Here is a 260,669-nt window from a genome sequence, read left to right on the forward strand (position 1 = left end):
GCATATTAACTGCTTTCGATTGATTCAAAATCTTTATTCTTGTCATTGCTTTCAACAGCTATTGGAGAAACTCTTAATCAATGATTTATTCGTAGGAGAATTCATTTTGTGAATATTTAGCTTTAGTGCGATAGGAACGAAAAAAAAAATTTGAAGATATCTCAAGAAGGAATAAATTAACGAGAGTTTATTTAATTTCCAAACTGATGTTAATTTTGTTATTGTTCATTAATAAATACACCAAGAGAAAGAAATTACCTAAAACCCAAACTAAGGGGAAATAAAACAAAAAAGTGCGAAATTTTCGGAGTTCTTGTGAACTCCATGAACTATTTAATGCATTAGTTGGTACAAGTTTCCACTGGCAATGTAATTGGTGCCCTGGAGGGAGAAGGGAGCAGGAAAATGTACAGAGACCCGATGAAATTTTTGGGGGCAGGAGATAGAGAAACAATATTTAACGAGATACAAAAATAAAAAATACCAGTGAAAGCGAACGGATATTGCCTTACCTGCTACTAGTAGTAGTGGGAGTACACGTAAGAAGATTTTGGAGGGTAAGTGATATGATTAGAGGGGTTCAATCGTGAGGTTATGGGGGATGAACTTTCGAGTTACAAGGAGTGGGCTCCCCTACTTATGCCACCTTTGTAATTTAGCTCTTCTTTGGTCCACATAGACAAGAATGACTGCTTGATCCCGCTAATTGAACTATGCACTTCTGAATAATGCACCAACGAGGAAGATATGAGCGAGGCCGTAGAGAAATATCGTTCCATGGTGAAGCTGTTGACGATAGCGCATGGGCGTAACCAGCGAGGGGCAGGAGGGGGAGCTCTACCCCCCCCCCCCCCATAAAAGCAAAAATCGCGAATGTATTTAAGGAAAATAATATTTTTAATAATATTTAATAATAATATTAGTTTTTAAAATTATTACAAATAATTTTAAAAACTAATTAAAAACTGTTACAGTTTCCTTAAAATGTTGATTTCATTCACCTTTTTCATGCTTGAATGTTACCTACAACTTGAACAACCATAGCTTGCCCCCCCCTCCCACTCCCCCCCACCTATAGTTTTGATCCTGGTACGCCCTTGCGATGGCGGCCTCTGGCAGGTAAAGCGGTATAGATTTATACTTTATAACCCTCCATTTTGGCCATTTAACCTTTTATTAAAGACACTCATACATTAAAGAAAAACCAATCAATGGATGTAACAGCAATGATGTCGCTGCGACATTCATAACATAAATCGATAAATATATGTAAGTAGATATTCGCCTTTCGTTTCCTTCAGTCACATTAACTAACGAAAATCTATACCATTTTATCACTGATAACCAAATGAAATGATAATGCACGTGAATTTATGTATTGGCACAGTCTTTAGTTGTGTGTAGAAGTACCTATAGGTACCACAGTGTTTAGACTGTAGTATCACACCTTTACACAGACCATTATTAAGATCATCGAAACCACAGGTACGGTGACACAGGGGCGCAGCTAGGAATTAAGGCTTGGGGGGGGGGGGGTTCAGGTGAAAATAATACCGGGGTGTGTGGGGGTATGGAATACTCACCAGGATAAGCGGTAGGTGCGAGATTAATAAATTGAGGAATTTTAAGATAAACGGTTCAAAATGGTTAGTTTTATGGCTTTCTGAGGGATATTTTATTAATCCTTACACTATTATATTTGTAATATGAACCCAATTAAGTAAAATGGATTAAGCTTAAAAATTTCTCCGAGCTCCGAGCTACCGAGAAAATATCGTTAAGCGAGCATAGAGAAAGCCAATTGTCGTTAGTTAAGATTTTCGATAAGCTAACGACGTAGCAACGTCGGTAAGACTTGCTATCGAGTTAGAGAAAGCCCCTACTGCCCCCCCCCCCCCTCGCTGCGCCACTGCGGTAACAATATGAAAGTTAGATTCATAATCATTCGAGGTAAATGTCTTTTCAAAAATATGGCTTATCAAATAAGAAGCATCCTTTGAAACAGATGGCAAAATACGAATATTATACAAATTCGAATAATAATAGGTGTCTGCATATACCTAAATAGAAAAATTTGTCATCTTTGTACGCTAGCCCTATAATTTATCATTTATGCACGGGTGCAATCAATTATTTCTGGGAGACCCTTATAAATATAAATTATCACACAAATATTCGCTGAATTGCATCATTTTTTAACGATATGCCATATATTACCTGCCTGCGCGGTCAAGAGAACGCGGGCTCCTCCTACTTGATGCGTCACTTCCATGGCTCTTTGTTCTCCAATCAGAAATGTGGATTTTACACATCGCGTGAAAAAGAACACGTCTTTTGTGTACTTAAATTATAGCTATCAAATTTTAAAAAAATATTTTTGAACAACATACCATTTACTAACTCACATTTTTTAAGCAATTAAATAATTATTTAAGGTCGAATCAATCGAATCTGGTCGAAGTGGATATGTCGACTTTGCGTAGCTATCGATATCTGCCTTTTGCTGCGGTCGCTGCAATAGGGCCCAAAAACACAAATTGACGTTAGTTTTTTAATGGAAATGGAAGACGTGATGGAAGTTGTTGAAGATGTTGAGGGGGACATTGAAGACGAAAGTGACGACGTAACTATTATAAATGGGAAAGAGTAAGTGATATTTGGTTTATTTTGTACTAACTTTCGTGCCAAATGTGTCGTTAATTTTAAGGAAGTAAGATGCAGTGCTAACTACGTTGTCCGTGTTCCAATGCACGAGCAGCTGATCGTTATAACTTTCCTCGCGGTAAATTTTTATCTTGATTATATCGGTAGTATTTATGTAATCTATAGTGATCCTCAAGTGACTGATAAGGAAGTGGAGTTGAATGTCGATGCTCAGTTGCATCTTACGATGTCCACTTTTAATAGGTTCATTTCTTATGTTGCTGTGAATTTTTTATCTGCATTTCAATGTCTTTAATTTCCTTTGTAATTTTACCCCACCTTTTATGCGGGAAGGCTTCAGGCCATGTCAATTACCTGTTAATGAATATCTATAGTTAGGGAAACCTAATTGATGGCTGGTGGAGTGTTATTGTCATATTGATGCATGATTTTTATCGTTTATTAATTTCAGGCTAGCAGAAATCAAGAAAGACCGAGGAAATGAATTATACAGAGATATGAATTATAAGAAAGCCCTCTCCTATTATACGGAAGCTATTGGTCAGTATGAGTATTCCAAGGAAATACTAAGTCAAGTTAATCTTAATAATGATTACCCTTGTAGAACCTTATTCCTTTTCATTAAAATAATTTTTCCGTTTTTGTAGACATTTGCCCGGAAAATGCCTCCTATTATGGAAATCGTTCAGCTTGCCACATGATGCTAAGGCAGTACCAAAATGCATTGGACGACGCAAGGAAATCAGTTTCTCTAGATCCTCAGTTTGTCAAGGTAAGTGTTTCATGTGCCCAACTGGGCGTTTTGATACTCAAATAATGAAAGATCAGACAATAAGTCTGTTTTTGTGGTTATAGAAGTCTAACCTGTAAGTTTATGAAAATTTAATATTTAGCTAGGTAATGTATGCTGTGACTGGGACTGTCCTTCAGCTTTTAATTTTTATATATTATGGTTAATATCATTGTTCTCGTCGCCAGTTAATAATTTTCTTCAAGGTTAGTGTGTCTTATCCCTTCAATTGGTAGCCTGCTGTATTGTCTGATGGTAAAAAACAAACAAGGACTTAAGAGAATTACAAAGCTACATATGTGGTTATATTTTATGTTCTATTCTTTGGATGATTCAGCCATTGGTGAAGTTTTATATTGAAATTAATTTCGTTTTCTTTCTCTTTATTTATTTATTTTTATAATGTATGTTTCATTCATTTGTGCGTCGTTTATTTTCATGCATTTTTAAAATTTGATGGGATCTGACCCTTTTTCCTAGATAAATAACCCTGACCCTGCATTCCGAGGACATTCAAGATTTTTTTGGTTACTTATTTCTTTCACTTTTTATTTGTCTTCACTACCCCAAAAACAGCACATTTTAGGCTTTTATAGCAGGGTAATCAAACTAATAACAGTGTAGGATGGTCACAAACTCCCTGCTGCCCTGGGTAGTGGCAACCTACCCAGGCAGGACTCAAACCCTCAACCTTCAGTTTGGTGGGCGAGGTAATTAGCTGCACTGCCACCAGGACTAACAGAGCTATTAAGTTGGGATGCTGACTAAAAAGTGGTATATTTCTTGTGGTCAATTCCTCAATTATATAAAAGGTTGCATTAAATTGTCTAGCAGCAGGTTTGTACTTAGGCTGCAAAGTTATGTTAACTACCATAGGTTCAGCAAATGAATGACACCTATTTCTTGGATGCTGCTAGTTTTCTAGTACAATGTCTACTGCCTTGCCCTGCTCTGCACCAGGAGGAATAGTGAGAACTTTGTGGTGAGGGTGCATATTATGGTGTATTTTTTTATCTTTCGCCTAAGCGAGTAAGGTAGAATTGACCAATCATGTGTGTAATATCATAGCGCTGACTCCATGGGGCTAGAGGGGGCCGAAGACCCCTCAAAAATTCGTTATGGAGGAGAGAAAAAGATGCATCAGGCTTGTCAATTTTTCCCGGAGCGTCAAGTTATCAAGAGTTGAGTTTTCAGGGTTCTGATGTTGATATTATGACTATTTTAAAATGCTAAAAAACTTAAAAACTCATTATTTATAAAATTTCCCACGGCAAGACCCGCAGTGTGGGCCCCCCCAATATTTTTTATAGACCGGGACCCCTGAATTTCATCCTTGTATGATGAAAAAATAATATAAAAGCATAGTCAATGTGAGAGTGAGGAAGGATTGAATTTCATCAGTGGATGATACAGGAAGTGACAAGGGGGGGGTGGGGCTAATGAGAGGATAACCTCCCAGAAGTAGTGGGTTCCGAACAAAATTATCATTCAATCTAGGGTAAATGGGATATTCAAGGGGGGCTATAGCCCTCTATCTCCCCTCCCCCCCCCCCCCCCATTGGTCTGCCACTGAATCCACAAGATATGTATAAATGCCATCCCCTTCAAATTTTTACCTTAGGCGCATACACTTGAGCTTGAGCCTCATCCATGATTCAAAGAGTGCTACTTTGATACATGACCATGAGCCCAGTGACAAAGAAACAGTAAATGAAAACATTTTTGAGTGCAGTAGCTCACTACAAATCAGAAACATTGATTATTGACATGCCGATAAGAAAAGACCAGAAGATAAGAAGAAAATCAGGGGAAATCATGGAACTATCTTGGGAAAAAGATATGGGCTGCAGTATATATATAATAATATTATGATTACAATTGTATGAATGAACATCAATTAATCAATGGAAAGATGTGTACGCAGATGGTGTCCACCCCACAAAATGGTCATTAACAACTAATTGTTGAGCTTGTGGAATTCCGAAGTGAAAAACAGGTTATACATGGGGTATTTGTTCTAGTTGCTTGTACATTCTGGCAGGTTCACTATATTATATTTTTAGTAGACTGCATCTTTTCCATGGGGTGTAAGTTTTTGATGAACGACACCCAGCTGAAACCTTAAACTGCATATTAATTTCAGGATTATTTTTTCAAAAATATTCACATTGCCACTGAATGTTTTCCATTCATTTTCAGATCATTGTGAAATTGAAAGAGGATGAATTATGAATTTTCCTTGTTGTTGGCCATTTAATGCTGTTATTCTATTAGTTAATTTACGATGGTTGATGATTTTGCCTCATTTTACTTGTTTTTCTCTGAAGGAATGGATGCCATTGGTGCCACTGTTAATCATGTGTTTTGCATTATTCTTGATTTGTTTTTTTTTTGGTAATTTTCAGGGTCATATTCGATTGGCTAAGTGTGCCATTGCTCTTGGTGATGTAATATGTGCAGAGCAAGCTTTAGCCCGTGCTTTACAACTGGAGCCAAGTAATGCTGCAATTGCTGCCGAGATGAATAGTCTTGCAACTCTCCGTCATTTTGAAGAAGATGCTCTTAAGTCATATGCTAAGAGGGAGTATCGGAAGGTACTGATTGTGCAATTATCTTGATTTTAATTTTTTTTTGTTAAAATTTTGTTTAGTAGGCAATTTTTTGAACCCTAATATGCTCCATCCCTGGCCATATTACATTTTAGCATTTAATGGGCTTATTTTTTCAGCCCAGCTACATATTCTTTTCTGCACATTTTTTATTCAAAATTTAATTTTAAATATTTATTTAAAAAAATTAGTGCCATGTATTCTATATGAAAGTAATCACATGTTGAAAAACATTATTGAAATTATAGATTTTTTAGAGTTGGGGGAATTCCTAGATTCTATACATTTCAGGTTGTTCTAGAGGTGAAAATGGGTTAATTTTTTGTAATCTGGTTATTTTTATTACCATTGGCTCCCTTAGCGTTACATTTTCTTCTATATGATCACTTTTTGTCACTTATTTTACCCTCCTTGTTTTTACCCTACATGCCTGTTTTGTAGACAGGCATTAACCTTGAAATGCCTTTGAGTACCCATACAGGCACACTAATTGAAAGGGGCCTGCATTAAAATCAGAAAGCGACCATTTTGGATCTAAATTACCGGCCAAAGGTTAAAAATTTGTGTCATTCAGAAATTTTTTAACTTAAATTCTATGAGAATCTTATCAGTTTCTTGTAGGTAAAAATATAACTGGTAAAGGTGTGTTCTCTTACTTAAACTTTAATGTCAAAGTTGACGTCAATTGTCCAGTATAACTTTCAAGTGGTGTTCATTCCAAAATTTTGGTTGTCTTCTGTTGATTTTTATTTCTGAGTACCTTGTATGCAAGAGACACCTCAGGAGGATTGAGCTATTTAGTCACTGAAGGTCAATTTTGAAATCCAAAAGCCATATAGAAATGGTTTCAATATATGTATTTGTATAAATTTGGGACAAAAAACTGCTTTCTTCTTTGATCAAATGTCATCAGGAGACTTGTACATTGACACCAGGATGTTGGAATTTTAAATTGGATGATATTCTTTTTTGACACACAGCTCCTCTGATATTTTCAAACGTGTTTATGATCATGCTACATCTTTTTTATCAAAAATATGTGCATAGTTAGAAATTAATTTTGCAAAATGCATTATTCAGAGGTGCCTTAGGGAAGTCAATAATTTTTTAATGCTTTTGAATATTCATGTCACTCACTCATTGCTTCATCTTAAAGGTTGATTTATGTGGATGAAACTGGAATTTACCCCAGACTAAGTTGTGGGTAACAAACTTTATGGAAGGAGGCATGGTCCCTTTCACTGACCTACGTTGCCCATTGGGGGTAATTTGTTAGGCATCCGAAGTCTTCTCCAGGTTTTTGAGCATGCGACCTGTCAGTCAGCTCAATCACTAACAGCTGGGCTCCAGTGCCCTCAAAACAGTCCTAGGAGTCAATTTCACCTCCTTGTGTATCATTTGAGATGTTGTATACTCAACATAAGTTAGCTTTGTTATAAAGAATGAGGATGAATTTCTAAGAACAAAGTTTAACCTTATTGCATCTAAAGTCAGTGTATAGAATCCTTGTATCTGAAGGGACTAAATTTTCTATCATGAAAGTAAAATTAGCGTTTCATTCTTTAATTTTTATATTAACTTTTTTCATCTTGGCATAGTTTCATCATCTCACTGTCATCACTGACTTTCAGTCTTATCAAGTAAGCTAAGGTGCTTTATTTTTCCTGCCACTCATAAAAGGCACAATTTTTGTTCTTATTTCAAACTATAATCCTCAGAGTAGCATTTTGGTTCTGGTTCTAACAAGAATGACAACATCAGTTTCTAATTTAAAACTTTTGGTGCCAAAGCCCTGAAAAATGCCTTACAAGTACTGTTGTTGAGTGCCTAATTTTAGGTGTATCCGGACTGTTACACATTGTGCTTCCTTACGTTGTGTTTCATAAAATAGATGATGGAATTACTTTTACTCTCGTATTAGGTTGGGGAACTACTGAGTCATCAGTGCCATACATAATATATATACCTAAGTATATGCAACAGAAGACATTTGAAAGAGGTCTTCTTACTATTTATTCAACACAGGCAAGTTGCGTGACTGATTCCGCAGTGAAGTGAAATATTTCTTCCTTCTTTTTATTAGCAAGAACATTCATAAAAAGTCAGCTCTGAAATTAACATGATGATAGCTGTATACTGCTGTATGCAGTATAAAGGGATTACATTTCCCACAGTATTGCTAAGGATGCTACATTTGTGTTTGAATCTAATTTTGAAGAAAAATGAGAACTGTTACAAATTCACTCTTCATGTATTATTTTTGCCTCTTTGTTTTTATTGCAGCATCTTTAAGTTTTTTTTATGTATAAGTGTGTCCTTTTTAAGTGTCAGGAATGAAGAAAGCTATAAGAGGTACAATAACACAAATTTTTTTATTGTTTTTCATAGCACTCTCCACAATAAACAATGCACTTTTGCACTCGATGGAACCAGTCACAATAACATTTATTCCATTCTGAAGTCGGGGTAGTCAAAATGACTGTGTTGTAGGCATCAATCGCTTCTTTAGACATCTGGAAGCGCTTTCCTCATAGCATATTCTTGATTCTGGGGAATGTGAAAAAATCATTGGGGCTTAAGTCCGGGCTGTATGGAGGGTGATCAAGAATTTCGACGTTTTGCTGTTCCAAAAACGACTTTGTGACTCGAGCGGTGTGTGAGCTTGCATTGTCATGATGGAGCGTAATGCGTCGAATTGGGTTATCTTTCCGAAGCTGGGCGATCACTTCCGATAAGCAAATGGTCATTGAGCATTAACTATTCTTTGATTTTCAAGAGCAATTATAGCTACTTGCCCTGATTTAGCTACAAACTATGCGACCATTTTCTTGGAAACACTGCGAGAGCGAACAACTTCTGTCTGTTTGAGTTCACTTTGGAAGACCCATACTGAAGATTGGCATTTTGACTCAGGCTCGTAGCTATAGATCCATGATTCATCACTACTTACAATGCTGTGAATGTGCTTTGATGCTCCTGAGTTGAATTGTTGTAGAGTATTTCAACACCATTTGACTCGAGCTGCTTTCTGTTCTTCTGTGAGGAGGTGTGATATCCAGTGGGAAACCAATTTTTTAACACCCAACTCTTTGTGTATTATCTTTTGAACTGAGGTCCCTGAGATTTCCAATGATGCCTGAATCTCAGGGTATGTAACATAGCGATCTTCCTTAATCATGTTACGTGCAGCATCCACGTTTTCTTGAGTGACAGAGGTTTTTGGTCGCCCTTCATGCGGTTTGTCACTGAGGCTTGAGCATCCTCGCTGAATCTCTACATATCAGCGATAAACGGTTGTCTTTGATGGTGCTGCTTCTCCAAAAACATCAAAAAGTTCAGTAATGCATTCTTGCTGGGTAAGGCTTCGTCGAAAGCTATAGAAAATTATGGCACGTTACTGTTCATGACTTAATTCCATCTAGTACAGCAACTTGGGAAATGTGGCACGCCACTGTTTTAAAACTATCAAGCCAATCTTAATGAAACTTTGCTTGGGCATTAACCAACTCAAAAAGTTTTTTTAAAAACACCATATATAGTTGCTAGGTGATAAGGAACATTCTATTCCCGACACTTAAAAGGCTACCCTAGTACACATTTCTTGGCTACCCTCAGTAAAGTTACTCTGTTATTATGTTATAGCTTTATTTACTATTTTTTGCATCACTCAAAAAGTAATCATCTTTCCATGGGTTCTTTGTATGGTTACTTAGACTCCAAAAAATTTTTGATCCATTTTTTGTTGCTATGGTGCCACCAAAAATCACATTGTAAAGATAAAAAGTGAATTTTATGAACCCTTAATCAGTGACGTGCAATTCTTGTTACACTACCAGTGACATGCGGTCTGGGAGACTGCATTAAATCAAAAATTCATAAAATTTTGCAACGCCATATTTATTGTTTTTTTAATTTTTCTTTAAATTCTTAACTATTCTAACACTTATATTAAAAGTTTAACGTTCCCAATACGAACCGATTTGTCAGTAAAAAGTGTTATTTGAAGCAGGGTCAAAAAACTGATGCCAAAAACACTAGAGTTATAATTTTAATATTTATGTATCAATATTTCGTTAGATTTAAAAATAAGGCCTTAAATGTTAAAGTTAGATGACTAAGTAATAAGTAGACATGAAATTTATCCCGCTTATTCATTTTCTTGATGCATTCTGCAGGCGATCAAAATTACAATTTTTCACAAAAGTACACACAGGCTTTTGGCATTGGATAAATAAGAAAGAGGTTTTCTGTGTTTTGTACGGTGGGAAAAGTCTACCTACTGTCCGCATTTCAAACATTTCAACTTCTTCAGCCTCTTCCTACGCTAAATGGAGAATTTGCGCAATATGTAATTTATCCTACCATTCTCGGGAGCCTTACATTTGACATTCTCCTTCCCATATGGGGTCTAACGAGATATCCGCCATTGATTTAATGCAATAAAATTGTGTCACATCTCTCTATCTTTCTCAGACTGCTCAAGCATAAAAGAGTTGACAAAGGAAATACATATATAATATTCTAAAAAATACTGTCATTGGCAACCTCCCGGATGTGTATGTACAGTACAAATTGTGTTAAGTATCTACACCACCTTTAGTTGTGTTGTTAAATGCAATTACAACTGGTTTCCCTGACTCTATATCATCCCCTACCCTGTAGTGCATAATTGAAATTAAACAAACAGCCTTATATATTTTGGAGACATTGGATATAACAGTCTTGTTCTCCGAGAATCCGTAAAATGAAGAGCCCATTATGTGTCCTTTGGATGACGCAAAATCATTAGGCCCTTCTATTTTTTTGATCGTACCAACGTTTTCAATTGTAAAATTCGCTCATCAAAAATCTGAGACCAATAATCAAGAGGTTCAATATCTCTACCAGTGATGCAATGTAATCCTTCAAACCAAGTTTCTGAGTAACGGTGTTGTGGATGGGTATACGAATTTTCCCCTTTGGCTCATTTGATTACCACTTATAGCGATTTCTCCTGTAAAAAAATTGTTCTTACCTGGGGAGATCTTTTGCTACACCACTTCTATCATCATCTGTGCTCCCTATTTCACTATCAGTTGTCTTTGTCGACAGATTTTCGCACTACTTCAGATCCTACGCACTCGAGGGTTTTCTTGTTACTTGAAAAAAGGGGCCAGAAAAACGCCTCGGACAAATCTAGACGTAATGTCACTTGCATTTCGACGTTTCACTCTCGGTGTTTCCTAGGCTTTTATTATTTCTTCTTGCGGTAAAACTCAATGCTAAGATGTTCTGTCCCCAAATATTTAAAAGGAGACCGACTGCTGAAAGATACCCGTAAACAAATATTGCACTCCAGCCATGAGCGCACGAAATTTCGGTTCAATTGGTTCCAATTTACAAATTACTTTACACGTGTACTACCTGCTAAGGGTACGGGAAATTCACCACTATTTTCTTCTAATTATTGATAACATTTATAAAAAATGTTATAATTTAAACAACAAAATGAGTGATATTTCCAATAAAAACTGTTTTTTGTTTGTTTTACGTTCGCCTTCAGAAACTTCTTGATTGGTCAATTATTCTAACGCAATTAATTTTAGAAAAATTAAATGCTTAAGTATCCACTTTGTACAACTAAAGATGCTTCTTAGCAAAATATAAATAATTCTTATGCTTAATAAATCACTACGAATTGTTTTTAACAACTTTTTGAATCATTTCCACCAGCATTGCCGTTATTGATTTTTCTAATTTAGTGACGTGCGGTCTCACAGACCGCTAATCGAATTCAATTGCAAATTTACAGAAATTAATAAAAGGAACGTTAAATTTTAAGAGTGGAATGTCCTTGTTATGCAAAAATATGAAGCTTACGAGAATTATAGATATTTTGAAGTATTAATTTTGAAAATATTCATATTTTTAGAAACGCAACAGTCTCTTAGACCGCACGTCACCGGTTAAGGGTTAAAAGAGATTTGTGAGGTGAAGAACATATCTTTTGCATTATTTTATGCCATGTTTTTCTATGGGATTATATTACTTTAAACATAACTTTGACCACGAACAAGCTGAGATTCGTGATTAAGCACCAATTACCTTCTAGTGCTAATAAATGTGTATTATAGCAATGAATGTCAAATGGCTCCTAAATAACTTTAAAAAGTGGATTAATTTCTGTTTTTAAGAATATAGTAACTATATCAAAATGTCAAATTTATCCACCAATACCTTTTCTTTTTCAAAATGGTGGTGTCACAGAACTACTTTATTTATAAGGGCTACTTCGTATCCAACAAAAGACAGTTGCAGTAGGAGAGTTGAGCCCAATACTTTAGTCCCTCATTTTCTTGTAGTTACACACTTCAATGGGGTACTTTCAGAGTATTTTTCATTTGGCAATCTTTAACTGTACTGCATATGGTACTGGTATAGTTGTTACTGGGTTGGGAGTGGCTTATTTAATCAATTAGGAGTGATTCAGAAATTCTAATACAAGTGTATACTACATAATCTGTTTCACGAGTGAGTAAATCTTCTTGAGTAAACTGTTAATGCCATCCTAATAGATTTCACTCACAGCAGTAGACATTCGCTATTGCTTATCCATTCCCTTCTCCAATGCCTACTTATTGTTTATTGTCAGAATAATAATTCAGCAAGGAAGTAGTCATTATTGACATTCAAATGACTGGGGGCTGTCAATTGACTGTTCCCATTTTTCTTTCGCGAACTATTACGTTGTTTTCCAATCATTAATGCTGAGATTTTTTTACTTTTAATATTTTGGAACAAATAACGTGAAAATGAAGTCTTTTTGGGGAAAAAAAATTTGTGTCAAGAAAAATGCCAGCTTTTACCTAGAAAGACCGCGAGCGGTCCATTGATGGTGTATACAGAGCTTTAGCAAACTCTTTCAGGGCAGTTTCCTAATCAATTTCCTGTTCAAAATTTTTTCATCTATATTTCACTGCTCCTTTCACGGCTTCTTAGATTTTGAATTGTTTGGCATGAGATGATGCACTAAATATATGTATTCTTATTTCTAGGTTGTATACTGCATGGACAAAGCCCTAGAAATAGCTGTGGCTTGTACAAGGCATAAGTTAAACAAGGCCGAGTGTTTGGCTTTTCTGGGAAGGTTTCAGGAGGCACAAGACATTGCTATGTAAGTGATTCATAATACATAAAGTTGGTTTTGTTTGGTGGTATGGTTTTGTCTTATTTTATTCATTTTCTATGTATGCCATGTTACAGAGACATCTTGCAAGTGGACCAACAGAATGCTGATGCTGTTTATGTTCGTGGACTTTGTTCCTATTACCAGGATGATGTAGAGCGAGCGTTCACCCTCTTCCAACATGTGTTGCGTCTTGCCCCTGACCATGCGAAAGCTCAAGATATATACAAGGTAAGGGGTATATTAGGATAATAGAGATTTTATATATACTTTGAAATCAACACAAAATTGACTCAGGGTTAGCCTTTTTATGTCCAGGAAAAATCTCTCCAATTGATGGGGTGGCTGTTGTATTTCAGGTGGCTTTCCTCAATTAATTTGTGAATAATTTTCAAAACTTTGACATGAGTTTGGAATGAATGATTTTTCCTCCATTATTTTCAAACCAGTTAATGATATCAATGTGGGGAAGGGGATCAGAAGTGGAAGTCTTTTTACTGGTTTTCCAAGGAAGGTGCTGATCTTGACTTCCTCTTCCCCCTTGTTGACATGCCAATTTTTACACCACATTTTTTAATACCCTTCCCTTCAATCAGTCATTGATTTCTTGAAAATCTTGTGACTTTTCAATGACTGCTGTCAAAATTTTTTTGGTATTCTCTAAATTGCTTAAAAACCAATTTTTAACAGTCAACTGGCAACCCAATTGACATTCTAGCTCAGGTCAGCCAGAAGTCACCTTGATAATTGTGATTTTTGTCATGCTCCCGTGAAAAAATAATTAACTAAGCTATCAATCTTGATTTTCAGAAAGCAAAACTTCTGCGAGCAAAGAAAGAAGAAGGGAATGATGCTTTCAAGAAAGGCAATTTTGCTGAAGCCTATCAGTTATATTCTGATGCTCTGGCCACTGATCCTAACAATCGAATGACAAATGCCAAATTATACTTCAACAGAGCTACAGTTTTGTCGAAGGTTGGTATTGCAGGAACCACTGCTTGTATATCCTTAAATGTATGTAATTGTTTAACTTTATACTTCTGCTGGAGCATTCCACAGAAATTGGTTAAAAATCAATTGAAATTAAATTTAAGAGTTTTCCAGGGAGTCTTTTCTGCTTCATGTAATTCTAAATGGCAAAACACCTTTGATTTAAATTTAGTTTGAAGTTGTTGGAATTGAATGCTGGAATTCGTTTCATTATGTTGGCATTGTCAGCTGACCATGAGACTGCAGTGTAGTCATTAGAATGACTCTTTATATTGTGGTAATATTTTGCATTTCTAATGTTATTTTTAGTGTTAGTGTTTTAAATTTTATATTCTTGATTTATTTTACATACTCTGAAAAAAATGAATTCTTTGAATGCAAATCAGAATTTTTTTTTTTTAAATAATAAAAATTTTCTTTCCTGTGTATATCCTACACAGGTTAAGTTTAGTTTTTAGTGTGAAAATTAAAGCCAGGTGTACATCATTATCAGCATAAATGCAGATTAAATATTAATTTTAAAATAATGAATGTAATTTATAAAATTATTTTATTCCATCGTTGAAAATTCTAGAGATAAATACAAATAAATTACATCTGCTTTTGAATTTATGTCAAGCAAATTTAGCGAAAGATATTCCAAAAATTTTCCCATTTCAATTTACATAAACTTTAAGCTGTGATGTAGCGATGCAATAGTATCTGAATACTTTGAAAAACAGAAAAATGTGGTAAACATAAAAACATTTTAACAAATATGTACATGGAGCGATAATGCACATTGCCAGGATCATCAAGTTGTTCCAAATCAATATATTGCAAGATCTTAACTTCTCCCCTCCTCAGAATTGCTTTCCTTTAGTTGCTGCCTAGTATCACTTCGTATCTATTTTTTATGGGAAAATAAATAAATAGAAATTAGTTTTAGCACCACAAACACGGAGCTGAATCATAAGCCTTAATAAAACTGCATTGAATATTTTTCATCTTCATTCAATATATTGCTGACATTGTCAAAGTTCAGTTCAGATGAGGCTTATGATGAATGGGGCACAGCGTTTGCTGTGTACTGCAAAATTTTCTACAGTATAAGTTCAGGACCAGAGAATGTGTAATGGGAACCAAAACAGTCTCAAAATATTAACAGCAATAATTGGAATTACATTTAGTTGTGTGTGTATTTCAAGTAGTAAATATGTACTGGATGTACTAGCTCATTTTTATCTGGTTTCATTTGAATAATTTGATTTTTAAGGATCTAAAGTATTCTTGTATGTATTATGATCCATAGCCATTTATAAGGAGGTATTCATTGCCCCTGCTCATCATCCACCAATACAAATTATCCATAAACTCATAGGCTTGGCCAGAATTGTTATTTAAATTATCATTACTAATTGCATGGGTTTGGTTGTGTTACCTTGTGTCTTTTCAGCTTGGGAGGCTAAAAGAAGCAGTTGAAGACTGTACAGTTGCATTAAACATTGATAACAACTACCTGAAAGCTCTGTTGAGGAGAGCTAAGTGTTACATGGATTTGAATGAATATGAAGAGGCAGTGATGGACTACGAGAAAGCTGTCAAAATGGACAAGACCAAGAGTAAGTTTATCTTTGAGTATAAGCCCCTTTAAGCCTAAAATCTCCAGTAGAAAAGTAGAGTTAACAGTAGACTGAGGACTTTATGTAATAGCAAGTAATTATAGCTACCTGAACACCCTTGCTTGTGTATAAATAATCATTCGGTGGATGATTTTGTTTTCTATTCAGTATACGTATAGAGAAAACTCCTGATTATCTGGGCCAATGATTCATGATAGGCCACGGTTATAATTGCACATTTGCGATATGAAGTTTACAATTAAAGATCGTAGATAACATGTCTTTTAACTTACTATTGGTTAACCATTAAAGACTTCTAAAATTAATCAAGAATTTTTTCCCTCTGCTGATCGCCATCTGCAATGCTAGAGCGGATGTCTAAGTAAACTTGGAAAATTCCTTGTCAGCAAGTAAATAAAATAATCGGGTGTTTTCCCGGTGTAGGTGTTGGATGAAAAGTTCTCGGGCTTTCCACGGGGTAATAAAATCCTTCTCCGCCGACGTTTCGATGTCCATCAGGGGCATCATCCTGAGGGCAACTCAGTTGCCCTGAGGATGATGATGGACATCGAAACGTCGGCGGAGAAGGATTTTATTACCCGGTGGAAAGCCTAAGAACTTTTCATCCAAATAAAATAATTCCATTTTCTGAAGGGAATTCTAATAGAAATAATGAGCCCATCATAGCCTTGCATAAAAATGAAAATATCCTGGTGCTCTAGCGTCCGATTTTTTTTTTAAGATCGTCGTAAACGTCCAAGGAGCGTGAACTCATGCACAGATAATCTGCAACACGAATAAACTGCAACCAGATAATCGGGAGTCTGATGTGTAGTCTAATACGAATTTTAGTTTTATTGAGATTCTAAATTAAATTTTGTAGTACCTGCAATCTGTTAATTTTCTTGCTTCATTTACCATGATAAAGAGTAGCCATAATATGCTAAAAAATAAATGCATTGATGCCAGCACTGTGCAGCAGTATTTTTTCATTCCTAACATGAGAGATTTATTAATTTAACTTTTAATGAAATTAATTTAATAATGCCTCTGTCCTTGTAGGCTTTTGGCATATATTTTTGTCTTCCTTTATAATTTTTCTTCTATAGAAATAAATTTTCTTTGTATTACTAAATGGCTGCTATGGCAAGTGTATGTATCGAACCACTGGTCGAATTTGATTAATGATCCTTTTCACCTTAATCAAGGTCATTCATCTTGCGTTTAAAAATTATTTTCACTCTTATATAACACATGGAAAATGTTTTTTTCTGATTCAAATAAAAACTAATGGAATTAATTTTGCACTTTGCTGTAGTTGTGTGGTGCAGGTGTACAGTAGAATGAGTTAGTTTTTGGGCACCTTCAGGGTTTGTTTTACCAATGTTTTTCTGTATTGTACCTGGAGAAGGGGTCTTAGGTTTTTTAGTATAATTTAAGTTGTACATATAATTCTTATAGGCACTGACTGTAGGAAGCTTCTGCAGGAAGCCAAAATAGCCCTGAAGAGATCAAAGAGAAAGGACTATTATAAAATCCTTGGAGTCACTCGAGGAGCTACCGAGGATGATATCAAGAAAGCATACCGTAAGCGTGCTCTGGTTCACCACCCAGGTAAATACTCTTTACTTTTGTAGTTTACAATGAATTTATATCATATCAATGTTAATGCAGTGATTGGTTTGCTAATTTTGGATTTGGTGTATAAATATATATGGAGACAAAATCTATTGTTAAGGTACCGTTTAGAGATGTGCTGAATCTTGAATCTTAATTTTAAGCTTTTTCAAAGTTAGAGACAGGAAAGTCTGTTTCAGAAAATATAAGGGGAGAAATTTTCCTTTATTATTTTGGCTTTTAGCCTACAAATTTATCTCGGCAATGCTTTGTTTTTTATGCATTTTTAATAAGTGGTCTCCAATCAAATGACAAATCTCACTGCGAACAAACTAGTGTTAATGTTGTTGGTTAATATGTCATGGCTCATGGCATGTGAATGATACTTACTGTTAATCCCAGGTCCATATCCTTGTGGATATTCACATTCTTGAGTCCTGCAAGCAGTTGTGCAAGGGAACACAACAAGATCAGTTCTGCAAGAGAGAGCATTCACGAACTCTATGCTATATTTCATCTATTCTATGTATGAGTCATGCAGATTATTCGAAGATTGTCTATGAAGTTAATGCCCAGTATTTTTTCTAAAATACACACATTCTCCCCACTTTTAAGATTAGCTGCGGCTATTAAATTTAAGAGTTGAAATTCACAATCCGTTATTATTTACGGTATCGTATTCCAAGTGGGATTTCATGTTGGTAGTTGTGAAAATCATATGAAATTTTCGACAGTTGCACATTGAAAAATATGGAGGGGCAAAATATTGATGTTCTAGTTGGATTGTAAAATTGTTGTTCCATTTTCCTTCTATTAACAGATGATGTCATCGAAATTACTTTCACAGCTTATCCACTTTCACAATACACAGACTAAAAATTTTTCAAATATTTTGAATCCCCTTTAATCATCAATGTTATGAATTGATGGGGGTTTTCTCATTACTTTACCTTTACTCAACAATAAATCCATTCTGCTAACACCAACACGTTCTCACATGTTGCAGTGTTGCCTGCATCTCTGTAATTGATCTTTTCAATGGAATTATCATCAATTTTTAATGTGTCAGGTCCAAGCATTCATAATCTTATACTTATTATTAATTTATTAAGTCTTTAAAGGATTGCTTTGAGTAAGGCAAGGTAAACTTATGCCCATAACGCATATTTAAAGAATTGTGAAAGTATACTTATAACTTCAAGGTAGTTTTATTAGCCATGGATATTTTAAATATCACTGTATGGAATATTTTTTTTCCTGCTTAACTGGGATATCCTAGTAAATGGCTATTTGTCAGCTGGCAGTGAGGGTTGAGATGTCACATATCCCCATCAGTATGTAATTCAATCTGCATGGTTTTGAGATATGATTTATCAAATTATATTACAGACCTATTCTTCTGTAAATACATAATGACATGCGCACATAAAGCTGTAGGCTTTAGATCTTAAAAACTCATTTTTTTGTGTGTCCCTGTACATCCTATATGTCTTGAAATCATATGCCTTATGAATTTATAACTCTATTTGAATTTAAATTCAATTTATATTTGTAGATCGCCATTCAGATGCCAGTGATTCTGAAAAGAAGGAACAGGAGAAGAAGTTTAAGGAAGTGGGTGAGGCTTATGGAATTTTATCGGATCCCAAGAAGCGTGCCCGTTATGACAATGGTGAGGACTTGGAAGAAGCTGAAGGATTTTCATGTGAGTGTGGTTTGTTTCATGTGTTCTAGTTACACTCAATGTAATATCAGGCCTTGATTGGTGTGCTTTATCCCTCTGCCTCCCCTTATAAATTCATTCATGATACTGCTCCTAACTAATCAATTTCATCACTGCATTAGTGTTTCTTTAAACTAGATAAATTAGTCAACTTAAATGTGCTAGCTCATATAATTCTCCTTTATCATATTATGTATCTATTAATACTTTGTCTTTTAAATAATCAGAATTTAACTCACTCTTACACATAATCCAATTTTCCTAAGCTGTCTAATGTACAGTAAAGCCTTAACATATTGAAATGGAAAGGATAAAGGGTAATGCTGATAAATTCATGTTTGCTATAGAGAGGATTTTGCAAGATGAGTTTGCTCCTGAACCTCTTGCTCCAGTTATCCTCAGAATGTTCTGCTACCTTTTTAATGATTATTTTTTATATTCTCCTATCATTAGAACTGCAGAGTTGATTTATTTTCAGTCTGAAAATTCGAAAGCAGAGTAACATTTATTTTGCTAGCCATCTTTCATCTAAATTTGCCAAAGCAATCAGAATTATTATTACAAACCTCCATTCATTTTTGTCTGCCTTTTTTGCATGTATGTTAATATCCAATTAGCTCTAACTGTAAGGGCAGTCCAGAGCCAATTTATGAAAAACACTGATATTACATTTCATGAAAGGAACAATTTTCCACTCTTCTCCCTCCGTTTTGATTATAGAGCCTTCTTCACATATCTATTTTTTTACATTCCTTCAAAGTTTATTTATTGATGCCTATGTTACTTTTAGCATACCTTCACTGGCTTCCCTTGTCAAATCAGCACAGATTTGCAGGTAGCTCTGGTATTGTTTGCAATCAATTGAAAAAAAATTGTATCTCATCCTCTCTCACAACTATATAGATTTACGTTTGTGAATCCATCATTAGTTTTTCATTGCCGTTTTTGTTCTTTTTGTTTATAAAATTGACTAGCTGACCTGGCGAAAGTTGTACCACCTATTTATCAATGAACAGTTAGTTACACTATTTATAAATCAAGAGAGGCTGTACTGAATTTAATAATTTTTTATTTATTATAATAAATAGAGAAAAAAATTCTATGAAACTACAAAAATAAGCATTTTGATGGCTTGTAAGAAACATATTTTCTTTATTCAATCTGCATAGGGTAGACCTGGTCACGCATATACGGATTTATTTCAATTAATTTTCTAATTTTTATGTCTTAACTTAGAAAATTTAAGACATTGAGGTTTTATGAAGCAGCTAATAATGTGAACATTTTATGCATTCAGTTGTTGGCCTATTTGTGTTTTTTACCGTAAAAAAATGTTTTTAGGTCCAATTCTTGCCCTGTTCTTGGGGCAAATTTAAGCAATACTTGCCTGACGCTCAATATCTCATGAAAATAGCCCCGAGAAGCAGCTTTAATATGTAATGACTTGTGGCAAGCTTAACACGTTGCATACGAATGGCGAGAATTCTCGTCATTTTTTTCCCGAACGTTCCGGATGGATGACGAAGATTCTCGTCATTTAGGCGCGTCAACCTAAACAATTTTAAAGCGTACAATACGTATTCATTAGTACGTTTTCAGTTGTTGTTCGTTATTCATAATGAATTGATGCATCATAACATTTGATTGGGTAAAGTTATATTCTAAACATCAGCTTACCGCGGTATGCAATGTGTTAATATAACTCAGTTAGAAAAAATGCACTTTGTAAACCTGCCACAGTGCCCAATCCGTAAACGTGCTCCAGTTTACTCTACACATTCGGCTTTGTACACTTGAGTCAAGTAACTTCTGGTATACAACAGTTTTTGTTTTGTTATCAGACTGAAGAACAAATAAAGCAGATGGTTTGCCAACGCGTGATCATGCAACATATATTTGACTATGAGAAAAACATAGCATTTCTAGATTCAGAGCACTATTACTCACCTTGTGATATGTTATTCGTCATCGTGAATGCAACACAACTCGAAAAATGAATTAATTTTCACTTAAAAGGTTTATCGGTTGGGATCATGGGAATTCTGGGAATGAGAACTTCCTCATCTTTGAATTTTCCATTGAGTACAGTCGCAATGATCTTATTGATTATCAGTTTTTTAATCACCAAACGCGTTCCATTGCATAGTTTTGATTGGTTTATATTTCGAAGCATCGTGAACACCAAAACTACCTTCAGCTGTAACTTGTGCCGTGGTAAGCCATGCAAATCTAAGAACTTAAAAAATTTAGATAGCTATTTTGTGACCTCGTTTTCGTTTGTTACGCAGTCTATAGATTTGAATCAATGCAGAGTACAAACTATTTGATCCTGATTTACCAAGTTTCAGTCATGGACATCTTCGTTTGTAGCCACCAAAATTGCTCGCTCAATCAACCATTATTGCTTTTTGTGGTTATCAATCATGTTTTTGAACACTTTGTTGATAAGCTTATTTTTCAATGATACAAAACTGCAAAACTTCGGAGAAAATCAAATTAATCTGCCCAAATCATCGAAAGGTACACGGCCATTATTTTTAGTCAACAATGGCTAGGAGATTTGATTACACACACGATAGAGATGTGTTTATTGACATCTGAATTCGAGCTGGGGTTAGCCTGAATTAAATGATTTTTATATTTTTAATATGTTTTAACTATTGAAATGTGTTAAATATTGTTAACAAGCTCAGTCATTGAATTGGCTAAAACAAAACAAATCATCTAGTCTTGACCAACTTAATAGCTTTTGCAATATTATCAATTCCTAAAAAAATAACCCTAAGATCACGATTTTTTTCGTTAACTTTTACTTTTTAAAATGTTTATTCTGTTATCTGGGGCTCAGACAAATCCAAAAACCAAATATCATTCAAATCTGTTCAGCCATTCTGGAGTTATAAATGGTGTAACTGAAACAATTTTCAACTTTCTTTAATTTATTTATATAGATTTAACAATGAGTACTAATATTTTTAATATCTCAGAAACAATTACACAGAAAACTTCAAATTGAAGAAGAAGAATAATTAGTGAAGTATGAAGTTTTTCTTGGGCTGAAAACATTTCTTTGTATTAAGAGGTAGAAGATTTATATGATGACGAGCGATAGTCGCTTGAACTCATCAAGCGGGTAATTATGGGGTTGGGAGCATTGTTGTGTCACGTGTTTCCGAGTTATGTGCCCATAAGTTGCTTAAAAAGGAAAAAAAAGAAACTCATAATATCGTTTAAATGGATGAAATGTACGGAGAGTACGCTTTTTCGCCGTCAACAATACTTAAGGTCGTCTTAGTAACCACGATGGTATAAGCGTCAAGAGATTGTTTTGATTTTAATATTTACGTAATGGGGAGAAATAAATTAATAATGACCGGTGAAGTTATTTAAATAGGCCGATTTTTTTGTAATTTAGACCTTTCTCTATGATTGTAGCTACTCACACTCTGATCGTAAGGGTTTTAACCCAATAAACTTAAGCAATTTATAACAGATAAAAAAAATAAAAGATCTGAGACCAATTAATACCAATACCCAGCCGCATATTTAACATATTTCTATTGGGCATTGTGAGGAATACCAAGATGTACCCATTCACAAAATTTCTTTGGTCCAAATTATAAAGTAATCAAGTTATGCCAATTTTTGTATTTGCTATTATTATCGAATCGATCTTTTGTTTATACTGACAACTGTACTGTAAAATCTGCAACGATATTGATTTTATTTCCAGTCTATGGTCATCTATTACATAATTCTTGGTCAACTATGCCCTTGGATGTAAAATACTACATGTTATAGCAATTCGATATATTTTAACAAAGAGTAGATTCGACATATATCGAACTTGAGTCTATATACAAAACATATTTTCATTGGTCATTGTGAGAAATACCAAGATGTACACATTTGCTGAATTTCATTGGTGCAATGGATATACTATTCAAGTTATGCCGATTTGTGTATTTGCTATAATAATCGATTCGATCATACTGACATGTGTACTGTAAAATACGAAATGCTATTGGTTTAACTTCCAGTCTATGGGTGTCTACTATATAATTCCTGGTCAACTATGTCCTTGGATGTAAAATCCTATATGTTATAGCAATTCGATATATTTTAAGAAAAAGTAGATTCGATATATATCGAACGTGAGACTACATACGAAACATATTTCGATTGGGCATTCTGAGGAATACCAAGATGTACACATTCGCCAAATTTCATTGGTCCAACGGATATACTATTCAAGTTATGCCAATTTGTGTATTTGCTGTAATAATCGAATCGTTTTTTCGATCATACTGACATCTGTACTGTAAAATCCGCAATCCTATTGATATCCCTTCCATTCTATGGTCACTCCGTTATCCCTGCCTTCTCTACTATCCCCGCTTTCAAAATTTAGCCTATGTTCTTATATTGGTGACGTAGACAGACGCGATGTGTGTATTTCTTACGGGGGCCTAATACAAAAAGATATAAATTCATATTGATATGTCTGCATTAGGAAACATTACTCATCTAAATAATTTATGGGTACTAATAAAACATTCCTTCCCTTACCTATTGTTAAAATTTTTATCCCCGTAACTATGTAAATAGGTCTGAAAAATGGCTCCATTGAATGCAACCTTGTATCGATCATAACTTCGACTCTAATCGCTCGATCCGCTTGATTTAACTTTTGTCGAAGAAAAGACATTAACAGTAGTATTATATATGACTTTCATATTCATAACTTGATTTAAAAAAAAGTTATTAGCGATTTAAGCGTAACCAAGGAGATTGGTATCGATATAACTCGCACATGAATTGATCGAGCGAAATGGTCATAATTGCAAAAGTTGACCATTTTGATATAAGTATTACCCTTAAAATTTCATTCATCTAGCTGGAACGGTTGCTATGATATTCAAGATTGTATGCCCCACAAAAAAATGGCGACAATGATTTTTCGCGTGCAGGATATTTTTCGGAATTTAATTATGAATTAACCAAGAGGGTTACGGCGAAAGTAAGCTTAAATGTTAGGGTTCGAAGAACCCTTAGCGGTTTTTCTAGGAGATTCCAAATTTTCGTATGGCATATGTCTCAAGGCCGAATTCCGAGTTTGAAAATTCGCCCATCATGACAATGTAAAATCGAAATCGTTTATTCCTCGGAATTGTTTTGACATATGAAAATTCCAAGATAGCCAAAAAATCAACCAAAAAATTCTCTACCTTAGAAGTCAAGGAAAATGTCGTACGATTATTGCAAGCTGGTCAAAAAAATTCCTAAATTTTTCCCATAAGTAAAGCATTGAAAGCGTTCAAACTATAATAGAAAATACTAAATATCAATTTGTCGCAATGACAACCCTACCAAAAAATCTAGTTTATGTCCATTGAATATTATGTTCCTCGGACGTTTAAAAGTACAAAATTAAAGCGAAAAAGTTTTAGTTCCATAAGGCTCCCATGTTAATTCAAGTCGATATATCTCGAAAATTAATCGACTTTTTCAAGTTTTCAGAATTTTTCTCCCGATGAATTTTTTTTTACTTTTACGTTCCATAAGCCAAATACCCACGCCTATCACAGTTTGGGCTGCGTAATTGTATCAATGAGTCAGTCAGTCAATCGATTTGCCATCTTATATTAGCTTAATATCATGGAAGTAATCAAATAGGTAGTAGAAGAAGAGAACCTTATTATTGTAGGGGATTGGAATGCTGTTGTCAGATGAGATCAAAGTAAAAGAATAACTGGAGAATATGGATCAGGTGTGCAAAATTAAAGAGGAGGAAGATTCTTGGAATTCTGCATGGAATATGGGCTAGAGGTTGCTAAAACTTGATTTAAAAATCATAACCTCAGAAGGTACACGTGAAAATTGCAGGGGGTGTAAGAAGATTTAAAATAGGCTAGTTGTTAGAAAAGCAGAGATATAAAGAGTAGGTAAAAGACCACAAAGGCTACCCTGGAGTGGATGCCGACTGTGGCTGTAATTTATTGGTGATGAGATGTCACCTAAAATTCAATCAACTTAAGAGAACTGAGAAGAACGTGCGTCAGATAGAAAATTTGATGGAGGTTCAACATCAGCTAGCATTTCAAAAATCAGTTTAGAGTAAATTATAAGAGTATGTTACTGATAAATCTGTGGAAGATAGCTGGAAATATCGATAAAAATAGTCTGCCAGGGGCTTCAAAAGAACCTGTAATTTTTTATTGTGAGTTTTAAGGCCTTTAGAGCAGAGGTGTTTTGAGGTAGAGAGATATGATATGCTTCAGTTTCTCCTGTGTTACAAGCTGCAGTGTTGGCAGGGCCATGGTGATATTATAGTGAGGTGGATTATGATTTTAGGAGGTACTATTAGATGGGATTTTTACTGTAATTCTTAGTTGGTATACTCATTGTTACTTTGATTTTGTCCATGCATAAATGTTTAAAATTTTCCTTAGGACATAAGATGAATTGATTTAAATGTTTTCATTACATAATCATGCTTTGTGTCTGTTGTGGCCTACAAATCTCTCATCTTGTCCAGGCATAGTTTTATCATATTTTTGTCTAGATAGGATCTTCCGATGGCTTATCAGGGAAGAGTTTCTATTTAAGATTTATTTTTCCAATAAAAATGAAGGCAAATCTCTGACTTGTAATAAAAGTAATTAACCACATCAAGAAGAACAACACACAGTAAGAAACCACATCACACTAGAAAAATATAAGCCATCTTTATATGTTTTCATGAATTAACTTCGATTTTATTTTGTTATATTTGTGCTTTATCTTTCTTGCCAAGATACGTATAAAATATTCATATCAGTATTTTCCTATAAAAATATTTGTGATAAGTTCATTAATATTTCTGAATTTGATAATTTAAAAACTTAACCTTTTTTTAATTTTTCCTTGAAATCTTTCCACAGCTGCTGACATTGACCCTGCTAACGTGTTTCATGCTTTCTTTGGCCAAGGCGGACATGGAGGAGGATTTAATTTCTATTCTGCTGGATTTCCATCAGGGTTTTCTTTCCAATTTAGCCAGTAAACAGTATTATGGCTTTCCAGTATTTGAAAGATATTTAATCATTGAAGTTGGTGGATGTGCAAAATGTCCATAGCTGTTTATTGTTCAGAGATGAAGAATAATGTTCCATGGAGGATTTTTGGGGCTTAGTGGAACAATTTGTTTCCCAGGAAGTACCTATGACTTGTCAAGGACATGCAAATGGATACATTGCAGAAATAATGTATTATTGCTGCAATAAATAAAGCTACTCTCAAGTATGTGAGGGAAGAAATAGATAAAATGTCAGTCATCAAAAGATTTCCATTTCGATTCCAAGTTAGTTCTGTATCCAAAATTTTTGTATGTTCAAACGTATGCTTAATATAGCATTAAACATTCTTAACATCTGCAATATTCTATGTATGCTCTATTATTTTTCTTCGGCATTAACTGTGTATTCTTTGAAGCGTCTATACTCTTGAAGTCAATAAATTTTACTCCATCATATCGTTCAAAAGCAGTAGATAGCTATTCATAATGCTGAAAGTGAACTAGAGTAACTAGTTGACAGTTTTAAATGTTGGACTTAAGCAGCTTTCGTAATCAAGGGACCTAAATTTGATATTTTTTCAAGTTTTATGCTGTTTTAACCCCCTTTTTCCCTTAAATTGTACATATTGTCAAGCTGCAGACTGCATGGTTTTTGGTTTGATTGTGTAAAATGGAATGAGAACCATAAAGCTCAAGTTCAAATTTATTTTTGTTTGGTTTATGAACCTGTAAGTATGCATTGCCTTACAAATAATCAGGAAAGTGACCACAAAGTCTTGTTTTTATGAGGCAAGTGATTTTTGGAAATGACTGATTTTCATTTCATAAAATACCATTGCGTTCATGTTTTGCATTTTTGGGTGGTATATATCCTGAAATTTTCAAAATAATCTTATTCTGATGTGGTTAATGATGATGATTTTATTCTAAAATCGTTTATTATTCTGATGTGGTTGCATGCCAGTAATTGTTAATTTGTCCTTAAAACAATACTTGTTGTGAGAATGCATGCATAACTGATGATTACTTATTACGTATTTTCACTGAAAAAGACATTAATTATATAATACACCTTGGTGTTAACATTCCTCTGTATTTCCTCTTTAGTTTTACTTTACATTTGAATATTTTTTCCCTATGGTTAATCCATTTCAGGGCATGCTGATAAAATTAATTGCCTCTGTGTGGTACCCTTTCAAAATAAATACTTTAATTTACTTTTTCTTCTTTTTGCTCATTAAATTTTCTAATTTAATCAATGCACGGTTTTTTTTATTTGATTGATGATAATGACAAAGCATAGGGAAGATAATAATCACAATTTATTAATATCTGATCATAGATAGTACATTTTCAAACTGGGCTTACTATCATGCTAAGTTACGTAAAACGTAGTTATTATGTTCCTTTGGGGTATTTTTCTTAAGTTCTTCATTTTTCCTTTGTCATCTGTAAGAAATGTCATGAATTAATCCTCCTGCATAGTGGAGGCAGAAAGAAAAAGGATTAATGAAATTAATAAATTATTCTTCTTACATACTTGACGTCATTGTTTTTTCATGATGTGAGACTTCGTATTTCAACTTTGTGTAATTTCTATTTTTCTGGCCAATTATAGATTTTAGCTGCAGCTAAGCATTGAATCCTTTATATTCCTTTTGATGTAATGCATGAGGCTATTCTGTTTGCTAGTCATCAAAAATATAATTTTACTACATGTATCAATATTTTAATTGTCGGTGCATCATCATTTAATATTGCATTAAAATGTATAAATGTGGTTCATGACATATATTTTGAGTGCTTGAGAAAGGGATTGCATTATAACGAGAATTCAACCTTTGGCTGTAGCGTTGAATTTCATTGTTCATCGTAATCCTATATAGGTCTGTAATTCTGTACCAGTTAGGTATGATGCTGAAACCTAATGTACCCACACTGGGAACAAGTGTGTTATGGGGAGAGAAAATTGAGTGTAAAAGAAGAATAAAAAATTTCTAATTCATAAAAAATAGTATATATGTATTATTGCATACAATCTCACCTTTTTTCTTCTACATATATGCACTTTTGGAAGCAACTGTTGCAATTCAACAGGTAGTGAAAACAAAGGGTATTATGTTGTAATTAATACTGTTACGTTATGAATGGCAGGTTTAACGAAAGAGAAATTTTTCAAGTCCAACAGGAATGCAAGTCTTCATTTTCCATCTGTATGACAGCAGAAATAGACAAGTAAAGTTGACCAAAGAAGTAGAAAGTGTGATGGATGAGGATAATCTCAGACCAGAGATTGTGTGTCAAAATTGAGAGAGCCCTAGGGGTTGGAAGGCTTGGACACCTTTAGGCAAGTACAATAATCCTCGGTAAGCTTCAGAATTCAGCAAAGGTTGTGAAGGTAAGGTTCTTTGAACTTGGTATGTACTTGAAAAAGGTATGTATTAATTGCATTAACATGCATTAATTTTAAGTTACACTGCAGGCACCTGGCTTCGAGGGAATTTAAGGTAGACTGCATTGATTGAGAGCAGTATTTCAACTCCTCTGAATATTTTGCAGTCATCTGCAATGGCGTAACTATGGGGGGATAAGGAGGTAGATCCCCCCCAAAGCCTCGGAGAAATAAAAAAAAAATATTTAAAGATAGTCTAGTTTTGATATGTAATACTCCGTCTGCTTAAAGTAAAGTATTAAGTGCCAAAATGATGTATGATGTATTTCCAGGCATGTAATTTTTCAAAAATTTGCCGTTGACCCCCACCCCAGGCCATCTCATCCCCCCCAAAGCATATTCGCCAGTAGTCATTTGCAAAAAGCAGAATTCCACAGGAGTTGTTAAGTGCACAGTTGGTTATGTTATCAATGAAAAGGGAAAATAGAAGAGATTCGAGAACTGCCATGGGGGATGCCAGAAACGATGGGAATGCTTTGTTAAGAACATTGCGCTACGTACAGTCAGTGAGGAAATTGTAAAGTATAAATGTGAATACTAGTTCGAGAATAGGGTTTTGTGATTTACAAAGTCGAATGCATTTGCCAAGTTTATGAAGCAAACATCAAGTTGAGGAGTGGCTTCAAATTCAGTGGTGACATGATAATTCAGAAAAAATAGGTTTGTAGCACTGAAGCTAGCAGTAAGAAAGTCGTGCTGCTGGATTAAGATGAGACAGTTAATAATAGAACTTGTCACGAATAAAATGTTAAAAGAAAATACAGGACGATAGTTTCTTAAATCATCTTTTATTCCAGATTTGAAATGGGTTAACAAGTGCTGTTTTCCAGGCTGAAGGAAACGATCCTGCTGAAAAGAGTCAATTCAATTATTTACACGGAAATGTGGAGGTTATCAGCGGTTTGGTGTGGAAAGGGTGAGCCATGGCTGTCAGTTCCTGTGGCTTTGTTGCGAGGAGTTTAGGAGAAATAGCCTCTCCTCAAGCATAATAGAGACCATGGTAAGTGAGTGAGAGCAAACTGGAAAGTGTTGGGAGATTGATTTGTGGAGTAAGAGTGGTGAAGTCTGAAAAAATTAATTATCGAAGGCTGAAGGTCATTCAGGCCCCAAGAAAGACCATTGGTCAGATTTGACGATGGATGGTATTCGGGCAGATTTCCCTTTTCAATTAAATAGTGACCAGAAGTATTTGGGGTTAATGGCCATGTCATCTGCAATTTATTTAACACTACAACTGAAATTGTGGCATAGGAGATTGCACAAAACTCTACGAAGGCAAGAATGAGGCGTAAGTGCGGAGATTGGGAAAAGACTTCCAAAGCTCCCAAGCTGTGAGCCACTTGGTTTTTTTCTTGGATATCCTTCAGAAGGGAATTAAGTCTGGTGACACTGTATAAAGTCAAAACACTTCAATGGCATCATCCGAGGACCCTCTCTGCAGGAGATCCCAAGGCAGGAGTGAGAGGGTATTGGTATCCCCATTGGCCTTTTCCCAAGATTTCACTGTTAGGAGTTTATGATGGGAATTGATGTCAAAGCAGAAGTACATATGTACATTCTTTCAAATCATTATCCAATTTTAAATAATCATGTGTAGAATAGTCTTAACAGAGCAGGCTTGTATGAATGAGAAAGAGTCGATGATGGAGTATTACACAAAAATATTGAGTAAGACTAGCAAAGAGTCTGATAAGAGCATAGTGCCTTGCAGGGTGGAAATACTGGAACTCAAAGATGAGGAGGAGACAGGGTGTTGATGGAGTATGTAATGAAGAAAGAGGGGATACTGAAAATCATTCTATAGAGGCAGATGTTGGGTAAGGGATATAAGGGGAGGAGGTACATGAATAGAATAAGGGATAATAGGCCTTATGTAGAGGTGAAGGAGACAAAATATAGGAAGGGGGCAGGCCAGGGTGATTAGCAAAATGTATCGTACAACTCTACCCTTATGCTTTAGATTACACTAATAATTAACATACTTCTTTCACTGATTCATAATGTATTTTCCGGTGGCAACTTTGGGTAATAATAAGTTGAGGAATTGAACTTTGTGTATTACAATGACACAAAGTTCAACAATAGGGTGGTTTCCTATAATTTTTTATTGCCTAAATCGAAAGATTATTACTCCTGGATTGCTAAATTCATGCTTTTAGATTTTTAAATGACAATATCTATTTTTCGTGATTAAATGAAAAGAGAAAATTTTCAAGCACGCAAAAACGCGACGGCTAAGTATGAATGATGGGAAAACTCCGTGTGACGTCGTTCTGGTTACCAATGCCGCAAGTGAGGTGACTTTAGGGCGAGGCTTTGAGCGCTGATACGATGCAGGATGCTAGCAGGTAGCACTTGGCTTAAATAAGTATTATTAATACCTTATCAAGCGAAGAAAACTTTCCGACCTTAGCCATTTTTAATAGGTGATTATTAAGTTATGTTTCCCTGAGCTCTGTGCCTCATGCATGAATTTGTAATCTCAGACCATGTAAAACTCCTATCTACTCGTATAGAAACTAGGTCCCTGTGACGTCACGTGGAGTGACATCACGTGGGCGCCAATCTGGGCGTTTTCAAATGCGGTTAAAATTGACCATTGCCCTTCGTCTAAACTGGGATTTCTAAAACCAAATAATTTGTATATTATGAATCCACTAATGGTGGGTAACGAATCGCAATCAATGCCTTTCGTTTTCTTTGATGAAGGAAACTACCCCATTATTAGTAGATACCTCCATAATTGTTGTGTGTACTGCGTGGAAATGTTACACTCAGTCTATAGAAATATTTTGTTGTCTGTAATGCAATGATGGATGTGAACTGAGCTCGGTGGATTATCATGAAAAATCAGTGCTTCAGCCATATTTTAAACTTAAGAAATAACCTAAAAACCTGTTCAGTTTTTTATTCATGGTTCCCTACGACATATAACTAATCTTATTGGAGTACATATCTAATCAATAACCCATCTAGGTAAGTATGTGATACTGAAGCTTCTATCATCAAGTGGATTTTCTCAAGACTTCTTAATTTACATATACAGTGGAACCCCGATTTATCGTTCCCGCATTCATCGTTTTCCCGCATTCATCGTTCGCCGCTCCTGGTCCCAAATTAAGTTCCATAAAGACAATGTAATTTTTTCCCGCATCTATCGTTCCCCTAAGTATCGTTTTCCCGCATTTATCGTTTGAAGATCGCGGTCCCGTCGAATAATTTTCCCGCATTCATCGTTTGATAAAAATGAGACGAAGTGTTTACAACGTGTTATTTATGGCTAATCACAACAGACATAGCTTGAATCTTCCCCAGGAGATTGAAATGCAATAGGGAGAAGCAGAGTGCCGTGGGATAGTTACATAAGCGCATTTCCCAAGATCCGGTATCCCCCCCCCCCCCTGGTTGAAGCTTTCTTCTTCTCCGAAATAAAAAAAGGTCCCAGCTCGAGCAGGGATCGTCTTACGACGACCTTAGCTTCGAAAGAAAATATCAAGTTACTCGAGAACAAAAGAAACCTTTTTCACGCCTCCCCCTCTCTCGACCGCTAACTTTTTTTTAGCCGACTCGCTTCAAAGGTGGAGGTCAACTGCTGCATGAATCACCTATTAGCCCAAAAGGTATCTAAAAATGAATTTCGGCAATTGGTATTATACTTTTATTATATTGAGATATTAGTGATGTGCACGTAATTCAGTAAAGATTGATACCAAACACGACGTATTTCTAACGTTATTTAAGCATTTTAAGCAAGGAAATAGTTGGAATAATACGATGGTGATTTCTGGCGAATACCGATATCCTCGCAGCTGATAGTGAGCTTCACGGAAGTTGATGCGATTTTTTTCGAAAACAATTACGAGTCTGGTTACAATTTACGAGTTATGCTACAAGTTTCACTTGTCTGAGTTGCTAACGAAGCGATGTCTTCTCAGGATATTTTGTTTCTCTCGACTAGCAATCTGAATAGGGTTGTTCAAGCCTATCAAAACGGTCTAAAAAAACGAATGTATATCACTTCTGATGTAATTTTATTTTGATTGGGATGAATGACAGATGCGTTGAAAAAGTAATGATGGAATTATTAGCAATCAAAATTCGAACAATTTTAAACGCCGCCAAAAACGGTCGGCCATCTTGAAATAGAGGTGATGACGAAACAAGCCTGTACGGCTGGCCTGCACTCTCGATCGCTCGATGCCAAGCTGAGCACTCTGCATGCCGACTGCACATTTGCCAAGGTTATTCCTTATTTTGAAATGGCCTATGTTGTGCATGAAGCTTCCGGATGGATCAAGGCGACATAAAATCCATTCTTCAAGTTAGGCAGGCAACGTATGTAGTGTAATTGTTGACAGGAATTGAAAGTTTTGTATAGCTGCATTTGCAATGAAACTACCTACGTGCAGTGAACTTTCATTTTGCCGCTAGTGCAAGTGAACAAAATTTGTGCCCTTAATGTATTCCTGAGTGAATTGATTGCATATAGACGATGAAGTAAAGAGTGAAGCGACAAGTGAAGTGAGTTGTGAATGTAACATCTTCGACGAAATTATCTATGTCTTCCGTGCTGGTTCAATCAACCCTATACATTTCGATCTAAGGTATCTAACTATTGCGAAGGATATGTTTCATATTTGAGCTAGTTGTACTTAGAGGATACATCGAAAGTATATTAATTTTCATTCGTTTGTTCGCTTCTAAGTTCTGTTTGATTTTATTACCTATTGTCAATTCAGTTAGAGCATTCGTCAGTGTTTACATTTCACGAATTTCGTTGCGCTATTGTTTGTTTTGGTCATATTTGGTTACGGTAATAGTGAAAGTGAAATTCGAAGTTTTTTGATGTTACAATAACTGGTTTAACTAGTTTAATGATTTGTTTCAGCCTATTCATTTCATTGTCTTCGTAATGTCAATGTAAAATAACGTAAACTGATTCTAAGTCGTTAGTGATGAGTGGTAAGTGAGGTGTGGAGAATCCTTTCGGACTTCAAGGAGTGCAAATTCTTTTGTGTGTGCGGAGTGATTGGAAAACCGATTGTCATGTTTTATTAATGTTACATAATAGTGTTTTATATTTATTGTGAGCCAAGTTTTTTATTGAATCAGTTGATTTGGAATATACTTATTATACGTATCAAAAAGACAGCTCGTGAAATGTGTGCGTTGTAGTGCTATTTGTGATATGATGAGCAATAAATATGTACTAGTAAGGGTAATTTTGCTTATTATTACTCTTATTAAAGGATAAATTTGGATTTTCTTTAAACACTGATCTGGCGGCAGACGCTGGAGATCTTAAAAAAAAGGGGAATAACCCTGCTGAGCCACTTAAACAACACTGCAGCAGGGCATCTACAGGCTTGTGACGTCACACATCAATTCAAGATGGAAGTAGGGCTTTTTGGCGTAACGTAAAATTTGTCACTGTTTAAAGCCTTCTCTAAACATGTACAATGAAGAAAATAGCGTTATATAATTGCCATTGCTCCTTCTGAAGCACGATCTTTCAATTTCTTAAATAAAAAAAATATGGTGAACAACCCTATTCATCTGCTCATCTAGAGCTACGCTACTTATTGTTAGAAATGAGTGGGTAAGTTGCCTTCTCTATAGGATAAAAAATTTAATTGCGCAGTCATATGGTCATGCTTCACCCTCTGCAGTAAGCTCTGCCTACGCCGTACGCGATAGCATTAGTGCCGAACTTCACCTCGTACGAGTGGTTCCGTACTTTCCGGGGTGGGTTGACTTAAAACCAGCGAGTGTTTTCCGTGTGGGTTCAATGGAGTCCGGTTTCATTTTTATTAGTTTTATTCTTATTCGTCTTCGGACCATGGCCCTTCCGAAGATACAAGTGAGAACTTTAAAAGATGGACTCAAAATAATTGATGATGAAGAGAAGAATCCGGGCTAGAATGCGTGAATATTGCAGAACGCCTCCCAGATAGCATGCAAGCTTGCAGCAAACTTGTCATAGGCTTGTCCTTGGCTTGTCACGACAAGCCTTGTCGTGGCAAGTTTGCAGCAAACTTGCTGTGACAAACCTATTCTGGCATGAAAGCTATGTACAAGCTTGAATAAAGCTTACAAGTTATGTGAACACATACAAGCCGTAGACTTGTACATCACACCTGCAGAATACATGCCATATTGCACCCATAGCAGATTTGTCATATCATTCCTGCTGCATACTTGCCATATCACACCTGCAGCAAACTTGCCATATCAAACCTACAGCAAACTTGCCATATCACACTTGCAGCAAACTTGCCATATCACACTTGCAGCAAACTTGCCATATCAAACCTGCTACTACCCACACATAGCATGTTAGCTTACGTGAAGCTTGACTTTTCCTTGCCATCTCAAGGTTGAATTTTTCATGCCTCTTTCCAGCCTATTTGGCTTGGTTGTAAGATTTTAATAATGTGTACTTAATGAGAATTATAGTAATATAACAATATAATGTTATTTGATATAATTATCTTCATACTCATAAAAAAACTCAAGTAAAAAACTTTTCCCATTATATTACGAACTTATTTTAATATTTTGGATTAAAAATCGTATTTTGAACTCGCGCCAAAACGCCCGGCGGCAGTCTTTTGTATCACGTGACCTAACGGTTGCCGTTATTTTGTGCTTGTGATTGTGAATTTAGCTGTGAAGTAAAATCCTGTTTTACAAGCAAATTTACGTTGAAGTATGCTATGGAAGAAGAAAATAATCCGTGTTTCGTAGTGAATACTGGCAAAAGGGGATTGGAAGATTACTGAATTCTCGGAAACAGTGGCTTTTAGCGGCACGAAGAGATTTAAGAAGTTGCCTCTGTCAGCATCTACTCATCTCTGCTGTGCTGAGCATGTAAATGTGAGTAAATGGAACATGTTTTTCTATTCGATACTATGTATGATTAATGAACCGCCAATTGCTATCCAATAATTATTTAAGATTATTCATTATTTTATTCTCAGTGTAATTACAATTTAGCATGATCTTTGCTTTCGCTGGCATAGTGAAAAGACTCCATTCAGACGGTTTAAGTTGAAATATCAGGGTTCTCGCAGTAGAATCCACTTTGTTAGCAGTTCTTTATAACGTTAAAGTATTAGTCTCAACCTCAGTAAACTCGTTTATGAAGGATTTTTCTTGAAAATGAATAACTATTGGGAATATGTCGAAGAATAATAGCAGTTAATTAGCTGTTCTAAACATAGCCATCAGTTGAACTCTCTCTGATCATTATAATTTTGGCATTGATTTGTGCTTTAGTTCATTTTTTTTACAAATGCCCATGTATATATCGTACATTCTGCCAGTACATTCTTAACAGGCATGTTGCACTCAAGGGCATAAGTAACACATTTCTAAGCTGTTTCTGTGCAATAAGATTGCAATCCTTAAAATTTTTGTGATGTAAAGTAATCAATTACTCGTGTTTGTTGACAGAAAAATTAGTGGTGTATTAAAATCTATGGTTAGCACCTGTTCGATAAGCATCTAGGCAGGATTTATGATGATTAAGTACCAAGTGTGCTAAGGTAGTATAATATAAGCAAATCAATTGGTATTATTGTATTTATAACAATTTTATATTTACAGGCTGCAGTAAATTAAAACTACAGAATGGCCAGCTCCTCATGTGGATGGGAGAAATGGCACCTGGGTTTTTCCACTTGGAGAGGAAAGTAGATGCTTTATTGGCATGTGACCCAACGCGAAAGGATGCTGCTGTGGAGGAGATGAATTTCAGCCGATTGCCATTGGCAGCAGATGAGGCTTTCATCAAACTCTGCCGTAGGATAAGTGAAGATCCCTCATTTGAGCCAAAGTTGGTAAGTGAATAATGATAATTTGTGTGCTGCCATCCTGATTCAAACAATGTATGATTTTTTTAATGAAAGAAAAATTAAGTTTTTGTAAGAAAGTTTCAAAATCGATGTAAATCTGGAGCCTGCCAGACACTCGGTGTTTGGAATTCAAAGTGCTATAAAAATACTCAAGTACAACATAATTTTGAAGTGCGTATGGATTATTGTCCAATGAAATATTAAACAGTTTTGGTATGATTGGATTTTTGTGATTTCATATGCACTTGCGCACACATACTACATGTGCATACTAACCATGACAATTGTGTTAATTTTTTTGGTGAATTTTTCTTCTGGCTATAAACATGATTGTTGTTATTCTTGTATAAGCTGTTAACTCTTAATTGATCTGATCTTTTTTATCTCTAGATGCAATGTTTGGTAGCAGTTGGTAGAAGAAATGAATGAACACTTCTACAAAATATGTTGCGTCGTCTTAGAATGACTATGAAGCAGAGCTGTATTCCCTTACGGGCAAACTTCAGAAGAATTCGGTTAAGAAATCATTTTATAGCACTTCAGTGTGTCCTGTTATTTTTCGTGAGTGCATCCAATAAGATATTCTAAGATTATTATAATAATTGATCGTTGAAATGAACTTTTAACGTACAACATTAAGTATGTTTTTTATAATTTCATAGGTGTATGCAGAAGGGTCTACCCTGATGCATCAGATGTGGGGCTGAAAGGGTGTCTGAGTAATTGGCTCAACCAGGCTAAAGTCAGGAAAATAAGAATGTAAGTAGTCGCTTCTCATTTCCCTGCCACATTAATTCGATCATCCCAGACATTTTCTTCATATTTTCCATTCCCTCTTACAATAGGTATACACTATAATGTTCCATGGAAGTTGAATCATTAACCGCCATTATGAGAATGTGGGGGTACAATATGGGCATCTTATTTATTGAATCTGATTGCTTATTCTTTTTGGAATATTAGTTAATAATTTCTCAATTTACCTCCCTGATTTAAGCAAATGATACATGATATATCATTTCACATGGAGTAATTACTATTTTCTCTTCAGGGATTGGCAGGATAAACAGACCGAGGATCAGGCTGATGAAGACAATAATTTTGCTTAATAAGTTCATCAGTAACGATCTATAAGTATGTAACCATGTAAGTTCCATGCACAACCTTGTACTCCCATAACTAAACAACAATTCAAAAGAATGAAGTTTTAATTTTAAATCCTCAAAGCCAATCAGCATACTTGTGAATGTTTTGATAAAATTCGAGCAATATGTTTTTACCTTTTGAAGATTTCTGTAATTTAGTTATTACCATGTGTGGCCTAGGGGGTCATAAATTTTTAAAAGTGTTTCTGTCTTAGATGTTTCCTATTCAGTTTGTAAGTACTTCACTCACTTCATTAATAATGATTAACTATCGATGACTAGATATCTATCTTAATGGTATGTCCACCACTGCCTCAACATGTACATAATTAATGAGAAAAATAAACTCTTCGGCATTTATTTGTTGCACATTTTATTAAATAAATTTAGCAGCCAAATTCTGTGCATGTGAAATGACTAACAATTGATAGAGTGGAAAATTTTCAATTTTGTTGTTGTAAATTGATCATTATTTAGGAGAGCATTTTATTTAACAGAAATTTTAAGGCAGTTTTTCCTCAGCAAGTGTCACTACAGAAATGGTAGGTGTGGAACTAGTTTTCCTAGTATGTAGCATGTGTGACACTACACGTTTTCAGCAGGTGTGATGTGACAAGTTTGCTGCAGGTTTGATGCGACAAGTTTGCCACAGGTTTGTTGCGACAAGTTTGCTGCAAGTTTGAAAAAGCGTAACTAGGAGGTTTGATTCAAGCTTGCCGCAAGCTTGCAGGCTTGTCATGACAAGTTTGCTGCAGGTTTGATACGACAAGTTTGCTGCAGGTTTGATGCGACAAGTTTGCCGCAGGTTTGTTGCGACAAGTTTGCTGCAAGTTTGAAAAAGCGTAACTAGGAGGTTTGATTCAAGCTTGCCGCAAGCTTGCAGGCTTGTCATGACAAGCTTGCTGCAAACTTGCAACTTTGTCATGACAAGCTTGCAGCAAGCTTGCTGCAAGTTTAGCATGCTATCTGGGCTCGGTTTGTCCGGTAGCACATCACGGCAGGGATGGGGGTAGAGCGAGATCCCTGGTGAAAACAAGAAGTGGGATGAAGCCGAGGATCAGGTGGGCGTGCCGCTGACGATTAACGCCACATTGCCTCAATCATATTAAAAATTTCATTGCTAGAAAGGAACATTTCAAATAATTAACTATTTTTGGCCTTCTTGATCCATCTCATAACCAATCACTGCGACGGCGAAATCAGTTGTTTGAGGCATAAGACGCACATTTCTCGCGTAAATACGTGTACTTGAAATGGAATTTGATGGATAAGAATGTTTACAGTGAAATAGCAGTGAGTGGAGTTCAAAAATTTTTTAGCAAGGCGTCTTGTTCCCTTAGGATATTAGAAAGAGAGATAAGTCGAATCAACAATATGACCTAAGTGTTTCGATAAAGTAATAATATTCCTGTAATCAGCTAAAATCTCGTTTGAATCCATTAATGAATGTCATAATTCGCAAAAATCCAACGGATCCTGGGACATAGGCAACCCGGACAACCATTCCCGCATTTATCGTTTTCCCGCATTCATCGTTCTTTTCATCCATCCCCCTGAAAAACGACAGATCGAGGTTCCACTGTACATTCAAACTTGCTCTAAATGAGGTATTATGAATTGTTTTTAAACTCTGTGAATTTATATGTATAGGCCTGGAATGTAACATTTTTAAAATGAGAAGTCACTCTTAAATAACAGATGCCATCGGTTTGTATGCTACCAGTATTTTTCATTTAAGAATTTAATTAAACCTATTCCCAAACCCTATAAGCATACACCATGTGATCTTACCTTACTTTTTGGTGTAATTGTGAGTCTCATTGTGCCAGGGATATTTTTAAACCTGGAAATGTAAAGAATTGAGATTGTTAATTCCAAATGTATGTTTTGCTCATTATATTCGTAAATGATCTATGCTCTTTAATGACCAGATAAATATGTTGATTTGATGATACTGTCATCAACTGTGAAATGAGTGATCACTCTGACTTTGAAATTCTATCACTGGATTTAAACAATGTTCAAGTGTGGACCCAATAGTGGGAACTCGAACTTAGTATGAGCAAATGTATGGTGGTACATTTCTTGCGGAGGTCGTCCAACTATCCCCATGTATATGCTGTGGATGGCGTCATTATAAAGGTGGCAGATGAAGTGAATTATCTGGGAGTTCGAATCTATCATGAGGAACACACATAAGAAATATTTGTGGTACAGCCCTGAAGAAGCTAGGATTTGTCAAGCATTTTGTGGGGAGATTTTTGGATAAAAAAGTAAAAGAGAGAGGTTATTTCACACTAGTTCGGCCATACTTTAATATGCAGCAAGCATATGGGATCCGCCGCAGAAAGACTTAATATATGGACTTAATTAAATGCAATGGGCGGCTACAGGATTTTTCAAAACTACTATGGGCATACAGAAAGCATTACTAAGCATTGAAACACCCTTCAGTCCCCACCATTTTTCAAGTACAGAAACTATTTTTTCTCTGGAGGAGTTCCGAAAAAGGTCTTTGAATTGTGTGACTACTGTATAACTACCCCTGAAATATCAACTCTACCAAAATCTTTGTCCTAAATCATTTTAAAGGAAGAAACCATTCACATTAAATAAAAGTATTACATATTATACTATACACAGTAATATATATTGCTGTGATATGCTTTATAATGGGGGTAAAAAAGTATAAAATGAATGCTGTTGCATGGCAGTGTACACGCTTTAGCTAATTGGTAGAATGTACAAATACCTTTTCATTGTGAAGTCTTCTGCTGGGGAGCGCTTTTTCATGGGTTTCCGCTTTACATATGACCGCAGTAGAATTTGTTTTTTCTTAGGGGATGAGTCAGAGGGAGATCCAGAGGATTTTGTTTGTTTGAGATTATCTTTTTGTGTATACACACATTCTTCCCAATCTTCCCTTTCTTTATACCATAAGCGCCTATATTCCATACACATTAAAGCATACATTTCTGGTTCTTTCTATTGAAGTACGAGATAAAAAAAATGATATATTTTATGATTAACAGATGATACGACTTAACTGTGAAGAAGAATGGGCAGTACTTTCTCATATGATGGCAGAAATGGTTTATGGTATTTTGTTTTGGTATGCAATGAATCTTTTGGTTTAATTTGTACAGCTGGTTCCCATTTCTTTTTTGATTCCATATCTTGGTTTTCAGATTAATGAAACCACCTAGAATAGGGTCTTGAGATCATTTAGTCTCTAATATCTCATGTATCTAGTTTGAGAGGTGATCCTGCAAACTTGAGTTCTTGAATCAATCCCCAAAACAAACATAATAACATATGACTGAGTATGGGTGTTAATTCACTTTTATGTTAGTTTCTTAGCAACATGACAATGAAGAAAATTTTTGTGAATTGTGTTTATTAATATGAGGATCATTGTTTTGGATGTGAGTGGTGAGCAGTGGTGAGTAATTTTAAACCACAGAGCCAGGTTTAATGGACCCACAATGTCTTCATGTTAAAAAATAATAATTCTTCATTAAATTGCTTGAAATCCTCTCTTCAACCCTGTGTTCATCACATATTTAGATAAAAATACATATTTTTCTTAATTCATTAATTTTGTGAAATTGCATGCATAAGTCTATAGTCACTTAAGAAGTGTTTTATAATTCATTTCCTGTTGGAAGCAGTGCTCCAAATTAAAATCCAGAATAGGAGACTAATCAATACCATTACATATAACTTGAATATTTTATCATAATAGGCTAAGAATATCATTATGCATCTTTCGCCCAAAAGGATTGTTTGCAACTGGTGTAGGTTGCAGATAAAATGGTTACATAAATCATCATGAAAAGTAAAATATTAAGTTAAGTACGATTAGAGCTGCTAGCAAAGTCAAATTGTCAAGGTACCACAAACCTAAGTTCACAAAAATGTAGGGTGGCTAAAAATGTAGGGCACTCATTTGCATGGTTGCTGATGTCACATTAGCAGAAATTTTCTCATTTGATGTCTATAATAATCACGGTTTTATCTAGTCAACTACAACTTACTGTTAGACCAAAATATGTAGATAGTTTTGAAAATCATTAAGAGAAGTTAATCAGAATCCAAAGATTAATGTTCATCATGGCAGGTAGTTTCACCATTCTGTTAGTTCTGCATCTTGACTGCTTCTGAAACATTTGGAATGTATCAGAGAAACCACTACATTGTAGCAGTATGCTGCATCTGGTTGCAATGTCAGGATTAATCCATGAGATAAACCAGTGAAATTCCACCTTTACTGCTGTAGTTGGCTTTTTTTAATTTCGTTAATTTTACAGGTAAACCCTTTTACAAGTAAACTTTTTACAGTAAACTGGTCAACACAGCTTGGCATTAGACTCATGGCATAGGGGGATATAGAGGGCTTCAGCATCCCCTAAAATTCTTTCCCTGGTGGTGACTACTTACTATATATCTATTGAGGAGACCACTAGCCTAGGGGAAACTATCCTGCTCAGCTGATTTAATGAAATACATGTGTATATGCCAATCCGATGTGTTTAAATTGGCAACAAAATACCAGTGTACGCAACCCACATGTCACCCAAGCTCACCTATGCCAATGGCTAAATGCCTGGTCAACATGATCATTTGACCTAATATTCTACCCAACTTAAATTTGTCTCTTTAATTTAATACTACACTGTAATGACTGCACAACATGCAGGTTCCAGCATGAGTGCCATAGCGTCCCGACGCGTTTATTCCCGCCAAGATAAAACAAATGAAATACATAATAATAACATGTGTATTCTAGCAGACAATACATTACATACACCTATTGCAGTTTATTCAATCCACTAACCCTGTTCTCTTCCATCCCCAAACCCGCTTACCTAACATCCTACTCTGTCATTACATCTCCCCTCAGAGCTCATTCTATCCACACCATCTGTCTCTCCCCTATGTCCTTTAGCAGCTACCTCTCCTCACCCGTATTGTCCAGTATTCTCTTTCATATCAATCTCTTTAGCTCCTCTTGCTCTGCATCTATGTACATATCTGTATCAATAAGACCCATAATACATAACAGAGTTTTGCTATGCTTTTCATAGTAATTTTTACCTTCAATAGAATTAATTTTTTCTTTCCTTTTCATCATCATATTGTTTACCAACGCTACATCCATTAATAAGGTGTGGTTTCACTGGTGCATCTTGTAGCTATGGTAAGCTGCTGTGTTGGAACATACAACTGCATTCATTCATGTGTCCAGCAGCAGAGCTGCCAAAATGGCAGTTCGCTTTCAATAGTTCACTGATTGATTCCATTGCCTCTTCATGGAATACTTCTCATTCAAATAGATGGTGATCTGATGATGTTTCTGGAAGAAGTTGATTGTGAAGAAAATTAGGCATCGCCAGAAATCATGCACTTTCCAGGAGATATTGTGAAGGATTTGTGTTCTGTATTGTACTTACATGGCTTTAAGCTTCCTCACTTCTGCAATGAGAGCATCGTGCTCTTTCAGGGAATATTGGAAAGACAGGCCGTGCTGTAGAAAATGTGGCAGTGTGCTAACATACCATTCTGCTAGATCTGCATCTTGACTGCTCCTGAAGCGTTAGGGATGCATCAGGGAAACCACTACATTTAGAATACATTGTAGCAGTTTGCTACACCTGGTCGCAACTTCAGGATGCAGCCAAGAGACACACCAATGAAACGCTACCTTTAAAGGTGTGTTTGGCTTTTTTTTAAATTGTATTTATTTAACGGATAAACCCTTTTACAGGTTTTTATAAGATACAAAAGAATAAACACATTAAAAATAATTCATTTGTAGCATCATTAAGTAAAGTGAAATAAAATAATTAAGCTGATCAGATAATTTAAGTAAAGTCAATTTGAAGAAGATAATGAAAAGTAAAACTCTTGAAGATAAACACATACATGATTATTCATACAAAATCATGAAATAAGTACAATATAAAATCAATCATTTATGGTAAAATAATAAACTTGAAGACTATATCAAAGAGAAAAAAACAGTTGTCAGAAAGTGTAGTAAATGTAGAACAAAATTTAGGGCAAGAAATTTCTGATATGCCTCAGTAATTTTCCATAGCCATCTTTTCAGGCGGGGTTGTGAGACAGAGGAGAGGTTAATATCATTCACATCGTAGGCGTCTAAACATACAACCAATCGGTGAGTGGAAGGCATAGTTTTGCTCATTGTAATTACTTAATTTCAAAGAAGACATTATTTATAGTATGATACATTGAGGTTTAACTCAGGGGAATCTATACATACAGTAATTCAGTTTATGCAGAAATATGATGTCATTGATTTTCCTTTGTTCGTGTAAGGATAGAAGATTAAGCATAAGTAGAGTTTCATAGTAACTCTAAGGACCAGGGGCAGTCTGGCCAGGTCGGCTGGTCGGTGATTGCTGAGGGCCCCCACAACGATTACATTTATCGTGAAGCGTATACGAAAGGTGTAATAAAGAAAAACTAAGATTACTTAAACCAAAATTTTTTTTGTAATTATCGAATTCTAAGTTTCCATTAATTAGCTTTGTTTACAACACACTCAATGTGAAAAGGTCACATAAAAATAAATAAAATAAAGGAATCAGAAGAGCAAAGAGAGCCTGATTCTTTTTTGAAAGGGTTGTTCGAAAAGCTTATTTTAGAGGTTTTTTTTTTAGATTTGTACTATAAAATTTTATAAGCTGTGCAATTCTCACTTATTACTGTATTTTTTTCTGACAGAATTGCTGTTTTTATTAGCTTTCATCTAGTTTTTAAAGAGCCAGAATAGCATCAAAATCCATTTCTGTGCATGCAATTTCCTAAAATTTTCCCGAGGAGTGTCCCATCATGAGCCCCAACTGAGGGCTCTCATTCACCCCAGACCATCCCTGTTAAGGATTTTAGTCTAGAATTAATTTGAAAGGAAGTTTTCATACAAATTTTCTCTCCACCCTCTCTATCAAATGCATATGTTGCTTTCACTATGGTGACCAGAGCACAGGGCTATACTCGTTTAAAGATCTGACTAGTGAAAAATATAATATTTTTAACGATTCAAGATTTCTAAAGTCCTGCAGTTCCTAAAAATAAATTCAAGTTCGTGTAAGAGACAGAAACAGCAGACTCAACTTCCATTCCCATCCTTTTCACGCCCCCAACCCATCACCTACACTCTCCTTCATATTCCTTCCCGAGTCATGAGTTTCTGTCTCTGCAAAGAGTTGGGTCGCTTTACTCCCTCATATCCTGAGGCGGTTTCCATCCTCCCGTGGGAAACTGCAGAGCTGGGTGAAAGAAGAAGACGATGGCTGAGGATGGAGAAGGAGGAGGAGGGGAGGTCAGCAGAGGGGGCCGTTGGGAGGCGGACGTCGCGGAGTCAGACGTGTGACGGCGAATAATGTAAATGGTGAATAAAATCGTCTCTCCGGAGACTATGAGTTTCTTTCCAAAAATCCCTGCCAATTGATGGGCGACACCCCTTCGAGCATCGGGGGTCTTACATTGGTACAATTTTACTAAGAATTGGAATGGACATGCTTGAAATGTTGATGAAAACTTAACTCACAAAGTCAAATAATATCCCCATATCCTTCATGAATGTTACCAGTAACGATGATTCCCCATTTAGTTTATATTGAAAATGGCATGTACTTTTATTCCTGAAGAATTACATCGAGTAGCATTTGTCTAGTCTGTCCATAGCTTGCTTTTACAGCAGACTTTGTCCTCTGAGACAGTTTTAGAGGGTAATACAATCTTCACTGATCTTATTCTATAAAACGTTTTCATGTCATCAGCATATAGAAAGAATAGATTGGGTTGATGACCACTGTAATATCATTTATTGATACGTAAAATAAGTTTGAACCCAGGGGTGGTCTGGGATGATGGGGGGCCCTTGGCTGGGGTAATGGGGCCCTCCTTACCAGAGGGTTCGGGGACCTTTCCTCAAATATTTTAGGAAATCTCATGCCCTGGATGGATTCTGATACTAATATCACTCCTTAAAAGCTAGGTAGAGGTTACTAAAATAGCAATTTCGTAAGAAAAAATACCATGAAAAGTGAGAATTCCATAGCTTATAAAACTTAATAATTTACAATAGTTCCATTATCTATTCAGTGAATTTGTTCCTTGAAACTACATTCTGAAAAAATCTCAGAAATAACCTTGAAAAATAATCCTTTAAAAAAAATCAAGTCTTCTACCTTCTGACACCTTCATTATTTATTTTTATGCACTCTTTTTACACTGAGTATGTTGTAAATAAAGCAATTAATGAAAACGTAGAATTTTATAATAGCAAAAACAAAACTTTGGTTCAAGTAATCCTTCTCTTTTTTATTACACCTTTCATATACACTTCACAATAGGCACGGATGTGTTAAATGAAGACCTAAAAATTTAACTGTGTTAAATTTTTAGGTCTTCTGGTTTCAGACGACCTTAAATGGACACCACACATTGAAGCCATCATGAATCGAGTTAGCACTGGTATTTTTATGCTTAGAAGGCTGGCCCCATTTCTATCTCTTTCTACCCTCAAACTTATCTACCATGCTAATGTTCATGCTCATATATCTTATGGTATTATGTTCTGGGGAATTTCACACCATGCAAAAAAATTATTTTCTCTACAGAAGCAAGCATTGAAAGCTATGGTTCAAGTGCCTAAGAGGACTCCTGGTAAACCGATCTTTTTGGACCTAAAAATATTAACACTTCCCTCCATTTTTATCTTGAATTGTGCCACTTTTGTTAAAATGCATCCTGAGCATTTTCCAAGGAATCATGAATGGCATGACTACCACACTCGCTCAAAATGTGACGTTCACCTCAAAAGTCACCATCTATCTCTAGCTCTCAAGGGACCTCATCACACTCCATCCATCATTTTTAATAAACTTCCATCTGAATTGAAAAACTGTCCCCCTTCCCTATTCAAAGTTAAATTATGTAAATTTTTAGCAGGTAAAGCCTATTATGATATTAGCGATTATTTAAATGATTCTATGTAATTTGTACTATTGTATTTATGTAATTTGTATCATAGTGATTTTGTGACGAAACCATGCAATGTATATTGCCAGTTCGGTGAATAAAAAATTATTATTATTATTATTATGTTGTGGAGGCGCTCTATGCTCGGGACCCTCAGGGATTGCCAACTAGCCGACATGACCAGATCATCCCTGTTTGAATGTAGGTGAGAACCTTGAGAGGCACCTCGTATTGCATGGAAGCTTTTAGATGTTGTAGAATTTAATCGTAGCCCCTCCTTACAGGCTGGAAGGTGGTTGCTAATAAAATCACCAGTACTTCTCGATAATCATATCCGATTCTTCAAAAAGTAGTTTAATATAAATTAAATATCAATTGTTTTCTCATGATGCACAAAGGTTAAGAAAACACTTAGCTGTTTCACAAAATAAAATATATTGCGACCGGTTTCGATACAGCGTATCATCATCTGGCAATTACAAGTATCAGTACACAGAATTTATACCCTTGAAGGCGTTAGAGGGGTGGTAGAGTGGAGGTGGAGAAAGGGGGGAACTTCGGAGTACCCATTATTGGATGCAATTAGTTTGATTGTGTTTAGCTCCTTCATCCTGTTGTAATTCGACAATGGAATCAATCATAATCTGTGAAGCATACTATGTATTGCTGATAGTTTGTGAGAGAAGTGGTGTCTTGAATTGCGGTGTATTATTTGGTGGAGGGGGTAAGGGTAAGGGGGTATTTTATTTTGTGAAACAGCTAAGTGTTTTCTTAACCTTTGTGCATCATGAAGGAGTTTCACCATGTTACGCCAACCACCATCGCATTCAATTGTTTTCTCATATTTTTTCCCCTTAGGATGCACTTTTGGTGCAGAGTTTGTTTTCGTGTACCATGCACCCTTAGAGCTGGACTGGTAGGAGTTTTCAATTACTGCTCGTTGGGTACCCTGGTAGATTGCAGGGTAGCATCAAGGAAAAAGATAGACCTTTTTAGTGCCTTCATAAAAAAAACTGCTGTAATGGATGCTGGAAATTTTAAACCCACCCACCATCTCTTTGCTATTGAAAGCATCAAAATAATTACATTAGCTATAACCAATGGCACCCAGCTCATGACTCAAAAATAGATAGCCACTAACTTGAGCAGGTTGAAAAAATAAAATTACCTCAGCAGCTCATACAGGAAAGCTGAACGCAGCAGTAAAGGTGAAGTTTCACACGCGTATCTCATGGCTGCATCCTGATGTTGTGACCAGATGTAGTATAATGCTACCACGTATTCTAATAGTTGTGGTTTACCTGGTGGTTTAATTGACTAATTAAATAAATGTAACTTAAAATTCAATCGGATGTTCTATGTGCATATACATACAGATTTTTACAACGCCTTTGCTTTAGTAAACCACACACTTCTTTTGAAAAAGCTACATGAAATGGGCATTATTGGAGTGGCTCACTAGAATTTACAAAAGATAACAAAAACCAAAAATTAACAGGCTAGTAGATGATACATATTTGGGGTTGCATTGGGCCAAGTCTACTAGATCACTATGTAATGCCTTACGGGAGGAATTCATGAGTAACAGCAAACACAAATATGCAATGGGTGCCTTGGTACAATAGTTAACTCACATGGATTGCAATAATTTAATCAGTCTCAAGCCTCATACATTTCGGCAACAGTCTAAGGAGAGTGAAATAAGTGAATACGAAGGTTTTACGGGTGTCGAGATTCTAATACATCCTCAGGTTACAACTGCATAGGTTGCCATGCGACATAAACAGTTTCTCTAGCACTACTTCCAGTGTTTTCAGGTCAGGCCACTATACCAGAGAAAGCCAAAGCCAGCAGTTTCATGGCATCACTTGTAAAGTACTTTTCTTTCGAAAGAAACTCATTGAAGTTAAAATCTATTTAGGAACTCTGAGAATTACCCCTTTCTGAAATATAATCTACTGCCAACAAGTTCTCTAAGAAATCATCGTATAAAGAATAACTTCAACCCCATATAGAGCAAATAAAACTTCATTTAATAATTTATATCTTTTCACAACTTAAACATTTGAAAATACATTTCCGCCACACTAAAAAGTATCTGTCCACAGATACTTAGACCATCTAAGAGGCATACACATATCACAAGTGACCAGCTCACATGCACAGGACTGAAAAAACTTCTTAACAACAAGGCAATGTGATTGACATAAGTATCAAGCACAGGCTCTATTTCAATGGAAAAGTATTTTAAAAATTATGAGTAGTACATGTGGCAGTGACAACATGATAAATAATTATTAAGGTAAAAACTTAATGAAGATTCCAATTTCTTAAAATTTATCCAATTTAACGAACTTAATACCATATTAATATGTATAATAATATATATTATTTGTAAACTTTTATCCCCTGTATGATTTGAAAGATACTTTTTCACTTCACAGTCATAGTCTCATTTACACTGGCAAGCACAAACTACTCATAACTACACCCGAGTTCACTTGGTGACTTGATGCATGGCATGAGCAAGGTATTCCACATTTTTGGACGTGACTCCTGCCATTGAAATGCGGCCATCCTTTGTCAGGTAGACACTGAATTCTTTTGTTAGCCTTTCCACCTAAGCAAAGAAAATTGTGAATCATCAGAAATAATAAGTAGCAATGAGGTAAATAAAAAACTGTTCGAAAAAAATGTAAAAATGAATGAAATCTTTTTTTTTTTAACTCTGACATCATACAAACTGTGCTAAAAATATACAGATATAAATGGTAAATATTATTTCTTCAAACTATAACTAAATTAATTAGCTGAAAAATGAAACCAATAATTGGTTTGTTAACCAGTGATGATGATGAATAAAATTTGTTGAATTTTTAGGAAAATTATTAACTAGCAAAAGTCACCTTCAAGTTGTCTATTCAGTGCATATTATTAACATTTTTAAACACCATTCGTAAGCATTCTCAATTTTGAATGCAGATACAACCAAAACTTTTTGGCATGCATCAAAAGATAACACTGAAAATACTCAAAATCTTTCCATTCTATAGTGAAAAGCATTATACCGGTACAGAATGAAAAAAAATCACCAGCAGTGACTAAAATAACAGAATCAGTTCTTAACAGAGATAAACCAACCTATTATTGGATATGAAGGGGACAGGTGGAACAAACAATCAAAAAATATGGACAATGAAAACTTCCACTTTATTTCTTATAATGTTCATAATTTACGTACATAAAACAATTCATAAATTAATATTAATGCATAAAGTCAGTTATTTTAAATTGTTTCAAAGAGTCATTGAGAGATTTCTTCACCCAAACATGGATACTTTTAGTGGCACTTGAGTCTTTGTACTTGAACTCCTACCACTTTATATACTCCAGCAAACAGTCTACGCGTGCTGGAGCCAGGCTGTGACTCATGCGATTTTTACCATCTCTACTCCCTTAGTCCCAGCTTCCACTTACCTCACTTCCACTACTTTCTTTCTCACCTGCATGACATTTGTTATTGTATGCATCATTCAAGCATCATTATTTCATGAATGTGATATTCAGCTGTTTGCATGTCGATTGGTGTTGGCTGGGTGTTGTTGCCAGGCATATTTCATGATTCATTTGTTCCTTTAGGGATTAGACGTTTCTTTTTTTTTTAAGAAAAAAATTTCAGTTCCATGTCTTGCCTCAAAATGACTTGGTTGATTCTTTCGTCATATCCTCCCTCATTTGCCGCTATATTAGTTATTCAAGTTAAAACTAAAGCAATTCAAACAACCTGACAATAGGGTAGTTTCCTTCATCAAAGAAAACAAAAGGCATTGATGGCGATTCGTTACCCACCATTAGTGTATTCATAATACACAAATTATTTGGTTTTTGAAATACCGGTTTAGACGAATGGCAAGGGTCAAATTTTATCCTCATTTGAAAAAGGCCAGATTGGCGCCCATGCGATTCCACTCCACGTGACGTCACAGGGACCTAGTTTCTACACGAGAGGATAGGAGTTATGCATCGTCAGAGGCTACCAATGCATGCATGAGTCACAGAGCTCAGGGAAATATGTCTTAATAATCACCTATTAAAACTGGCTAAGGTCGGAAAGTTTTCTTCGCTTGATAAGGTATTAATAAACCTTTTTTAAGCCATGCGCTACCAGACAGGAAGGTACTCAGCTACCCGTTAGCATCCTGCGTCCTATCAGCGCTCAGAGCCTCGATCAAGGTCACCTACCAGGCGGGAGGGGGAACCAGAAATGCGTCTTACGGACGTTTTCCCTTCATTCCTACTTACGCGTCGCGTTTTCGCGCGCTTGAAATTTTTCACTTTTCGTTTGATCGCGAAAAATAGATATCGTCATTTAAAAATCTAAAAGCGTGAAATACGTACTCCAGGAATAATAATCTTTCGATTTAGGCAATAAAAAAATAATAGGAAACCACCCTATTGACTGGTGGCGGTGTAAACAAGCCTAATATTGACACAATCTCTAATTCCCCTGTATCAACTGCATGTGAGGCTGTGGCAATAATTGCACATTTGCGACGAGAAAGATACATTTAAATATCAAAGTTAACAATTCCTTAAGTTGCAATTGGTCATCCATTGAAGAAATCTTCTCTAATCAATCAAGATTTTTTGTCTTGCTGCTCATTGTCTTTGGCAATACTAAATTAGACACTCAAGTAAACTTGAAACATTCCTCTTCAGCAAGTAGGGAAAATAATTACATTTTATGAAAGGAATTCTAATCAAAATAATAAGCCTCGTGTAGCCTTGAATTAAAATAAGACTGTCCCACTGTTTTGCGTCAGATGTTATTATACATAAAGATAGTGGAAAACACTGAAGGACAGAGAAACACATGCAGAGATGACAGGGAGTTTACTGCATTACCATTAAGTTATTACATACCTGATCATGTGTCATTCCAGTAAAGCAAAACATTCCTATCTGATCAGTAATATGCTCCCAATTTTTACTTGATCCTTCTTTCTTGAGATTATCCCTTAACTGAGTCCTTACTCCGATAATACGATCTGCCATTCCCTTGACATCAGCCAACCTGAAAGATTTATAAAACAAAAATTAAAATTCCAAATCAGACCATGTGAAGGTTATCACTGGGCTAGTAAGATTTTACTAATATGAAGGGAACCTAAAGCATTAATTTATGTATTCCTGATTGCTTGCAAGCAAGTAGTACAAATACCGAGAGGAAAATTCGGATTTGAAGTCAGAAAGACCTGAATAACAGAAAATACTCACATTGGATTATAAATAAAAAATAAAGGTTACAAAGTTGAGAAATACAATAATGAATAAGCACTCTCACACTCCAAAGAGTTATGATAATTTCGAGTATAATAATAAGTTTCTGACCTCTTTAATAAATAAAAGTTTGAAATCAGTTTTGAGCATAAACTCACCAAAGGCCGAGAAAGTTAAAACGTGATTGAAATTGTAATGGCAAAAATAAGCAATAACAAAAGTTTGAGAGAGTTACTACATAATCAACATTAATTTTAGAAGAAGAAAGTTGAAGAAAGAGGAGAAAAAATATTATTTTTACAGTTTTAAGATGGAGTCTCTTTTCTACTGTCTGGATTCACAAGAAGGCATTTTTCAAATAACCTTAACAAATAATCAAGTTTGAACAGGGCTTACTACATCAAAATACCTACTTACTTTATAGCTGATACTTATAATTTTAACCTTTTCCTTACTAAAGACGTAAATATACGTATAGACATTTCTTGACCCGGGAGACGAAAGCCGTATATTTTTGTTGGAGATTTTCTTAAACAAGTAACAAATGCCGCATATATACGTTTCCAAGCCCTCCCCCTTTTAAGACGGTTGCGGGTGTTCAACATCTTTGTTGCGAGACCTAACACTACGGGATTTAGGCTTTACCCTCGGAATCTGGGAGCAGGTACCTTGACCCCTCTTCTTTTATTACCCCTCTTAGCGGTAAGGGACTGCAGTCATGCAATTGTTTATCCAGTCGTTTTAGAAATTAATATTTGTTTTTTCTCAAGAAATATAAACTAAGAATTGAATTCTTTGTCTTTTAAGCAACGTTTACAATTTTTAAACGAAATTCTACGATAAATATTAACTTATACCTCGAGTTCTGTATAAACATCAACGTGGAAATAGTTGCTGCATTAAATGCATTAATATTAACCTTAGCACTTTGTTTAAAATTTGACAATGCTCAGAAAAAATGAGGAATTCAATTCAAAGTCTGCAATTTACGTGCAATCAACAATTATCCATATGCCAAATACATATAAGCAATCCATTAGTTGACCGGGAACCAATGCTGCAGGTAGGATCATAAACCCGGAAAGGAGGGAGCACAACTAATCTCAGAGTCCGAGACAATGCGGAGTCCCCGCTTCGAGGGGTCGAAAAAGGTTGGAGCTGAGAGCGTGTGATTATCCGCGAGAGCCTTCTCAACGAATGTCCTCCAAAAATGCTCTGTACAATGAAAAGGAAGAGTCTCTTGGGGCTAGGTACAGCAGTCATGCTAAGACGAAAACTCTGCCATCTTGAAAGGGTTAATGGGAAATATTCAGGTATACTCACCACTCCTTCTTCAAGCCCGGATCTGAGAGTATTTCCATAACTATGCGTGATCCATTAACGGGTGGATTTGAATACATAGGCCTAATGAGGATTTTAATCTGAGATAATGTTTTAGCAGCTTCATCTTTGCTTCCAGTGACCAATGAAAATGCTCCAGCCCTTTCACCTTAAGGTAAGAGAAATTATATCACTATGATATTTGATGCCTATTGATAATTGATTTTGTGGAGAAAAATTAAATATGAATACCAGCTTATCAATTTAGAAGTATTGAAAAACAAAATCCAGGGATGGTTTTGGATAATGGTATAGACAAGATATTTTTATTTATTTTATTTTTATTTTAATAAAGAGGTAGGCATACAGCAATACTGCCAATTTAAAGTGCACTTATAACAACAAATATTAAATAATTAAAGAATAAGTATTTGTAACAAATTTAAATAGAATAAAAAAGAAAAACAAACATTTATCCGGCTATCTAGTCATTTATACGATAAATATGTAAATGCCCGATGAGTAAAATTTTTAAGTGTCAGACCAAACGGATCAATATCACCTGGTAGAGTATTTATTAAAAAGGAAAGCCTATGGAAAAGTGAGCGCTTAATTACTGATAGCCTGGGTGTAGGAATGTGGAGTAAAGAAGTAGATCGGGTGTGGCGGGAAGGTACTCTAATGTTGAGGATGGAAACAATGTCAGGACTGTCGAAGTTAAGGGTAGTTAAGGGTATTATAAATGAATTTGATGTCTGATTGAAGTCGGAGAAGGGATAGACTAGGGACGGATAAAGAGGATAAAACTACACTAGTAGGTGACTCGCAAAGATTTGGGTTTCTAAATTTTACAATTTTTGCAAAAAAAGTTGTAACACTGTTAAGGGTGGCAAGATTAGTGGGAGCAGACATTAATCAAATTGGTGAGCTATAGTTGATCACCGGGAGAACTATGGTTGAGAAGTAGGATTGGAGTGCCTTAGTACTGGAGATATCCGTGAACCGGTAGAGTAGTCCTAAGAGTGACATGGCTTTAGATTTGATCGCATGAATGTGTTCAGAGAACAGAAGTTTTTGGTCCACAATAATTCCAAGATCTTTCATGGATGACACACGATTAAAAGGCAAGGAGTTAATTGCATAATCAAAAAGGATAGGAGTTTTCTTCGCATATATTTTCATTGTGGTGCACTTTTTAAAGTTCAATTGCAGCCTCCAGAGAATGCACCACTCTGTGGTCTTTTTTACGGCATCCTGTAGCATATTACAGTCTGCGAGATTATTTATCTTTCTAAATAGTTTGCAGTCATCAGCATAGAGTAATGTATTAACTTGGGAAGAACGGACAATGGGGGCAAAGTCATCAATAAATAGGTTGAAGAGGTAAGGTCCAAGAATGCTACCTTGAGGCACTCCAGAGGTAACGTTGGACCAGGAAGATGAGATACCAGCGAGTATTACTCTTTGGGATCTGTCACGGAGGAAACTGGACAAGAGACTGAGGAAGGTGCCATGGATATTAAAGCGGGAGGCGAGTTTATGCAGGAGAAGTTTATGGTTAAGGGTGTCGAAGGCTTTGGAAAAATCAAGAAAGATGGCGTCAAGTTGGGACTTTTCGGCCATCGATTGTACGGCATGTTGCTGAAATATTGATAGGTTTGTAAGACAAGAGCGACCCGGAAGAAAGCCGTGCTGATCATATTTAATATAATTTTAAAGCAATACTAATCACATATTATCAATGAGTAGACATCAAATTACTGAATATGTAATGGTGTACTCTAAAATGGTAATCATAATTAATTAAAGCTAGATAACTTCAACAAAAAAACCCAAATACTGGGCACGTGGAGGAATTACCTATTAACGTAAGAAACATACTATGAACAATCATTCCAAAAAAGGGAATGCAATAAAAAAGACTTGACTTAATTTTAGAAATTAAAACAACTCAAAATCTTGAAGTTTTTGCAGAAAAATGTGTCCAAGACACATTATTTTTGTAACATTAAAAACTAATGAAATCATGCATACTTGTGCTTACATCAAATATATAAACTCATAAACCAGGAATAGGAAAATAATTTGAAAACCTACAATGATTTAGAATATGAAATACATACTACAAAACCCATTATGGTAGGTTGAAAACATAGGTATAGAAAAACAAAGGAAATTTATTTTTTACATAAAACCTTCACATAAAAATTTATTCTTACCATAGAGACCCATATTTTTCGCATATGACTGGCAAAGGGCAATTTCATGGCCATCCTTCAGAAAGAGCCTCACAGCTGCTGCGTCTTTGTCAACATTTCCTGAAATACATTGCAGGTATATGTTTACAATCCATCCATTCTATCTCACTAAAACTCAACTTCAAACATTCATAAGACTATCAACATTTAACACCCCACTAATGCTATCACAATGCATCACTCACTCAGTTATTCAAACAGGAGGCTGCTTTGTCTGTGTTAGGATAGAGCCAATGCCATGCTAAGCTACAGGTAGGTGAATTTCACACATTTAGGGCGGTACTTTACTCTGGGCCACCTCAATATAAGACTTATTTCTTTGGGGTATCCTATGCTTCACCCAAAATTTCAACCTTAGACCATTTGATCCGTAGCCAAACACCAAACCTACTAGGATACCACACTTGAGAAAGGCTTTGAGGCAAACCGTGACAAAATAGAAAAGTTCTGAGAGTATGGAGGGGTACTGTCACTATATGCCAAGGTAAATTCATTTGAGATACAGATGAAAAGCAACATCAAAATCTTAGGGCTAATAATGAGAGGATTCTAACTAGGGAATATATAAAAATTAATAGGTAAGAAGCAGGAGTATGTTAAAAATATACAAGATATCAGGAACAGACCAAAAAGGCTAAATATAGAGGGAGAAAGTAAAGAGGATGGAAATGGTCTTGGACACAGAATTCTTGACAATGAAATAGAAACCCTATGAAATATGAAGACAAGGGAAGCTCTAGGCATCGATTCTGTATGACTGGACTGGTCCTGACATCACAGATCTCTATCCATGGATCAAATAATGATCATTGATCAAAAATTATTTTTCAATGAAACACACATCTTATGCCATTTTTTTAAAGAATTACATATATGTATCTGATCATAGCTACTTCTGAAAAAATACATAAAACTCTAAAAACTCAAAAAATATCATTAACATATTATCATATGTTAATGATATTTTTAATACAATTAATTCTTGTCAAAATTTACCTGAAGCAAAACCCTGGTAGGCCATGTCAAAAAATGGAAAAAGTTTTTTATCTTTCACCACCTTGGAGATCTCTGCCCACTGCTCAGGCTTTGGGTCAACTCCAGTAGGATTGTGAGCACAAGCATGAAATATAACAACAGAACCCTCTGGAATTTTCTGGAATTAATGAGAGATGAATAAGTAAAATATTGAAAAATTGCAAACAAAAATTTGCACCGGTCTACAGTAAGCATACATCCAAAAATATTTTAATACTTATTTACCGCTAAGTCTTGCAGAGCTCCTTGAAAGTCAAATCCGCAAGTCTTTGGATCATAATAACGATATGTTTTCACTCCTAGCCCAGAATGCTTCATAATCGGTATGTGATTCCCCCATGTTGGTGTTGGTAAATAAACATCTTTGGGTCCTTTGAAAAATGCATTCAAGAAAGCTGCTCCAATACGCAAGGCACCTGTACCTGATATAGATTGGGTAGTGGCACACTGAAAGTATACATGAAAGAACACGCATCAGTCACAATAAAACGTACTTGTCAAAGAATCAAATTATCATTTTAAACTTGACCCCGGCTTTTCTAGGCAATTTTCAACAGTTTAAAATCAGAAATACATATACGAGACATGGTGCAATCTAATGATTGCATGAGCAAGTCTTCATTACAGACTTATGAAATTAACAGTTTCAAGATCTCTCCACAACAGCATTAGAAAAATAATATTCCCACACACCTGAGGACAAAAAACCTTTTCTCTCCAAATAAAAGGGCTTACTTTTCAAGGTATACTTATATTTAAGACAGACAATGATTTTCCAAATTATATTTTAAGAATTACAATAAAAATAAAACACTGGCTACACAGAAAATCTATCATCTTATTATATGTTTTTCACCATCGCACCAAGAGTTAGGAATAGTATCGCTGTCATTAGGAGTGAATGATTAACATATCTGTAATATCATATGCCTACCAGCCAAGTTTCTATGCAGCACAATTACATATACGGTGCCAAGTACAACTGAACTACATTCAATTTATCAAGTAGTGAAAGTCATTTTGCTTTCATAAATCCTTTTCACAGTCTGGATGCACAGTATGTGGAGTATATGAGCCTTCCTGACCACTGGTGCAAAGCACTTAAAGCAAAGGCATAGGAAGTGGCAGAGCCAGAAAGGGTGGGGGGTTTACAGGTTACAATGCCCTCCTTGAGCCTTTAAAAGAGGTACCAAAAACAAGTAAGATGGCCTCAATAAATGAAAATTACTGTTTTTGGATCCTAAAAATCACGTTTTCAACAGCAAAAATTTTCTGAAGAAGGATGTTCAGACCCCCCATTGTCCTGGGATGTTTTCCATAAATCCCAGAAGGGCATACATTGCAGCAAATATAGAGCTAATCCATAATTTGACAACTTTAAACGTATGAGTCTTGGCTTATGGGTGTTCCTCCGCATTTAGATGTCCATAAGTGACGACAGTTTCTCCAGCCATCCTGCTGGCATCTTCAGGTCAGAAGTAGCGATGCATAAAATTTGGCCGTCTTATAAAGGTGGCTCGGGGATCAGAGGCCGATTTTGATTGGTTGGAATTCAGGTGGGCTCTGATTGGTCATTGGAAGACCCTTTTCCAACTTGTCCAAACTGCCGTCACTTATGGACATCTAAACGCGGAGGAACGCCTGTAAGCCAAGACTCATATGAAGAAACGCCACGGAAACCTCAGATCAACTTTAAACCATGTTCAAGTCCACAAAATAGCTAAATTTTGGCATCACCGAGTGTGTTGTGGCATTTTGCTCATACTAAATCTTTAATCCTGCCATTGAATTGAATTATGCAAATGATACAATTGGGTACTTTTGGGGAGAGCTAGCGCTCCATCAGCAGCTGTGGAATTTCTAGAAGATGTGAGTGCTCAATCATTTCTCAGAGTTGTCTCTTTGGCTGCCACTTCCCTGATCACTAATTGGTGGGAGTTGCAATCTGTTCAAATCTAAAAATACTACTGGACTAATGGTATGTTGATAGACAATTTAAAAGCCTTACTGAAGTACTTGCTCTCAGAGAGGCTCACATTATGATAGCAGTGTGCTCCCATGCTCAGCATGAGGTTCAAGCACTTACTCCCCATGAAATTTTCTACTGTATCACTTGGTGAGTCTTATAAATCATGATTATCATTTACCCATTAAATTTAGTACTTTCTACAGCCACCTTATACTTTTTGTAAGTTTCCAGAGGATATAATGAGTAAGGATTTTAGGCATGGTACCATAAAATCAGGTAGGCCATGCCTTAAATATGTACGTATATACTACATTTTCTTTGAATGGGCATCCTTCAAAGAGTAGTGATGACAGTGTAAATAAAATGACTAAAGACCTCCTGATGGAGTTAACATATATGAGCAGCCATCTTGCCTGTCTTAAACGACTTTATTTGTTTTGCCAAAGGAATACTTGAAGCAAGTTATTAAAATGTTTTAAATAGATGAAAATACTCAATATTTAAAATTATATGGTATATTAGTTATTTTAAAAAATCATTTAAGCTGGGAAATGACTTACATTCTGAAGTATAGTCTATCCTATTTTAAGTACCTAGTCTTCACAAGGCTGTTGTTACTGTTATTTTTTCTACTTCAACAAGGAAAAAGTACATAATAGTTCAGAGAAATTCTTGTGGTATGCTCCCCCTCATGTTTTCTTTAGTAAGGAATGCAATACATATATGTATTCAGATTATGCCAAAATTTTCAGCATTTCTTTCAATAACAAAATCTAAGGTGGAACAAGGAAAATTATCAGCCAAACTTATAAAGGAAAAACTGAGGATAGAAAAAAAATATCTACTACAAATACCTGTTTGCTATAAGATTTGCTCCCACATTTGTATTTAAATTATATAAATTATTTCATTAATGCAATCAAAATTAAACAGAAGATAAATGAGTAAACCTAAACAAAAAACTTACCAAACCATTTTTTATATGCTCACTATCATCTCCCAAAGCTAAGCTGATGCTGAGCTTGCAGAAATCTGGTGCTCCAGAAATTGGTGAGTATTCTTTATCCATTTTCTTACTTGCCATTTTTTCTTCTGCCTAAAATCACAAATCATCACAGAGAATAAGAGCTCAAAACCTACTTTCTAAGAATTTTTTGTCAATTGTAACATTTTCCTCAGCATTTTTCAACACATCAACTTACTTTGCGAACACTGGGCAGGACATACGGTTTCCCATTGTCATCACGATAAGCTCCAACACCAAGATTTATTTTTTTAGGGTTTGTATCCTTTTTGAATGCTTCCGTTACTCCAAGAATGGCATCAGGGGGGCCCATTTCTACATGTGACCACCATGATCTATCAATTAAATTGATAACAACAATAGAATCATTTTAAATTGGACATGATATGAATGAGAAAAAAATTAGTCTCTTACTGCCCATGCCAAAAGTATAGAGAGTATAACACTATGGCTGACGCCGATTGACGTCGAGCCAGTGTTGATCACGGAACTACCAGATGCTAATTGGGGTAAACCAAATATACGAAAAAGGAAATTTGCTCCTCACCAAAATACAATAAATTGATGCCATAGTGAATGAGTTAAAGAGTATGGATCTCATAAGCACTCAAACTCGAGTCTATACTGTTGGTAGATACAGATAGTAGATTTCACTGCCCCTGGTAAGACAAAAGTGGTCCACCATATGCCCAGAAAATTTTAGACATTTTAGAAACCATATTTTTAACAAATGTCTTGAGCAATATGCCGCAGGGGTTTTCCGTAAAATGAGTTAAACAAATTTTATGAGTAAATACTCACCATTTGATAAGAGAATAAGCTAACCATTTTAGCAGAAGCACATGTTGAACATATTTTTATGGAGCATATTTTTAGCTTATTGTCATAAGTATTTGCTTAAAATATGCCTTTTGAAATACAGTGGCAGATACACATCTCCTACCCCCTTGCGGGGTCGTCCACATTGCAGAACCACAATTCTAACTTTTTTATATCATAAGATGGCATTGTCTAGTATATGTGTATAATCAGTTTAACTAAAACTTTCTTAAACTTTGTATATGACTTGATTATTTTTTTATTACGATAAAAGTGAAGGTAGCTCAAGATATTTTTTGCAGCCCTACTAGGGTGTTTTCTGTATCCGCCACTGTTGAAATATGTGGTAACCATTATTTAATATGAAATGTCAGCTCCCTGGAATGCTATTTAATAACACGTAGAACTAAAAGATTACATTTTCTTGAGTTTTACCTTTCTAGAAATATCCATCTTTGCAGTTACAATGCAAGCTTGATGGTAAGGTGTAAGAGGTTACAAATTCAGTCTTGTTTTTCAAATCTCATGCAAGCCCTCAGATGATAAAGAGTACAATGGTGAAATTAGATGAATCATCATATTCAACCCCAATACAAAGTGTAATAGAAAAGGTGGATGTTGTGCATTCATGGTAAAAGGAGCAGGAAAAGAAATTGGATGCTGACACAGATGCAGATTCATTGGTGAGTGGCTGTTTTGCATTATACTCAAATTTTTATGCCAAACCCTTAAAATACAGGACAAAGAGTAGGATAGATGTGGAAAGAAAATCAGGTTGATCAACTTTACATTTAGATGTTGCTCAGAAGCCCAAAATGCAATAACAATTAAGAGGTAAGTGAATTCCAGCATTTCGTGAGTTAAATTGTCATGATTGTTTCCTGCCTAGCCTCATTACTGAAATCTGTAATGCTCGATGACCCCGAGTTTTCCCAAAGTGTGTCCACGAAAGAAATACAGAATTTTTTCAATACCCTCCATCACAAGTGTGAGGAAATGATGTGTTGATATTGTGAATCGCCTCAGCTTAGAAATGAGCATAATGCAAAAACCTGCTGAAGTAGTCATTTCACCCAATTATGTTGGATTGCTGCACGAAATAAACATATAAGAGCCACATAATTACTTTTATAATAATCCCTGATAATAATAAAATCCAAGCAACATGAATTTTTCATCATATTTGCATCTTGTAAGAATACATTTCCATATTCAAACAGCATTAAACATGTACTGTATTTTTCTGCACCATAGATAAATTCAGTGAATTTCATGACTGCTTCATACTCTCACCAGTGGCGCCAGCTCCATGGGGCCTGAGGGGGCCCGAGCCCCCTCTAAAATTCGTTATGGATGTGAGGAAAAAATGTGTCAGGCTTGTTGATTTTCCCCGGAGTGCCCAGATATCGAGATTCGTGTTATCTTCGGGTTCTAATGTTGCTCATATGACTCTTCTAAAATGCTTAAAAAACTTTAAACTCACTACTTTTAAAATATCCCGTGGCAAGATCCCTGGTTTGGGCCCCCCCAATACTTTTGGTAAGTCGGCATCCCTGACTCTCACTGCATTATTGCCAAAATAAATTCAAAGTTCATCCACAAAACATGCTTAGCACTTGCTGTCTATCATATTGACAAAATAAGAGGGTACATATGCTAAACATAAATGAGGAGCATATCTTCAGTATATTTCTTTCTTAAAATGTTCAGAGGATCTGCTGGGAACTAACAGCGCCACTAGGGGTATTGACGGGAGGGGGGTAAAATTCATCAATACATAACTTTCTTAGGAGGGAGACACTTTGTAGTCCCCGTCAAAATATTCTGCATCAAAAAAATTAATAATAGAAATTCAGGAATCGTATAGCATGACACGTTTGAATGGAAACTTCAAGAAAACATTAGGAGACGTATGGAAATTATACATTGAGCACAATACTTTCCTTCTGCCCAGAATTTATTAATTATGAACCAGATTAGAACAATATCTAATTCAGCCCTAACCTGAACATTTTCTGGTCTGATTTTGATTAGAAAACGATTTAAGACAGGGAATACAAAAATAGGGATTAACGTCACCACAGAAACACCGTTAGTTATGGATACTTAAGTGGAAGCTTAGGAAAAAAAATCGCTACGCTAAGTCACAAATCTATCACCGTATATTACAGATACATGAAAAGGATATAATCTATCCCGTCCAAATATACATTTTAACAAGTTGCCAACAATATCCCTATGCCACGAAGTGACGTTCGTTGAGTGAATGAAGTTATCCACAAAGTCACCAGTAAAAACATGATACGGTTAATAATTAAGCACACCGACACGAAGCTTGCCGACCACATCGGGTTTTTCATCGTAGAATTCGTTAATTGCAGATGTAAAAGTCCTGATATTTTTAGAATAGCATCTTTCACCCTAAGTCTACGATGGTTTGATGACCATAAAATGACTAACTTAACGATAAAATGCATTAAAAAACTCACCCAGCTCTTGTTACTACAGCAGAAATAGAATTTTGATTGCATTTTAGCAAACCGCCTGAAATGCTAGCAATTCGTAGTGAAGGAACCATTCTGCCCTATCGCACTATCCACTACGATCCACTATCTCTCCGGCAAATTCAGACAAACAGCCTCAGCAGGGCTATTCCCATTTTCGTATCGTCGGGTCATAACTAGAAATCGGTCATAACTACCGCCTCGAGCGCTAGGTACCGCCTCGAGCGATTCCCATCTGAGCTCGAGGTCATAAAGCGGGCGGTACGTAAGACCCAAAGGCCGTAATATTATGAACTGCCCAAGAGGCTGTCATATGTAAGGCGGTAGAATAAATTAAGACTTTAAAATGAACCTTGTACGGGAACGGAGGCGGATTCAGCGGGCATTAGTGTTACATATTGCTGAGAGACGCCGATTAACTCTAGAAAGACGGAGATTGAGGGATGCCCACAATCCTTTTGAATACGAAGATTATATTTTCGTCAATTATTTCCGTGCGTCGAAGGAGGTTGTTATATTCGTGAGCGAAGCCACGGAAAATGTCCTAAAGCGGAAGAACGTGGATGGATTAAGCGTTCAACTACAGGTAATTAGTTAGCATAAAACTATTGTTACTTGATGGTTTTCCGTGGTTTTACTTCTATTGATCGTATGTTTTTATCGTGAACATTCATTTAAAGGTTCTTGTCGCCATCCGATTCATGGCAGAAGGAGGGTACCAAAGAGGCGTCGGGCAAGATTTTTTCTTGGCCGTAAGCCAACCCTCTGTGAGCCGCTGCGTCAAAAATGTGACGAGGGCAATATGCGACCGGCTGTACAACGACTGGATCAAACTCCCGTCCACAAATATGGAAAGAAATGAAATACAAGAAAGGTAATACTGTTCTTTGTATACACATCACGCACGTATTTATCGCTAACTGAATTAAAACGTTGCCACATTCTCCTCAGATTTCGCCCAATGGCCAGGTTTCCGGGAGTGCTGGGGGCTATTGATTGCACTCATGTTGCCATAGTTACGCCTCTGGAAGGAGAAGAGGGATACAAGAACCACAAGGGGTTCTATTCCTTAAATGCCCAAATGGTGACAATCTATGTCTTTTTATAAAGTAACAATCACAAGACTGCCATTCTTTACTAATTTCATGTTTGCCTTAAACTGCCTTGAATAATGGTGTATACCTAATGGATTAAAGACCCTCAAAACCGTACTCCTAATAATCAACCAAGTGACTGCATGAATGAAAAGTACCTTTTTAAATCATCAAATGCTTGTAATTTCCAGATTTGTGACTCCAATTTGAAGATAATGGATGTATGTATTTATCCGGGAACGGTCCATGATCAATTTATTTGGCGGTGGTCTCGGGCAAGGATTCAAATCAAGCACTTGCATGAAAATGGGCCTGAGCAGTATTACCTACTTGGTAATTTGATAGATGATTTTCAACAAGTTAACTTATGATTTTCACATTCACTAAGATATTTTTCTCATTACAGGCGACTCAGGTTATGCCCTTGAGCCATGGCTAATGACCCCAGTTGCTAATGCACTCCCTGGCACACCAGATTATGATTATACGCAAGCCCATTGTCAGGCAAGAAATGTCATTGAGCGGGCATTTGGGGTTATGAAAGCACGTTGGAGATGCCTCCTGAGAGACAGGGTTCTCCACTATCAACCCCAGCAAGCAACCACCATAGTGACAGCATGTGCAGTTTTGCACAACATCTTGTTGCACTACAGGTAAGTCAGCTTTCATAATAGAACATGCAAGTGACATTATTGAGCATGGGGACAGTATTAATAAGATATTTTTTTCATAGACTACCACCGCCAGAACCGGAAGAAATAGAAGAGGCAATGGTTGATATGCAGCAAGGCCCATTACCAGGAGACCAACTGGCGCTGGCCAGAGGAATTCAAAGGCGCATTATCAACAGATATTTTACGTAAATTATGTTAACAATCAATATAGGTATTGACAACTATACATACTGTTTTTTTGCTTCAAAGTATTGAAGTTTCCTTATTTAATTAGGTGAAAATGACCTTGCGTACACACTATGATGCATGGATATTCACTTAAGGCAGAAAAACTCATTGAATAATTCACATCATTTTTAATAAAATATTTCAAATTTAATATTCACTATGAAATACAAACCATTTTTAAATAAGGGACTTAATTAGATAAATAAAACTTCAAGAAAAAAAACATTCATGTTGAAGAACCTCCTTCAGTCTTTGCTCCATAAAGAAGAATTAACCTAAAAATAAATGTCCATTGGTAACACCTGTAAGGAAATTAAATTTACATTGGATGAGAAATAATAGCAATTTTTCGGTGGATTTAATTTTATAGTCTTATTCACCACATCACTGCTCGCTTCCGCAGGTCAACTTTTCCAGTGCAGAAGCTATTCTCCCATTCACTGCCACAAGCTCCCTCAGACTCCCAGCTATCTCCCTTGTTTCCCCCACCAGTTGAGACTGTTGATCCTGTAAGCCATGAATGGCTTCTTTGATCTCCTAAAAAAAGTTAGTGGACAACTAAAGTAACTAATTGAAGACACGAAGTATAGTATCAAATTTTCCAAAAATGAAGTGTTTAATTACACAAATAGATGGTACCTTTAACATCTGAAGGTGGTTGTCTTCATATGCCTCCACCTTGTTATTTACAATGTTTAACTCCTTAAGGAGAGAAGGCCGCTTGGGTTGGCAGCTTTCTAGTTAATGCAAATAGATAGAATATGAAGTGAATAGCAGTCTACATTTCGTGGCTTAGAAACAAAATAAGAGCAATTACAGCCTCTAACTAAGCACTAGATAAAATAGAACAACACTTGCAGCTTAACCATACCCATACCAAACAGACAGAAAGGCAAGATGTGTACCAGACTCTCTTTGAGGCTGGATATCCACGAGCATCTTCAAAGGCAAAATTGAGTTAAATTTCCATGTAGAACGATACATAGCACTACTATAAATGTGATCTCAACTCTGTTCCAAGTAAAAAACAAATGTTAGATACATTATTGTTTACAATGGGGAATTCCCAACAGAAGATGACAGTTGGGAGTGAAATTAATGCGGCAAATCTCCAAACACTATTGTTGATACTTCTTGAAAACCAATTGTGAAGAGAAAATACTGCTATGACTTACTTTGGGCTGCAACACTTCTTTCTCCAGCAGTCCCTGTTGAGTAAGAGTGAGTGGTCCATGAAAAATTTATATAACACTGGGTGCTCACATAAAAGCACAGAACCTCGAAAAAGCAAATGATATTTGATATAAAGGAACACACCAGCGTTGGTTGAGCAAATGTCGACACTCTCATCTAGAGTGACCATGGAACTCTCCCCGACAACAACCTGTAAGTATTAAGCAGGCTCATCGTAGAGTATCATACTTTACCACTCAAAAATTGTATTTTCAACAGTTATAGCTTTCCACCAGCCATTCACAGAATGTCAAATCAACATGGCAATACTCGTTACCTCAAATATCCCTTCCTCCAACTCCATTTCTCCTGGGTTTTCACATTCATCCTAGAGTAATCAGTGATAGAATCAAAATGAAATGGCCAAATAGCATCATTGACTAATATTTAGTGTCATAACCAATGCATCAAATACTCACAGACTCAACTCTTTCAATACCATCAAATAGAGGAATGGATGTAAAATGCCCTATTACCCCTAAAATCTTTTTCTCGATCTCGGAGAGTTCACTATCTGAGACCGCCTATAGAGTAAAAGCTCAACTTATCAAGTATTATCTCATTCCAAACATGAAGCCATTTTCCATAACGTGTTATTTCTATTACTTACCGAAGCATTACCAGTCCTCACACGCTCCGCATTCATTTGGGCGTTCTTCGCCCGAGTTTTTCTCTTCAAATCCTTCCAGACCTACAAGGATCGTACAAAATTTATAATAAGGTATGTAATATACAATGGCATACTACCGTGATAGAAACGAAAACTGCTCAAGATCTTAAAATTCTACTGGATGAAAAGTCGGAGATTCGGCAGAAAAGTAGTTAATAACTTAATCTTCACCTTTTTCCACTGGTCCACACTTTTTTGGGGTCCATGACCCCCAACAAGTTCGGCCAGCTCGCACCACTGCCTCTCGGCCGTCGCCTTTCCTTGTGGCCCTTGGAAGCGTCCACACGCAAAATCACGATGGTCAATCATGTAATTAACCAAAACGTTTATTTGGCTGTCGCGTACTCGAGCCGCTCTTTTCTTTGTTTCCCTGAAAATATAATTAAATCACTCTTTGTCCGTATCAGTGAAATTGTTAAGCGATGGCAACTATAACGAGATTTTATGCTAGACGGAACAAAATGGGAAGCGATATGGTATTATACGGATTTAGGAACAATTAAATGTATAAGGAAAGATTTTTGTAAGTGTTGTTTACCTTATCTGCTCCATTTTTGGTCGTTTACCGTTCCAAACGAAAGAACACTTCTACGTGTTTACCGCGCTATGTGACTTACTTGATTTTCGATCGTCATTTACTTTCACTGTTTCCAGCGACTGCCACTTGAATATAGGAGTTTTGGTAGCGCTAGTAGTAAACAGGCCGTTCCTCACGTACTGTACCGGTAATAACTCTCATATTCACCTCTTGAAACGGCGTTAAGGACTTATGACCGGGGCATTCGCTACCGCCCCATGAAATCGGAATCGTTTGAGGCGGTAATTTCGGGACAGGTCATACGAAACCTACCGCCGGTCATAGGTACCGCCTCGTTTTTCGGAATAGCCCTGCTGAAGGACATAAAGGTCGCCTGCAGATGTCTCGCCTGTCGGTCAAAAATAAAAAAAGTTTGCGCGTGCGCCATCGCGATTGAACGCATTTAATGAACGAACAGGATATTAGGGAGGAATTGAGGCGCAATTTTGCGAGAATATTGGGTTTAACTCTTCAAGTATGTATTAATACTATACACTGTATAATGATATGCTTTTTCTACGAGTTATAATCATTAAAACTACAGAAGCTCTCTTATTTTCATGGCTGTACAGTTGAACATCTGCTGCAGCTTTAATAAATATTTTCGTTTCAATGGTTATCAACGCATAATCGTAATTTATTCAAACGCAAAGAGTGCACATGCAGAACGAAATGTTTTTTAATTTTACCTGTGTTATACAACCTCCTAATTTTAACTGTGTGAATGTATAGATTCTCTTTTTTGAGACCCAAAACTTCATCGATTAAAAAACATTGAAAAGTGTCTCGGACTGGTGAGGACAAAGACATCGCATACATATTTCAAAGCTTGTTAACTCCGCTGATCTATCATTTAGCCAGCATTTTTCATTTCCTGCAGCATATATTCTAGTAACTTTTTTCCTATATCTAATAGTTTTCAATCTATTTCTTCTTTCGCAGAATCACAACTCTCTTTGGCTTGCTCAATTCTTATCGTGGTTGCTATTTTGCCAACAGAACTTTATGTTAATAATAAATACAACTTTTTAAAGTTTTTGATCACCTGCATCCGAGCAAAAATTTTAATTTCGTCCTAAATAATTCAAGGAATGTTACGAATGAAAAGAGGCGTTGGAGTTTAGGGAAGGGATAATGGACTATCAAAATTGCTATTAGATTAAGTCGAATTAACCTAGCTGTTCCTGAGGAATGAACTCGCATTACGCATTAATGAATTTATTATTATTTCAATCTTCTATTTTTAATAACTTAATATTGAAAAAGTACGCGCTAACTCATCAAATGTTGAGACAGATCAGGCAAGTACCTTAAGTTAGTTCAAAATGCAATACCTTTTAAAATATTTATCCAATATTTCGCTATTCTTTGCGATAATTACGACCTAAAATTGTATCGACGTCTTCATATTTCATAATTATTTATAATTTATGCCCATTGGTTCTCCTTCAGAACTCATTTTGTCATATTTTTAAAAAAATCAACCAAAATATTTGGTTTCTTCATGGTTTGAATATAGCGCTTCATTTTTCTTCTAGAAATCCGTGAAAATGCTGCAACGCGGCGCTAGTTTACATGCACGTATCTAACATGGCGGTTAATGCTATCATTCTGTCGTCGGGCAAAATATCTATTGTATGTGCTCACTGATGTACTTGATGAACGCACAGGTTCTACTGCTATATAGATCGGCGGTGAAAAATTCCATAGTATGGTTGTTTCACTTGGAGTGTGTTAAAGATATGGGATGAATTGTTGAATGATGTGAGTATGCTAACAATACGATGAACTGAATTAACTAACGCCATTTACATATTTAAGTCCATAAGACAGTCTATATTTGTGCCTAATACATCTTTTAGTAGCCTTTATCATCGTTTAATTATTCCTTTGCTCAGTATGGATGCTTAACACCCTTGGTTACCTTATTCCTATTCATCAGTCACTTATGCGTCGCAATATTTCTTCAGTTTTTGTTATGCTGAATGTCTGATGTTTATTAAAATGCAAGATATGCGGGATCGCATTTTAGGGTTATCTTTTAAATGGGAAATTGACGCTGTGTTTTATTCTTATCTCTTATATTTGTCACTGAAGTAAATTTGATATTTCTTGGTAGACGGGCTTGATGTCTCTCCTGAATGGATCTCCTTCTTTTGTAGATATTGTATTTTAACGATTTGCAATTTGTTTGCGTATTAAGTATCCATGAAATTACTCCCATGTTAAGTGCCCTCTATTTTTTCCCAAATATACCAATTTTATTCTTCGTCAAATAAGCATTTTGTCACTTATGTACAAGTTTGCTCTTGGGTGTTTTACCTGAAAGTAACGCATATAGACACTATATCATGCAATGCCTTGCTTTCACTATTTCAGCGGAATGGTGATGGAAGTGGATGAAAAACGGCTTAACTCGGATACCAACATTGATGCCAAACAAAGTCCACCCCATGTAGACAAAAGTACGTACATTTTCATGAACGCATCTACTTTTTCCATGTAATTATTCTAGTTCTTTATTAGTCTGTTTCTATGAAATGTCTTGGTTTTAATTTTAGTTTTAGCAACTTTAGGTCCTCTCAAGGAGTTAGTAAGCTCATTGTTCCAATTTCTAATGCTGGTATTTCTTCTGTTCAGCTCTCTGTGTGGCTTTGTCTTCAAACGACACCAATGAAGCCAATGCTGTCATTGGAATGGGTGGGGAAGAAGCAGGGGGGAGTTTGGAGGAGGCCGATGGAGTTGAAGGAGCTGTGGGTGGATGTGTTGAAGATGATGGCCCTGGAATAACGGCAGTCTCTCTGAGAGGAAGTTCTCGTCGCAGTTTGAGAGGGATGAATGACGATGATCACCTATCAAATTCTCTATGCCATACCAATTCCAGTCCTGTGGAGGCATGTCCACCCGATGACTCTGCCTTATGTTCCAACACTGGCAGTGATTTGGAGGTAAGTAATTTGATGTTAAATTATGGAAGGAATTCTTGTTAATTTTTGTTAGTAGTTAGGATTCATGCCAGAGTGCTTTGTGAATTTGTTTTGCTCAGAATCACTGAAGTGATGGTAGCTTAGTTACACATGTTCCATTAAAATAATAGATGCATCAAATTTTATATTTGCACACCTGTTCTAACCCAACTCTCTTATTTATATGCCAAGGGTTCTATTGTCTTGTCAGTTGCTTTCTTTAACATTTGGAAGTCATTGCAAGCATTATTTTTGGTGTAGTCCAAGAATTTCATTTATCTGCAGAGCTTATCCAGCTATCCTGCTGGTGAAAGTCGCTATAAATGAGTTACCCTCCTCATCCTACAGACCTGGCTAGCTAGGTTTTTCAGAAAAATCAGCAACCAGTTCTGTAGTTTGTTGTGATGTTGTATTGATTTTATGTGGAATAATTTACCCATTTCTATTTTTCACAGGGTATATGTTTTCTGCACAATTTTTTTACTGTTCTCATGTATGTAGTAGATTATTTTAATTGTTTCTTCGGAAATACCTGCTTTTGTTGGCATTTACATTTGCACCACCCCAGTTGTCATAATAACTATGTTCACACCAAATGGACTCTATTAATGCTGGCCCAATGAACTGTTAGTACCTAAGCATACTTACTCTATTTGTGACTTATCAATTGAATGAAGCTGTAATGGGGTAAAGTCTTGATGTATTTTACAGATTCTCTGTTAAAAATTTTTTTCTTATAACTAAATTATTTTTCTGGGCTTGTTACACCTATTTACTAAGTATAAATGATATTTAGCTTGAGCAAGGATCATACATAGTTCCCTCATTAATCGAAGGAGATGGTGGGTCAAGTTAACAACAAGAATCTTCTACGGAAGAATAAAGCGAAGAGCAGATGAATTCCTTTGCGGCCTTTGACAATTCGGTATGGAAGTCAATGCTTAGAATTGTGAAAGAAATTGGAGTTCTACTCTACAGTGGCAGAAGAATTGTTCACAGTCTGTCTGAAACATAAATAGCGGTCAGTGGCATAGGCAGGGGGGAACAGGGAACACATGCCTCTCCAAACCAATTAGCAGAAAAATATTAACCTATAGAACAAATTTATTCTACCCCACCAATATATTTTAGCACTGCAGCTACCCGGCGACCCATCAATTGTGTAATTTTATGTGCGAAAATAGCATAAAATGTGATTTATAGTGATATAAATGTTCACATTTTCTTCATAGGGATTCCAATCCCCCCCACCGACCCACCGGGGTTCTGACCCTCAGTGCATCATCTTGGCTACAAAGCCGTGATAAAGATGAACCAGTTGTGGAGAAACATGAGTAAGGAAATGAGTGAGACAAGGGTGTTCTCTGTCCCAAGTAATTTTTAATGTTTACTTCGAGAAAACTGTCTATGAAATCAGAGAGAGTCTTTAGGAGCCGAAACCATTGGAGAAAGGCCCAGTGAGAATGACATAGCAGTCAAAGCTTAGGAAGAGTGGAATTTCAAGAGGACAAAAATACATATGGAAAGGGTAATGGCAAAATATCAGTTTGAATAAATGAAAAGAAAAGTAAGACACAAGTTTGCTATAAAAGTGAGATCAGGACCAACATTAGACTAGGAAAGCAAAAGATTGTAGAGGTGAAATAGTTCCACTGACTACGAAGCAGAGCTACCAGTGATGCAAGAAAGATTGAAGAATAGATTGGTAGAATAGTGCAGGCAAAGTGGGCATTCTGTGTAAAGAGGAATATACTTACAGCGGAGAATACAAGCATAGAAGTAAGGAAAAAATGCATCCCGAAGTGGAAAATGGTCTGGCCAAAATGATTGTATGATCAGTAGGAAAGTAAATGCATCTTTGATGAGAGCAACAGGAAGTTGGCCTGGAATCCTGGGCAGTATTATGGTGTCATTTGAAACAGTATAAGAATTTATCATAGAAAAACCAAGTGGTGGTGATACAATCAGGGCCCAGGTGTGAAGAAGCAAGAATGAGGAAATGAGTGAGATGAGGCTCTGCTTTGTCTCCTGTAATTTTCAACTTTTACATAGAGAAAGCAATTAATGAAATAAAAGAAAAGACTTTGGGAGTACCGTATAAGCGCGTGTAAGAGGCGCACCTTTTTTCCCAGACATTGCAGCCGAAAATAGGGGTGCGCCTCTTACACAAACTTCTTATCTTCCCCCCTCCCCTTCCCCGGTCGCAAGTCCAAGGGGAACTGAGTGGCCTTGGTTTTCAGCGTGAGTCAGTCATCTGAAAACCCTAGGTCAAAAACAAGCGGCAGGCAGGGGGAGTTTCTCCTTTAGTGACGTATTTTTAAAATGCTCCTGTTTGCTTTTCTTGTAAGCATCGCGCCGTCACGTCGGTACCCCAGAGGTGAACATTGAAAAGATCGCGCGGGGTGATTCGCTCCGGAGCGCGTGCTAAATTACTGCCACGAGTGGGCATCCCGCGGCAGTTATACTGCATATAGTAATCGCTTATCAAACGTATAGAAACGCGTAGTTTTGAAGGAAATACCTGGTTAATAGTCAACATCTGTCTTGACGAGCAATTTCCATTATGCTGAGCACCTGATTTTTTGCAACTGAAAATTATATTGGTATCAAAACCTGCGGTTTAAGAAATTCGAACGAGTGTGTTCATTGTTGGACTAAATGGTGGATAGAAGAAATCGGAAATGCTTATAAGTGAAGAGCGCTGAAGGAGAGGTCGAGGGGAAGGAGCGCGCTCCCTCGCCCCCTACTACTAGTATTTCAAGCTACGAGGCTATGAGCGAAGGAGCAAGGGAAAAACACGTCCGATCTTGCATGTGACGTTGTTGCCTTTAAAGCGAGGGGGCGAAGGCACATCAATGTGATATACGCAGTTTGCTTTGCCTGAAGTTTCCAGTCCGTCTCGTCTTGTTTGAATGCGATTATGTTAAGCTTGTTTCTTCCGAAATTGTGCTGTTTGGACTATGTTGAATATTAGTAGCCTTGTTTTAGCTATAAATCTTTGTGTCAATCAATTAGAGCTCAAAAAACTTAAATACTGTCAGATATACGTCGCGTTAGGTCTAATTCTTTTTAGAACCTCGTGTGTGTCATACAATTGCTGAAAGATATCGAGATATCTTCGAGCTCAGAAGGTGACTCACCTAGCATTTGACCTCCAGAAACTCGGAGAATTGAACCTGGTAGACCGAAAAAGGTCAATTGGTGAGATGGGGTAGGGATGAAACACGTTTCCATTGGTCCCCTGTAACTTGATGTTTTCCTATTTTCCTGTGGAGTCTCGGAAAGGAAAAAAAACGGCAGAGGCATTGGCTGATGGAGGGCCGAGTGTAGTTCCATTAGGCCCCTTGCACACACACCGATTTTGGACGGCTGGTAAAATATCGGCCAACCAAAATCGGTCGATATTTTACCGGCGAAGCGTTGCTTGCACACACGCCGGATTTTTACCAGTCAAACGATAAGTTGTCATGTTTTTGAGCCGGCGCCGGCGATCCACAGTGACAATGGCCGGCAGCTAACCGGCATTTTGCCTGTGCCGCCGCGTGGTCGGTACGTGTGCAAGCTCCTATGCTATCCCAGTGTTCACTATTGGAATGTGGACGGCCGATATTTTACCGGCCGTCCAAAATCGGTGTGTGTGCAAGGGGCCTTAAATGTATGACGTGGTTATTATCCTACGGCGCTGTGATTGCCCCGATTGTTGTCCAATCTCTTGGGAAGGTTAATGCTATGTGCCTGTCGTGTTTTGCCTTAAAATTTTCCACGGCTGCAATTCTATTGCAATACTCCTTAGAGCTTTTAAACAAAATTGTTCGTGAGTAGGACAAGCAACGTAGCGCGATGGCGTATGCGAAGAGAGGATTGGAATTCTTTCTACTCCCCCTTATGCCGCTATTACCGCCGCAATTATCAAAATTTTCTCTTTCAAATAGTACTGAAAGAGGAAATTTCGATAACTGTCGAAATTCCAGGCATACGTCTGCAACACCGCACGATAGGATAAAAAAATGCCGCAAAATTTTTTTTCTTTATAGCTTCGATCCTCAAAATAGGGGTGCGCCTCTTACACACGCTTATACGGTAAATATCCATGGAGAAAAAATTAGTATGCTAAGTTTTGCTGATGACATTGCCATCGTAGCAGAAACAGAGATGGATTTGAATAGTTTTCTGGTTAAAATGAGTAGGGTAAGGGGTAAATATCAGCAGAAAATAGACTAAGGAAACCAAGATACTAGTTTGCAGCAGAAGAGAAGAAGTCAAGACTAAGATTAAAATAGGGAAGCAAAAACTGGTAGAGGTGGATTGATTATGTTATTTGGGAAGCAGGATAACTAGTAACAGGAGAAGCAAGATAGGAATTATCAGCGGAATAGCTGAAGAAAGGAGAGTATTCCACCGAAAGAGAGACCTGCTTAAAGAGGAAACTTAAATATGGAAGTAAAGAATCAATTTATAAGAACTTACATTTCGAGTATGCTCCTATACAGAAGTGAGGCATGGGCAATGACAGCCGCAAAGAAAGCAAGTATAGAGGCCTTCGGATTGTGGTGCTATTGAAGAATGAGGAGGACCAAATGGATCGACTGAGTTAGTAATGAGGAAGTCCTAGGAAGAGTAGGGGAGAAGGGGAACCTCATGAAAACCTTAATAAGAAGACGGAAATACTTTGTAGGTCACATCATGGGACATGATGGCTTGATGAAGACAATTGTCGAGAGACAAGTGGATGGCAAGAATGGAAGAGGAAGACCTCAAATGAAATATGTGAAACAGCTAAAGGAGGATATGAAAGGGAATAAATACATTGGTGTGAAAAGATTAGCTGATATGAGAAATGAGTAGAGAGCTGCGTCAAACCAATCTTAGGATTATTGACCAGTGATGATGATGAGAATTTAAGTAATGGCATAATATTGAAACCATGTTTGTACGAAACCATGATTGTCTGATTGTTTTACGGCCAAGTGCCAACTTAGGATATTCAGGAAATAGTGATTTAGTGAAGCTTATTCTATCTGACAGTGATTTATTAAGTATGACTGCTTTTACTGTGTTGTGACACAATTTGGACTAAAGACGTGAGCAACTTGTTCACTAAATCCCCATCAAATTCATTTCGATGGAAGAAAGCTGGGTGGTGTAATTGATGGAATTCCCTAAATGCAGTTGGATTTACAGGCTCAAGCTCAGTCAAATCGGGATCCTTCCATATCTAATCAATGTGAAAAATGAGGTTTTGGCACTCACCTACTCCGATTTTGACGAAACTCAAAGGTAAAAATAATTTGAAAAGTCATAAGATAGCATAAGAGATTCATGAATCCTTGAAATATATGAAAAGTATATAATATGTATTTAAAAATGACGTATGTTTTTTTGATCTGAACTAATATTACATCGCCTTAATGAAAAAGTTAAATATTGCCTACCTAGTAATGAAGAGAAGTGGTGACATTCAAATACTTTTGAATACATAACCATTAGGAACCCTTTCAATCCAGTTCTTCTCATGTTTAATATATTTTTACAAATTCTGGATATTTTTATTGGTATAACAAAAAATCAATTGAAATCATCAATAAAAGTAGCACGTGAAACCTTGGAAGACAAAGAGAGATCAGTTTACTGCTATATGTAGAGGCTGACATTTATTCGTTTCACTCTTGAACATGTATCACAGGTTCAATAACATGCATCCAAAAGCTCATTGAAACATTATGTTATGAATATGTAATGTCAAACACTTTGTTTCATCTCAGTTGTTTCATTATGGCCTCTCAAATTTGATGGATGAAATGCTAGCATCTGTGCGCCAGCAGTCATTTTGAGAAAGTTACATAAGTTTTTGTTAATTTTTACAAATAAAATAAAAAATAAGTTTTTCAACTTTTGAAGATGAAAGGATATACCTTAAGAGGTATTTATGACCTAAAATTTAGCAAGATTGTTGGACACTCGGATTCATAGTTCGCTATGTTTTGTCCTAAAATGTTGCTAATGCAATGTTTTGAATTTTTAAATGGGGCTAAAACGAAAAATTTCAAAGGAAACAGTGTACAAACAAGTGAAAAGAGTGTACATATTGACTCAAATTGTGTACCTTGGGAAGTGTCAGCTGAGATTCGAAAAATATGAGGAACCCCCTAAAGTTTGAGAGGCTGTAACTGAAAATCCATTGAAGCTAGGTAAAAAATATTTAGCATTTTTTCAAACCTTGGTGAAGGGATGTAATATACCTAGTTTCATCGACATCTGAGTCTGTGGGTGCCATGGCATGGTTGATTTGGTGTGGAATGTCCGATCAATATTTTCATGGGTGATTATTTCCTTACATATTTCCAATTATAGACATGAATATAGCTCCATTTATGCTGAAACTTTTTTCATGTTACATATTTCAAATCCCATTTCATTGTTCTGGTTGGAGGTTTTTATTGGGTGCTTGATGCACAAGGTTAAGAAAAAGACTTCGCTGCTCCACAAAATAAAATATATTTGCGACCGGTTTCGATACAGCGTATCATCATCTGCCAGATTCTTTCAATTTACCATCGGTCTCTATGGACGTCTTCATACGAGTCGAATTGCACCATTGATGGCACAGCACCCATTTGGCCCGGCGATGCACCGTCTACGGCGTGAAATACTGACAATGCTACATTGAGTCCACTTTCAGACTAAACGTCTTTTCCTCGGCAGTCAATTATGTGAAATTTAGGTGGCTTTCAGACAAGACTCCTGGAGATGGCTCTCTGCAGTGCTGTGTGCCATGCTGTGAATGGGGGCTGGCAGAAAATTGTTTTGTCTGAAGGTGGTCTTACGATTGAATCATTTACATATACAGTAATTCGTCGACATACGACCAATATGCGTTCCAAAAGCTTTTTCATATTGATAAACCCATGCAAGGCATCGAAAGTTGTTGTTATCCTGCAGAATGCAACACTGCATTACAATTTTGTGTTAACTCACGTCCACCCAGTTCATCCAGGGTGTCGCTGAACCCGCATGTTGAGTGGTTTATTTTTTAGGTCATAAGAACTGTGACAGTGGAGCATGTGAATAAGTAGTTAATTTCCGTAACAATTTTAAGCTACATCGCGGAATACAGAATATATTTTGAACCGGCACTCAAGTTACAACAAATTAATGGATAAAGTCGTCAGAAGTTCAGGGAGTTTCCGTATTGATTCTGATGATATGCAGTATGTAAACTGTGCTGCAAGCATATTCCGTTCAGCCCCTCAAAATCAACATGGACCACTACTGTTTTCAGTGAACCCCTGTTCATGGCAATATTTCTGCCAAAAAAAGAATAGATTAGACCTAGATTGGGTAAAAATGTTGAATTTGTTAAATCTAACCTGGAGAAAGAACCAGTGGCTACCTGATGTGACATATTGGTTGATCATGGATTCTTTAACAACGTGTTATTTAAACTTTTTTGCTTGGCAAATAAAATTATGGAGAATATCTCAAGTTTTTTTTACAGAGCTTTCCTGCTAATTCAGTGAAATTATTTTCATTCACTTATTGCAGTTGTTCATTAAAGCTTGCCACTAATTCAGATAATAAGAGTTCATCCTTGGAACCGAGAACTGGACCAGTACCGAGAACCAAAAGAATTTAAGAACCGTGGTTGTGTAAATAAATATTTCATCCGAAAGCACATAGTTTCTTTTTCATTCTTCATAAGTTATTAGAGAGATATAAGATCTGTTCATTGAAGCGAGGTAGAGGTGTTAATCGGTGCCAACGAGGACTTCGCAGGAGTGGGTACTATCGGCGACCAATCAGCATATTTCCTCAACTTTTTCTTTCACAGCTAGTTCTTTATGGTTAACCTCTTAAAGAAACAAATTTCGAAATGGGCAAAGAAAAATTACGAAATATGAATAAAAATAGGACATCGAGGATGTATTAAAATCTGCGGAGATTTTTCAAATGCAGCTGAAAAATTTAATACGTAGGGTCATTGCAGAGTTAAGGGTAGTAGGGGAAACTGGCTTGGGTTGGTAACTGAATGTGAGCATAACCAATGGTGTTTATTTGGTGAAAAGAAAGAGTTGAGATTATAAATACATGAAGAGGCTGTGGGAGCAGTGGCTGGGATGAGGATAAGCACATTACCCAGAAATTCACATGGAATTATGTATGTCCTTAAATTTGCATTGTAAGGCACAATTCCAGTTTTATTTAAAATGCATAAATTACTATGAAAATTAAAAAAAAATCCATGAGGAACTAAATTGAACGAATGGAAATGAGCTGTAATGGTGATTTCTAAATTATAAGAGAGAAAAAAACTTGGCCTAATCCGGGACTCGAACCTGTGACGTACCTTATATCCATTACATACCATATATCTATTACAAGATGAGTGCCCTTATCCATCCGGCCACTGCGTCAACTGGGACGAAGTGATTACTTTTTTACAGAGTTCCCTGCTAATTTACGTCTTTAGTGAAATTATTTTCATTCACTTATTGTGGTTGTTCATTTCATTTTGCCATTAATTCAGATAAAAAGAGTTCATCCTTGGAACTGAGTATCGAGAACCGAGAACCGATGGGGGAGAACTGGGACTCGAACCCAGGTCTCGAGTCCCGGAGGGAAGTCATGGTGCACAAAATCTTTACATGCGAACATCTCTCGAACCCAGGTCTAGGTGGAAAAAAGCTGTGACACTTTTTCTACATTACCTATATAGTTTCTGAAAATAACATCGGCATTCAGATCCTGAACATCACTCTCGCGATGTCTCCTTGTTATAAATAATCTAATATGATTCTATTTAGGTAAATTTCAGAAGGTTAATTTTTGCCTTTCCGTTACTTATATTTATGACTTAATTCTTTTAATTTAAAGTCCTATTTCTTATCCCACCTTTATCATGAAAAATTACAATTGGCATTTCAAAAAATCTGATCCTAGGTGTTTTATAGCATTTTGAGCTGATAGGTCACATGAGGTTACAGTCTTCCTTATGTCCCTTTATTGATTTAAGTCTTGGTTGGACTAACATCATCATTCATGAAATGGTGTGGAGGAAAGACTTCTGGTCTTCCTATAGTACACTTTTTGTCTTAAATTTGCTAGTCAACATCTCGTTGGTATGTTTCAGCTTTTGATATGGTTAAGCTTTTGACAAAGTTGCTGTTTTTATTTGAGAGGTTATCATTATCCAGCTCAAGTCAAGTTGTTGTATCAGCTAAATCAATTGGTGTGTTAACATTTTAGTATAAAGTTGATCCCAGTGTAATTTGGTGACCAATTCCAGGTAAAGAATTTGCCCTGTCTCCACTGAGGCCGACTTTATTAGGCCTCAAAGCTATAATAGAATGGAGTAATGTAGTATTTCACATTTAATGGCCGACAGAGGAAGGGAAGATCCATAGCTCATTGTAGTAATTTACAATATTTTGCACCTTACTTAATTCACAGTATACATTTGTATTTCACTTTTTAACTTTTTTCCAGGCGGAGTCAGTAAATGAGCCCATTACTCCAGATGAGTCTGCTTCCTCATCAATGGTGCAAGCAAGTCTTACTGGGGCTGCCTCATCGCATCCAACAGCATTTGATCTGCGAAGTTCACAGTCTCATCGAGTGGGGAAAAGAGTTGTTAAGCATGCGCTCAGGCAGCAAGCAAAAAGAAGGCGTAAAAATACCACTATAGCTGCTGGTGGCAATGCAGCACCAATTCCTAGACTCATAGTGAAATCTCTGCCATCGTTGGTTCCATCCCCACAGCATGGCTCTTTGGCTAACTCAAATGATAAAGATGCTGCTCTATCCAGCAAAGAGCCTCCGGCCCAAAAGCCTGATGTTCCTGGTAAGCCAAGTGATCTTTTGATTTGAAGATTGTTTCCAGTAAAACCTATGTTTTGCATTTTTCCTTTTAGCTTAAAAAATGTGAATGTTGTGAGAAAGTGCAAAATGTGAGAAAAGGGAAAAGTAGTCGTAATTTACTGGGGCTTAAAAAAAAATTCACAAGTGAAAAATATAAAATACAGGAGTGCAAAATGTATTTTTAGGTGAATTTGTGAGCCCTTGTATATTGTTAAGGTTTTAGGTTGCTTGATTGGGAAATATAATTATTGCAGTTAATATTTGTGAGGAATTGTAGCATTCAAGATGTCTTTTACTGTGCGGTGGAAATTTGTTGTGGTTAATTTTTATTTTGTCATTACTTAATGATGATTTGCCCATTATTTTAATTGATTTTGTTAGATTAAATGTTGGTCAATTAGTTGTAGCTCCTAATGTTTCTGACCCATGGCCTAGGAGAGTTAACCATGTGGACTCCTAAATTCTGTTCCAATTGGCAACCCCCTGTAGGGTAATGGTAGCCTACCCTAGAGTGAATTTCAGTTCTCAATTGTATTAATTTCATTTATTCAAATTATGCTTAATCCCATCTTATTTTGTTCAGAATTTACAGTTCGTCGCCTCCTTCGTCATGCTTCAATGGGGACGAGGTCCTGTACAATGCCTCCTCCTCCCCCACCCCCTCCGCCTCCACATCTGCAGACTTCATCTGCTCCGACGATGCGGGAGGTCTTGGCGTCCATCCCTGGTTTCAGTATTAAAGGCCCTGGTGGAGCTGGCAGTGGGGGCAGGAAACGCACATCAAAACGGCGTCTATCTACAGCTGCACAGATTGAGCAGACAAAAGAAGGTTGCATTGATTTGGAAACTCCGGGTTCTATTCTTGTGCACACAAATTTACGATCACTCTTAAATAGGTGAGTTTCATTGGTTTTCAATGTTTAGGTGTTTAATAGAGATGTGTGGAATAGTAGATTTCTCGAACTGAATATCAAATTCGAATATGAAATCATTGCTCGAATATTCGAATACTTTGAATTTAGAATACCTCGAATAATAGAATTGTGCAGAGCATATTTAACGTGCGTTTTTTCTTCTATTTCACTTGATGAATGTATAAATAAAAAGGTAGATACAGTGAAACCCAGATCTATCGTTCCCGCATTAATCGTTTTCCCACATTCATCGTTCGCCATTCCTTGTCCCAAATTAAGTTCCATAAAGACAATGTAATTTTTTCCCGCATACATCGTTCCCCGAAGTATCGTTTTCCCGCATTGATCGTTTCAAGGTTGTGGTCCCGTCGCATAATTTTCCCGCATTCATCGTTTAAAGAAAATGAGACAAAGTGTTTACAATGTGTTATTTGTGGCTAATGACGACAGACACATAGTTTGAATCTTTCCCTGGAGATTGAACAACCATAGGGAGAAACTGAGTGCCGTGGAATAGTAACATTAGTGCATTTCCCAAGATCCGCTATCCCCCTCCATTCAGCACCCCTCTGACGCTTTCCTCTTCTCCGAAATCAAACAAAAGGTCCCAGCTCGCGCAGGGATCGTATTATGAACACCTTAGCTTTGTTTAGCATAGTCTCTCTGATTTTCGTCCGCTGAATTTTTTCAGCCTCTCTCCTTCAAAGTTCCCAGTTTCTGGAGGTCAACTTCTGCATGAATGACCAATTAGCCCGAAAGGTGTCTAAAAATGAATTTTGGCAATTGGTAATGTACTTGTTAGATTGAAGCATTAGTAATGTGCACGTAATTAAAAAAATAATGATACCAAACATGACGTATTGCTAACGTTATTTAATCATTTTAAGCAAGGAAATACAGTGAAACCTCGATATAACGACACCCCACGGTGCACTAATTAACACTCGCTATAGCGAATTGTCGCTTTACCGGAGGTGGAGCAAATAATAGCCAATATACCTGTTGCGAACAGATATACTGGAACAGGAGTGGTGCGGCGACAGATAAACATCTATCCGATAAACGTAAGCATAAATCCAGCCGAAAGGCGATGTTTTTTTGCATCACTAAATTTCCTTACTCAAATAACGACTAACTATTCAAACAAGTTATAAGCGCCGAATAAAAATCATGCAAAGCATTGTTTCGTCATCATTATATTTATCGAACGACAGTTTACCACATAAATTTGAGACTGAGCACTCCATTAACTTCATTTCTAACAGATCGCTAGCAATTACAGAGGTTAAGGAGTCTTCATGAAAGTCTTCCGGCGGTGAAACCCTCGCTATGGCGAGAGCCAACACCGAAAGGGTCTCGTAAAAACGAATTTTTTAACACGCTTATTATAGGGTCAATTGACGGTGCATCGGCTATCTCTCGTAATAGCGGGTGTGTCGCTATAGCCCGTACTCGCTTTAACGAGGTTCCACTGTAGTTGAAATAATACGATGGTGATTTCTGGTGAATCTCAAAATCCTCGCAGCTGAGCTTCTCGGCAGTTGATGGGGCATTTTTTTTTTAAACAGGACATCAGGTTATAATTTATGAGTTATACTACAAGTATCACTTGTCAGAGTTGCTAACGAAGCGATATCTTCTCAGGATATTTTGTCGTAGGTGTATTGATGTGTTCAGCCAGAGGCCCACGCATAATCTGTTTTTTACTATTATTTTAATGAAATTTTCGATCCTTTATCGTTTGGCGTTAAGAAACAAAACCGAAATCAGGGGAAGCCCGCATTCTTCTAGTCATCGAATCCATGATGATCTTTCCAATGAGTGGAACAGATTGGGAGCAGTAGTTCAATGTGTAACGGAAGGTACCCCAAAAGTCGATATTTTTTCCGCCATTTTTAATTTATTTGAGGGGTTTCGTGGGGAAATTGGGGATTTTCGAATTTTTTCCCCTGATCATTTTCGGTTCCCCAGGTCATACAATATATTTTCACCGCTCTAATTCGCGAATTTGGCATAGTTCGTCAACTTGCCTAAAATGGTGCTGCATGCACTAAATGATTAGATCCTATATGTTGTTTCCTAGTCAACTACCAGCGAGATGACATGAGTGCAACACTGTATGGAGTGAAATTCAAAGTATTCGAGGTATTCGAGATCATACTTTTAGCATAATTATTTGAGATCTCGAATATCGAATACTTTTTAGTATTAAGGCCTGGTTACACGGTACATTAGAATGTACAAGAATCTGTACATTTGTCTGAATGGTTTTCTGAACAGATTCTTGTACATTCTCATGGACAAGATCCACGAGTAGGTGGTTACACGGTACATTTTTTCGGACATTTTTTCGTACATTTTTTAATGCGCAACAAATTATTTCAACTTCAAATATAAACCAATGGGGAACATGCAAACTTTTTTAAAAGTACTAGAATAATAAGATCCTTACCTCAAATGTACTTGCCGAAAATTTCGCGGATGAATAATATTTTATAGCTGAGATATGAGTCTTTAAAAATAATCTTCATCGACTGTTTGAAAACACGTGACGGAGCGTGCGCGCGTTACATCACGGCCTGGAATCCACTGATGACAGACTGAGGAAGTGGATAGAAAAACTGTCTATTTAGGGACTCAAACGCAACTTTGGCGAATATAATTGCTGCTTTAACGTCAAACTTCGGATTGTGAATATATTGGGTTGCCAAGGCGTTGTTGAAATAAATAAAGGCGATTGTTTGGGGGGCTTTGGAAAGATTAAATTAAAATAAGTTAATTGCAGATTGTGATCTACGTTACACACCTACATCATTTGCTTAATGCAGTAAGTATATTGTAGCATGGACCTTCAACAGAAAAACGTGTCAAAACCATATAAATAGTGTATCCCATAAAACCATATAAAGTGCCCCGACGTCTAGTACCTCTATTTACTCGCCGGAGAAGTTTTTTGCTTGTGTTCGAAGGGACAAAAATAAGAGTAATGAGTGGTTGATGATCCACAGAATGGAGTCAAATACATTATCTATATTGTCAACGGGATATCCTCAACGTAAGTACACTATTAAATCAGGGTTACCGCAGGATTTTATCAAGTTACTTATTTCACTTTGTAAACAACTCTATAAATGTACCTATCATTCTACCCATTGTAGGATCAAATTATAAGGAAAGTGGCTGTTTACGAGAATAAATACTGATTACGATTAAACCACGGTGAAAAATAAGGAATGTAATGGGCGGCCGGCCTCTCGTCACAAGGAGCCCCTAACAAGGAATATTCTCAAAGTGTCTTCCGCCGATATCGTTAAAATTTTGTTGGATAGTAGTGTTCCATAATAAAAGCACATTTTCAAAATTTCTCGTGCCCTTAAGCCTTGTGATATAATAAACAGGACATAATAAAGGCAGTTGAATTTTAGATTTGAAAGCGAGTGTGTCGTGATTTCTCTCCATCCTTCTCCTGTGAATCGGCGCACGCTACAGGAATATACGAGAAATATGAGGCTTTTGGCAAGGTAAATTCAATATTTATTACTGCGATGCCCATAACGTTCGCTGCATGTCAACGCAACACCTAAAATTTCGACTCACTTTGCAGTCGGTCTCGATTCAAAAACAGGAACTTGAGTAAATACAGCGTAAATAGTACTTGAATCTTATTTCTTTGCCTATCACATGCTTTTTATGACCTTTTAACGATCATTTGGATCTCAATCTTGGACAATGCTCGCGGTTCATACATTCAGCGCCTTTCCATCTGATCCTTCATTTTACCCATCCCCTTTTCTTGTGTTCCATTCTTTCGCTACCTATATCCAATCAGTGAGATATCCAAGTCAAGCAAGATCATATCAAATCGAAATAACTATCGGGGCCGTACGTAAACAAAGAAGTCGCCTATACAAGCCAGATGAAATGAATGTGTCGTTTTCGTATTCTGCCACCAGGTGACTCTGAGTTCAAATTGTATGATTGTCTGAATGAAATTAGAGCAGGCGTTCAGAAATTCATACATTCTTACATTTTGCGTGGTTACACGGTGCATTTTCGCGTTCATTCTGAGATTCAGACATTCTCACATTTTCTTGTACATTCTCATGTACCGTGTAACCAGGCCTTTAGAGTATTCACGGATACTATTCCCTCATCTCTAGTATTTAATACTTATTGCAATCAATTAATCACCCTCAGTAATATTGTCTACAGTATAACACCCATTATGCGAACTTTAATATCCATATCTACCAATACATTAAAACCTCTACACTACAAATTTGTTGGGACTGGAAAAACCATGACTTCACTGTAGGGGGTTTAGATGTATGGAGGTGGCGTGCGGGTTGCCTATTCATAGGGATATCCTGTTGTTGTGTGTGCTTAATGATGCAAGTCAAGTAAATTTCTCAATCTTACTTAATTTCTCCTAAAATACCTTTCCTATAGGGATGATTAACAATTTTCATTACTTACCATCAAATATCTTGCCTATCACCATGTGATTTTCAATCGGTCTATTTCTAATTGCAGTTATTGCTTTTCTCGTACATTCTGCTCTTAGCATCGTCACTTACTTTAGTTACAGTTGGAAATTAAAGGAATGCCAAAACTGATGCCTGCATATTACCTATTTTTAAATTACTCCATAATTTTCCTGTGTGTCTCATCAATATTATTCTTGGAGTGCAATAATTCAAATCAATATTCATAGTTTTACGCAGCAATTTTGCTTGAAAGAGCACATACAGTAAACTCTTGATTATACGAGGTCAGCGGGACCGGAAAATAGGCACTTCGTAATATCAAGTTTCTTAATTTCAAACATTTTTAATAAGCTGCAAAAAAAGTTTTGCTTTTGTTCCCACCGCCCTTTTTCTGTCTTAATTGGCCTTTCGCAATGTTTTCGGTGGCTATTTAAAATGGAATTTAAAAAAAAAGCTCTTAATTATTGATTTTATGCTGTGAAAGATCGTTAAAAAATCATACGATCCAAAACTTCCCATTCTTTCAAGTTGAATATCATTGATCTTAGCACTAAAGAAATTCCCCATCCATTTTAGATAATGCAATAAAATAACATCTTGAAAATTTTTGTACTAGAATTTAATCTGAGAATTTTGTGGTTAATAGCAAATAGCAACTGTTATCTACGCATAAGATAGATATTTGTTTCCAACGTCTACGAAATTTTACGGTAGCCCGCCTAACCGCCATTTGTGAAGTGAAGTTATCGAAATCACCTTATACTGCTGCACTGTATTCCTGAGATGCAGAGGGCCTACTGACTGCTGGGAGGGAATGAAGCCATTGTGTTTGAGACTATAGCGGACCCTTTTATGTGTTGATGCTATTCATATGCAACTCTGCCACCGCTCCAATTCTTCCCCCTGAATACCGATGACCTTGAAGGATTTAGCGTAGACCCTCTACCTGCAATATGCAGTGAATATGTAGTGACAGCAATCAGAGAGCAGGTCGGTGGATGGAGATCAGTCCTTACCGTCACATAAGCATTGTAATATTTGCATTTGTCCATGAGTAGATCCCCCGTATGCATTCGATTTTTTTAATAACAACAAAGTAATGCCAGAAATTACTCAAATGTTACTTTTTGGCAGAGTTTTTTTTGTTTCTATTTCATCTTAAAATAAAGTTTTAAGGACTTATCTGTGAGGTTTCATGTGATTTTGCCCTATTGATTGTACCATACTTTTGTACTTTTACTTTGTTGACAAGTATCTAGCTGGAAACTAGTATTTACATTGTATTGAGAGATTCTTAATTATGTTCTGTGTGAGTGATATTTTATTTCATTGGTTGCCAATCTCATGCATTTGATTTATTGAATTCTTATTATTTGCAGGAACACATTTACATCATTACCAGTACTCTACCAAAGTAAACTCTTGCAGCTATTGCCAGATGTAGATCGGGGAGGTTTGTGTGTTGGGTCTTCTCACTCGGTTGCCACACATGATGCTGGATCATTTAGGTGAGTGATTACTTCTTCAGTACTTCACATCATCTCATAAATCATGGAACTTGAGATCGCATTGACTAAGCTGTTGATGATGCCGAACATTCCCGTAAATCAAGGCGTGATTAGAATCCCTCATTATTCCAATGAATCAGTGAATGCTGTTGGTATCATCACGGGAAAATATGAGCCAATTTTAGTATTATTTTATTTCTCTTTGTTTTGATACTCATTCTTGTGAACTGTTAAAACTCTTTAGATATTTTTCTGGGTAAGGACCGCCATTCTAGCTAACATTTTGAAGACGTAAGCCCTGAGGAGTGACTTGACCTCTGAAATATCCTCTGCTATATAGTCCCTGACTCTTAAAGATCTACTGCCCTTGCAAAAAGTGGAGGTACCTGAGCTTGAAGTGCTATATCTCAATAAGTTGTTATCAAATAAACTGAAAATAAAAGGAAAATTATTTCAATATTTTCTTCAGTGTCATCAGAAATTTATCACATTAATTATTTATTTCTGGCTTCGTATGAGAAGAGGTACAGTTTGTGACAGTTAGAAAGGTTGTCTCCTCTTTGAAAACTATTTTTCAGGAACTTCTCCATAGTGAATGTCACCACTGTATTTCCATAATATCATTTCTTTTACTGATGTTTAGAACCTCCCTTTATTTGGAACTTCAGTTTTTCTTTGCAGAAGCAATTTGTATTAATGATTGTATGCTTTATTGAGGGTTATTGCGTGATGATCATTATAAAAATAGAATTATATGTTAGTTTTTGTCTTCTTCCTGCTGAGTGTGGTGGTCCAGTGGTTAGAGAGATAGGCTACTGATTGATAGGTTCAAATACTGTGTAAAGTCTTCAGACACCTCCTAAAAAGGTGTTAGGTGGTCTAGGGGAAGGAACTGGCCCACCCCTACTCTGAATTTGTAAATTTCACTTGCCTCTGAGCCTTAGTGCAGGATGAATCACCTTTCCAAACCAACGTTAGGGCTGAAGAATGAGTGAGTGTTTTTTAATGCAAAGTACTGCCAAAACGTCTTATATATTAGTACAGGGGTGTGCAACCTAGTGCTAGCGAGCCGCACGCAACACTTCTGATGTCAAATTACAGTCTTCCAGTTCCATGCGCAAATAATAATAATAATAATTCTATTTTCGTAACTAAAAAAAAATATTGCAAGCAAGATTTAAACCGTGAGTGTAGAAAGAATAGAGGAATAAAGGGTCCCTATAATAAATATATTTCATAGCAAACTTTCAAAAAGCATGCCAATGCTCACGTTGATGTAACTATTGTAGTAATCGTGTGATTGTAGGAAAAAATCATTTGTTGAAAGTTTAAATTTTTTACATGAATAAATATTAATTCATTCTTAAATCTATTTATTTAAAACAAAAAATCTAATTTATATGCCTAATCCCAATCAAATACCATCATATTGAAACAATAATGTATGTGGCTCTTAAAAAATGGGAAATTTTTTAAATTATTACTTTTTTCTCTTCCATCTCCAAAGGTTGCAGACCCCTGACTTAGTATAATTCATTGAAGTTTGCATAATTGGTTCAATATCAGCATAATGCAGACTGCTGATCACTGGTAATAATTTATGATTTTATCTGTTTTATGCTTTTTTTTTATTCTAGACTAAGTTCCTCTGGGCTGAACAATGAGTTCTTTGCCAGAGCTTGCCATGAGTGGAGGAGAAGGTTAGCTGATGGTGAATTTACTCCAGAAAACCAGCAGAGATTGCGTGCCGAAGCAGAGAAAGAGAAGAGTCGACTTGATCCTTGGAAGGTAATTTTTTTATTTTTCTCATTAATTTGCTGCAGTTGATGAAAAGAGTTGTGCTACTCAGATTAACATGGTGTAACTTGATTAAAAAAATATGTCTCTCAGGTTTTCCATAATATCTGGACTTAAATTCCTATGGGTTGCTTCCCAATATATTTCTGAGTTGTTGATAAAATTTGAGAGGTTGATCTCTCTTATAATATGCTATTCATGTCTGTGGTCTAAAGGGTGCCATGGAAAGTGGTAATTGTTTGAGAATGTTTTGAAAATTCTGGTTTACTTTTGAAAATCTGACCTAGTTGAAAAATCACTCATGAATAATTTTGTTTTTATGGGTTAACATGTGTCTACCTGTGGTTTTAAATGTGCAATCTTGTAATTATATCTCACTGAACTGCACTTGGCATGCCTTTAGTGGTTGAGGTGTGTGAAGAGGTGATTAAAGCAGATTAGAAGTTAAGTTCTTATCAGCTGTAACTGAAAGTTCCTTTCTGCTTTAATTACCTTTGCATGTGGAATTGGGGATCAAGTGAAAAAAAATGAAAGAAAAAGAAAGGAAGACAGGTGTTCATCATAGACTACGATATTTGATTTACATAGGCCAGTCCTTGTGAATAATCTGCTTCACAGTGTTTTCATCCGAGAGATTCTTTCAATGATCTTCTGCCATCATTTAATTACATATTTTCTTAAGTATTTACAATTCCTCCTCTTGTGGAAACTGAAATGATAAGGCTAAATAGGGTTGTCCACTGATGTTTGTTTTTCTGTGTTAGAAAGTTTAGTTAAAAAGGAATTGTGGTGATGTTAATTTTTTTCTGGATGGTATAGAAAATGGTTTAAAAAAATAGCCACGCCATGGAATCGAACACAGAATCCCCATACCTGATTGATCTTAGAATCCTTGTACTGGAAGCCACTATATTAATTATAGATGAGTTGGTTTAGGTACCCAGTTCTCGGTTATGCCGCTTCTTAGCCTGTGGTAGCGGTATGGAGAAGCGATTGCATAAAGTCTGTACTTTGGAATCGATGTTGAATGATGGCGAGGATTTGAATGTGGCACCCAAAGCCAAAATGGTCTGCAGCATATTCAAGGCCAAAATGTGAAAAAAAGGAATGAAAAACCAATGTATTACTTTCCGATTGCATGGCATTCAGGTTTTTTCTTTTGAGAGTTGCTCGCAAACAAGCGCATTTAAGGGTTTGTTAGTTTGTCACTCTCGCCTACATTGTAACATTTCCACAGCTATGGCCACTTCCAAATGAGCCGCTTTACAAACAAGCTGCCACTTTCCACGGCGCCTTCATTTCAACTTACCCTAGGTCTCTATGGATGTCTTAAAACGAGTCGAATCGTGCCGTCAACGGCACGGCACCCATTTCAATCCGGCCCAGTGATGCTTTGTCTACGGCATGAAATGCAAACAATGCTACATTGAGGACACTTTCAGATGATACGTCTTTTTGCCGGCCGCCATTCATGTGAAATTCATGCGGCTTTAAGACGAGACAACTCCTTGCAATGCTTTGTGCCATGCGGTGAATGGCGGCTTATGGAAAATCGTTTCATCTGAAAGTGGTCTTACCATTAAATCATGTACATAAAAAGTAATTCTTCGACATGTGCACAAAATGCGTTCCGAGAGCTTGTCCGCAAGTTGATAAGCCTATGCAAGGAATGCAAAAGTGTGGTTATCCTGCGGAATGCAACACTGCATTACAATTTTGCGTTAGCTCACAGCTGCTCAGTTTATCCATGGTGTCGAAGTACCGACGTGTTGAGCAGTTATAAAAACTGCAATGGTGATGAATGCAAATAAGTTGTCAATTAAAGTTACATTTAAGCTATATCGCGAAATACAGAATACATGTACAGCAGACTCCTGATTATCCGGCTGCAGATTATCCGTGCACGATTTTCACTCTTGTTCAATTATTTCCGCGAGCTTTATAAAAAAATTAAATCGGATGCAAAATCATCGGAATTTTTGCATTAATGCTAGGATACACCGGGCTTATTATTTCCGTTAGAATCCCTTTCGTAGAACGGAAGCGATCGTGTGATGGCTGCATTCATGGGAGCACCATGTTCCTGTTTTCCAAGCCTCACAGTGTGCGACTGCGCTCCGTGATCACGGATACATGTCCCACAGCAGTTGCAACCCGGGCAACTTGTGCGAGACGCGACTACGTGGCATGGTGCCTGACGGTGTAGTTTCCGACGTCGAGCAGTTGTTTTGAAGCATTCGTGCAAACCACTTTTCTGTATCCGTGATCACACAGCCGCCGATGTGTGGTTTTCGAAACCAGGCCTTACATGGAGCATTAATAATACAAGTACAACCATCTTGTCGACGCTAAAAAGATCACGACCTGGCAAGGAAACCTCTCATTGAGTCCGGGAAGCACTCTAAAAAAGCAGAATAACTGCATAAATAATATATTGTTTGTTTTAGGTAAATTATGAACATGCAAGGCATTTAAGTGAAGGTTATCTATTTTTTCTGATTATTCGTGCTGTCTCTCCCCATCATTAGCTCGGATAATTGGGAATGTACTGTACTTTGAACTGACTCGCAAGTTATAACAAATTAACGGTTGATGTCACCAGAAGTTGGGTGAGTTTCACTATTGATCCTGATGCTATGCAGTATGTAAACTGTGCTCCAAGCATATTTCGCACGCCCCTTCAAAATCAACATCAACCATTACTGTTTTCTGTGAACACCTGTTTAGTACTGCAGGCAATATTCCTACCATGGTCCTTATATACTGGTTGCTAATCTCCCGACATATTCCGGCTCGGGAGTGTTGCCTGAGATTCCGCTTTTACCTCTCAAACGTCTCCCCTCAAACACAACTATGGGCACTGTGCGCTGTCACTAGTGGAAATATGGAACTAACTGCGCTGTCGAAAGCATATACCGCCGCCGACAGTGCAGTTAGTTCCATATTTCCCTTAGTGACAGCGCACTGTGCCCATAGTTGTGTTTGAGGGGAGGCGTGTGAGGGGTTTGTGGGGTGAAAGCGGAATCTCAGGCAACACACCCGAGCCAGAGATTAGTAACCAGTATATAAGGGCCATGATTCCTACCAAATAAAGAATAGATTGGGTAAAAATGTTGAATTTTTAAATCAAAACCTAGAGAGAGAATCAGTGGCTACCTGATGTAATGTGACATATTAGTTGATCATGCATTCTTTAGGAACATGGTATTCAAACTTTTTACTGGGCAAATAAAATTATGGAGACGATCATAAGTTTTTTTCTACAGAGCTTTCCTGCTAATTTACATCTTTAGTGAAATTATTTTCATTTTTTTCTTGTGGTTGTTCTTTTAAATTTGCCATTAATTCAGATAGTAAGATTTCATCCTCGGAACCGAGTATTGAGAACAGAAAAAATTTCGGAACTGACTCATCCGTAGTTTGTTTCATTTAACTTATTCAGGTATAAGTTTTCTAATAAAATTTAGCAAAGCCATTAATAGTGTTCATTTTTGAAAAGAAAGCATCCTTGGCTGGGAGTCGCACCATATGCCACAACATGACCACTGATCTGAGTTTGTCAGGGTAAGAAGCATGAAATCACAGTGCAACGGTGGAAATGATATTTGAGATTCTGCACCAAACCATAGCTTTGCAGAAAGTTGCGCAATAGTCAGCTGTAGCTGTACAGTTCAGTGGGCATGCACCACAGTCGTGCCATCCGCAAAACTTGGAAACAATTAACAAAGATGTCTCATTTCCAATCATGCCATCGCTTATCATATGGCCACAGATGTGTGGTTCTTTGATACATGAGCTAAAAGCAGCAAACTCCCTTATGGGGTTATGTTAGTTATCTGATAATTTTGGTAGTGGGGAATTGAGTCTTTTGTCTTTCATGTTATTATTTTTTATTACAGGTGAAACATTTTGAACCAATATGGGGTGATAAAAGTGAGTCAGCTGATCCTGACAGTCCAGTTGCAGCTAGGCCATCTCTGAGGACCACTATTAAACTTAGGCCTGCAGTTTCAATGGAAAGCTCATTAGGGAAGCATCGCTTGAGTCAGCCGTCTTCTTCCTTTTCATCTGTCCCATCTTCATCTTTCATGTCAAGTTCATTTGACTCATCTTCTCCTCTCTCATCTTCTACTTCTTTCTCTTCTACTTGCTCAACTCCCTCCACCTCTTCACTGTCTCCCTCATCTGCTGTGTCAAGACCAACTTTATCAACCACCGCTGAGCCAATGCATTCTGACCCCAGTGAACTTTCATCTACAAAGGAGGAAGATGTAGACATGAAAGATGATCCTGTCCTCTCATCAGTTCAAGAGTTGGCAGAAATGTCAGTGGATGAGATGGAAGACCCAGGGAAAGATTCGCCATCTGTTTCCTTGGAGAAGCAGGAGGAAATTAGTGAAGCTGGTAGGTTAACATTTTGTTTTTTTTTTTTTTACTGTACATTTATTATAATATAAGCTAACCGTTTGCTGAAATTTAATGTCATTTGATCATTAGATTAGCTTATTATCTTTCTGCCAACTTTTCAACAAAATGGTTATCCTGAAGTGGGAAAGAAAAACTAACGTTCACTTCTCTGGAATGGGTTCATGTGGGTTTTTGGTCTTAAGTTCATCAGGTTGTAGTGCCCAACTTTTTTAATACTTTATTATCCTATCTTGATTAGTATATTTACTGCAATTTTTTTAGGTGCAGTAAAGCCCATTAAAACAAATCTGAAAGGGTTGATGATGTACTTAGTTGTAACCAAACAAAGGCAGTTTTTTGAGGACACTAAATGGTATTATGAATAGGGTATATTAAGGTATCAAAGGAATAAGAACCTCATAATTAATGTTTTTTTAGAGGGCCCTCAACTAGTGGCACTGGAATATTCTCCAGCTGCTTTTCATGCAGTCCAGCGTACCACAGAAAAGGTTACAGCAGGTTTTTTCCCATTTGAATGAATGGATTAGTACTTTTGTTCTTAACAGTAGCCCCTTTATATCTTGACTGTTGGAATGCTGCAATGGCTGACCATTGTAAATTCTGCACCTTGGGCTACTTAACTGATTGTGCGTACAATTTAAGGGGAATTTAAGTGTTATCTATTTACTGGTTGGGGATGTGCAGATCTGTTTGAGCCTTTGCAAAATTCTTTCTGCCAATGTTGATGCTGATGTGAAAAACTCTGTACAGTTGTGGGTGTTTTAGTAAGGATAGTATAATTTTTTTTTGCAGCATTCATTTTCACTATCTCAGTGTAGTGCTCTTGCTCAATATGAGGAAGAACTAACTTTTGGGGAGAATGAAAGTTCCCTAAGCATGAGCAGATCTGTTGTCATAGAGGTTTTGTGATATCAAGGTCATCAAGTCAGGGGTTTACACAAGTGTGCATATCTGCAAACGATCATTCATTGGAATATCTCCTGAAACTTTAACTTGCAGATGGTGTCATAATATTGTGAACTGCAGTTGAAAAAAGATATGAAACATATGGGGCTTTCCCTGACTTATTTTATTATTTTGTGGGACTCCATGATGCAAGTATTCATAATGAATGGACTTTTTACATGTTTGAAATGCCTTCTGGATGGGAAACAGTTAGAAATTGGTTTAAAATATTTTATTTTAAGTAGGCTTTGCTGTATTTTGTGTGGAGAACACCACACCAAACTTTTTTGAGCATAGAAAACTAGCTTTAATCAAAATTTTAAATATCTATTTCAGAAATTACTTCTCCAGCTCCTGTAGAAATTGCTGTGGATGAAAAGAATGAGGATATGGACATAGTGCCTAAAGAGGAGACAATCAAATTGGAGGAGCCTGTTGAAATGGAATCAGTTAATCTTGAAAGTGTGGATGAGGCAGCATTAGAGAGTGAACTTGTTTGTGAAGATGTAGTGAGTGCTGTGACAGAAGTTTGTGAGGAGGTCAAGGGGTGTGATGCATCTATAGATTCTCATGACTCTCCTCTGAAGGAAGAGAAAACAGATGCATGTGAACAAAGTGAGTCTATTTTAACATCCATTGATGAAAGGATTGTGGAATCTTCAATATCCTCTGAGGAAACGAAGGAAGTGGTTGAGGTGGAAGTGTCGTTACCCCCAATAATGGTGGACTGTTCGAATGAGGAGGAATGCAATGGCAGTATTATTGATGAACAGGCAGCCAGTCTTGAGCCATCGTTAGGCAAGGATGAAGTGGGGTTACCTGAAGTTATGGATGTGAGTGAAAAGGATTCAGGTGTAGTCACTGAGGGACTTGATGTTATGGGTGCTGAGGTTGTGGAAGATGAAGCAGCACAGACTTTGGCTGTCCTTCTGGTGGAAGAGATGGAGGAGGAAGAGGTTCAAGAGCTAGTGCTTAGAGTGGTAAAGGAAGTGGAGGTGAAAGGGTTGTCAACAGGTGGTGACATTGAGGGGGCTACGACAGAACTGGAGATAACTGTTGCACATGGGGAGGGAGTAGACTTGGAGGCAGGGGAAGTGGTGGCTTCTTCCCCTGTGCCTTGTGCCATGCAGTCTCCAAATTTCACTGACATGACCAATGGGCCAATGAAAGAAGAGAAGGATAACAGTGAGAAGGAAAGTCAAGTGCAGGATTTTGCTGTGGTGGTGACAACCCAGCCTGTCCTTAGTGATGAGCCGAGTGGGACAGACTCAGAGGCATCTAATGTTGATTGTAAAACCTCAGAGGAGAGCACTCCAGAATGCTCATCACCCGTTGGAGTGGTGACAGTGCCTACGTCAGTTGTTGAAGTTATATCAGAAACATCAAGTACACCTTGCACTTCATTTGTTACAATAATTACAACATCAGCTCCTTCAGTTTCCTCTCCTTTGCTCTCTACAGTTTCCATTGCAGAACCATTGCCAACTTCTCCCATGCCTCCTAAGTCCGATATTCTTACTGTGTCCACTCAATCTGTGACTCCGGTAACTGTTACTGCTCCGACTGAGATTACATCACAAGTTAAACTGGAATTGGAAGGTGAGTAAAAATCTTTTTGAAGGCTTTGATTTAACTAAAAAGTGTCTTAGTACATTTATTTTGTACCAGCTCTGCTCTGATTTAACCCTTTTGCTGCTTCAATAGATTTTTCATTGGTTCCATTATTTTGCCTATTATCCAGAAAAAAATGAATTGAATCATTCATTTGACGTCGCTGAATGTCGCCGCACGAATGGACGTAGTTCCGCTAGAATTTCGAGCAGATGACAGCACCTACGACCGAAGGGAGGGTTTTTCGAAAACGTAGATATTTACCCGCATGTCGTGTTGAAAGGAAAAGTTTTTTGAAAGTCGTGGAATATCCCCGCATGTCGCAGACAATAACCGTAATGTTTTTTGTGGGTATTCCCGCTTGTAGCAGCGAAAGGGTTAATATCGCAAGGAATACTTATAGGAGAAATTTAGTTTTGGAGAAGTAATTACTAAAAATTTCATTTTGATTAAGCATTAGATGTGGCAGTGAGTATGCACTTCTAAAAATCATGCATGGTTGCAGAAAATGGATAGAAATGAAAATATGAGAAATGCTGGAAAAGGGTATAGGTAAAATGTGAAACAAGTTATGAAATTCACTGAAGCTCACTGTTATGCTTTTCCTTTTTTTTTTTAAATTTCGAACTTAAATTTTTTTTTTAATCTGTCAAATCCAAATCCCTTATTTGAAAATAATGTGTTATGCGGTAAAAACCTCCATTTAATGGACCTCCCTTGTAAGAAATTTGGTGAAAACCGTTATATATTAGAAAGTCATTTTATCTGTTTCAAAAAACCTCTCACTCTAAACTTTATGATTACAAAACCTCTATTGACCAAGTCCATCTATTGGCTTTAAGCATAAGAAAAACAGATACAGTGGAACTGCGTCAAAACGAGTACAGACTATTGTGAGACGAGAGCCTGCCATTACGAGAGATTGCAGAGGCACCATCAACTGACCCCATGATTTCTATGTAAAAAAATCATTTTTGCGAGGCCCTTTTGATGTTAGCATTCGCCATAGTGAGAGTTTTCATCTCATGTGGTAAACTGTGGTTTGATAAATATGTAGTTTATTTTGGTGGAAATGTTGCGGCAATAACATATGCAAACGCTCGACCTCATTTGATCCTTGGGCTGTAGAAAGCAGTCGATAGCATACCCACACATCCGTGAGTTGCGTGAATAGAGAGCATTTGAAGGTAGACACCATGACCAAAAAAAAAACAAAATCCACCTAATTTAAAGCATAAAATTGAAATCTGGTGATGCCTGCAGAGTAAACCCGAAGCCGAGGAAGAAAGGACTCTGATCCTGTCGGAATATCTTAATAAGTATTCCCCGCGTGATATAACACTGACAAAATGGAACTCTTTTACAACAACTTACTCTGCAACAAAACCCTTGCAGTACGGCATTTCTTGCAATGATGCTTCTAGAGGTAGATAATGCGCTGTTGGCGATGACATGTGTGAAAGCTGATGCTGCACTTTTAGTTAGTTTATTTAATTTAAAAGATTCTGCATTATTTTTTATGTTTTGCAGTCCATATTGAGAATTTTAAATCAATAAATTCTTATTTGTAAGTTTTGTTTGCCACAGGGTCCATCAGATGCATATGCTTTTTCATTTCTTTGTTGTATATTACCCGTGTGTGTTACCTATATTAGTCACAGTTTTTTGCCTCTGGCTTTTGTTTTACTTAAGGTACATCAGAATAATATCTTTTTTATATATTTAATGAAATAATATCAAGTTAGTTTCTTTGCTTATACATATTACCGCTTTTAGTTCAAATTATTTCCATTGCAGTGCTGTGGATAGGCTCTGCGTATTATTTCAATGACGTCGTGGGAGTAACACTCAAAATAAAACATTTTTTTGAAACAACAGCAATTTCAATTACATCATTATGCATCCTTAGCAGACTTTTTAGTATAGGTAATGAAGATATTACATTGGATGATAGAAAAAGTCTTCCGAGGTTTAGTTGAATTTTCAGAGGAAAATACCAAAATAATAGAATGGCTACGCAAATGCGATAAGTCGATAGAAAAATGGTTTGGTCGGTTGTGCATTGGGATAATGATTTGCAAAGGAATTCTTTGCATGATTTTGATTCCGTATGGCGCTTATAAATTGAATGACTAGTTTGATATGAAGTAAATTTAGTGCCGCCAAAAAACACTGCCTTTCTTCAGGATTTATGCTTAACGTAGCCACACTAATCATGCTTGGATAAAAGTGTATAAAATAGGTTAATGGCTGTTATTTGCTCAACGTCCGGTAAAGTGGCAATTCATGAGAAATATGGATTTTTTTTGCTCAATAAAGCTAGGTATAGCTAAGTTCTATAGTTAGTTTGCTTTGTCCACTTAAATTCCATTAAGATTTAAGATCCATTAAAATCGTCGATATAAATTTTGATAAAAATTCCAAAGGTTCCAAAATCTTGCTATTTTGGCAATAAAGTACTTGTTCAGCCACACAAGTTTATAGCGAATGACAATTTTCTGCAAGCAGTAATACTGTAACATGGAGATGTCAAAACTTGCTGCCTGAGCTTGTAGAACAATTGTTTTTTTTTTGCATGAGAATTGGAAAGGATCAAATATTACAGGATTCATTTACATCATACTCCTGATTATCCGGGCTAATGATGGGGAGAGGCTGCACAAAATGCAAACAAACACGGATAATCCAAGCTTTACTTTTGTTTCTTGTAATTTTCATAATTTACGTAAATCAAACAATCTATTATTGCTTACGCACATTGTCTATTATTATAGATTGCTTTCTGGAATCATTAAGAGCTTTCTCTCCCCGGCCACGATCTTTTTTGCTATGATTACGTGATAGTACTAGTATTCCTACTGCTACATGTTACACCTGGTTTCCGAAAACCACGCAACTGTGGCTTCGAGGTCACAGGTTCAGAAAAGTGGTTTGCATGAAACCACTTCGAAACCACTGCATGACATCGGAAACTACACGGACAGGCACCATGCCAAGTAGTCGTGTCTCGCACAAGTTGCCCGGGATGCAACTGCTGCAGGACGCAGATCCATAATCACTGAGCCCGATCCTGCACCACAATACTTGAAAAAGAGGAGCACGGAACTCCCGTGAAGGCAACAGGCACGCAATTACACCATCGCCCAGTAACGGTTATAGGAAACCAGGGCTTAAGGCAAATTGTCTATCCAGGCGAGTGCCTGGCTATGACTCATGCTATCTCTTCTTCCAATTCCCCCACTGCTTTCACTTCTACTGTTCCATTCCTATCCAGTTTGGCCTTGACTGGTAACGGCGTAAGCATGCCCGAGTGTGACGAAATCTCCAGTTCCCTTGGGCCGTATTCATCTGCATGCGACACCACTGCAATAATTGCATATTAGCGTTATGAAATATACAATTGAAGATCGTAAGTAACATTTCCCTGAAAGTATGAATGATTAACCATTGAAGAATCTTCTTAAATTAATCAAGAGTATTTTACTGCCACTGATCGTCAAAACATTGAAACTTGAAACATTCCGTGTCAGCGAATAGATAAAACAATTCCACTTTAAGAAGGGAATTCTAATGGAAACAATTAGCCCAATGTAGCATTGTATTTAAAAAATTCAAATATCTTGGTGCTTTTTTGTCTGATTTTATTTTTTTATAAAGATCGCAGAAAACTTGGAAGGACCATGAACTCATGCACTGATAATGCGCAACCCGGATAAAATGCAGCTGGATAGTCGGGAGTGTGCTGTACTAGTAAAATATCTTTCATAGTGGGGAAACATTTTATTTGGGTTGGGAAAACTCAATATGTGCCATAGGCATACATTGTGGTATGAAACTATTATGAGGAAGTGAAAAATTCACCTCACCACTACTGAAGCATCTGCGACTGAAACACAAGTCAGTATGTGATGAGAAAGTTACACAATAGTGTGTGAGGAACATTTCAATTCAGTCAATAATTTCTCTGAAGTAAGATGCCTACATACATGTCCAAACGCAAAATATATAGTACATATACTACCCAAACCAATGGGTTAGATATCTCAGCCTCTTCATTGAGTTAGCTAGCAAAGGACTGTCTGGCTGTGTTGCGGAAGAGATTGAGCTGTATTTTTGTGAACCTTCTCTTCCGACTTCTTGCGTAACTCAGTATTGGAAGATAAAGGAATCTCTTCCAACACTTAAAGAGGCTAGCAAAAAAGTTCCTCTGTCTTCTCTCTGCTGCTGTTGCCAGTGAGATAGCCTTCGGCACCACTTACTTATTGTGTGTTATTAAGAATAACTGTTAATATGCTGAGCATGTAAAGGTAGTAGTTTTTTTTTAAATAATAACTTGATAGCTTTTAAAAATGATTTTTAATCCATAAAAATACTAAAATATGTATGACAATCAAAATAGCATTCCTTTGAATGTACGTACCTAAAAGAATCTTGAATACAGTACACTCCCGATTATCTGGGCTAATGATGGGGAGAGACAGCACGAATAATCGGAAAACACGGATAACCCAAACTTTCACTTAAATGTCTTGCAATGTTCATAATTTACCTAAAACAAACAATATATTATTATTTATGCAGTTATTCTGTTACTTTAGAGTGCCTGGACTCAACGAGAGCTTTCTTTGCCTGTTCACGATCTTTTAGCGGCGATAACATGGTTGTACTCGTATTATTAATGCTCCATGTAAGGTCTGGTTTCAAAAACCACACATCGGTGGCGGTGTGATCACGAATACAGTAAAGTGGTTTGCATGAATGCTTCTAAACCACTGCTCGACGTCGGAAACTACACCGTCAGGCACCATGCCACATAGTCGCGTCTCGCACAAGTTGCCTGGGTTGCAACTGCTGTGGGACGTGTATCCGTGATCACGGAGCGTGGTTGTGCACTGCGAGGCTAGGAAAACAGGAACACGGTGCTCTCATGAATGCAGCTAGCATGTGATCGCTTCCGTTTTACGAAGGGGATCCTGACGGAAATAATAAGCCCGGTGTATCCTAGCTTTAATGCAGTAATTACGATAATTTTGCCTCCGATTTTATTTTTTTATAAAGATCGCGGAAAAAATTCAGCGAGAGTGAAAATCAAGCACGGATAATCCGCAACCCAGATAAACCGCAGCCGGAGAATCGGGAGTCTGCTGTAATTACTTTGTTTTATAGCAGGCAATTAAAAATGCATTTGGATCAGAAAATATCGGAAGATCCAAAATCAAGGTTCCGATCAGGATCTGAAAAACATCCTGGACCCGTTCATCCCTAATTATTATTATTTAAGTATTCTTCCGATTAAGGTAGGTTTCCATGCAGTACTTCAGAAGCATTCTGGCAGTCTCCCCTTACTTCATGTACTTCCTCATCCATGCATTCTGTCTTCTTCAAATCTCAATTAGAAACTGCCTCTCCTCACCCACCATGTCCAGCACTTGTTGTTCGTCCTCCTCTCTGCCCACTTCACCTTCTTCATTCTTCATTAGATTATCCGCCTGCACTTTCCTCCTCAAAATCCAATCTCTTCGGCCTGTTCCTTCCATCATATAGGCCCTCCATGCATTCCTTCCATCTCCTCTGTACCTCTTCTCGCTTGGTTAGTATACTTCCTACTTCAGCCTTAGTTTTTGACATGGATCTTTTGCTGCCTGATAACAACTTTACCGTGATGTACAGTGGTGGAAAAAATTAATGCATAGCTCATTGGTAGCTCAGTAGCCATTTCAGGAACTACTTGAAGATGTCCGTTTTCCAAAATTTTATCCTTGCAATGCTCTCATTGAATTAGGAATTTTAAAAACTATATGCCCCTTATACCAGGGAAATAATCCTATCTGTTGCATTATGACATCATGCAAAAGATCCAACATGAATTCTATATATTCTCTGAAGTATGCGTCGCACAGGTCTGGCTTAGAATGGAGTTGATACTAGTCCGGAAATTAGTGAACACAGCTGACATATTGGGAATTGAAACTATCTAAGGCTCAATTGTTCCGGTGATGTAGTGGGTCATGTATCATGCAAAGTACCAGAGGTTCCAAGGATCAAGTCTCAGCAAACATTTAACATTTACATTTTAACACTTCAGGGACCGATCCCGCTGTTTTAATTGGTAGCCACTGCTCTAAAGGCTACCGCACCAAATGTTTTCATTTGTACCGCCTCAATTTTTCCTAACTTTTTATTATTTTTGATTGTTTATAATATACCTTGCCGGCCTCGGTGGCGGCGGGGTAACGTCCTCGCCTGCCAAACAAGAGGTCGCGGGTTAGAGTCCCGCCTGGGTAGATTTCCCCTGTCCAGGGCATGGTTGTTCGTGTACGTTTAATTGTTAAAATTTGTTGAATACCCCGTTATAAAATGGCCAATATGAGCTGTATTCGGTGGTCTAAGAATAAAATAAAAAGAATAAATAAATAAATACCTAAAAATAAATTATTTTGAGCCATTAATAATGCCTCTTTTAACACCCATTTACAGTAAAGGACCAATATGAATCTATGCTTTTCAAATCTTTATGGTGTCTGAATGATACATTTTGTCCTTGTCATTTGATGTATATTTTTTGCTGCATTTGCTTCCTACCTCTTATTGTGTGATTATTTTTTTTCAGTGACCGTCACCCAAGAGTCAGCCACCGCCACGGATACAGTGGTGAGCAGTACAGTGGTGGCAAATCCACCACCACGGGAAACCAACCAACCTGAATCAGCCCCAGTACCACCCCAGCAGACTTCAAGCCCTGTCCCCACCACCACACTGGTCATCCCCCAGCCAGTGCCTCGCGTTCCTGCCCCCCAAGTGACTCAGGTCCTTCCGAACCCGATCCAGTTGCCCCCTGTGCTCGCTCCCCCTCGCAAGTCACCTCCGCTAAACATCCCACAGACGCACTTCATCGCCACTGCCCCACATCAAGTGCAGCTCCCACCCCTCCAGCACATCCAGCCTCCGCCCCTCCCCCCCATCTGCTCTGCCGCTCCTGTGCACCCAGTGATGATCCCTATGGCTTCATCTGCCCTCACTGTCACGCGTGCCATGGGACCTAAAGCTGTAGTTGTCAGTTCATCTGTCCAGAAGCCCATCATACCAGCGGCTGCATATGGTGGGACCGTGAGGATCCCAGGTGTGGTCCAAGCCAAGACGCAAGTCAAAGGGAAGTCACGAGGAACAGATGCAGCAGTGGTAAGTTTCATTCAATTGATGGGAAACAAATATTATTCCGCTCCCATTTATGATCATCACCTTTATTTATTGTAATGAAAATTAATGCTAAGTTGGCAGTTTGATTGGAAAGGTTAAGGCTTGATCATGGTTGTAATCTTTGTTTCTCATTCTAAACCATCAAAATTTGCAATGTATTTAATCTTATGGAAAAACAATTTGTTGTATTATGTACTTCTTGATGCAAGATTTCAGGCTCTCCTGGTGACTATGTGTGTCTACTCGTTCTCAGTTAAGTTAGTTAAGTTGTCAGCTTTTCTATATATTATGCATTTAATTCAGTATTCATTATTCCGGCATTACATATATTTTGAGAGGGCCTTGACATATATGACAGCAAACTGTTGACTCAAATTTTTCTTCTGTGATCCACTACTTAAATTGTACATCTCGTTAAAAAATTGCAACCTAAGAGAAATTGCCTAGGTTCTTTGATTTATTATTTTTAGTAGGCCTTGATGGATTGTCATCAACTCTGATAATAAAGAACAAAATTTAGGATGTGGATAGTTTAGATAGAGCTCATCCACTCTAAGCCGCAGACATTCTAATTTCACCTATCAAGATAGAGGAGCCATCTTTTCTGTGGGCCTACTCACACTGCTAGGACTATGTTGAGTGTGTCATAATGCTTAACCTTTTATTTTAACCCACGGGACTTTGTTTTGTAACCAGAAACTATACCAACATGGCCTCCGTATTCATCCAGTAAAGAACTATTGAACTCAAAACTAAATTAATTCATCCATAATGAAATTTTCTGTTGTTATTAATCCTTAACTAGGGACATGCAATTTTTGTTACTCAACCAGTTCTGGGAGACCGAAATAAATAAAATGATCAGAAAATGTTACAACACCATTTTTATTGTTTAGTTTCATGTTTCTTTATCTGCTTTAATATTATAAAACTTAAATTTAATTTTATGCATTACCAATGTGAACAAATATTTCGATAAAAATTGTTATTTGAAACAGGATCTCGAGTTATTATTATCGTTTTTAAGTATCAATTTTTTGTCTGATTTAGAAAAAAGGCCTTAAAATAAGTAGGATGGCTAAATAATGAAAAACAATTGAATTTATCTCATTTATTCCTTTTCTTGATGGATTATGCAGGTGATTCACAATAGCTCTCATTTCTCCATTTCTACACGGCATTTGCAAATTTTCTTCATGCATTCCAAGCACACAGGCTTTTTGCATCGGAAACTTGAGAAAGAGGTTTTCCATTGCAAATTATCGCTTTACCGGAGGTGGAGCAAATAATAATTGCCAATAAAAGTATTTTCAACACTTACATGTATGGGAACAGGATTGGTGTGGTGACGAAGATATTTCTATCTGAGAAACTTAAGCATAAATACAGAAGAAAGGCGATGTTTTTTTGCATCGCTTAATTTCCTTACCTTAATAACAAACTAGTCATTCAATTTTCTAAGCGATGTACTGAATCAAAATCATGCAAAGCATTGCTTTGTCAATCGTTATCCCAATGCACAACTGACCAAGCCACTTTTCTATGCACTTGCCGCATTTACGTCATCATTTTATTATTTTGGTATTTTTCCACTAAAAATTCAAACAAATATGTACTGATAAAACTGTATCGCGTTATTTACTTAACGCATTAACTGTTATTTAATGCTTCCAATGCTTGGTCTTCTTTTATGGTGTATGTTTATTGTTACTGTGCATTTCGCGGAAGTCATGTGAAAAAACATATCGCATTTGTTTCTACAGATGAAAACGGTGGAAGATAGTAGAATGATCCTGTCTCGGAAGACTTTTTCTATCATCCAATGTAGTATCTTCATTATCAGGGTTAAAAAGTCTGCTAAGTATGCATAATGATGTCATTAAAATTGCCGTTGTTTCAAAATAATGTTCTATTTTTAGTGTTAAGACTGCAATGTCATTGAAATAATACATTGAGTGTATTTACTGCAATAAAAACGATAGGGAAAATAAAACATAATATCACGCAGGGAATACTTCTTATGATATTTCCCCAAAATCTGAGCACTTTCTTCCATGCCTTCGGGTTTACACCGCAGGCATCAGCAGCAATTATTTCGTACTTTAAATTAGTATAACCAACCTTCCGAACACTTGAAGTTCTTGATTCTCAATCTATCACTGAAATGCTCCACTTTAACCGTAAGCATAGCCCCTTTCTCAGGAGTTCCCGCAGATTGAAGTGGGCTAAATCACCCAAATAAAGCTAATTCTAACTCTTCATGTTCTGCATTCCTTGGGTGCTTTTGCTATGATGGTTTGCCCTCCCGCACCGCAGCAGACCTAATCTTCTCTTAGTTTTTTTTATATTGTGAAGACTGAAGAGGAAGATAAATTAATTATGCCAATCTGGTATTGCTCTCTCTTTCTTTTAATACTCTAGTATTATTTTCATTTTCTCGCTTATTTTGTTTTGCATTATTTTTGGCCATGGTGTCTGCATTCAAATGCTCTGTATTCACTCAACTCACGAACGTGTGGGTATGCTGTTGACTGCTTATTGCCGCCCGATGAACAAAAGAAGATCAAGCATTCGCAAATGTCAATGCCACAATATTTTCACCAAAATGAACTACATATTTATTGAACGACAGTTACCAAAAGAATTTGAGACTGAGCACTCCATGTCAACTCCATTTCTAACAGATTTCCAGAAATTGCAGAGATAAGGGACTCTTGGTGAAGGCTTTCTGGTGATGAAAACACTTGCTATGGCAAGTGCTAACACCAAAAAGGCATCGTAAAAATGAATTTTTTTTGCATGGAAATCGTAGGGTCAATTGATGGTGCATCTGCTACCTCTTGTAATGGCAGGGGTTTCGCAATAGCCTGTACTCGCTTTAATGCAGTTCCACTTTACAGGCATCCCCCGAGTTACGTATGTCTCGACTTACGTAAATCCGTACTTATGTAAGCGATAACCGTATTTCAAATGATTACGTTAATTTTCGAATGCGAGCGCGAAGAAGTAGATATTCGCTCGTACAACCTATGGTAGAAAAAATATCGAATAGTTATCGAGTTTTTTACGTGCTAAAAATAACAAAGTGACCCATTTTTGTCATTCCTCGAAGGAATTTTCATTAATTTCTGTAGAAAAATCGCTTATAAATCCCAAGTCAGCAATCAACGAGAATATTTGCAGTTCTAGCGATGGATGTGGTTGCGCTCATTTCTGTACAATACAACTTGTTATACAGCATGCACACCCGAACTCCGACTTTCAACTATTTAAAAATTGTATCCTTAAGTTTGAACATTTCCATCTGTGGAATTAAAAGAAAATGAAGTTCAAGCAGAAATCTTTATTGCGTAAAAGAATTGTTTAGTGCCCACGTAACGGCCTTGAAATTTTGAGTGTTGGCAATGAAACGCTGCGAAAAAGTTAATAAAAAGTTGACACACCATATTAATTTAATTGTTTACATGTCTCTGGCGGAAAATTTTATTGAGCTGCATTTTCTCGTTCTCTCATATTGTGCGCAACTATAAATGAATATTGCATCATTGAAAGCTTTTCCCCGCTAACTTTGTTGCACGTTAATGACGGAGTTGGCTGAAAAAAAGCTCACTTTTAATTAGCTTCGTGCTTTGGAAATACTCTTCGATGTTTCCAGCGAAGTAAATATTCAAATGATGATATTTTCACGTTATTTTATTGAGATATGAGGGAATGAAAGTATGTTTCCGTGCGTGAAAGATTGAGTGTATGCGCGTGTGAATGTATCTAAGAATATAGTAATTTATTGGTATTTTTTTGTGTGTTATTTGCTCGTAATCCTAGACACTCTTCCTACGTGTATTAACAGTGATAGTGAAACCACCAGATTCATCGATCAACGTAATATATAAAAGGCAGAAGATATAATGATTATAGGTAGGTAGACGATGCATTCTTTGGGCCCTTAGATCGCAGTATAACATAATGAATCAATTTAAGTATTCAGTTTAGTAATGTAGCGTTGAGATACCGTACTTTCGGTTACTTACGATCGGTTTACTCTGGGAATAATATTACGCATTTTGATTGGCAATGCTTGAGATGCAACTCTCAGACAATATTAATGTTTATCGATTTTGTATCTAATAACGTAAGAATACGTGGTAGAGTTCATGAATATCGCAGTGAATTGAATGAAACTTCACCGAGAACTTACCGTGCATTTATCCGCTGAGAATTTCACCGCTCCGATCGCAATCTCTGAAGCACTAATGCAAAGGTTCGACTTACGCAGAGTCTGCCGGAACGCATCTCTTACGTAACTCGGGGGATGCCTGTACTTGATTGTACCTTCTGGGGAGTCAATGATTTGAAATTCTCCTTTTCATATGGGGTCTAACAAGTTCTACTGCTACCGTTTTAATAAAATTAATATTTACATATTTCTTATCTTTCGCAGAGTGCTGAAGCACAAAAGTGTTGACAAAGGAAATATCTTACACATATTCTGAAAAATACTGCCATTGACCACCTCCTTGTTCTTCGGCCCGATGTGTTGCTATTGCACTTTTTTTTTAAAGTATCAATGTCACCCTTAGTCGCATTGTAATTTTAATAACCTCTGATTTCCCTGGCTATATGCATTGTCACTTAACCTGTACTGAATTGATGAAACTAAGCAAACAGCCTTATTTCTTTTAGGGACATGGGATACTAGAGTCACGTTAGCTGCGAATCTGTAATATCAAGAGCCCATTGTATGCCCTTTGGATGGCAAAAAATCATTAGATATTTCCCTTTTATTTTTCTGATTGTACCAACGTACATCAGCCCTTTTTTTAATTTTCTACCAGTTTAAATGATGTGAACCAGTTATCCATTTTGATATTCCTGTGGGACCCTACGATTGGCTCAAAGAGTCAAAGAACTGACTGAGTAAACATTAAACTAGTTGAAAATGGAATAAATGGTGTGGTACATGGTTAGAAAATGTACTGAAGCATGGAACATCCCAATAAACTGGTAAAATTGAGGCATTCGTGCATAGTGAAACTGATCGTTATCCTCCAATATTACAAGTTGCTTTTGCATTGTGACTTTCCCCCGACGTATAGCAATAATTGTCATAACAAATTCCATGAGGGTCGTGGCATTAATTTCAGGTATACTATCCAAACGAGCAGCAACGTTACCATGCATTTTTATGATAACTATATATACGAGGTAAAAAGCTTGTATTTTATCATTCCGATGTCGCATTACTAATATCTCAAGTAATAATCATGGCACAGGAGTAATAGGAAAACTTACCCAAGAATAACATCTCATAAACAAGTAAGGATGAGTGGCTAAAGACTGCCTCAAAAAAATGTTTACAGCATGTGCTCAGTGTATTTCCTGACTTCCGATGGCAGTTTAGGCACATATGACATCATGCCTGGCCTCGGCAGAGCTTGGGTGTCTTTGCGCAGCGGTCGGCTGTGAGAAATTTGGCTTGATTTTTAAAGTCAATTCTTTTATTTCTTTTGATGATGAATGGAGAAACTTTAGGCATTTTTGCGAGCTTATATATCCATTTTACCTGTTCAAAATAGTTTTTATTAGGGATGAACGTATCCAGGATTTTTCTTGGATCCGGATTCGGATCGGGTCCTTGATTTTCGGAGCCAGATCTTTCAGATCGGATATTTTCGGATCCAAATGCATTTTCAAATTCCTGCTATTAAACGAAGTAATTATTCAAGTTTATTCTGGGTACATACAATCAAAGGAATGCTTTTTAGATTTTCATACACATTTTAATGTTTTTATAAATTAAAAATCATTTTTATATTCTTTCAAGTTGAAAATGAAAAAGCAGGAGCAATTTCCACAATTTTAAAATAATTAAATTGTGGAAATTGCTCCTGCTTTTTCATTTTCATTATGTCACGATTCCACTCCATCTCGCCTGAAACCTCAGACTATATTCTTTCAAGTTGTTTTTTAAGAACATCTTTACATGCTCAGGACCTAAACTGAAATTTGTCCGAAACTACTGGACGAATAGTCTGGGATCCGAGACTTGCAGACTTCGTGCTAGGCTTAGATTGATTGACCTTTTATAATAGAACAAATATCTTTCAGAGCTATTCAGGGAATATCATCTTAGAACCTCATTATAATTCTGGGTTTGACGGCAGCGAAACATGAAGAGATAGATTTAGCTGAACTATAGGAATTAGTTTCTCCCCCAGTCAATAAATGACTTAAATTCTTGAAGAGACTCATTGATCTAATTACTCCAACATGCATTTCCTTTTCTACTATTTTCTTCGTATAGGGCTGGTGTCCTAACACCCCTGCCTCAAACCTATCAAGACTGATTGCAGGGCAGTATGTAATAAATATAACAATAATGACAAGTTTTATTGCTCCATACAATAAATTATATTTCAATAGCAAATGTTGAGTAATTTAAGGTAGCCTTTAAGGAGAACCTGTTTAAGGCTACCATCAAATAATAATGCATTCTGCTTTTACTGAAAGATACATATAGCTCGTGTAGTGATACCATGACTATCTCTTAAGAGTGTGGGTGCATACCTTAAAGCTACTTAATAACAGTTTATTTATAACTAATTTAGATCAATTTTACAGCAATATATGCTCTACCCTCTCTTTGGTGAGAAGCCAAGAATATGAATTTTCCAAAAAAAATTTTCACAGACTTAGAAATAGTACATGACTGGGGTAACACATTGTATGCCTTTGCTCCTACATTCAAAAAACATCTTTTAAATGACATCAAATTCGGTTTTGGTAAGGGTATACTTTTTTTCCCTAGGTTGAAGGGAAAAGGCAGACACTGAAATATTTCAGAGTCAATTCTAGTATGTAAACATCATGGAACCTTATAAATACTAATATATAATATAAATAGTATATTTGTTCTAGGCTGCATTTTTCCTATAAACCTTTTACATGACTGCTTTTCCATTGGTATAAAGTCAGGGAACTTTCAAAAATTTGGACTGAAAATCAGGGAAGAGTTAAGGAAATAGAAATTGGGAAGTTGGTATGAATCTTGAATTATGTGTCAATAGTATTGCTCCTGTCATTGTTTGCGATCAGTCTTATTTTTCACTCAGGCCCACAGAACCTATTCTTAAAAAAATGGTGTACATATACATAATTAATTGTGCAAATTTAAGGTAGCATAGTGAATTAATGAATAGCTAAGATTAAATAATATTATCTTCCTAGTGCTTAAGTAGAGCATCATTGATTCTATATTCTTTCCTAGTATGTAAAACCTATTTCATTTTTAAGAAATTCACTATGGGACAGTTTCATTTTTGAAACTCACTCAAATGTTGCTCAATTTTTAGTGCTGAAGCATACAGCAAGGCTCACCTTCTGTTGTGTGATGTTGTACCTCCATTATGGCAGTCAAGTTTGTTAGCTTGATTCAGTAAAAAAGGGTCTAACTTGTGAATTGCTGCTGAAAAAATTTATTTGAACCAACTCATCAAATGGTGTGTATTCATAAAATCATTCAATTTTGATTCTTATTTAACTCATTTTGTACTTAGTTTTGTGAACATGCATTCATAAGGCATGCCTTAGGCCAAGAAAATCCTGAAAATAATATTCTAAATTGCTCCTCCCCTTAACCTTCCTTGACAATTTAAGCTTGCCTTTTTTATTTCACAGATCATGTGTTTGCGTCATCTGTTTCTTCTTGCTTCTTTCTTATTTTTCTTTTCCTATCCTGGGGTCAGTTGTCAAACCCTTCTCCAAATTAAATCCTTATTCCTGCTTTAAAGTCTCCTTAACTTCTTGTTTATTTTCATGTAGTCTCCTATGTGAACTTAACTATTTTTTCAATATTTGTCCTGTCACTAAAACATGGTGTGATTCTCAAATGCAAGACAATCTAAGAAGTGTATTGGTCAGCTGCTGAGGTTGGACTCTAGAGAACAGTGCCACTTATCGCCACTACCTGTTTTCTCATAGGGTGGTGTGTTGTCATCGCGTGGAGGTCGCAATGCTTCATCTACATCAACCTCGTCATCATCATCGTCAGTGTCAGCTGGGCAGGGTGGGTCAGGAAGCTTAAAGCCACCTCCACCGCCACCTCCTGGAGCTGTGAATTTAGAGCGGTCATACCAAATTTGTCAGGCAGTCATACAGAACTCACCAAACCGTGACCAACTGAGGTGCCAACTCAAACCACCTCCATCCTCCCTCCTGGCTGCAGTGTCTGGTGGTGCTGTCCCTTCTTGCAGAGCTGGAAATTCTGGGAATAATTCATCACCTAATCCATCCAATGGTGCCCTTGGAGGTAAGAAGGCCACCCAATACGGTCTGGTGACATCGACTCGGATGACAACTGGACAGAAGTCGGGGAGTGCTCCTGTTGGTGCAGCTTCTGTCACCAAAGCAGTACCAAGTCGGTCAACTAGTGCCACCAGTGTTCGTCAGACCACGTCTCCTGTGGTTGTGCGTCATGTGTATGCTAACCCTCCCTTAGGAGGTGCTCCGGGTGTCCCCGCAACAGTGGCTCTAATGCCTCAGGCAATGGCTGCGATGACTCCTGAATCCCGTAGACCAAGGGTAAGATATTACTTTAGGACCTTAATTCAAAGAAGTAAAGCTTAAGGAAATGAATGGATTTGGGAATTGTTTAGTGATTGCTCATCATAAATAAATGGATGGTTCATAATAAGTGAGGATATCTCCACAAGAGGAAATGAAAATTTTTGTGTCTGTAACTTACATGGAGGGAAAGCTTTAGATACGATTGACTCATCTTTTGAATTACCTTTGATAGCGTATTGATTCATATGGGACATGATGTTGCCATATAAAAGTAATTAACAGCATGCGTTGGGCAGAAAGGTTAAGTAATTCAGTGTTTTTGTGTGGCTGTTACAGGCATTGGAAAGCCCATCTTCATCACCATCTCAGTCTTCTTTGCCATCAATAGCGTCAACTCCAGCAGCCACTGTTGCATTACAGCCACATCCATTGCATCAGTATATTCTTGTACAAAGGACGGCTGCTCCCCTGGAAGGTACCCCTGGCACCGGTAATCTTTTAGCCACTGCATCTGCTACGAGAGCAGCTCTCATACTCAATCACCAAAGGATACCCACTGTGACAGCAGGTGGACATAATTTAAATGTGGGAGCAAGGTTGGGGCCTCCCAGGGCCTCCAGTGCTCCTCCATCGAATGAAAACATATCAGTGGCATTGCAAAGGGGAGCAGCGAGTGTTACTGGAAAGGGTGCGTCGATTCCTGGTGTGATGTCTGGTGGTACGCAAACAGGACCTTCTACAATTGCTAACCCAGGTCGTCCAGCCAGTGTTGACTCGGAGTACGCTACCCAATCAGTGGCTGGTCTTCAAGTAAGAAAAGTGTTCAAGCCTGTATATTTGTGTAGTTTGTATGTTATTCCTTAATCCCATCCTGATAAAAACTCTTCACATTCCAAAGGAATGATGTTATTGACCTGTTTTTATTTATGATTCAACCCGTGTATTAATCCTTTCATTTATTGTCTTATGTCCTAATCCTACACATCTCATCTTGGACTTGGTTCAAAGTAATTTTTTACTTCATGAGACCTCTTGTTGCAGTTATTTTTTTTCTAATTAGTTCTAGCATTTAGGAGCAATGATCTGTCCTAACCCTTCACATTTCATATCAGACTTGGTTCAAAGTCATTTTTTCACTTCACGAAGAAGGGTAATATTAAGTATATATATGATTAGTGTTGCTTGTTTTAATAGTAATGTTTTGAGGAATTATCAATTGAAGTATTGGTTCTAACTGAATACCACTGGGTCATTGAATGTCAAATACGCACGTGACTATTTTGGTTTGGTGTCTACCTCTCTAAAAGGTGGGTCATCAGGCTCTTACCTTTTCTAAATTCACACTTACTACTTACTTACTGATACTGTTGGAGGAGAATTTGGTAAATGGACAGTTTAAGCAAGTTTTGTGTTTTGTCATATATGTTTTGTCATAGACAGCTGAATTTCCATCTCCTAGCTCAATCAAATTTTATGACTCAGGTTTACTGTTGGTATGATTATAAACATATGATGCTTTTTGATGCATGTGAATGGTATCATATTGCATTCATCCTCATTGCTCTCTCTCCTCCTAATCACTGAGGGACAAGAGAAGGATTTCACTACACCCTAACAATCAGTGTGCTTTCAAAAAAATTGTAGGACCTCCTTTTATGCTGCATCATAATTACCACATACGTTCATAAAGGGGGTGCAGAGTCTAAGTGTTTAACAATCATGGCTCTTGTTGGGAAGAAGGATACAGGAGACATGTATCTCGCAATAGTTTTATATCTGTAAGGATGAAATTTACATGTACATCAGCAGATGAACCTGATCTGGACGATCTGAAATTTTAGTTTATATGTGTACAGAGTATTAATTTGCTTATGTATCTCTTTAATAGTATTAGTGCCAAAAAATTCTCTCAGGCTTAATACCTTTTTTTGTTGTTCAAAGACTTACTTTCTAATGAACCCATATGTGATTTCTTCTCTCAACTTCAAGTATGTGCTCTGAATAAGTTCAAGTAAAATGCTCTGAATAATCCTAACGGCTAAGTTCTGCCTGGTGATGTATTTATTTGAAGTGTTTTTAACATCTGAATGTAGGTTTATCAAGACCTCTCCTGCTTTAAGCATGTTGTGCGTATAATTCTTATGCGTTATAATTCCTATGAAAGCATGTCAGTGTGACAGCATTGCCCCCATTTAGGTACTCAGCTCACTCCCATCCTAAATGTCAGGTGGACAGAATTTTCACTGCAATCGATGTAATTGCATATGTGTATCATCAACATCACAAATTTGGCTGGAGGCTTCTAGTGAATCAGAGGCTACTTGCTAGGCTTAGATCGTTTGGGCAATTAAGAATCTTCCAGAGTAGCCAAGAGAAAAGTATCTCAGAACCTTCCAATATTTCTGGATCCAGGAGAAAAAATAAGGTATAGGAGATATTTTGCTGTATGGATAGACATAAGAATTGTAGGCAGTGATTCATCCAGGTTTCCTTCTGTGCTTATCCATTATCCTGGGCAATATTTCGCCAACATTCCAGTTGACTTTCTCAGGTCCACTGAAGAACCTAGATGATTTGATGATATAGGATTTGCATAACGTTGAGGTCACTTACTGTGGCGCATAAAAGGAAGCATTTAAGTGAACAAATATAAGTTTAACTATTTACAAACTCATACTAAAAATATGCTGGAGCATATAGTTCATATCATAAATATCCAACGCATACAAGTAATAATGTCATAAATAAAAAATGAATATTTACGTGATTTCTTTTCAAATATATGCTGTGGAGTCAATTGAAGAATGGTTAAAATTAGGCTAGTGTTTTGTTACTTGAGCTATTGAAAATAGACATCTTTAATGATATTCAAGAATCATTTTTCTCTATTCATTTCTCCTTTCAGCTTATCTTTTCAAACTTAAATACTATTTTTCATTTGCATTTTTCATCTTCTGTTCCATTAAATTAGAGTATTCCATTGTACAATTACCTATTAGGAATGCTTTTGGAGGAGATGAACGATTTGTTGTGAAGGAGAATTGTGATCCCATGAAAGGTTACCTAAACAGGTAATTGTCATAACATGAGTCATAGTTAACCTTAATCTTAATATTTGGCCATTTTAAATGAAAGAAATATCAGCTAAGCATCACCTGCCAGCTATTTTATTCTGCATTTAGGTAGTTAAGGGATTGAATGATGTAGAGAACATCTGAGTTGTTGGATGTAGAATTTTTAAAGAAATTCTAGGCAATGCAGATCCTTATGAAAAGTTTGTGGCTATGAAGATACATTTTTCATCCACCATTGACACCTAGCAGTTGTGGATACCGAAAAAAGTCAATGGGGAGGGGGGGAGGCATAAAAGATATGTTTAGATGCCTTTCCTTTTATCTTAATGAAAAATGATCAAGTCCAATGCAAAGTTTACAAAAGTTATATTTAAACTGATATTGTACAAGACAATGCCATCTTATGATATAAAAACTTTACAGCTACGGATCTGCAATGTTTGGCCATGTGGGAGGCCCTGCAAGGTAGGGGTGCTCTCTCCCTAAGCCCCCCATATGTATCCACCACTGACACCTACTTTTACTAAATTTTATTTCTTGTTTTAACTGATAATTTTGGTGTATTATATTTTTAATACATATTCCTTGCCTGTAAGATTGGCTCTTTTAAAAATAATTATGTTATTTTTTTCCAGGGCCCAATTTATCACACTGCATTAGCCACTGCTGGGCATACAACTATCACAACAGATCGTTCGAATTCCCCATCTTCGACAGCCATAAGTTTCTTGCAGTTGCCTTTCCCTCAGCCTCCTCAGCTCTTGCAGCAAACACATTCCCCCCAGCAGCCCCAGGGTTCCATGGTTCGCAGAGATGGTATGACATTGCCCACTGGACCCCAGCAATACGGCACCCATCCCAGTCTCCTCCATGGTGTGGCTGTGGTCACGGGCTTAGCACCGCCCATGGCTGGCCCAGCAGAACTTGTAGCCCAGGGGGGTGCCAATTCCAGTGCCTGCCCACCACTACCCCCACCTCAGGCAGCTAAGTCTGGTGGTGGGGTCCCGAAAGCTGTCCTATCCCCACCACCCCTTATCTGCCGACCTGGTAGCAATGCAATGACGACAGGAATCCCCTCATCCGTGCCACCTCCCACCTCCTCAGGAACGTCTCCTACGACAGCGGCCACTCCCTCTTCATCTTCGTCCTCCCCATCTGCATCTTCAACGGCATCGGAATGTGCTTGCAATCTCAAGGCAATGATTATGTGTCGCAAGTGTGGGGCCTTTTGCCACGACGACTGCATAGGTCCATCTCGCCTTTGTGTGACTTGCCTCATCAGGTGAGAGTGACCCCACCTGCCCTCTGTCTCTCCTCCTATCATCCTCCTCATTCCTCAGGCTGTGGCAGAGGACTGTGGAGGGACGTGGAGAGCTCTGGGTGAAGGGTGGGAGAACAATAATTTGGGAAAGGACCCTGAAAGTCTCCAAACTGGACGTGACTGAGTTGTCACATGCTCCCCCACCAGTGAGTTTCCATTTCAGTGCTTTTGGTTATCTATTTCGAAGCTAAGACAAGTGAAGTGTTAGATTCCAATGCGTCAAGGTTTTTAAGGTATTTTCATTTAGAAAAATGAGTTATAGATTCAGTTGTTGTATGTTTGGCTTTAATGGCCAAGGAAAGTTGTTACATCGCGTTGTAATACATTAACATCACTCTTAATATTCCCATTGAATAGCATTCCGGAACCTACATTCTCATTTTATGGTCATTTTCACTCTTGAATTTAAGGGTATGAGATGGTAATGTTAAGTCAAGTTACAAAGTCTGCATTTCTGTTTTTCACATGCTCTTCTGATACTCCTCTCTTATTTTATTTAGAAATATGTAATTTAATACTTCTTTTATCTCATTTATTATGGAGCTACATATTTATTTCTATCGTAAAAAATGAAAAGCCATCTTTTAAAGATCTTTTGTGATTTAATGCATATATTGTGGTCATCACTCAGTCTATGCCAAAAAAATAGGAGTAAAACTGTGGCAGCTTGTCTTCCATTATTTAAAGTCCAAGTCTATTTCCTTCAGCTACTTCTGGGAACATGATTGTTTATCCTCAGCCTTGAATTATACTGCAGTTATAAAGTCAACCTTTGCCTAAATTGTGACTTAATCTGCTTGGAAGGCATTAATCATGGTGATCAACATGCAATAAATTTTGTACTATACATAGTGGATATGCATTTTTCATATCTGAAATGTGACTCAGAAGATTATTTCTTCTGAGGATAAAAGTGTTGCCTTTCACTGAAGCTTAGGAAGTTTAATAGAAGTCTTCGTCTATTGGCTGGATTAGGTGTTTATCAATGGTTGGTGTAGCTGTAGAATAGTTGCTACTCATTGTAAATGATAAGGAGTGAAATCCTGGAAAAAATCAGTGCATATAAAATATTAACTTTGCCCTCATCCCATATGAATGGTATATTCGCATTTAATACTCTAATGCTTAAACAAATCTGTTGTCTGTACAAATTGATATGAAAGACTGTTAGCTATTTCCAGTATGATAGCTTTGTAATCATCTTAAATTTTATGTGTTGAAATGGTTTAATGGATTTGAGGATGATGCATTATTCTGCTTATAACTGCTGACATAACTATGTAAAAATGTGGTTCATATCAAGTAATTTTTTTGCCACTGCTTTTACTTCCAAAATTTTTGAAGTTGTAAAATGAAGTATGTATTATTTGAGTCTCTTCCAGGTGTAAACTATTGCTTTAATGGGAATGCATTGCGTATGCGAAGCCATCAATGGATTGTGAAAAATAATCATGTACACTACAACTCAGTACACATGTTCACAGATGACACCAAAATCTTTTGTCAAAAGATTTAACTACCTCAAATTTTGTTATTCACATCACCGTTGCCCCAGAATTCCATGTCGAATCTCATAAGAGCTTCTTCGTATGATATTGCAGATGGCAGTGTTTTCTATTAAATACTGCCATCATGTGTAAATAGTGTGATTGCCTTCTTTGTGGAATATTTTGATATGTTTATTCAAGAACATGACGAAAATGTAAGGTATTTCTTTTGGTATTGTTGTAAATATGTGTATAGCGGATAATTACATACCAAGTTCAGAATCACACCCCCTAATCGTCTTTGTGCTCTTTTTATGTATATTTTTTTATGTTTCCGAACCGAAATGATTTATATATTATGTATTTATTTCCCTTGCTTTAATTTACATCGCATTTCGATTTTTATTTTCAATTTATTGTTGCGTGGAAAATTAGCCTTTTGAAAGAAATGCTTACATCGGCTGAAATGGAGGAACTACAGGCAAACTTCCATGTTCTACTGATGATACAATCGGCTATTATCCTTTGTATGAGTGATTTATATGAAAAAGGTGAATTTTATTCACAATAAATTAAAATTTTCAGTATTCTTGTGTTTTATTTTCATAATACAATTAACACCATCCTAGTGATGAGCGATATATCGCTAACTGTGATTGAATCACCGTTACTGAAAAGTAGCAGTCGCTGTCGGTGATTCAATATTCGAAATCACCGTGATCGGTGATTCAATCACTGGATTCGGTGATGATAGCGCTGGCTACTAACAAGTGATATGCGATATATCGCCACCTGTGATTGAATAGAAGTAGCCGATCACTGCCGGTGACAAAATCACCGAATGCTCGAAATCACTGCCCGTCACTGCCGGTGATTGAATCACCGAATGCTCGAAATCACTGCCGGTGACTAAATCACCAAATACTCGAAATCACTGCGACTGTGAATACCAGAATACGGTGAAGTTAGCTTCGGCAGCTACCATGATGCTACCAACAGTAAAATAACGACGTCTTATTCATATTTAATGATAAATAAGACATTCTGTGCGAAATATACAGCTGAAGCTTTGAATTATGATGGTTTGATTATAAATACGTACAAAAAATGATTGCCCCTTATCAATTCTTCTACCACATCAAATTTACTTTATTGTTGTAATCTTTGTAATATAAACTCGGAATCAGAACTATTCCCTCAAAAAATATTTTGTCTAATTTTACAACTTTCTATAAGTTTATTTGTTCCTATTGAGAAGAGCTCATTCCTTGGAATTGGACAAAGTAGCAGGAATAGCAGCGCCAAAAATCACCGATGACTTTAAAGAGTGATTCACCTCGGTGATCGCAATCACAGTTAAGAATCACCGTTACTGATGAGTAGCAGTCACAGGTAACGAAGTGATCCGAAAATCACAGTTCCGCTCATCACTACACCATCCATTTGAGAGGGGAGAGTTGAGAATGTCGATATAATCGAGTCCTCAATTGGTTAACTTTCGATTAATCGAATGCTCACTTCGCCCGCGCCGCCGCCACCGCCACCAACGGCTTCCATCATTTGGAAGGGAGTCGGATCGTATTTGCCGCCTAAAAGTGAATCCTTTGTGAATTAAAATCTCGGAAAACTTTGGTTAAGTACTGACAAAATGACGGTCGAAGAAGAAGTTATGAAGATCCAGAAAAAGTTAAATAAAATATCGTCTGGGGATGGATCTGTGGGTGTTTACGTATAAGTTTGAGTTTGTTGTGAACATGTGTAGTAGTTTCCTGCATGATATAGTAATTGATTGCTATGAATTTAAATGATGATTAGTGTCGAGGGTTTGTTAGTCATGTATTTACGATTTACATTCTGAATTAGTACGAAGGTAATATGCTCGGTAATTATTTTTGTATGTAAACATCAGGGACAAGAGCAGGCTCTTGATCTGCTGAAGGCGTTACAGAAATTACCGGTGAATCTCGAAGTGTTGACCAAAACCAGGATTGGCATGACGGTGAACGCAATTAGGAAATCATCCTCAGACGACGAAGTTATTGCCCTATCCAAGACGCTTATTAAGAACTGGAAAAAATTCATTTCTGGTAGGTCCAGTTATTAACCTGTTTATGCTACTGACGTGTATTATTTAATGACCTTTGCATTAAGCGATGGAGTTTTTGTAGATTAAATATTTATGCTGTTTGTAACGAGAAAGCTCGATAGTTCAGTATTTACTGTTGCCCCACCGCTTTCTTTAATGAAGTGCACCAAGTAATCAAACACCATTCAATCATGATGCTTTTAGATGTCGAATTACTGGTGGTGTTAAATTATTATGAACCAAATGGGTACTTTCCAGGGTTAAGTTTATACATTTATCTGTGGTATACCTTTAAATTAAATCTTTTATGAGGTTTCGAGGTATACAGCTTATGTGCTAAATTTTATCGTCTTTGATACGTAGTTGTCATCCAAAGAGTGTTATATGCAAAATTTAACAGTTACTCGGATTATGCATCTTGAAATAATACCTGAATTCGTATTAATTTTGTTAGATGCCAGAGTCGCGGAAATAAATTGAAAATATTTATATCGGTCTGTGCACTTCCCTTGGGGAAAAAGATGTCTTGGGTTGTCGGAGACCAGTAATAATTCGAAAAAAGCTTAAATTCTCACTAACTGCTACAACTTTAGACCATGAGAGTTGATGAGCATAGCCTTCTGAAGGCTGCTGTGTTGTTAACTTGTTGGTTAATGGTGCATTATGCTCATTCCACTTATTAATTAATCGTCACTTCTTTCATGATTTTGATAGTTTTCTTGGTGCATTCTTGTACCAAAAATTCTGACTTCTCCACCCTTAGGTTTGTTTAATTTTTATTAGAGTGGTAATTTTTCATCTTGTTTCCTTTGAATATCTCAGGGCCAAACTCTGGAAATAGTGCTAAAGACTCTGGCAATTCTGGGGCATCTGCTGGAGGAAATTCTAAAACAAAGTCCAAGGAAAAAGATGAACGTACTGGCAGTAGCACCAAGGATAAATCCTCAGATGGTGCTGCTGGATCAGGATCAGTTTCTGGAGATGGAGATAAAAAAGAAAAAGCAGCAAACAAGAATTCAAGCTCTGGAACAGCCTCATTTCCCCCTACTCCATCAAACACTAGAGATGCAGTAAGGCTGAAGTGCCGAGAGCTTTTGGCAAATGCCATTCGAGGAGATGGAGGTAACAATTTTACCCATTATTTTGATTTAGTTTCCCCTTTATATGAACCAATTGTGAGGGTTCTCAGTATGAGGATACAGGGTATGGATCTCAAATGTTTTGTGGTTTCAGTATAATCAGTTTCTTATCAGTATCAAAATTTTGGCCAAATGATCCTCAAGTGATGTCTTGATTGTGATTAGTGTCACAGTCACATGTTAACCACTGCCCAGTCAATGGCTGCTGCAAACATAGATGTTTCTCAGCAGTAACTGCTTGCTGTAAGGCATCTTGGGCCGTATACGTACATATGCCTTAGAAGCATCATAAGTGTGATTGACATGCCACCCTGTAATTCCCTGATTTGGATCTGTAAATTTCATGCAAGCCACACTATTCTATACTTTAAAGGTTTAAATTGATTTTTTGGGCGGATTTCCTCAGAGACAACAAAGAACAACGTCCAGCATGCTACTTGCATTATTTTTAAGAATATGATAACACTCCAAAAGCCATAGCTTATCAATCTCCTTGTGTTGTACTGACTAAGGTTAACTGCCTTGGTTAGCTGGGAAGGGGAAAGTGTGCATGGGGTCTAATATAGTCTCTCAGGTCAGCCGCGGCCAGTTGTCATATGTTACTTGTTGCCGTTGCATGTAGCATGAGACAAAACCATTTCAAGTTATTTAATATGTTTGACACTACTGAGTGTAACATCATCAGAAGCAGGGCAAATGCTGCTTATTTGGTCCTGGTAAATGTCAAAAAAACTAAATGGCAGAATCATAAAACTTATATTAAATGGTGGTAGGTTGTTCACAAGTTTGGGACATGTGTGCAGAAAGGATTAAAACTTCCTAGTCACAAGGTCACTCCTTGAGTGAAAAAAGCAGGCACCGACTGCTGTGATGCAATACCAGTTCATGCGCAAGTATTGTTGACTCGGAGGTACCAAGCTATTGGAGATATAAATATCTGCATTATGGACATATTTTATATTGCTGCATTCCTTACTGCATATTATAGCATCTCTCTGCTGACACATTTTGAAATAATTTCCCTGACCAGAAGTGATAAAAGCAAGAATTTTTAGCATGAGACAAGTCTTTAAAGTAGCTTTATTTTGTAGTTTAATGGTACTATTTGAAACCATCGAAAATATACTTTTATCAAATTTTATGACTAAAATGATTTTTAAGTAATCTAAAAAGGGCTTTAACCCTGTCTCAAGATCTATACCTCAAGAACCATCACTGGTTAAATTATTTAGTTGAAATTAATTACCGTATAAGCGTGTGTAAGAGGCGCACCCCTATTTTGAGCATCGGAGCTATGAAGAAAATAATTTTGCGGCATTTTTTTTTATACTATCGCGCGGTGTTGCAGATGTACACTTGGAATATCGACAGTTATCGAACTTTCCTCTTTCGATTAATATTGAAAGAGGAAATTTTGATAACTGCGGCGGTAATAGCGGCATAAGAGGGAGTAGAAAGAGTTTCGATCCTCTCTTCGCATACGCCGTTGCTCTACGATGCTTGTCCTATTCACTAAGAATTTTCTTTAAATGCTCTCGCAGGAGTATTGCAATAGAATTGCAGCCGTGGAAAATTTTAAGGCAAAACACGACAGGCACATAGCATGAACCTTCCCAAGAGCTTGGACAACAATCTGGGCAATCTCAGCGCCGTAGGATAATAACCACGTCGTAGATTTAACGGAACCACACTCGGCCCTCCATCAGCCAATGCCTCTGCCGTTTTTTTTCCTTTCCGAGACCCCACAGGAAAATAGGAAAACATCAAGTTACAGGGGAACAATAGAAACGTGTTTCATCCCCACCCCATCTCACAAACTGACCTTGATCGATCTCCCAGTTTATGGAGGCCAAATGCTAGGTGAGTCATCTACTGAGCCTGAAGATATCTCGATAGCTTTCAATAATTGTATGACACGCACGAGGTTCAAAAAAGAAAGAGATCTAACGCGACGCATATCTGACAGAATTTAAGTATTTTCAGCTCTAGTTGTTTGACACAAAGATTTATAGTACCAACAAGGCTACTAATATTCAAAATAGTCCAAACAGGACAATTTCGGAAGAAACAAGCGTAGCATAAGCGCATTCAAATAAGACGAGACGGACTGGAAACTTTAGGCAACGCAAACTGCGTATATCACATTGCTGCGCCTTCGCCCCTTCGCTTTGAAGGCAACGATGTCACATGCAAGATCGGACGTGTTCTTCCCGTGCTCCTTTGCTCATAGCCTCGTAGCTTGAAATACGGAGGGGAGGGAGCGAGCTCTTTCCCCTCCGTATTTCGTTGCTTGCTTCGAAGACGGAGGGATCGCGCTCCTTCCCCTGGACCTCTCCTTCCGCGCTCTTCACTTATAAGCATTTCTGATTTCTTCCATCCACAATTTAGTCCAGCAATGAACACACTCGTTCCAATTTTTTAATGCGCAGGTTTTGATACCAATATAATTTTCAGTTGCAATAATCGTCATGTTAGCGTCTGAAGATGATTTTTGGAAAATCAGGTCCTCAGCGTAGTGGAAATTACTCTGCAAGACAGATATTGACTATTGACCAGGTATGTCATTCAAAAATATGCGTTTCTCTACGTTTGATAACCGATTACTATATGCAGTATAAATGCCACGGGATGCCCACTCGTGGCAGTAAATTTAGCACGCCCTCCGGAGCGAAAAACCCCCGCGCTATCTTTTCCATGTTCACCTCTGGGGTACCGACGTGACGGCGCGATGCTTACAAGAAAAGCTAACAGGAGCATTTTAAAAATACGCCACTAAGGGAGAAACTCCCCTGCCTGCCGCTTGTTTTTTACCTAGGATTATAGATGACTGACTCACACTGAAAACCAAGGCCACTCAGTTCCCCTTAGACTTGCGACCGGTGAAGGGGAGGGGGGAAGATAAGAAGTTTGTGTAAGAGGCGCACCCTCATTTTCGGCTGCAATTTCTGGGAAAAAAGGTGCGCCTCTTACACGCGCTTATACGGTAGTTTTCTTCTGTTAAAAACATTATTCATGGAATGTCAACATCAAAATAGTCTAAAGATAATAAACAAACCATTTTTTTCATGTTTAGGAGACAAGTCAATCTTCCATTTAGTAATCTCATTATGTTCTTAATGAAAAGCAGGCCTTAAATTTTTGGTTTCTTAATTATATTATCGACTGAACATTCGTATTTGGCAGCAAGCAATTAACATTAAGTGTTTCCTTTCTCATCTTTCATGTACATGTTTTTATATTCAGTACAGCTCCAATAATTCATGTTTTTGAATAAATCATACAAAAAAAAGAGACAAATTTTTGAATAATGGAGGTCATATTCTCGTCCACTGTACTAGCATGCTGCATGTAATACCTGCAATGCACTTGTCTCTCTGTTCCTCTATGCTTGTGCGTCTCCACCAAGGGCTCCTTCCTTCCCTTATGGTGCTTTCTTACCAGCTTCACTCCATAATAGTTGCCAGCTCTTGCTGTTTCTGTTCTCTCACGGTTTCGATTGGTTCCGAAAGGTTACCTCCAATGTTGTTAGGAAAACTGGCAACACTCTGCCTCTCCTACAGAGTGTAAGCGGAAAGGTAAAGAAAGAGAAGTAAGGCTTGAAATAAGGTAAGGTATGAGTTACCTGTGCACTAGGATGCAAAAAAAGTGGTTAGTTTCTGTCACAAGATTTGTTTGGGGATGAGTTCATGCTATATGTCAAAGGATTTTTATGAGGAGAAAAATTTGCAAAAAAAGCTGTTCTTGTGGACAACACACTAATTCATCCAAATGACAATGAACTGTTTGGTGGCAATTTCTAGGTCATATTCCTGCGGCCTTATGTTACAGCACTCAATCAGTCCATCATCATAATCATTAGTCAACAATTCTAAGATTTGTTTCATCAGGACATCATTTCTCATAATGTGGCCACATAAGTTGTCACATCATCTCTTTAAGGATTATAGAACTCTTCTCTTTTCTCCCACTCTTATTAGCCCTTCTTCGTTACTCACACAATTGATCCAATTTATCTTCATCATTGTTTAGTTGTACTGCATTTCAAATGCTTCCATGCATGGCATCTGATAAACCAGTTATGTTCTTCTATGCTTGTACTCTCAGCTCTTAGAAGATTCTTTTTGTAGAAATCTCTCTTTGCCTGCGCTATTCTATTGGCTATTTCTTTCTTGCTTCATCCATCATTGGTAATTCGGCTTCCAAGGTGAGAAAGCTCTTTCACCTTTTCAAGCTTATGCTTTCCTTGATTAATTTTTGTCCTAGCCTCTTCTCTTTTGCTGCCTAGTATTATATTAGTCTTCTTTTATTTTAGGTTTTCAGCTATCTGGCCATTGTCCTTTCCATATTTGTTGAAGTCTTCTAAAAATCCTTCTCTTTCTCAGCTATGACTGCAATGTTGTCAGAAAATCACAATATATTCATTTTTTCTCCATGGGTATTGACACCCAAAGCCCTCTCCTAGATTTCACTGATGGCTTTCTCGATGTAAACATAAAAAATTAAGGGGCACAGTGCAAACCCTTGTCTCACTCATTTTACTATTCTTGCTTTTGTTCAGTTGGGTCCACATTTTATCACAGCTACTTGGTTTTTATAGAGACTGGACAATTCTACGATCATTGTAGAGCACTCTGATTTCTTTCAGAATTCTAAGCGTTGAATTCCATTCCACGTTATCAAATGCCACCTCTAAATCGATGAATGCTATGAAAGTCGGTTTGTTTTTCTCCATTCTCTTCTCTATGTGCAGCCTAAGAGCCAACATTCTATTCTGCAGCCTGAGAGCCAACATTCATTGCTTCTATTCTGTCCTTGCTTTTCCTTAATCCGAATTGGTCCTCATCCAGGAATTCTTCTGCTCTGTGTTTGATTCTCCTGAAGATGATTCTTGTCAGTAGCTTCGACGCATGTGTCGTCAGGCTTATGGTTCTACAACCTTCGCACGTCTCTGCTGTCTTCTTTTTGGGTGTAGGAATAATGATGTTCTTCTCAAAGTCACTTGGTGAATTTCCTTTTGAATATGTAATGCAGATAGTTTTATGCAGCTGAGTTAAAACCTTCTCTCCTGAATTTTGATAAGCTCAGATAGAATATCATCTTTTCCTGGGGCCTTATTCTTTAACATGTCTCTTATTGCAGAGTCAAATTCCGATCTTAACCCTCAAGCGGGCGCACCTGATATTTTTACGTGGGCACGTGGCGTACTTTGTCCTCAATATATGCATTTATATGATAACACTCGATTTTTGTTAAAATTTATTTTTATGTGTAGAATAGTGAAGTATAATAAAATGTATAGTGAAGTTAGTTCAAGCTGTTACATTCAATGGTGATACAGATTAAAGGTCCACAGGTGGTACACGGCCAGTCGCACAGCGTAATTTATATGCCATGCGAGTCAGGTTGTTCTTGCCGATCTAAAAAAAAAATTTGCTACAATACTTTTTGCATTAAAAACTCATGCTATAGAGTCAAAATGACATTTTGGGAATACACAAGGCCTTGGAAAGCAAAGCCCCAGGAAAAGCAAAGCAGGAGGTACATGGCCGGTCACACGGCGTACTTTGTACGCCATGAGTGGTGGTTCCTCTTGCTGATCTAAAAATAAATTAGCTACAATACTTCGAGCTTTGAAAACTCGAACTATAGACAGTCAAAGTACATTTTAAGAATACACGATGCTATCCTAGACCAGAAGGTACGCGCAATGTTGAAATCCTTGGTTTTCGAAGATTGGCGTACTTTATAAGCCAGAGTGCCCACTCAAGAGTTAAGATGCTGGCTCCCATGTCATCCTTTTCTACTTCACTTTTGCTTCGATTATTTTTGAGCTGAGCAGGTATTCTTTCTATCTCTCAGCTTTATATATGTTTTCAATGAAAATGTTTCTTTTCTTGTCCCTTATGATATTACATCTTTTGCTCCGTTCCTTGATATGGTTTCTCACTATTCTATTGGTTGCTTCCATTTTCCCTTTTAGGAGGTTATTTTGCACATCCTCACATAGGTTCTAAAGATAGAATATGTTTCATTTAAAGATGACAATATGACTGGGTTTCAATATCGTAAATTCCAGAGTTGAAACTTGAAAGTAAGGTGAACTCCCATTCTAATTCACCCCACCCACTCTAATTCCCCAAATCCCAAACTCAACATTTACAACCATTTTATTGGCTGTTTTCAGTAATAGTGGATAACACTGCAGTAAACTCTGGTTGTTACATATGAAATTCACGGGACCGAAAAACCGTATGTCATACTAATGAACTTATTAAGAGCGTGTCTTTTAGGAATCGTCACAAAAAAAACATGTTTGATGTACGTTATTAAATTATTAACAAATGCAGAAAATCCTCGATATATATGAACTAGATGCGATGCGAGAACTTGTTCGTAAGTTGCTAAACCTATGAAAGGCATCGAAAAGTGATTATTCTGAAGAATGCAACACTGCATCACAATGATGCATTAACTCACGATTGTGAGTTATGCATTGCACAACTATGCATTAACTGATAAAGCTGCGTGTTCGACACAGCTCAAGCCAAAAGAAATTAGCTTTCTGCGGGAAGGAAGAACAGGCAAAATGCTGAACAGTTCCTGACTTCACTAATACTTTGTTCAGGGCCGTTTTACACGGTACACGGAATTGCGCAGGTTAGAGCTGCATTAATTTCTAAAATGGGGTGGAATTGCGCGAATGCATGAACGAAATTAGAACGGGATATTTTGCCGTCTCGCATCCACGCATTCTCGCATGTGTTCTAGCAATTCACCGCTTTACACGACGCAATTTTGATTGCGCCTTCACGCATACGTCAGACTGCGCAATTCCGTGTACCGTGTAAAATGGCCTTCAGACTGTGCCCAAAGTGCAAGTTTCTCTACGCCACACCGCTTTGCATCGGCCAACTCCATTGTCACCAAATTTCAAATTTTGAGCACTTTAATTTTTTGAACGTTCGTATCTCTGAAGGTCGAATGTTTGTCAGAAGAGCCATCTTACAGCCAATTAACGGTTGGTAAAGAGTGGGTCACCATGATTCCATCGGAAGCTTATTATATGATGTTGCATTGATACTAAAGTATCTCCAACTTTGAACTGTAGTTAAACATATATAGAACCATAATTGATGCTCTTGGGCGAAGTGCATGAGGAGAACTCAAACTTAGTACAATGATTATGACGTAGCACAGTGTATTTCTACCTACTTGCTGCGCTCGCTAGCGGGCTATGCCCCCTAGAACCCCCCCCGGACGGCTATCATTGATATTAACGAATAGAGAAGATAACCAGAAAGTGTGTCCCATTCTAGCCACTTCAAGGAAGCCTTATTTAAAAATACTATGGTGAAAATTTACTGCAAGCTTCACCAATCACATTTGGTTCATTTTTATCCATTTGTTTAAATAAACTTACATGAAAGGTTCTTCAATTAATATACATGCATATTATGTACGTTACATTTAACAGACATCTTAGTGTGAAATGTAATGGACCAGATATGAGTACAGGATGCATTAATGCAACAATTAATACCTTGTAAATTATGTGTTTTCTCAGATATTCCAGAGGGAGGTCATGATCCTGATGAGTTGGCTGAAGAGTTGGAGGAAAGTATTTTCATTGACACCAGAGGCACTGACATGAAGTACAAGAACAGAGTAAGAAGTCGAGTAGCTAACTTGAAGGATAGCAAAAACCCTTCATTGCGGATGAATTTCCTTTGTGGTGCATTAGCTCCTCAACGATTGGCCATCATGTCGGCTGAGGTAGGTATCTATTGACAGTGGGAGTGACCAGGCTCAGGCTTGGCCAAATCTTAGCTGCAATGAAGAAATTTAATGTAATTATATATAGTCATTACAAGGTGATGGGTCGATTCCAAAATTTTGTGATCCCAATTCCGGTTCTGACATATCGATTCCGATTCAACCAAAATCGATTCTGTTGATTTTGATGCCATAGGCTCCAACATAAAGGTCAGTTAATTCTCGGCAACAAGACAACCACGTAAAAAATTACTAGTCTGTGATAGAATAAGTTAACGAAAGCATCACTCATCTCATCACTATGTAATTAAAATATAATTGCTAAATTTTAGAACAGAACATTCCTGAAAAGTGGTGTTACTTCATAGGCTTTAGTTAAGAATATTAACACTCATTATTAAATTTAAATAAAAGTACCATCTTTAAAATCTATCTGTTATTGAAAATATCATTATCAATATTATCTTACGAATTTAGTCTCCCTTTACAGATTTGAGTATGTTTTCTTTTTGCGATTAGGTGATGCAAAAATTCATATGACAGTTGGAAGGACGGTTGTATATAAAGTATTGGTTTGAAATACTACTGGATTAGGAATCAAGTTTTAACCTTTGTAGATACTCATTTTCGATTCCGATTCTTGGAATACAATCAAGAAATCGAATAATTGAGGAATCAAATCGACCCATCACTGATGGTAATGATAGTTCAGTTATTAATTTATACCTCAAAGCCCTAATAATATACTAACTATAATGGTAAATATATGGAAAAGCCCTTGGCTGGTTGGTATCTCTGGTTTTGTTTATATTATAAGAAAAACTCTTCTAAACAAATTCGGCAAGACTGGGAAAACAAATATTTTGTCGTAAGGAGGTAGTTATTTAGAGATGTCTTATAGGTTGTGTTGCAAGATGAGTGAAGAGGTCTTGATTATTGAAGTTACAAGTCATGATTGTTACTGTTGTGGTTGACTCCTGTTGGATGACAATTTTGAGCCGCTGGAACGAATATATTTTTGCATATTAATGGAATAGGCTTTCAGGGATTGCCGCTTTGGGTCTGAAATTTTGATTATTCATGTATTGCTCTGGGTCAGTTGGTGACTTAATTCCCCTTGGGTATCCAATTTACTCTAGATAGAATGGTAATTTTTTTTCTAACCCCCACTTAGTCACCCCATTTGTTCCTATCCTGGGTCTGCTACTGATGGGGCTTCATAATCTCATCATAAAAAAATCATTTTTTCTGTAAGAAAATGGCTTTAAATATACTTGATATATATGTATTGCCTTATGTCAACAAAGGTTTATCAGCAAGTCTGAAAGCATTTATGCTAAGACAAGGCTATATATTTCCAAAATTCATGGACATGTGTGGAGTGAAAAATCTTGACAGGTTTAAATGAAATTTATAAAAATATATGAACCTTCATGCAAGCCAGATATTTCCAAAATTTTTTTTCTCCAATGGACATTTTTCATTTTCAATTGCTGGTTTAAAAAAATATTTTTTCATTATTCAAAACACACAGTCAGAGGTACCATTATTATTTCCAAATTAATGGAAAAACTTTGCAGTGCTTGTGGATATAAAAAGAACTAAAAGGGGAAATTAAGTTTCATCGGCAATAACCTGCTTCCAAGAATGGCACGTTAGGATCAAACTCTGTTCATTTGCATTGCACTTGCTGTTACTGGCATAACTGCAGTTCCTGTGATGTACTTCTCCCCAATTAAGAAATCGTGACTTGTCCTGTGCAAACAGATGTTCAAGGGCTTAGGTGGAGTCACGCCTCTTCAGCATACCCAGTGTCTGTTAATGATCCGGCACCAAACAGCAGGAAGTGAGAAAACAAGTATTAGGTACATGTTGAAGTTGTAAAATTTCTCCTTGATGAGGGGAGAATAATCTTGGGAGATGGGAGAATTGGGATGCAATTCTTGTTGACGGTGGGAAAATAAACAAAAAGGGGAGTGGTGTAATGGAAATAGTCGCTTCCAATTTTCCATCCTGCGTACGTACCATTTGTGCTTGCAATGTGTTTATTTGAATGGTGGAGTAAACGTTTCAAAGTATAAGAACTCGGGGCTCACAAAAAATGTAAAATTATTAACTATCGTGAGTGCCCAATATCATCAACATATCATTTCACGCAATTACTGCCTACTCCTTTGCTCACAGGAGCCTGAGCGTATATGTATTATGGTCGATTAAAAGTGTTCAATACCATAGCAGTTCATGAGGCACATCTATATCTATGTAGTTACTGCCCTTACCTTCCTATTCATGAGGTCATATTTACTTTTCTAGGTTTTCTATGTCATCACATGCTTCTACCGCTGCTTCTCACTTGCATTTTTTGAGTTTCCCTCTTTGATTCATTATTCAACCTTTGATACATTCCTTTTTGTTAATCACCATTCTTGTTTTTATACTTCCTCCTATCTTACATATTCTTCAACATCTCCTCTATTATCAAGGCATTCTTTACTCCCGACTCCTTCATAGTATGCTATTTCTTTTTCTGCTTCATCTACTAAAGCAATTTAAAAACTCATCTAAATTTCTTTCCTACCCTTCTCTTTCTTTCAATCTTCTGTTGTTGCTTTTAATAACTTTCCCCCATACCTATTTCCTCAATCTTTATCAGGTTCTATTTCTTTCCCACTTCTGAATGCTTTACTCTCTCTGAATTTTCATCCTTAGTGGGATATAGTCATTATTGTTTCAGCTCATGGTAACCCATTTAATTTCTTAAATGAATTACTATATCTTTGTTCAACCAAGAAATAATGAATCTTAATGATCTTCTGTGGGTTATATTCATGTTTACTCCTCCTTCAATGGTTTATTGAACCACATATATTGGCTATAAACAATTCAATCCCTCTCCCAAAACTCCTCGTACATTTCTTTCTTCCAAACCATATTTTCTTAGTTAGCGTGAGGTGATATTCTATTGTATGTCCCTTACAGTAATTAATTCTTGTTTGTGCTGGAGTAATCATCATTCAACAAATGTGGAGTGGAGAAATTACTTGATAGTCCTCAAATAGGGTCACAGGCTTAAATTTATCTGAAATCATCTCATTCATCTCTTGACATGTTTGAGCTTTGGAAAAAGTTTTTATTTAGTATAAGAGGGGATTATTCCAGCTTGAGTGAAGTTGTTGAAACAGCCATCATTGATTTGGAGAGTACACAGTGTTTGTGATAGGGTAGGTTGCACTGAGAATGATATCATGCAATGAAGGAGACTAATGATGCTGCCACCAGGCAATAGCCTACTTGCAGCAATGTATATTAATAATAATAGTAACAATAATAATGAGAAAAACTTTCTTTGGCAAAGTATGATAGAAATCAGCTTTTAGCCCCTTCCCCATAGGCAAACAATGAAACTTCCATACCACTGTCCTCATAATGCCAGTGGCTAAGAGCGGTTTACCTTCCCAAGGATTGTTGCTCGTTGGGCTGAGTGCAAAGGATGCCACTGCATTATGCGAGTTGCAGTTTTTCAAATTTTGATCACTAACATCTGAACTTGTGGGTCAAAATTGCATCGCAATTCCCATGGCATATTGATACTAAACTCACTCCAGGAGTTGTCCGTAATATGGTTCATAAGCTCTTGCTCTTTTGTATTCTTTGAAGGAAATGGCAAGCGATGAAATGAAGGCTTTGAGGGAAAAATTCAAGAAAGAAGCTATTGATGATGCGCAACTTGCAACCGTTCAAGGAACAAAGACCTCCCTCCTCAAGTGTGCTAAATGCAAAAAGAGGAACTGCACATACAACCAGGTAAGTAACAGCACAATCCATTCATTCCAAATATTGATTAAAATGCATAATAAGCTAAACTAAATAAGACATGCAGGTGCCTAAAAGTTCAATGATGATTTTTTTTTGTTTTCCTCAATTAGGTTAATAGTTAGTACCGTGGGAAATGACTCTGTTGAAGTAATTTCTGTATGCTTTTTGTCTTTTTCTGTCGTTTTGCTTGTGATTATTGGAAATTTATTTTTCAGGTGCAAACCAGAAGCGCTGATGAACCTATGACAACTTTTGTGCTTTGCAATGAATGTGGCAACAGGTGGAAATTCTGTTGATGGAATTGGCCTGGGAAGATGCTCAACGCTGGTGAAAGATGTTTGAGAGTGCTCTTTTGTTTGAATAAGCCTCTGTGTCTCCATCTTCTTGCATAATGTCATACTTTTCAAACTTAATGTTGATTGCCAGCAATCATGGACATGGTTGGGATGACGTGACAGTTGGCTGAAAGTTAATTTGCATCTTAACTGCAGAGAGTGGTTTGTAAATTTCAGTCATACCCAAACTTACACACATACTTTATTTGTGTAGGCAGTTCCAATGGCATGAAAGAAATCATCTCGTTACCTATGTCTCATAGACGTGTAATCAAGGTGCAAATACACTGGCTAATGAGAAGCTAGTTTGGATTTGTGTAAATAATTTATCATGCATCAATGTGGCATAATAGTCACTTGTGTGTGGAATGATCAGCTGAAATGCTTATACTTTGTAATGACATTTGCTTGATACTCCATTGGGGATACTTTTGTTTGTAAAGTTTTACTTGTTGTGGTGACAATTACATGTTGTTTTGAACAATTTTCTGAGGTTAGCTGTTGAGAAATGTCATTACCCAACTGCAATGATGCTACAGCAGTAATTTATTGACCAATGGAAATCTAGTAAAACTTGTATTTAATGATGATGCCCTTGATGTGTGTAGTAAAGTAAGACTTGTGATTTTTTTTGAGGGTACATACAATGCCCTCATTTAAGAGCGTAGTGCTCCTTGCATTTTTTTGCAGTTAAGTATTGTCTGCCCCAACCAATGAGGATTCATTTAGCTGGCTGTGCTGACTTATCTAAGGGCTTATTAAGAATTAACCTTAGGCCATTTACTCATAAAAAAATGCCAATTTTACTGTTGGAATACTGTTATGGGTTACTTGTTTTGATTATACTTTTTAGGAAATTCTGTAGACAAATTTAGAATGTGTGTAAAATTAAAAAAAAATAAAATTTAAAAATACATTTTATTCACATAAAAATAGGTCCACATTAGCATTACTACTCTTAAAAGTTGTTAAAATTCTTGGTGGATTTGCACTGTTTAAATAAGGTTAAGGTTAAAATAAAAAAACCCCGTGGTGGCTCTTCTGAACAGCGAACATTTCCTGAAAAATAGAATTTGAATTAAACGAAAGAAAATTTAACCTTCATGACATAATTTTTCCAATACTGACAGGTATGAATTTGATCATGTTGACCAAATAGCTTTCTACAATCAGATTCAATTCACATTTTTTTGACCATAAATTAATGTTATTGTTTGTGCAATGCTGCATACATTGTGACATATGTTGTGTACCAGGAAATAGTACTGTTTCATTAAATCAATACTTATTAATCCCTTTATCATTGAAGAATACTTATGAAAGAATACTGCTGTTGCATCTACTGGAAACTTCATATTGAATTCATTTTAGTGAATTTCTTAAGAAAGAATCGGCAATTTTACTTTCATATTTATTTGAGTGAGATTAAAAGGATCACAGACATCCTAATAAATTCATTTCACTTACTGTTTTACTAATCCAAGAGTTTTCATCCTTTAGTTGTGGTATATAGGTAATATAAACACTTATCAAGCCAGTTATAGGTTATAATAATGATATATACAAGAATTGCCATGAGAAAAAATTCCCCTGGACCGGGAATCGAACCACGGACCTTTGGCTTTCCGCTATCCAGGTTCTTTAATTCTCATGGCAATTATAGAAGCTGGATTGCGTAGTGGTCTGCGCAGTGGCCCGGAAAGCCAAAGGTCCGTGGTTCGATTCCCGGTCCAGGGGAATTTTTTCTCATGGCAATTCTTGTATATTTCACCGCCGTTCACGCGGCAGGTTTAGAAATATTACACATATAATAATGATGTTTTGTCAGTACTAGTGTGTGTTGAACCATTCTGTGTTCATATGAGAGGGGCAAGATTGTTCTAGAGATTTTGATAAAATTTTTTAATGATATGTCCGCACCACTTTACATCTCCCTTCCAGGCGTTAAACAATTTATGGTGAAATGAAAATTGTTTACTTTGGTCACTTTTTTCAGATGTAATGATTTTCTTCAGCAACTTATCATATACTGTCACCTTCATTGACTTCATTTTGCTTCAAAACAAATGCCTGGTATTTCAGGTATTGTGGAATTAAAATAATAAATGATTATTAGAGCAAAAGTAGAAAAATATTTCTGTTGTTATTTTATAATAATTAATTTCCATTAATTCTTCCTTGATTTACCCTGGTTTTGACTACCATACTGGCGTTCAAATTGTAAATCGTGTTAAGAACCAATTGCTCTTAAAAGTACTGCTGCATCTATTGTCAAACTACCTCTGATTTTGTTGTTAATTTCTGTACTTTTTTGGAAGAGTTATTGGTAACTCATGGTTACAATAAAGTAAAACTTGGTGATAAGTTTCCCAGGTCATATTGCGGAGCAACTTTTCAGTTTTTTGGCTGAAGTAATAATTTCTGAATTTTCAATATTTGTGTCAGCCTTGTTCACTATCATCAGGGATATTTCAAGAATGGATTTTAATTCCCACCTTAGCGGTATGCGTGTTCGAAATGCTCCAGTCCACTTTTTGGAAGGAAACTTTACATCTTTTTCAATACCTGGCAAGAATGGGAAGCATTAATGATGAGGACAAAATCCTACATCTCGACTCATCCCTGATGGTGGTACCAATCCATACTGAAGCATCTGATATTTTCTAATCTGAGAAAACTGATCCTTAACCTGGTTTGAACTGTGACTATTCCTCCTCCTTTGTTAAAATATTTTGCACATGAGAACTAAAATCAGTATAATATTCAGTATAACCCTGCCATTACCTGATATATTATCTCTTGTTTTCATAATTAATTCTCTTACATTTCCACTAATTTCAATTTTCTGAGTTTTACCATTTGCTGGTCGCAAGCTTTTATTCTCATGAGAAGACAGAATTAATTCAGAATAGCTATCATTGGCCTAGAGCTAGGGGAAGGGAATCACATGGGTGTGTTAGTATGGATGGAAACTATGTAGGGGTGTAAGATATATATGGGATATAGTTTTGATTAAATTTTTTCACAGTAGGGAGAGATGTTAAGTTTGTAAGTTGGAGAAGTGTACAAGAAGGGAGAAGGGTCTTAAATTTAAAAATTTTCATATTCAGTATAAAGAAATTAGTTTTGAATGATGTAGGTGTGGCTATGAAACAAGGGTTTTCCATATAATGAGCAGATGCTGTAAATAAGCAGTTACAAATTGTGATTCATCATGCTTTCTGTTTTCCATTTGTCGTTCCTTCCCGCAGCCCAAACCAGAGCATGAAATTCATCTCCCCCTTCTCAATCACCCCCTCATTTTTCCCCGTTTACATTTTGTTGTCACGATTACTAGATCACTAGATGTTAACATCCTTGTCCCTCCCACCATTATCTACTAACATCCCATACTGCACTCAAAGTGTTCAAGAACTTGCAATCTTGTTACCTTAAAAAGATATGAGGTGCCGAAAACAGGATTTGTTTGTTTGAAGTGAAGATTAATTAACTTGAAGTAATTTCCTCATCAAGTGTGCTGAAAATTACATAGCATCAGTTACAGTTTTCCTCAAAGCAGTTGAAATGTTGGCAGTAGTGAGTGTGTTGTGTTATATATATTTTTTGTCTTGGCCTTGGGTCTCTTGTTAGTGAATCATATTGAGGCATAGGCTTGATAAGTAAAATGTTAGAGATTTTACTAAAATATTTTAATAAGCACACTTGAATTTGAAATTTTAAATTATTAAGTATTTTTCCTTATTTATGGAAAGGTATCGTGAAGACTGGAATTCAAATAGCTGCTATCAAAATATCTGGTGGATATTCTCTGGGATATATTTTCACCTGTGAAATTTCAATCCAGTCTCCATCTGTTGGCGAGTACTTAGGGAAATAAGAAGATTAAGGACGTCTACCAAGCCGTATATCCTCAGGTGAATAAAATTCCTCAACCTTTATTTAGTTAAAGTTTCTTGTCCTTTGCTACCCAGTTAACAAGTTGGTCAAAATTTAAGTTGCTATAGTGAGCAAAAATTAAATTTTAACAAAATGCTCTATTTTAATAATTTTCTGTCATAAAGTTAGCTTTTTTAGATTCTCAGCTTGGTTTGGTGTTCAAAAGTCTTATTTTCTACAATAAATATTCATTTGTGTTTGAAGGAAATCATTACATATAGGTTTATGAATGCTCTTCTTGATTTGCTATTGCTTGGTAATTATGCAAATTCAATTCTTGTGCTAAATATGCTGTCCTTACATTAAGGTATCCTTTTAGTTATTTATACGAATTTAGGTGTTTGCTCTAGAAGAACATATTAGAGAATTTAATTGAAAAGCCAATAGATTTTATGCATGTTGTGGTAATATCCTCGTCAACTGTCTATGAAGAGGTAAGGTATTCATTTTGTTTGTTTTTTTTGCAGTTGTTTTTACAGTGCATTTAATTTTGATGGTATATGCAATAAAACTTACATGTAACAAATATAACAGGACTGGGAAAATAGAAATTTCATTGTTAGTGGTTCGGTGTATTTCGGTTCTGTACATGTTGCGTTGTACCAGGATGAACAAAAAACTTTTAAATTTAAGCCTAGTGTCTGGTATGGAAAATCCAGTGGGCTCATGTTGGAATATTATTTGGAGGGATGAGGAATCCTGACTGCAGTAACTAATTAAGTGTGTCTATTACATAAAACCCTCTGAGGTACTGAGCAACTCTTTCACTGATGGATGCAAATTCACAAACCACTTTCTGAAGAGTTGAAGTTTCACTAGGAGGTGGAAAATTATCCGAATAAAAATGGAAAATGATCTGAATGAAAATGCAAAAAATCCTGAATTACCACACTATTGCCCAGAAAAATTCAAAGTGGTACAAATTCTAGTTTTTCCATGCATGCCTTCGGTTGACAGCCTCCTGTACCTAGTGTTTAGGGGACCCTTAACTTTGTGTAGCATTGAGATAGGTGGAGGATGATCTGACCTTTGATGGGCAACCCAAACATCCTATGAGTGTATGCAACACTGTTGACAAAATTATGGACATTTTTTCAAAAGAGGAGGGGCATTCCAAATCCCCCCCAAGATTTAGTCCTGGATTCTACACTGCTTTGAAAACTAAATATGTACGCAACTCAATCCTAGATCACTTACGGCAAAAGTGATTTTGAGATTCAGGAATTGTGGACAACTCATGACCCGAGGTAATGTCCTGGGTTGTTTAGGAAAATTAGTGTATCAACAGTTTGCTAATAAAATTTTGGGTAGAGGGAATTATTGTTTACAGACTAAATTTCCACAGCATTTTCCAGAAAAATTATTTTCTCTGCTAATTCGTGTTAAAAATATATTTTTTCCTGGATAAGAAATTGCACATCAAGATCATCTCCCCATTCAATTTTTTATTTTAGCCAAATGTGAGGATGTTAGTAATAATATGCAATGCATAAAGAGTAATTTATGTATTAGATTGTCACAAAATAGTGACAATCGGGGTGTCATCATACGAGGATGAATTGAATCATGTCAGCTAAAGTGAAAACATTAGTACGTAAAAATGTGAGTTGTCATTTCTTATCTGAAAATTGGAATGCTGACTTAGTAAAAACATAGCCATTTTGTGAATCCTCAAATTATGGGAAGACCTGGGTGCCCCTTAATTATCTTATTAGATATCCAATACTTCATAGCTTTTCCAGGCACATATATTTGCTACTTACTTATCAGTTCCTTACTTCCAGTTGACTTGATTTTTTACCAACCCAAAATGTTGCTCCATCCTTCACCATGGTCACCCTGCAGAAGAAATTCATTATAATGGTTTCGACATAACATTTTCTTACTGCAATTAAAATACATAATTTGCAATCCTAAGTCTTAATCCAAATGGTGCGTTGAATTATTGTGATGACTTGGCAGTGTAGGAAAATTACTAGTGCCAATGTTTGGTACACTTGACATGAAAGTAACATACATTACTTCATAACATTTGTCACACCTTTTCCATGAGAGATCTGACTTGTTGATTTTGCTGAAATTCAGTAGAGCTATCATCCCTCAAGGAGGAAGCCCACATGATTATTTGTTGAGAGAATCCATTCATGATAATTTTATTTGTGGTTTTTAGTTTGGTTTCTATGGCAAATTTATCTTGGTGCCAATTTTAAGAAAATTGCCTGTGATAGGAAAGGGTGAATGGAGGAGGTCAGGAAAGTAAGAGTAGGAGAGTTTGGGAACTTGGCCGAGGAGTGTACTACCTTGTATATTGGAAAGGGGAGTGATTTAAGAAAAAATGCTTACCAAAACACTACTTTCTCCGAAAGTCTTTTAGGTGCATTCCATGTCAATGAAACAGTTTTCTTCTCACTGTTGCTGGAGTGAGTAATTCCAGACTGTAAAGGAAAATAAAATGATTTAACTCGCTCAGAATTTTTGTTGCTTTATTGAGAGGCATATGTTACTGGCTAGTTGTCTGATCATGAATCTGTACAAACGCTTTGAGTCAGAATTATGGGGCATCATTGCTTGCTTCCTCAATAATTCAGTTGTTGGCATATGGCAGAGCAGGAATCTTACACTTGTTAAATATAGGTGATAAAAAATTATGTGCAACCTGTTTTCTTTAATCATTATGTATCACTATGTGCACTTAACATTATGAACTACAAAGTTAATAAGTTGGTACATTTGTATATGCATGTACCTACAGTAATTCTCACCTAAATACCCAAGTCCATGTAGTGGTCATCCTTGTTGGTGGCACCACATTTCAAGGAGATTTGAATTTTTCCCTTGTAAAGGCTGTTTTACGCAAGGCACGTAATTGCACAATCTGACATGTGTACAAAGATGCAGTCAAAATTGCGTGTGTAAAGCAGTAATTTGCTAATACAGATGTGACTATGCATGGATGTGAGATGGCAAATAGCCTGTTCCAATTTAGTTTATGCATTTGCAAAATTGCATGCCATAATGAGAAATTAATACAGTTTTAACCAGCGCAATTGCATGCCCCACGTAAGACTACCTTAAGTAAGCCAAGCAAGGCCGCATACAGGATTTTGTTCTGGGAGGGGAGGGAGGCATAAGGATACCTTGTAATACAAAACAAGCGCAATGATAATAGGACCGTAGTAAAAATGTTGCATGTTTTTGAAAAACTGGGGGGGGGGGGCAGGTGCCCTCGTGTCCCCCGTGTAGATCCGCCTATGAACAAAGATCACTTAAGAATTTGGGTAGCTGAGGTACCGATCTATGGCGACATTCCATGTATAGTATGCAAAGATTACCAGGGATGCTGACTTACAAAAAATAAAGGGGGTGGCCCAAACCGGGGATCTTGCCCTGGGAAATTTTATAAGTAGTGAGTTTTAAGTCTTTTAAGCATTTTAGAAGAGTCATATGATTAACATTAGAACCCTGAGAACTCTAATCTTGATATCTGGACACTCCAGGGAAAATCAACATGCCTGACATTTTTTCCTCACACCCATAACGAATTTTTGAGGGGGCTAGGACCCCTCAGGCCCCATCGGCACCACTGCAGATGACATTGTCCGAGTCCAAGAAATTTTGGTGCCCCAGGAAAGCAAGCAAATTAATTTCCAGTGAACCCTCTTTGTTGTGGTATGCATAATTTTTCTCTTTTGAAATTCTTTAGGTAGTTTTCAGAGACCTAGGTTTAGTGAGATATTGCCTGCATTCTGGCGTGAATCTCTTATGGGGTGTGAGTGCATTTTCTTAATAGTACTATTAATGATATCACAATTAAATATTACCCTTTGCTAAATCTAGAGCACCTTATGCAATTGAATCTTTTCAGTCTATTGAATCTCCCATCTATGCTCAATGGCAGTCTCTTTTAGTTAGTGGGTGGTGTAATGGCACCAACTTGTGATTTTTCACTTTCTTTGGTGTGTTCAACTATTTTCTTCGTTTCTGGAAATCAATATAATCATTGCAAATTTTTATCACTATATTGTTGGTCTGGCTTACCTTAACCGAGCCATGACAATCCACAAAACCAGCCCCAGGAGCCTCATCGAAGTGTCCGACAGCCTTGTTTCCGACACGGGCTTGAACAAAATATCCTTTGAAGGTTTCGCTGTCTGATCCTGACAATGTCACTGAAATACATAAATGATTTGTGAATATCACTTGGGAGGATACAATTTATACGGTTTGGGGATAAAAAATAGTAAAACCTCAACGGTGATCAATATCTAATTTTTCACGCACAGTCTAAGTCTTGGAATTGATTGGTGATATGGATGTTGCCTTTTAGTAGTTCTATGAAAGATGATGATTACAGGCATTCGTAAGCTATAAATATGTAGTTTCCTAAGTTGCGGAATATATTTATACCAGGTGTTGAGAGTATTTGTTAAGTTGAAGTTATTGAAGGCTGAATCCACAGGATTTTTCTTCATGCCGAGATGACAGAGTTTACTCAGCATTTTTACACGATGTGCAGTATGGCTTTTTTCTGTCAAAATTGCTTTAAAATGAAGCAAAAGCACAGTGTGTGGCGTAGTTTTTATTTTCCATAATTTTTTTGGCTTTCAATTTGTATTTTACTGGTTGCAATGGAAGGTAATGAGGCTAATCTTGCTCCTCTTTGTACTTATACGCTGGCCCTTACAACACCTAACTCCTTGGCAATCACTGGGGCATAGCCCAGTAATGGATGGGAGACAAGAGGGAGAGTAAGGGGTTTACCACCCTTCCGTCCTACCCCGGATGAAAAATACATTAATGTTGTACAGCGCTTTAAGACTGAGCCTGGATTATGAATCTGTCTTTGCTTCATCTGAAAATACGTAGCATCGTAGGGACCAGACAGTCTCTCTGAAATTCGAAGACTGGCCCTTAAGAAGCTGGCTCTAAGTTCCAAAGTGAATCACGCCTTTCGAGTTTTCATACCGATTTTTCCCGTAGGCTCCATTCCCACTTAATGTAGGTGATCGGATTGGTGTAATGGTTTGAGTGTTGGCCCAGGTTCAAATTCCGGCGGTGTCAAGATTTTTAGGCATTGCACGATCTTCGCTTGAATACTGTGCGAAGGGCACTTATAGTTAAGGCCGTTTTCCACTGGCCACGTCATTGCGCAGGTTAGTATCAAAACGAAATTGCGAGAATGCGAACTTGGAATTAGAGCAGGGGCCATTTTGCCGTCTCGCATCAACACATTCTTGCACGTATTCTAGCTATTCACCGCTATAGTCGACGCAATTTTGATTGCTCCTTCGTCAGTTTGCGCAATGACGTGCCCGGTGTAAAACGGCCTTTAGAGTACGGCAACCTGTCCGTCGGGTAGGTCGTTACGCCGTGATCCCTTTGGCGTATTTCGTTTAGAGCTGGTTAATGCCAATGTTGCCTCTCTCTCGTTCCTTCCCCGATGAAAATGACCTAAAGTGTGGGTCACTTTCTCTCGCTACTTTTTTACTTATAGCAGTTCTAAGGGTTGAACCGTGAATGTTAATCCGGGTAGACCGAGGTTATCATGGCTTGTCCTAGACAACACACTTGGTGTAATAAAAATGTATTATAGCTGTATTACATGTGAATTACACGTGATACAGCTGTAATACAGGTGTATTACACCAGGGGCGCAGCCAGGAATTAAGGCTAGGGGGGGTTTCAGGCGCAACCAATACTGGGGTGTCTTGGTGTATGGCATACCTGCCAGGGTAATCGGGAGGTGCGAGGGCCCTCCGCCAGAAAAAATTGAAATAAATGGTTCAAAATGGTGAGTTTTACGGCCTCTGAGGGATATTTTATTAATCCTTAAACTATTCTATAAGTAATATTAATCCAAATAAATAAAATAGATTAAACTTAAAAAATTGTCTGAGCTCTGGGGGGGGGGTTTATCCCCGAAAACCCCCCTCGCTGCGCCACTGTATTACACCAAGTGTGTTGTCTGGGTTTGGGCGAGCACTTTTTTGGCGCTTTTGGAGGACTAATACTATTCCATCAGATAGGTATTCTTTAAACCTCGATCATTTCCGAGAGTATTGCATATCAAATTATACTCCGTAGGGGAAACATTCTCCTTTTTCCAAGGGTCTTATCCGCGAATTGCCTTCCGGGGATCGGCGGTTTTGCCTTACTATTTCAGAGGGGCGAGTACCGGCGCGGTGTTTCAGAATTTTATAGTATGAAATGGGGGAATCCTGCTAATTTATCTTTATCTGTCACCGTGCTTCGTAATCCTGGTGTCACTCCTCTGGCCGTGAAAAAATTGGTATTTTTTCGGATGGTTTATCCCAAGTAATGCCCTCGGGATTATCTTCACTATATTCTCATAGTTGGATGAGATTTTTTATACCTGAGAACGTGAAAAACTGACATTGTAAAATTTCCTGACGAAGATTATTTTAATGGTACAAAAATAGAAAATACTGTTGGTATGTAATTTTCCTTCCGCTATCTCGTGTGCAATTAAGTTGAGGAGCGTCAGCTGATTTAATTATATTTCTTTCCTTTTGTCAAAATTCGGTTGAATTCTTAGACAATCGTTTTGCCGTTATTTCCCAGCTCAGCGGGATCTGTTCATATGCTTAGTTTTGACAAATGCATGGACAAAATTTCCCTAATTTCTTATAATATTGCACTATTAACCTCAAAGCGCATATTTAATGGATATTTTTCTAAAAAGGATGTTTTTTTAACGTGACGTATGTTAAAAATTTTATAACGACTCAACTAGCTTATCATCTCAACCCTTCGCATGGTACGTTGTAAGATATCGTCGCCTGCTGCTTTTTCTTTGAGTATTAAACGTTGAAATATTCCTAGGTAGGCGGAGTCTTATCGCATCTGTATGACTAAATTTAGGAATGAAATTGCGCTTAAAACTACCTGTGCTAGTTTTTTTATTATCAAATTATACTATATTAGATCAGTTAGTCAAATACTGTATATTAGGGCGGATCGGAAAAATCGATTTTTTTCAAATCCATCTGGCCCAATGAAAAAAAGTTGTGGGACCGATCAAAAATAAGGCCTGAAAAATTTGAGACCTCTAGGTGAACCCCTGACCCTCGCTCAAATGCGATTTAGGGGGGGGGGGGGAAGGTCGAAATTCAAAAAACGTAAAATTTTATGGTCGTTCTCTATAGATTTTGCCGAGTTACTGCCCTTCCAGAACAAAAATTTCGTGCATTTTGACGTATCTGCCACCGTTTAGCCTCAAAATGCCTATTTTGAGTCCGCGTCCGCGAAGAAAATATTCCAACGCCCACGCAGCGTCGCGGAAACAAGAGCGGCTGGCCGATCCCTTCCCCTCCCCGCTCGCTTCTCCCCCTCCCACGCCTCGAGTGCAGCAAAATTCATCCCACGTGTGCTGCTAGGAGGGCGTTCATCTTGGATAATGTAAATCGGAAGATGGTAGAAAGTAAAAAAGGATGCGTCGTGAGACGACTTGTTCCTTATTTGGCGCCTCGTCGGCGTTAAACAAATCGATATTACCAACACTTAGAGAAGTGATGAAATATTTTTAGATCCGAGAACGCAGGAAAGGAGCCTACGGTCTATGAAGAGGCCTCTCGAGTGGCTATAAAGGTGTGCGAACTGTGCTTTTCTTCCATTATGTGTGTGACTAAATGGATTTAGTGGTACCACAGGAAGACTAAAACGGAACGGACGTACGGAAAATGCAAATAGGCCAAAATTTGAGTTTTATTGAAGTACAAAACTCAAACGCTTTTAAAGGAACATTTGAAATTATGCGATATTTTTGCGTTTAAGTGCAAGAAGGAGCAAAAGGTTCCTCCCTAATGAAGAAGTATTTTGAGAGATAAGCGGACGAAACGAAAGATGATGGCTGCTGGATTGAATCCTAATGAAACTCGGCAACTGAGGAAAAAAATGGAATCGTCGGAGAGCGTTGAGTCAACATCGTCAAGTCTTGTATGGGTAAATAGTATCAAAAATTATCTTCATCAATTCATCCGAAGAAAATTAAACTTACGAGGTATCTGCCGATTTGTTTCTCTACGTTCCTCATGACATAAGCATTAAGGACTAAACGTAAACTGGAACTTCTGCGAGGAAAATGCATCGGGCAACTGTGATAGAGGTATATGCTAGAACCAAGCAACAGCAGTGATCGTCCTCGCAACTTTAGCTGACGCAAAAATAGTAACTTCGTAAGATACATCCAAGGTGGTTTGCAAGAATTACTTACGTATACAGAAAAAGATGCTAATTATTGTGAATACGAAAAGAGAGGTATCAAAGGGTGTCATCAAAGGGCTACATTTTAATGGGGTGAAAGACTATACTTTTGTCTGATGAAAAAAGGCAAGAAGAATTATAAATGCAATACGATAACACGACTGGTTTTTTTATTATCAAATTATACTATATTAGATCAGTTAGTCAAATACTGTATATTCAGTGTCTCGACTGAACTTTGAAATGTCTAATCAAAAGGTAACACGATAAAACGTGTTTTTGACTAAAAACAACTTGAGCGCAATGAAACAATTCACGCGTTACAAGATCGGTATTGCCATAAAATTATTCTAAATATCATTTGCCAGAGGAAAGTCTTTTTTCCGAAAGATCGCAAAACATTTTTATCCGTTGTACACGCATGCTATGTAATAGCTATGGTTGGTGTGTTAAGAAAAAACGGGTATTAAATTTTTTATTTCTCGCGAGTTTGATAGTCCGATTGTCATATTTTAATTATGTTGCTCCTGAAGTACGATGAAACTTTCAGCTGCTTTCATTGTTTACTTTGTCTGTGGCAGCCGCGAATATTAGACGCAGTTATAAGAGTTCTGCGATTTTCGACTCTCACTTCATTGCTTGTTCGTGAACTTTTGGCCAAAAACAATTCTGTAACGATGCTCCAGACTCCATGTCCGCCGAAAATGGCTCCGTGTGACTTTTTCCTATTTCTATAAATAAAGATAAAATTAAAGGGCCGTCGTTTTACAAGCATGGATGGCATTAATAGAAATCTCAGACAAAGCTTAAGGCTAAACCAAAGTTGGACTCTTAAGGCCTTTTTACACGGGGCACGGAATTGCACAGGTTAGAACTGCATACATTTCTGAAATGGCTTGGAATTGCGCGAATGCACGAACGAAATTAGAACAGAGGCTATTTTGCCACCTCACGTCCACGCATGTGTACTAGCAATTCACCGCTTTACACGACGCAATTTTGACTGCTATTTTGTACACACGTCAGATTGTGCAAGTGCGTGCCCAGTGTAAAACTGCATTTAGAAATGTTTCGAGGATTGGAAGAAGTTGTTGCAAAAGTGCAAAGTATCTAATGGGGACTATTATGAAGGCGACAACATTAAGGTAGAAGAATAAATATTTTTTTCAAAAGACTAAAACTCCCTTTATTTTTTTAACACACCTCTTCTGTTGAACCAATGGTCCTTACCACCAATTACTATTTGAAAAACCTCAATATATCCTCCCTTACGAGTGACACCCGCGCAGGCAAATTTGGTCGTCATTTCCATTCGGGCATGATAATGTTTTAGGTGCTCGTTCGCAGAATAAATTATATATCCACGGATGCAATGATATTTGAATTGATTAATAAATATTGCAGGCATGTTACACGATAGGCTTGGGCACTCTTGATGACCTATGGTTCGATACCGTGGTAGCCAACTTCCCTTTCGGCACCCTAATCTAGGCGATGACCACCCTCGGGACATTACAAGTTTCGCGGTTGGATTTTATTTTCAAATTAGTGTATTTCCATCGTTGTTACCTTGCTCAAAAACTTCGGAAACGACATTTCCACCAAAAAAATCACTTTTTTCCTTGATTTTTTTAAACATGGAAACCTCAGAAGACTAAATTTTATTTTGCTTTCGGACCCACATCAAGAGGTCAAAATGCCTACATTTTTCCGCACTCGACAAAAAATGCAATTTTTTCTGATGTGCGCGCCAAATTTCTTCGAAGTCGCATGCATTTAAGTGATTTAATTTAAAGGTAAAAACGGCACGATTAATCGGAGTCTGAGTATTTGATTGGGAATTACTTATGCTATGGTAACTTACCGGTAACCTTGCCTCCTGGGGGAATCTTGCTCTTCGAAAGCGTAATGGAGTACGGAAACTTGGTGGTCTTTGGGTCGACTCCGTGCTCTGGCTTCATATCATCGCACGATTCCTTGGGTGCTCCCTTTTTGTAGCCATGGGTCAGTGTGGCAAGCGTCACTAGGGCAGCCAGAATCCACAATCGGTTCATTTTGAGTTTATGTGGTCGTGGGTTGACAATAAGTCCTAAGGAAGAAAATAAGTAGGAAAAAATTTCATAAAAAGAAAATTTGTGCTCTTTTTCTTAAGCGTAGATAAAGCATCATGTGTTAGTTCTCAGTGCTCGTGCTTTTTTTTGAGAAAAATGTGTCACGTACGTCTCCGATAACTCACCATAGTTTTCTCATATTTTCACGTTTAATAGGATTTGGCATGATTTCAATGTACATAATGAGTAAGTGAATGAATTGGGAGAAAATATTGCTTTAAACCTAAGCCCAACTGAAATTTGTAGTGAGATACTAGCTGTGAATCAATTAAGTGAAATAATTTTCTATAGGATTAGTGCCCAAATTGTGCAGGAATCATATCGTCTTTGTCCATGGCTATTTAACTAGATATTTACTATCCTATCTTTTAGTTATCTTGGATAATATTTTTGCGAGTATCAGGGCGCATCCAGTGCAATAGGGTTGCCGAAACAATACCATTGAGGCTACAAGGTTAGGGAGCTTCAAATAGACGCGATAAATTGTAGCAAGTAGCCGTACGATATTCAAGGCGGTAAGTAAACGTAAAAGTCAATTTTAGGCCTTGAACATCGAGAGGGAGCGATTCAGAAGGATACTAACAGAGTAAAGAAGTGTTATTATGGGAGAGTCAAAGGGGCCCCTCTTTGCTTTCAGCCACGGGGCCCCCGAAGGCGTTATCACGTCCCTTCTCAGAACCATATAATAATTTATATCACTTAATTGAACATAGTTCGATGCGTAAGAATTCAATGCGCAACTGTTCTCTACCACTCATGCCCGGATTTGTTTCAAAGATCAATGTTTCCCCGGATTTGGATATTATATTTATATTCAAGCGGTATGTTTCAGGATTTCGTTACAACCTCAGCGTGGATAAAAATCCTCGGATAGAACGTACTTATTATCTCCATACACTGTTCTACCTACTTCACAATCAGTGGCGCCGACTCCATGGGGCTTGAGGGCGCCCGAGCCCCCTTAAAAATTCGTTATGGGTGTGAGTAAAAATGTGTCAGGCTTGTCGATTTTCCCCGGAGTGTCCAGATATCGAGATTATAGTTATCAGGGCTCTAATGTTGATCATGTGACTCTTCTAAAATGCTTAAAAAACTTAAAACTCACTTCTTATAATGTTTTCGGGGCAAGATCCCCGGTTTGGGCCCCCCCAATATTTTTTGTAAGTCGGCACCCCTGTTCACAATCAGCAAAGACGCAAGTTACACCCTCACTACTCCACTGATGGATATCACTAATACTTGGAAGGTACAGGAGTCAATGGAGGATTAAGAGGGGAGGACCGGCCGCTCACCGTAATTTCCGAAAAAAGTGAAAAGATTCTAACCCTTAAGGAGCTTCTCCAATGAAAGCTTTCATCCCACAAGCTTGAAAACAACGTTAAAAAGTTATTGATGAATATTTACAAGCCACTTGCTTACGCATATCAGACTTACACACATTCGCTGATTGTACCTATTACATACCACTAAGGCGTTGAGGAAATTGATGGACCGCCTCTATCCCTAAAACAATGAATTTAATCCGCCACAGACACGAATGGACTCATGGCCCTCGCCCTGTGAGGCGAGTTATGGGGCAGTGATCCGTCCTTTCGTAATCTTTTGCGATTAACTATTCATCAGTTGGGATATGAATTTCCGCTCATGCGATCCGCATATATGAGAGAAAAATAGGGTGGTTTCCTATTTTTTAATTTCCTAAATCGAAAGATTATTACTCCTATTATTATTATTACTCCTGGAGTACGCATTTCACGCTTTTAGACTTTTTAAATGACGATATCTATTTTTCGCGATTAAATGAAAAGTGAAAATTTTCAAGCGTGCGTAAACGCGACGGCTGAGTATGAATGCTGGGAAAAGCCCATGTGACGCATTTCTGGTTCCCCATCCCGCCTTGGGAGGTGACCTTGGGGCGAGACTTGAGCGCTGATACGACGCAGGCTGCTAGCAGGTAGATGAGTACCCTGCTAGCTGGTAGTGCTTTGCTTAAATAAGGATTATTAATACCTTATCAAACGAAGAAAACTTTCCGACCTTAGCCAGTTTTAATAGGTGATTATTAAGACATGTTTCCCTGAGCTCTGTGCCTCATGCATGCATTGGTAATCTCAGACGATGTGAAACTCGTATCTACTCGTATAGCATCTGGATTCCACTCCACGTGACGTCCCTGTGACGTCACGTGGAGTGGCATCGCATAAGCGCCAGTCTGGCCTTACTCAAATGAGTTTTTTTGTTGACAAAATTGGCTATTAACATTCGTCTAAACTGGGATTTCTAAAGCCAGATAATTTTTATATTATGAATACACTAATGGTGGGTAACGAATCGTAATCAATGCCTTTCGTTTTCTTTGATGAAGGAAACTACCCTATTGTAAAAACTCGTTTTCCTCATTGAAAACATCGAAAGTGGAAACAAAGTCTTGTTCTGCACCAGCCTCGGGCAGGTGGACAACCTTGGTTTGGTGACGGTGAGATATCAGTTGTTACCTCGTGTTCCGTGTTAGCGAAGTGAAACCGAAGACAATAATATTGAACACAAGAGAATTATTGAGAGTAAACTATTACGACACCTCACTTTCCGCGAAAGCGTTTACCTCATGAGTATGTATGGGAAAGTCTGTTCATCTATTCCAGTGATTTATTTTCTACAGTGAGGGAACTTAATGGAAAATTGAAAATTTTGAAGTTCGTTCTTTTTATTTTCCTGAAATTTATTTTCAAAGGCTACAATCAGGACACATGACTTGTCCCTTTATCTTTTAATTATGATACGCAGGGTACAAAATGTCACGTTGGTGATGGATTATTAATTGCCTATTAAGAGACTAGGGCAGGAGACCCCGTCGATTTTATTGCGGTACGTAGAGCAAAATGTATCTCAATCGTTATACACCTATTAAACAATGTTATGGTTTACATATCGAAATTATACATTTTTTAAAGCAATAAACTTCCGTTTATATGTCTAATTCCTTCATTTAAATTGTCCAGAACTAACTAGAGCTGATTGAAAAAAACGTTAAACAAATATTTCTAAAGTTTCTACGTTTTAAAAGCTTGTTGGAAATCGCGTATATTCCCACTGTTGGCCTGGGAATTTTTTTTAACAATTCTTTTCCTCCATCTTATTTAAAAATTTCACGTTATTTTCTCCTTGTCAGTGAAAGTGTGGTAAGTGAAACCGAGTTTTTATAGTCTTTGGCTATTTTGCAAATCGAACTACTACCGACTAATTGTTAAGTGCCAATCTTAAGAGCCGAAGCAGATGTTCAAAGTTTTTCGTTAAAATAATTGGCAAATATTTCCTGTTCAATTCATTTCTATTTTCTTGCGCTGACTGACATCTAATTAACAAAATTTAGAAAACAGACCGATTTTTCTCTCGTATATTGTCCTTCAGTTTGGCGAATCGTGGTCATCTTATCTTTCAACTCTCGGTCAAGGAGATTAGGTTGCGATGAATTACAGTGAGGTGCACATACAAAGGAAAGGTCGAATTTCTGCTAGAATTTCTCATATTTATGATGAAAAACTAGAGTTGAAGACCGGAAAAGATGCGGTTTTTGTAAGAATTTTCATGAAACCTTAAAAAATATAAGTGGGCAATGTATAAAATAAACAAAATTGGATCATAATGATTCCATTGATTTTTGTTGTCAGGAGGTAGGCAGTTTCATGGGACCCCTTCGCCAAAGTGTTCGCGTTTAACTTTAATACAGAGGGTTGTAAGGTATGCCACTGAGCAGTTGCTTTAAAACGATTGATCAGTTTCAGTGAAAGCTATTGAGAATGACGAACAGTACAATTGTTTTTTGGTATTTAGAGGTCGCAACCTACAGCTTTGTTAACTTGCCCTATGAGGGGAGTGTGAAGAGAGACTGCGCGGGCGTCGGCATTATCTTGCTTTTGACGCCCAGAGAATCACGGCTTGGCTTCCCATTCGACTGTCGCAGTGCCTTCCAACCAGCATTCGACCAGAGATTGGGCATTATCAGAAAAACACCCACTATGTTAAACCCAGGTTCTTGGTGCGGAATGCCAACACTAAGTCACCCCATCAACCCGATCCTCCATCAAAGTAAAAGAATGGCCCTATAAACGGACTGTAATTATTTCTTAAGTAAGAAATTCCTTTTACCTCAACAGTTTCCTTGGAGATTTGTACGATTCTTAATGGGATAACAATGACCTCAACTCGATCATGGGCTGGGTGAGGGCGTATGCTTTAGTGGCGAATCCATTGGAGGAAATGAATGTTTACATCCGCATCAACCTTTTATTTTTGGAGAGGCCAATTTTTCTGAAGGTCATTATTTGGGCTTCGCTGTTCTGCGGTAAAACTGTCTATGGGTTTAAGTTGATGGTAGGATGTTGGCCATTTAAAGTGGAGTCACGGTAGCTACTCCTTTTTGCAAACTCTGTATTGCTGAATTCCCTACGGTTGGACAGAAAACTCGAATGTTACATTTGGAGAATACCTGAAGCGGACCTTGAAAGCATGATTTATGGATGTAATTTTGAGAATCTACTCAACCTCATTTCTACGGCTATTGAAATCTTAATCTGAATAGGTAATAATAAATGTACCGCAGACAATAAGATTAATCAGTAATTGTAAGATGGTTAAAGTTATAAGCACCGATACAAAAGGCTAACATGGATTAAAACTTCTGATCTACTCGATAGATTTACGGGAGTTAATGATAGTGTGAATTTTGTTTAGTCTCTTCTTCAATGGGATGAATAGGTAATTTCTCGGAAATGCTTCGTACGAATTATGAAACATTCAAATAATATCTTATCATCAATTATTGTGATTACCTCATAGAAGTCTTATAAGGTTAATACATATGCATAAGTTTAGATCAATTTATTGCTAAATTTCGATTTTTAGAGGATGTTTTATTTCTTTGTTTTCAGTACTAGATCACTTCCATTTTATTTTTTGGCTACGGATATTCAGATATGGCCTTGAAAGTTTGAAAATCGAACGTAAAAACTTTGGAAAAGTTAAGAATCTATTCCACTCACGGTAATAATGTTTAATTGGCTCGAGTATTACGTGGGGAAATAAATCCCTCTGTTCTCTTTTGTAATTTCACGAATCAATTTATCGATGAAAAAGAAAATGAAAGCTAGTGAGTTTTCTCGTGGGAGACGCGTGCGGTTTTTTTTAGCTTAGCAAGAATCTACGTCCATTTAAGAGTATTTTACTTTTGCCATGCCTGTTTTTAGGTGAAGCTCCTTTAAACAATACATAAAAAAGTTGCGCATTCAAAGAGAATTTGAGAAATACAGACCCAGAATCTGGGCGCTCAAGTCTCCATTTCCGGAAGGAGTTAAAATATATAGCAATCATCGTCAAGCATTCTGATTTCCTACGCCCAAGGTCAGTGTTCTCTACAAAATTCATGCTTTCGACCGCAGCCTTGCAAACTTAGCTCATTTGTTATCGCGCTAGACATGGTAGTTCTCCCTAAGGTAAGATTGACCTTGTCGGTTCCTCTGATTTCCTCCAATTTTCTTCTGGGCGTCGTGGGAGCACTAAGTGGAAGCAACTTTTTTTAACCGTGTGACAACAGGGATCAAATTAGCAGTTCTGAACTTGCTGATGCCTTTTCCAAGAACACCGGCTGTGGCGTAGCGAGGGGGGGGGGGGCGTTCCAAGGGGTCCCATAATATAAATAAACTTACTTTGAATCGCAAAAGAAAACCAAATATTGAAAAATCATGAATTCATAAAAGATTTCTTTGAAAAATTAGGCCTTTTCGATTATGATAAGTGTTCAAAATTAATGTAAAACCCTCTACTTCGTACCCTTTTTTTTAATTCCCCTCCTCCCCCTGGTTTTGGACCCCCCCGAACAAAATTCCTGGCTACGCCACTGAAAACTGGGCTCTCTAATTCGTAATTAGCAAATTCTGTTGGGTTTTGAGCCCTGTTTTATTAAAAACATGGGGAGCGTGGCAATTGATTGTGATTCTTCGTATCATTATTTGCGTCTTTTAAAATTTCCATAAGTCTTTAAGTACTTAACTTTTCGTAGCTAAGTAACTAAAATTTTTAAGGTATTTTATGAAAATATTTATTGATAACTATTGCAACAAGGGATGAATAACAGAGAGATGATCTTCCCTTCAGATAATCCAAAGAAAGTGTTCATAACAGTGTTTTCCCAAGGCATTGCACACCGCTCAGGCGTCATAGAAAGTAATGAGCTAGCACACTCCGTATGAAATACTGAAATCTGTCAGTGAAAGCAGTCCCTTCAAAAATGTACAATATCAAAGTCTATAAAATATAATTGCATATAAAGATTTGTGTTAATCCCATTACGAGCGACTAGACTTATGATTTCACGGTTCTTGTAGAAATTAAAACTGGGACTTATAAATTATACTATAAAGAATACCATGAATAAGCGATAAACAGGGAATCATGATATTATCTAGAACCGGTTATTAGCATAAACAAATGTAATGCTAGATTTGTGCTATCCCTGATAAATGGAGGACATGTAATATTAAATATTCATGTCATGCAATATATTCCGCTTCTCACTCCCTTTACTCAATACTCTCTCACTAGTAATCCCTATAGAATTGCCTCTGAACATGTCCGAATTGACGTTTTAGCTTCCAAATAAATTATTCCTTAAACAAATTTCCTTCGGAATTCATTCGGCAAATTGGAAGCGCTGCAACACTTATCTCAGTAAACGCGTTTGTGTCCATTAATTCCTTCTTTTATGAATTACCAAATTTTCCCCTCATTCCATAATTGTCTCCTTGCAGTTTAATAAGCCTATTTATGTGGAGGCGTGAAAAATCAATTATTTTGATCTTTGAAAGAGTAATTTTGCTGCATCCCTTTGGATGAGGGGTTCTAAGTAATTTAATATCAGTTTTAGTCAGCCTACAAAAATGAAGCTGAAAGCTCTTTATTGAAAGATGCTCATTTTGTCAGGAGATACTATGACTAAACGTAAATGAAATAGATTAGCTTTTTACTTAATGGTAATGAATTTGTATAAAATGGTTGAAATATTCGGTAGAAACTCATCAACAATGCTTAAAAGTTATACACGGCCTGAGCGTCGTCGGAGAGTAATTGAATGCTGAAACTCGGGTCTAATTTTGTTTTTATTATTTATTTTTTAGGCTTTGATTGAAAGCATCCATTGTTTTAATTAGTAAGCGCAAGATAATTTCTACAAGCGAGAACGAAAAATTCTAATTTATGACTTTTTTTATCTTTTACCCGCACACGTTTTACCGAGGAAAGAAAAACTTAAGTTGAGATCGTTGAAGAGACCTTGAGAAAAGAATTTCTTGTCATTCTGTACAGTTAAACGCTTCAGTGGAGCCGGTGATTGTCCGTGCACTCGATGATTTAATCCCCATTTTGTCCCTTCTTGCGAAATACCTTCCTTCGCATGTCCCTTACTGTTAGTCGCTCGAGGGAAATAACTATGGCCGTACTACAACATTCCTCGACATTGGGAAAGCCTGTAATTTGGAGAGTTGTGGGAATATTAAAAGGCCCTTTTAAATTTAGGTGGCCGATGGTATGAAAGGTTTATTCTTAACGACACTCGGCTCACTTCGGTCTTATGTAACTTTCGCTGCCACTGGTGTTTGAGAAAGACGCGACCGAAAGCTGAAGTTTTTGGATGCCTCAACTCTTCTCCGACCGCTAATACCTCTTCGGCTTGCAATACCGTAATGGAAAAACAATGATAGTTTACTGAAATCTTCCTTTGCGGGGCTGCCTGCAATGGAATGGAGGGTTAGATATTATGAGTTTCTCTCATGTCAGATGAGAAAAATACTATGTACTAAGGATGAAAGCGTAGCCAGGATTCTAAAATGGGGGGGGGGGGTCACCGGAGATTTTGGGGCCCTTCTGGGTCGTATAAGAAACACCCCAGAGCAAAAGGGGGTCCTCCTCCCAGAAAATTTTGGGATTTTTGAGGTTGAAAACGTGATTATTAGGACTCAAAACAGTAATTTTGTATTAAATTGATGAAATTATGAAGATGAAGTATAAAAATTTATTTACTCGTTTTTGGAGCCTCTTTTAAAGAATAAAGGGGGGGGGGTTGTAACCGGGGAACCCCCCCCCACGTATTTTACCTTCAGTAATGATGAATGTTAGATGAGAAAACATTGGTATTAAAAAAGGTTTTATAATTACGTACTTTCACGCGTGGTTTCTCGACAGCAGGATAGTCATGTGCCCAGCAAGAAGCCAGGGGGCTTCGGCGAACGATGGATTTAACTTGCAGCGTTATACCAACGAAATATATAGCCGGCTTATTTAATATTTATTTATTGATTTTACGTTTTCCCGATGTGTGGGAATTGAAAGCAAAAAAATCAGTAGGTGTATACAAACTGCGTTCCTCCCCTGAATCAAAGTTCTGGCTACGTGCCTGTCGATTGCTGACCAGCTTGAAAAATTCTGTTTTTCGGCGAACTTTTCGCGGAAGTATTAAAACGTAAAAATGTGGTTGAATATGTTTATCAAAATGATGTTCAAAACTTTAAAAATTAATTAATATTAAGATTTACGTTAAAGTTTATACAGAAGGCGGATATTTTGTGACATTCGTTACTGTTATTGTGGTGGATGAATTCTTCTACAGTTACATGCCGGGTCACGTCAGCGAATCGAAAGGAATTCTCCCTATGGCTATAACTAAATGCATAAAAATTTACCATAAAGTTTGTCGGGACGGTCATTTTGGGATTTGGGTAGTGAAAACTGGTATTGATTGATACCGCAATATACTAACCGGTCAGTAGAGGTGGTAATGATGGAGAGAAAGGGGAATGCCGGAGGATAATTGCAACTCAATGCATTAAGTCTTCTCAAACGAAATCCAAATGCAGTTGGTGTGATACCATGACGAGGAACTGTACCTTGAACACCACTGTTGCAGGAGTTACGGGCCGAGAACAATTTCTACCGTAACTAAAACACACGGCCTCCTGAGTGGGTAGTTCGTTCCTTAACATCTCAATTGACTGTTAAAGATGACCAATCCCTACCTTTTGACCATTAGTTATTTATCTTAATTTTGTGAAGAATTATTCTCTTAAAACTTACCGTGTCTTGAAATTTACAAGGTACATAGAGTGGGCCATTGTCAAAATTTACCTGCATCTCATCTTTAATTATTTTACAATTGGAAAATAATGGAGGAAAATTTTTCAAATATGGCTTACAGAAAAGTGTTAAAAATAGCCTACACCATGGGCGTACGCAGCGAGGGGCAGAATGCCCCTCTAGAAGCAAAAGTCGCAAATGTCTATATGGAAGCAAATTCTTTTTCGAGCAAATAATTTTAAAAACTAATAAAGAGGTGTTACTGTTTCCTTAAAATGTTGATTTCATTCACATTTTCCATGCTTAAATCGTACCTACAACGTGAACAACCCTGGCTCCCCCTCCCGTTTTGATCCTGGGTACGCCCTTGTACTCCACGCTCCCTGAACATTTTCGACATGACAGCAATAGTTTTACACAAATATTACGTCACGACTAAAGAACGATCGGGCGTAAGTGATGCTACCTTTTAAGATTCAATCGGTTCCGCACACGAAGTTTGCTCTTTAATACTATCGAATCATTTCAGTTCATGTGATATTTACTTTACATGAAAGTTAATTTGGTAAGGTAATCGATTCTGAAAGATTTAAATTTGATATGATTTCCGGAGGAGTGGGTATTCTCTTATCGCACGGTGTTCTGTTTAATTTGGTGGTTACTTTCTCATTCCATGAATTCAGTTTCCCATCATACGCACAGAGTTGTTCGAAATGTATTAGAATTTGTGCAAGAAGTACCTTATTGAAATCATCATTTTTCCGGATTTTGTCCTGCGTCAATGCCACATTTTTAAAAAATAAAGTGAGCGACTTGGATGACACCTTCAAAGAAGACTCAAATCCACTTTCATTTTTCACCTGCTCCTCTCCAAACTGGCGGGTAGGGCGTTGGCTTCGTTTAAATAATGGAAATGAGCACGTCAATTTACAGGATTGCGAATCGCCAATAGCAAACTTTCTCTCCATAAAGGCAACCGATTAGCTTTGACTGCGTCAAGTTAATTCACCTTCTCCTCCGTTCCGATATTTAATGAGATAAGTGTGATGTGATTTAGTTCTCTTGCGTATGAATTTCTAAAAAGTTATTGATTACCTCTTGGTTTGAGGTGGGAGATGACATAAAAACCACCAGAAACCAAACAGACTTCAAGCGATTCGAAATGAATGCATGCTTAGGCATTCGAAGAGTACAACTTTTTGAACATAACACATAGGAAAATCAACTATTATTTTGATAATCATTTGAATAATTATTTTATATAAAGAATTCCTAAGCCTCAGTTGTGATGACTTTATAGCGATGATTTAGTCAATTTGCATAAGAATTTGTTATACTTGATATCCTCGGGGGAAGGCTGATTTTTGTAAAACTTGAAAAAATCTCTCCCGTATATAATTCTGGTTTTGTTCTTGCCCATTTATTCTTCGTATTTCGGTACAAAACCTATTTTTTCTGCATAGTTTTCGTAATTTTAGCTACAGGTGCTCAAAATGATATGAAACAAAACCAACAGAATTTTTCACTTCACAACCAACAAAATTGTACATTTAGATTGCATTGTTCAATTGGGCTCTTTGTGGAAAGACAGAACCTTTCTTGTTCATTACCGCCATAACTTTTCTCACACTCGATGGAGACAATATCCCTCCCACGGTTGTAACAAAAGGCAAATGGTGATTTTATCTCCGTATCGGAAGAAAATTCATTTCGCCAGATTTGCGCTGAAAAGCGGTTGATAGGAGACTACTTACTCTCCCACCACAGGGCTGCTCGAATAATACAAATAATGTTAGGAAATTATGCGCTCGCGTAATCTCGCAAGATTTCACAAAAAAATAAGCTCTGCATAATTTTTTAAGGAAAATATCAATTCACAGTCAGTCCTGCTGTTCCGTGATGTGAGAAAATATCAATCCAGAATCAACGCTGTAATATTGCGACCATAAACATCTGGTTAGGTGTGATTTAATTGGATAGCTTAAATAAAAAAAAAAGGTTATCTAATGAGATGGGGGTTTGGAATGATGGTCGGGAATGCGCCGTGAGGTGAACCATCGAACATCTCAGTGAAATTGCACGCGAATGTGTTGCTCGGATTATCTCTCGAAGACAGTTTTTGCAGTTTTCACCATGGTCGTATTTGTATGAGTGAGAGCGCGAATCAAACATCTTGAAGCGCGTGGGAAAAGAAATTACCGGATTGCGCGGGAGCTAATGTGCATTGAAAACTCTCCCTTTCCATTCTTTTCGAACCACGACACACGTACATAGGATCAAAAGCAATGTGTTAAAGAATGAAGTAATTAGCTAGAATCACCTCGAAGCTCGAAATAATATCACAAAATAAAATGCAAAAACTGAAAGAGTGCATTGTAGGGTTTCAGCCTTTTGCATTTTATAATTCCAACAAAGAAAATATATGTCTGAAGAAGAAAGTTCACTGCACTTTCCGTAACTTATGCCTAATAGTTTGTCTCCCGTCATTGCAATAGACTCTCTAAACTCCTGAATCAATTTACATTCGAGTCCAGGACGTCACTTAAGGCTGCGATATGTCCGTAAAATAAGAAAGACTTTCACGTCAATCAACGGAGAGAACTTACTTACCTTACGGTTTAGAAACCGTGGATGAACGTGTGCTTGAGGAGAAGTTCAATAGCCAGTGTCCTCACGCGACTGAGCTCCTGCTGGATTAGCTGTCGGCTGTCGGTCCTCCGCGGCAGGGGAAATGAGGGGAAGGTGGAAAGGGTATGGGGCGAAAAAGAGAAAGGGCCGTGGTTTAGCGTGGTTCAGCGTATTCCCCGGTGGCCGTGGATGAGGTGGGGCGTGGATCGAGGTGGTTGGGTGCAAGATGCCCTCGGGAGCCTCCCGGCCGACGGGATTTTCAAGGATATTAACATTTGCGAGGAGGAGGTCGGGTCGCACGGAGGAGGAAAGCAATTGGTCACATTCGATTGCCTTCGGCGTGTGACGCGAGGTCAAGCCATCCCTCAGTCAATCTGTATCGGCGCGTGCGACCCGCACCCGAAATATTTGAATATTGTTGGGGTCGACGTCCTATCAGACAGGACCTGACGAAGAATTTTCGTTTACCTACAAATTCGTGGCACCTTAGCAGCCTGATTGTGAGGTTAGGCATGGGTGTATTTTACCGGCATTGCACTGCTATTCGCGTGGCATCGATTTAGGTGCTGCCTACGAACACATTTGACTGAGGTTTACTACCCATCTACCAACAACCAGGGTTGTATGCGGTCTTCGGGCTACTCTTCCCACCTCCAGTTTCTGTCCCTCCGCATACTGTGGGAAATACCAAAGCCTCCTCAGTCCGTATACACTATACATTACTTCTAGCATGATTTTTTTCCTCTAATTTTCATTTCCCTCTTGAATAAGAATCAGTTCGTTTTAACTTGTAACCCCTCAAGAAACTCTTTATTCGTCTCTGCCACGAATTATGCCGTGTTTCCTCTATTACAAAAGTAAGATGCAAAATATAGATACATTTAAAAACCACACACATGTCAGACATACAGAAACGTCGTGCGCATTAACCTGTTGCCTTTCAGGCGACGCTATTTAACTATACCCGAAGTCTATACTCTGACGTAAGTCAACTCGTCCAACCAGCAATTAAGATGATTTCAGAGACTGCATCCTGTCAGGGCTCATGACTAGATTTTACGTGATTTTGATTTCTTTAGCGCGAAATTTGGTGGTACGGAAGCATACCTAATGTCATCCCGGTTCTGATGGAATCGGAATGGAGAATTCTCAAGAAAGTTCTTGACTCAGTTATTACTATGATTAAATAATCGAAGAAGGAAAATAAAAGAATTGATTTTCCTTCGGCCAGCGGATAATGTATTGTGCGTATAGTCTCCACGTTAGGTGCCCCAAATCTCTCTCTACGCGGAGGCAGAGTTGTCTCCTAGAGAGGTGTCCTCGGTAGCATCGTGAGATTATTTCGTAAAGGCGATAGCTCTTTTGAACGTGGCTGCCTAGCCTTAATAGAGGAGAAGCTTGCGGCTCGGGGGCTTGCGTCACCCACTCGTGTGCAAATACCTTGCTATTGTAAGAGGACATGTTTAATGATGCATTCACCATGCTAACTGACGCATATTTTCGTGCATATTTTCAACTCTTCGTGTTCTTTTCGCCTCCATAATTTTGAGTCGAAATTTAAAAAAATAATTTCTAGCACCATCAAGAGTTTTTGACTCTTTTTTTCCTCAAAAAGACCCAAACAACCAAATGGCACTTGTGGATATCAGTCTTGAATCCCTTGACCTCCTCCTAATCACTTAAAAAAGTGCTAAATAGTCCCGAAAGAACCTCTGGATACAGAAAAAAATGAAAATCAGTTCATTCAAATCCTTGCCAACATAGTTTCCTCTTATAAAAACTTCTAAGCATCCCTAAATCAAAGACCCTCGTATCAGATTTAAGAAAATAAATATAAACAAATAATATATGAAAGACAGTTCCTGATTAGGACTCAATACATCATCATCATCATTAGTCAACAATCCTAAGATTGGTTTGACGCAGCTCTCCATTTCTCTCTCCTATCCGCTAATCTCTTCATAGCTACATATTTATTCTCTTTTACATCCTTTATAACCTGTCCAATATAACTCATTCGGGGCCGTCCATTGCCCTTTTTCCCTTCCACTTGTCCTTCAACGATTGTCTTCATCAGACCATCGTGCCTCAAAATGTGGCCAACTAAGTTGTCCCTTTTTCTGCTTAATGTTTTAGGAGGCTTCTCTTTTCTTCTACTCTCCTTAGCACTTCCTGGTTACTCACACGGTCAATCCATTTTATCTTCATCATTCTTCGGTAGCACCACATTTCGAATGCTTCCACTCTTGACTTCTCTGCTGCTGTCAACGTCCAAGCCTCGCTTCCATAGAGAAACATACTCCATATATAGCATCTGATGAATTGTTTCCTTACTTCTATGCTGGTATTTTCAGCTGTAAGAAGATTCTTCTTTTTGTAGAAAGCCCTCTTCGCCTGCGCTATTCTACTGTGTATTTCTTTCTTGGGTTGAAATTAAAACTCAAAACATACAGGTAGAAAATCTCCACAGTATTTTACGAGCCTCCTGAAAGGTAAGTCTCAGGGGTGTGCGCTTCATTTCTATGAGAAAAAATTCTGACGCATGTTACCGTGGTGCGGGTAATGCGGGCTCTCACGAAAAATGCGTCGATGGATATACCACTCTATAAGACTTTTATAGATGATCTAAAAAACAAAAACAAAGTTGTAAGTTGAGACAAAGTATGTTAATACGTTTAGTCGTACGACGAGTTAAAGCCCTCGCCTGCCAAACAAGAGGTCGTGGGTTCGAATACCGCCTGTGTAAAATGCCATTATGCAATGATATGGTTTTTCGTGCATTTTAAATTGTTAACATGTTGAAAACTCAATGAAAAAAACATAAGGAGCTGTTTTGGGTGGTATGGGAATAAATAAGTAAATGTGAAAGCGATTGGAGATAAAAAGACGTAAATAATTGAAGAAAAAAGAGAAAAACAACATGTCTTTGATCATTCTAGCGAGAGCAATGACTCAATGCATTCCGCAAGGATTGTAAGAGGAAAAAGTAATCACTAGCCATTATATCACGGATTTCGCAAACTCGTGAGAGGCTATTAACCCGGCAACTCTAACCCTGAAATACTTTCCCTTATCCGGGAAATTACGCTGTGTACGTTGGATGGAAGCCCTGGGCCATAAATGCGTGGAACGGTGACGGATATAGGGGTGAGTACATTTGGCAGAGGAAACTTGTTGTAGGTGGGATCTAAAGGGAAGGAAGATAAGGAAAATTCAGGCTGACCGGTAGAATATGGTATAGAATAATGGTTAGTCATGGAAAATAAAGGAATCTATGGTATAAAATCTGAACAATAATGGGCTATCTATAACAAGGGATTTGACGAGCTCCCACATCTACATCTGCATAATACCCTGCGAGCCACCTCTAGGGTGTTTGGCAGGGATCAATCACCAGAAGTGGACTCCCACATGCACACCACACGGTTCAAAAAACGTCACGCATACTAACAAATTATACTACCACATGCTGTTAGAAATAATAATAAAATTCAAAAACATGCATTAAGTTGAATATAAGTTAGTTGGCTACACTACAAGTCATCTAATCTATTTGTGAGTTCTAACGCTGCCGATATTATCTATTATTGATCGTGGATTCTGAATCTGTCTGTTCTACAGTCCATCTCTCTTATTTTATTTATATCATCTTATCTTCCGTAGTATGTTGGCGTTCGTTACCCATTTTTTTATCTAGTAAACCAAGGCCTTGATTATAACCATTGCAAGCTCTACCTACGTGGGAATTCGTTTTCCCCCCGCACCATAAAGGACTTTAATAAATGCTATTCGTAATTTCCTTAGAGCTTTTCTTTTTTATTTGTAAACAGCTGGTGTCCTAACACTCCCTGCCACACGCCGTTTAGGCGGCGTGCGGGGTATTATGTAGATACCTAAGTGAACAATTTTGACATTTTCTTATTAGAATTGTACGACGGGCTAATGAAATGTCTTGCATTTTCCTAAGCCAGTATAGATTCAAATGAAAACATTCTCAGATAATATTATTATTGATCTCGTTGATTAATCCGTGGATGAGTCATTTAAGCAACGCACAGTGGACAGAATTCATATTCTAGGGAAAAAATGGAAAAACCGACTTCATAATTGAGACAATTTTTGGCATGAGTCTTATTCTTGGAAAGGTGGGGCATTTGTTTTCGCTCTTTGGGTCACTTGGCGCGATAGCGCCGTTAAAAAACCCAAACTCCGCCGCGCCCAAACGTATCCTTTTTGCAGAAACGAATTTTAGACCGCGCTCAGTCGCATTTTGACAGTGAAGTGAAAAGCATGCAGTTTAGTGTCGAGTACAGAGGGCATATTTCAGGGAATTGGATAATAGTATTTAAGGTATGTTCTAAAAGTTCTTACAATTTTCTTAGTTAAGGTGTTATTTTAATTTTTTATGGTTTTTTAAACAACTGTTACCAACCCACGTTAATATTTTTTGTATATAAAGTTTGATTAGACTTGTAAAAAATGTTTTTGATATCCCAAGCTCATTCAATTGAGGATTTCAACAGAGTGCATTATAAAATAAGGCTGTGAGAAAATTCAATGCGGAAACGTGCGTAACTCAAGTTATCTTACTTTATCAGGCGTCATGCTGAGCGCAGACGTGGCGCACGGAGTGCTTTGCGGCCTTCTTCACGACAACAGGAAAACGAAGGATTCAGGGTAAAGGATAACTTAATCTAGAAATTCATGCTAAATGCGTGCGAAAAAGACTCTGTGAAGTGTATTAGTGTTTTTATTAGGAAGTTTTATTACAATTATTCTACACGTTTAAAGAAAAAAGGAGGGAATATAATAATGCTTTGACAAAATATCGCATTTAGCTTCAAAACCCATTGGTACTGCCTAAAGAAGTGGCTAAAACTGTTTTAATGCTAGTTGTAGTTAATATTCTGAGCCATCAACTTCGAAGAGAATGCCCAAGAAAATGTCAGGACACTGTACTGCCAGAAGTAAATGGATGAGAGGGCAGCCCTCCATTAAATTGCACATAGAAGAAGAACTCATTTTCGCGATCTCAGCTTGCCCTTCATTCTTCTGGGAGGAATGACGCTGCATTTATGGTTAAAGAAGTTACAAAAACCGCTACATCTCGGGGTAACAAAGTAAAAAGTGTATAAATCACCCTCACTGCCCCCAATACCATACACCAGAAAGGAACCATTGCCTATCGAGATCAGGTCAACGAAATATCTTGAGGATCAGAATAGGGGCAGAGAATTAAGACATCCTAAGATGTACTAAGCAAGCAGAAATAGTAGTGCTATCCTCCTGAAGTAGATATGGCTGGGACGAAAGAGCATGCTGAACAGAAATTGCATGGTTTTTTGAACCACCCAATGCAACGCATTGCGCGAGTGTTCTCCTACGGGTTGATACTAAGGGAGGAAATATTCACAAGCTATTTAAATGGGGGTGCGGTGGTAGCAGTGGTCAGACTGAATATAACCAGTGCTGTGAAATTTCTGAGAGTGCTCACAGCGATTCCTCTGTGTTTTTTGGAGTTACGATAACCTCGAACCTCTCGTGGGGAACACATATAAGGAGTATTTAATAAGGCTAAAGGGGGCAGTATAAGACAGTGTGCACGCAGGAGTGACTGATATGACGCTCGTTCATATCATCGAGATAATCTCGGTGCAGTTTCTTCGTAACGCGTGTAATTTAAGGCCGTAAGGATATAACCATAAGGAGTAGGAACTTAATGAATGAGTGGGGATAAACTCCATAGACTGAGTTTGTCATTGCAGTGAGTAGATAATTGTCAGCCGTGATGCCAAGAATTTTTATTCATACTTAGATTTGAATGGAGGTGCATGACGTTGATTTATAATAGCATGGAAAGTTGTCTCAATGAGGCTGAGTGGTTCGTGTCTCTCGTAAGAACGGAGGTCATAGTCGCGTAGCCTCGCCAATTTCAAATTCTTGGGGAAAATAGCGAGAGGAAAGGAAGCCTTTTATGTCATTATTGTTTTAGTTTATTGGAAGGGGGGGATTAATTTGGTCCTTGAAAGCCATTTCTTTTGTCTCTGCTTCTAAAACAATTGAGACGGAGAGGATAAAGCAAAACCGCGAAGGGACTGATTTAAAAAAAAACCTTGTTAATTTATTTTCATTCAACTTTTCTGTGAAAATATTACGAACACTCCATGAAAGGGATACGGTATAATTGTTAAGTTAAGGATTTAATTTATGACTTCTCTCCCTCTCCTGCGTATGGTGCTGGAGATTGCAACTCTCTGATGGAAACTTCGCGTTTTTAATCTCATGCCATATATGCCTTTGACATCCCCTTGTCTAATTTACTACACTTCATCCATTAAATACCTTAAAGGCAAACATTATGTGACCAGGTTGTCAATTTAGACTTCCTAGCTATCATCGATCCTCGAACCCGACCTTAGCCTTTGGCATATTTGATAATTTGTCAATAAGACTGAATAATTGTATATACCCCGAAAGCTACCTCAAAATAATTTGATAAAAAGCAAGAAGACGATTAAAGTATCGAGGAGGAGAATTCGTTATTTTTAGAATTATATACTCGATAGGATACTAAAGTTATCAATGCCAATATTTTTCGCATTGGTTGTAATTTTTACTCCTCGGGCTTCATCGCGTTGCATTATCTTCAGGCCTCATTATAATATCATGACTCTGAAAAAATTCCCTAATAAAATTAAAAAGTGTGGAAACTGGTAGGTACTTCTTTAATTACTGCGGGTGAATTTCAGGTAGATGACCCAGACCCTAAGCCCCAAATCGTAGAATATTATCCACACGTGTCATGGTGCGCTATCTTTCTAACGCAAGGTCATACATAATTTGTTCTCGCCGTTCAGCCGACCTGAGAATTTAATAGGTGGTTATAAACGTATCAATAACATTTCTAACGGTTTGGGATAGGTAAACGGCGATAAATCATGAAATAAATACTATTAGACACATGGGCCTACCCAGCGAGAGGCAGGGGGAGGAAGCTGCCCCCTTCCCCCCCTAGAAGCAAAAGTCACAAAAGTCTAAATCAGTACAGAATTGAAACGAAAGTATTCAACAAATTTTCTTTAAACCCACGAAAAATGATATATATTAATATAAGATATGTAACTAAAATAAAACTATTTTTCCAAGGAAATAACCTCATAAATTACGCCAACATACAACGGAAGATCAGATCATATAAATAAAATAAGAGAGATAGATTGTAGAACAGACAGATTCAGAATGTCATTTTTTCCACGATCAATAAGAGATTATAACGGCAGCGATAGAACTCGTAAGTAGATTGCACGTCTTGTAGTGTAGCCAACTAACCTATGTAAAACTTAATGCATGTTTCTTAATTTTATTATTATTTATAACAGCATATAGTAGTATAATTTGTTGGTATACGTGACGTTTTTTGGACGGTGTGGTGTGCATGTGGGAGTCCAATTGCATGCTGCATGCTGGTGATTGATCACCCCCTGCCAAACACCCTAGAGGTGGCTCGCAGGGTATTATGTAGAAGTAGAATAAAATCCCATGGCTTGCCCGCCCCCCCTAGTTATGATACTGGGTACGCCCTTGATTAGACATTCACGCAACCTTCCTTCATTATTTTAGCGGGCTTTTCTCGTATAACTTCTTGGTTTCCCCCGCCAACATGGTTATCACGTTAATTGCAATGCATCACGGATGTTTAAATATGGCATTAATGTTATCTAAGTGTAATTGTATAACGGATCATTTCCCATTTTTGCATCATAATGGTATGCGTTGGCTTTTATTGTCATCATTACTCGTGATCTGCGACCGTATTCCGGATCGTGGGCAGTACCCACCTCGACACTAAATTTCCGTCCATCAAGTTTCATCAGTGTGGTCTCCTTTACGCTGCCTGATATCCACTGAATGTGGTCCCCTTTTCTTCTATATCTTTTTCTTAGAAAATTTCCCCCGAATCTTCTTGAATAGCATCCGCTCCTTCCCTATAAAATGCCGACCAAATTTTCTGCCTGCTTACAATCCACTTCAAACGACTAGCCTTCATCTTCCGCTCTAAAGGTCTGATTACGCGATACATTAACACGTAGGAGGTAATGTCTAAGTGTATGAACGCGTGAATGAACTCGAAAATGCACCGTGTAACCACCCAGTTGTGCTAACGCATGCACAGAAAATAGAATCTGATTTAATTTGGTTCATGCATTCCTACATGTTCCGTCCCGGCCCACAAAACATGCAAACAGGCAGTAACTCACAGTGTACATATACCGTGTAACCAGGCCTTTAGTCAGCATAATACCCTGCCGGACACATCAATGGTGTTTGCGAGAGGATGACTTTTTTATGCAAAAATAGACCTTATATCACATTTCCATGGATTGAATCACACATATATTGATAATTAGGAAAATATATACTACGTATGCGGGGCCAATGTTATAAATGAGTATAATCGTGATGGTGTGTGTCCATTCAGTATGTCTGCATTGAGTTCGTGTGTGACAGGTTTATTGTTAGATTAAGATTAGAGTTTTACAACTGATGAGATTAATAATTTTTTACTTAGTGATGATCACATGGATCTCTACTACGGTTAAATAACTTTGCTCGCGTTTTTGTGATATCATTAAGTACTAAGTACTTTTTAACGCTAGCCGTAAACATCCTTACCCTTTGATCCCCCCAGGGGCTTAGTGCGCACGTGTCATTTCATAAATGAGACCTACAGACTGAAATGAGACATAGATTCGCATGTTGGGGATTTGAATAGTATATTAAGTATCACATTTATCCTTACATAATTTAATTCATTTTTGATCTTGGAATTTCCAAAGTGCGTAATCCTATATATTATTACAGAAAGGTCTTTTTCTGTCATTCCGAATATGATCCGTTAATACTGCTCCTACACTGATATATGAGGTATCATATTAAACGTCGAATCACTGGCTTTGGAAGAAAAATACAACCTCAATCTCAAATTTCAGCATTTACCCATAAATATCAATTAAACGTTTCGATTTTCCATGTCGATAATTCGCTCGGCGTGTATCCACTCTGCACATTTTTTGATTCTAAACTTCAAAAAAAGATTTAAAATCTGTTAAATCCATAAATAAACCAAAAAAAGGTAGCATAAGTAGGTAAAATCGTTAAAAATAAAATATAAGAACTATTAAGGTGTTTAACGCTCTTTAAAAGAGACATCGATGTAAGATATGATTTTTAAAAAGATAAGATATGATAATTTGATAGAATGATTTTTCCCCGATTTCAATATTATATGGACGTCTACTCGTGTAACCAAGTGAGGACGCATTCTATGGAATAACTTAAGGGTGTTCTATACCTCCGCGAAAAACGGCTCTGCAGACTTCAGGTTGCTCGCCATTTGCTCGCTTATTATACACTCTGGAGAGAACTTTTTTTGGATATGGTTTAAGCTAAGATTATTGTTCTCGGCAAGCGAAAAAAAAATATTTGAAAAGCATTTGTTAATTAGTTATTGGCGCTGAAAAACACAATAAAACGCCTGTTTTCTCGATGTAATTCTACCACGTAGAAAACGCGATTTGAATTTTTTTTTCGGGAAATGAGAACATTCATCCTTCTTCTTGGAAATAAGATACGTTTCATCAATGTAATATTTGTAATAACCACGCTATAGCTCAATTTCCCAAGCGTGATTTCTCAACGTCAAGCGCTTACGATCTTTTCTTCCATGGCGCTGCTGTATGATCCCCCACTCTCGGTGAAAGAGCTTCTCACCCCACAGCAGTCTCTCTCACTACCTCCCCTCCATCGTCTCTTGCGTCCCCTACATGTTTTTTTTTCCTCTATGCTTTCCTCGACCTAAGAAGCCCGTCTGACCCGTGGTCGGGCCCCAGCCCAGTTATTATCCGAAGCCCTATGTTCATGTGTTGCGAGCGGCATGTTTGAAACGGGGCTAGCGCGAGTTTTTTAAGTTTTCTGTTCTTATGCATGGAAAGTGAAAGGAAATCAAAGAGGAAGCATATCTTTTGTGGGAAGGTGGAAAAGAAATACTAGGAATAATGGTGAATATATAAATCCTTTTTAAGTGTGCTACATTATTAACAGTTAGTATATCTTTAGACAGGTGTTTTCATCCACGTAAAATCTGCAAACACGTGATGCAGCTAAGAAATAGGCTATCAAATTATTTTAACCATTTTAGTCATTACAAACCTGCAACAATAGATGTTATTTACACTGCAGAAGGAGAAACTGCTTTTAAGTAAGTACCTCTCGATAATGTATTGGCTATGACTATAATATATTAATTTTTTGTAACCAAGCATTGAAAATAAGATGAATATAGAGAATATACTGCACATTATCGATTAGATTCTAGGTTACACCATTGCCTTTTAAGTTCTCGCAGACGATAATCAAGAATAAATATTTCACCGAGTAGGTAATACAACGTGCATATCTTCATTTCGTGTCTAAATATTTTCAAAAGTAACCGTTATGTCATCAAAACACGATATGAAAAGTATCACGCTGGTTTATTTGTCTTGCATTTCCGACATATATGTTTCTCGATAACTTGCAACCGAGGGGGAAAACTTCGAAAAGTTATTTTCTTATAAAAATATTCTTATCATTAAAATTACTATTATTAATTATTACGTGAGTCACCCAAAAGAAAGAATTTGAACTTGAACCACCGTATCACTAAGCAGGGGTTGATGTTTGGTCGATGTAATACAGCGATGACATCAAGATAACCGAATTTAATCGTTAACTATCTCCTATTTACGTAAATATGCTTGTTGTATGCAAAAAATAGATACACGAGATCCTGCCTGCGAACCAGTTTTACAAGTATAAGGCAAGAATTTTACTTGTGTAGCAGGAATGACGAGAAAACAAACAATACACACGGATAAAACTTGAATGTGGGATATTTATTTCGCTCGAGTGAAGTTATGCAAACTAACTTCGCGGTAAGTATATCTCTCACCAACAACCTGTTTCACGTGCTGCTTACACTCTTCTGAGCGATTGATTCTCTCAATGAATGGTTCTCACTACAGGTCGTAATGAACCGAAACTCTGATGATGAATGCAACTTTTCTCAGAAGTGGCCGGCAACTTCCGCGATTTTTCAATTCTAATTTTTGTGAGAATGACTGAACGAGGTAGTTAGTTTTTTTTACCCATCCATCGACCGAATTATTAACTAAAATTACGATTTCGTGTCAGAGTAAACGACCACATTGCGATATAAATATGCGAGACTTCATATAAAATACTAGTGCACAGGATCAGGTAGACTCATTATATTTAACTGTTGAAATTCTTCGGCATAATAATGCGTCTAGAAATTTATGACAAATAAATGTAATTTCATTAAAAATTCTTCAGTTTAGAATGATACTAACATCACCGCAGCGCGGTTGTAGTCTTTGGGAAGAAACTAAAATTTCTCAGGAGCATTACCCGATCAATTTTTCTCTACCCCTCAGTACACTGTATGACCCTTCCGGGATGGAACCCTGCATTGAAGTTAGGTCTTCTACTTGATATGTTTCCCATTTTATTAATTCTGAAGGGAATTTTAGTTCTTATACTCCACTATTATTTAACATGAATGAGAATACATATATACCAAGACTGTTATTTGCCACGAAAAAAACATTTCGCTTAGCCGCGATTCAAACCCAGATCCTCCCGATTTCCGGTCAGCTACATTACCAAGTAATTTTTTTCTAGGCGAATCTTAGACACAAGTAAAAGGAGAATTTCATATTCAAGGAAAAAGGTTGCTTCGAGGTATAATTGGTAGCATATTTGACCGGCCATCGGGGATATCCGGGTTCGAATCCCAGGTTAGTCAAATGATTTTTTCATGTCGATTATCATACTTATTGAACTATGCACTAGTGTATTTAACTATGCACTCGTGCGCGTGACTGCGTACAAAGTTGCTTTTTCGACGCAGTACTTTGTATGAGTGAGAGCACAAAACCTTTTGCATGTGACGCAGGAGTATCCTCTTTCACAAATAACTGTAACCACTGTACGATTGATAATATTTAGTTGCCGTTCCATGCTTAGCAACTTTATTTGGTAGAATGATTAATGATTTTCAAACGCTCTACATAAAAACATATACTTAATTCAACTTACAAATAAAATCCGAAGATTCAAACGTTATGGAGCGGAATTTTTCCATATTGAAACAAACACTTGCAATTTTCCACGATTATAAGAAAAGTTATTGTGACCTAGATTTCAATGATATAACAACATCTTCAACGTACAAATGGCGTGTTATTCATTCAATGTATCTTCTTGGGACTAAGTTGTGTCTGATTCCGAACTAATGGATTCGACTTTGCCAATATTTGGCCCGCTTTAATTTCGTAGGGGATAAATTATTTCTAATGCCTTTACTAATTTACTTTGAAAAATTGCGAGAAATATTCCTCCTTCCGTTAATTATGTAAAAGATAAGGAGCATACGATAGAAATTCAGGGAAAAAGGTTCTGCCCAAAATAAAAGGATAATTATGGTAAAGCTAGAGACTAAGCCGGTAGATACCGTAGTGGTACATGTTAACATACCTACGACGGAATACTAGGATGAAGAAGTTTAAGGCGTCTATGAAGATATCACCGCAGTAATCAAACAGGTAAGACGTGAAGAAAACCTCATAATTTTAGGTGATTGGGTGAGAATACTTTTTTAATCCAATGAAATTATAAAATCTCAGTTTTACATTCTTCGTGGAACTAGAAAGTATTACTTTTCTTTTTTTAGCTGCGAAATCAAGAAAATTGCCGTCCAAGCCTGAGCGGGAGAGGCACTGCGAGGGCCAGAGTAGTAAAGTGAATCTTCCGAGCTATTGCTACATATTTTAATTATTGCTGCTATGCTAAACAGCAAAATATTTTTATTAATACTGCTGTTTCTTGCTGCTCTGTATTATTATCTTTCGGGGAGGATGATGCGAAATAGAAGCTGGAAATATTTTTATACGTGAAAATTTGCGAAAAAATGGCATAATTGGTCATTTTCAATGCGTTTTTACACAATTGACGGAGACTAATTCCCCTCAAATCTACATCTTTACCATTAATATTATTTTTTCAGAATTTTGCACCCCTCAAAACCCCTAGAAAAAATTTAAATGCTAAAATAATCCTTTTAATTTCTCCAAATGACCGAAAAGTGGTAAAAATTGGAGGCTCTTCCGAAAATGGTGGGTGATGGAGAAAAACAGAGTTAATATTCGGATTTAGGAGGTCATTTTAAAAACGAAATAGCAGGAATGGTGTCAGGGCCGATTTTCATGCCGTCCAGCGATAATTTAAGCAAAGCTGATCATTTGAATCCACTCCCCCTTGATAGTATTGTAAAATGATATAAAGCCAGGAAGCATTTTGTTACCACTTGAGGCAGTAATACTTGCGTCATGGATAATGGCAGAAATAAATACTACATGGATTTTATTGAAACGTAGGTATTACAACGCGGAAATGTCGGGAGTAAAGCAAAAAGGGAAGGATTTAAGACAAGGGCATACCCAGGGTCATAACTAGGGGGGGCAAGCCATAGTCTAGAAGGGGGCGCAAGCCAAGTTGTGACTTTTTAGCATGGAAAAGGTGAATGAAAAAAATATTTTAAGAAAATTATAACAGCGCATTATTAGTTTCTGATATCATTTCATAGAAAAAATATTTTTATTTTAGTTAAGTACATATCTTATACCTACTAATGCATATCATTTTTCGTGGGTTTAAAGGAAATTTGTTGAATACTTTCGTTTCAATTCAGTACCGATTTTGCTTAAGGACTTCAGCGATTTTTGCTTCTGGAGGGGGTGCAATTGCCCCCCCCCCCTTGCCCCTCGCCTATGATGTAAGGTTCTATTTTTTCTTGGGGGAGATTCAGGAGGAACGTCTGCTTTGTTCTTACTCATCGTCCTTACCATATTCAATCTTTTTCTGATAAAGTTCTACTGTTAAAGGCATGCTGGTACACCAACTGTCACTGGTAATATTTCTTCCTCTGCAGTCAATGTGCTCTGCTAAGCGTTTGACAATTTCATGAGGTGAATTGGATTCTTTGAAAGGGCATCTGGCTACCTGCCCATATAAATTTCAATTTTTAGGTAAAATTTCCTAGCATCCACCACAGCAATGACTTCAATAACATATTTCTTTGGCTTTTTGATAGATACTGCGTTCAAGGACATCGGCCTCGAAATGGTATAAGTTGCTCAAGGATCGTGATGCACTCTGATGGTGTATTTGCAAATTCAAATTTGTTGGATATTTTATTAATGAACTCAGTAACTGCAGCTTACTAGTCACTTTTCTTACTTTCTAGTCTAGTGCTGAGGTCATAAAAACTAATGCACCGTAGAAAAAAAATCCGATAGTTCAGTGTACGGGAAAAAATTTGATAGACTTCTTTGCTCCAAATCTCCCACATGGGAAATTTTATACGCACCTGAGAGAAAAAGGAGACTAATAAGAGCCAGTTATTCATCTTCACTGAACTGCTTGTATCACGATCTCTTGCATAATTTCCAGAAACAGAATGGGGAACTTGCATGAATTTTTTTTATTTCATAGGCGGACAGAAAATTATTTTCTGAATACAACAAAGAAAACCGCATGTAAATCTGAGTTTTCCTTCGCGAGATATTTAATGATAAATATAACGAATTTTAAAGCGCGGGAAAAACTCCCTCACCCCCCAAGCCACTGCCGACGAAGCCTCGATGACGTCAAAGGTGCCTAAACATCACGCGAAGCTATTGTTGTGATTGTTTGTAATAGTTGCCAGCAGTTGTGAGAGCTTTGTTTGTTAGATGTGTTGATTATTTTATATTATAAGATAAATATCCGACGATAGAGGCTTGGAAGCCCTCGTATTATGCATTATTTATAATATTAATATCTGAGTAAGGGCATAAAATATAAAACTGGAGCAGTTAAACCAAAAATTTGATAATACCTAAATAACATCGTTGTAGGAGTCTGAGCCACGGCCATTGGAAGGGGGATACGTTAATTGTAAGTTGATGTTATCGACGGCATATCATTCATATAAGTATGTAATTAGAACGATTTTGATGTTTACTAATGTCCGCTTAGCTTTTATATACAATAACTTCATCCGTTTATTCGTAGGTACCGGAGAATTCGTCGTTTAGGACTGTCTATGCTTGTATTATGGGGTGAATTCCAGTCAATGCAACTTTTGCTCGCTGATTGGAGACATCTAGGAACATTTTTGTGCCAAAATAGTGTTATTTTCAACGTGACATCTCCCGTTAAGCTACTGTTAATAATCACAGTGCCAGTGGTTGTAATGCACAAAGTTTGACAAGGTTGAAAAATATCGGCCAAGAGTTATCAGTGTTACATCGTGATTGAATTGTAAAAAGTGCTATTACGCTATCGATAAATGTCTAACAGTAGTGTAAAAATTGTCAGTGCCGTGCTAATCTCCGTTGTTCACCGTAGATATGACATTTCACAATCACGCTATTGAAATAAAAACTGTGTGTGAAGTTTGTAATTCCATTATTTCAACGAATAGTAGTGAGAAATGTCACCTGTGTCACTTGTGTGGGCTAATTTAAGGGTTTAAATCAGTGAATAAATAGTTGTATTCATCATAACGAGTTCTGTTATTGTAAGTTGTACGTGATGAATATAAGAATGTGATAGTGACATCCAGTTTTTGATAAGAGTATTTGCCTGTTTCCCACTATATTTTTATGGTATATGCTAGTATATTGTTTATGGATTTACCTTTATTATTGAAATAGGTTGTAGCTTGCGTGTGTGTTGGCAGCGGAACCGATTCGCGATCTCACATGTGGATTGTGTGCAGACTGTTTTGCAGTGAATTCGTACGGTAGGACAGATAGGACTACCTTCTCCGTTAATCCGGCGTTGCCAAATTCAACAGCACAGCTTACTCTAATGTCAACAGCACAGCTTACGATCGTTATCCTCCAGTATTACAAGTTTCTTTTACAACTCGATTTGCCGCCGACGTATAGCAATAATTTGTCTTAACAAATTCCATGAGGGTCGTGGCATCAATTTTTGGTGTCCTAAAAAAAGGCTGGTGTCCTAACACCCCATGCCACACGCCTTTTAGGCGGCTTGCGGGGTATTATGTAGACGTAGATGAATTTCAGGTGTACTAATTGAACGAGTGGCAACGTTATCATCCATTTTTCTGATAACCAAAACACACGAAGTGAAACGCTTGTACTTCATCATCCCGATGCCGCATTATTAATATCCCAAGTATTATTCTAGGCACAATAGCAATAGGAAAACTTGCCCAAGAATAACAGAACAAAATAAAGTGACGATGAGCGGCTAAATACTCCCTCAAAACAATTTTTACACCATCCGCTCAGCGTATTTCCCTACTCCCTACGGTTGTTTAGGCACCTATGACGTCACGCCTGGCCTCGGCAACGCTCGGGTGTCTTCGCGCAGTGGTCGGCTCAGAGAAATTTTTCTCGATTTTAAATGCAAATTTTTTATTTCTTTTGATGTGGACTGGATAAACTGAAGGTATTTTTGCGAGCTAATGTATCCATTTGACTTATTCAAAATAGTTTTTAGAGCAATCTACGACCCATGCAAGTTCCTCATTAAAGTAGAGATTTGTGATTTTCACAATTATATCCAATAATTCTGCGCAAAAAGAGGCGAAATGCTGATGATTCATTATACACACTTTGCACATGGGCGTATTCCAGGAAGATGAGTCATCGGAAATTTCATCAAGCCAAATTCGAGCGAATGAATTTTAATCGTCTCCACGATGGATCAGTAGCGAGAATAAATTGTAGCACTTTCGGTCGCATCGGGTCAAAACGTCGGTTGCAGCAAAACTAGGGAACACTTTGAATATTAAACGTTACTTCAGTCAGAATTACAAGAAATTAGAGACCAGAAAAACTCTAGTTCGAACGGCATCATTTTGTTTCAAAAACATCTAAGAAAAAGTCAATATTACCCGATGCGATATATTCAGGGTTATTGGCTTTATTAAAGCTGTATGTGATGTCCGATGCAATATGAAATTTATGATGTTCTTACCATATAAATCAAGAAATATTAAAGATGATTGAAAATCAATTTTCGTTCATCCATTATTTGTCATATTTCTCATTAGTGTTCTCCCTGTAGCGCTATGATTACTGAATAAACATGTTTCGGAAAGTAACTGCATTGAATACACGTTTTCAAATGGACGTGGGTGGTTACTATTTCATTCATACTGAGGAATAACGTAAAAATGTAAAGTTGTACGTTAAAAAAAAGTTTCACGAAGTACGCGCATTTCGGTTAGCGTAATTGACTTTTACGATGCTTTGAAGAACACTTAACAATTTTGAGATGAGAACGTTGACCAGCTCTCCCCTTCGAGGGGAGTGCATAAGGAGAGAACAATGCAAGTAATCGCCTTTCTTCATAGAAGCAGGCCGTACTTCCCAGCCTCGTCGAGAGCGTGCGTATTTGGATTCTTCCAAGAAACGTCAACCGAGTGGCTGAGATGGGACTAATGCCACCAGAGAGCAAAAATCAACCTCAGAATCCCGACCACTCTCAATATCGCACCTCCGCAGTGAAATTTGATACAGCGCCGGGTGTTTTTTCCGGTCGGAGCGAAGCTCGACCCCTCGTCTTTTCCTTTTTTTTCCTTCGGTCAGCGACTACTCCCCTCCGCCCAAGGAGGCTTCCCATTCCACTGGCCGTTGCGGCCGCCTTCGCAACTAAAATCCTGCGACGGTTGAATTTGGATTTTTGAATTAGGATAGAACACCCTTAAGGAGCCGATATAATATTTAAAAATAGACTTCAAATTGGTGGATAGAAAATATCCCGTTGAAAACCATCCAAGGCTCTATTCTGGATTTCTATTCTTCAATATTTTCTAAATCCGTTACTTTGTTTCACTAGTGGTTTTGGTTCCCTGTTTTTCATTTTAATAGTAACATGAATTTAGCAAGAAATGTTCGCATCTACTGCCGAAGTGTAAGCAAGTGTATTGTAGAACCTTTAGGTGAACGGAAAATATCCCGTTGAAAGTCGTCAAAGGCGTTATCATAAAACGACCGTTTTCGCATTGGAATCCTGGGGGTTAGGGATCGGAGAGTGAAGAAGGTATACATATCTCAGCTGGTATCTTTCTGGGAGGTCTTTGTGTACGAGTCTCAGGAAAATAACTCACTTTTTCGAAGTTTGAACGCTTCTACTAAAAGAATGGTCCCCGATCGTATCCAAAGAAAACTAAATGAACTTCCATGACGCGTGCACTTACCTCGGCTGAAAATCTTCTGTTGTCTTAACCATTGACCCTCTGGATCGGTGTCTTGAAGTACAGCTTATAAACAGTGAATGCTGAGCGTTAAAATCCTTCAGTTTCAATAACCTTACCGCGTCGCCACTAATCCAACCCCCGACGCGTGGAGACGAACCCTGCTGCGCGATCGAAAAATCAATTTAATTTCCGACGTCGCAAACTTATTTCAAATTTAACTGCATAAACACCCCAAGAATTCTTCAAATAATGCTCCCATAAAAGTTTTCGAGTGAATTTGCCGAAAACCGATTTGGAACTCTTACTAAATGTAAAACTTTGTCGAAAAACAGGGTGCGCCATTTTGTAACTGCATGGCAAGAATTTATCGAAGATATTCGTTAAAATTACGGAAATCAAAAGAAAAAATACCATAATAACAGATTATATAATTTTTCATTCCGTAAGAATCCACCTTTAACTTCACTATCTACTTCATTTGGCAGATTTTTAGAGAAAATTGAAGACGGGCATTTTTATGGAAATTTGCTTGTTTGAGCCTCTGTATCTCAGTAACGGGTAATACTCAATACTCATGTCAAATCAGGTTCCATAAATTTTAATCATTTTCGAGTTAGCATGCGAAATTTCAAATTTCTAACTAAAAAAAGCCATTGTGTCCGGCTTTTTCCGATTTCCGCCCACTGTACGTCGCTTCCTTGACGGGGAGAGAGACGGGGAGTGAAGTGCGCTGTGGTTTGTCAGGAGAACCTCGCTATGGGAATGCAAAAGTTAAGGGAATCAATACGTGTTGCAGTGGAGAAGGTTGACTGTGCTCTCTGGCCAATTATTCCTCTCGCCAATGAAACTCTTACTGAAGGCGGATGCTTTCATCCTTTGGCATAACCTCGAACGGCTTCTTACGCCAACTATCTTTATCGCGCGCCGCCGTATCAATCACCTCTCGCCTCCTCGAAGTTGTTGGCCGTAGACACGTCCTTGTTCTCGCAAGGATGTGTGAACGCTTCCTATCGTCGCACGGACACTACTCCGAAGATCGCGCTTGCTAATGCCGATGGGATTGTCGTTTGCACGTGGACATGGACAGTACATGTATAGGGGAGAGCGGGGTAATAGCGTACACTTAAGCATTTTCATTTTATATCTTTCAATTGAAAACTTCAACGAAGGAGGCAATCATATTATTTTGAAGGAAATTCGATTTCCCACCAATTGTTTGCTTCATATTTGGAAAATTTAAATTACTTTGAGTGTTACACCTATTTTGCAAAACCCTTACACTGCTCGGTATTGTCCCGAGTGCCGGGGCAATACCGTACATCAGTTGGGGTAGTACCGCTCAGTGCGGTATTGCCCCTAACTGGTGATGATAAACGATATTGAAAAACTGTGGGGGTAAAACAAAGATGGAGAATGTAATTTAAAGTTTTATTCCATCATCGAAATAAGTAAAACATTGCATAAAAGCTTACATTAAAATTGAAATAATACCAATCCCTATCTCAGTTGTAATAAAAGTGAGCTAACATAAAACTAAAATTAAATAAAATCATTTTTTAGTTGTGATCAAATGTTTTATTGTAGCATTAAAATATGAAAAACCATAATTAGTACAGACGAAATGACGACACGACGTATGAAGGTCGTTTGTATTATTGAGGTGTTCCGACTGTTGAGGTTCGCCTGTACTTGGGAGGATTGGCAACTCACACATTTAAAGGTCCTTCATAATTCTCGTAAGCATTTTAATGTTAAAGTTGCTCAGAAAAGTTATAATACTATATGGGGCATTGTCGTTCAACAGGGGGCACCTTGTTCCTTGCGCCGTACCTATCGTACACCTTGCGCCTTGTACGGTGTTGCCCCATGCAAGGTGTACGGAATTGCCCCAAAACGACATGAAGCAGCATTTTCAACCCTAACCTAAAATAAGAACAATATAGGACTTGTTTTTGGTTTTGAAAAATAGCCCATGATATGGTCTATTAAAAACCATTAGTTTGAATATAGTCAGTAATATCATTTTAAAGTTTCCCTTACCTCAGTTCGAGTTAGTCTTTAAACTTAAAAGAAAAGTTGGCAAAACAGAAAAACTTTCGTCACATGCACGTGCGTGAAGGCAGAAGCTCCTAGATTGTCCTTATCGGTTTCGCTTCCCTTCAGCTACGCAGCAGTACTTCCTAGCGCTCTCTACATACTCCAGTGGATCTAAAATTATGGTGCATGGTATTACCCCGCTCTCCCCTAAGGGGCGCGGACCGCGAAAAGAGATGCACCTTTCCTTCTGTCGATGGCCCCTTCCATTCCAAGAATGGACCACTTCCAGAATAAATATAGACGTGAGCGATTTCTGGCCTTGATTATGGGACTAAGATCAAAGTGGTAAAATCAGAGATCGCGACGGTAGATGGTAGAGGCTGCTTTCATGTTGTTTATTTAGATTGTTAATTTTATTTCCATTAAATTTAACACTCTGAAGAAGAAGTGTCAAGGATTCGTGAAAATATTTTAAAAATTACTTTATTCAGTACCTTTTTCCGCTTTCAGTAATACTAATAATAATACATTTGGGGTTTGAACGATGGCCTGAACTTCAGGTTTTTGCGGAGCCACCTTGAGTGCTGTTTTTTTTTATAACTACTCTATGAAATCGTTTGATTGACTTAAACGTGGGAGATGGCAAAGTAAAAAAAGCATCATCAGATGATGCTAATTAACTTTTAAAATTCATATACTGTTGATATTATACTTAATTTCATTGTTATGTAAATATTCAGCAGTTTTTAATCATATTTTCATCGATCGTAAAACTTTGATATCCTGCAAGATACGAGGCATAATGTAGTATGAAACATTATGGATGAAGTCTGGAAAAGTCAGAAAATTACATGTGGATATTTGAACTGCTACTATGGATAATAATAGCAAAAGCAGGAGCGTCGGAACTGTGTTCGCTGGGGTTTGGGGAGGTATTTTAAAGGCCTGCATATTTTTGCGGGTAGGAGGAGGTGGATACTATAATTTCTGCTCTAAGAATGTGTTAGATTTGTGCCAAAAAATAAAAATAAAGCTCGAAAAAAGTGAAATAAAATTTTTATTAATGAAAACAACTAATTTCTTATGTTTTTCATGAAACAATATCTTTCATACTATTCCATTAGCATTGCAATAATGTCTACTCTATTCCAGTGAATTTCCATAGTTCAGTTCACCTATTCATTCGTAATTTCATTTTGCGACAGCTTCAAACTAATTTCTTGATGCATGCGTAGTAAGAGAGGGTATAGCCGCATAGTACGTCGCATTTAGATCTTCAACCTTTTCGAACCACAGAAGAATGTCTCGCAAGAAGAAGATGAAGCATATGTACTCATCAGCAAAATAATGAGGCGAATCACTTGTTCGAAGAGATACTCTCTCATCACTGGCAACATCAATTTTAATGAATCGGTATAATGCTTCGGAGTCCTTAATTCACTGAGCAGTCCGCAATGTGATGTTGGGAGACAAACTTGGGTGTGCCGATACTCTCATGAACCCCAAGCACCTTCTCGAGTTTCCCAACATATCTGGTATCATCTAGAAACAAAATTTCCCAAGCTTAATGACCTGATTCATACCTGGCTGATCAAATCGACGCGTTAGCGCGGACTTTACCGAATCCAGTAGCGGTATTTAAGGACTGCTGGAAGCTTTACTTACACTCATGATCGATAATGCCACATGGCGGTTTACACGACCGTATTCCCACTAATGCCAGTGGACAGGATTTCATAGTTGATAGGTCAAAGTGAGGCCTTCTAAAAGAACCCATTTCGCCGGCAAGGGTCCAGGAAAATGCCGATAGGGGGAGCCTGCAGCCTATCCTGCCTCCATTTCCTACGGGGCTTCAGCGTAGTTATTTATTTATTTCGCACATTTTCGATAACAGCAAGTTACGGCCTTCACATCCGAGTATTTAAAAATTATCATAATGCATACAATCAATGACACCCAGTATGGGGGTAACTCACCCAAGAGGAGCACGAACCCTTGATCTTCAGCATACCAGGCGAGGAAAAAATTACTTGATCCCGCCGCCACCGAAAGCAAATGAATGAACTCATTGATCTAATGGCTTATTGTTTCATATTTTCTCGAAGGAGAAAGACGATGCGATTTTGAATACTGTACAACTAATATGGCATATTTTACTTGAATAGAATTCTTTCTGTTAATAGTTTAGATTTTTGACGTTCCTAAGAACTGTACACGTACATACCTACATCAGTGTGTGAGGCGATGGAAAATGTCATTAAGGATGGTTGGGATTCCTATAGTAGCATGCTTTCGTTCGATATGGACTTTAGTTCTGAGGAGAGCCATCCAACCACTGCTGTAATATTTATTCCGCTCGAAGAAAACTGTGAGAAGTACTTGGTAATTTTTTATTACTTTCTCAGATAGCTGTTTTGGTAACTTTTTTGCCCCTGCACTGTCCGCGTTTTCACGAATTCTTTATTCATATTTCAAAATTAAAGAGAAATTATTTGACGAAAATGGAACTACGCTGGCCATAAGTGCAGCGTCTGTCCCCTCACGATGCAAAGAGCTGCTTGATGTTCTTCTGCTAAGCATCATTAGAAAAACAGGTTATACAGGTTTCCTAAGAGGAATAGGAAAGGTCACTTTTGCTTTCAGACAGCTGAATCTTTGCGAGGAGGAGGGATTTGGACAGATATGAATGGGAATGAGGTATTTAGGTCGTTTAAAGATGTTATCTATTCGTACATGATAATTATGGTGTGTACTTGATGAATGAAAATAAAGTCTAAATTACATTAAAATGGAATTTTTACCCAATGTAGCTTACCGATGGAATAAACGTCGATGTATCACTTAAAGTTTTAATGAATCTAATTCACAACTTCAGCCGTTTCATTAGAAATTTATAAAACTAATTTATTCTAAATACTTTCACTTTGCGTAAATATTTCTTGTGTAATTTTAGTGAACAATAAAACTACCGATTATTTAAGCAAAAGATAGCTATATTTTAAAGCAAACTAGAAACGGATATTATGATACCAAGCTTGAAACATGATGCTGTAGAAATGAAATGTGATTAAATTATGTAATTCAATTATTGTAGGCAGCTAGTTAATATAAATGAGCAAAATTTTTTTCGGTCGATTCTCCAATAAAGATCAAATTACATGATCATGGGTTCCTTGAGCTTCTTTACAGCTGCTTAAGCGTTAAGACTGTTACTTTCTCTTTCTGGACGATGACATTTTTAGAATATTTTTGCCTGTATAGGCATATTAAAGAAGCCAATGTATTAGTGAGTAATCATTGAAACAGGAGTGCATGAATGAGAGGGAAAACACATCTCGTACCAAGTACAGTAGATATGGCAAACGGATTACCATATAGGTAATAGAGCAAAAAATATTTCTCTGAATTTTCCTTCGTTTCGGGGAACCTATAGTGCTCCTTACCGACGCGACGGAGGTTGGAATACGGAGGCATGAAATGCGAAAAATACCGTATGTAGCCGTAAGGTTAAAAAAGCTTGCTTTGGTTTATTGTAACTATTTTGCGCATTTGCGCAAATTTTGAAGGTTATTTTTACACTCAACGACATTATATTTAGCTTAAAATCTGGGAAATTGTGTAAGTGATATTTAAATGCTTGAAGAATCTGGCTCTGAAAAATGCAAAAAAGATAACGTACAATTATTTAATTAGTTAAAAAAGTCTATCCATAAATAAATCGTAAAATTTACAGTCTTTCTTATGCTACTTACTTTTTAATTTTTAGATAAATTGGTATTATAAATGGAAAAATTGGCAGTATAAAGTATAATTTTATATTTTCTCATGAGTTTTAGAAAAACTTGAACTGAAGGCATTACTCGTTGCATTACCTTTGAATAAGGGGCTATCCCGGTAAAAATTGGAGAAATCGGAACTCAAATGACAGTCCATAGAACACTAATAACCTGTTGTTGCACCGGTATTTTGGGGGAAATTAATAATGCGAAAATATTTTGATTTACAGGGTGAAAGGAGATTTTTTTTTGGAATTCTGATCCCTACCTCTGTCATGCTCATAACAACTCAAGTCAATGAATAGTGGCGGACCAAAGCTAGATACTATTGGTTCAGTATTGCACTGGTCGCAGCTCATAAATGCCGAGCAGCGGAACCAAAAAGGACCTCAGGTCCGGCTAGAACTTAGCTGAAGAAGGTAAGTGGGAAATATTTTTTCTGCTATTAAACATAAATGTTACATGTAACAAGAGGAATTCTATGTGGGTACATATAGTCAACACCGTTCGATTAAAAAGACATTTACGTACCCAAAAATAAAAAAATATTGACGGATGCGTGTTTCTTGTGTTTTGTGCGTTTGAATCAGTCATCATATTTATATCAGCGTTTCCCCACTTAGGTGATATAGAAACTCTACTTGAGGCCAGTCAGGGCCGTGAAGATTATATGGTGGGGTAGGGCCGAGAAATGATAGATCCATCTATGAACTAATCAGGGAGGAACATGGGCATCGCCTTTGGAGGAGAGGAAGAATTGCTCATGGAAATGGAGATCTTTGATACATTTCGAATCGTCTAAACAGGGTCGGACAATAAAGGATGTGTGTCGTTGATGTCGTTTCCTCTCCCTGGAGTGTTATTCATATAAAACCTGGCTATAATAATTTATGGAAAGAATAGTGGTCGATTTGGCGAATTCCCTTGAAGCAATACAGCTGTTGTTAGTTATAGTTTTTCACAAATACGACACTATGATAGCTAATTCTCAATGAACGCCGAAATTAATTCATGTGTTTATCATTCAAACAGTGAAAATTCAAAGTGGACACTATTTATACAGCTTCGTGATCAGGTCTTTGTTTATTTTTTATTAATTATTCTTTTTAAGGCTTAGGTGTTCATTTAATAATTTGCCGCTCTCCTCGCCAAATCATGATTCCATTACAATTGTTAACCAATGGTTAACCAATAGCACAACGCTGTTTGCATGTTGATATTGTTAATGTGGCCTGTAAATACGAGACCTTTTCCTTTGATCAGCTTTATTACTCAGGTCAACATATTCCACAATTAATTTTTTTTAGAAAGTGAAATCGCATGCTTTCTTTTCCTTGATTTCAAGGATGTTATCGCGGTGACTATCAGAAGAAATAAATACCAGTTCTCTATTGTCATTTACGGTCCTTTAAAAAAACTTATGCGTACTCCCTAAATATAAGATACTTGTTATTTTTGCTGCGAATATCACACACTGATTGACCTATTGACCTATTAAACTTTAGTTAGGAATCCGCTTCGTTACATTTCATGATTAATCAAGAAATGTTTAGGCTTCTCAGGAGTTTTTCTCGGCTTTTTGAGTCCATCTAGGGACTGAATCTTCTGAATTTCTCCACATCTCTTCACCAAGACTGAATGTGTAAGTTATAATAAATATTGACCGTGAAACTGCCATGGCCTATTGGAAATTTCCGGCTGCGTAACTATGGGACTCATTCTCTACCATTGGTGACCTGTATTCATAAATTACGTGGAGCGGGCAAACGTTTGCCGAGGAGCGGAAAGGTCATAGAGACAGACACTGTTTGCTTCACCATTGTGCCGCGATTTTTTATTATTTTTATGAAGGCTGAAATGGCCCACTTGATTCTCGGTCACATCAAAAGTTGCTTGACCTGTTTGTGATTTGTTTTTGCCTCTGGGGTGAGAATGTACTGAAAAAGACTGTCTGGAATATAATTTAACGGTCCTAATTTTTTAGTTTGGTCCTTGGAAATGATTTCCGCTTTCCTGTTGCTATTCATACCAATTCCTTCTCTATTATGTTCCCCATCATCCTCTAATTAAAAAAAATATTTTTGTCCGATTGCACTAAATAATAAGAGAAGCTGAATATGTTTTTTTCTGTCGCTTGATATTCTAGGTTACTCAAGTGTATGTATTAGAGGCAAAGTGCGGTCATTTAACGGGAGGCCGGAGTAAACGTCCGTCGAAAAAATCAAGTGATTGGTCGTCAATCAATATATTTGTGCTATGCAATCGTCCCAAGCGTCATCTCTATCAAAGATGAAAATGAAAGACAAAAATTTCTTAGTTACTATTTGTTCGTATCAACGGCCTGAGGAGGACTTTAAGTATCATCAATAATTTTTGGCCGATTTTATAGTGGCAGCTTTAGAGTTCACTCGATGTGAAAGTGTTAGGTTATTATTATTTTCATTATACTAATCACGTAAACGAACGTAAAAAATCATTGCAACGTCGCATGTACTCGCAGAATAACACATTTGACCGCGGTGATTCCTTTTTTATGCGCATTGAAAGGGAAAGGGGATTGCAATTGTGGTAGTATTTTAGCTGCGAGCGTGGGGCTGAAGTGAAAATAGCTGTGAAACTTTGTTACTATATTCTTTTCAAGCTCGAGGAAATAATTTTTGTGATAAATCCTTCGATATTACTCAAGAGATGATGCCTTGTCTGTGTTCCTCCGCAACTTTCTCGGGAATTTTTTAATGCACCCCGATCCGTGTTTGGAGACTTTAACGCTAGAGAGTGAACGGAATGGGTGTTAGAGGCGAACCTTAAGAGGAAGTATCACTCTCGCTCTGTTTTTCTGACGCATAATTATGGAATAATACAATGCATAATGGAATGGGTTTTAGAGGCAAACCTTAAGAGGAAGTATCACTCTCGCTGTTTTTCTGACGCATAATTAAATAAATTAATTGAGTGGGTGAGAAGCATAGGGGTGCAAGGGATTATTTTCTTAACAGAGTTAGGTAAAGTTAATTGTTAGAAGACATACACAAAAACTTGGTTGCCATGGGATACGATACGAGTGACTCTATTCTGTGCTGAAATCGAAGGGAAAATCAAATTCACTACTAAATATCTAATTGATCTGGTTTGTTTTCAATACGTAATTTCTGTACTTAACACTGCATAGAAAAAATAAATCACCTGTACTCCTTGGCTTCTCACCCACTCAATTCATTTATTGTTTCAGGAGTCTGAATTCCTTTAGAACATAGTATTAAACTACAAGATGTGCGTTGCAAATGAACATAGGGGGGACAAAGGAATCATACAACAATATGAAAAAAACTATACTTATTCAAATCCAATGCTATTATCAGCGTATAATTAAATTTTCAGTGTATAAAGAGTAGACCTATGTCTCCATTTACTCGACGACGAGCATAAAAATTTTACTCTTGTGGCCCTCTTTTAAAAATTGTACCCCCTTCTGTCAGAGGTGAACTTTTCATAATCAAGGTAAAGTTAAATGTGGACAGGAGTCTACTTTATACCACCTGAAATTTCATTCCACGTAAATTAAACAATTCGAGTGTGAGAATATGTCCTCTTAAGCCGTTTGACGTGGCACAACTTATTTTTGTAAGTTTAGGAATCCGTCATGGGCGTTTTTTCCGATTGGAATAATGGTGGATTTTTTCATTAAATCATTCAGAAAATCGCATAGGCGTTCCTTAAATCGCCGGTTTACTCATTAAAGTTTTTTCTCGCGTCTACTTGAAAAACTATACAATTAAACGCACTTGCGAAAATTCGCTAACGTTATGCATCCATATTCCCGTTCTTTCTTCGTTTCAATAGAATCACGAATCGTGTTATCTATTCATAGATTAAAATAATAATAATTCTTGAAAATACGTGCATCTTAAAATGATGACGTCTCTCGATGGAAATAATGGATTTGGACGGGAGATATATGGTGATTCCAGAGATCTTATACTCACTCTTTGACTGCCCTGCCTGTTTTACAGAATTCTTACCCAAGGTATCAATGAGGTGTCATTATCATTAGAGTGACATCATTTTGATATTTACTTCAATGGTAATTAATGATCCCTTATTCCAATTTTAACTTATATGCTCGAGAAAGTTTTATTCCAAAATCGTTTCAGTCTGTCCCGCTTTAGTGTGCTACATGTACTCCAGCTATTTTTATTATCTTAATTAATTCCTGAGAAGGTTTGAATGCAGCAAAATACACTATCATAATTCATACTAATTGATGTTTTTTATAATATTGTAGACTCATAGGTCCATCTACTGTTCTGATAATTCATTCATTAATACTTTGGGTATTCTCTTCCTTTCGTGTTCCTTTAAAATTAGATACGCGATTAAGAGTTATCCTGCACACATGGACTTTGAATTCTCAGTCGTTCACCTTTTTGTTCTCCCTCATTTTTTATTCTTCAAAATAGTTCCTTCTGTACTCTCCCACCCATTGTATGCTAATCGTAACATGGAGCTCCAAGTTTATACGTTGGTATTCCCTTCTGTTCCAGTTTTCCATGCATTTCGACTACGTATTAAAAATATGTGAACGAAATTTACACAAATACTTCATTTTTGGTGAATAAATTTTTATTTGAGCTAAGTATAAGTTGTTATTTCTTCATAATAATTGTCTCAGGCTTTTCAAATACTGGTGGACCTCCCAGGAGAACTCGACTAAAAATCCTCGCGATACAATTGTCGGAAATCAGTAATCTCAGGTCGTCCAGGGAGGGGAATCGTTTCCTCAACTCTAATAATGAGAAATTCCCAAATATACCAGTGAGCAGTGACGCAGCGAGGGGAGGGTTTTGGGGGATAAAACCCCCCCAGAGCTCAGATAAAATTTTAAGTTAAATCCATTTCACTTAATTGGATTAATATTACTTATAAAATAGTGTAAATACTAATAAAATATCCCTCAGAAGGCCGCAAAACTCACCATTTTGTACCATGTATATAAAAAAATTTCTTGGGGGGGGGGGGGGGCGCACATCCTGCCTACGCTGGCGGGTATTCCCCACCCTCAGACACCCCAGTGTTTTGCGTCTAAAATCCCCCAGCCTTAATTCCTAGCTGCGCCTCTGCCATTGAGTAAGAGGAGGGTGAATTTTACTCTCTCGTCGTCAATATCATCATCATTAGTCAACAATCCTAAGATTGGTTTGACGCAGCACTCCATTCCTCTATCCTATCTGCTAGTCTTTTCATATTGACGTGTTTCTTCTCTTTTACATACTTTATAAACTGTCCCATGTAATTCATTCGGGGCCGTCCCTTTCCTTTTTTCCCTTCCACCTGACCTTCTACGATTGTTTTTATCACTTCCATCATTTTCTTAGCACTTCCTCGTTATTTATTCGGTCGATCCATTTTAAGTTCATCATTTTACGGTAGCACCACATTTCGAATGCTTCCAATCTTGACTTCTCTGCTGCTGTCAACGTCCAGTCCACACTCCTACTCTACACAGTGTCGATTGCTCTCTCATCATATCGAAATGTTTCTTTACAACGAGCATGGTGTGCTGCTTAAAGGCCAAATCCAATGCGATCGTTCACAATACAGAACTTTTTAGCCGATACGGACCGTGTGGTGTGATGAATCCTTAGGTCCAGTAATTTAAATTATTAAGCATAGTTTCAACTGTTTCATTACAATCGACTTCAAAAAAAGCCTTCTAACTCCTATTTTGTTATATTATGCTCGTATTTTATCTTTAAGAGAAGTCTATGACGCTTGGAGAAGCAATCTTTAAATCCAAATATAAAGCTTTCCAAAATTTGAAGGTGTATTTACGCTTTGAAAGGTCGCTCAGTGGTTCATTACACATGAAACTGCAATTCATGTTAGCTAATGAACATAATTGCGAAGCTCTATTATTAAAAAATCAATAATTCAAGCATAAATTCTATTGCCTTTTTTAGTACACAATAAATGTTTACTGGTACTCATGTTAAACATTTATAATTCACCTATCACTAAGGTAAACGGAGTACTTAAAGAAAGTGCAAAAAAATAATTGGCATAATTAAATTTTATGGCATTTTATACAATGTCAATATTTCCACACGATCATCTGACTCGAGTACGTTGCTCAAGACAAAATGGAAATGATTTTTTTCATTTAGGAGGTTATTTGATCTTAGATATGTGACTGTGGATCGTATATTTTCCTGGATATAGTTACCTTTCCGGAAGCCATCGTGGAATGCATTACAATGAACTTGCTCTAGATAATTTTTTCTTCTATTCGTTAAAATCATCCGTTTGCACACATGAGCAATCGAAAGCAAAGCAATTCATGAAAGCCTTGACAACAGTAAAAAAGTGTACAAGCGCTTAAGTAAAAATGTATTTATCCCTTTAAGGTTTGCCGCATAGAAAATAGCTCTTCAACGTCTCTTCACCGGTTTAAGGAGGGATACACTCGATTATGTAGAATAAGGGAGAATATTTACAATGCGGTCTGTTTATTTTTGGCGAGAGTATCCTTAGACATGTATTAGGAAAGGGAAAAATAGAACTATTGTGATTTTATTTCCAGTGACAAACGACAACAGACTTCTGGATTTGGTATTGAGTTCCATGATTTTTTTCACTTCGACGAATAAGAATGCAAACGTAAAATTCTATCCATATACAATCTTATTACGATGTTTATTTACAATCCCGCTCTTAGGAAGTGTGCATTAAAATAGCACAGTTTTTCGGAGAATGCGCTAAATGTCATTGCCGGTTTATTGCTTTAAACTCAATGAAATTTTCTGAACAACTAACAATTCAGCGGAGACTCGGATAAGGAATACGTTATTTTCATCTCAGAATATCGCAAAATATTCAATGTCGAATATCATATAGGAAGATAAAATCCTAAGTTGTATTAGTTACAATATTTGGTTAGCCAACGTTAAAAATTCTTATTGCATAATTAGGCGGACAGGAAAAAAATAGCTCTCACATTTGCGTTATTATGAGATTTTCGTTGTTCCATTTGACTATTGTGGACTACCTTTCGTCTGGCTCCTACCCTTCGACTTATCTGGCATGGGTGGCCCTACCTGGAATATTTTAGAATGAATTCATCCAGTGCAGCTCTAGGGGTCATAGGAACGCGCAAGCCTTTCCACCGCGACAAGGTTGTAGCACAAGCGAAAGGATGATCACCATAACAACTTCAAAAACTCTACACTGACGAGAAAACTATGTTTTGTTTTAAAAGATAATTATCCAGTAGTAACAATAAATTGACGACGTCATCACTGTTTGCTATCTTCAAATGCACTTGCACTACAACGGGGGAAATTCGAAGAGCGGTAAGAAAATTGCCGCTCGTATTGTAGCCACCGCTGTCGCTCACGTGCCGCTCAGGTTGCCGCTCGCCGCACGCCGCTCGTATCGTACCTGAGGCCTTACATTTCTTCTCTATGTTTGACCTTTAGTTTCGTAAGCTCGGCGCTTCGAAAGTCTCCTGCCTAACATTGTGCCCAGAGATGGAATTTATAGGCATTACGGATAATTCTAACCTTTTGATGACTGTTACGCTACAAGACAGACATTGTGGCCATCTTTTTGGAGAATAAGGAATTAGAGGGTTCGAATGCCGTATTGACGTTTTTTTATGTACCGGGATGCCAGTGCGTTTGTTGTTGGAAGTAGACAGCAATTATGCCTAGAGGTGAGATTATTCAATTTTGCTTTGTTTCTCTTTCATCTATAAACGAGCAATAAAAATTGGAGAGATTATTCCTGAGGAGCAATTCTTTGTAGATGGAGGCGACTGGCAATAGACCGTCTACGGAAGTTAACAATCTTTTGCTCGAACGCCGTGAGCTTAATACGTTAGTTTCCTGCATCCTTGCTTCAGATGTTGATCAAGACCTCATTGCGTGAGCTTAACCATGATGGTCTCCAAGGTTAAGATCTTATGAGGTAGGAATATCATATTACAATAGATCACTCACCGTAGTGTTTTAAAGCGAAGGTAGGTTTGGATTGGTAACGGTAGAGCTCCCCTCATACCAAGCCTCAGGCGCGTGAATTCACGGAGTCGGAGTAGTTTGGACGATTCCTTTCCTTTGATCCTGGGTCCCTTCGATCTGCAGTTAGCTGCCACAAAAGATACTCAGGGTTTAACAAAGACGTTTCCAATCAAAGATATGGTCTTGACTGTTTGACTTACGCATGTGTGAAAATGGGACAATGTTCATTTAAAGTTTTCAACTGCAGTTTTATTCTAGTAAATCGAAAATTTACTCCCGAAAAAATATTCAATGATATTTTTGTGATTACTACTGATGAAATTGAAATTAATTTTACTTAAACTGCCGATTCCTTGGTGATAATGCAGTATTCTTCTAATCCTCCATCGCATAATTATTCCTGTGTATTTAGTTGTTGGTTGTTGGGTAATGTTTTTCGCATTAATTTCATACATTTTTAAAAGCAGGAAAAAAATCGGATGATGCGGTCTACTTACAGATTTATTAAAATTATTAGGATCCGTTCCTTTCTTAAGGCCGTTTTACACGGTACACGGAATTGCGAAATCTGACGTACGTGCGAAGGCGCAATCAAAATTGCGTCGTGTAAAGCGGTGAATTGCTAGAACACATGCGAGAATGCGTGGATGCGAGACGGCAAAATAGCCCCTGTTCTAATTTCGTTCATGCATTCGTGCAATTCCACGCCATTTTAGAAATGAATGCAGCTCTAACCTGCGCAATTCCGTGCCCCGTGTAAAACGGCCTTTATATATTTCGAAAAATGCACAGGGGAATGGAGGCTAATACCCATGTGGCTGGTGGATTGGAGCAACGATTAACGTCCTATTTATAAAAATGACTAGAATCATCGGTATTAAGGGATATAATTACTCCATTACCTAGAAAAGTAGGTCTCAGATGATGGCAAAGTTTTTATTTCGCCTTCTTTCCGTACGGGATTCGGGAGTAAAATAACGCTCAGCTGCAACGATATCGTGATAAGGAAAAGTAACGTGGGTGATCCACCACCCATTGACTTTCCACATAAAGATTCCGTTTTCCCTAGACTCCTGATTATCATCAAATTTTTCTCCAGGTCACCAGGGTGCATCCTCGTCTTTGTTCTTCAAACCAATCGCAGATGGCAATTTAACACATTCGCGCCGACGAACTTTTCACCGTTAAATTTTTCATTCACTGAACTCGATTGGAGCCACAGTTATGCTTTGCATACAGTAGAGACAATGCAAAGGGAAAATCCTCCTCGACGCAGTAAACCCATCCTTCCACACACCGTCTCCATGGAACTTACATCGCTTTCCTAGGCAGCTTTTCTCGGCCTTTGTGGAGCGTGTGTTTGTGGACAGTTTGCTACATCCGCAGCTATTTTTTAAACTGCTATTTGTCGAAACCTTACTAGCATTTCTCTATTAATTTAATTATCTATATTTCCCAGGTCAAAGGTTTTGGACATATATTTAGAGGCAATATTATTCGCGATGTTGAATATTATTCTCTGCGAAAGTACTGATCATGCATTTCAGCCATATTAAAATGAAGAAAGCATGAGAAATTTAATTAATAGTAGCGGGCGTAACTTGGTGGAAATCCGTAATCGCAGGAATAGAAGGATCGACAACTTTGCTATTTCCACATTGTAATTTATATGACACCGACCATGGTTTCGGTACAGAGTCTGACCTTGATAATGTTACTCTGTAACGAAACCATGGTGGGTGTCAATAAATTACTATGTGGAAATAGCAAAGTTGTTGATCCTTCTATTCCATGAGAAATTTATTGCAACGAAAAGTTCGCTCGGACACTACCGATCTATTGGTGTTTAAGGAGTGTCTGCGACTCATAAAAAATTCTTTCCCATTATTTTCAAAGAATTATGGCTATCATTAATGAAATCCACTGATGCTAAGATGAAAAATAGCTGTGTGCAGTATTTTGAGTACTCAAAACTTAACTTGCTTAAAATATTTTGAAAAAATGACACATTCCTCATACTAAACAAATAAGACGTCCCTTAGGTATCGGTGCGAAGTTTCCGTGGAATATTTTTCTATCGCCATCAGGGCTGGTTGGTGACAGGTTTTCAGGTGTGGGGTTTTTTCTCTGTTGTAGAACCCGTTGTGATTGGTATCATCAACGGCTCGTAAACCCGACATTGGAATACCTTGTATCAATCAAGTCTGAGGATTATGAAACGCTGGAAGATAAAGCGAGCTTAACCTTGTCGAATAGATTCGATAACCCGAGAAAAAAATCATCGATTAGGCTCACCAGGAAAACAGCAAATCTTTCTTAGATATCTTTGCCATCTCTTTAGTTTCCCCGATTCTGATACGTTGTCAAAACCGCGACGTTTTTGACGCTCGCCCTTTTGCGTATATGGATACTGTCACTTACAATTAGTGGATCAACCCTAAGGTTGGTTTGATTAGATGAGGGTAGAGCTCACCCCAGATTGAGCCAGAGGTGTGTGAATGTCACGCATTCAGAGTAGGGGACCAGTTCCTTTCCCTAGGGCACCTCGCCCTTCATGGATTTTGTTTAGGCGTGTCCCAAGGCTTTATCAGGGATCTGAACCCGGGGCCCTTTGTTCAGCAGCCAATTAATTCGGGTTTAGCCAATCCCTTTGAATTCTAAGTGCAATATTCGCAAGTTACCGGCGCTGACGAAAATGTAAAATTTTGCTAGGTTAAGTCTATACTGAAATAATTCAACCTTACAAGTCCACGCTAGGGTACGTAAATAAGAACTATATTTTCATAGCAAAAAAGGGGTATAAGTTTCTGGAATATTATGTATTATCAATTGAGGACCATAAAAGTTTCCTTTATCTTTTAATTAAACACTAAAAACAAGTTTTATATGTAGAAAGAACTGTCGTAATTTATTGGTAAAAAGAAGTCTTTAGATCTAGATTACATATATTTTAACTTTTATTCCTGATGTTACATCATGGCTTCCAATCTGTCATTTAGTTTTTGAATAAACAAAGTATAATTGAGAATAGGTGATGACCACATCACACATTCGGTTATTTCATTAAAAAAAACCACCACCTTGTAAGAAAATGAAGGAAAGGCACCTTAGGTAATTACTGATGAGGCAGCATCTTAATCGTTAGTTGTTTAAATGATGATTTATATTCGTCCACATTATGTTCCTCAAAGTTGGGAATACGTGCATATTTTTATGACTTCTCTCATATAGCTCAGAACTACTAATGGCCTCTTTGAGTACGCTTGCTGCCTATTAAATTTGTCAATTCACATTGCGTGAAACTAGCGAAACCAGTTGAACATTTTAGTTTTTCGCTGATCAAATTTATTCGTAATGTACGGGTAACAAATGTTTTTGATATTAATCACTCTAATATAGATTTTTGTGAAATGACTAATTTTTCAGTTGGTGAAATAAATTGAAGATACTGATTTCAGGAAAGAGGAAGGTCGCCGGTACAAAAGATCGGGAAAATGAATTTGAATTTCTGTAAGTATATGCATTGGGCCGAAGAAAACCTAATAATACTCCTAAAATTGTCTGTTGAAATCATATATTTAGTAATGTGATGGACTTTATGGAACCCAAAAATTCATTTTTACGCATGTGTTAGATTTTCTTGGATTTCTGATCAACGCAAATGCTCATTTCCTCCATTTATGGTAATGCTCCATTGAGTGATTCCGTCGATGGTACAAGGGTAGATGGTTGTCAAATTGCTAAGAACAACCATTGCTACCCCTTAATCTTATTTCCTTGAAAACGGTATGAAACGCCAAAACCTGAGTCGGCTTATCTGAAATAAAGATAGTTATTAAGGCGCATTAGTTTCATATTGAAGCGAACTGGAAAACTTATAGCAGCATTTTCAATTCTTTCAAAAACATTCAAATGATAGTTTAAAAAAAAGTTATTAACTGATAACTTCAATCTTACGTGTGAGAAACCTTTCCATTATGGAAAATAAAGAATAAGCTTTGTAATGTTTACTAATATATCGAAAAAAGGACGACCTGGGGATCATAACATAGTCACAATACATTCACCTGAGGATGTGACTATGTTATGCACCCGGGTTGTGAATCTTACAAAGTTTATTCTATTACTTTCCTTAACGAAGTTTAACTACTAAAACAAGTTGAATAGGCACACAAGATCATAAAAATATTATCAAATTGAGCTAAAAATTAAAATGGTACCCTTATTGGAAATGTAAATCAAATTTTCATAAACTTTTTGACATACACTTAACTTTGCTACTTACCTATGCCACAGTTAAAGGAATTGATTTTTGGTTAATCCAAAATCTTCTGCCATCCGTCACAATTGTCGCCCTATTGGATAAATTATTTTTCATGAGTCACCACTGTTAGTTTTCATCACATTTTTTTTACCAATTCTTTACAGTTTTCAATATTCAATTTCAGTCATGTGATCCTTTTAAACTCCTATAGTCTTGGTGATAATGTAGGAAATTTTATTACCCTTAAATTTTCGATTTTTTAAAATTATTTGGATGGGGTGAGCCAGAATCTCGTTCTGTCCTTTATCCGATAAATGTTGAGCTATTTTTTAAATAAATTTTTGTCCAAGGCAGAAATTAGAAAGTAAAATGACAATTTGGAAAATGAATGGCTGTGATAGTTAACATAGGGGTTACAAAGTAAAAAATATCTTACCAAAATACTACTTTTTCTGAAAGTCCTCTTGGTGCATTCCAGATCAACGTAATACTTTCCTTCGCGCTGTCATTAGAATTAGTGATTGCTGACTGTAAAAAATGAAATTGTTTCATGAACATAATATTTGTAATTTAAAACATCTGTATGACCTACGTCACATAAAATTTTTAAAATATGTAAGATAATAATTGTAACCTGGTAATGCCGAATATTTTTCTTTGACTCTAGCAAGGAAGTGTTAACTCTTTTTCTCTGTTAAGTCTTGAAAAACCTTATTGTTAAAAATTTTTATAATGCAATAGTTTGGTAACTTCAGATGGAAGCATATTTTTAAAATCATTTCCGAAGTAATTCTAGACTCGTGTTCTTTCTACTTTTCTTTCTCCTAGTCATCAATCCTGCTCTTTACCTATCCGTATCTATCATACGGCACTTACATTCTTTAGTACAATTTGAGAGTCTCTCACCATTCTTGATTAATTCACCCACTGGCTATATTTCTTCCAGTGGTTTCCTGCCATTCTGGTTGTATATTTCCCTCATATCGACCACAGCCCACCCATTTTGCCTTGTACATATCATTCACCTGGTAGCTGAATTTTATTTACAATGTTTGATTGCGGTAAAGATAATATCAAATGAGTGAATATTGAAGGATAACTTGCAGTTCGCAGATTTATAAAACTGTGTTGAAGCCAGTCGATTCCTCAGGTGAAATCTCATGTATCACAACCGCAGCGATCGTATATCTTGAACTGTGTGACGTATATTTTACTCAAGGACGCTGGGAATTATATCACTGATTAGCAAGCAGAGGATGTGATGTATCCACTCCTCCGGCCATTGACACGTGTCCTCCTGGCGTTTTTATTTGCTGGATCGATTGATAAGATAAGGTAACTGCAATTGGTTTCAATGCCACATTTTTAGACCAATGATATAGAGAGAGGTTGGTCGCGCAGTGACCTTGGGTGCTTCTGAGAATAAATCAACTTAATTCTCTAACTTTTTAACGTCTTAGTTTTTATTTTCCACTAAATTTTATTCTGTGGTATCATACCAAAGATATTTTGTGAACTACTGTGACTCCATATGTATTGAGGAAGGGTAAAAATTTTACGCAAATCCAATCCGTATGAATCTATACAAAAATTACGCGTGTTTTACAGATGGGAAATGATGACCTGCCTGAAGCTACATGTAGTTGGCTAACTCAGATTCCGGTGCGTCCTCTACGTAGGACGCTTCCATGTTAGAGTGACAGAGTTTCGTTAATATTCGCCTCGTTTCCCAAAAAGGAGGCATTGTTACCGTTGATCCAGAGTTATTTCTGCGACTTAAAATAGTTGATTTTTTTAAGAATTGGAATAATTCTTCGTTGAAATATTTTAGCTATTATCTATCCTTAATTATTTTTCTGTACGAGTATCATCAACTCAATCGATACAGTTGACTCAAGAAAACATTAACACTGAATTTTAATATACGACTAAATCTATGAAAATTATGACTCTTATCTACGTTCATCATCACTGGTCAGCAATCCTGAGATTGGTTTGACGCAGCTCTCCACTCAGTTCTCTTATCAGCTAATCTTGTCACACCAACGTATTTCTTCTCTTTCACATCCTTCTTTACTTGTTCCATATATTTTATTCGAGGTCTTCCTTTTCCGTTCTTGCCTTCCACTTGTCCCTCGACGATTGTCTTCATCAAGCCATCATGTCTCAGGATGTGGCCTATAAGGTTGTTCCGTCTTCTTATTAAGGTTTTCATGAGGCTTATGTATTTGATTCGAGGTACTGACTATTAAAAAATGTTCTCATGTAAGGTTCTACGCAGGACCCTTTACGGTCAAAGGTCCGTGGTTCGATTCCCGGAATTTTTTCTCATAGAAATGCATGTGAAGCATACTTGGGGTTTTGTATACTCTACTACAAGAAAAAAAATCGAGAAATAATGAATTTACAAAATATTTCGTTAAAAAATGAAGTATGTTCGACTATGACAAGTGTTTAAATTAGCTTAAAGCCCTCTACTCAGTACCCTGTTTTTCAAAATTTTTCCCCTGGCTTTGGACCCTTACCCGAAAGAAATTCCTGGCTACATCAGTACTAGAAGGCTTTTATGTAAATCTGTTTAATTTGCTCTTTCATTTGATGTATGGCTTATAGGGGTAAGTACAATGTAATGAATGTTAGAGTGTTAAAACCGCGTTATTCATTTTTAAACACCCGGTATTTCCCATGGAATGTATTAGACGTAGTGAAGTTTTCTCGGGTTTCACACCGGGTCAGGTCCTCCATTTCTCCTTCCAACGTTTCGATGAACAACTCGCCCATCGTCTTCAGGGATTCAGGAATCCAATACCAATTCCTCAAAATCTCGGGGTATATATACATAATTCTGATGCCGAGGGTGGTTCAGCGTCTCTTGATTGGCTGCCAGTCCCCTCGTATTTTTAGGAGGTGGTCCCATATGTGGCTTAAATTATAGCCGCAGTCTCTGTTGATGTTATTACCACATATGGGACCACCTCCTAAAAATACGAGGGGACTGGCAGCCAATCAGTAGACGCTGAACCGCCCTCGGCATCAGAATTATGTATATATACCCCGAGATTTTGAGGAATTGGTATTGGATTCCTGAATCCCTGAAGACGATGGGCGAGTTGTTCATCGAAACGTTGGAAGGAGAAATGGAGGACCTGACCCGGCGTGAAACCCGAGAAAACTTCACTGCAATTGTTCGCCGGGAAAAAAATCAAAAATTATATTAGACGTAGCTTTGCTCACCTTACTCGAACCATGGCATGGGACAAATTTAGATCCAGGAGCCTCTTCGAAGGATCCGACAGACTCGTAACCGATACGACCTTGAACAAAATATCCTTTGAAGGTTTCACCGCCTCTTCCGGATATTCTTACTGAAAAAAATTGAGTGCATTAATCTTGATGAACCTCTCTTAAGACTTAGGTGAATCTAGGACCCTGGCACTAACTATTTGATAAATATTTTAATACCAGGGTCGTGTCTTTCATGAAATTATTCGTATTATGGTGCAAAATTAGGTTTCTAATTGCTATTGGAAATTTAAAAGAATAAACCTTTGTAACCTTGAGTGATCCATCGGGTGTTACCTGACGATGTAACCAAGTTGGGCACCCGGGTTGACCCCTGACGTGCCTATCAAAATGTTTTTAGTGGACCCCAAAGTTTTATTCTTTTAAATTTCCATTATGGAAAGGTTTCACATTGTTAAGCCGGAAGTTATCTGTGATCATTCACTCCATCACTCCCGGAGAAATATACGCTTAAAAAGAAGTTATAAGGTTTTCTCATAATCCATTCTAATGGTATGCCTTATGGTTGCTAAAATATCACTTTTTTACCGTATTTTTTACGACGGTCAAAATTTTGTGTTGTTCATTAATTCCATTTCGAATGACTGCGTGTAGTAGTTCAATCGCATTCTTGTCATTGAATGCTTATTATTTAAACGTAAATGAAGTTATTGAGAATCCTGTATTCATATATCCGAAGCAAGAGGAAAGGAGATTTAAAATAAAAATTGATTAAATGCAATGCTGGATACTTGTAAATGATAAAAAAATCAAAGATTGGAGATAAGTTGGATTTTATTCTGCGAATACTCCAGCAATTTACAAGACACGTCGCGACGATGCCCATTTGTGGCTAATTGTAAGTTAAAATTATAGGTAGAAGTTGTTGAAATAGTTTTACTTGAATTGGTGATGCTGTATATATAAGCTGCGCATTTTTAGGTGAAGTACTTACTCCCTAAATAATCTGCCAACACACAATATTTTGAACCGCATTGGAGAGATTCACTCTTTTTGGTCTTCTTTGCTTTGGCGTAAGACTGCAGAGAAAGATAATTGCCTCGAAAAAATCGAGGGATTACCGGTCTTGAGACAAGTTGGATCTTATCCTAGCAAATACAGTCCATAATCGAAGTATTTTTATCACTTGGTCTCACGGAAATGAGCAGTTGGTATTTCGAGAGAAAATTTCTAGAGATGGGAGTATATAAAACCTCAAAACATTCTCGCCTATATAGTTTTGAAAAAAATATGCTCAATGTAAGTAAATGTTGTATTACTACCCAGGGAATAATATTGTAGTGCGGACCAGAAAAACTGGTATCATCACCACTTAAAAATAATTGGCTACGTCAAATTAAATTTAAATTTTGCTCACCCTCTGAGTGATTCAACCAGGGGTTTTTATGGATAGTTGAGACTGGGTAAGATTCTCGCTCCAGTTTAAGCCAAAGAAGCATGAATGTCACATATAACAGGAGAAAAAATTTCAATTCCTGGGTCAGTTTTAATTGTGAGGATATAAGTTAAGAATGTTCTAAGGCCAAGCGCGCACTAGAGCGACCACGACCACGACAGATCTCTGTCCCACACCTTCCGACCAGGAGCACGACCACGACCACACCCACGATAGCAATCAGTTTGTATGGTCGGGTCGGAGTGAAGTCGGAATCAGTGCGCGCCGCGCCATAAGAATGTGTGTAATTTCTGGCCGCAACGACCGCTGAGTCGGGGACGACCAAATTCTAAAATTTTGGTCGTACGACTCGGGTCCGACCAACGAGTCGGACTTGGCCTAATGCGCGTCGCTCCATTGGTTGCAATGCTAAAACTGGTCGTGGTCGTGCTCGCGCTAGTGCGCGCCTGCCCTAAGGCTAGGCATATGAACGCGGGACTCTTGGGTCAGTTGCTCTACACATTAGGCTACAACGCCCCTCCTCAAAACTCACCACAGCTGCATGAAGCTAGCGTATCCTTCGCGCAGATTATTTTCTGAAATATGTTTACTTTTCCTCCTACTCATGATTCAGCATCAAATCTGAGGTGCTTGATGACCTGGGTCCGGGGAAACCTCCTGGGAGAGAGATGCGTTCTCCCGTGTAATATATTTTAAAATGCCCATTTTTTTACGCATTTTTGAGACTAAAATTTTATTTTTAATTGGTAACAAAGGATGGAATTTAACAAATCTAGAAATTTAAGAAGTTAAACAACGGAGGAGAAATAAATATAGCCAACTTGAAGTTTGAAATAATTATGAAATATTTGTGTTCATGCCACAGAAAATGTGGAAATAATTCATTTGAAAAGGTTTACTCCTTTAAAAGGATAAAAACTTTATTAAACTAATATGGAGAAAACGCAGAAATTTCCCTCGCTTTTCAGCGTGCTAATGGGTGCTATATTAATAGCTGATAGCACTGCTAACTTTAATACAAGTAGTTTCTGTTGCCAATTTTACCTATTTATTTACTTGTGATTATTTTCGCCGGAAATGTATTTTCAATTGTCAATTGGTACAAATCTCAGGCGGCGAGATTCTATGCAGGGGGGTTAAAGAAGCTGGTGCGGCGAATAGAAAATTGCTTTAAAGTGAACGGCGATTATGTAGGGAAGTGGAGTAGGTTTTTGGCCAACTAAAAGTGCCAATAAAATGTGTTTCATATGAGTATATTTTTCCTGTGACCGAACGGCCCTTACTTTATGAATATCCCTCGTATTATTCACCAGGAAAACTGAACATATTTTCCCTCAATCGTTTAATCTATTTTGCCTTTCAATTATCGAATGTTTAAATTTAATGAAGATTTTAAGTCCGAGTGAGAGACCCGATTACGGTGGGATAACAGAACTGATATGACGATTTATATTTTGGACGTGGGGGAAACTGATGTGTTATTTCATCAAATACTCGTCTTCATTTATATTAGGTCTTCAGAAGGAAATTGATGTGAGTTAAGCTGGTGCGAGGTCAGAAAAAGAGGGGAATACCCGCATTAGTTAAATTGATTCTCCCGTTTTACATAGCAATTCGACTACAATCGATTCTTTCTGCTAGTCAGGTCATAAATAAAAATTCATTCCTTGTAGTGTTATCCGTATTAGGAACATAATCAATATTTCTTTTTCATATTCAAAATGTTCGAACCAAAACTATTGACTTCATACTGACGAGTAGAATTTGAAAATCATGAAGCTGGTTGATCAATCATCTTTTATCACATGACTCCAATTAATTTCAGTTGGGTCTGTCAAAGCCGACTCTTTTGACAAGCGGCGTGGTGGTAAAAAAGATGATATCGAAGCACGAGCATTGACTGTTGGTTCGAGTGGGTCTGACAGCAGAGGTAATATCACACATAATCTATGATTACCAAAGAGGGCTACGTCTTCTGGAAGAATTGCTACTATTACATCCCTTTTAAGTTTGCGAATGCCAAATTTTCTCGAGCACGAGCACTCAAATACCCAGATAGGTTATTGAGTAATCTCACCGGTACTTACTCAATTATCTATTTATTCGCATGTATAATTCAGTAAGGGCGGATCTAGGATTTTTCTGGGGGGGGGGGGGAGGAGGAAGGAACAAGGGTCTGAAAGGCAAACGGTCATCTCACATTTCAGATTAAAAACAACATACTACAATTGCTGCACGAAATATACTTTTTATTTTAATACAAAAGTCCTACAGACAGCTTATATTTTTTTGTTATTTATACTAGCGAGCAATAGCGGATAAACAACTAAGTGTGCAAAAAAAAGGTAGAACGCTTAACGTGTAAAATCCTACCGAAGCTCCATACGGTCGTGTCATATATCATTTTACTCATGGTTTATTCGGCTCCAATAAATCATAAAACATTGTTTCATCGCAAACGTTTAGCTTCTACGGCCGAAAGAGTGAAGAAGAACACGCGAAAAACTATGAGAACGGCGAAACGGTCGTCTTCTCCACCTCGTCACGGGCGAAATATTTGATTGATGCATTTCATTGCAGTTTTCAATAGAGAAAATGATGTCTTCGTATGAAAAATAGCTTTTTAAAATTAAATTTTACCCATTCTTTGATTTTCTAAATGGCCGAAAGGTAGATTTCAATTTACGAGGTGTAGAAAAGTAAATGAGTATCGCAGTCCCGTATGCTATGCGTAAAAAAATATTTCTAAACATTTCATGTAAGGAAATGTTTATATTGTTCCTCTTTCTTAAAATAAACCAAAAAGACGAAATTCGTCGTTTTGCTAGAGTGCATTGAAACGGGTACAAAGGTAGTACGAATTATTTTCATCTTGGCATTGCATTCTCTCTGTGGCCTTAATGATTTTCTGACTTTCGCACCATATCATCTCGGTTCGCTACCTTCTTTTTTTATTTTACTAGGAATGTAACTTTTGATGCCTGAATTTACGTGCGAAGGAAAAGCTTTTGAAGTACTTACCCTCTACATTTAACTCGATTACTTATTACACAAAACAAAACGAACGTAATGATAGCAGGACCGTATTAAAAATCTTGTCTTTTTTTAAGCGTCTGAAGGGGTCTCTTCCCCTAAATCCGCGTATGTCAAGTGACACCGCCAGTGTCAAGCCGCATCGTTAAGCGGTGGTATTGTCATAAAAACCCGCAATGTAATCATGAAAGAAATAGAGAGCTCATTGATGCATTCAAGTTCCGCCTCAAGTCGGGAAGTATCTGTTTATTCGTGTAGATATCCATTTGCTCTTCTACCAAGTGTATGAAATCTTTGTAAATGCTAATGAACAATAGGTATTTCTTTCACGAAAAGATAACTTTTTTGCAGCGTTCCTCTCAGTTTTAACCAAATAAATGCAGGTATCGCGCCATTGTAAGAATATTGAAGAAATTTAGACTGATGCGGTGGCCTTTCACGGGGCCGTTCGAGGATTTCAAAAGTTTATGGCGTGAATTTAGGAAAGTTTCTTTAACTCCCCGGCGTGAACGCTTCGCGTAGCTGATAAACCAAGGTCGATCGCCGTCCTTGCGGATCAATTTCGATAGTTTGAAAAACAATTGTATTACCGATAAGATATGAATTTCCCCTCAAAATAATATGACAGTTCTGTAATCATCGCTCGTGCAAAAAAAAACTTGCTCTTATTCCGAGCGATTAACAGTTGGGACGCGCGAGGGAATATCTGGTGTTTCTTCACAGATTGAAAAGTTAAGACTCTCTCGACGTTCGCTACTGGGCACGTGTGTGGTGGTCGCTTTGGCAGATTACCTCGCTAAGACCTACTTCTTAACGATATGAGTAGGGAAATTGAATTCAATTTCTCATTCATCGCCCAATGACATCTTCAACCAACGTGGTCATTTCAATTAATGAAATTTCTCGTTTTGATCAATAAAGTGTCGTAGCATTCGTAAATTGCCTGTTCTTCCGTGGCGCTTACATTTCTTGAGAATGAAATAATTATTTCAGAAATTAAACTCTTTACTTTGGAACAAATGCATATTTTTCAATTCGATTTTTGTCGGATATGAAAATTGGCCGCTATAATTTTTTTAAACCCTAGGTCATTTCAAGACGAATTTTTTTATTTGGTATTATTTCCAAGACCTGACGATACTTGAAAGTCGCTAGTTGATGACTGACGTCGTTTCTGTGGAATTTTCCATAGTGTTATTATATATATAAAAATTGCTTTTAGCAAGATATAACTTGATGTAATGTGATGAGATGTGTCTCAAATTCAGATGGATTTATTTACAATTTAAATATGGCATATACGCTTGACCAATGGGCTCTATAGGGATTTTTGTGGTGGACTTATTTTGGTAATTAGTCAGTTGAATTAGCTGAGCGAGCTATTCCACACCACGTTATATATTATTGTGCCAGCTAGATTACATTTTAGTAATTAGCGGAATACTAAATGGTAGTTTTGTTGTTCACATATTTGGGTGCGCAAGAAATTGGGTATACAATGCATCAATAGCTAATGTTTGAAATAAATGTTGGTATTTGAAACGTTCAAAGAGCGTTCACCGTACAAGCAATACCCTCACTTGATATGATAGTCTATTTTGGTCACGATTCCACTTGATCATGAAAATGTAATCTAAGAAGCATACCAGTAGGTTACTTACTTTATTAAGATATTCACTGCGATGTTTCAGAAATTAGGGTGGTTACTGAACTCAGGAAAAAAATCCAGTTGGTATTGCCATCCATTATGTATCCCCAGTAGCTCCGGTAATAGTGTGGTTTCCTATTATTTTTTATTGCCTAGATCGAAAGATTATTACTCCTGGAGTACGCATTTTACGCTCTTACATTTTTAAATGACGATATCTATTTTTCGCGATTAAATGAAAAGTAAAAATTTTCAAGCCCGCGAAAACGCGACGGCTAAGTATGAATGCTGGGAAAAGCCCGTGTGACGTAATTCTGGCTCCCGCCGTATGAGGTGACCTTGGGGCGAGGATATCTGCGCCGCTGCGATGCAGGCTGCTAGCAGGTAGCAAAGTACCCAGCTAGCAGGTAGCTCATGGCTTAAAGATGGATTATTATTACCCTATCAAACGAAGGAAACTTTCCGACCTTAGGCAATAGGGTAGTTTCCTTCATCAAAGAAAACGAAAGGCATTGATTGCGATTCGTTACCCACCAGTAGTGTACTCATAATATACAAATTATTTCGTTTTAGAAATACCGGTTTAGACGAATGGCAATGGTCCATTTTTATCCTCATTTGAAAACGACCAGATTGGCACCCACGCGACGCCACTCCACGTGACGTCACAGGGACCTAGTTTCTATACGAGTAGATAGGAGTTATACCCTGTCTGAGATTACCAATGCATGCATGAGGCGCAGAGCTCAGGGAAACACGTCTTAATAATCACTTATTAAAACTGGCTAAGGTCGGAAAGTTTTCTTCGTTTGATAAGGTATTAATAATCCTTATTTAAGCCAAGCGCTACCAGTTAGCAGGGTACTCAGCTACCCGCTAGCAGCCTGCGTCGTATCAGCGCTCAAGCCTCCCTCAAGGTCACCTCATAGGGCGGCAGCGGGAAAGAGAAATACGTCACACGGAGAGATTTCCCGGCATTCATACTTACCCGTCGCGTTTTCGCGCGCTTGAAAATTTTCACTTTTCATTTAATCGCGAAAAATAGATATCGTCATTTAAAAATCTAAAAGCGTGAAATACGTACTCCAGGAGTAATAATCTTTCGATTTAGGCAATAAAAAAATAATAGGAAACCACCCTATTTTTATAGGTGATTTTAAGAGATGTTTTCCTGAGCTCTGTACCTCATACATGCATTGGTAATCTCAGACGATGTAAAACTCATATACTCTCGTCTACTCGTATAGAAACTAGGTCCCTGTGACGTCACGTGGAGTGGCATCACATCATCTTGCCTTTTTCAAATGAGTTTAAAATTGACCATTAACGTTCGTCTAAACTGGGATTTCTAAAACCAAATTATTTGTATATTATGAATACACTAATGGTGGGTAACGAATCACAAGCAATGCCTTTCGTTTTCTTTGATGAAGGAAACTACTTACCCTATTGCACAGTTATCATCTCATTGATCTATAATAGGAACACGTTTCATAGTAGATTCCGGTTAATTGGGACATATCGGGACTTATGCCCTTTGCCCCAATTAAGCGGCTGCCCCAATTAGGCGAACTATCCTGTATGTGGGCATAAACAAACGTTGAAATGATAGAAAGAAGGCTAAAGGATGTTTATAATGCAACATGAGTTTATTATACTATTAATTTGATTAATTAATCGGCGAGTTTGGTTAATTTATTATGATATTTTAAGAATTATAACAATTTAGTTGAAAATATTTTTCACAGCCTCGGGCGACGCTGAATGTATGTCTTTTAATAAGTCCTTTTTAAAGGAAACTCCTTTCCCCTTGCGGATAGTATAACAACAAGAGCTTTCAAGATAGGGCAAGAATAGGAACATTTGTGAAAAAGAAGAGCGAATCAAAGGAGGAAAATATAAAAAATAGCATTCAGAAAACAAAAAAAATTTAATTTCGTCGCGAGTATAGAGTCTATGTCGCCGACTCATGGCCCAATAAAGCGGCATGCTGTCCCAATTAAGCGGAGAATACTTTGGGATATTCCTCTATTGGGTTTTGTTCTTCAAGATCTGCCCCAATTAAGCGGCTGCCCCGAGTAACCGGTGGACCCATTAAGCGGAATCTACCTTTGCAATGGGACTCACCGTGAACCTTTTCGCCTGGGCGGATCTTGTTCTTCGACAGCGTGATGTAAAACGGGGAAGGACTTGACTGTGCCGGGGCTTCTAGGAACCTTGGAATCATGTCATAGCACGACTCGGGCCAGAAGGCGTGGACCACTGAGACGAATGCCGCCAGGGAAGCGAGAAACCACAATCGGTTCATTCTGCGCTAAAATTAGACGTAGGCCGCGATGTCCAAGAAAGCCTGAGGAAGTAAAGAGGGAATCATGTGTTCGGAGTCAATTCTTTTTTTTTTCGTGTTAATTTTTGTTACTTTTAAAAATTATTATTTCTTTTTCTTGACCTTATTTAATATATAATATGGTTTTTCCTGGAGTATAGGTCATTTATACAAAAGTTAGCAGCCAACGTTTCGATTTATTTTCTTAAATCATCTTCAGGGCTATGTTAGAAAAATTGTGAAACAATATAAAATACAGAGAATAAGACGAAACACAATATTTATACATAAAAAAAGATTCAATTTTCTAAATCAACATTATGTCCTATAAACCATAATAACCAACGGATTTTGATGGGACCAGTTTCAAAAAGACAAGAAAATTAAGGCAATTATTCGTGACGAGTTTCAGCGCGACCGATTTAACGGTTTAAAAAATATGTTACAATCTTTTGATGACAAAATCAAATTTCCATTGTCATACTCAATTAGCAGCTTTTTAAAGAAAAAAAAATTAAAAAAAAAATTTTCATGAATTTTTGCTTTATGTTTTCAATGATTTCAAAGATCTGAAGGATCCAAAGAATTGCTCGATTATGCGTTACAGGACCTTTGCTGCACTCTAAAAAAAATTGTTGTGACTCGTGTTTAGCAGCATTTTCACGTGATCTTCTTAATTTCCTTACGTGTCACTTGCTTAATAGCCTATGCTATCTTCTTGAAATTTTCATGGTCGATAAATTAGATCATTGTCGACATTAGCCTAATTTTCCTACATGATAAATTTAGTTTAGTATTTTGTCAGGCGCTCAAATTTTTGTACCTATTTGAAATTTAGGTCAATGCTGAAATAAGTATATTCTATGAATCCCACTCGTTTTTAGAGCTAATGCATACAAAAAGAAAAAGAGATAAAATACAACCCACCTATTTAGAGGGCACATCATTCCCGCTCGATAGGTCAAATTTCTCGACGCATAATTGTTTACATCTTACACCATCATCATAAAATTTGCAGGGTATACAGAGTAGACCATAGTCAACATTTATCTGAATATCCAGCATGAAGCATATAATTCAGTATTTTAATAGAAATCAAATTTTCTTTTTTGAAATACAGATGAATGTGGAACAGGTCGTACTCTTTATACGCCGATAACTTAAATTCGATAGCGCAGGTTTCAAAGGAGTTACACGACTGGGAAAAAAGGACAACGTACGACCGCGAGATTGGAGGTGATACTCTCAACAAGAGCTTTAAATTAGTCCATTTTCCTGGTAACTAAAAACTAATAAATCGAAAGCTTTAATATCTCTTTTGATGTCTAATTGCTGGTCCTTTTCTTAAGGAGAAACTATAGCTTCTTTGATAACTCATCTTGAATTTCTCCCATTTTCATGGGCTCTTGTGTGACTTACTGAGGCAACATGAGTGAGAGGATAGTAAAAGACCTTTCAATAGGGTGGTTTCCTATTATTTTTTATTGCCTAAATCGAAAGATTATTACTCCTGGAGTACGTGTTTCACGCTTTTAGATTTTTTAAATGACGATATCTATTTTTAGCGATCAAATGAAAAGTGAAAATTTTCAAGCGCGCGAAAACGCGACGCGTAAGTAGGAATGATGGGAAAAAGTCCGTGCGACGCATTTCTGGTTCCCCCTCCCGCCTTGTGAGGTGACCTTGATAGAGGCTCTGAGCTCTGATAGGACGCAGGATGCTAGCGGGTAGCTGAGTACCTTGCTGGCTGGTAGCGCTAGGCTTAAAAAAGGTTTATTAATACCTTATCAAACGAAGAAAACTTTCCGACCTTAGCCAGTTTTAATAAGTGATTATTAAGACGTGTTTCCCTGAGCTCTGTGCCTCATGCATGCATTGGTAACCTCAGACGATGTATAACTCCTATCCTCTCGTGTAGAAACTAGGTCCCTGTGACGTCACGTGGAGTGGAATCGCATGGGCGCCAATCTGGCCTTTTTCAAATGAGGATAAAATTTGACCCTTGCCATTCGTCTAAACCGGTATTTCAAAAACCAAATAATTTGTGTATTATGAATACACTAATGGTGGGTAACGAATCGCAATCAATGCCTTTCGTTTTCTTTGATGAAGGAAACTACCCTATTGGCGTGAAACTGAAAATCTTTGCAAAATACTGAGATTGGAAATTAGTGTTTTCTGAAAGCAACTTTCAGGCGGAATTTCGTATTTCCGTATTTTTTGTGATTGGCTTCCCAGTATTACTCCCTCGCATTTAAAATAATTCCATTAAAGGAGAGATCACCTCCTGCTATTTGCTCGTCGCTTTACTGAAATTGCGCGGATTCATGTCATGTCCAAGGGGAACGCCCTTGGTCGCCGCATTCATTTCCGCTCATGCGTTCTAGATTTACAAGAGATAAATTGCGAATACTCGTTTTTCTCTGCGAAAAAAAACCATCGAAAGTGGAAGCAGGAGTCTTGTTCCGTGCTAGGCTCAAGTAAGTGGCAGCCTTGGTTTTGTGACGGTAAATAATGGGGCTCTAAAACGTCCGCAGTACTCATGCGAACCGGAGTAGTAAATTAATGGATACAAGAAGAATTGCTGAGAGCCAACTTTTACGAGAAAGGAAGGCGATGAGACGTTCGCTTACCGCGAAAGCACTTGTTTAAGTATTTTTATGGAAAATTAAATCTCTTCTGTTTCACTCATTGATTTCCTTTTGCTTGAAAACGGCATTAAAAAAATAAAGAATAAATTACGGCTGCTTGGCTCCCGTCTCTCGATTGGAATTCACGGAAAATTCAGAAATCGTGCAAAATGTTATCGTCAGTGACTCAATCCGCATATAATTTTCCATGGTAGTGGAGCAGCGAGGAGGTTTTGGGGGATGAAACCCCCCCAGAGCTCAGAGAAAGTTTTAAGTTTAATCCGTTTTACTTATTTGGATCAGTATTACTTATAGAATAGTGTAAGGATTAATCAAATATCCCTCAGAAAGCCGTGAAAATTGCCATTTTGAAACATTATTATTAAAATTTTTCGGAAGAAGGGCCCCAACAACTCCTGCTTACCCCGATAGGAATGCAATACCCCCACACCCGAAAGTATTAGTTGCGCCTAAAACTCCCCCCCCCCCAGCCTTAATTCCTAGCTACGCCTCTGTTCCTTGGGGTCATTGGTAATATATGGATTTTATATAGTAACTACTTAGCAATTGATATTAATGATTTTGATTGATTTTCAATAATACGCTCGATTCTTCAAGCGTCATTTTTCAGTATTACTGAGTTGATGATACATGTTGAGGGTATTCGTGGTGGATCTGGTTTTTAAATAAGATGTCTGGTCAGTATCAATCCTTTTCTAACGGGTTGTGTTAAGAAGAATTTGGGAAGAATACCCTTCAAATATATAAATGTGAAAAATAATGCCAAGTTTCTATCTGAAAAGAGGCTGGCGTTTAAACTTATTCAGATCCAGAAGACATGGCTGTTTTCTTGGCATAAGGAAGGTACAGTTGCCCTCAAAAACCAAATTCTAATAGTTTGTCCCGTATTATCCCTTTTTAAATACCTTAATCCCTTTCATAACACCTTAATTAACTTTTTTAAATGGCAAGTTTGTTGTGCCGCCAGAAAATTAATGATGATAATTGAAATAGGTCAAAATTAAAATTTCCAATTATTAACCCCTGTTTATATTAAACCATTGCCATCAAAGATCAAACCTTTGACAGATGAGGTCCACTTCATAGATTTTTCTCCAGGAATGTAAAAATTCTTTCATGTAAAACTTGTATTCCATGACCTTTCTCAATATATTTTTCGTTTATTTTTTTTAAGCAGACCGTCGGGTTCCCTAAAAAAATGCCATGCTCCAGCAAGCCGGCTCTGCTATTTTTTTATATTATGTCCTTCGGTCCAGCAAAAAGAGGTTTTCTTCTCTTTCGGCACTCGGTCAAGGTGTTCAAGTCCCGAATGACAAAGTAAGGAGCCCAAAATAATAAAGTTGGTGGATAACTGTTTAATAGCATAGCTCTATCGAGATTTAATACAGCTAACGAGAGTCAAAGACCTAATAGCATGCGGAATTTTTGAAATATCTGATTCACCTATTACCGATGAAAATGAATGAGGCTATGTCAAATAAATAATTAATATTATATTCTCTATTCTCTTAAGATATATTGGAATTGTATTATCTATTCTATTCACTAAATTTTGATTGGTGCTTTTGATTGAGCAATTTTCGATTCATGAATGACCAAATCCTAGCTGGTTAACGATGGAACAATTACAACACATCTCACATGAACACAAGCTGTTTCATTTTTTGTTCCGTTCCGTTAAATATCTTCACAAATATGCATCATATATTATTTTAGCACATTGGGCCCGCTATCATTCATTTGATGTCGCCGCAGAATGGTTTTATTATAGGTACAGAGACACTTAACTTGAAATATTTATAGAATTTTTTTGCAGCTGTAAGTTTCAGAAGTACACGCCGCTGTACCGAAGATAGAATAGTGGGTATCGATGAAAATGGGCCACAAGTGAGACTTTAGCCGCAGTGCGTTGTCTTGCTACTGCCATTCTATGAGAGCAACCGATATTAGTGCACAGACCCTGAATGCAATGGGAAGATAATTTATAATTTTTTTATTTTGGCCAATGGACTCTAGGTTATACGTCTTTACGATACTGGCTTATTCTAGTAAAGACTGTAAAAATTACAATTGTTGATTTAATTGCATCTCAATCCGCGTACAATATTTAATTTTCCTTAGTTTGAAAGTCATTTATCACTATTGTTTTATCAGAGTCATGCAACATGGCTAACTCACCTGCCCTTCAATATTATTTCATTGTGGTTTTCAATTAGGAGAGTGGGAAAATGGCGTGGGAATGTTTGCATCCGTAGCTAGAGTTATTTTTGGAAAGCAAGATTTTTTTCTGAATTAAATATTATTATTTCCGCTTCGCGGTTCTGCGGTCAGTGTCCTTGTGGGTTAAAATTTGAAGGGGGTAGCTGGCCGTATAAATTAAAGAGTCACTGTTACGAGTTCATTATCCCACCTGAATAATTTTGAAGTCCCTACCAATGGATATGATTGACTCCTACTTATGTAGAAAGCCGGAAACGTTTGAAAGTATGATTAATTTGTATAATTTGGGACCCAGACCCAAATTTTTGTTAACTAGTGGAACAAAATTTAGAACATTTCTGATTTGTTCATGGCTTCACATCTCTACATAGAGTGAAAAGAATAATTAATATATTGCTTATAATAGCATCGAGATGTATTATTCATACCTTTTATTATGCAGTTTAGAATTGCAAAAGATCATCATCTGAAAAACTGTCTCGAAATGAGTAACGTTATGTATCAAAAAATATATTTAATTAATTTTTAAAATCGACGATTAAGTGGAAGGCTATTTTCTTTGTTTTTGGTTCCAAAACACGTCTCTTTCCTTTTTTTATTCCCATGAGCCGGAAATTCAGCCTTGGGAGTTTGAAAATTGACCTTGAAACCTTGAAAAACAAGATAATCTATCCCGCCCATAATAGGCACGTTCAGTGGGCGCGATGTGGCGATGTTTTACCGGCGGAAATAAATCCGTCGATTCTCTTCTGAAATATCGAGAATTAATTTTGTTATGGCTAAGAAAATGAAAGCGTATGTGTTCTATCTCTTGGATGAAACAAGTGGTTTTGCTTTTGACCAGTGCTATACTTATATGGAAGTGTTTTGATTTGGCATCTTGGCGAACGAACAAAGTGAAGGAGATCAAATCGGCACGAATAAATTACGATATCTGTTTTCTTCCGACAACTATAAATTACAATAGAAAGGAGAGTAATTCATGAGTACAGTTGGAAGGCTGATACCATTAAGGAATAAGGGAGTAGCTTGGTATCTTGAAAGTGAAATTGTAGTTTCCATTGGATAAAATTATCTTCTCTCACGTTCTTCACATTTGGTATGGTATTTGAAGGAGGCGACCGACAGTTGAGGACATTTTTACCGTGAGAGAAGGGTAGGTAAGGAAGGGTGGAGAGAAACCCGGCGTTGGCATAAGCCTGCTCTTAACGAAAGGCGCCATGGGATCTACGGCTTAACGTCCCATCCGACGGACGGAGTGTTGCGCTTGAAATGTCCTCCACTCATCATTCAAGCAGGGATTCGGGCAGTCTTTGCAAATTCTCTGCCATTGCCGGGATTTGAACCCGAGTCCACGGGGTGGGAAGCCAACTAACCACCACACTGACCCGATCCCCCTTTTCACCTTTATTTATTTTTATTGTCTGAAATATCAAAAACCTTTTAGGCATTGCTTTCGGCCTATAATTTTGCCAATTCACACAAAATTGTCATATGTTTACGTTTGGGTGAAGTATTTTCGCAGGAATAGAAGGATCAACAACTTTTTTTAAGTACAAAAGCATTATTTGTACTTAACGGAGATTTATTTTGCGACTCTAATTTCAATTTATGGGAGGTGTATGTAAATTTTCCTCAAGAATTACGGATTCCGTTGCCCAAGGCCATTGTCCTTAACAAAAATCATGCTTTCTACCGCAGCCTTGCAAATCAAGATCGTTAGTTTTCGCACTGGGCATTGTAGTTTTCCGAAAGGATAAATTAACCTTGACAGTTCCATTGATTTCCTCGATCCAAGTATTCAAGGCTAATAGAAATTGAAGTGGTTTAAAGTATCGTGGCTTACGAATATTATTCTCGGCTCTGAATTGCCCTTAAACAGTGGTTGAATTTTGACTGGAAGCATATACTGTTTGTCTCGTATACTAATTTTTGTAAAATTTATGGGTACTTGGAGGTGATCGATAATGATCAATATGTTACTAATTGTCTCTTTTGAGTTTTACGTCAAGTCTTTACATAACCTCTCAATGATTGATCCCTGGAAAATTATTAGAACAAATAATAATATTGAAAAAAGCGACATAACATTTTTCTGTAGCCGTAATTTTCCGTGTAATAAATGTGGTGTTTCCACTCCTTTGCCTGCCTCATCTGACAAAAAGGTTCTAGTAGTTCCAAGGAGGAACACTTTAAAGGCAAAACACAAACCCTTAAATTATAACTGCATCATCAATTCTTAAAAAGTTTTTGTACTGCCGATGGAAGTGATAGATGAGAGCTCTAATACAAGGAAAAACGGATAATCGAAGCTAAGAGCTTAATCATTTGCTAATGGTCACAAGAAAACTGTCCTGCTCTAAAAATGGGCCATTAGGCTGGTGTATCTTTGTTGTTCATCACCATTGCACCTATATACTATCATTATACCCATCTTCTGCGGTTAAAATACGATCATATTAGTAAACTAAATAACCTTGATGAATTTTTGTAGAACACTGTTGTTAACAGCATTGTCCTGAGATTCGCAAAATCAAAAATAATCCTGGTTGATTCCACACGTGGCCGCGTAATACTTTGATTTACAGTAAAACTGATCTACCAGTATGCTTTATCAAGGGCTAGTTTTTTGAGAAACTTTATGAATGCTCATAAGATATTGCCGTTCCGATCACTTCGCAGTATTTGGTTTTGAAGGGAGTGTCTCTTTAAAGGTTTGCATCCAAGGGAAAGTGCGAACAAAATAGCTCTATGCACGTTGCATACTCATTCGCGTAATAAAACGTAGACGAATGACTTGGTCAAACCTGTCATCTTGCTGAAAACTAAAACATATCTCTTGAATTAAAGGTTTAAGTCATCAGCCAGAATTATCCTGAGGCGCGTGAATAATAATATTCAATTAGGTAAACATAGAAATATTCTAGAACTTTTAGCTTAGTGTAATCAATTATGAGCTAACAGGTCCTGAAAAAAAATCCTGAAACCTCTGCCTAATGGTGCGCAATTTTGATCAGCACCCTAATATATATGCACGAATTAAAATAACAATATTGAGATCGTTATCTGATTCCTGGTCCTCGATATAATTCCTGGGTTTGAAATGCCCACCTCCACTCGTGAGGGTCAACTAGAGAAACTTACCTTCTGGTCAAGAAACGTAGGATAACTGTGCTTCAGCGGCGAAAGTTCAATAGCCACTGCACTCTCACAACTGAACTCCCGCCGAATTTGTTTGCCCGCTGTCGGTCCTCCACGGTAGGGGAATCGAATGGGAGGGTGGAAAGGGTGTGCGGGGAAAAAGAGAAAGGGCCGTGGTTTTGCGTGGCTCATCGTATTCCCTATAAAAATATATATACATTGGCCGTGGGTGGGGTAGGGCGTGGATCGACGCGGTTTAGTACAGGGCGTCTTTGGGAGGCCAACCTCTGAATACCCTTCCTCCCGAATGGAGAGGGGATTTTCATGGATGTTATCATTTGCGAAAAGGCCATGTCGTCTGGGGGATAACTGATGGGAATTCATATTGCAATGTACATTAGTTTTACTCCTCTCGGATTTGATAAAAACCCGCCAGGGTATTGACAACTCAATACCTTTTTCTTGGCCCAGAATCGTGTGGAATAATGGAGTCCCACCTTTCCAACTTTAAACCCATTCATATATATAAGAGTCGTAGAATCGATCCCCTTTAAAATCGTCTGAAGCCCTAGGAAATATTATCGATACACTAAATTTTCTATTTATTACAGTATTGTCAATTTCCTCTATGCCTCTACTTTTCGGAGGCACTTTGGGGTCATAAAATCTATTTTTTAATGTCATTTTTCGAATCTAGACCCGTTATAAGTCGATAGATCAATTTTCACACCGATCGGAGCACTTTTTTATTTGGCCAAATCGTGCAATTTCATTATTTCACCAATTGTTATCACAACAACGGAGAGAGATACGGTATTGTCTCACAGGGTTAGACAAAAATTGTAAGAACTGGCGGAGTGACTAGAAAAGGCTGCAGGCCTCCGGATAAAGTAATGTTTCAACGTGTGGACTCCCACCTTTGGCGTAGGTGAATCGTTACTGCATGCTGGCATCAACATGCGATCGGTACCTGCAAATGCATCCTGTGTGGGAGCTTAATGGCGTTTAAAGACTAAACTTCGTCTAGGTTAACTAGTTGATTCAACGAATAATTTATTTCGATGTAGAACTCCTAAGTGGAATCGGAATAAACTACGCAGCCAGATGGGCAGAAATACGAAAGACGAACTTTCGCTTGTCTTCGGACTGCACCGACGGTGTTTTGCAATGGAGAGGCGTGAAGTGCGCGGTGGCTTGGCGGGAGGATCTCGCAATATGGGAATGCAAATGATGAGGGGGTCATTTGGCAGTGGAGTGGGGAAGGTGAGTGAGCTCTTTGGCCAATCACCGTGAGTGAAACTAAATGGAAGCTTGCATCCCATGGTATAATCACGAATATCATACGCCGACAGTGTACATCACACATACTTCTATTGAGGTGGAAGCAGTGGCGCAGCGAGGGGGTTTTGGGGGATAAACCCCCCCTGAGCTCAGAGAAATTTTTAAGTTTAATCCATTTTACTTAATTGCATTGATATTACTAATAGAATAGTGTGAGGATTAATAAAATATCTCTCAGAAAGCCGTAAAACTCACAATTTTGAACCATTTATCTTAAAATTCCGCAATTTATTAATCTCGCACCTACCGCTTATCCTGGTGGGTATTCCATACCCCCACACACCCCGGTATGAGTTGGACCTAAACTCCCCCTCCCCCAGCCTTAATTCCTGGCTGCGCCCCTGGGTGGAAGGACCTCTTTTCAGATAGAGCGGTTCAAACCAGCCCAATGAAACTCCCCATCCTTACCCATTGGAGCCCATGGTCTTTTATTGAAGTCTCGTTTCCTCAACCATCCGCACGCTTTTCGGGAGGGCTTTTTCTTTTTCTAAGACCTTGGTTCAAACTTTTCTGATGAGACTATACTCCCGGTTCCGCTACTGGTTGTTCAAGTTGTCCCAAGGACGGTGGTGGAATGCTCACTCCGCGAATCTTTCGATTTTAGCCTAGACTCTATGGATTCGTCGTGATCATTACGTCGAGTTCCCCTCCCCCTATTTCTTCCGAAATTCCATCCCTTTGGAAGGTGGAGGGGAAAAGTGTAAAAGACTTCAGTCTTGGCCTCTGGAATATAAACCTCCTAGGTTTGAAGACTTTGGATTACCCAATGTCGACATCACACTCTGCCGCCCTCTCCGTTTGCTTTTTACCTCCGCGAAGAAAGTCGAATATCGTTGGCCTGCGGACTCGTCCTTCTCGTGAGCGATCGCTTCCCCCCGTCCTGTGCACTTTACACAGACGAAGCACGTAGTTAGGAGGGGACTTTCAGGGACAGGGCAGGGACCCCCAGAAATCATTTCCGTTGTGGCTACTACTACATCATCTGAGGAGACCAGTAGTCAACGGTCCACTGTCCTACGCCGCTCCATTTTTCGATATAGTAACAATTCATGATTTCTGCCGGTAAGGAACGATGAATTTAACTTTCATCATTATGCTAACGAAGTACATAGCTGAATAATTGATATATATTTTTTCCAATGTGTGCAAATTGACAGCAAATAACAGTGTAGGCAATCTGTATACCTCCATAGCACCCCTTGAAGCAAATTTCTGGCGAAGTACCTGACCCAGACGATTGCATTTAAAATTCAAGAATGAAACTCCTCTGGCCTAAGATGCGACAGCGTAGGAGATTGGTGCTCGATGCTTCTCTCCTGAGTGTCATTCCGAAAAACAAGTTACAGAAGATACTAGGAGGATTGGGAAAGGCAGCTAACTGCTTTCAGGCAGCCGAATGTTGGCAAGGAGTGGTAAGATTTTTGGTGCAATACGAATCAGAATTGGAATGAGGTTTTGCGCTAGCTCGGTCATTGACGTATTTTTATTATTATTTGTTACGGTTTAACGGAAATATTAAGGAATAAAATCTTCTGCGAACTTTATTTGACTCTTCACCGTGAGTATATTGTAGATTGGAAAGTATAAGTTAAGGAAAATTGATTTACTTCAAGCTTTAAGTAAAATTTCAGCGAAAAATATTTGCTGTAAGTGTACAAATTAAAATTATTCCTAATTCTGAGAGACTAAATAGAATAATTTCATATTAAACTTAGGATAAGGTGTCTAATAATGCTTTCGTGATTACATAATATTACGTACTATCTTGCCTCACGAATTTTATTTATCAAAAATAATGAAAAAACGAATTTTCTGTCAGTCGGTTCATTAACTTGTCTGAAATTAGGCATTTTTTCATAAAACGTTTCTTTAAGCTATTTTCTATGATACGCCTAGTTTCTGGCGTTTCATTTGAGTTTTTCTTTCTAGAAAGAGGTATTTGTATGAAACTACAATGTACGTGCATTAATAGCATAGATTTAAGCCTCATTTTTCACTTAAAGCTTTCACAAGGAAAAAAAAATGACCGATAGTAATATTTCTCCTTTTTTTTCCTTTGTCGCCAAATCCGTAAATATTAATACCGTCTCGAACCAGTTGAATATTGAGTAGGGCCAGACAAAGGGTCCCTGCGTCCAACACCCTTAGCGTCAGTTCATACAAATCTTGGCTGCGTCCATCGATAAGAAGAATCTTCCAAAACCTGGTGACTATGCGAGCTAATTCCCTACAAACAGCGTCCTTATTTTTGGCATAAGTATTTCACAATTCTTGGTATTTCACTGTAAAAGCCAAGGATTGGACGCCGTTTGCACCAGCTTCTGATCTCACCATGTTATTTTTTTGATCGATTATTCTCTTTAAGATTTAGGTGGTTGAAAGGCTTTAGTTGCGGGTTTCTTTCTTTATGATTGACACAATTATAACGAACTGTGTGACGTTGGCTACGTGATGATATAGCAGTACATGGGGTCAGTTCCTATGAGACCTTTTCCTTCGTCCGCGTTCATTACAAACTTCAGCATGTTCACCCGATTAGCTTCATTCCGAAAGTGAAATCGCTCACTTTCATTTCGTAAATTTCAAGGACGAATATCGCGATGATCGTCTGAGGAAAGAAATACCAGTTTCTTTTGTCATTAAACCCTTGAAAAAAAAAATAGTTTGATTTTTCAATATAATTTAACGGCCTGTTGCATTCAATGAAATAAAAAGCCTGTACTGGGCATATTCAAATTTACCGACTCTCTCCACCGCATTGGTAGTGATGATCCATTTTTTCATTTGCGAAGATGCCTATTATATTTACCGGGTTGAATACCTGGCAAAGGATTAGGGAATATGGGATATATTCAATTCCACCATAATATAACTTTGCATATGCAGAATAGTTGAAAACTTCTTGAGCCTCTTGGTGTGGATATTATTGAATTGGTATTTGCTACTTACTATGGATACCATTGGACAGTTATGCGCCATTTTCATTTAAGAGTATTTCGGAGTGTTAACGAAATTAATATCTAGCGTCATCATCGCCTACCTTGGTCAGGAGCGAGTTCTAATGTCTATGCATTGTTCGTCACGTGTCCGTGGAATCTGCAACTTCCTTTATCCAATTTGGAAATCTTTCTTGAGTATTCTGACTGTTGTTCTATTAGGTGGTTGGAGATGACCCCTACCTTTACCCCTCTTCAACCTCCTGAGAATATGTTGCAGATGCGCTCCAGTGACATAATGCCGTTGGCCTTGATGAGGTGTGCAGCAGCGGAGACGAAAGTTTGGAATTTAAAATTGTAATGCAGATAACCCAAAAGAACATCGCTTGAAGCTTGTTTTCCCTCATACCCAGTGACGTTATGGTAAAATTAGCAGTGCCGGAACGCATTACCCTTAACTTTGTTTTACTAATGAAATATTAATCTGTGTGATTTATGTTATAAGTTGTTATTTAAATTTTACTACAAAAATTCCTTTTTTGGTTATGAAAGTATACACACAGTTTCTTTGTTTCATAAGTGAAAACAAAGTATTGAAAAATAAGATCTCTTTAACAAAAGATCTCTTTAACAAATGAAGTTTTTTCGATTATTGAAAGTGTTAAAAATTAGTTTAAACCCCTCTACTTAGAGCTCTGTTTTTCTTAAATTTACCCCCTGGTTTTGGACACCCTACCTCCCCCGAGCGAAATTCCTGGCTACGCCAATAATGCTGCTCATACCACTTCAATGCCTCCGCAATGAATCTGTATGCGATTGACGTCGCCAATTCGGCATTAACCAGTTAGGAAATGTGGTTTGCATGGAATTCTGTGAGGAACTGGACGTAGTTTCTGGCTAAATTACTATGTAAAGTCATTTTATACCACCGGTTAATTTTTCTCATGAATTATAAAGCAGAAGGCAAAGATTAGCGAAGGAGTGGAAAGGCCGAATGAAAAACGTTTGCCTCACCTCTGTGCTCCCGTAGTCGTGCATTTTGAGTGCATTTATTTTTTTTAAAGGTTAAGGTGTTCTACTTAAGTTAGTCCTCGATTCTCGTCGAATGTGTTTGGACACGCCTGTGATCCGATGTCGCATGTGGGGTGAAAAATGACCGAAAATGACCTTCAATCAGATTATTTAACGGTCCAGTCAGATGATTTATTCTGGTAGCAATAAATAAACTGTATAACCTCTACAGTTTAACATGGAGCGACCGGTTTTGGCTGTAAAGCCATCTTCAGGTACATTGGAATTTTTTATTTATTAAAAAAGTTTTTTTTAATTAAAAAACGTTTTTTTATATTAAAAAAACGTTTTTAAATATTCCTGAATATTTGGGTAAACTTTTCTTGGGATTCCCACCGGGTTAAATTCCCCATTTTAGCCGACATTTCGGGATCTCATTTTACTCGAAGATTGTTTGGCAGCCGAAATTGGTCGTTCTATTTTAAATAAACTGTGGAAGTCACAAAGTATTGATATTATGGGGCCCTTCCACCATGGCATAGCCAAGGCCCTTGGTCATAGCTTCCAATTTTGATTTAATTTATTGTAGAGTTTGATCCTCGGCAGTAATCTCCGTTTTCTCTTCACCTGCATATCTACCTTTCAGTACCTCATCAATTGTGTTCACCGGGTCTTCCCCAGCATGCTAACTTCGGCGAAAAAATCTTGTGGATTCGAAGCTGATGATTTGCTCGAACCATCTAAAACAATTGACCTTTATTTCTTTGAAGCCACGAAACTCACTCTGATAATAAGGTTATTGGAATGGGCTCCCCCTTCTAAATTAAATACCTTTTTTTCCTTCTGCTGTTAAACTAAGGTATTACTTAAGAGAGTTGTCCTTTAAGTAAGTTCCTTTTAAGGATTTAAATATGTTCGTTTCTTTTACCGTTTTTCATACATTTCTCGTAACCTTGAACTATATTATAGGTGCATAATTAATATATTTTTCTATGAATTTATCACTTTTACCAGGATAAAATAGGATTCCTCTCCGCTATTTTCCTCTCTTAGCTAACGGAAATATTGGCTACTTTAAAGGCTATTGATAACATGTTTTGACATTGTATTCCGGCTATATTTTTCTCTATGACCGGTGATAATGCATTCCTTTTCCTCTCGTACGACTTCCCCAGATGGGAGGGGGTTCCACGCGAGACAAAGAAGAGGAATAACAAGGAAATATCCGAATGACATCCATGACGCTAATAACGCAATGTATTTTTCTGAAACTGGAGAAGAGAAGTGGAGGAAAAGTGTCTTCGCTTTCTTTCCCATAGGCATTGTCCAGTCAAATTGTAATTTTTACTGGAAAGTTTGACTATTTCCTTTGAAGTTTTTGGGATGCTGAATTCAAATCTGAGATTTGTGTTCAAAATTACGTGACGCAAAAAGCCGAAAAATTGTTACTTTGTTAGCCTTTTTTTTTATAAATCGGTATCTATCTACTTTTTCAGAATAAATAAAATTTATGGCTTCCTTATCTCCGCAAAAAACCGGTTTTCGCGTATTTAATTAATGCAGCCGGCGATGGTAGTATTTTTTTTAAATTATCGATTACCAGCATTTTTGCTATGAATCCGAATGTTATCTCCATTTTATTTCAAATTAGCAATTATTTTTAAAATTACAAATTTAAAAAATTCAAAAAGACGAAAAATCAATAAACTATGCAATTTTATAAAATGCTAAAAACGTGTTTTCTTTTGATCATATATCGGTAGGTACCTTGTGTGTGCCTTCTTATAATTCCAAATATAACTCACATGAGCTTTTGCAAGTTTAATTAGGCTAGCTCCCTTAACATGTCATAAGCAATGGAACGGCAGTACATGGTAGATAACGAGCGTATTTGTAAAGCCTAGTCAGCTGCACCTCCAATTTCCTTGACAGTTGTCAACAGAAACATAATCTCTAATTAATCCACTTTTATGAGTGCACCCCTTCATTAAATTTTAATTTTTTCTTCTACACCACTAAAGTTAATGGCGACAATAAATAGCCCGCTAAACCATTGGGCAAAATTAAAGTGGATGGTATTTTATGTTGAGTCTGTACTATATCCGCAGATTAAATGATCAATTGGTTTGGGAATATTGTTCTGGATATAATAGAAAGGCATCATTTTTCTTCTTTATGTATGTTTTATCTTGGAAAAACGGTGCTTTATTTTCCTGGATCATCATAGATTCAGAAGATATCGGATGAATTAGAAATGAATATTTATTGAATATTACTTATTCTTTCATTTGGAATCATCCTTGAAGAGTCTTGAGAAATCAAAGTTGCCACCTCATATCGCTTTATTGGGCCATATTAAAACCGACCTGTTATCGAGTATGTAATTATTTTAATGGCGTTGATGGATTAGGGAGGAGAATTAACGTAATATATAAGCTTTTTTTTAACAATGGAAGAGATGGAAAGAGAAACCTTAGTGAGAGGAAGAAAATGAGTATGAGATAGTATAAGCATTAAAAAATATGTATATAACCATAGTTAAAGTGCTAGACATAGCGGGTGAGGAGAGGCAGCTTTTAGATGACATACGGAGAGTCAGAAGATATGGATGGAGCGAGTACTTACGCGGGGAGAGGATCTTGAAAATATTGTTAGAGGGTAGAATGTTAGGTAAACGAGGGATGGTAAGGAAAAGAATAGGGTTTCAGATAGAATGAAAGGGAGGAGGCCTTACTGTGAATTGAAGAGGGAAGTGGTTGCTGGGGAAGGAGGATCCCAGAATTATTCTCTAGTACTCCAAAGAAACCTACCTTAATCGATAGAATACTTTAATAATATAAACCCTAGTGATCAGTACAGTTTTTGTTTAGAATATCCTTAAAAATAGCGCAAGTAACGGATAAATAGATTTGTAACCATATTTCTTAAAATGTAATCGAGCATTAACCGTCTCTGGAATTTAAGGAATTCTGATCTAGAATGCCTTAGTTTTAATGTGCATGAAATTAAAGCGAATCTCCCTAAAATTTTGTTTTAAAACATTTATCTTCAAAGAGGCACCATATGTTCCTATTAGTTTATGTTCGTATTAAGTGAAGTTTCAATTCCAACTTGTGACACACAAAATCTCAGGAGAACACGGAGGATGAGAAGACCATTTTCATTTTGTTCCGCGGTGAATATCTGATTTCTATCTAAGTATTATCCGAAGGCATGACTTACGGTGAAAATACAATGTTGTTACTTTTTGATATATTAATTGCTTGCATAGTTCCGATCAAATGTTTTTGCAAGCATTAGGCTTTATCTCACAATAAAATCGCACATTATTGAAATCAAGAGTAAGAGAAATCCAACTCCTCAAACACAATTTCATGAGCAAAAAAATCGGCATTTTTATTTTATAAAGAAGGCGGAATGCCGAACACCGTGAAACGGAGAATAAAAAAGTTATTCCCCAACGGAGAAATCTAATTTGTATTCATGGTTTTTACTACTTTCAATTTGGTTTCCTCATTTGGGTTATTAAAACTCAAACTTGGCTTTTTTTCAGTTATTTTTTACTAACAATAACGGTCAGTTAGCGTTAACCGTAACATACTACATAACCGAAACAATACTTTAAGGAAGATGAAAATTACGGCTAAGAAAGTCAGCCCAGTACAATTCAGTTAAACTAGAGGTCTTATGCTGATAAATTGGTTCCATGCTCCGTAAAATTTTCGCTGAATTTCATAAAAGCGGCCGTAGTTGGATTTAGTGGGAGCACGAGGGCACGTGCCCCACCATACGCATAATAATGGACAAATTTTTTTATACTGTTATCATTTAGTTCTTGTTGTTTTGCGTGTTACGTAGCCTCAATCATTTAATTTCATTTTAAAAACTTTCATATTAAAATAAAGCGAACATTTCGTACAGTAATTGTTGTATCCTGTTTTAAATCTCAAGTAAGTTGTCTCTCAAGAAGTTTGCCTGTCAAACCCTTGTGCCCCGCCCCCACAAAAAAATCCTGGATCCTCCCCTTAAAACGGCCCTGCCGGTATCAATCCCCTTTAAACAATATCCTACGAGCCCTGCAACACACTAAACGAGTGCCCAGATGGCTACTGCTCCTACCGCCGCGCAATGCGCCAAGGGTGACTAGGGCACAGATGCGATACTCCCAGTCCATAGGGGCCGAACTCAGATGGTTTACTTCGGCCGCTTTCAGACAGGACGACTTTTCGCCGGCCGCCGTTCACGGCACGGTGCCGTGCTTTGAAATAACCATAGGTCTATGGATGCCTTTAAAACGAGTCGAATCGCGCCGATGACGGCGCGGCGCCGTAGTCTCCACGGCTCCAATTTCAATCCGGTACGGCGCTGCGCCGTCTACCGCGTGAAAGGCACACAATGCTACGATGCTACCTTTAGGCCACTTTCAGACGAGATGACTTTTCGCCGGCCGCCGTTCACGGCGGGGGCCGTGAAATCAAGACTGCTTTCAGACGAGACGACTCTCTGCTTTTCAAGGTGCCGTGCCGTGAACGACGAAATGTCGTCTCGTCTGAAAGCGGCCTTACTGTTGGTGGGCCAATATTGATTATCCTGATTTCCACTAAATAGGAGCTCTGTGACAGGTGCTTATGAAAATATGAGCACTTGAATGATGACACCCACTATTTTGTGCTAGAAAATAATGTTTAAAGGAGACACCAGACACTAGGAAAGATGCCATATTTTTGCTGAACATGAAAAGAATTGTAATTAAGGGTTAGGACTAAACTATGAAATGATTTTCTCTCCATTAATAAAAAAAACTCAAATACTTAGAATTCAGAGTGCCACATTCATGTGTTATTAGCACTGATGGAAATGTAACAAGTGGACTTTAAGTGTTTCGCCTCTTGGCTTGAGGACAACATGATTTGCCAGCATGCTAAACTTGTCCGATCATTAAAAAACCAGAGAATTTCCAGGTGTTCCAACTTTGCAAAATACAACATGCATATAATGTATTCTTAATCAATTGGAATGTTTTACTTTGATAAAAAAGGAAGAAATGAGAAACTAATAATAATACAAGTATAACAATAAATTCACATAAAAATGTTTCAATCTTTCCAACCCATGCTAGGCCAGTTAGCTTCATTGATAGATTAATTCTATGAACATATTATACATATTTTAGGATCTTAGGAAACTATAAAGTAAGGCACATAGCCATTTTTTTACATCTAACAATAAAAATCAAATTCCATTTGTAGAAAGAACAGTCCCAATTTATTGATAAAAAGAACAATCTGTACAACAACATTACATGTAATTAAAATTTTATTCTTGATATTGCATTATGCTTTTCAAATCTGTCACTTGGTTTTAGAGTAAAAAGTATTTGATTGAGAATAGGTAACAATCACTCAGTTCATCAATTATAACTTCGAACGGAGAATACATGGCTATGGATCATATAGAAAAAACTTTAAGTAACTGTTTGTACCAATAAATAATATACACCTTGATTAAAATCTCGAATACATTATTAAAATAACAAAATCAAATAAAAAATTTAAATTTCTCACAAGATTAGGCATAAAAATTCTATTTCATAACATTTGAGAACGTACTGAAGATATGGAACACTTATTGATAGCAAGTATTTTGGAGGTAGAAGGGAATGTGCTATTCACATATTGCTCACTTCAAACCATCATGTAATATCATTAGTAAATCCATAACAAGCTCAGGATTGAGGACTGGGGAAGTGAAATATGTTGAAAATATGATTGGTTACTAAATGTATGCAATACTTCCTTGAATGATGAAAAGAACTACAAAAACGCCACTCACTTTCACAGTATTTTACTCTTAATTCCTTCTCTGTATCTGTAATGACTAATGGGGTGAGGTGATAGAAAATTCTAAGGCAACTTTTGAAGTGTTGAAGTTAATTTCACAATTTAAGAGATCTTCGACCTAATTTAACACCTAAGATGCTGCGAACAAAATTAAAAATTAAAATTGAAATATCTGACAATCTGGTTAAAATTTCTTCTGTCCTCAATGAAAGTCTCCATTGCTATAAAATTGCTGTTGATCTATGTTAATATTAAAGGCATACAAAAGGGTCCATATATTTGATAAAATATTTCTAATAGACATCTTGTATAATTTCATTGTTAAAATTTTCTATTTACAAGTATTGATTACAACTATTTCTGAAACTGCTTTCAAAGTTACAACAGAAATTATCAGTTATTATCACAAATAAATTAGCTAAGTATTGCAAGCTGCTTGGTTTTTAGGGCTAATAAACTGGGATCCACAAAAGTATATCATTTTCAGCATTGACAAATTCTAAATTTCAGAAAAGGATTGCAAGCAATTTAGCAGGCGACTTCTAAAAATCCCTACCTAAGACACAAACAATTCATATGTGGTATCTTCCTAGAAGAAAAAGCAGCACCGTATGTAATTGCCTTGATGGGTAACATCGGGCCTAGTTGCTCGAGTGATATTTTTTCTTCCACATTAGGTTTCAAATATTCCAGAATACTCACATACTTCAACAATAAGACCCAAGATATACTACAATTTCAAAACTAAAAAAAGGACCTACATTCAGGGTATCCTTCTGCACAGCGCCAGGCTGCCAATGGATTAAAAAAAACTCTTGATAGCATATACTCTTTCCAATAAAAATATATATCAATACTGCTATATGTGCTTTAGTATAATAATAATAATAATCTGGATTTTTGTGCAATTAAAGCAAAATACCTTTACGGAAAGCCTAATTCAAAGCAATAACAAACAGTTCATTCCCACTGGTAAAAAGTAGGGAAATAAAAATATATGAAAAATTAACACAAAAATAGACACATTTTGGAACATTTAGCATTTCATCATATACAACCTATCACATTGATCACACGACACTTCAAATTTGAGACAAACCCTTAAAATTTATTGTTATGTGGAAGGCATAGAGGCCATACCGGTATTAAATATGAAGATCACTTCTCTCTTGGTTAGACATGAGAAATAATTGACAATAAATAAGTAAAAACCCTTGGAAATGAGATCACTCCATTTTAAGAATCTGCAATCCACATTAAGTTCTTGAGTTTTTCACACATAACAGAGATAGAGAAATTTTCAATCAGTCTTTTTTTTTAGACCAGTTCATCTAATTATTTCCATAGATTTTCTTATAAAAATAATTTGAAACAATTGGATGCATTTATAAGGTCAGAGAACATTTTTTTAAACTATGAAACTGTACAGTCTTTTTAAATTAAGGAATAGACCACATACGATAAAATAGGTGATGACAGGCAATTCAGCAAAGAATTCTGACTTTGGGCCAACAGATAATGAGTAGTTAAAAGCAACTGTTTAAGCACTACTTACGCCATGGAGGTCTCAAAAAGATGAGTTAAAGATGATTATAAATAAACCTGCCTGAAAACACTTCCCCAGGTTAAAACATTTCTTCAAGGTGACCAGAACTTCACTGATAGTTTTTCACCTTTAGTATCCTAAACTATGTCTAACCCTCAAATATTTGGCCCACACTTGGGAGATACATGATGTACCTCCTTTCATTTCATATTTAAAACTCCAATTCTTCCATAATAATTCCTCAATTTCACAAAAAAATTCTCACTTCATAACAGCTTTTTCTTCTGTTTTGTTGGATTTGCCATCGGGAACAGTGGCTATGGCATTGTTAGCTGATACATCCTTCTCTTTCTGCTCCAAGACCATTCTACACCACAGGGGGCAGTGACTTGACACAGGTCCTCCCCAGGCCCAGCCTTTAGGGATGGCCAAATGGCATAAGCCACGCCTCACAACTCCCCATTGTCCTGTGAAGAGAAATATCATGGTTAGCAACCTTCTTTCATGACATAGAACTAGGGGTAGGTGCTCAGAAAATTGGTATCTTAAACAAGTTTTTCTTTTCATTCATATGACAAGAGTGAAAACACCACTTATTTCCATTTTCCCAGCATGACTTAATGCAGATACATATTTATATAATACACCGTAAATCAAGACACAAAAATATTTTCTCCTCATAAAAACATATATATTAAAGATACATATAAAAATAAAATGACAAACTCATTTTTAATTTGAAGACGAAACATGAGGAGGCATATAAATGAAAAGTGAAGGTCACTTCACAATAAGATCTCGGAATCCCAAAACATGTAGAGAGCAGAAGAATGCTCACTAATAATGATGAAGAACAAAAAAAATTAAATGAAAAAACTAAAGCTTTAATTACAATTAAGGATTACTCTCGGTCTATGCATCCTTCATACAAACAAAACTGATCACAGAATTAGTATGCACTTACCAGTATAGCACTGGTTTGCCACAGGACCCAAAAAAATATTATCATGGAATTGTCTGGAGGGTCTAAGATTACCATTTGCATCCTCAATATTAGTCACAGTGCCTATTGGTGCCACATTACAAAATCCAATGCCAATATTTTGAAGAAGAGCCTTGCCATCTAAAAAATATTACAATGAAATAATGAAGATATCAAATTTACCACTGATAAATAAAAATGATATGTACATTTAAAAAATTACTACATACTACTTTATTTTTGGTTACCTTTTACAAGAATTCCAGAGAAGTCCCCTAAAATTACTAATGGGCATGATACTTCTGACTGGGATTCCTTAAACTTCAACTGGTGCTGCAATGCTAAATCATGCTCAGATATGTATCCACATTTAGAATGGCTCTTGGAACCATTTCGTATTTCTCCACAAGGATTACAGTAAACATTTAAAACAGAAAAAGTAGAGAGCTGGACCTGAAAATAAGAGAAGTTTTTTTTATCAACAGGAAAACACAAGGCAATGGAAAAAATTAGTGACTGAATGCCAAATACACATTGGAAGCAAAAAAATATCTCCCACGACCTTAGAACTTTCATTCCCATGAAACATGCATACTGTTCAAAGAAATATAATACAATTTTTTTTATCATGGTACTTTTGACAAGCTAGGGAGCTACTTTCTCAAAACAAAGTTCAAACATGATTCATGAACCTTTAGCATCACATATCATGCACGTCAATTGGGAGCAGTTTAACACGTTGCGTACCGGGTTATTTAAATTCATAGGAACGCCGATTCTGGGTGTTGAGATTGGAAATGTGTGCCTATTAGGGCGTAATGCCTTTGGTTTAAACATGGTTAAAAAGCTAATGTTTAGAATATAACTTTACCCAATCAAACATTATGATGCATCAATTCATTATGAATAACGAACAACAACTGAAAACATACTAACGAATACGTATTGTACTCTTTATAATTGTTTCGGTTGACGCGCCTAAATGACGAGAATCTTCGTCATCCGTCCGGAACGTTCGGGAAAAAAATGAGAATTCTCGCCATCCGTACGCAACGTGTTAATACCAGGCAACTTTAAGCTGCAAAATATTAATTTCAGAGACTTCTTGTTTTAAATACAGTTGAATGATAAGTATACTCTTAGGTAACCAATACCTTAAACACAGCCATTACAGCTTCAATTGGAGGAACTGAGCGAGAACGGGCTTTCTCAAGATGGTACGATTCCGACGTTTCAATCAGCTCAACCTTTCGTCCCGAATCATAAAAAAATCCCAGACTCATGGCACTCTACGAATTTAAAGACATAAAAATTATTCACAAGTTTGAACATATTGTTTTGTCATGAGGTGAAAATTTATTATGTATTTATTATCATCACATTCATCAAAGAATTCATTACTTAGTGCATATGAAGAATAACAGATTCCTTAACACAAAAATCAAGACTATGAATCTATCTTAAGGCATACAGTACAAATAAATGCAAGAGAATTTTTCAACACAGCAGCAATTGAAATATTGAAAAGACAAAATATAACTGGTTCTTAAACTGCAAATAGACCTTTCATATATCCAACCTAGAACTTTTAATAGCTATTCAATGAAAAGAAAATAATTTTTGCCTTGAGCCAAGAATTAAAACGTGTCCTTAGGCATCCCAGCAACTTATACCATACACAAATTCACACCAAGTAAAATTTGTTAAATGATAAATATCTCAGGGAAGCAAATATGAATATATTAGCCAACGGAGATCATATCAAGTCACCCAAATTCATTTTGCTCAGGAAAAAAATATAAATAATAAGCCATCAGTTTTACAATCCTAAACATCTAAGAAAATGTATCAATTACCGAACAACTACATCAAATACAAAACCAATACAATAAATTTTAATACCTTTTTTGAAGGTCGAAAAACAGCATATTTCCATGCCCGAGAATTATGTTTCCACTCTGCTACTCTCCTTAAGATTGGTTGATTCATTTCATCACAGACCTAAAATTTTTAAAAAGTTATATACTCAATCACATATATTCTTAGGAGAAAAAGGAGGACATATTTTAAGGCTTTCTGAAAACAGAGGCCACAGCAATGGCATGTTCAATTAAATGAGAAATCATTCCATTATCTACGATTACAGTGGAATACACTCCAAATAGATCAGTAGCCAAAATAAGGAAAAAAAAGGAATAATATCCCAAAGAAGCTAAGATCAATATTATACACAAATAAGAACTTCACGGTATGCAATACCTTTTTCATAGCTGCCTCTTCTAACACTTCTTGGACAGCAACTACTGTAAACCTGAAAATGCCCATTAGAATATTAGATCGGACACACATATGCATTAATATATAGAATCAAATAAAAATAGATACAATTTTGACTCATTTAATCAAAATAAGTAGAAAAATAGTCCTTAATCACCTGTTTTCAAGTATTGTGCGGCATATCACTTCTCGGACTCCTGGATTTTCTGCCTTATCCGCAGAAAAGTTATCCAAATTCCAAGATGCCACTCTTAAAATTACCCCACTTCCTTTAATTTCACTCTTCATGTCATCTATTTCCTCAACAATGGGTCGTTCAGAATGGAGGGAGAGCAGTTCAAACAAGTCCCACAGAGGATCTCCATTTTCATGGTGCTCCAAATCTTTATTTAGCAGCTCATCACAGTCTGAGGTTATAGCTGCTCCATTCATTACTGGCAATGCTGAGGAGTCTAAGCCATTGGCTAATGTAAATGAACCAGAGTATTTAATAGGAGCAGATGAAGTTTTACGATGCCCTAAAAGAAAGCAAACCATTGAAATATCTAACCATAGATCAGTATAAGAACATAAACCAAAATAAATTAATGTTAAAAAAATAGAACTCATTACAAAGAAATCAATAAGGAGGAATACATGTTAAAAACCAAAGTGGCTGGAATAAATTAACAATGAAATTCTCCAAAAATGAATCTCCAAAACATTTTCAAATAGATATTTCCAAATTAATAATGAAAATTGTATTATGTCTTTTAAGTAATTTCAAATATTTCCATGAAATATCGTTAGCTTTATCCTGACAAATATGTATTCAAGATCACAAATCATAGAAAGTAGGCACTATTAATAATGAATGACTGAACGCAACATCAATGTAAAAAAATTATAGAATCAGAATGATAATAAAAAATTAAGAAAACTGAATACAATTCAGGCCACAGGTCAGGTCTTACCAAAACTACTACGTTTTAAAATTGCCTACAGGCACAGGGTCTCATCCAGTGAAGATGCTTTAGCCTAAAGACAACACAAACTTAGATAAATATGAGTAACTCCAAGTGCCAAAAATCAATAAACAGTGGAGTAAGGGCTAAGGGCTTTTTGAAATGGCTAGTGATCAATTTAACTTGATTTAGAGTGTAACTGATGATGTAGGACAGCAATCTCACATAAAAATTTACAGACTACCTCTGACAGAAGAGACATTTGGTGGTCATCACAGGGCTACAAAATAATTGTGCATCACATTTCCAATAGTATCCATGGTAAGAAAAGCTATTAACCCCTCATTAACAAGCCAATGACCATTAGATGTCCTTTCTGGTGTAAGCAGTTCATAAGCTGTCATAAAAGATTGTTGTCCTACGTCATCAAGTGAAGTTGAAATCAAGTTAGCTTGATTATTGGCACTTTCAAAAAGGCCCTAAAACTAAAATATGCATGCATATCTAGGATGTAAATAATATAAATATATGTAGCAGCAAGAACAACATTTTTTAATTGCTAGTTAAAATCATCACAATTACATCACTAATAAACAAACTTACAAGCATCAGACTTCTGGAACATTACAATACTAATCCTTAATGAAATAAACAATATTAATTACTCAAAGATTCTTAATGGTATGATTGCAACACTATTGTACGGCATCATCAGATGATCCAGTCAAATGGTGATATACATCACACCCACAAATGTCTCAGAAGAACTATTACTGCGTAGTTCAATCTGAATCTTTTAGACTGTGATTACATGAAGCCTGAAGCTCAAATGTACATACTACATAAGCAATGTACAATACAGAACTTCTAAATACTCATATCTAGTCTTCATGCAGTGATATTCCATGGCAAGTTTCAAATTGAATTCAACACTATGTAACATAGGTAATTAAAAAGGCAATGACTAAAATCATGCTAAGAGGCAACATCTGCTTGATTCAATAATCATATTCTAAGATCTAATTCCTCGTACCAAAAGCAACATATTAAAATTATATTTCTGACCATACTGAAGACTAAATTTCCGCATATCAGCTTTTTATATTTTACATGGCATAAACATAATAAAATGCCAGAAAGCATTTAATTAATTGACCTATATATCCATAACTTAACTTTGCAAAATCACATAAATGATTTCAATTGTCCCCGAATTATTTTTAAATAGAATTATTGTAAAATTAATTAAAAAGCCTTCATCACAACTAAAAGATGGGTAAAATCCTATTTTTCTTGAATATGAGCCTTGAACTGTTCATTCAAATTATCCTTGTAACTATTTCCAGAAAAAACTATTTGATATAATTTAACACTACATAATTAATTATGAAAAATAATCACTTGCTGTAATGTGATAGCTGATTACACCTAAAGATTTTCTTTTTTCTCTCAACACAAAATGCGGCTTCACAGACACACAATGGAAAAGCAAATCATAAAATATAATCTGTGAAAGCTAATGAAGTCCTTTAAACATGAGAACAAGACGAGTTGTGGCTGGATTTAATGATGTGGTTTAGCTATGATTTAATGTTTAAATTGAAGCCATAGGTAACTCTACAAGAGCTCGCTAGCCTAGAGGTTAGAGTGCTTGGCTGCTGATCAAAAGGTCCTGGGTTCACATCCTGGGAGAAACCTTAAGACACGCCATACCAATATCCTCGAAATGGGAGGTGGCCCAGGGAAAGGAAATCCCCCCACTCTGTGCGTCATTCATAAGCCTGTGGCTCAGTCTGGGGCAAGCTCTACCCACATCTATTCTACCTAACTTCGTGTTGAATCAGTGAGAGTGTTGGGTAACTCCACAGAAGGCGATGAAAATGGGGGTATAATGTTCTTATTGCCCCTTCTTTACAGTTTGTCTAATACCCCATGGGATCTGGTAAATATGTAGCCCCCTTTCTATCGCATTCTTTCATAGACACCGCTAGATCAACTGCATTGCCAATCTCCATTGATTGCTCCCAAGCCATGAAGCTTAGTTCAATAATTTTAAATGCTTATCATTAAAAAACATCAAATTTTCACTCCTCCAGCTGGATTCATTGTCTTTCTATCTCAGGGTTAAACAGTTTACTTTAGTCTTCATGAAAAAGGGGTAAAAAAAATCCTAATTCATAGAGGATGAGAAACTGTTGACTGACTAAATGCCATCAAAGTATAACAACAAAGAGGATATTTGCTAATAAAGTAAAAAGTATTTTTTGAGAATAAAAGGGGTGCATATCTCTCAAAAATGTTTTTCACTAGTTTTGCATGGCATTGCTGACCTCAAAGGAATGTAGAAAATACTGCCTTCCAACCGACAGCAGAAGTCCCTATCCCTTGACGATGGCTGTTTCCAACATACCCCAAAGGATAAACCACAGCAAAACCAGCCTCTCGTTCAGGTAGCAGGCCAGTGCCTTTCCCTGGGCTACCTTCCATTGGAAAATTAGCACTATGAATTACAAACAGGAGCAGTGGACTGAGTTTTAAAAAAAATTCCATATCCCACGTGTAATATGACTGTGAATTAGGGTGCTATCGTTTAATTACCATGAAATCATAAAATTAAGAATCAACTGATGTTCTGATGAAGAATGAGTCTACAAACAACTTACGTATCTCAGTTATAATTAAGTTTATCAAATGGAAAATTGAGTTAAAAACTAACACTGAGCTCAAAGCATTAGGCTGGTATATTTTGGCTTGGACTCATTCTTCTTTTAACAACAAAAGACACCTGCCATACGATGGACTTCGCTCATGATCTGAGCCGATTTTGCATGTGCTTCTTAATATTTCAAGTTGAACCAATTTTGTTTCCACATGCAAGATAAGTCATTAATTACGTAATTCTACTCCCTTTTTATTGATGAAATTTATTTTAACATAGTGACACATATGGATGCTCTTAAAATTGATTCCATGTATGAAAATAAAACCGATTAAATGTGCCATGGAATTCACTTTACGATTGACTCTCTGGAATGCATAAATATTGCATAACAGTCAACTGTATGTCTTGATAACCAACTCTATGCAATCTCATTGAGATAAAATAATAAGTTTGAAAAGTTAGCTTCCAGTAATGCTGTGCCAATAGGTGTTGTAAGCTTTCAGAATGCAGAATGGCAGCAAAAACAGGGATATGTAAAGCACGTGGCCAAACCATGCCTGTGGGTGAATGAGGTGTATAAAAATGTCAATATTGGAGGCCTCGTGGATGTTTGAGCACTTTACAATCAACCCTATGAAGGACCACGGTGAATAACATGATGGATTGGCTTTGTAACCAGACAGCAGTTGTGTGGGAAACTTAATGAAAGGAAAAATTGATGGAAAAGTCCCCAGAGGAAGTCCAAGAGAAAAGTACGTATGACAAATGACGAAGGATATGGGGAAGAAGAGCTTCAGGGAGATAGAAGAACTAGCCTGAGATGGGAGAAATTGATAGCTGCAGCATAACAATCTTTGGATTGTAATAGTATGAAAGTATGTACATAAGAGGGAGAATCCTCCCTCACATTCAGTCAATTCTGTTTATATCATACAAATGACTGGGCACAATTTTGTACAGACTGCTGTCAAGGATCACTATTCAAGGGAAAATTAGAATGACCCAAGAAATCAGGGTGACTGAAAGGAGCAAATAAATAATTTTGACAGAAAATAAAATATTTGGTTGATTGCAGGATTTCATGATTGGATCAACTCCACTATGATTACAAATCCTTAAATTCATTTACCAGCCCACTCCACTGTTGCTTGCACCTGCCACACCTTCTTGGATGGCTTACATGGGAATATACACCAATTTCTGAGGTGAATGTTTCCTAAATCAACAATCCAGACCATAATTTTAATATAGGAATTAAAAATTTTTGTTTCATTATTAATATTATTAAATGAAACAATGCATATTTATTCCTACAACACCTTAGATGCGCTCAAATATTCAGCATTTCTTTTCAATTTTGAAAGTTAACAACTTTGGATACATAATTGAAGATTCAAGATTTTGATTATTAGATTACTATAATATTTAATCTAAAATCCCAATGATATACATAAAAAATATATATGCCTAAAAAGCATTTTAGAAGTTACAAGAGAGTAGGAGTCAATGAAATGGATTGCTCATAAAATAGCAGGCCACTAACAAGGTGGCAAAGCTACCAATAAAATATCCTTAATTCTGGGTAAATGTTATACATAGTCAAAATCAATAATCAATATGTAATTTATAAAGAATTTCTCGACCAAGATTTCTATGAAAGTGTTTTCCCCGATTTATTATGAAAGAAATGTTCCCAGGAAAAAACTTTTTTCATACAGATATAAGTACATTATTAATTTCCATCAGAGCATTAATTTGAAGCAAAATTCACATCAATAGTACTAAAAACCTCCTAAAGACCATTCATAACTACCTCTAAACACTATATTACATGCTGCATCACTGATAGGTAGCAGTGGGTTTGACGAAGGAAGGGAATGGAAACTGAAATGGCAAAAGACATCAAAATTGACACTACTATAATGCATTATATCGAGTACTACATACTTCTTTTTGGAGGATTTTAAAGAAAGATTACCTATTTTAATTATTTGTTGTAAATGTTAAAAGACAATATTTTCACAATACTTTTCACAAAAAAATCCCCTATCTCCCTCTACTAGTCTTGTTTACTCTTAGCCACTTCTAATACTCATATCTCAATGACAAATACAGTAGACTCTCGTTATTACGAACAACCTTATTACAAAGTTCTTGTTATTACAAAGAAAATTGTTGGTCCCGACAAAATGGCCTATCAAATCTGTGGTAAAAGAAACGTTATTACGAAATTACGAACCTCAGTCCTGGTCCTCCCAGCTACTAAAAGAACTTTATTACGAAGTTTCACGAATAAGGAATGGCACATAGGTGGATATACACTACGCTATGTTATAACCATTGTGCTACATTTACATTCTCCTTGTGCACTGTGTGCAATAGCGTCAATTATGGTTCTTTCTTTGGTAGGAGATACTTTAGTATGCACGCAACATCATATGATAAGCTTCATGCCTGTTGAATCATGGTGACCCACTCATTACCGCTCGTAAATTGGACGAAAAATAAGTCCTCTTCTTATGAATATACAATTTGCGAACTTATAGAGATACAAAAATTGAAAAAGTTTAAGTGTGCCCGAAATTTCAAATTTGGTGCCTTTTGAGTTGGCTGATGCGACGTGGTGTGGCATAAAGGAACTCACACTTTGGGCATAATCTGAACAAGTATCACTTTATCTGTGATGAAGTCAGGAACTGTTCAGCATTTTGCCCGTTCTTCCTTCCAATGGACAGCGATTGTTTTTGACTCTGGCTATGTCACACGCCTAGCTATATCAGTTCATCAAACAGTGAGTTCACACACAATTGTAATGCAGTGTTGCATTCTGCAAGATAACCGCACTTCTTGATGCCTTGCATAGCTATATGAACTAAAGATTCCTAAAAGAAACATTCATACAAACTTCGTTATTATGGACCTCCAGTTTTTCAATCCTGTGAACTCCGTAATAATGATAGTCTACTGTAGAAATTTAGAATAGATCCAAAATTAAACTTCTAGTATTTTCTTGATTAAAATTTTACCTGTCAACTTGTAAACTTCTTTCTTAAATCCAATAAGAGGAATACAAACTATGAAATTATAAAAACAGAGCATTTCCTAAACGTTTTATAAGCCAACATAATTAGCACTCACTGTGAATTATTTTAATTGGTTAAGGAAGGGCATAACATGTATTTATAAAGATCTTAATATGTATATGTTTCGTTATAAACAAATACCTATCCATTAGGAACACTAGGCTGGATGATATCCTATTACTGTCAACTCAGATATACCGCAATGTCACAAAAATGTTTAATTGGCCCATAAACCTAGTATAACTAAATGTAGTTCCTGTGTTTATTAGTGTAGAAAATATATGGCAAACCTGTTTTCCTTCAATTACCTTGGGAATGAGTATCACATCTAAAAGCAGTAGCAGATCCAAAGAGGGAGGGAAAGGAGTTAATTTGCTTAAACCTCAACATTCAGGATAAGATTTTGTTGAGATTATAACTTAAAATTTTGAAAACATGCTTAATCTATAGATGATTCAGCAGATTTCTTCTATGACTGAACATAAAAAAAGATGGCAGGCAGAATTATATGTACGCAACAGATAACTCCATATCATGGGTGGTATGATTTAAAGCTAGGGCTGCCATTTACTGTTCCTATCTTTGTGTTTAGGAGGGCTAGAAGGGAGGCATTGTCTCTACCAAAAAAATTAGAACACTCTATCCACCTCTGTCTAAAGTGATCCACCACTAGATCTAATTCCAACTCAGAAAATAGTTGAGACAGAAATTAAGTGAGAGAAATTTGCTAACAATTTCCCTTGGAAAATGTAAAGAATCAAGTTAATTCTGTGCAAAATGGACTTTTGACTAGGAAGCATAGCTTAAGGGATATTTAGTAACTTCCCTAAGTTTAATTCAACAACCTCTATTACATGGTCTTTAGCAAGCATTATGACACTCAAATTTTTCCCATTAGCCTCATTGATAAGTATCACATATCTACATGAAAAAATTCAGCATAACAAAACTTTAACAGTGCAGTAAAGCTTAAAGGATCTTAGGCTGGTTAATAGGAATGAAATTTGTCACTAAATTCCACAGAGCACACTCAGAACATAGAGACTTAGAATTTTAAAATCACTGGTTATCCTGAAATTGTCAGTGGCCAAAATGATGATGACCAAAGGGGAAATATAAAAATAATTTACTTACCTAATCTATGGTTATCACATGAAGAGTTGTAACCCTTTTTCCCTTTTGGCACCTTCCAAGCATTATTCCTTCCAATCCCACTTGGAGTGATAGTGTTCCTGAGACCATTGCTGGCAAAATTGTCTGGTGGGATTTTAACACACAGATGAGATCGCATAGAATTGAGAAGCATTAATCCTAGTCCTTTTACACGAGCTAAGTCATCAACGGAACGGAATGGGCCCCGCCGATCACGGTGAGCTACAATATTGGCTGCCAATTCTTGGTTCAAACCTCGGACCTGTTACAAAGGGATAATAAATGAAATGATCAATAACAGTTCACAAATTCATGCAATTTTTGACTACCATTTTCTGCCATTTTATTTCAAATTCATTTCTCAACGCTACTGGATGCATGCTACTAAATACCTTGGTTAATTAATGAGAGAAACCAGAACAATCATTTTTCTACCTCCAGAGTGGTCAGAAGAATAAAAAGATGCAATAATAAAAAATAAGGCAGTGCATTATATCACAAATCATAATAGTTTTATTTTTATAGGTTTAATCAAACTCAGAAAATAGGAGAGAGAGCAATCATATTATAGAAATTTGCAAACAATGTCCCTTACCAAAACAAGTGAATCAAGTGCTTTTAGGAAACAACAGAGACCTTTATAGAGTCATCTACAACCCTTAGTTCCTTAGAGGTTAAAGCAGTTGCAGAAAATGCTTGTATTCAGGGGATTCTGGTTCAAGTCAAAGCCATCTTTGCCCCAATATTTCTCACGAGATTTGAGCTAAAATTTTAAATACTCCTCTCACACTGATGATGCTTCATCAAGCAATAGCTACTAGCAGGTATAGAAAATGACTTTACTTACACCCATCAATTCGAAGACTGATGCAGTATTTATATCAACAGGTGCAGACTTGGAATTTGAAACAATTGGTGATGGAGGTACAGCAACTGATCCTGTGTTGCCATCTACAGCACTGATTTGAGTTTTAGCATTTCCTGATCCATTGCTTGGTAAGCTGTCAAATGATTGGGCGCGAGAGGATGGCGAACTGTAAGGTAAAAATTATTTTTTTCAAGTTTTGCAATTAATATTCAAAATCCTTTGTTCAATTTTACATATACGTACTGTAAACAAATTACGTGAAACTACAACTAAATCATCATCAGCTATTGAATGCAAGGCAGTAGTTTTGGAATCATGGATATCGTGATGAGAGTACATTTATATTAAAAATGCGCACAGATAAGGGAAGCCATTATGGTAGCAAATAATGATACCTGACTTTGCTTTCACGATTTCATTTGTTTTAAATTACTTCATTTCAAAAGCTCAAGGAAAACAATCCATTAAGCCCTAAATTAAGGAAAATCTAGAAATTGATTAACATAAAATCTTTATTTACTGGAGCCTTGACTATCATACCTGATCTTTGAACAAGCAGGGAAGATTAACTACGAGACAAAAGGTAAGGGAGGTAGGAGTGAGGAAAATGGGCGAGTTGTTCAGCATAGGAGTCCTGCTTCAATCACACATTAGAGTACGATGTATTACTTAACCTTGGAATATAATCTGTACGACTTCATGCAGATTGTGTTGAAACTTCATCAATAACTACACCATCATAGAGTGGGCCATCACCAAGACATAGAACAATAGTTTGAAAAAACTACAATGAATTAAGATTTGTTCTCTAGAAATGTAAGAATTTCTTTTATTGCAATGACTACTAATGGAAAAGTACAGCATTTTAATTTAATTTTAAGCATATGTAAAGATAATTTTATCTATTTTATCTAATATTTTGTCAAAAGACATTAAATGTGCTTTCTTGCATAATCAATAGTTTGAGACGACACCTAGTGAAATTGCTTCATTTTAAATTTAAAAAACTTGGTAAATTGCACAAATATATTAGAGTAATATTTTGCCATGCATCAATCAATATTGAGTTAAACTGCATACTTCAAGTATTGATCGGAGTAGTTAGCATAAAAATACAAAGCATCCATTTCAGTGAGCCTTAAAGTCACTGTGTCATCAATGAAAACACTACAGTTAATTCTTCATTTTGCCCAAAATTGATGACAACCGAAGTATATGTAAGACCCAAGCACTTACCTTGAGTTCTTTTTCCGAGAAACACAAATTTCTGGTCGTATGAGGTCAAGCTTATGAGCACCAATTCCAGAAACCAGGGCTAAATCTTCCACTTTGTTAAAACGTCCAATAGCTTGCCTATATTCTACGATTCCTTGGGCTACTGAACGACTGATTCCTGGTAGAGTCATTAACTCCTCCTCAGTAGCTAGATTAATATTAAGTTGCTCCATCTGTAAGCCGTTAAATAGGTATTTTACAATATTATTTTGTCATGCATAAATCACGATCGAGTTGAACTGCATAACTGAAATATTGATCAGGATAATTAAAGTAAGACTGCATAGAGTCCATCTTAGTGGCTTGCCTTTAAGTCGCTGTCTACGAAATTGTAAGTCGCGCTGAGAGGTTCTTGATGTGTTCGAGATCTCCTTGCAGTAAATGGAGACCTCCATGATGACCGAATGCTAGACCTCCTGCCAACAGTGGGGATACTAGGCCCTTGGCCCATCGCCCACCTTTTATCGCCACACCCAAACAAAATGATTCATCACCGACTTGAATTCACAGGAGGGCCTGTAAAATGCACATTGCTGTTGTAATGACATAACTACCAGTTCACTTTACACTTTAAGTTAAGCCTTTCATATGAAATTACACAGACAAGACGTAGTCACCACAATGGTATAGTTTTCTATTTCACTAATAGCATAATCACTCGGCTTACAAACAAAAAATAGAGATCGATCAATTGAAATTAGTATAATCGCCATTGTCAGGCTAATGTAACCATTTGCTCATTGTTATCACAGAATTTTATGGAGAGCTAAGTTTGAAATTACTAATTGGCATGAGGTATTTTCCAAATAACACAGACTAAAGTAGCGTTATAGCAACACACTGTGAAGTCAATCAATCAATGCAAGATAAGAAACCATTGATAACAAGAGCTAACATCTTATATCTACTGATAATGATACATTGTTCTACAAGGTACTGTTATCACTCAGCAGCACAGCTGACACTATACTTTGTAAGAGGCTACGAAGTTCAATAAGGGCATTGATTTTGCTTAAACGGATGCCCGAGAAGACTCTAGTGAATGATGCACACAGCTAAGGCATATGACTAATATAGCATCTCCATTTTCATCACAATACCTGTGACAACAGATCTGAAGTCCAATGTCACACATACACTCATTCCTATAAAAAGTGATGTCATCAGGCGTACCAACGCTTCACATTTCACTGCGTAATGCTGAAAAAGAAAATGACATGATGCATTTGTGGGAGGGACGGGGGGACGGTAGGCGTAGACAGGGAGAATCGTAAATACAACGATCCTATACCTATTAAAAAATAACTACTGAATGAACTTTGTTGATCTCAATGTCGATGGGAACGCAATATTTACAGGATTCTTCAATTTTTTGTTTAAAATTTCGCAAGTCGATAGAGAGCAGTGAGTTTGACGGGAGAACTCCAGTATTCCGTCAATTCATTGGTTCCTTGGTTTGGCTTCTATTGATTTATAGTTTTGTAAACAGTCGCTAGGTGCGCTGTAAGGCATTGGACAGATTTAGGCCCGGGAGGTAACTTTGCACTGTAATAATTTTGTGCATTATCAGTTTATTTTATCGTTCTAAGTATTCTAAGACCGTGTTCTAAGTTTATTATACTATGCCATTTTCTTGCTATTTTATTTTCCTAGTGATAAATAATCAAAATTATCTAGTGCTAAGACATAAAAATAATTTAAAATTTTCTTTGGAGTAATAAAATTCTCATTTTCATAGCAATGAAAGAATTTTTCCAAAATTTTCGTACCACTTCTTCATGAAAATTAGACTTACTTCTAGTAGTTATATGGGTACCAATGAATTAGGGTTGCTTATTTGGATTTTTTATTTTTTTGGTCTGATGATACAGCAAACATGTTCAGGGCATGCATTGCACTATCATCAAAATAGTTTTATAATTCCAAAAGACCCATGGCAAGGGCGTATCCAGGATTTTTTCTGGGTGGCGGGGGGCATAATGGTCTGAATGGGCAAGCGATATATTCTCTCGTATTTGGGGTTAAACAACACACAACCATTACCGCACGAAATATATTCTTCATTTCCATACTCCGTGACAAAAAACGACGGTTATGATAACGGAACCTTATTAAAAATCTTGTGTATTTTATAAGCGTCGGGGGAGGTAGGGGGGGACGTGCCCCCATCCCCCCCCAAATCCGCCTATGATCTATGGGAATTCATAGACCGTAGCTGCGAAATTTTCTCGCTCTTAACATATTTTTGGAAATTTCCTCTTGTATTTCCCAAATAGTGTTATTTTAGGAAAACTGTTTTTCAAAATAATAAACTATACATTGTCAAACACTTTGAGATCAACATGAGATCATAGTTCTTGGTTAAAATGGCTTGTTCTGCTGCTCCAAGTTACAAGGAAATATCATCATAAATGAAATAATTTCATTGCATAAAAACTATGAAACGACATTATGCGGCCTACTTAACCAAAGGAAATTTTTCTTAAGCAGGCGAATTTTTACTATTACAGATCTATTTATTACGTAAGAAATATAAAGAGTAAACACAATTGTGTCGTATTAAATGTATGAATTCTATCTTACATTACTCTATCTATTTTATTTATGAACTTAAATATTACAATTATTTTGTACGAGAAACCTCTTGAAGGCAATCGGGTCTCGAGACTGGGGGTGCAACATCTTCTTCATTAATCATTTGAATTATAATAACCATGCCGTTGATAACAATATTTTTTGCCTAATATTTGACGATAAGCCGGCGCATTTGCTTGTAAATTTGCTTCCGAAAGGGCGTGGTGTAGCATGGAAAGTGGTCTGCTTGTTTAGCATCAGCTTTCCCCTCCGCTTGCCGAAAGAGGACAAATCCAGTTGGCGCATGGACCGGTATCCCGCTAGTCTGCAAGTGGCAACATTGTGAAAATGACATATCGTTTTAAAGCAAGTTATCACATTTTACAATGAATACTACGTTCACACGACACGAATTTAAGCCGTGCGCAGATTTATTTTTGAGAAACCAGAAAAAAGAAAATGACTGAAAAGGAGGCACCGTAAAACGCGCTGTCGCTCATTGATGAAAATAAAATCCGGAAAATTGCCAATTTTAACTTGTTTCTTTTTGATGGCATTGAAGTCTGACTAGGAAAAATAAATACATGATAAATATGAAAAGCTGGTCGCCTAAACCGGTAGATGCGCTCACTCACATCCACGATCGTAGAAAAGAGAAGATAAAATCTGACTCGACAGCTCACCCCCTTTCCCCCTTTCCAAACCTGACGGCTAAAGAAACCCCTTCTAAATACGGATGACTCGCTCTCCCTCAAAATTTCTCTTGCGTATTTACCAGCAAGGGCGTACCCAGGATCATAACAAGGGAGGGGGGGGGGGGCAAGCCATGGTCTAGGGAGGAGGGGGGGGGGGGGTACAAACCAAGTGGTGACATTAGTTTATGAGATTATTTCCTGGAGAAAATAGTTTTATTTTAGTTATATATCTTAGACTAATACCTATCATTTTTCGTTGGTTTGAAGAAAATTTTTTGAACGCTTTCGTTTCAATTCAGTGCTGATTTTGCTTAAAGACTTTTGCGATTTTTGCTTCTAGGGGGGCAGCTGCCCCCCCCCCCTGCCCCTCGCTGGGTACGCCCATGTTTACCAGGGCTACTTTTCTTGGGGGGTGCCACTCTTCGTTCATTTGAGTTAAAATTTTCAGCAATTTATCTTGTAATTTTTATTTTACGTTCTAACACTTGTTTGACGCCCCGCACCCTCGATTTTAATGGTACTTTGTGTTCTATGAAACCCGCTCTTGCAAAGCCCATGGGGGCCCATTTCTTCTTCCGGCAATACAATTAGAAAAAGTAAACGACTATGAACGAAAACTTTCCATTGTTCCGGGAGGCAAACTTCTTTACGTGTGCGTGCATGTCTCGCTTCCTGTGAACTTGCACATCTTCGTCTATGCTCACCGTATGATTTCATCCCATCCCTCTCCTCACCCCAATCTCATCCGAATTTAACCCATCTCCAAACCCCTCTTTCTTTAGCCGTTGCACCAACCGTGCCAAGTTGGCATTTTCAAAATAAATATACCGATGCACAACACATGGCGGATCGGAATACTCGATTTTTCTCAGGTAAAGTTATCCCAATTAAAACAAGCAGTGAGTCTAATTGATATAATGCCCGAAAAATTTTTAAAAATCATTATTGGTAATTTTTGCTGAGCTGCGGTCCTGTAGGACCAATGTTCGTCAATTTGTTTTTATCGTAGAGGCTAAATCAAAATAATGCCCGAAATTATTTTTGAATCATTATCGGTAGTTGTTGCTGAGCTGCGGTCCTGTAGGACCAATATTCGTCATTTTTGCATAGTGGAGTAAATACCTCCTATTTAGAGTACATTGGTGAGGTACTCAAGGCAATTGTGGTGCAACGCATCGTCGCGGCGCAGGTGGACCGGCAGAAAGCAGTAAGCGAAGCATTGGCGTAGCCAAAGGAGGGGTCCGGACCCCCCCCCCCCCCGAAATATTAAAAAAATAAAACATTATTTTCCTTCAAAAAAAAAAAAAAAACGAAATATTGAAAAATCATGAAATTACTAAATAATTCTTTAACAAATGAAGTTATTCCATTATGAAAAGCGTTAAAATTAGTTTAAAACCCATTACTTGGTACCCTGTTTTTCAAAAATTTTCTCCCCTGGTTTTAGACTCCCCCCCCCGAGCGAAATTCCTGGCTACGCCTCTGGAGCGAAGAAAAAGTATTGCCGCGTGTGTTTTTCGTCGAGCATCTAAGTAATACACGATACATTAGCAATTTATAGGGGATGTAAATGACGGAAGAATCATTTGAAGTCAAAATAGTATGCCGAAGTATGACAGGGACTAGAGGAAAAAAGTACTTGGTCATACAAGAATACTACCCTTATTTGCAATCATATCTCAATGAGAGTTGAATGAGCTGAAAGTAATTACCTCAGTATTAAAGGTGGCCATGCCTCAGCTCATCGTATGCGAATGCGTAAACTTCATGGTTATCGCATCCGCATACGATGAGCTGAGGTTCCCTAATCCTGCTTATTGTAATTAAAACTGAGACTCATTTGTCTTTAATTAGGCTGACATTTCATGTGCATCAAATATAATGCTTTATTCGGTAGAAAGAGATGGTTTAGCTCTAAATCGTCAATCAATACCCAGTGATTACGTTTATAAGATCAATTCTTCTGGTTGCCTTTCAGTGTTTCCATTCTTCCAATCATCTTTTTTCGTCGCTTACGAAATACTCTGAAGCGTATGGCGGTTGCCAAAAATGATTTCGGAGGATGGGAATGGGAAGGAATATTTCTAGGGGTTCATTTGGATGGAAGCGTATCTCCCAAACATTTAAACATTTCGGAGGGGGAGGGGTTAAAGGGAAGAAGGAGCTTGAACCTTTAATCCCCCTCTCCCCCGGCCCTGCCATTCGTTACGGTTTTGACGAAACGCGGGCGATTCTTTCTATGCTTGTTTCTGCTACTTGAATGAGGAAAGTGTAATAGCAAAGTATATTATCATTATTATTAGAATCATTCTACCGATATGTTAGGTTTTCATGAAGCGTAGTGCGAGTTAGTTTGGCCTGTAACCCCTCCAAGGTAGAACTTCTCTTTTAAATTAACAACGGGCTGCTACTCTTTAATCTATGTGCAAATCCTATTCCCTTCCTTCCTCTCCATCGCTGACTTAAAATTCATCTCTAAACATGGGCGTATCCAGCGAGGGGCAGGAGGGGGCAGCTGCCTCCCCCTAGAAGCAAAAATCGCAAATATCTTTGAGGAAAATAATATTTTTTCAAGCAAATAAGCGAGGGGCAGGAGGGGGCAGCTGCCTCCCCCTAGAAGCAAAAATCGCAAATAACTTTAAGGAAAATAATATTTTTTCAAGCAAATAATTTTAAAAACGATTAAGAGCTGTCACAGTTTCCTTAAAATGTTGATTTCATTCACCTTTTCCAAGCTTAAGTCTTACCTACAACTTGAACATCCCCGGTTTCCCCCCCCCCCCTAGTTTTGATACTGGGTACGCCCTTGTCTCTAGACCTTAAACTAGTTGCAGATACAGAAAAACCCAAGGGGGGCGCAAATGATATCTTGAACTAACTTTACTTTTATCGCATTAAAAAATAATCAAGTCACATGCTAAGTTTGGAAAATTTGTTTTTTTAACTGACTGTAAACATATACAAGACAATGCAATCTTATGATATACATATATAAGTTACAATTGTGGTCCATTTAGGCGGCCCCGAAAGGAGGGGGGGGGGGCGCCCTCCATATGCATCGCCACTGCCTGAAACAATGATTTTAACATCCCCTTCGCTCAGCACTCGCTCCATCCACAACTGTCTCACCTATGAAACACCTCGAGATCTCCTTGCCCTTTTTGTCCAGAACTTCGTCGTCCCTCCTCCTCTCCGTCCACTTTGCCTTCTCTATTCTTCTCCACGCCCACATCTCGATGGGCTCAGGTCTTTTCTCGTCCTCAGGTACAGTTTATCTACAAAACCCTCATTTGAGGAATTTTAAATTCATCAGCTAGATGTTCGAGGATTTTCATGGCTTTCTATGTTTTGTGAATCAAATAATTTTACCCGCTCTTCTATTTGTGTTTTCGTCAGAATCATTGCGCATTGCTAATTTTCTGGATGTCCGGTAACATTTTTCCCAAACTTACGGTATAAACGATATTTTTAAGCTAAATTGAGATATTTTCAAAATAAAAATAAAGACCATATACTTACATCACCGTCTTGTAAGCAGTTATGGTTTTGTTTGATGGAAAATCATTGAATGATAACAATACAGAGAAAACTCAAGGGGCGGGTGGCGCAAAAGATATCATGAGCTACCTTAACTTTTGTAGTAATGACAAATAATTAAGTCACATGCAAAGTTTAAGAAAGTTTTATTTGAACTGATAATAGGCATATGCAAGACAATGCCATCTTATGATAAAAAAAGTTACAAGTGTGGTTAGGAAATGCGGGAGCCCCGCAAGGGGGGGGGGGCACCCGCCGCGCCCCTCAAATGTTTCCGCCGCTGAATCATGAACGCATTTTGAACCTCTCTTTACCGGAGACCTAAACACACGAATATTACAATAGTAATAGGAGTAATGGAGTACCCTTGCCTAAATAGGAATGACGTCCCAAAAGAGATCCATTGTCAACAGTCTAGTTAAACTAGTTTTATCATCGATTCTTACATCCAATGTTTTAATTTTGTCTTGCGGACCATCAAAAATATAACCGCCTTTTTTATGTGAAAAATTGTAGCCTATCCTGTATTCTAGTTTACACTCTATTACATCTACCTGAAACACTTTCACTCATGAGGTAAAAAATGTTTCCTCCACTTAGCCATTGAAAAACGAAGCAGTTTCGCACAAAATCATTTTCCCAAAATACTTAGAGTAATTAATGGCTCCTTACCCTCCTTATTAATTCCCATAATTATCAATTGGTGACTCCTAAGAAAAGCAGTTTTGAATTTTTTCCGCGAAGAGATTTCACGTTATCGAGGAATGAAATAGGGTGGTTTCCTATTATTTTTTTATTGCCTAAATCGAAAGATTATTACTCCTGGAGTAAGTATTTCGCGCTTTTAGATTTTTAAATGACGTTATCTATTTTTCGCGATTAAATGAAAAGTGAAAAATTTCAAGCGCGCAAAAACGCGACGCGTAGGAAAGTCCGTGCGACGCATTTCTGGTTCCCCCTCTCTCCTTGTGAAGTGACCTTGATCGAGGCTCTGAGCGCTGATAGGACGCCACGCCACGCCGAATTTTCCAATTTTTCTATTACACTGTTCCCAGCCTTGAAGGCTGTCTACAGTGAATTTCAATTTTTTTCATGTCTAGTAAATTTTAATCAGTAAAGTCACAGTGTGGCAGTTTGTTATAGTTAGGGGGAGGGGATGTGGTGGGGGACTAGAGCGTATTTCGGGGTTTTATGTTTATCGATTTCATTTGGAGAATAGTTCCATAGATTCTGGAGTAATTCATTTTCGGTGTATTCTAAAGAACGCTCGAATTTTGGGAGATTAGCTTTCAATTCCATTAAGATTGGGACGATTTTAAGGTCCTTCCGTAGATCTTTATTACGTATAAACCAGGGAGCGCCTACTAATTTGCGAAGAATTTTGTTTTCAGTTATCTGGATGCGGTTTAGGTGGGTTTTGGCTGCCATGAGCCAAACCGGCGATGCATAAGACAGAAGTGGTTTTAGCATTGTGTTATATAGAAGCAGTTTGGTCTTCAACGATAAAGCTGACTTTTGGTGTAGTAGTGGACCAAGCGAACGAGCAGCTGCAAATGTTTTCCCTGTTGCATAGTTAATATGTTGCTTCCATCTCATTTGTTTGTCCAGGATTACACCAAGGAAGGTGGCTTTCTCTCGGCGGGGAATTTCGGTGTTGCCGTAAAAGATTGGCTCGCCTATGCCCGCTCGAGGACGTCGGGAAAACGTTACATGGACACATTTTTTCGGATTGGCCGACAATTTCCAAGTATCGGCCCAGTCTTCGTAAATATCAACTTGGCGTTGAAGCAGCTCAGCCGTTGTTCTTGGGTTTGAACCCTGGGCAATAAACGTGGTGTCATCAGCATAAAGAAAGGTTGAGGCGCCGGGAATGGTGGGAAGGTCGTTTATGAAGAGATTAAAAAGGATCGGGGAAAGGATTGCTCCTTGAGGAACACCGGAGGAGATGGGAGCAGTATTGGAAAAGGAGGAGTTGCATTGGACGTAGAAGGTACGGTCGGATGTAAAGGAGCGGATCAGTTTTTGAAGGAATATAGGAATGGGAAGGGAGGACAGTTTCAGGATTAGGCCCAGGGTCCAAACCCGGTCAAATGCAGCTTGGAGATCAAGAAAGACAGCTTGGGTAATCCAACGATGGTTGAATCCTCCAATGATAGTCTCAGTCAGGCGAAGTATCTGATGCACGGTGGAAGTATGGCGTCGAAAGCCAGCCTGCTCCGGTCTGATGCAATTATGAAGGGATAGGTGGGATTGGATTCTGGAGTGAATGACAGTTTCGAAAAGCTTAGACAAGGTATTCAGAAGGGAAATGGGACGGTATGAGGAAGGGTCAGTTGCAGGTTTTAGAGGTTTTAGGATCATTATAATTTTTGCGCATTTCCAGGAAGTAGGGAAGTATGAAATTTGGATTAGGAAATTGAATAGAACGGCGAGGAATGCTATTGCAGGAGAGGGAAGGTTTTTGAGGAGTTTATTGGAGATTGCATCAGGACCTGGAGCAGATTTGGACTTCAAGCCATCAATGATGGATTGGAGTTCGCTTGCTGATGTTAAAACAGGCTGGTAAATCGGGCAGTATTGTAGGCTCAGCCAATGTTGCTCGGCTTCCTCTTCTAAATCCGAGGGAAGATCATTAGAGAATCTTTTTTCAAGAATGGATTGAAAAAGAGCAGCCTTTGCTTCATCCGTGGTAGCTAAGTCGTCGTCGGAGCTGAGCGGAGGAGAAGTGCGCCTTGGGTTCTTGAGGGCTTTGGCCATTTTCCATACAGAGTTGTCGGTGACAGAAAGCGAAGCGACTTTTTTGTGCCAGAGAGCTTGTCGATGAAGTCGGAGAAGAGAGTTTACTCTGTTCCGAAGAGCTTTAAATTTTTCATGACTTTCTCTAGTTCGTAGAGACTGCCACAATTTTCGAGCTCTATTTCTTTCCCGGATGGTGGAAAGAATTTTAGGTGGGAGAGCTTCATTTGTTCTTTCTTGAGGAATGGTAAATTTTGAGTTTTCTGCACAGAAACGAATGGTGTCCGTGAGTTTGTTGATGCAGGTATCTGCGTCGGAGCGGGAAGCCAAAGGAAGTTGTTGTAGTTGGTGGATATTATCTCTGATGAGCCGGGAGAATTTGTTGAAATTGATTGCCGTTTTTGGAGGAGGAATGTGGGAGGACGGGGAACAGTTTAAGGAATAGAGAAGGGGAAGGTGGTCAGACGCAGAGGAATCCAAGGTAATTGGCTGGGTAGTTGCAGGAAGTTTGGTGGCAAAGGCAATATCTAAGATGTCGTCCGTGCCGTTGTTACAGTAATGCGTAAAACCAGACGGAGAAAGGATGGTGGCAGAACGCTCTCTAGCAATAAGAAAAAGTTTGCGGCCAGTAGCATTAGTGGTAGAAGCTCCCCAGTGCGTGTGTTTAGCGTTAAAGTCGCCTCCAAGAAATGCACGTTCTGCAAGCAATTTGTTTAATTCGCGAAGATCGTCGGAGTCAAGCGTTTTCGGTGGATGGTAAATGGACCAAAAATTTATAATTCCGAGTTCAGTAGAGATGCCCGCACCAACGGCTTCAGATGTCTTCAAAGTTGGAAACTGCAGCAGTTGAGATGGGATTGTTGATTTTACTAATACAAGAACACCGCCGCCAGATCCGCTTCCTCGGTCGCGGCGATATTGTTTAAAGCCAGGGATGAAGATGTTTTTATTTGGATTCAGATGAGTCTCTTGGAGTAAAGCGACGTCAATTTGATTTTCTTGCAGTAGGTGCCGCAGTTCATCGGTTTTTGTAGGAATTCCATTAACGTTCCATTGAAATATCCGGAGTTGTGAAGCTTTTCGTTGCTTATCCATCGCTGATTAGAAGTAAGGCGCCTTGGATGATTTCTTCTAATAAAATATCTGTTTTGGGTTTCTCTGAGGGAGCGATTAATTTTTTAATTAGCTGAGAAAGCCAGGAGAACAATTTAGACTTGATAGAGGGAGTGAATAGGGAATTAATGGTTTCTTGGATTGTGGCAGGTTGAGGAGCAGGAGCAGGAGGGGGGGGAGCGGAAGTCGTAAGCGAAGGGAAAACTGAAGTAGAGTCGATGGCCGGTGCAGCAGGAAGGACGGCAGAGCGTCGAGAACTCTGGAGACGTTCGGCGTAAGAGACGTAAGCAGGGCATTGGCGATAGTTTGCTGGATGGTTCTGCTTGCAGTTCGCACAGGTAGCTGGGTCCGGTTTGTGAACAGTGCATTCCCGGTGCGAGTGGAGATCTCCGCATCGAACACATCTGGTGGCAAGTCCGCAGGATTTATGAGTATGGCCAAATCTTTGGCAATTTTTGCACTGCGGCGGTCCAGGGGAAGGCTTGAAAGTCTCAAATGTGACGCCGAGGTCGCAGAGATGCGTGATGGATTCGTACCTGGCACGATCATTTGGATCAGAAAGCTTGACTTGAAAGAGAGGAAGCAATCTTGTTGGCGGAGTTGGCAATACAGCGTTTGGATTTTCAGCTAGTTGTCTATTCCGGTGTTCTTGTTCACGACGGGTTGGCCGCGTGGTGCGAAGTTGGATGATCTCATCAGGATATAAAGAGTGGTTTGCGAGAGATGATTTAATTTCTTCAGTAGTGGTATCGACAAGCAATCCGCGCAGTAGAAGGAACGGCTTCTTATCTTCGGGTAATTGATACGTGAAGTATTCCCATTTGTTAGTGGAGAAGAGGCGAACCAAGGCGCGGAAATCGGACGAAGTAGAAGCTTGTATTCTAATCTGAGCACCAGTTGTGTGACAGATCGGTGGAAATTCACATGCAGATTTAATTTCTTTAGATTTACTGGACCATTGAGATAGATTTTTTAAGAATATCGGAGGAATAGCCGATTTTGGTTGATTCCTAGGTAGAGATGATGAAGTTGAGTCCTTTCTGGTGCGGTGAAAAGCCGAAGGAGTTGATGACACATCTTGACGCATAGACGAAGCATGCATGGAAGTATCGGATAATGCATCAAATCGGTTTGAAACTGCAACTGGAGTAAATTCTTGAAGTGGAGGAGTTTGCCTGGCACATTTCCTTTTAAGTGGTCCTAAAAAGGGCCGATCATCCTCTTCAACAGCCTCAGAATTAGAAGTGATTGCAGCATTTGGTTGAAGGTCGGAAAGCGTAGGCGGACCTAAAGAGGGCCTGTTGACTTCTGCAGAATTTGAAGCATTTGACTGAAGGCCAGAAAGCGTGGAAGGACCTAAAGAGGGTCTATTGACTTCTACAGGGTTAGCAGCGATTGAAGCACTTGACTGAATGCAGGAAAGCGTAGACGGACCTAAAGAGGGCCTATTGACTTCTACATTAGCGGACAGATTGGAGTCAGTTGACGCGGTTGGCGGAAGGCCAGCTAATTGCCTGAATCGCGGATCAAAAGTAAGCTTTTCTGGTACACTGATAGTGATAAATTTCCTATTGGGGTTTGGGGGAGCCACACTGTGACTTACCGAGTCGGGAACCGGGTTGGTTGTGCCGCAGGATGAGGCACCGTTGACGCTGGCTGCTGAGGTCGGCTGCGCGAACAGTCGCTCGATGTCCTCGTCGGAGTAGGCGTTTTCAGCGTGGAGAGAGTCGTCGTCCTCCGATGATGACTTTAGATGTCTTTAAGGGTTATCTCGGCAGGCGGCGAAATAACTAAGACCTCTATAATTTAGGAATTAACCCGTTTATTTTCGGGATAAAATTACATGCGCACATGCGATTGTTTCACATGGATGCTCGCGGATTAAAAATCACGGTCGCGGGATCGGCAGGTCTCTCTCCTCAAGCTGTCGGGACGCTACTCCTCTGCCAGGGCGCCAAATCCCCCAGGGTCCCGTTACCCTGACGGCGCCAAGGGCCTTCCGCCTGTCTCCCTCCAGGCGGTGCTGCCTTCCGGCAGTGGCGCGCTGCGATTCGAACGCCCGCCACATCACCCCCTCACCAGTGACAGAGCTCTGGAGATCTGGAATGATAAAGAGAAAAAAAAAAGAAACGGAAAGGGGGTTGAAGGTTGGGTGGTCATAGGGAGTTAGGTGGCGAAATCGCGCAGGTGCGCCGGGAAATGGACCCTGCGTCCGGATCTTGTGATGCGGCCGTCGGCAGCCGGCGCCATCCCGTCAGGCTGGGGTAATGGTGGCTGCTCGGTCGTCTCGGCCGGCGTCGGCGTTGCGGCCTCCCGGAGTGGCCGAAGAATGGTCATGGATGGAGCTGCAGGCGTTGAAGGAATGTCTTCAGTGGCGGTGAAAGCGGGTTTGAGGCGGTCGATGGAGACCATCACCTCTCGCCCACGAATGCGCAGCACGTATCCTTTGCTGCCTCGCTGAAGCACCTCGAACGGACCCTCGTAAGGCGGCTGTAAGGCGCCGCGGGATCTGTCATCTCTGACAAAGACAGAAGAGGAGGAAGCCAAGGTTTTGTAAATGAAAATGGCTCTTTCACCATGACGAGATGCGGGCCGGGGGCTCAATTTAGATATGCGCCGCCGCAGCTGCACCACGTAATCGGACTGGTCCTCCATCGTATGGCCAGTCGATGGCGATAGAAATTCGCCAGGGAGTGTCAGTGGTTCTCCATACACCAACTCCGCGGAGGTGGCACCGAGGTCATCTTTAAATGCTGAGCGGAGGCCCAAAAGGATCGCTGGTAGGAAATCCGTCCATCCTTGAGATTCGTGGCAGCGTATGGCTGCCTTCAGTTGGCGGTGAAGACGCTCCACAAGCCCATTGGCGGCAGGATGGTAGGCAGTTGTCCTCAGATGTGTTGCTCCTGAGAGGTCGGCCAGCTTCCGGAAGAGGAGGCTCTCGAACTGGCGGCCTTGATCTGTGGTGATTCGGCGGGGGGTGCCAAAACGCGAAATCCATTCTCGAAAGAATGTTTTGGCTACCGTCTCCGCAGAGATATCAGGAATGGGAATAGCTTCCGGCCAACGGGTGTATCGGTCGACCAAGGTGAGGCAGTATTGAAAACCACCGGAGTATGGCAGGGGGCCCACCAGGTCCATATGTAAATGCTCGAACCTGTGGCTGGGGGTAGGAAAATCACCTATCGGGGAGTTAACGTGCCTCGTCACCTTATTCTTCTGACATGGCACGCAATTCCGGGCCCATTCCTTGCAGTCCTTCTTCATTGAGGGCCAAACAAACCGACTAGCGACGAGTCGAGCCGATTCTTTAATTCCCGGGTGAGATAGGCTGTGGAGGGAGTTAAACACTCGTCTGCGAAAGGGGGCGGGGACATAGGGGCGGGCCGTGGGGGTGGACACGTCGCACATGAGTGTCACATCACTGTCAGGCGCACACACTTTCCTCAACACAAGGGAAGACGAGCCGGTTCGCTGGAGCGCGGTTAGTTCCTCATCTGCCTCTTGCTCCTTGGCAAGGTCTTCAAAAGACACGGCAGGCGATACAGCCTCCACGCGCGAGAGTGCGTCAGCGACAATGTTGTCTCTGCCGGCGATATGGCGAATATCGCTGGTGAACTGACTTATGTAGTTAAGGTAACGAAACTGTCTCGGGGAGCACTTTTCCGGTTTTTGGTGGAACGCGAAAATTAGTGGCTTGTGGTCTGTAAATACAATGAAATTTCGCCCTTCAACCATATGGCGAAAATGGCGAATAGCGTCGTGCACGGCTAGAAGTTCCCGGTCATAAGGACTGTATTTCTTTTGTGGCGCCGTCAGCTTCCTGGAGAAAAAGCTCAGGGGTTGCCAACCGTTCGCTGTGTGCTGCTGAAGGGCAGCGCCGATGGCGAAGTCCGACGCATCGGTAAATACTGCCAGCGGTAGGTCGGGGTTGGGGTGGGCAAGCATAGTGGCCTGGGCTAGGCTTTGTTTGCAAGCGTCGAAGGCTTGCCTTTGTTCGGGAGTCCATTGCACTGGGTCCTTCCCTTTTACCTTCCCCCCCAACAAATCACTCAAGGGAGCCTGGAGAGTAGCAGCGCCTGGGAGGAAACGCCGGTAAAAATTAATGGTTCCTAAAAATTGCCTCAGGCCTGTTACCGTTTGCGGCAGTGGGTACTCAGCGATCGCTCTCACTTTCTCGGGCAAGGGAGTTGAACCGTCACAAGAAACACGGTAACCCAAAAATGTTACAACAGGTTCGGCAAACACGCACTTTGCTGGATTAATAACAACCCCGTACTCATTGAGGCGTGTGAGGAGTTGGCGGAGGTGCTCTTCGTGTTCTTCCTCGGATGCGGAAGCAATTAAAATGTCATCTACATATGTAAAACAGAATTCTAACCCTCGAAGCACCTCATCCATGAATCGCTGAAATGTTTGTGCAGCGTTACGAAGGCCAAAAGTCATGAATTTGAACTCAAAGAGCCCGAACGGAGTTTTGATGGCGGTTTTTGGTATATCCTCGGGGGTAATAGGTATCTGATGATACGCCCGCACTAAATCTATAGTAGAGAACACTGATTTTCCCAGAAGATTATGGGAAAAATCCTCAATGTGAGGCACGGGATACTGGTCGGGGATTGTCCGTGCGTTAAGCGCTCGGTAATCGCCGCAGGGACGCCATTCATCTCCCTTTTTGGGCACTAGGTGGAGGGGAGATGCCCAACAGCTCTCCGAGGGGCGTGCCACTCCATCTCGTATCATGGTCTCAAATTCCCGTTTCGCCAAACGGAGTTTGTCGGCTGACAATCGCCTCGCCTTGCAGGAGATAGGTGGTCCAGGTGTGGTGCGTATGTGATGCAGAGTGGAATGTGATGTCTGCCTCGGTGCACCACCAGGATGGATCACATTAGGGAACTCCGCCAGGATACTGTGATACTTATTTCCGCCACATACAGCCTTTATGTGGGGGAGAGGGTTTCGCACTATGCCGCCGCTTACCTTCAGTGAAGTCGTGCTGTCGATGAGCCGTTGATTACGGATGTTCACCAGGAGTCCGTAATGCATTAAGAAATCGGCTCCGATGATCGGCTTCGACACGTCCGCCACCACGAATCTCCACACAAAATCCCGGCGAAGGCCAAGATTTAGATGCTGCTCAAGCCAGCCGTAAGTGGCAATGACCGTGTCATTCGCAGCGAATAATTGATACGTAGATTTTGGGCGGGGACCTTTGAGTAACGTCCGGGGAAAAACGCTCAAGTCGGATCCCGTATCAATAAGATACTGTAATTTAGAGGTGGTGTCCGTGATGAAAAGGCGGCTGACAGCAGGGCGGGAGTCGGTTGCCGCGTTTACCAACTGCCCTACTTGTTTTCCGCGAAGTTGCATGGGGGTTCGCAGCGGTGCGCCTTCTCCGCAAACCTCGCGTGATACCAGCATAGTCCGTCGCTAGATGGGGGACGGGAGTTCGCCCGGGAGCGGCTGCGGGAATTGCCTCGGGATCGCCGTCGAGAGCGGTTTGCCGAAGGGTCGGTGATCTGCGCGGTCACGCTGGCGGTCATTTGGGCCATCTGGCTCATCAGGGTAGCCACCTGCAGGGTGAGATCCTCGACTCTCTTAAGCACTGCGTCGTTGGCGGAAATGCTGGCTACCTGAGGCGTTGGCGTGACGTCATGTACCCTGTCCGCCAAGGCAGCGAGGGTATTCAAGTCGGCATCCTGCTGCACCGTTAGGATGGTGTGGACATGGGCGGGCAGGCGGTTGAGCCACAGCGTCCGGAGAAATGTGTCGGGAATCGATGTGCCGGCGAGGGATCGGAGATGACGCAAAAATTGAGAGGGTTTGCGATCCCCAATCTCCTCGTGCTCGAGAAGCTGCCGAATCCGCTGCTCCTGTGACGCCGTGAGACGGCGTATCAGCTCCTCCTTCAGCCGCGCGTATTTTCCTTCCGCCGGGGGTGAAATAATGATGTCACTCACTTCCGCGGCGTACTTCTGGTCCAGTTGAGACATAATGTAATAAAATTTCGTGGCATCCTGCGTGATACCGTTCAGATGAAATTGTCCCTCGACTTGGGCAAACCACACTGCGGGGTCTTCGGGCCAAAACGGAGGCACGCGCATTGAAATGCGCTCTACGCGGTTATCACCGTCAGCCATCGCGAACACGACACACAAATATTATAAAACACAATCACATAAATACCCTACAAAATCGCTAGAATTATCACTCACGTGGTCCTAATACGATCACGTCGGCGTGGTCACCACTTTAGATGTCTTTAAGGGTTATCTCGGCAGGCGGCGAAATAACTAAGACCTCTATAATTTAGGAATTAACCCGTTTATTTTCGGGATAAAATTACATGCGCACATGCGATTGTTTCACATGGATGCTCGCGGATTAAAAATCACGGTCGCGGGATCGGCAGGTCTCTCTCCTCAAGCTGTCGGGACGCTACTTCTCTGCCAGGGCGCCAAATCCCCCAGGGTCCCGTTACCCTGACGGCGCCAAGGGCCTTCCGCCTGTCTCCCTCCAGGCGGTGCTGCCTTCCGGCAGTGGCGCGCTGCGATTCGAACGCCCGCCACAATGACGCCATGGCGTCGCCGCCAGGCGGGTTGGCCGGTATGCTGGTTGACGCAGCAGTCGTGTAGAATGCACTTCACTATGAAAAATACACTTCTTGACGCAGAAGGTGATCAAAAGGCTGTGTATGGGTACACTATGCTCGCAGTACCACAAGGTTGCCCCCAACGGTGCTGATAGGACGCAGGATGCTAGCGGATAGCTGAGTACCTTCCTGTCTGGTAGCGCATGGCTTAAAAAAGGTTTATTAATACCTTATCAAGCGAAGAAAACTTTCCGACCTTAGCCAGTTTTAATAGGTGATTATTAAGACATGTTTCCCTGAGCTCTGTGCCTCATGCATGCATTGGTAACCTCAGACGATGCATAACTCCTATCCTCTTGTGTAGAAACTAGGTCCCTGTGACGTCATGCGGAGAGGAATCGCATGGGCGCCAATCTGGCCTTTTTCAAATGAGGATAAAATTTGACCCTTGCCATTCGTCTAAACCGGTGTTTCAAAAACCAAATAATTTGTGTGTTATGAATACACTAATGGTGGGTAACGAATCGCAATCAATGCCTATCGTTTTCTTTGATGAAGGAAACTACCCTATTGTGAATCAAGCCATTGTAATCGTACTAATTGCTCCGATGTGGATAGCTTTAAGGAAGTTTTCTTTTTTTGCAAGATGATTTAAAACGTCCACAGGCACGATGATGGCTTCACGTAATTCAAAAGTGTGGCATCGCAAATCAAGCGCCCGCGGGTCGGCATGGACGTTTAAGTCCATATCACAGTGGCGCCTTTTTTAGCTAAACATGTGAGAAAGCTGAGTTCTAGCGGGACACGTGAGGATATTATTTTTCGAACTATCATAATATTCACGGTCGTTCATGAAGCTGGGTAGCTGGTTGGTTGACGAAAGAGGCGGCAATTTTAGTTCGTTCCCACCTATGGTTCTTGTAGTAACATGGTTGGGAACGCCTATCATGGAGTAGGTACATATATAACTTACCCCACAAATTGAGCTTCTATTAATGCTGATGATTTCATACTGAGCTGAACCAGAAAGAGGCGTATCAGCAGTGAGACACTCTTCTCATGTTTTAGTTTTATAAATTCTACAAGGGAATAAACTGAAAGTACACTTGAGTTAGAAAAAAACTATTAAAAAATCTAAGTTAGGAATCTAATACAGAAGACGCCCCAAATAAATTATTAATCATTTAAAATAATGAACTAATCATTAAATCTGTTGAAATTTATTTTAACCATTGTTTTAAAATTGTTAAATTTGAATGGTCAAAATTTGACATGTAACCTAATTAAAAAATAACTTCAGTTAATTGTATTTGCTCATTTTTGGCAAGAGTCGATTTTTTAATTTAGGCATGAAGCAATTGTTCTACACACAAAGGGGAAAAAGAAACAGCCGTATCACTATTAATATTATGGATGTACTAGTACCTAAGGGAAGAGTTGCGCAGGATTATAATGAATAGACTCAGATAATACGTTTAAAAAGACTTTAAGACTAAATCCACGATGGCGGAAAAACCTCCTCGGTGACATTGAGATGTGCCCATGAGTGAGAGGGATACTTTACAATTATTTGCAAAGTAATTGAAAAAATAACTTTTAACATAAAAGATACTTTTTTAAGTTTGACTTCAATCAGTTACTTCCTCAGAAAAGTAACTTTCATTAGTTCCATTTTACCGAGATTATCTTTAATCAGTTTATCTTTTTTGGTAACTTTGCCAACTCTATTCATAACAAATATCTAATAAGTTTGTGAATCAATTGGCCAGTGTGGATTAGAATTGAAATAAAAAATGATGGCGTAGAAAGATAACCAGCTGATTTTACAAGTTCATTGACAAGTGAATCCAGCGAAAACTCCTGACCGTCAACATTACTGACAAATATAACTTTGATAAAACAGGCTTCCACGATCATACTCTGCTGCTACAGGTATAAAAAAATATGGGTTAAATAATCACAGATTCCATGTGCTGTGCTGCACAAATAGAGGCGACTGGAAAAATAAAAATCCTTGACAGGAGACGGAAAAAGTTCTTTACTGAAAAAAAGAGAAAAAATTAATAGCTTACCATTAGAATATTATGCTTATATGGCTGGATGAGTGAATATAGTGCTTGTGCTAACCTGCAAATTCATTCAGTTTTGATAACGAATTACTACTAAATGGATATTTTTATGCTTTTGAAAACAGTATGACACACTTTAAATGGCCGAAAATTCAACAATAAATTTACAATGCCAAATTCTGTTAGCCAATACAATATTGCTGTACCATTTGGCTACAAAAATTCCTGAAAATATGAAAGAATTTCATTATGAAGAATAAGTTTACCAAATGCCAAAATCACAGGTAAGTGGCTTTCTTAGCAATAGCCCTGGAGGTACCCCAATATGTAGAGGATTAAAGAAATACATAACATATGTACATTTTTTTATATACTTGCACAATTTTAATTTATGATGACAAATGAACACTTGTTAAGTCCCAATTGGTCCTCAGATACATTTTAACATGCATATTCATTGAATGCATCAAATGAATGGGGCAGCAACCAGCTTGGACTAAGTGCACTGGTCTCGGTCCCAAATAACCGAAATGTAATGTATATGTACCTAGTGTGGAAGGAGTCACTAAGATAAATATAATGAAAGATTAAGTGCTTTCCCCGCAAT

The 260,669-nt window shown here is 37.7% G+C and overlaps 10 protein-coding genes and 1 long non-coding RNA gene across 23 annotated transcripts; 5 read left to right on the plus strand and 6 right to left on the minus strand.

Annotated features, from left to right (window-relative positions):
- The first annotated feature begins 2,490 nt into the window (after window positions 1–2,490).
- On the plus strand, window positions 2,491–28,230 carry LOC124155788 (dnaJ homolog subfamily C member 7). Of its 2 annotated transcripts, none has more exons than XM_046529884.1 (11): window positions 2,491–2,646; window positions 3,116–3,204; window positions 3,312–3,436; window positions 5,860–6,048; window positions 13,098–13,216; window positions 13,306–13,459; window positions 14,039–14,203; window positions 15,654–15,819; window positions 17,281–17,433; window positions 18,992–19,141; window positions 26,083–28,230. In XM_046529884.1, the coding sequence occupies exons 1-11, from the start codon at window positions 2,555–2,557 to the stop codon at window positions 26,202–26,204; spliced, it is 1,524 nt and encodes a 507-aa protein (XP_046385840.1). In that variant the 5' UTR covers window positions 2,491–2,554; the 3' UTR covers window positions 26,205–28,230. The 2 variants fall into 2 exon arrangements, with proteins under 2 accessions (XP_046385840.1, XP_046385841.1); XM_046529885.1 differs by lacking the exon at window positions 2,491–2,646 and adding an exon at window positions 2,840–2,907.
- LOC124155789 lies at window positions 27,521–41,009 on the minus strand. Its single transcript, XM_046529886.1, has 4 exons — window positions 40,739–41,009; window positions 40,422–40,654; window positions 39,461–39,512; window positions 27,521–27,665 (listed from the first exon to the last, which is right to left on the minus strand). Exons 1-4 carry the CDS (start codon window positions 40,841–40,843, stop codon window positions 27,648–27,650), a joined length of 408 nt encoding a protein of 135 aa, XP_046385842.1. The 5' UTR covers window positions 40,844–41,009; the 3' UTR covers window positions 27,521–27,647.
- LOC124155790 lies at window positions 34,987–37,013 on the plus strand. The gene is made up of 3 exons (XR_006864233.1): window positions 34,987–35,544; window positions 36,277–36,509; window positions 36,915–37,013. It is a non-coding gene; the product is annotated as an uncharacterized LOC124155790 (long non-coding RNA).
- A 7,684-nt stretch (window positions 41,010–48,693) lies between the features above and the next one.
- Window positions 48,694–63,025, minus strand: LOC124155791 (aspartate aminotransferase, mitochondrial). Its single transcript, XM_046529887.1, has 9 exons — window positions 62,876–63,025; window positions 59,746–59,902; window positions 59,511–59,639; window positions 56,800–57,021; window positions 56,536–56,692; window positions 55,501–55,599; window positions 53,285–53,450; window positions 51,605–51,755; window positions 48,694–49,301 (listed from the first exon to the last, which is right to left on the minus strand). The coding sequence occupies exons 1-9, from the start codon at window positions 62,962–62,964 to the stop codon at window positions 49,179–49,181; spliced, it is 1,293 nt and encodes a 430-aa protein (XP_046385843.1). The 5' UTR covers window positions 62,965–63,025; the 3' UTR covers window positions 48,694–49,178.
- LOC124155792 (putative nuclease HARBI1) lies at window positions 63,025–65,227 on the plus strand. The gene is made up of 6 exons (XM_046529889.1): window positions 63,025–63,476; window positions 63,571–63,764; window positions 63,842–63,974; window positions 64,176–64,317; window positions 64,391–64,637; window positions 64,718–65,227. The coding sequence occupies exons 1-6, from the start codon at window positions 63,237–63,239 to the stop codon at window positions 64,845–64,847; spliced, it is 1,086 nt and encodes a 361-aa protein (XP_046385845.1). The 5' UTR covers window positions 63,025–63,236; the 3' UTR covers window positions 64,848–65,227.
- Window positions 65,228–65,270: 43 nt separating this feature from the next.
- On the minus strand, window positions 65,271–67,684 carry LOC124155793. Of its 4 annotated transcripts, XM_046529892.1 has the most exons (7): window positions 66,961–67,684; window positions 66,539–66,810; window positions 66,397–66,447; window positions 66,204–66,270; window positions 66,062–66,094; window positions 65,526–65,623; window positions 65,271–65,423 (listed from the first exon to the last, which is right to left on the minus strand). In XM_046529892.1, the coding sequence occupies exons 3-7, from the start codon at window positions 66,421–66,423 to the stop codon at window positions 65,271–65,273; spliced, it is 378 nt and encodes a 125-aa protein (XP_046385848.1). In that variant the 5' UTR covers window positions 66,424–66,447; window positions 66,539–66,810; window positions 66,961–67,684. The 4 variants fall into 4 exon arrangements, with proteins under 4 accessions (XP_046385848.1, XP_046385846.1, XP_046385847.1 ...); XM_046529890.1 differs by having other exon boundaries at window positions 66,062–66,810; XM_046529891.1 differs by having other exon boundaries at window positions 66,062–67,684.
- Window positions 67,685–68,948: 1,264 nt separating this feature from the next.
- On the plus strand, window positions 68,949–118,105 carry LOC124155794 (polycomb protein Asx). Of its 2 annotated transcripts, XM_046529894.1 has the most exons (13): window positions 68,949–69,130; window positions 69,746–69,831; window positions 70,007–70,314; window positions 79,816–80,170; window positions 80,771–81,083; window positions 86,968–87,096; window positions 88,734–88,884; window positions 92,793–93,297; window positions 94,603–95,865; window positions 102,488–103,056; window positions 111,052–111,651; window positions 111,973–112,446; window positions 115,346–118,105. In XM_046529894.1, the coding sequence occupies exons 1-13, from the start codon at window positions 69,126–69,128 to the stop codon at window positions 115,994–115,996; spliced, it is 5,409 nt and encodes a 1,802-aa protein (XP_046385850.1). In that variant the 5' UTR covers window positions 68,949–69,125; the 3' UTR covers window positions 115,997–118,105. The 2 variants fall into 2 exon arrangements, with proteins under 2 accessions (XP_046385850.1, XP_046385851.1); XM_046529895.1 differs by lacking the exons at window positions 111,052–111,651; window positions 111,973–112,446.
- Window positions 118,106–119,030: 925 nt separating this feature from the next.
- LOC124155795 (transcription elongation factor S-II) lies at window positions 119,031–133,583 on the plus strand. Its single transcript, XM_046529896.1, has 6 exons — window positions 119,031–119,235; window positions 119,428–119,605; window positions 120,427–120,726; window positions 128,308–128,516; window positions 132,174–132,320; window positions 132,548–133,583. Exons 1-6 carry the CDS (start codon window positions 119,167–119,169, stop codon window positions 132,626–132,628), a joined length of 984 nt encoding a protein of 327 aa, XP_046385852.1. The 5' UTR covers window positions 119,031–119,166; the 3' UTR covers window positions 132,629–133,583.
- LOC124155796 (putative defense protein 1) lies at window positions 133,567–158,773 on the minus strand. The gene is made up of 6 exons (XM_046529898.1): window positions 158,668–158,773; window positions 146,691–146,915; window positions 140,642–140,772; window positions 138,947–139,038; window positions 138,367–138,442; window positions 133,567–133,726 (listed from the first exon to the last, which is right to left on the minus strand). Exons 2-5 carry the CDS (start codon window positions 146,878–146,880, stop codon window positions 138,370–138,372), a joined length of 486 nt encoding a protein of 161 aa, XP_046385854.1. The 5' UTR covers window positions 146,881–146,915; window positions 158,668–158,773; the 3' UTR covers window positions 133,567–133,726; window positions 138,367–138,369.
- A 66,584-nt stretch (window positions 158,774–225,357) lies between these two features.
- Window positions 225,358–242,175, minus strand: LOC124155797 (endonuclease/exonuclease/phosphatase family domain-containing protein 1-like). 8 transcript variants are annotated; one of them, XM_046529899.1, is made up of 14 exons: window positions 242,041–242,175; window positions 241,850–241,949; window positions 241,057–241,265; window positions 240,711–240,922; window positions 239,454–239,640; window positions 238,589–238,868; window positions 235,501–235,587; window positions 230,923–231,229; window positions 230,748–230,799; window positions 230,391–230,489; window positions 229,643–229,777; window positions 228,737–228,941; window positions 228,471–228,629; window positions 225,358–227,973 (listed from the first exon to the last, which is right to left on the minus strand). In XM_046529899.1, exons 3-14 carry the CDS (start codon window positions 241,198–241,200, stop codon window positions 227,768–227,770), a joined length of 2,073 nt encoding a protein of 690 aa, XP_046385855.1. In that variant the 5' UTR covers window positions 241,201–241,265; window positions 241,850–241,949; window positions 242,041–242,175; the 3' UTR covers window positions 225,358–227,767. The 8 variants fall into 8 exon arrangements, with proteins under 8 accessions (XP_046385855.1, XP_046385862.1, XP_046385861.1 ...); XM_046529906.1 differs by lacking the exon at window positions 235,501–235,587 and having other exon boundaries at window positions 242,041–242,174; XM_046529905.1 differs by lacking the exon at window positions 235,501–235,587 and having other exon boundaries at window positions 230,923–231,283; window positions 242,041–242,174.
- Window positions 242,176–256,746: 14,571 nt separating this feature from the next.
- LOC124155178 lies at window positions 256,747–257,541 on the minus strand. Its single transcript, XM_046528895.1, has one exon. It carries the CDS (start codon window positions 257,539–257,541, stop codon window positions 256,747–256,749), a length of 795 nt encoding a protein of 264 aa, XP_046384851.1.
- Between the last annotated feature and the right edge of the window lie 3,128 nt (window positions 257,542–260,669).

Source organism: Ischnura elegans, chromosome 3 (assembly GCF_921293095.1).
Source record: "Ischnura elegans chromosome 3, ioIscEleg1.1, whole genome shotgun sequence".
Taxonomy (NCBI): Eukaryota; Metazoa; Arthropoda; class Insecta; order Odonata; family Coenagrionidae; genus Ischnura; species Ischnura elegans.

Coding starts and splice junctions, on each gene's coding strand:
- LOC124155788 (XM_046529884.1), top strand. CDS start 2,555: ATGGAAATGGAAGACGTGATGGAAGTTGTTGAAGATGTTGAGGGGGAC. Junction 6,049..13,097: donor CTAAGAGGGAGTATCGGAAG/GTACTGATTGTG, acceptor TCTTATTTCTAG/GTTGTATACTGCATGGACAA. Junction 13,217..13,305: donor GAGGCACAAGACATTGCTAT/GTAAGTGATTCA, acceptor GCCATGTTACAG/AGACATCTTGCAAGTGGACC.
- LOC124155789 (XM_046529886.1), bottom strand. CDS start 40,843: ATGGAATCAAAAAAGAAATGGGAACCAGCTGTACAAATTAAACCAAAA. Junction 40,655..40,738: donor TTCTGCCATCATATGAGAAA/GTACTGCCCATT, acceptor GTACTTCAATAG/AAAGAACCAGAAATGTATGC. Junction 39,513..40,421: donor GAAGACTTCACAATGAAAAG/GTATTTGTACAT, acceptor TTACATTTCCAG/GTTTAAAAATATCCCTGGCA.
- LOC124155791 (XM_046529887.1), bottom strand. CDS start 62,964: ATGGTTCCTTCACTACGAATTGCTAGCATTTCAGGCGGTTTGCTAAAA. Junction 56,693..56,799: donor GAGCTCTGCAAGACTTAGCG/GTAAATAAGTAT, acceptor CATTAATTCCAG/AAAATTCCAGAGGGTTCTGT. Junction 55,600..56,535: donor CTACCAGGGTTTTGCTTCAG/GTAAATTTTGAC, acceptor AATGTATTTCAG/GAAATGTTGACAAAGACGCA.
- LOC124155792 (XM_046529889.1), top strand. CDS start 63,237: ATGAACCTTGTACGGGAACGGAGGCGGATTCAGCGGGCATTAGTGTTA. Junction 63,765..63,841: donor AGAAATGAAATACAAGAAAG/GTAATACTGTTC, acceptor CATTCTCCTCAG/ATTTCGCCCAATGGCCAGGT. Junction 64,638..64,717: donor AACATCTTGTTGCACTACAG/GTAAGTCAGCTT, acceptor TTTTTTTCATAG/ACTACCACCGCCAGAACCGG.
- LOC124155793 (XM_046529890.1), bottom strand. CDS start 66,236: ATGAGAGTGTCGACATTTGCTCAACCAACGCTGGTGTGTTCCTTTATA. Junction 65,624..66,061: donor AAGAAGTGTTGCAGCCCAAA/GTAAGTCATAGC, acceptor TGCATTAACTAG/AAAGCTGCCAACCCAAGCGG. Junction 65,424..65,525: donor ACCACCTTCAGATGTTAAAG/GTACCATCTATT, acceptor AACTTTTTTTAG/GAGATCAAAGAAGCCATTCA.
- LOC124155794 (XM_046529894.1), top strand. Junction 95,866..102,487: donor AGTTAAACTGGAATTGGAAG/GTGAGTAAAAAT, acceptor ATTTTTTTTCAG/TGACCGTCACCCAAGAGTCA. Junction 111,652..111,972: donor CTGAATCCCGTAGACCAAGG/GTAAGATATTAC, acceptor TGGCTGTTACAG/GCATTGGAAAGCCCATCTTC.
- LOC124155795 (XM_046529896.1), top strand. CDS start 119,167: ATGACGGTCGAAGAAGAAGTTATGAAGATCCAGAAAAAGTTAAATAAA. Junction 119,606..120,426: donor CTGGAAAAAATTCATTTCTG/GTAGGTCCAGTT, acceptor TGAATATCTCAG/GGCCAAACTCTGGAAATAGT. Junction 128,517..132,173: donor TGGCCATCATGTCGGCTGAG/GTAGGTATCTAT, acceptor TATTCTTTGAAG/GAAATGGCAAGCGATGAAAT.
- LOC124155796 (XM_046529898.1), bottom strand. CDS start 146,880: ATGAACCGATTGTGGATTCTGGCTGCCCTAGTGACGCTTGCCACACTG. Junction 140,773..146,690: donor CCCAGGAGGCAAGGTTACCG/GTAAGTTACCAT, acceptor TATGTATTTCAG/TGACATTGTCAGGATCAGAC. Junction 139,039..140,641: donor ATTGTCATGGCTCGGTTAAG/GTAAGCCAGACC, acceptor TTTCCTTTACAG/TCTGGAATTACTCACTCCAG.
- LOC124155797 (XM_046529899.1), bottom strand. CDS start 241,200: ATGGGCCAAGGGCCTAGTATCCCCACTGTTGGCAGGAGGTCTAGCATT. Junction 240,923..241,056: donor TCGTAGACAGCGACTTAAAG/GCAAGCCACTAA, acceptor AACGGCTTACAG/ATGGAGCAACTTAATATTAA. Junction 238,869..239,453: donor CAGTCTTCGAATTGATGGGT/GTAAGTAAAGTC, acceptor CCTTTGTAACAG/GTCCGAGGTTTGAACCAAGA.
- LOC124155178 (XM_046528895.1), bottom strand. CDS start 257,541: ATGGCTGACGGTGATAACCGCGTAGAGCGCATTTCAATGCGCGTGCCT.